Consider the following 288,358-nt stretch of genomic DNA (forward strand, 5'->3'; position numbering starts at 1 on the left):
AGAGAGAGAGAGAGAGCGCGCGAGAGAGAGCGCGCGCGCCCTCTTCTCTGCTCATACACACACTCGATCAGTCAGTTTGAAGCCTATTCAGTACTGCAGCACATTGTTGTAAATGGCAGCCGTGTGAAAAACCATCTTCGCATCAACATCCGTTGCGCTGAACGATGATTCGCCGCTTTTGATGCGCATGCGACGGGCTGCTGTCGAACGCTGTCTGCGGTGCTGAAATAACACGAGTGCATGAGATTTCACATCCAGTCTGCGTGGAGAGGATGAGGGGCTTTCACATGTCCACACAGCTGCTCATGTTAAGCTGTTTTTGTGCCGTGCCGTGGGTCTTGGCTGGTGAGTTTACTTCGTCAATACGGATTTAATGGGAATTGTTGCATGTCAGACAACATTCAATGGGGCTTTACAAGATAGTTGTGAGGTCACGTTTTGCATGCATCGTGCTAGTCCGTGTGTTTCAGTGCGATGCATTTTTAATGATGAGACACGGATGAAGCAGAGAAGAGGAGAGCCTGTGAAATCAAAACTGTATCGAAATGTTTTGGGCACGAGGCAAATGAGCTAATGTGCAATGCCACTGAATCAATATATTATACCTGAAACACACACCTGTTGCACCACAGAAACACATTTGTTTTTTTGTTCACTGTAAAAAGTGGTTACCTGCAATTGTTACCTTGAGGAGCTATTTGGACTTGATTTAACCTTTAAAATTAGTGTTATTTGTTAACCTAATGTATTCATATTTTGATTGGCAATTGATATTGAAATTATATTTGCTATGCCCTAACCCTCACAAAAACCCTTTTGCATTTCATTTGTAGTTGGCTAGTCTCCACAATTTCAGGTTTTACTGGATTTTACAACACTGTAAAAAGTATTAACCTGCAATTGTTACCTTAAAGGTGCAGTATGTAAGATTCAGAAACCCTTGTTATTAATGACACCTGTTGCCGTTAAGTAAACTGCAGCCAGCTACCTGTTGCTCGTGCTCGTGCTCGTGCACACACTCCATAGGGGCACGAGCATCGACCAAAACAATGACGTAACCTACAAAGAGACTGAACGTGATTCACCGACATCATGCTGACAGATGAGGTAGCATAATTAAAATGACACAGTTATGATTGTTTTACTACAAACTTTGAGACTGTATATTATATTTGACACTCCAGTGCTGGAACAGGGCTAAAACAAAGTGTGGATATAGGTCTGACTATGCGAGACTGTAGTTTGAAGTAATCACTTTTCTTTGCATGATACATTGACTGCATTTATACAATAGCCGATGTCGGCGTTAGCTAGCTAGCCAGCTTTATCAATAGCGTTTAGCTAAATTTGGTGGATGATGACAGTAGCTGTTTATAAAATAGACTGTACATTATAAATATGTTGACACAATTCAGTATTGATGTGATTCCACCACAACTGTCATTTTGATATATCGATGCGCTATTGTTTTATAATCATAGAATGTATATATTTTCTGTATAACCAAGTTACGTTACACTAATGAATGGAGCTTTTTGCATTATCTTGAACATTGTCTAGCATTCATTTCATGTGTTATTGTAGTTTACCTTGCTGAATAATTACAGATTAACATTAACCTGACTTTTAGTATAAAGAGAAGATCGTTGAAATGATTTGAAAGTTACGAAGCACTGTAATTGCAATTCGTCAGCGTTAGCAGGCAAGGTCAAGTAAGCTAAAATGACACAGATCAATCCTTATGGCACTATATTTCACATGCTTTGCAGTTATGTAAGCTTACCTGTCCAATAAGAAGAACGCCAATTCAGGGTCAGTTTTGATCCCCAAAACCGATGAAGGTCCCTCCAGGAATCAAATGCCCTCCCGATGTTCACTCTAGTGTTCGGTCGACCACGATCATGTTCTTGCTTAGCCAGACGGGATTCAGTAGATAAATGTTTTTTTATTTTTATTTTGGCTTACTCTGAGTTTGTGTAGGAGTCGGTGTTGTTGTGGAAGCCGGACGTTTGCTGGATTCCATCTCTAAGATAACGTTACCTAGTGTTGCTGACTGTCTGTTGACGCTGTTGAATAGCGGAAGAGAAGCACTGAGGCAAGGCTCTCTGGAGCGCGCATAAACGTCACATCCTTTGGATTTTCCCGGCAAAAGCGGCCCGCTCCCTTCGCATGCAAATCAGTCTACAGGCTTTAAAAGGCAACCTAGGAAGCCCGGGAAGGGCTCATTTTTTAAGTTGTGTTACAAGCCGTTCACACATTGGCAAAAAAAAAAAAAAAAGGCAAATATTACATGAAAAATGATACATATTGCACCTTTAAAGAGCTTTTTCTACCTGATCTTACCCTTAAAAACTTTTTTTGTTGGTGTAACATAATATATTCAGGTTGATTTGTTGATGTTACATAATATTTTTTTACTTAAAACAAGCAAAAGGAATATTCCAGGTTTGATACAAGTTAAGCTCAATCAACAGCATTTCTGGTATATTGTTGATTGCCACAAATAGTAATTTCGACCTTCGTTTCTTAAAAAAAAAAAAAAAAAAAGAGAGAGAGAGAGGAAAAATCTTCGTACAGTAAGGCACTAATAATGGAAGTGAATAGGGCCAGTCCATAAATGCTGAAATAGACATAGGCCTTGTTCAGACTGCCACTAAAAATCCGATTTTTTGCATATCCAGATGAGTTTTTGATAGTCTGGACAGCAAAAAACCACATGAAATCAGATTTTTCCGAATCTGATTCAAACCACATCGGGAGGTGGTTTCAAATGCGATTGAAATCTGATTTTTTCAGATGCGTCTCAGGCCGGACGCTCTAGCTGCTCAAATCGGATTTCAAATGTATCAGTCCTAAAGTAGAAAACATTGGTACATGATTAAACTTGGGGCAATAAAGAAAGCTTAATATGTGGAATGTTCATATAAAATTTTCATTTAAAAGTTTAAGTACTGTGTGCATCAGATTTGTAAGTAAAAGTTTCTTTATTACCTGAAATGTTTAAGTTAAATTTACTCACTCACATGTCATGAAGTTAAGTAGACTTCACTTAATTTTAAACCATTAACTTAGTTAGAAAAACTGTATTAAATAAAAATGAAGTAAATCTTACTAGTCATTTTTTAGTGTACCACTAAAAATCACTTTTTTAAGTTGACATTTTTTTAATGTGTTTGTGTGACTGTACCTGTTGGGAAAATGGTTGGTTTCCATAATGTTGGTGATTTCAGGTTTTACTGTCCTTGTGTGGACATTTAATAGTGCTAATTGAATTCAAAGGATTAGACATGCAAATTAAGTTTTCAAAGAGCAATTACAGCAAGACAGGTACTTCTTTTTTATTTTTAATCTTTAAGTTAGCATGAAATCAAAATTGACCCTTACATTGCTAATGCATGTTTTTGGTCTTATGCTGCACAGTGCATTGGTACAAAAACATTTTGTTCCAAAAACTGTTTGTCTTTGTAATCTTTTTTTCAAAATGTGATGACATTCTTTGCCCATGAAAAAACTTTCTTTTTTGGCTGATATCAAAACCATAAGGCTTCTTTTTGGTATGGTATGTAACCACTTTTCATGAATTCCTGATGAATAAAATCAAGTCCCTTCTTCATGCATTTTTCTTTCATTCACTGTAAAAAAAAAAAAAAAAAATCCTGTTAAATTTACGGTAAACAACTGGCAGCTGTGGTTGCCAGAAATTCACCGTAAAAATACGGTAACCAAGTTTCAGGCTTTACGGGATGTAATTTTGATGCCTGTATATTTTATGGTCCAGTACCATCAAGTAATGATAAACTTGATATATTAACCTTCTGAAACTGTAAAAATCTGCTTTTCACTTTATAATGTATTGTTAATCACCGCAGTAATTACAAAAGGGCACATGATGACATGAAGTTCACCAATAGTGGCTCTTCCTGGAGCAATGATCAATAAACCTGTAGAGATAGTGCTCAGTGTCACTCACACAAACACTAAACACCATCAGGGTAAAAAATAATGTAATAAACATTAGCTAAACTACATCAACTATAACACCGTACACGTACACAGGTCACGCAGGGAATTCTGGGAACGCCCGATTATTGTTTTTTTTGCTGTAATTTTAACAATAATTTACCGTAAAAAGTACATGTACTCTCTTGTTAAACATCACACAAATTTTTACAGTTAATTATACAGAAAATCATACTTTTTACATATTATTATTTATTTTATTTTATTTTTTACAAAGGTTTACCATAAAACTACATGTATTGTCTTTTTAAATATATTTAAAATTTTTACCGTATATTTAAGGTAACCACTCGTTAACCAATTAACTTTTTTTTTTTTTTTACTGTAGCATTTTTACAGTTTTTTACCGTTAAAATTACGAACATTTTTTACAGTGTTGAATATTCTGTTTTATTTAGAAATATGTCCTATTATGAAAGTAAAATGTGTTGCAAATGGCATTTCACATTGAATCTAATCTAGTATACTAAACTGTTTAATGTGTACCACCTCTAATGTGTGTTTTGTTTATTAAGTGTTCACCTGCCTTTATACAATATATGGCATGAAATGAGGGAGTGAGCAAAGGAGAGATATGATTGTAATGTTTTTTCCCCCCCTTTCAAACATATTCCCATTTACTTCCTCTATGTCTCCATAGCAACCAAGCACAAAACTATGGAGCTTTTCCTTTGTGCCAGAGTCTCTCCTCATGAAGCCATTATAGCCATTTCCCCCCTCACATACACATTACATCATTTTGCTCTGACAACAAGATTTGAGTTTAATTTGTTAAAAATTGTGAATAATAAACTACTTTTAATGTGGACAACAAAGACATTTCTCAAAATATTTCTACTACAGCAAACAGTAATGCAGAAAGTTGTTACATTGCTTGACAACAGTAAACAGCCTAGTTAGGCTAATAACCTTTATTAATTAGCAAAAATATTAATTATTAATACATGTAGCTATTTATTGCACAGAGGAACTTTTATGGGTTGTAAACTCAAATCCGGGCACACAAAGCATCCATGTAATAATTAGGCCTACAAGTTGCAAATTTTTAAAAATTTTTTTTTAATTTTTCTCCCAATTTGGAATGCCCAATTCCCAGTGCGCTTTTAAGGCCTCGAGGTCGCGTAGTAATTCTCCTCAATCCGGGTAGCGGAGGACGAATCCCAGTTGCCTCCGCGTCTGAGACCATCAACCTGTGCATCTTATCACGTGGCTTGTTGAGCGCGTTGCCACGGAGACATAGCGCGTGTGGAGGCTTCACGCCATCCACCGCGGCATCCGTGCTCAACTCACCACGCGCCCCACCGAGAACTAACCAAATTATAGTGACCACGAGGAGATTACCCCATGTGACTCTACCCTCCCTAGCAAGGAGACCTGGCTGGAGTCACTCAGCAGGCCCTGGGATTCGAACTAGCGAACTCCAGGGGTGGTAGCCAGCATCTTTTACCACTGAGCTTCCCAAGCCCCTAAATTGCAACTGTTTGATCATGAACTAACATGTAGCATTAGATACAGTAACTGTCAGCAAGACCAAGTGCATATTAACTGCATGCATATTTAATAAACCTAGCAATTGTTCAACTCTAAAATAAACAATTATTTAATTTTCGTAAATTTGGTGTCCCAGCAATCATAAATCAAAGGAAAACTATATCTTATTCTTACCATTACTGTGAGGCAAAATGAAACCAGACAGTCAAATGTCACTTAATTGCCTTCTGTAAATTCCTTCAGAAAACAACGGGTGGCACCCTTGGGCATCCTGGTCTCATAGTGAAAATGAGACTCTATATACATTTTTGCAAAACTTCTCCAGGTACAATTCCCTGCAGTTTCCAGGTGAAATGAACACTAGAGGCGTTACAACAACTGTGTTTTATTCCCTTTAACTCAGATCATGACTTCAGTGGCTAATTATGACTTTATAAACACTTATTTTTCTCTCTATTACTCAGACCCTGCTATGTTATGATATCGAAACACTTTTACTCTAATGCAATTTTTGAGAAATTATACGTTTTAATGCTTGTATTACTTACCAACCTACATATATACACTTATTCCATTATGATTAGTTTGCGCAGAAGCACACCTCATAGCGCGTTGGACCTTGGACTCGGAGATCTGCAGTTCAAAACCAGACGAGAACTCAATCTGACACGTGAGACGATAGAGGCATAGAAGCAACACGAAATAACGTGGTTGCTTCGGAAAATGCGTTTTTCATTTCACTTCTGCATTTTAAAACACTATCGGTTCATGTTAGGAGTTGGTTAAGGGTAAGGATGTCTGTTTTGTTAAACTCACATTTCTTATTTTGGACACTGTTGGTTAAGTTTAAGGTAAAGTTTTGGGTTGGGAAGGTATGTTTTATTATAACCTCCATCTAAAAGTCACCTTAAAAACCTTGTCTAATTACGACCTCATTTCGCCCAGTTTTGGCGCCCCCTACTGGACATTTCACTTGAAAAGTGCAGTCAACCGTGTTATGAACCACGTAATTTCAGTTTTGCAAAAACGTTGCAATGCTTAAGTAAATTTCATGAGACCAGGCTGCCTTGGGTGCTTACAATTTTCAGACAGAAAAAAATAATTGTTTTATTTTATTTATTTATTTATTTATTTTGACCGTATTAATAGTAGGTAGGCCTATATTGCCATTTGCAGTTGTAATAAATCTGGGCTTTTGACAAAGTGTCTGTATATTAAATTGGACCATTCTTTATTGATTTTTGTAAGGAGATTAAATTAAACAACCAAGAATTGATCAAAAGCTCTTATCTGGAACAAGGGCTTTGAGACTCGTGTAATCTAAATTACAGGTATATGAAAATAACCACTGGCATTTTAAAAGTAAAAAAAAAGATTTTAAATAGACTAATGATGATGACTGAATCACTGAATGTGTGCGCCTGCGTGTCATATGGCAGTATGTTAGTCAAAGTGTGTGATTGTTCAAGTTATTTAAGGCTTTTAACTCATTTTAATTCTCCTTTGGGAGTTACTTACAAAGTATTGCGTTGTGAGCAGAGGATAAGCAAGTTATGGAATACAAACAGTATTAAAGCCTATACAAAATTACATGTTGACACATAAGGCAAAATTCATGTGGTGATGATTGTGATATTTGATTATTTATGAATCATAAATCCATTATTTATGATGTTATATTGTTGACAATAATCCTTTGTAAACAATTAGCTGCACATGTCTTTAGATAACTAAATTAACGTTGTAATGATTTCTAAATCACTGTCAAATTATGGTAAAACGATAAAGTGAATGGAATTGTTGTTTCTAGTGTATAGCCTACTGTAAGTGTTGATTTGTGTGTGTATTCGTGCCTGCCTATCCGTGTGTGTGTGTGTGTGGGCGGGTTTGGGTGGTTTACGAGGACTTTTTTAGGTTTCAAACTGGTAATTACAAGGATATTATGCTATAAATGTGGTTTATGAGGACATTTCGAGTGTCCCCATAATTCAAATCGTTTAAAAAACATACTAAATGTGTTTTTTTTGTTGTTTTTTTTTGAAAATTTAAAAATGCAGAAAGTTTTTTGTGTGGGTTAGTTTTAGGGTTAGGGGATAGAATCTACATTTCGTACAGTGTAAAAATCATTGTTTATGGACAGTCCTCATAAGGATAGCCGCACCAACGTGTGTGTGTGTGTGTTTGTGTGTGTGTGTTTGTGTGTGTGTGTGTGTGTGTGTGTTCTGTAAAGGGATGCCTCATTCAGATTGTAATTAAAAAGTAAGTGAATGTTATCGCTCCCAGAATACCCTTCTACAGTCCATAGGAAAGTCAGGAGTTGAGAGTCTAAGAGCATCAATTATTAACTGCTACTGTCGATTGATTGGATTGTTAAAAGTGGGCATGACAGTGGTTGAAGGAGTGGGGTTCAAAAGTAAGAGGGATTTGTGGCATCAGCCGAAAATTAGGGGTGTGCAGCGAAGCCATTATCTGTGTTTGTATCTGTATCTGTTCATATGACATTATCTGTGTCTGTCTCTGCATTCGGATAGAACTGTGTGTGGGCGGGGCTTAAACCAGAAGTACATCAAATCTAAATGAAATGCCATTTTTAAATGTTACTCTTACATTTATGGTTTCTATTAATAAAATATGCCTTGTATATGCCTTTTCATAATAATAGCCTAATAATAATAATAAGCATAATAATAATAATAATAATAATTATTATTATTATTATTATTATTATAATACAACTATTATTTAAAAAAATATATTTTATAATAAAAATATATTAATTTATTCTTTTTTTTTTTTCTTACCAGATGAAGCTGAATTTGTAGGATACATTAACTTTCTCCGGGTACTTCTGATAATAATATCTGCATGAAACAGAATTTTCATTTGTCTGTGCATGTATAACAACATTATTCTGGAGGCAGGAGGTGTCAAGCAAAATGTGAAATGTCAAGCACACATTTTTCAGTGAATAATAAATACACAAATTCAAACATTAAAAGAAATGAAAATAAAAACAATATAGCCTACAAACAGGTGAAAGTCATCTTTGGATGTGGAAATCTATCAGGAGTTTTTTTATGATAAGACACCATTATTTAGTTACATAATAATAATAAATAATAATGTTACATTTATATAGCACCTTACCAGAGGTTGCACAGTTAAAGAAGAAGAAAATAAAGACGGAGCATGTTTCAGTTTCTTTGATTTACAAAAGGAGGAATATTCAGAATAGATGAATACTCTTTTAAACCTTTATGGACTTTTTAACTTTTTTTTTTTATTAGAATAAAGTCTCAACCAGATAATTTCCTTAATCGCTGATGTCGACATAACTGTGGTCAACTTTAAAAGAGGGATAGGTGGGCTCCGGCATGAAATTCAGGTCAGGAATTTAACATCGCGCTTAGGTTTAGGCTATAAATGAATACATGGAAATCACGTGTGAATCGTGTGATACATTAACATAGACAAGTGGAAAGTGTACGTGTATGTCACACTTGATAAGTTCCAGACGCACGTAATTAACGGAGACCGCAAATGGAGTCGAGACCGCACAGTGCAAGTGATTATATTTGTACCATTTGGAATATTATGTGCTGATGAATCATGTGCAGTAAGACTATTTAATATGCATTTGATACATAAATAGGGTTAGCTTTGATTCCATGTTGATTTTTAAAGCTCTGTGATGTACTGCTCTCTCAAGCAAAAATTTACCTAGCCAGAAAAAGAATCAGCTTTCTCTAGAAACTCATCAGTCAATCATTGTTTTGTGGAATGAAAGCTATACGATGTTTGAAATTGCCAAAAAACTGAAGATTTCATACAAAGGTGTACACTACATTCTTCAAAGACAAAGAACAACTGGCTCTAACAAGGACAGAAAGCGATGTGGAAGACCAGATGTACAACTAAACAAGAGGATAAGTCCATCAGAGTCTCTAGTTTGAGAAATAGACGCCTCACATGTCCTCAGCTGACAGCTTCATTGAATTCTATCCGCTCAACACCAGTTTCATGTACAACAGTAAAGAGAAGACTCAGGGGTGCAGGCCTTATGGGAAGAATTGCAAAGAAAAAGACACTTTTGAAACAGAAAAACAAAAGAAAAGGTTAGAGTGGGCAAAGAAACACAGACATTGGACAACAGATAATTGGAAAAGAGTGTTATGGATCTTAACCCCATTGAGCTTTTGTGGGATCAGCTAGACTGTAAGGTGCGTGAGAAGTGCCCGACAAGACAGACACATCTATGGCAAGTGCTACAGGAAGTGTGGGGTGAAATGTCACCTGAGTATCTGGACAAACTGACAGCTAGAATGTCAAGGATCTGCAAAGCTTTCATTGCTGCACGTGGAGGATTTTTTGATGAGAAGTCTTTGAAGTAGTTTAAGAAGTTTTGAAAAAAAATAAAAAATAATTCAAATTGTAATAGTAATTTTTCATGTTATTAATGTCCTGACTATATACTGTGATCATTTGACTGCCACTTTGGTGAATAAAAATTATTTCCATAAATCTGTACATTATTCCAAACTTTTGGCCGCCAGTGTGTCTGTGTATATATATATATATAATTTGTTTTATTATTATTATTATTATTATAAACAGACTATATTTCTCTCTGTGTTTCTCAGAGAGCTTGACTGCTCCAGTGAACGTGTCCATCAGAGATCTAAAGGCCAGTTCTGCTGTAGTGACATGGGACACACTGGACGGGGAGTCCGTCATTGGATTTGCCATAACACAGCAGGTATTCAGAGTGTAATCAAGAATAATTTCAAAAGATTCTTAATATGAGGAAAAGGAGTAGAAAAAAAGAGTAAAGATTCTGAAAAAGTGACACAAACAATTTAATAATAAAGATAATAATAATGGTGAGATCTGACTTTTCTTATTTCCTTTTATTTCATTAATTATTAGCTGAAAGAAAGAGAGAGACAGAGAAAGCAGAGACATCTTGTAAAAGGAACAGTTTTTTAAATTGTCATTTACTCACCCTCGTTTCGTTCCAACCACATTTTCATACAATGAACGTGGATAGAGAAATATACTGTCAAGCTCCAAAAAGAACAATAAAGCACCATAAAGTATCATAAAAGTCATTTATACAACTCGTGTGTTATATTCCAAAGCTTCTGAAGCCATACAATAGCTTTATGTGAGGAACAGGCAGAAATGTAAGATATTATAAAGCTGGCAACCCTACATGTGACAAGTTTGAATATCAAGTCTTTTTATGTATAACAAAAAGATTTGTGAGCTGAAAGGAAAATGATCAGAGTACTATTTCAGAACAGCCCATTTTAGATTGAACTATTCCATTCAATTGTACATCACTTTTTTTTATTCATGACATGATTGCTCATTTAATACATTATACAGTACATATATATTTCTACTGTATGTTCATTTGTATTGGGAAAATAAAAGATTTTGCTGAATACTTATGATTTTATTTTTTATTTATTCTATCCATAACAGAAAAAAGATGTTCACATGCTGCGTTTTATCCAGGAAGTCAACACTACCACGAGGAGCTGTGCATTGTGGGATTTGGAGGCAGATACGGATTATATTGTGCATGTTCAATCTATCGGTATAGATAGACCAAGCCCCCTCAGTGAACCACTGCATTTTAAAACCCTGAAGGAAGCTGAAACACAGGCTTCTAAAAGCAAAGGTAAATACAAATTAACATACTGTATATACATCTGGCACGACTGGAATACATTTGAATTAATATAAATCAACGTATTCAATATTTTTATGTCAATATTTACTTTTATAAAGCTATCTGAAAACAAAATTAATGATGGCTATTTGTAAAAAAACAAAACAAAAATGTGGATTTGATTTGTGTAATGGAACTCATTAATTGAAATGGAGCCAATTCTTCAATTTACAATTTTGCCCAACGCTTGAAGTCATACCACAACACAGTATAGTACGGATTACAAAATTTTGTAATCAGCACTTAGTAGCACAACTGGGCGGCAGTTTCAGCTGTGATTTATTCTGATTAATAAGTAATACTGATATAGTGACTGCACTGATATTTCTTCACAGATGAAGTAACAATGGAAGAAGTGGAACAGAGCACTCAGCTGAGGGCAGGAGAAATCATCATTATTGTGGTGGTACTGGTTATGTGGGCAGGTGAGCACTGAAACAGTCCTGCTTCAATCCACATTCAGAAAATTAATATTAACAACAATTATTAATAATTGCATATGTAGTGCAATAAGCCAGTGGTTCTTAACTGGTTTGGCTTGAGGACACCGATTTTACATACAAAGTGACAATCCAAAAATGTCTTATTGTGCAATTTAGGTCAAACAAAAATGTCCTTAAAATTAAACATTTATTATGCAACCAATTTTTATAAATACTAATTGTCTGAATTTGCAACCCGATTTAAGTAGAAGTTATAAGAATTTGTACGAGTTGGCTAAATCGTATGAAATCGTATGAGTTCGTTGGTATGAATTTGTATGAATTCTAGACTTACAAATACCTGGATATGTAATGTGGAAGTAAGCAAGGTTCCGTGTGTCAGACGTTGTGTACATACTTATTAATGCCCTAAACCAATCCCATATCTAAACCTAACCATAGAGTATAGTCTGTAAGGATGATTTGAAGCATAAAGAGTATGTTTTGTATGACAGAACCCAGCTCGTACGATTTCATACTATGATGAGGAGGAGGGCGTGGCTGGGCCGTGATGGAGCACAGGTGGCGCTGAAAGTGAGATAAGGGGCAGCCGGAGATGCCAGTTCGAGAGAGAGAGAGATGCATGCGGCCGCATTGCATGTGTGTCAGTTTATGTTTGTTTAAGTTCATTGTTTAAGTTCATTTATGCATTAAAATTTTATGTTGATTGTTCAGCCGGTTCCCGCCTTCTCCTTGCCCATCCCTATACTGTTACAGTGGTGCCGAAACCAGGGAGGGAGGAGGGATGCGCTGTCGCGGAGTCCTCACCGCTGCCATCTGCCAGGGGTGCATCTGCGGCCATCTGCCTGGGGACGGAGGGGTCGCTGCCGGCTGCCGAGAGCCGGAGGAACCGCGGCCATTTGCAAAGAAGGGGAGGAGCGGTTCCGTTCACCCGGGGCCAGAGGACTCGCTGCCATCCGCTGGGAGAGGAGCGAGCTGGTGTCCGCCAGAAGGCGGAGGAGCGGTTGAGGACCGGGCAACAGCGCGTCCGGGAGCCGGCGAGCAAGTTCTTCTCTCTCTCTCCTCTCCCTCTGTCTGTGTGTCTCCGCTCGCCCATTCCCTCTCCCCATGCCTTCCCTCGCCTCTCCCCCATGTTCGCAGGAGGCGGGGTGGACCACCGGGTGGGGGGGGGAGTTACTCAGACCGGTGGCACCCTGGCCTGAATCGGGTGGGGGAGGAGTGCAGACTTGCCAACCTGTACGCATTTTGCGGAGCAGGTACGCATTTTGACATCAAAGTACGCTGGTATGATTTGTCACTCTAAACTATGCAAAAAGCTGGTGATGCCTGTGTGTTCAATTGTGTACTTGCAGTACTCAAGTCTTACAGCAAGAGGCAGCTGCGTCTAGTCTACTGAAAAGCAAAAGAAGAAGAAGAGTTTGACCAATCATAGCGCTGGGTTCATTCCCCCAAATATCAAGCGGGGATGATTGACAAATGCGTAATGTCAATCGTTTCAAAAGACTGCAAATCGACAGCAACATGAAATAGGTTTTATCCGTCTCGTTCCCCCTCCTCACTCCGTCTGGCTGGTTCCTTAAGTGAGGACAGTGCTTTTAACTCCTTTGCAAAGGTGAACGGGCTGGGGTGGATGTGGAAAGTTGAAATTGTGAACTGAGTTAACGCATTCCTGCCAACCTTGGGAAAATATTTAACGCTAGTAACGTTAGCCTAACATTATGTAATTTGCAAGCTAGCTTGCTTGTTCACCAGGCATTTAAGTTGGTAGTAACGTTAAGTTATATGGTCGGTGTGTTGCAGATTGTTAAACGTGACTTTTCATAGTTCGTATTCATAATTATTATTGCAGGCAAACCCATCACCGTAATGAGAGGAGCAGATCATGGCAGGATGAAAAAAAAGCGAGTGCACATGCTGCATAAATAACGTTACCTAGAAATTTACCGGGAGGTGTGTGTGTTCGCCTTGCAGTTCAAATAAACATGACATCAGATTAGGAGGAACTGGCAGGGAGAGAGAGAGAAGCAGACCTAAAAAGAAGTGAGTCTATGCCCCCCAGAAGTTCCTCACAAAGTATCAGTAGCCATGGCTGTGCCTCCACCCCTCAAAACTGCTAAATCGTGCACATTGTGCAATTATGATTTTTACGTTAGCCACCAAGGAGCTTCAGGTGATAATGTAGCTAAATCTCTAGTTTCAAAGGCCTACATTCCTAGATAATTTTTTAACTGAATAGGCTAAATATTTTTCATTAGGCCTATATGATGTGTGCCAATATAAGTGGATTCAATTATTTAATTATTAAATAAAATGGAAATCCTGAACAGAAACTTGGGTTTTATTCATAATTGACAGTGTTTTACATCACAACATAAGTTTCTGTAAATACTTGAAAATGAAAACATATGTTACAATATACAAAATAAATTATTTCCATTTTTATTAAATAATTGAATGCAGTTCACTTATGGTTATCAGTTTGTTTAAGCACAGATATCATACAATTAAATATTAATCATGAAAAAAATGGTTTTAAGCAGGTGTACTGAAACTTTTGACTTTCACTGTAAATTATAATATAACCCAGTGCATATATGATTGTACAGTTTTCTTCATAGCCGATTTATATGTTGAATAACTTGATATGGCGGTGAGTGGGGAATGATCGTGTGCAAAGCGAAGTGGTGCAAAAGCATGTGAACTAAGCGTTGCACTATTGTGGTACTCAAAATATTTTCCTAAGGTTGGTGGGTCTGGGAGTGTGACGAGGAGGAGGGTGTGGCCGGGCCATGATGGAGCATGGCCGTCACTGAATCAGCTGATCAGCGGGAGAGCGAGATAAGGGGCAGCTGGAGACGCCAGTTCGAGAGAGATGCTTATGTGTCTGAGTTTGTTTACATTTGTTTTAAGTTGAGTTTCTCATTAAAACTTTATGTTACTGTTCAGCCGGTTCCCGCCTCCTCCTTGCTCAACCTTTACCTATTACACATACAATGTAGCCAACTCGTACATATCTGTTCGATTTCTCTGTGAGTATATTGGTGTTTGGCATTGTACATGCTATCTTTGTTCATTTCCAGGTGTGATAGCTCTCTTTTGCCGTCAGTATGACATCATCAAAGACAACGAGCCAAACAATAACAAGGATAAAGCCAAGAACTTGTCAGAATGCAGTACACCTGAGCACCCAACCGGGGGACTGTTACGGAGTAAGGTATAACCACTACCACTCGAGAGTCCAGTCGACACTAGGCAGGTGAAGTGCTCCAAATCATAACACCAACCAGCCTCCATTAACATTTAGGTTTTGATCTAATAATCCTACAATAGGTAAACATAATTTTCGTCTTGATATTTCGAACATTTATAGAAACCTTTATTCAAATATGCTGTTATACAAATAGCATGCACTGAGCTATGGACCCTTTTCACAGACTGTGATGATACATTTTTGCCTTAATTAGTAGTGTAAATCTACAGTTGAAGTCAGAATTTTACGTACACTTAGGTTGAAGTCATTAAAACTCATTTTTTAACCACTCCACAGATTTAATATTAGCAAACTATAGTTTTGGCAAGTCGTTTAAGACATCTACTTTGTGCATGACACAAGTAATTTTTCCAACAATTGTTTACAGACAGATTGTTTCACTTTTAATAGACTATATCACAATTCCAGTGTCAGAAGTTTACATACACTAAGTTAACTGTGCTTTTAAGCAGCTTGGAAAATTCTAGAAAATGATGCCAAGCCTTTAGACAGTTAGCCAATTAGCTTCTGATAGGAGGTGTACTGAATTGGATGTGTACCTGTGGATGTATTTTAAGGCCTACCTTCAAACTCAGTGCCTCAATGCTTGACATCATGGGAAAATCAAAAGAAATCAGCCAAGAAAAAAAATTGTGGACCTCCACAAGTGTGATTCGTCCTTGGAAGCAATTTCCAAACGCCTGAAGGTACCACATTCATCTGTACAAACAATAGTACGCAAGTATAAACACCATGGGACCATGCAGCCATCATACCGCTCAGGAAGGAGACACATTCTGTCTCCTAGAGATGAACATAGTTTGGTGCGAAAAGTGAAAATCAATCCCAGAACAACAGTAAAGGACCTTGTGAAGATGCTGGAGGAAACAGGTAGACAAGTATCTATATCCACAGTAAAACGAGTCCTATATCGCAAGGAAGAAGCCACTGCTCTAAAACCACCATAAAAAAGCCAGACTACATTTTGCAAGTGCACATGGGGACAAAGATCTTACTTTTTGGAGAAATGTCCTCTGGTCTAATAAAACTAAAATTGAACTGTCTGGCCATAATGACCATCATTATGTTTGGAAAAAAAGGGTGAGGCTTGCAAGCCGAAGAACACCATCACAACTGTGAAGCATGGGGGTGGCAGCATCATGTTGTGGGGGTGCATTGCTGCAGGAGGGACTGGTGCACTTCACAAAATAGATGGCATCATGAGGAAGGAAAATTATGTGGATGTATTGAAGCAAAATCTCAAGATATCAGCCAGGAAGTTAAAGCTCAGTCGCAAATGGGTCTTCCAAATGGACAATGACCCCAAGCATAACTCCAAAGTTGTGGCAAAATGGCTTAAGGACAACAAAGTCAAGGTATTGGAGTGGCCATCACAAAGCTCTGACCTCAGTCCAATAGACAGTTGGTGGGCAGAACTGAAAAAGCAAGTGCAAGCAAGGAGTCCTACAAACCTGACTCAGTTACACCAGTTCTGTCTGGAGGAATGGGCCAAAATTCCAGCAACTTATTGTGAGAACCTTGTGGAAGGCTACCCAAAATGATTGACCCAAGTTAAACATTTTAATGGCAATGCTCCCAAATACTAACAAAGTGTATGTAAACTTTTGAACCACTGGGAATGTGATGAAAGAAATAAAAGCTGAAATAAATCATTCTCTCTACTATTATTCTGACATTTCACATTCTTCAAATAAAGTAGTGATCCTAACTGAACTAAGACAGGGAATGTTTTCTACGATTAAATTTCAGGAATTATGAAAAACTGAGTTTAAATGTATTTGGCTAAGGTGTATGCAAATTTCTGACTTCAACTGTAGCAAACATTTTTATGTTTGCAGTTATTTTATAATTTAGTGTAAATGTATAACATTATACTTTGTAGTATATTAACGTGGAATTAGTTTTAAAAAATGATTTACCACAGCTGTGATGAGGTTTGTAATACAGCAGCTCAGGGAGTGACCAAAAAATGTGTCCTCTTTTTCTTTTTTTAACTGCTGTAACACACCGCTCTCTACTTTTTCTTTTTTGGCATCATTTTGGCATGTGTGTGTAAAAACATAACGTGTTTTAAAGTTGCAGAAATAGAAACGAACAACCTGAGGATAAGAATTCTCTATAATCCGTTTCATTATTCTACACCCAAAAAATGGCTCTGGCTGAATTTGGTTCAATAATGGACAGTGGTTCCACATGTTTGAAATGAGTTTTCTTAACTTAGAATTGCTATGTAATCTCAACACAAAACACTTTGTGTAGAAAGAACATAGTTGAATTGGGTAAACCCAACACAATTAGACATGTCAGTGTAATTCAAATAAATCTCTTCTATTTCTTTATGTACTAACTAGTGAAAGTGAATGGTTAGTATGCTAAATACAGTACATGCTATTTGGAAGCACTACAGATTGTAGTTTAGTAACTATGCTATTGTTAGCACAGCATTTGCTCAATGAAGCAAGCAATCAGTTTCATGTGTGACATCTACCTGTCCTCATCATTAGTTTAATCTCCACTCTTCACCGTAATGGTAAGCCCCAAAACTTCAACATAACAGAAACTCTTTTTAATCTCAAAATAGCACAACATTAAACTCTAACAAGTATTCACCTTAATATTCATCTTGCACAAAAACACATAATAACACTTACAACATTTATTCTCCCTATCCAGTCTCATGCAAAGAATGCTGGCAAATGGAAATGCCCTGCCTAATTACATCAATGCTACATTAACACAAACACAAAGTATTTATATAGTCCCAACACAAAAGGATTAAGTAAACTTCCATTTTATTTTATAAATGGATAGAACACAATGAAATCAAGTTGTGACAAAATGCTCTAGATTTTTATTGCTTTGGTTCATTTGAATTAAGTAAATTGATTGAACAGCAAAAAAAAAAAATTTTTGAGTGCATGTTGTCTTTCGTTATTTCTTATTTCTAAAGTTAAAAAAAAAACATCTGAAAAATTATCTTTCCACTCTCCACCATGTTCGATGAAGAGGTGTATAAATTACTGAGAAAATATACTTAAGAGAAAGCATGTGATTGTTACCTAATTAAAAGTCAAAGTATCTTCCTAAAAACATACTGAAAATAATGAATTTAAATTAAAGTAAAATGAAGTGGCATTCATTTGCTGTATCTGACTGTATCATTAAAGCAACATTGATGGAAAAACTGTATAATGTACACTCAAAAAATGTTTTACTTTTTAGATTTGCGCATTTCAATTTTATAACAATTTTCTATCAAATTAAATTGAACAATCTTTAAATGGTGTACCTATTATGACTTCAAAATAAATGTAAAGTTTTAAAATTAATTAAGAGTATGACCTTTTAAAACTAAGTTAAGAAAAATTCATTGTAAGCTATTTTTAAGTTTTAAACAATACAGGTTCGTAAATGGCAAAGCAAGTTAAGCATATTTAATATTAAGACTGTTCATCAACCATGTTTACAATTGAGTGAAGTTTGCCTATCTTTAGCAATGTTTATAATTAAAATGTATTTCTTTAGGTCAAAGATTCATACTGTGGTGACTGATTAGATGTCTCTTTACAAGATGGAATTACCATAGTATTCAATTAGATTTAATTGAATACTATTATTCAGTTAAATCTAATTGAATACTATGAGTGTCTTAAATGAGTGTCATTGGCTATAAAAGTACTGCTGGGAGCTAAATTGACTGGCCTTTAAGCTCAAAAGATTATAAGCAGTTATGACTGGCAAAAAATTTGCTTTGTACTTTGGGTGTCAAAATAAAATCAAATGTATCATATTTGACTTGGAAATGTATTGAGTACAAATACTAAACTTCAGTAGTACTCAAGTAAAATACTAATTTCCAAAAAATTAAAAATAATAAGTCGACTTTCATCAATTTCAAAAACTTTATTTTTTATTTTTTATTAAATTTTAGTTTTATAATGAAATAAATTAATATGGTGGCACAATTATATTTTCCTCCATAATTTCAAACATTTAAGCATACGCCTTAAGATCAAAAGAATTTTAAGATCATGAGAAACATTTCAGTCAAGTGTTTTAAAAGTTTTGACTGGTAGTGTGTACATATATATATATAATATACACCGATCAGCCGCAACATTAAAACCTCCTGCTTAATATTGTGTAGGTCCCCCTCGTGCTGCCAAAACAGCGCCAACCGGCATCTCAGAATAGCATTCTGACATGATATTCTTCTCACTACAATTGTACAGAGCGGTTATCTGAGTTACTGTAGACTTTGTCAGTTCGAACCAGTCTGGCCATTCTCTGTTGATCTCTCTCATCAACAAGGCATTTCCATCACAGAACTGCTGCTCACTGGATGTTTTTTGTTTTTGCCACCATTCGGAGTAAATTCTAGAGACTGTTGTGTGTGAAAATCCCAGGAGATCAGCAGTTACAGAAATACTCAAACCAGCCCATCTTGCACCAACAATCATCCATGTGATTATCTAATTAGCCAATCATGTGGCAGCAGTGCAATGCTTAAAATCATGCAGATACGGGTCAGAATATGGGTTTTATGTTCACGTCACCCATCAGAATGGGGGAAAAATTTTGATCTCAGTGATTTGGACCGTGGTATGATTGTTGGTGCCAGATAGGCTGGTTTGAGTATTTCTGTAGCTACTGATCTCCTGGGATTTTCACACACAACAGTCTCTAGAATTTACTCCAAATGGTGCAAAAAACATCCAGTGAGGGGCAGTTCTGCAGACGGAAGCACCTTGTTGATGAGAGAGGTCAGCAGAGAATGGCCAGACTGGTTTGAACTGAAAAAGTCTATGTTAACTCAAATAACCGCTCTGTACAATTGTGGTGAGAAGAATAGCATCTCAGAATGCTATTGTGAGATGCTGGTTGGTGCTGTTTTGGTGGCACGAGGGGGACCTGCACAATAAATAGTTCGGACTGCTGAGAGGATTATTGATTGCCCCCCTCCCCACCACCCCCCTTCAAGAACTATACACTTCCAGAGTGAGGAAAAAGGCTGGGAAAATCACTCTGGACCCCACTCACCCTGCCCATTACCTTTTTGAACTGAGCACCAGAACCGTCAGGCACAGGAACAGTTTTTTCCCTCAGGCTATCCATCACATGAACAGTTAAATTGCCCCATTGAGCAATAACTATGTGCAATACACAGTTTAGTCTTTCTTATATTTATCCAACACATCCAACCTCTTCTGCCATTTCATTCCTCTGAAAAAAAAAACAAAAAAACATTTGCACTGTACATAACAGATTTGTATTTTGCACTATACATAACAGATAACAGATTTGTATTAGATTTGCACTACGTATGTGTATGTATGTGTGTATGTGTGTGTCTGAGTGTGTATGTACGTATGTGTATAATTCTTTTTTCTTTTTTCTTATTATCTATGTTTTGCTGTTTTTGTATTGTTTTTGTATTGTTGTGTACTGGAAGCTCCTGTCACCATGACAAATTCCTTGTATGTGTAAGCATACTTGGCAATAAAGCTCATTCTGATTCTGATTCTGATTCTGATTCTGATTAGGCAGGTGGTTTTAATGTTGTTGCTGATCGGTGTATAATTTAACGCATAATCTACCATCACATTTTTCATCAAACCGCATAATGATGACCTTAAGATATTACAGACATTACAGCTGCAATTTTCAATAAAGCTGCTTTGAAATGATATGTGTTTTGAAAAGTGCTAAACAACTAAAAATTACTTGACTTGACTTAATAATAAAAAATACTTCCAAATAGTAATGAAGTTCAAAGTACTTTAACCCACGGCCCTATGTCTGTTATTATAAAAACACTTCCACCCTCTCAATAACATCTGCTTTTCTCTCTCTTTCTCCACAGTTCCTCAAAAACAAAAATAACCGAACACCATCTGTGAACATCATCAGAGTGTGACAGGACTTAATTACACTTCTAAGGACTCAGCTTTTACCACAATGCAAAAGAATGGCCATAAGTGCGCATCCACTTTCAAAATAATCCAGCAATTTTGGAAATTTTCTGAAAGCTGGAATAATTCTGGAGGCCTGTGCACAGTGGCACTTACTGTAAGAGAGGCCAGAAAGGTGAACTTTCATACGGTCCTTCTCTGACTCCAGTGGTTTGGAGATATCTGTGGTTTCCAGACAGGAGAAATCCACAGAACGAAATGCAAAGAAAGGATTAACCCTTCTCTTTTATCTCTAAACAAACAACTGATGTTGGCGTCATTACAGAGATTTGCACAAGGAGATCAGTGAACACAAGAAAAAACGCTTCGATCAGCACCTACTCTAAATCCTCCTCTTTTCAACTTGAAAACTCTTGAGCATAGCTCTCAATTTTTATCTTGTTTATCCTGTTTTCTCTTCACATTTTTCAAATGGCATGTCCTTCCTCTACTCAATGGTGATGAAAGCTTTTAAAAACTCTTTGCTGTAAGCCACTAAATTAAGTGCATTAAATACACTACCAGTCAAAAGTTTGGACACACCTACTTATTCTTGATTATTGCAGTTTTTCACACTTTAGAATAACAGTCAAATCATCAAAGCTTTGAAATAACAGGTAGTGACCAACCCTATCCAATCCAACACATCCATTTCACAAAATGTATCTAATCATTTTATATTAGCCTACGAAACTAATTTCAAGATTTTAAGTATACACTTTTAGATCTAAAAAGTGTAAAGATTGTGAAAAACAGTCAAGTGTGTCCAAATGTTTGACTGGTACTGTAGACAGAAAACTGACTAATAAACAGTCCTGAGTACAGATGTTTCACATCATCAAGATCCTCCAAGGCTAAATCAAGCCTTACATTTGCCAAACTATTAAGCGATAATGGCTTGATTCAAATGGCTTATTACCTCTCAGCGAAAGAAGCATTTATCCTAGCTGGCTTATTTTGGGCTGGTTGATTTAAGTTTGTTAGAGCAGTAGACAGAGAGATCAGAGTATCGTGGAATAATTTCACTGACTGCTCTCATTTTTGGCATATAGAGGAGACTTCTATATTTGATTGTGTTGTTATCGTTCATACCTACAGAGGTACAAACAAAACTAGTATACTAGATTCCAGTGTTTGGGAGTTAACCTTAAAACATATAATTTAAAGCAGGTAGACTATAATAAAGCCGCTCATGTGCGTTTGATTATTGCCTCAGATAACTCGGATGTAAAGTGATGTAGCAATTTGTTGCGTTACACAGCTACTCGTTGGGAAAAACTAACTTGTTACTTTGTCTCAGCCTCAGACGGCATGCCCACGACCATCTACAGTTTGTGCTCTAACCGTCTGATGCACACAGCACACAAAATCTGGAAATGCTTTCTCGAACCATGGAACTTCCGCGAGTAGAAGCAAACAGGAATTTTCATCAGTCTGCCTAGTTACTGAGTCTTGTTCACAAGGTTTCATGTTAATACAATGAGCGCTTTTGAGGACAAAATTATCACCAGATTTGTTGAAGTTTGCCATGTTAGTGACATCAAATCTTTTAAAGATATTCAGAGTTTCGTTTGAGGCACGTAGCAGAAAGCAAAGTGGATATCCACAAGCATAACTGCATATTCTGCTTTGTTTACTTTGTTATGTCTGTAAAATACTCTGTGATGAAGTTTTTTTTGTGCTGTTTTTTGCACTTTCTACACATTTTCTGCTATTGTCCAGTGTGTTTTCTGAGCAATCGCTCGCGGAGACTGCTGTGCCATTATATAAATTATTTCTTTCCCTATGATGGCTTCTCCTGTCTAAATGGGCAGTTCTTTTCCAATTGAAGCTGCTATAGATCCCAGACCTTTACCGAAGTCAAAGGTCTGGCTACGTGAGACTACTAAAAAGCTACAGTATTTTGAAAACAGCTAAGCTGTCATAATACTGAAAAATGTTGTTAGTAGAATCGCAATTTATTTACTAATTAAGCCGGGTTTACACTTTATGATTTTACCATCTGAGACAAATTTCGCAAAGCGTAAAGAATTTAGTCAGCTCTCTTTGATCATTTAGTGTGACATGTTTATCGGTGGCCGATTAAAGGAGCATTCTGTGTTCAATACAATTTAAGCTCAATTGACAGCATTTGGGGCATAATGTTGATTACCAATTTTTCTCTAAAAAAGCACACACAAAAAATCGAAGTTACAGCAAAGTACTTGGAAGTGAATGCCACCAAATTTAGAGGGTTTAAAGGAAGAAATGTGAAGCTTGTAATTATTTTATAAAGCACTTTCATTTATTCATAAATCTCTTGTATTATTTGAGCTGTAAAGTTGATTAAATCAATCACTTTTATGGTAATTTTAGTGTTGATGGCATTGTGTCACCATGGCAATAAAATGTTAAAATTTGATTTAACTTTACACAGAAAAGGTAAGTAAGCAATTTTATCACGCTAAAATCATGTTAACATGCATATTGCATATTGTCTTGTGGCTACACTTTTAAAACAGTGAGTATTTTAACGTTTATGGATTGGCCACATTCACGTCCATCGTAAGTGCCTCACTGTAACCCAGATTTTTGCTTATTCAGGAGGGAAAACATTTATAATATTGAATTTTTGTGGTAATCAACATTATGCCACAATTGTCGATTGAGGTTAACTTGTATTGAACCTGGAATATTCCTTTAAATGCCTTTGCGATTGATCTTAGCCTCCAACGTTCTGGCAGTCAGTTGTGCAGTGACTGCTCCAGTGACCACTAGATAAGGTAAAACACTTAGTCAGCGCTGTCAATCACGACAACTGGGACCAAAGACTTGGCTACGATGTGTATCGCACAGTCTGACAAGCAACAATTGTAAAGGACAGTAAAAATCATACAGTGAATACCTGGCTTTACTCCCCAACACTTAAATGCTATTATTGTAGTTTTGTTTGGTTGTGCATATTTACTCTCACATAATGTATATTCTGTAATTAGACTCATAGTAGTAGGGCTGTATAATTTAAACATTCCAATAGTGTTTGTGTAAGTTCTACAATTTCACAGATTGTCTTAATAGCAATATGTTGTAAATGTCTCTGGTGAGGGGTTTTAATAGTTTTAAAGGTGTAAGAAAGAATTTTGTGGTTTTCTGAAGTCACATCCACACTAATCCATTTGAAAGTTTCCAAATATCATAATTTTCCAAGGTATGCGGTTATGGAGAGTTCTGGTGGGAATGTGAGGTGTAACATAGTGAAATGAATGCGTTTTCGATCGAAAATGTGATTGCGTGAATGTGATCGTGGCCTAAAAGATGGAGCATATACTGTATTCTCTGGCTTGACACTCGAATATACAACTTTTATTCTTATATTTCTTTGCAGGACATCCACTGTGCTTTCTCATGGATGTCCATGTTGTCTCTGGGGGAGACTAACCGCCTCTCTAAACAAGGGCTGAACATGTTTCACATCAGCAATAACACAATGGGGCATGTGACCGGCCTTCATGCATTGCACTTAATTGATGGGACTGTCAATGGCGGTCAATAACTTCAAAATTATGGGAATTAAAGGACTACAATCACTGTAACTATGTTCTCAATATACTGTGTGTATTTTCCACACTCTCATGCAACCATTAATTGTCATTAAATCTGATCCATGGAACTGAAAAAGTCTTTTGTGCTTTGTTACACACTTTAAAGTGAATTGTAAAATGTATGCACTACTAGCATCAGCAAACAGAACTGCAAAATTAATCACGTGCGTGTTTAAAAAAAAGCTGCTTTCAAACAGGTTTTCTGAACACTACCTGTCTGTCATCGTTTGGGCAAAGAAATAGTCCTGGAGAATAGGAATCCATTAGGAGAAGGTTAAACACTTTAACAAGTCATACACTAACAGATTCTTCTTTTCATAGTTTGTTTATTCCTTTTAGCAGTTGAAGAAAATGGGTATTAACAATAAAACAAAAACATGTTGTCAACCTAACCCAAGGGAGTGAAATCCAAGTATTAAAAATGTGATTACAACTAAAGTTTCATTAAAATTAAAGCTGAAGTGTGTAATTTCTGCACCGCTGAATGGAATTGTAAAAATAAACCTTCCTTTAAACTGCTTTATTCGAATATGCCCCCCATCTTCTGTTGATCAAACAAACAGATAGTCCCGCCCTCAACACACGCCATTCGTTGAGCTGATGTTGTTGTGTCAGGCTGGGCAGGCCACTAAAACAAACAGAGGAATCTTTATAGCTCCATAGTGTTTACAGTTTGAGAGAAATTAACCTACAAATGGTTTACTTATTGTTGTCTCTGCATAATAAGCCAGGATATGAGACAGTATTTTAACACTGTCAAACAGTACACACATCAGCTTTAACTGTACAAATTAATTTGGCTAAAACCTCAAGAATGACCAGCTGCTCTCTATGGCTGAGAATACAATCTTGAATTAGGAAATTGGCAAGCGTAGGTAAGCAGATTCATTGGATCTTCTTTGGATATCACAGTTTGGACATGTTAGGAGGAGCTTTTTTTTGTGTTCAAACAGTGAAGCTCGCAGTCGTCTTGAGTGTTGAAACGGTTGTTGTTCCCTCCACAGCCTCCATACCAGAACTGCACACATTCACCACTGTACATGCTGAAATACCATTTTACTGAAAAGTTGGAGCAGGTTCCTGCATCATAGTCAAGCTGGCAAACATCTATGAAGAAAAAAAGAAAATATGGTAGCACAGATATCACACAGACTCACCAACGGTATTTATCCATAGACTCAATGACTGTTTTCCTATAGCCTGATTGGTTACATATGAAAAGACTAAACAAGGCAAACTCACAGCTGCACCGCTTTAGAGATTTTAGGTCTGTCCAGATGGTACATAAACTGGAATAATGCTGTGGCGTAAATTATTTAAATGTCAAGTAATTGTCATATGTTTTTTAGTCCCCAGTGTAAATTGAGCAGGGGTGGAAAGAGTACTGAAAAATAATACTCAAGTAAAAGTACTGTTACTTCTTAAAAAATGTAGTTTGAGTAGAGTAAAAGTACCTGTCCTAAAAACTACTCAAGTAAGAGTAAAAGAATAGCTCATTTAAAAGTACTCATGAGTAGTGAGTATTGAGTTGCGAAAGCTATGCCCCTTTATAATAAAAACTGTACCATAAAAAGCACACATACCGTAATTTACATTCCCTTCTATGTCTGTGTGCCAGAAAGAATAAAAAAAATAAAAACTAGGTATTTTATAGGTGTTTGTGATTGACAACTTTTAAAATACTTCACTTATCTATGATATTGTAAACATTACATGAATCTGATATAAAAAAATAAATTAAAAAAATAAAAGGGTGACATGATTACAGAAAAGAAAAGATGAAAGTTATTTTCAATATCATAATGTATGAAACAGTTACATTAAAATCAGTTTATGTGTAGGGTCTAAATTTTCCTTAATGCCGACTGAGAGAGTTAATGTTGCGCATAAAACATGTTCAAAACAATGCGAGGAATGCAAGGAAAAACACTAAAAAAGCAGGGTCACTTGGCGCGTCATGTCCCGCACAATAGAGGCGGTAGAGCAGTTGTTTGGTACAGGGGCCACATCGGGCTTTAAAGGAATAATTCACACAAAAATGAAAATTCTCTCATCATTTAGTCACCCTTATGCCATCTCAGATTTGTATGACTTTCTTCAGCAGAACACAAATTAAGATTTTTAGAAGAATATCTCAGCTCTTTTGGTCCATACAATGCAAGCGAATGAGTGCCAAAATTTTGAAGCTCCAAAAAGCACATAAGGCAGCATAAAAGTAGCCTAATCCATGTGACTCCAGTGGTTAAATCCATGACTTCAGAAGTGATATGATAGGTTGGGTGAGAAACAGATCAATATTTAAGTCCATTTTTACTATAAATTCTCCTACCTGCTCAGTCAATCTCCACTTTAACTTTCACTTTCTTCTTTTGTTTTTGGTGATTCACATTCTTCATGCATATCGCCATCTACTGAGCAGGGAGAAGAATTTCTAGCAAAAATGGACTTAAATATTGATCGTTTTCTCACACACACCTATAATATCTCTTCTGAAGTCATGGATTTAACCACTGGAGTCATATGGATTACTTTTGTGCTGCCTTTATGTGCTTTTTGGAGCATCAAAATTTTGGCATCCATTCACTTGCATTGTATGGAGCTACAGAGCTGAATTTTTTTTTTCAGATAAACATCAAGACTGTTTTATTGCCCAGCCCTGTTGAAGACATTGCCTTAATCTCTCACAACAACCCAATAATCTCAGTGATAGAAAGCTAATTTATAGGCTACTTTATAGACACACAGAATCTAGTAATCAGAAATATGAAATTTACCGCGATATGTTTCTTCAAATTAGAGGCAGGATTAATGCTGATATCTGGCTTGAGCAAGTTAAACTCACATGACACAGTCATGCAATTGACATTTTTTCACCTTGAAAAGCCCTTTCAGGTGCGGCCGTGATGTTCAGGTGTTGAACTGTGTTTGAGGCATCCTCCACATCCATTACAGATGCCGCCAGATCTACAGTTTTTTACATGTGATTTGATTTGATGGGAGTCACAAGACTCTCCCTACTTTGTACTGAAGTAAAAGTATAAAATTATAAAACTACTTCAAAAAGTAAAATTCCTGGGAAAAACTACTTAATTACAGTAATGTGAGTATTCGTAATTCGTTACTTTACACCCCTGAAATTGAGCTAATTTTGTGGCTGTGTTTGTATTTAGTTTAATTGGGTGATAAAACAACACCGATAATGCAAGCAACTAAATAGTGTTATGAGTGCAATAAATTCCCTCCAGAAGTAAATTCCCCCTCAGAATGGATGTAGAGTCGTGTGTGTTTACTTTGCTATATCATTTGGGGACAAATCTGTTAGGGGGGCTAAGATTTGGGGACTAAATCTGACAAAAACCTCCGTTTTGAGACATCTGGGTATGCCCTCATTTGAGAAAGTGGTTAGATAATTAATGCAAATAATATACAGTTTAATTTAATGGTTAGTCTGTACTAATGATAATTAGCTTTATAAAAAAGCAATAGAAGATTCTGTCTTGTCCCATTTAGATTGCTAACGCGCGTGTGTGTGTGTGTGTGTGTGTGTGTGTGTGTGTGTGTGTGATTCTATTGGTGTGTCTACTGTATGTTTTACCCTCATCTATTGTGGGGTCATCCATTGGAAGATTTTCAGATTCTGTGGGTGAAATGTGAAAAATGTCAATCTGTACAGGTAAATATAAAAATACAATATTTATATATCAAATATTTAATATATATATATATATATATATATATATATATATATATATATATATATATATATATATATATATATATCAAATATGAATGTAAAAGTCATAATAATTTTTTTTTTTTTTTTTTTTTTTCATTTTTAATGTGAGAGAGGATACATGCTCAGTACTGTGCCACTAGCAGATGGAACATTGGCCCTGTGTACATCTGGTATTAACATTCATCTCAGTTGATCCGATCACAAGTTGTCAAGCATATCACCACCTGTGCATGTGATCACTTGTGATCGCATTTTGTTAATGGAAGGGTCTCTGAATTCATATTTACATCACTTACTACATCAGTGTATCACTGCATGATTGTAAATAAAAATTAAAAAAGTATGTTAAGAGTCTATAAACAAGTTGCTCTACTTAAATTTTAATTTAACTACAAATGTGATGTTTTGAGTGGAATGCTTATTGCTATTTTATTGAGTATCTGTATTAAATTAATTTAAGATGTGCATGCTTCAGCTTTTATCAAAGATAATCATCTGTGTGAATTGTATGTTTGGGCTTTTCCAAATTTTTCAACAGGACAGTCATTTCTTTTTTAAGTCAGCAAGTGTATAACCTTTGTTTTATCTCAATGACTCATTGACAGGTGGGCAGGTGGTCCTTCAATGTTGTCTGAGACACTACAGGACACATTAGCTTTTACAATACAAATACAGTTTAGTCATGTGCGTTCCTATTTCTGAATATGGTTTTTGAGTTTTTAATCACAAAACGTTTTGGACCCCATTTATACCTGTAATTAGGATTGTCCACTTGTAATTGGACCACCTAAAAGGGATTTTAATACCAGGTGTATATGGGAAATATCAAAGAGCTATGCAGATAGTAAGGAAATTAAAGCAGTTAAATGAGAGATCTGATTGGTCAGGAAACCGGAATCTGGCTTCACCATGTTTAGTCTTGGGAGGCTCAGAGTTTTCCGCTATGTGTGCTTCTGTACGATGGTCAGTGTTCTCATTTTGATTGGTTTCTGTATATGGTTCTGTGTCTTGCACATCATAAACATCTTCATATTCTTCCAGAGGTCCATCTGTTGGGGGGACGGTGGGCATGACGAATCTAAAACACATAGAATTAATTTAATTAAAAAGTGCAGACTGTGTCCTGTTCAGCTAATTATTGTCCAATATTCCAGCATCTTTTAACATTTCATCTTACAAACAAAACAAAACCATCACTACACTGGGCTTCATAAGCCATGTTTTATAGCATAGTTGAAAGTATTTGAGAAATAGTCACTGAAATGCTATTGTGTTTTGCTTTACAAGAACCACCTTTGAATATACTGTACAGAAGCTGCAAGCTGCAAAAGATGCCAGCTTTTAGTAAGTCAATGTAAAGACAACTCTAGGTGGGATTCAATCCTACAACCTTTGGTTGGATTATGAGCTGTGCCTAAAGATAAATAATTTTTCAGTACACCAAATAGTTGCGAAAAGCAGTTTACAATAAAATTCAAAATGGTGGACAAGCAATTGGGCCATTAAATCTTTTTTTTTTTTTTTTTTTTTCGTAAATATTGTTGAAATCATTAGATTTCATTTGGCAATGGTTGGGAAAATAAAACACAAACAAAAAATAACTCACAACTCTCACAAACTCACAACTTTACTTGACACAGTTCTAGGGGCTGGTTTAAGGCCCGGATATACCGTTTTTCTGCGTTCCGGATCGGATAGCGCCTGGTCGACCGCATTGCCTCTTAAAGTATACTCTTTTGTGAAACTCTTTTAGTAAAGTCAACAGCTGGCGCATGCGCCGATGATGCGCACATATGAGGACTGTGAGCCTGTTGAGAAAATCTGGGACAGTCTGCGCAGACTGTGCTAATGACGACATTTGCGTCAAGCATACTGTGCGCGAAGCGATCAGCAACGCAGACAACCGAAGTATACTTTGGGCTTTAGACTCTAATGGCAGACATAGTAAAACAATTAGGGGTTGTTCACAGCAAAGTCATTTTTATCAATCTGTGCTGTTTGCATTTGTTTTTTTATGTAAACAAGCGCTAGATGGACATCATTGACAGTTGCGCTGCACCTCTGGTTGTTTTTTCCAGTGTTTCCTGCATTTCTTTAAACACTCGAGACACATGCACTATGTTTTATTTGTTGTGCTGCAACTGTTTTTTGTTTTTTGTTTTTTTCTGCGCAAGAATGGTTCGGTCTGAACGGCCCCTAAGGAAACAAATTCAATATGGTCTCAACATTGTTTCAGCTTTTGTGATTTTATGTTAAAAGCTTGTGGCTGCTAAATCACATTTACCTATCGGTGGATTGTGCAAAATCAACAGGCCTTGGAACAAAACCGGCACACTCACGAGGTGGTGACATTGACTGTGGAAAGATTTCTCCTGCAAAACAACAGGATGCTATTAAAGTGAGGTCAAATGATGTAATGATAAAATACAACACAGGACTTAAAAGAATGAGTTGAATACAACTTAAGTGCTATCTACAGCATCTATGGCATTTTGTTAATAACTACAGAAAATAATTCCTAATCATTCCTCAGACAGATACAAACAGTGCTTTACAGGAAGAACTAACAACTGGATTTGCTATGATCTCAGTCTTAAAGGTGTCATGACATGACTTTTTAAATTATTTTAATATTTTCCTTGATGTTCACTTACAATATTAGTAAAGTTTTTGCACAAAAGAGTCATATTTGTAAAGCATGATAATTTTCCACCCTCATTCGGAACATCTGTCAGAAATGCTTGGTTTTGGTGCTGCTTCTCCTTTAAGACTTGACAGTAAACACCCACTGTTATGGTTACTTGCTACAGAAGTGATAAGGTAAAGTAGGCATTGATGTGTTATGGTGGAGGCAGTCTACCTGATTGTGACATCACAATGTGGAGGAAGTAGAAAATTAGTCATTTTGGCAACTTGGTTTCAATAAATGCTCTTTTTGCAGTGAGGAGGAAGTTTTGAGTTCTGAAACTTACAGTATGTTTATATGTCAAAAGATCAAAGAAACTGTTATTCTTCATGTCAAGTCTAATACACATTGTCAACTTTCACACAACTTTTTTTCTGTAAAAGCCACATCATTCATCTTAATTTATTTTATTTTATTTTATTTTATGAATTTTTTGTGTGTGTGATAAATCATGTATATATATGCTGTGTATAATTTATTCTGGGGCTGTTCGATTGCCTCAAAGACTTACACTGTAAGTGAATTACTGTACACACTATTTGTGTTTGTTTTTTCAAACAGAGGGATGAGTCAACATTATTTTCTGTGGTAATTGGAATTACAAAGTGATGTGAATATTTCTTACTGTTGAGCATATGCAGGAAGGCATCAATGAAACGCTTGGCGTACTCTCGATCTCTCTGTACGGCAGAACCCACAAAAACCAGGCGCTGCTCCAGAGGAGAGTTGGTGAGCACCTCCAACTGGGTCCAGTTGAATTTCTGTCCCGCCATGATGATAAACATAATGACATTCTGGCACTTACACAGTTTAGACACATAATCAAGCTGAACTTTGTTCAAGTGCTCAGAGTCTTCACCAAAAACAGTTAAAAGCATCTGTTTCTTGCGCGGTCTTTGTGTGTTAATGATAACATTAGTAACCATCCACTCCAAAGCGAACTCAAGATGGGATGTTCCGCCCACTTGCTGCACCATGTTATCAATATGCCTCTTCATCACATTACGATCCTTAAATTTAGTGAAGCTAAACTCCTCGTTGATGTAAGAGGTGAAGTAAGTGGAACTCTGCTGGTAGACGGCCACCCTGGTTTTGCCGTCCGCTCTGACAGGGTCATTGCTCACATCGATCTCATCCAACAGAGAAAGTACAAGCTCCTTCACTCCTAAATACTGTTGAGTGTTCAGATTATCAGACCCATCAAGTAGGACAGACAGGTCCAAATCCATTTGCAGGGGTTCTGGCTGCAGGATTACACCACAAGTTGGGTCTGGGTTACAACGATCTGGGAGAAGAAAATAAATGCTGTTGGCTTAAAATGAAGGACATTGGTTCAATTTCAATAGTCAGTGGCTTGAAGAGGCAGAATTTTAAGGCAACATACTGTAGGTATGCTTCCAAAATTAAGGTAGGAACATTAATTATGCTGTATTTAAGTATCCCTCGTTTTGGCCAAATTCTAAGGCAGCATCAAACAATAAAGGGTTCCCACCATTTTTGACCAATGAATTTCCATGACTTTTCCAAGACCTTTGCGGGCGTTTGTGATTATATCAATTTTAAAAAATACAGTGCATTCAGAAAGTATTCAGACCCCTTCATTTATTTCACATTTTGTTGTTGCAGCCTTGTGCTAAAATGCTTTAAATTATTGTTCCCTATCTGTCACTCACTCGACGTTGTGTCGATGTAGTGACTAGGGGTCACTCTTGGGAGCCCGAGACACCTCTGGTCTTTGATAAAAGGCCAATGAAAATTGGTGAGTGGTATTTGCATGCCACTCCCCCGGACATACGGGTATAAAAGGAGCTGGTATGCAACCACTCATTCAGATTTTCTCTTTGGAGCCGAATGGTCATGCTCACTGAGCTGAATTCTCACGACTGTTCATTTACCTCTGCTGGATCTGACGGCGCATTTCAGCAGCTTCTCCATCCTCTGCACTGGTGCACTGCAGAGAACGCCCCTGAGCGCTTCGGCAGAAAAAAGAGAGTATATTTTCCTGAAAGAGTATTTCTCTAAAAGAGCGGCACACACGGAACGTCTTTTTAAAGATGCGTCTTTTTAAAGATGCCTTTCCGATTGTGTGTTATTCCTGGTTGCGGTCGTTACCTCTCAACTTCAGATGGTCACAATCACTGTCTTTCATGTCTGGGCGTGACCCACACAGAGGCAGCGTTCGTGGATGGTTCATGTTCTCACTGCGAGAACATGACCATGGCAATGTTGCTGTCGCGGCTCCCCAGCGGCTCCCCGCCTCCGTCCTTCTACCTACGGGTTTGAGGCCAGCATGGCTAGCACTGGGGGTGATTTGGGGACCCCAATGGAACCGCCTCCGCCAGGCCTCTTCCTCACCCGTCCCAGGCTGTTCCGGGGGTGATCACAAGGAGCCAGGTAAGTGCTTCGATGTCCCTAGACTCAGCATGGCCACGACATGGTGTGGCACCTTGAGCTCCGCCCCGCCACGAGGCTCCACATGCCGGTACGTCCGATGACATTGTCCCTTTGTCCCCCTCGCACGGAACTTGGATGCGTGGCTTGTGCTTTCCAATCCATCGCGATGGCTGGTCCAGAACGTCCGACTCGGCTACACAATTCAGTTCGCCAGGCGTCCGCCCAGGTTCAGCAGTATCCACTTCACCTTGGTGAAGGACGTAAACGCTGCTACCTTGCACCAGGAGATCTCCACCCTCCTATGGAAGGGTGCGATAGAACCTGTCCCTCCGGCCGAGATGAAGAAGGGGTTTTACTGCCCCTACTTCATCGTACTGAAAAAAGGCGGTGGGTTGCAGCCAATCTTGGACCTGCAAGTACTGAACCGGGCTTTACACAGACTCCCGTTCAAGATGCTGATGCAAAAACGCATTCTGGCGAGCATCCGGTATCAAGATTGTTTCACGGCGGTATACCTGAAGGACGTGTACTTTCACGTCTTTATTCTACCTCGACACAGACCCTTCCTGTGGTTTGCATTCGAGGGTCAGGCTTATCAGTACAAGGTCCTCCCTTTCGGCCTGTCCTTGTCCCCTCGCGTCTTCACGAAGGTCGCAGAGGCAGCTCTTGCCCCGTTAAGGGAAGTGGGTGTTCGCATTCTCAACTATCTCGATGATTGGCAAATCCTAGCTCACTCTCGGGACATGTTGTGTGCACACAGGGACTTGGTGCTCTCGCACCTCAGCTGATTAGGGCTTCGGGTCAACTGGGAAAAGAGCAAGCTCCTCCCAGTTCAGAGCATCTCTTTTCTCGGTTTGGAGTTGGACTCAGTCTCATTGACAGCACACCTCACGAACGAGCACGCACAGTCGGTGCTGACCTGTTTGAAGGCGTTCAAACAGAAAACAGCAGTTCCAGTGAAACTCTTTCAGAGGCTCCTGAGGCATATGGCATCCTCAGTGGTGGCCACCCCGCTCAGGTTGATGCATATGAGACCGCTTCAGCATTGGCTTCAGACTCGAGTCCCGAGATGGTCATGGCACCACGGGACACTTCACGTGGCCATCACGCCGGTCTGTCACCGTCTCTTCAGCCCTTGGACTGACCTCTTGTTTCTACGGGCAGGTGTTCCCTTAGAGCAGGTCTCCAGGCGCGTCGTGGTCATGACAGACACCTCCAAAATGGGCTGGGGCGCTGTTTACAATGGGTACGCAGCCACCGGCTTATGGACGGGCCCGCGGCTGCATTGGCACATCAACTGCCTCGAGTTGTTGGCAATTCTGCTCGCCCTGCGGAGGTTCCGGCCGTTGATCCAGGGCAAGCACTTGTTAATTTGGACAGACAACACGGCAACGGTAGCATATGTCAACCGCCAAGGTGGTCTGCACTCTCATTGTATGTCACAACTCGCCCGCCGTCTCCTCCTCTGGAGTCAGCAGCACTTCAAGTCGCTGCGAGCCACTCATATCCCGGGCGACCTCAACACTGCAGCGGACGCGCTGTCACAGCAGGTTACCCTCAGGGGAGAGTGGAGACTCCACCCTCAGGTGGTCCAGCTGATTTGGAGTCGATTCGGACAGGCACAGGTAGACCTGTTCGCCTCCCAAGAATCCTCCCACTGCCCGCTCTGGTACACCCTGACCAAGGCACCTCTCGGCATAGACACGCTCAGCATATGACAGACTCTGTGCAAGGTCAGGGAGGACAAGGAGCAAGTCGTCCTGGTAGCACCCTACTGGCCCACCCAGATGTGGTTCTCAGACCTCACGCTCCTCACGACAGCCCCCCCCCCCCCCCGGAGAATTCCCCTGAGAAAGGATCTTCTTTCTCAGGGACAGGGCACCATCTGGCACCCGTGACCAGACCTCTAGAATCTGTGTGGACGGACGGGATGCGGAAGACCTAAGCGGTCTACCATCCGCAGTGGTAGACACGATCACTCAGGCTAGGGCCCCCTCTAAGAGGCGCCTGTATGTGGCGTCTGTTCACTAAGTGGTGTTCTTCCCAACAGGAAGATCCTCAGAGATGCACAGTCAGATCGGTGCTTTCCTTCCTGCAGGAGAGGTTGGAAGGGCGGTTGTCTCCTTCCACCTTGAAGGTGTATGTCGCTGCTATAGCAGCACACCACGACACAGTGGACGGTAAGTCCTTAGGGAGGCATGACCTGATCATTAGGTTCCTGAGAGGCACCAGGAGGCTGAACTCCTCCAGACCGCGCCTCATTCCCTCATGGGACCTCTCTGTAGTTCTTCAGGGTCTACAGAGAGCCCCCTTTGAGCCTTTGCAGTCAGCTGAGCTTAAGGCACTCTCCTTGAAGACTGCCCTCCTGACTGCACTCACTTCCATCAAGAGGGTAGGAGACCTGCAAGGTATGTGCCCCAGGTTCCCACGACCCCTTTTAGGGACCAGGTGGTGAACCTGCGAGCGCTGCCCCAGGAGGAGGCAGACCCAGCGTTGTCGTTGCTGTGTCCAGTGCGCACTTTACGCATCTATTTGGATCACACGCAGAGTTTTAGGATCTCTGAGCAACTCTTTGTCTGCTTTGGTGCACAGCGGAAAGGAAAGGAATCCAGGCACCTCTCATCACCTGCACAATACCTTCCCAACAGTGAAGCATGGTGGTGGTAGCATCATGCTGTGGGTGTGTTTTTCAGCAGCAGGGACTAGGAGATTTGTCAGGATTGAAGAAAAGCTGAACACAGCAAAATACAGAAGAAAATCCTTAATGAAAACCTGGTCCAGAGTGCTCAGGAACTGGGCCAAAGGTTAACCTTCCAACAGTACAACGACCCTAAGCACACAGCCAAGACAATGCAAGAGTGGCATAGGGACAACTCTTTGAATGTCCTTGAGTGGCCCAGCCAGAGCCCGGACTTGAACCCGATTGAACATCACTGGAGAGACCTGAAAATGGCTGTCCACCAACAGTCCCCATCCAACCTGACAGAGCTTGAGAGGATCTGCAGAGAAGAATGGTAGAAAATCCCCAAATCCAGGTGTGCAAAGCTTGTCACATCATACCCAAAAAGACTTGAGACTATAATCGCTGCCAAAGGTGCTTCAACTAAATACTGAGATAAGGGTCTGAATACTTGGGTCAATGTGATATTTCAGTTTTTTCTTTTTAATAAATTTGCAAAGTTATAATTATAATTATAATTTTTTTTATAATAATTATAATTTTCTATAATTTAATTAATTATAATTTTCTTTATTTATCACACATTATACATTTGCACATATACAGTGAAATTCTTCTTTTTCACATATCCCAGCTAGCCTGGGGTCAGAGTGCAGGGTCAGCCATGATACAGCACCCCTGGAGCAGATAGGGTCAAGGGCCTTGCTCAAGGGCCCAACAGTGGCATCTTAGCAGTGCTGGGGCTTGAACCCCCAACCTTCTGATCAGTAACCCAGAGCCTTAACCGCTGAGCTACCACTGACCCTAAAGTTATCAAAAATCTGTTTTTTGCTTTGTCATTATGGGGTATGGAGTGTAGATTGATGTGAAAAATAAATAATTTAAAGCATTTTAGCCTGCAACATAACAAAATATTAAGGGGTCTGAATACTTTTTGAATGCACTGTAGTTTTGATTTATACTGATAAGTTAACAAATCATTTAGGACGATTTGGGAAGCGTTTTGACAAATTAATTGAACAGAAGAACAAATCACTCACAAGATGGGCATACAATGACTTGCAAGAAAGTTTTATTCTACACAAGATCAATATTTAGTGCTTGAAATATTATATATACAAAACCTAGAAAAAATCTCAAAATAATTCATATATCACAGATAATTACTTAAGAAAATTTAAAGTCTTGTTGAATGTGGGCCTAAGTCAGTTTAACAGTGAAAAATAGGGTATCTGCAAGTTTAAAATATTCAAGATATGTTTTCCACTTAAAATATTTCACTAAGTGAGTTCATGGAAGAATTATATTTAATTACACATCATATTTAAAGCTTATGTACCAATATAGTGACTAGACCATATTGCGATTCCTGTCTTTCAGTCTCCAAATTTAAGACCTCTTCAAATGATAATGAATACTTTTTTGTGTCATTTAAGATATTTTAGACTTCTATCAGCATTAAATTGTGCAAAACTGAATTTTAGACATTTTCAGACTTTATTAAGGACCTGCGGGAACCGTAATGGTTATCACTTGTAAATCATTGCCAATTTGGGAGTAAATCCTGTATTCTGTAGACACTTGGAATGATAATTTAGGGGATTCACTCCCACATTTAAACGTGGTTGTTACTCCTGAAACTTTGTAGTGTGTACGTGGCCTATTTACCTAAAATGTGTGCGCTGTGTATACTTTTGCACATTAGAGCATTGTGTCATTCTCTCGCGTCACCTGTATAGAAATCAGTTATCAAGTTTGTTTGTGTGGAGCGTAGAATTGCTACATATAGAGTGTTCCAAATGAGTTGCTTATGAGGTTCCATGTCATTTAGGATGCTGCCTATGAAGGAAGGAGGCAACGAGGCAGCTCACTAGGTTTTTAAAAAAAAACCCATTGTCACTTTTATTCATTCAGAATGCTGGTTGCTAAATGTTTGGATGCTGTCTTGTTTAAAGAATCATATTTACAGTATGTGTCTGCACTGGAGCTTACCAAAACAAATGACACACTGTTTAATGCGTTTGACTCCTCCTCCATCAACAATGATGTAGCTTCCTGTATCGTCAACCTGAGACAAATGGTAAGGTTAGTGGTGAATTAATAATCAGGTTGTATCAGTCAGAAACTAACTAGGCAATAATCTGACGTGGTGTGAGCTGCAAGGTGATTGTCTGTGTTACGCGACTGCTATCGGGTCCTTAAATAACGTGTAACGTGCGAAGAAGGACAGCATTTTTAGTTCGCTGTGTCAAGTTAAACGTAGTTAGAAACTTAGAAAAACACATCTCGAGATCCCTGCAGTTGGAATTGTGCTCTGTCCAGCTGTTTGAATGCAAGAACGATTTCTCATCTTTTGCTTTTGCTAGTGCAAAGCAAGCCTCAGTTTGGATTTTTGTCTGTGAGTTTCGCTTACTGCCCCCTGATGAAAACAGGTGGAACGTCACACTTGAATTTCTCTGATGTTTGGAATATTCCATATATAGGAATAGTTTAGTATAGTTTGTATAGTATAACCCAAATAATCATTATTATTCTTTATAATTCCTTCTTTATGTTCCGCATGTGTAACGGTTGCCACTGGTACATGATAGCTGTGCAGTGTGCAAAACCTCACTCTCCTGGCCTTGAGACGCACTATTGACCAAGGCTAAGGCCATGGCTTTTTAGCCTCCTTTCTAGCGCGTCTGACTCCCATGCCAGGGAATGCATGCCCAGCGGGTTTAAATCCCACTCGGGCTCGGAGTTTGAAACAACATGAGGGTGAGTAAATTATGACAGAATTTTCATTTTTGGGTAAACTAATCCACTGATGTATTTTCATCATCATAGTTCTGAACATCACACTAAATATATTTGCATTTTCATATTCAATGGTTTTCTCATCTACCTGCATTGCTCTGCGAATTTCATCAGCAGGACTTAAAGCGATCACTCCGAGGCCAATGTCTGCCGCCTTGAACTCCAACATGGCCGTGGTGATGCTTGATGTACCCCTCGATGGTCCATTTGTAAAGAACACAGCAATCATCCTCATGAGCCTACCCTCTCGTACCCGTTTGAAGACGTTCCGTGCCACAAATCTCATGGCTTGTCCAATGTCCCTGGTCTTTGTGGTTCTCTCCAGAGGAATCATATTCACGGCTTCCAGCAGGGGCTTCTTCTGATGGTAGTCTGAGAAGCGGATGAGGTACTTGGACTCACTGCTGTAGGAGATCACAGACACCCGAGCTCCCCAAGGACAGTTTGTCTCAGCAATAGAAATGTTCTCCAATAGAGAAAGAACAGCAGAACGCATCCGCTCGAACACCTGAGAAGTTACGCCAGCAGACATGTCCAGGGCTACCACCAGCTCTGTGGGGTAAACTGGACACTGGGCACTGCTACCTAAAAGTATTGAGGAATGAGCAAAATAATTAAAGGAATAGTTCACCCAAAAGAAGATGTGAAGAATCTGCATGCAGCTGTTTTCCATACAATAACTTCATGATTTTTTGTCCTCCTTTTTGGAGCTTGACAGCTATTGTCACTATGAACTATTGTTGTATAATTATTCTATTAAGTTCCACTGAAAAACAGCATATGGATTTTTAATGACATGAGGGTGAGTAAATGATGACAGAATTATCATTTTAGGTGAACTCTGGACAGCAGAGTAGTTTGTAATGAATAAATGTGTTATTTAAAAAATAATAATATAATTATATAACAATGATAAAAAAAATATTTTTGTATGAATGAGGCATAGAAATATAGTTACAGTATGAGGCCTGTATCATACCTGCACAGCAAGCTGTTGAGACATAAAATAAAAGATACCATTCAGATACATTAAAAGATTTTAGGACATGTAAAAGTGAAATAAAACACAGTAGTAAGATAAACTCAGTGATTAAAAATGACTAACTGTTGCATTAATAAAGTGTGTAACTTTTGGTGTTAAAATACTTTCTCCTGTCCCAGCTTAATACACAAAGACAACTAAAACTAAAATATTAATCCATTAAATTTGTTGAAAATTGTAAACACTGTGTCTCTGAGGTGCTGTAAAAATGTTCTCTGTTTGTTATGTCTTCCAGCACAACAAAACAACACTGACTCAACCAATGGTGTGAGTTGGGGGCGGGACTATCTGTTTGTTCAATCAACAACAGACGGGGGACGTATTCGGAAAGTCATTTTGAAAACATTGTTTATTCCTTTAGTAGCGCAAGTGGTGCCAAAATTATTCAAGCTTTAAGAGTTTTTAAACTCACCACAGTTTTTTCGGATGTACTGGATCAGTTCACATTCCTTAATGTCCATAGGCATAAAAAAAAAAAAAAAAAAAAAAAATAGTTAAACTTTAAGAACCAAGGAGCAATTCAATACTGTATGATTAATTCTAAGTAATTAAAGTAATGTGAACCTACAGCTATTGGACTGGTTCCAGGAGGTCCTTTATTGCCCTAAAAAAATGAGGTAAATTTAAAACTCTAAAGATGAATAGTGGTAACTTAGTGGCAAAGAAAATATTGCAATATTAACAGTATGAATAGTGGACAGTGTGGTCTGTTGATTTAAAATGCATGAACAGAATGACTGACCCTGTGTCCATCCATCCCTCTTTCTCCTGGGACACCTGGATTACCTGGACCACCAGTATTCCCCTGATCACATCAGTACACAACACATGAATATACTGCATACATACACTTTCTGTAATATATATATATATATATATATATATATATATATATATATATATATATATATATATATATATATATATATTATAAGTAAACTCATAGAATTAAAATGTATGGTAATAACATGGTAATAAAAAGGGTAATAAATGAGCAAAAAAAGTAAATGAAATGAAACATACTGGTCTTCCTTGATAACCTTTATATCCTTTACTTCCACTTGAACCTTTGGCACCATCATCACCCTAAAGTTATTATTAATATCACTCTTAATAATTATTTAATATTTATTATTATTATTATTATTTTATAAACAATAAGTGATCAAATGCAACAGATATTTAACTATATTTAACACACCTGTAAACCAGGAAAGCCAATGTATCCAGGATTTCCCTAAAAACAAATTTATTTTTCTTTTAACTGAATAGCCATAAAAATACAAGGAGTTAAAATAGAAAACAAGTGAAATAGAAATATTAAAAGCATAAATTTTAAACCAAAAAAATAGGAGTTTCACAGATGCAACTTCTCGTAGAATTAACAAAGAAAAAATTATTTAAAATTTTGAAATCTGATTTTCCAGTGAATAAATTATAGGTACCTTGTATCCTTTGTAACCAACAGGGCCAAATCCATCTCTTCCATCTTGTCCCTGTTTAAAGGCATAAATTGGATTGAAAAGCTACACACAGATGCTCTACAGTGATATAGGGGGTATGTTAACAGTTCTGATTATCTTATTAAAATAATTATCAATAAAAAATGTATTGTAAACTAGCAATTAGAAAATAAAAAAATCAGGACCTTGACAACTTTAATTCAGCTATGGAATAGAAGTAGAATAATTAACATGAGATACAAATGACTAGTAACTCAAATTACATAATTACATCCTGTACTGTAGCATGAAACCTAGTGCAGCTCCGAGGTTATGTACTACTAATGCTATTAAAAATGGCAAAAACAGCATGTAAAGGATTTTTTAATTTTTTTTATCCATCAGTAAGTTCAAAGTGATTTGATAAACTACAGTAAACTGTACAATAAAACTTGTGGTTGTTTTTGATTTTTAATGTGCAAACTGACCGGTGGCCCTTTGATTCCCTCTGGCCCCAGCTCTCCTTTGATTCCGATGTCACCTGGTAGACCCTAAACATGTGTAAGAGTGTGAAAGGAATAGTTATCCAAAAATGAAAATTCTCTCATCATTTACTCACCCTTATGCCATCCCAGATGTGTACATGTATGACTTTCTTTCTTCTGCTGAACACAAACAAAGATTTTTAGAAGAATATCTCAGCTCTGTAGGTCCATACAGTGCAAGTGAATGGTGACCAAAACTTTGAAGCTCCAAAAAAGCACACAAAGGCATCATAAAAGTAATCCATACAACTCCAGTGGTTTAATCAATGTCTTCTGATGCGATCCAATCGATTTTGGGTGAGAACAGACCAAAATATAACCCTTTTTTTCACAATAAATCATGACATAAGTAGTCTCCTTGGCCATCGTGATTTCAAGCTCAACTACACTTCCTAGTGCCATCTAGCGCTCTGTGCATGCGTTAAGCACTAGGAAGTGTAATTAAGCACCAATTGGATCACTTCAAAAGATATGGATTAAACCACTGTAGCCTTATCGATTACTTTTATGCTGCCTTTTGTGCTTTTTGGAGCTTCAAAGTTTTGGCCACCATTCACTTGCATTGTATATTATTGCTGAGCTGAGACATTCTTCTTAAAATCTTTCTGTTCTGCAGAAGAAGAAAAAAGTAATACACATCTGGAATGGCATGAGGGTGAGTAAATGATGAGAGAATTTTTATTTTTGGGTGAACTATCCCTTTAATGCATTTTAATGACTTTGTTAGAGTTTTGGTATTCAAATATTTTCAAATTCAGAGTCAGATTCATTGTTGCTGGTTGCAAGTTGTGTACACTCCCTAATTTCTTTATTAAATCTTATTCTTAATTTGATCTTTTTATATTAAAGGAATTCATGTGTGTTTGTAATATCCATGAGGATTTCAAAAAAGCATGAATGCATCAGTCTTTCACACCCTTGGTCCTCTGGGTCCTGAACTGCCTTTTGACCCTTTAACCCCAGACTGGCCAAATGGACCCTATGAAAACACAAATTACATTAACAAATTACACATACAGTAAATTTCTCGAACTATTATTTGTTTTTGTTTTTTTCTTTGCATTCTATATCCATTTCTAACTTTAAGGTTAATCAATGAAAATGCAACAAGTTTAGACAATATACATTAAAATTAGGATAAGAAGTCATGCAAGAGTGACACACCTGAATTCCAGGTACACCTGGACCACCTTTTTCTCCTTTGGGCCCGTTTCGGCCAGCTGCTCCCTTAACACGCAAAATACATAAAAAAATGTATAGAATGTTATAGCAATACCTAAAGAATCACACACTAATATATGAGAGGAAATCTGTTATTGTGTGTTTATTTTGAAAAAAGAATGAATGTTTCCAGTTCTCACCACTTGTCCAGGGTAACCAGGAGTGCCTGGCTGTCCAGCATCTCCTTTACTATCTGAATCACCACCCTATACATACATGTACACACACACACACATATTGTATACATTAACCACACATCACCATCAGAAGAACAGAATGGAATTCAATAGAATGAACAGAGTCTGTTAGAATGGAATAGAATAGAATAGGTTTAAATAGAATAGATTAGGTTACAGTAGGTTAGAACTGAATAGAGTATATTAGAACAGAATAGGTTAGAAGATAGTCAGAATAGGTTAGAGTCAGTTAGAATAGAGTAGATTAGAATAGGTCAGAACAGAATAGAGTAGATTAGAATAGGTCAGAACAGAATAGAGTAGATTAGAATAGGTCAAAACAGAATAGAGTAGATTACAGTAGGTTAAAATAAAAAGGATTAGAATAGAATAGGTTAAAAAAACAATAGAGTAGGTTAGAAAAGAATAAGTTAAAGTTGAATAAAGTAGTTTAGAGTTTCTTAAATCGAATTGAGTTTACAAGAATAGATTAAAATAGAACAGAGTTAATTAGAACAGAGTACATTCTAATAGAATAGGTTAAAATATAATAGAGTAAATTTGAGTAGGTTAGAGTAGATTAGAGCAGAATAAGAAAGAATAGAGTATGCTGGAATAGAATAGAGTCAGTCAGAACAGAGCAGATTAGAATAGAAAAGGTTAAAATAGAATGGAGTAGGTTAGAATTTTATAGAGTCCGTTAGAACAGTGTAGATTAGAATAGAATATAAAATAAGAGATTATGTTATAGAATAGGTTAGAATAAAGTAGAGTAGGTTAGAGTAGTTACAATAGAATAAAGTTAGAATAGAAAAAAAAGAGAATAAGTTATAGAATATAGTAGTTTTGAATAGAACAGATCAGATTAAAATAGAGTAGGTCAGATTAGTCTAGAATATAACAAAGTTTAAATAAAATAGAGTAGGTTACAATACAATAGAATAAATTAGTACAAAGTAGATTAGAATAGAATAGATTCAATAGGTTAGAGTTTGTTAAATAGAATATAGTTTATTAAAATAGGTTAACAAGAAAAGATGAAGTTAATATAGAATAGAGTTAGTTAGAAAAGAGTAGATTAGAATAGAATATAAAATAAGAGAATAGGTTATAGAATAGAGAAGGTTAGAATAGAATAGGTTAGAGTAGTTTGAATAGAATATAAAGTAAGAGAATAGGTTATAGAAAATAATTGTTCACAATAGAATAGAGTAGGTTAGATTATGTTAAAATAGAATAAAGTTCAAATAGAATAGAGTAGGTTAGAATATAATATAGTAGGCTAGAGCGGGTTAGAATAGAATAGAGTCAGTTAGAAGATTAAAATAGAAGAGAGAAGGTTCGAGTAGATTAGAGTGAAATAGAATAGAATAGAATAGAAACTTTTATGTGGTACATTACCGGGAGTCCTGGTGGGCCTTTTCTTCCAGGAGCACCCTACAAAACAACACTGAGAAATTATTTGAAGGATAAAATTTCTATACACATAAAGCTGTAATTAAAAAATGAAATAAAAATCCTCCCTCTGCACGTTTGCCAGAAAAAACTGCAGAGTGAAACAACACAATCTTATAATGGAATGTGGTGTTGTGTAGCAGTGTGATCATCAAAAAAATGGCACCAGAAATGAGCTGCACTTCATTTCAAAGTGAGAAGCTAAAAGTACAAGTGTATCACTTACAGGATCACCGGCATCTCCAGGTTTTCCCTGGGGTCCAACAGGCCCCTCGTCACCCTGGCAACACAACACAATCATAACCCAATGATGCCGCATTTACATTTTCAACCAGTTCTGATTATTTACCAATATCTGCCACAGATTGGATCCTGGTGCATGCTTGTAAACAGCTTAAAACTTTAGAGATCATGTTTTGATTTTTGTTTTCATCTTAAAAATGAGGTTCCACATTTAATACATATCTTTCATCTGGACTACTTTTGTGGTTCCTCATGGTGTTGTTGTGCCCTTATAGGAGCTTAACAGATATGTTCACTGTGAAATGTCCTTGTATGGAAAAGAGTGTGAATATTCTTCAAATAGTCTCCTTTTGTGTCATATTAATAATGACAGGGGCTTTTTGGGGGGGTGGGGGGGGGGGGGGAACTAATCCTTTAAATAAACAAAGGAAATATCTGAGCATTAGGTCTTGCGGTGTAAATGTTGCCCCTTTCAAGAAATGGTGGAATAACAGATGTGAACTGAACTAAATAAATAACATGAATGCGATATAAATCCTAGCTTACTCAAGTTTGTACCACTCCATTACAAAAAAAATAAAAAAATACAATGTTGCATGAGAGGACTTTTCAGTAATGTGTTCTCATAATCATATACGAAGAATACAGCTCTACAATATCAGTCTTCTCTTCTCACACAGAAACATTCTGACGTTTTAATACAAACAAATCATGGTAACATTTTCCAGAAGGAATGAAGAAGGCCCCTCACCGGGAGTCCAGCATATCCCCTCTCACCCTTTGGACCCGGAATTCTGTTGTCTATTCCTGGTGACCCCTGTCACGTACACAGAGACACACACAGATCAAGAGTCAGAAATGAAGTCAGGTTGTTTGAAAGTTAGAAAACAACTTCTATAAGATGGTGTTTCTTCAACTATGGGCACTTTTATGTCCCTGGGGTTGACTTATTACAACTAACATATTTTAATATTTTTCTTAATATGAAGGTCACATTAAAACTCGTGAAATAAAACAACAAAAATGACAGAATTCTCCTGAGATGCATGTATATCCATTGTTGGACATTGGACTGAAAAATAAACTAGTCAGATGTGAAAAGTGTGTTTTATTAGAGTTTATTTGAGTTCAAGGAAATCAAACACACGGGAAAGACTCACAGGATCTCCTCTCACACCGCCGTGTCCCTTAGGTCCGGTATTCCCCTTCAAACCTTTTAAACCCTGAAACATAAAAACTCAAGCTACTGTAGTGAGAAAGCCACTGAATCATGTCTGGGATGCTTTCATGTTGCCTTTCTGATCATATTAATAGTATTAAGTGAGGTGGAAGGGAACAGCTGCATGTGATAAAATAAAACAGATGGATGTGGAGTGTGATGATATGTGTAGTTACAGCGCCACCCAGGTCTCCTTTAGGTCCTGGAAGCCCATGAAGGCCAGCATCACCCTACACAGTGAGTATAGACTTTCAATCATTTCTAGACATTGTAAAAAACTGTTTATGTGCAGTAAGGTTGAGGAAAAGAAACAAAATTAAGTGAAATAAAGATGTAACCTGTTCTCCATCAACACCATCCAGCCCGTCCTCCCCATCTTCTCCCTGTCAGTCAGAGTTCAAAAGGCCAAACACATTTTATTACATGTTTGGGAGAGAAACAATCCCTAAATAGAACAAATCCACATCTAAAAATAACTTCTGCAGCAAAAAGCAGACCAAAAACTCAAATAAAAAAATAATAAATCAAAGAGCAAAATTATATTCTTCACAATTACCGGTATATTTGTCTTGTTTGCCAGTTTAAATTTCTAAACATCATTAAAACAAGATAAATTTACCTGTGAAGCAAAAACAAAATTTTTAATTTGTTTTACACTATTTTATGCCTAAAGAAAATGCAAAAATTGCCAGTTCCAAAGGAGTACACAAAATGCCTCTGCTTTGCAATTGTCTCATTTAATACAGTTTTTACATTAAAAATGATTTTATTAGCATAACAATTTGAGCCAAAATACATTCTTTGTATTTGGTATGTCCACGTTTTGTTTTAATGACAGTTCTCGAGCTGGCATGGACTCCACAAGTTTGTGCAAAACCTGATGATCCATGTTATTCGGCATGATTTCAGAATTTTTCAAAGAGCATCTTGTGTGCTTCAATGGATGAAAGTAAATCTGACCTTTTGTACTAAGGAGTTAACATGGTCAGTGTCACAAATTTACTTTTTTTTTGCATTTGATTATTGACCCAGAAATAATGTGAAATCATAAACATATATTCAAGATAGTTTCTCTGAAAACAAGTCTTTATATATTTTACAATTTTGCTTCTCAGATAATTGTATGTTGTAAGGATGCTTTGAAATATTTAACTAAAAAGGAATAGGATAAAAAAATAAAAAATAAAAATAAAAATATTTATTGTGTAAAATTGTACTTATGGGGAAAGAAAAAAGCTGAACAAACAAAAAAGATTTAATTATAAATCTTATGCCTTCTTTAAGTGCACTTTTTGTCCAAACAATAACCGTTTAAGTGTGTGCAATAATGGGCCGAACAGCCAGAAAACAGCATAACTCACTTTGTTTCCTGTGTAGCCTCGCTGACCCTATTGAACAAAAAATTAAACACAGCTTTTGAACATAATCTAATATGGTTTAACTGCCCTCATATACAGGAACATCATATATATGTACATTGACTTTATATCAATATATCCCAGCATTTCAGATAAGGCTCCACATCCAATAAACCTTAGCCACACTTACAAATGTATGAATGTCATTGCAATAAATAACAAAATATCAAACCAAGTGGCACTTATTTTGAAGATATATAGCATAAGCACACATTTCAAGCCAAACATTTCACAAAAATAGTTTTTTTTTTAGGGTATAAATGATAAAACTGACTTTAGATCTGACTTTAAACATCCTTTAAAATGTACCTTTATGGACAAGGTTTTTGAAAGTCATTGCAGAAATGGCTAAGAAAAGTAATGTATGTATGTCTGTTTGTCCATCTCAGGTGTTTTTAATATATATATATATATATATATATATATATATATATATATATATATATATATATATATATATATAATTTTCTCCCTTTTTCTAACAATTTGGAATGCCCATTTCCCACTACTTAGTAGGTCCTCGTGGTGGCGCGGTTACTCACCTCAATCCGGGTGGCGGAGGCAAGTCTCAGTTGCCTCCGCTTCTGAGACCGTCAGTCCGTGCATCTTATCACGTGGCTCATTGTGCATGACACAGCGGAGACTCACAGCAGGCTCATGCTACTCTCCGCGATCCACGCACAACTTACCATGCGCCCCATTGAGAGCGAGAACCACTAATTGCGACCACGAGGAGGTTAGCACATGTGACTCTACCCTCCCTAGCAACTGGGCAAATTTGATTGCTTAGGAGACCTGACTGGAGTCATTCAGCACACCCTGGATTCGAACTTGCAACTCCAAGTCAGCGTCAATACTCGCTGACCTACACAGGCCCCCATCTCAGGTGTTTTTAAAAGTTCTGATGCCATGGACCCCCAAATATGATTATATGGGGGTCCATCTTTATACATTAATATATATATATATATATATATATATATATATATATATATATATATATATATACGTATGTATATATATTATCAATAGATAGATAGATAGATAGATAGATAGATAGACACAGGTGAGAACAATAGGGAACAGCTGGAAGTGAACAGGGCAGGGGATTATGGGAAGTGTAGTCCAGGGGGAACAGATGACAGGGCAAAACACAAAGCAAACAACAGTGAATCGTGACAATAATTAGAGTAGAATGCAGAACATTGCACTGATAGAAACAGGAGATGCGTCACAGATAATAATTGTACTTAGCTTTACCTTGATTCCTCGGTTTCCAGGGCAACCATTAAGTCCCTGCGTTCCATTCAACCCTGGAGATCCTCGCTCACCCTGATGTAAACAAAACTATTTATCCATGGAATATACAATGTACATCCTCTCTAAAATATCCTGTCCTCTATATCAGCAGTGACACTGCTATGGATGAGGTCATAGGGCAAAATTGTAAATGTGATATAGAACATTAATATCAGCTATACATCTATAATTTTTTATCTGAGCTTCTTTAAAGATGTTACTCTTTGTCTAGATTCCAGCTCTGCACACTCTCGTTTATCATCTCAATCAACTTCATGAGGTGCATCCTGAGATGCTTTTTAAACAGTACTGAAAGAGTTCCCATGCATGCTGAACACTTCTTTCCTACACAGTTCGCTCTAACTCATCCATTTCAAAACATTTTTGTAAAGAAATTCATAGAAAAGAAGCAAAAAAATTTAGTTTGTAAAGAAATTCATACTGTTAGCACAATTTAATGTATATTTTAAACATTTAAGCATAATCCTTCAAAAGGTCAAAAGATTAAAGAAACCAATTCAGTCAGGTGTATCCAAACTTTTGTAAATAATCTTGTGAAATACTCATTATGTGAACTGCCATTGTCATCATGTGAAATGAGCAGCAGAGTGTTAAACATTACTTTCACTCACCACACTCCCCTCATCTCCAGGAAATCCAGGATAGCCTTTCTGACCTGTGGAGCCCTAAACAATAAATACAAAACAGGGATGCTTACACATTCTCAAAAAAAAAAAAAAAAAAAAAATCAATACCTGAATCAATACTGCCTTATTTAACATTTCTAAGTCATAAAAGTTTGCTCTACTTCATCACTCCTTACACTGGTTGTAAAGAGACTGGCTACATACTGTAGACACTGCAAAGTTTTGGAAATTACTCCCAAATTTAAATGCAGAAATTAATTAGGTTGTAGAATGGGCTTGTCACTCTACAAATAATCAAACTCAGTGTGTACAGAAATTAATTATGCATTCAAAAGAGGAGTGACAACTGTATTCTGCTGTGGTGTGTTCTTGGTCTTTGTGTAAAGCCATAACATTTACTTTCAACATTATCAATATTGCAGGTGTCTGACCTTTTGACCCAGGCGTCCAGGGGGTCCTCGTGGTCCAGGAAGACCAGTGCATGAACAAGAAACGTCACAGCATTCTCGCAGAGCCACTGTTTCCTGATGGAACAGAGAGAGGTGCACAATGTGTTAACACATTTTTACCATCCACTATTCCAACAGAGTTACATTGGCATTCAAATTTTACAGATCTTTGATGGAGAGATTTTTTTGATGACATAAAAGGGCTTGCGTCCAATAACACTCTGAGGTTCTTTTGCAGCAAATTCAACTGTGTCTTGGTAGAAGCCAGCCTAATTACGGTAAGCAAATATCCACATGGACAGATTGGGTGACATACCCTCAAAAGTACAAGGGTGTGGGTACTTGTAAAAGTACAACCCAGTTTCAGACCACATTAAATATGGGTCCAATTGCAATGAGAATAAAAGTGGTTTGGGCTGACCACAATGTGTTTTGTGCTGTGAATTATTGGCTGCCAAGTGTATCAAGAATGTAATGTAAAACCAAGAACTTAAATTTAGAGGCATTTAACATTAAATCATTTTGGATATGGGATACTTCATATGCCATTGCCTGAACCTTGACTTAGGATAGACCTCACCGAAATGACCTGCTGGTTGAACTGCGATGCACCTCACTGATCTCTGCCTGCATCACCTTGGTCTAATGATGTACTATACTCTTATAATGGAATACATAGACTATCAATTAATTGCCAACTAAACCCTTCATCAGCCAACTACCAAGGACAATGCATCTAAGTGAACTTCTGCAGTTAATCCAGGATGAACTTCAAAGACATTAGTCATTAATCTTACAGTTCATACTAAATCTTTGTTTAAACACTGACCCTTAACACTTACTTAGTTTAATCATTTTAAACCATGACTTGCACTATACATAAGTAATATTGGCATTATATTCATGATGTTAGTCAGAGGGGAACTGGCCCCCACAGTGAGCCTGGTTTCCCCCAAGGTTATTTTTCTCCATTTTACGGAGTTTTGTGTTCCTTGCCACAGTCGCTTTCAGCTTGCTCACGGGGGTTATGAATACAATTATGATTTAATTATTTATTTGTATACACAATTTGCATTCATATTTAATCAAACTACCCAATGATGACATTATAGATATTACAGTTTCATTTTCTGTTAATGCATGATCATCTGTAAAGCTGCTTTGAAACGATGTGTGTTGTGAAAGGTGCTACACAAATAAAAATGCCTTGACTTGACTTGATATTGTTGGGTGAATACAGTTCATGTTAAGATTAAAGAAATGTAAATGTTTGATTTTTGTACGATAAACAATTTTGGTACAGTATCGGGTCACGACTTGATGTACAATCTGGGTTTGTAGAGAACCACTGTCATACAAATATTATGATTATAAGGCCACGAAACAAACCGTTAAATTAAAATCCATAATGGTAAAAGAACCAAAATATTTAGAGTGAAAATGAAAAAGGTAAAAATTATATTTTTTCCGATTTTGGGGTGATGAGACAAAACTATCATTCTTACAGGACTGAATCGGTTTAGTTTGTGAATAGTCTTTATTTAAAATACAGTCAATAAGAATTCAGTCAAGACTGCTTTGAGAACATCTGTTGTTGAGCAGTTGGTTGATGCTCCTGACTTGAGCAGATTGTGTAAACATAAGACTGGCAAGTACTGTAAACGTACTTGATTTTGAGTAAACAGCGCTTTTAAGCATTTTTTGATACTTACAATCTGTTTCATAAGAGTGTTGCCTATATTCAGCATGTTGATGGACAGTGGCTGTATATAGTCGACACCTCTGCCAAATTCCAGATGTTGAACGTCCATTATTCCCTCCAAAGACACAATCAACAGTGCGCTGACCCCTAGTTTACACATCAGAAATCCCACATAGCTTTAGTACAGAGTGACTATCAGAGAGATGATCAGTCTCTACACTTGACTTGATTCCTACTTCACTTTGATTTAATTTCACTTCACCTTCACTTCAGTTTCCTTTCACTTTACTCTTCTATTTCATTTAACTTTTTAATTTCACTCTACTCTCACTTCACTGTAGTTTCATTTAACTTTGACCACTTCAGATTCCTTTGACAACTACGACATCACTTCACTTTTATTTCAATCTACTTAGACTTCAGTTTCATTTTGCCTGACTTCAACTTTACTTTAAAACTTTATTTCACTTCTAAATCTCTTCAGTTTCATTTCACTTAACTCCGGATTCAGTTTAATTTCACTCTACTCTGACTTCACTTCAGATTAATTTAATTTTACTTTAACTTCAGTTTCATGTCACTTTACTTTGATTCACTTTGGTTTCATTTCACTTTACTTTGACTTCACTACAGTTTCATTAAACTTCAACCACTTCAGTTTCTTTTCACTGTACTTCGACTTCAGTTTAATTTAGCTTTTCACTGAAATCACTTGACTTCACTTTAGTTTAATTTCATTTCACTTTACTCCGACTTCAATTCAGTTCCATTTCACTTCCACTTCACTTGTATCATTTCACTTTACTTTGTCTTCACTTTAGCTTCATTTCACTCTTCTTCAACTTCACTTCCATTTCACTTCCACTTCACTTCAGTTTCATTTAATTTCACTTTACTTCAAATTCAGTTTAATTTCACTTGATTTCAACTACACTTCAGTTTCATTTCATTTTACTTTGTTTTCACTTCAGTTTCATTTCACTTGACTTTGACTTCAATTTAATTTCACTTGACTTCGACTTTACTTCAGTTTAATTTCCCTGTACTATGACTTCACTTCCATTTCACTTAATTAACTTTAATTCAGTTTTATTTCACTTCAACTTCAATTAAGTTTCATTTCACTTTGACTTCAGTTCAGTTTAATTTAACTTTACTACAACTTCACTTAACCTCAAACTGTTAACAGGCCAAAAGACTCACCACTACATTTGGTGAAAATATTCATGAGGGTTATTTAAACAAAACTAATCGGGTAAAATACACAATCAAGTGAGGAAGCAATCCACATTGACAATGAAACAAGAAATCATAAGACATTACTTAAAAACATGAAAAAAGAACAACAAAAAAAAGAAACCACTGACTTTACATACTGTATCCATTCTGGTCTGTTAATGTTTTTGAACAAATCACATAAAATAAGTTATTTATATACATAAGCAATGGCCCATATTTTTAAGGTTTGATTATGAAATTAGAAGCCACTCACCACTTTGCTTAAGCCTATCTGAACTCAAGATTAGACGCTCAATGCGATCATCCAACCCATCAGTGAAGAGAATAAACACCTACACACAAACAGACAATTAACCATCAGATGATTTAGAGCCATCATTCTGTTTGAATGCCTTCCATTCATATTCTGATTGGGTACCTTATGTATTGTTTGTTAGAATCCTGGTTGTCCTAATGACCAAATTTCATAAACTGTAGGTGTCCATTCAAATGTTGAATATTATGTTTGGGAAAAATGTCAAAGCTTAAAAATATATAGTTATATTACATATATGCATAATACACAGTAAACTATATATATAATACATAGTAAAAATACACCACAGTTTTGCTGGTCATTCCTAATCCCTTTAGTTATGGAGCAAAAGCATTCACACCTTCGCCTTGGCATTTGAAGATGCAAACTTTTCCCGGAAGGAATCTAATAGAAACACATTGAAGGCCAGGGGCACCGCAGGTCGCAATGACATCACTTTCCTGAGCACATCCTCGTTGTACTTATCAAAATCAAAATCATCCTGAACACTCCCATCCTGTCCAGAAACTAGCCTGTAGCCAATCCTAGTTTCAATTTTGTCCACACTGACACAGCATAGATTCCCCATCATGGAGATCCGATGAATAGCTGCAGTAACCAATGGTTCCACCTGAGGTCTCAACAGAGGTTGTGCACTTGTTCGACTGGACACGTCAAACCCAATACCTATGTCAATACTGCAATCTATTCAAACAGGGTATGGACAAAATATTAATATACAATATACAGTACATGCATATTATTAGCGAATACTAATAATACATTTTAATTTCATAGAACAGTGATGACAAACAATTGTGTTTTCAGATTAATTGTATGGATATTATTGTGATAATTACTTCTTAAAAGTACAAATACAAACTTCGTACCAGTATACAACAAACATTTGTATCGGTATATATTCATCTGTTTGATTTCAGAAAGCTGTAAAAGAATGGAAAAAGTCTATTTTGTAGCCTCAATAAAATGGATGGTGATGGATGAGGACTAGGAGGAAGTTTTGAGTTTTGAAACTAACAAAAAGATCAAACGATTCAAAAGATCAAGGAAATTTAGATTTTTTTTAATTTACCATTTAAAGTGTGAAATTTTCTTTCCATCTCACTGTTGACTATACATTTGTCATTGCACAATTAAAGCATAATGTATTAGTGTGATGAGGAGCTGGGCGGGGCCAGGCCGTGACTGCGCACGCCTGGCCCCCAATCGGGCTAATCCGCCGAGGAGAGGGATAAATGCAGCCGGATGCGGCAGTTCCTCTCCTTGGCTGATTAGCCCGATTGGGGGCCGGGCGTGCTTAGTCACGGCCTGGCCCCGCCCTGCTCCTCATCACAATTAATAATTAGAATGAAAAAGGAAAAACTTGTTACTTACCTCTTGGATCTATTGATGAGTCAGAGGTGCAGAGAAGGCTTATCACTTTCTTTATCGTTGTCTTTAGTTTAAGGCTTTCGAAAGTCTCTATGAGGAACCGATCAGGAGATCCAGCGATTTCAAGCAGCTCAGATTTCCTTATTTCACTGCCAACCCCAATAACATATATTTCAATATTCTTGGCTCGGAGATCAGCCAGCGCATTCAAGTCCTTCTCATCATTGGCTTCTCCATCTGTAATCAGCAAAAGATTCTGCGCGACTCCCTCAGCTATTCTGGATCCACGTTCAGGTGTAAAGTAATTTTTAATAGATTTCAAAGCTGCCCAAGTATTTGTGCCCTGTTTTCGTTGTGTAAGGTTCAGAATAACTTTGTCCACTTCTGCTAAACTACTGTATGTGTCCAGGTTAAAGTGGTCGATGAAGATATCGCTGAACTGGGCTACACCAACCCGCCATTTGTCTGGAACAATATCAAGCTCATTCACAATGCCGGATATTGTTTTTCTGACAATTTCCCAACTTGGTTTCTTGATGGACTCTGATCCATCTATTAAAAAAACAAGATCTGCCACCTCTTTCTCACAAACTAGAAAGTAAGAAAAAGAAACATCAGACATTAGGGCTTGAAAAACTACATTCCCTGCTGAAAAAACAGCCTAAACCCACCAAAGGTAATTTGCTGGTCTTATAGTCTAAACTGGTCTGCAAGTCAGACCAGCTGGAAGTGCCAAAAAAATAAATTCTATTCACCTGGTTTGGTTAGATTACAGAGCTCTCTCGTGATCGTTTTTTGAAGTCCATTTAGGTCATTGTAGTTATCCACATACAGTACCCTTCCTTTGCTTCCCGCTATCGTCCTTAGCTCGTCTTCCTGGGCTCCTGCTGTACCAATAGCAAATAAGTTGATTTCTGAAGCTGCCAGAGATTCAGGCCATTTTGCAAGACCAGCAGGATCTTCAACCAGACCATCTGTAATCAAAAACAGCACTTGAGGAATGTTCCTTGCCCGTCGCCCGCCATGCACAACGCTAAAGTAAGAGAGTGCATATTGCAGGGCCTGGGCCGTGTTTCTGGATCCCCCTGAACACTTGAGGTTTGAGATAGCCTTTTGAATGGCAGTCTTACTGTAGTACTGGTTTAGGGTGAACTCAGAATGAGGGCTTTTGGAGTAGACGATGGTGCCAAAACGCACCCGTTTTTGCCCGACCTCAGATTTGCTCACCAAATTTATCATTAAGCTTTTCATTTCTTGGAAAGCATCTTTATTGGGTCTACCAGAGGCATCCACAAGAAAGATTACATCCATCAGCTCAGGTCTCTTGCATTCTGGAAAGATAAATAGTCATAATGCGAGGAGTCATTTAGAATACTGTAATTACTTCGACCATAGGAGATCAGCATAAACACATTTTTACAAACATTTATCCCATTATGTAGACAAATATTTCTTGTTCAAATGTTGGAGATATACAGTCATTGTCTATTAGCTGTAAGGCCAGCTATTAGCCTCATATCTTAGAAGCTGAGGCGTAAATACATTTTCTATCCAATAAAATGCTCTCTAGAAAGAGAATCTTAACTCTAAAAATGTGTAAAATTATCTTAATTGTAAAATGCTATTTGTATTCATTTTATGTAAAAGGTAATAAACTTAAACTAAAATGTAAAAAACAAATTTAAAAAAATACTAGCATGATGCTGTTGCAATATGTATGTGGCTTTAAGGCCAATGCGTTGCTTTGTGTGTAGGAGCTACAAAAGAGTGCATTTTTTTCAATGTTACTGTTCCAAAATACACAAAAAATTGATAAGGAACAAGTGTTGTGGATTTACACTCACTGAGAACTTTTTAGGAACACTTTGGTCCTTATAAAGGGCCCAACGTGGTCTTCCGCTGTTGTAGCCCATCTGCCTCAAGGTTCCACGGTTTGTGCATTCTGAGATGCTATTCTGCTCACTACAATTGTACAGAGTGATTATCTGAGTTACCGTAGCCTTTCTGTCAGCTCGAACCAGTCTGGCCATTTTCCGTTGACCTCTCTCATCAACAAGGTGTTTTTGTCCACAGAACTGCTGCTCACTGAATGTTTTTTCTCTTTTTTTTTTGTTGTTTTTTTGGGACCATTCTGAGTAAACTCCAAAGACTGTTGTGTGTGAAAATCCCAGGAGATCAGCAGTCACAGAAATAGGTATTGCACTACTGCCACACGATTGGCTGATTATATAATCGCATTAATAAGTAAATGTACAGGGGTACCTAATTAAGTGCTCAGTAAGTGTAAATATTTTCTAGTGTAGAAGGGCTACAATGTGATGTCCTATAAACATCTCAGATGACAAAACAAATTTTGTTTACTTACCAGTGTTGCAGATCTTGAGAAGGACCTCACTGCCTAATCTATGCAGGGAATCAAAGTTTTCATCAACAAACATCCTTTCATGGGATCCAGCAATGGCAAGCAGTTGAGATCTGTTCGAATACCCCATACCGATGGAGTAAATGTGGATGGAATTCTCTCTCAGAACTTCAGCAGGCAATTCTACCTCATCCTTACTCTCTCCATTTGTAAGAACTATCAAGAATTTGAAAGCTTTGGAGCGTCCTCCCTTGTTCACACTGAAAGACTGCAATACTTCTGTGAGAGCTTTTCCAGTGTATGTTTTCCCATATATCTGTCTGAGATTTCTAATTTCCTGAAGCAATCTCTTTTTATCATCAAATTCATTTAAGGAAAACTCCTCATTTGAATTGATGCTGTACTGAACAACGGCAACACGCTCCTTGTCTGGACCAATTGCGAAATTATCCACCATAAACTCCAACAATTCCTTAGTCTTGTTAAAGTCCTCAGCATTAGTAGTTTCTGAGCCATCGATCAGGAAGACAACATCCGCCAAAAGACCATCACAAGCTAAAAATAAGCAGAAATTATTTATGTGGTTATAAAGTGAACACTCCTTGTGTGAGAAACAATGGGTTAGCATTTGTTCAAGGCATAGATATCCATGTTAGAAAATGAAAGTCCAATTCTGTGAAGTAATTAACAGCATATCACACTAATGATATGTGGAAGTCTCTTGGGGGAATTCACCAAGATTGAATTGTGCCTGGCCACCTGCCGATAGCATTGTTTATTTGCATGTACTCTCTGTGTTGTTTTGCACCTAATTCAGTAAAGTAATTATAGAATTAGACAAAAAGCACTGACTTTTGTGAATAAGGAACATTCTATAACAAGCCAAATTGACATAGAAAGGAGGCATGATTGCTCTGAAAGGAATGACAAAATAATACATTTAAATGTCTTGCACAATGTTAAACCAGCGCATATACGGTATAGTGGTGCCTGGTAAAATTGGATTATGGGTGGTTTGTGAATAAGATGCAGGTTTTGACACTACAATACAGCATGCAAAAGTGCTGCAAAAGTTTAGTGAACCTATCATTTTAAATGTGCTGTAAGCAATTTTTTCATGGAAAGGTATGCACATTTTTTTACTACTCCCTGAAAGATATTAATGAAATAATTGTCCTGAGATATCTCACCGGTCTCTGTGACAGCTCTATACTCTGTAAACAGAAAACAAAAATGTGTCGCTTTCTGCCTGTCAATCATTTTGCACGTATTGTTGTTGCAGCAAATTATTGAGGAATAATGCCATTTTTATGCCATTTTGCTGATAACAGTTGTCAGTTGAGGTCGCTATTTTACTGCTGTTGTTTTTGACAACCGTTTCTGCTTGTGACAGCAGAAATAAAGCTCATTAGTTATCTTTGAAGTGTGGCGTTTTGGGAAAAGTGGCGTGGCTAATCCAACGGCTCAGCTTCTGGAAATTCTAGAATGGCTAAAGTTGCTTACAGCACCTTTAACTTCAGTTGTCTAACAAAAGTAAAACTACTTTTTCTAGAAGGAACCCTAATTAAGCTTTGGTTTGGAACCTGATTTCGGCCATGAATTCAGTAAAATATTTCTCACCTTCAAAGGAACATATTTCTTGAAGGATTTCTCCCTTGATGTGCTTCAAGGAATCATAGTTTTTGACAAAATAAGTTCTTTTTTTGCTCCCCGATATCAATTCCAGCTCTGGCATAGATGCATATTTCACACCAATAGCATAAATAGTGACATTCTGTTTCCTCAACTCTTCAGCAGGGATATCAACTGAAGTGCTTCCAGCTTCTGACTTGCCATCTGTGATTACAATCAGCAGCTCACGGACTTTCTCCCCACGTGTGTTTGCAGCTACTTTGAACAATGGGATCATTTCGTACAACCCTCGATCGGTCCTTGTGCCACCACCATACATAATCAGGTCCGCCACAGCCTTTTTAACATCATCTTTTGTGCTATAAGTGTTTAACTGGAAAACTACAGTTGCCTGGCTTGCAAACTTCACCACACCAATGCGCACATTGTTCGGCCCAATCTCAAACACTTCAAGGAACTCTGAAATGAACTTCTTCATATCATCAAAGTCACTATAGGATATACTTCCAGATTCATCAAGCAGAAAGTAGATGTCAGCTTCTTCCGTTAGCTTGCATCCTACAAGAGAGAAAACGTTTAAAATGAAGAAAATTGGTTTAGTATTGAGATACGACATTGGTTTTTTGAAATGCACTTTAACAGGATGAGATTTCAAGTGTTTACAGGGCCAGTATTTCAAAACCAGTGCTAAGTAATCCACGATAGATTGCAAATTACATCTCTAAAAATTGTTATCAGATTACACTACTCATTATGTCATCAAAAGAGTATTCACATTGCTAATTACTTTACATTTAACCCTTGTGCTGTGTTTGTTTTGTACTAACACATTCTGTTACAAACGTGACCAGCCCACTAAGATTGTTTATAAATCTCTCATATTTCATATATTATCACAAGATATTTTATTAGATCTTTTATCAACTTCTTTTTTAGTAATTATGACAGGTTTTGTACTTCTTTTTTGAACATATTTAAATATATATATATATATATATATAAACATATTGATAGAAGGATTCATTGAACTAAGCTCATACGAATGCTCATAGCATTCACACATAGCACAAAAGCCATAGTGGGGGCACTCCCTGCAGAAAACATATTTAATAATTACATAATAAATTAATAACCCCTTGCTTGATCTGAATGGGTGTCATTTTACAGCTAAGAATCTGGCCTTTACAATGCATGTAGCTGATTCTACCAATTCTTAAATAGTGCTTTTTATTTGCTGACAAATCATTGGTAAATTTATCACAATAATAATATTCAGAGTTGGAAAAACCATAAAAAATATGAGATAGCCATGTGTTATATATCGTTGGAAAGGTCTCAATTTGTAGAATGCAATGAGCTAATTTGTTTCACTCAGAGGCCAAACTGCAATGAGTATTAGTATTAGAAATTCCCACAGAATTGTTGAACACAACTTAAGGGTTAAGTTACTTTCTAAAAACCCTTTTCACAGAGTTTTTGTTTTTCAGCTCAGTGAATTTAAAATAATGTCTAATTTCCTCCTTGCTCATTGTCGCCTTCAGCTGTCACGGAAACGCAAACATGCATATATAAATAATATTGTTTTAGAAACAGTGGCGTAACTTGGATCTTACGGGCCCCAGTGCAAAGAACCTGTTGGGCCCCCTCATTGGGGTACTTTTTCATTGCCTGTCAGGCCCACAGTCGTTTTTATGTTTCTTTTTGGTCTACCTTCATGGGCCCCCTCTCACTCCGAGCCCTATGGCAGCTGCCCACCCTGCCCTCCCTGTAGTTATGCCCCTGTTTAGAAATGTAAACCCAACTGTAATGTCATTGAAAGTCAGTAGCTATGTTTGTTACACTACTTTTTTTATTTAATTACTAAAATTGTAATTAAATTACAGTAACTACCTTCTTTGTAATCATGTAACATCCAGAACACTGTTCAAAAGATCCTAACTTTAGGGTGAGAAAAACATTTTACAAACCTTGTTGAACTGCACCGAATCCGCTTCTAAGTATAGGGCTGTATGCAATATCATTGCACAGTCTTTTGGTTAAAATCTTTGCAAATGAATTGAGTTTATCAAAGCGTTCCACATTGAACACAAATTTCTTGTGTGGGTAGGATGCAATCTCTTTCAAATCATTCAATTTGGTGTCTTTTATACCAAACGCGTATACAGTGACGCCAGATCGCCGCAATGCTGCTGCCGCACTGGCTGCATCGTCTGTGGACTTTCCATCAGTGATAACAACAGCTATCTGCTGAACATGTTCATCTCTTCTGCTGCCTCTCGCTTTGGTGAAAACCTGCTCTTTGGCAAACCTGAGAGCAGCTCCGGTGTGTGTTGTACCACGTCCATATGACATACTCCTAATGTAGCGCAGGATATCGGTCTTTTCATTGAAGGTGTTCAAGTAAACATCAGCTCGAGGGATGTCGCTGTAGAGAATAACAGCTACCTTTATTTTTCCCTTGCCCATGTCAAGACCTCTGATGGTGTTCTCGAGGAAGTTGCGCACAAGTTGGAAGTTTTTGGATCTGATACTGCTGGACTGATCAACGATGAACACAATATCAGCCACCGCGTCCAACATGCACTCTGTTAAAAAGACATAAGCACCTTTGTAAGTTTTTGTCTTTCATGCCAATAATAGACAATCATGTTTATTGCCTTGTTTTGTCAGATGGTCTCAGAAGATGTCTATACAAAACCAGGGTCTTTAAAGCTGGAGTGTGTAATTTCTGCACTTCTAGCATCACCAATTGCAAAAAAAAAATGAGGAGGGAATTCGCTAAGAATAAGTTGCGCCTGGTAAAAGCACTGGATAATTGTGCGTGTTGTAGGCACTGGTTTAGCACACGATTCGCTAAAGTAGGCAGATCAACAGCGCAAACATGCCCTCTAAATCACTGATTAATGCAATTTGCATGCACAATTCTTAGCGCTTTATATTGGAGGATGCAGCAGACCACTGTGATCTGACACACTCTGCCGGGACTGTGTAGAGCATCACCTCACAACTGTCTCCAAAGTTTGACCTACGAATAGCTTACTTATATAAGTAAGAGTAGTCTCTGCATATTAAGCTGAGATACAATAAATGATTTTTACCTTAAAAAAAAAATCACACTTCAGCTTTAAGGCTGTTTTCACTCTTTGCTTGAGTGCTTCATCTAAACCAGAGATTGATTCCACTCTCCACCCCCTGCCTCTGCAGATCTCTTTTCATGATTCATTATTTGGCACCAAACTGCAGTATGTTTGCATTATCAGTGTGAGTACTAACAGCTCTTTAGCACTAGGTAACGATTCAGGAGAAGGCAAAGTTTTGGAAAGCTACTTTCACACCAACAAAATAAACCAAACTCAGATGTCAAATGAACTCAAGGCTGCACCAAATGATCTAGTGTTGTAGTGTAAATATTTTATGTACATAATAATAGTCAGAATGCTGCTCTTGATTATTTTGTCAAGCCGAATTAATTTACCATTTGACTAAACAAAAAGAACAAATTGCTCTAAGGACTTACTGTATAAATTCTTGAAAAATATCTAGATTATGCACTTACCTGCTGTGACTGTAAGGTCTTCCGTTGCTTCAATGGCAGCCTTGATTTTCTGTTGCACTTGCACCATGTTACCTACTAACTGGTAGCTGTGTGGTTGACTAGAGATGTAATCCATCTCATCTGCTTCAGCTTTTCCCAAGGCAACCGCAAAGACTGTCACTGCATCATTTTTGATTGTACGGGCTGCTTGGACGACACCATCTGCAGATGCTCCTGCTGCGATGACTAACAGGAACTGCTTAAAGCCTTCAGAGATACGGCTTCCCGCATTAGTGTTGAAGAAATGAGTGTGAGCATGTTCAATTGCATTGCCAATTCTACGCTGCCCTGTAGGCCTGAACTGGAGGGTGCGAATGGAAGTCAGAATCTCAGTCTTGGTCTTATTGGTATTGAAGAGGAATTCCTCCTTGACATTTTCGCTGAACTGAGCCAGGCCAACACGAATAGCATTATTTCCCACCTTCAGCTGGTTGACCAATTTTAAGAGAAAATTCTTTATCGTTTGTGCCTCTGATCTAGATGCTGAACTATCAACCAGTATGAAGAGATCAGCAAATTTGGGAACAAAAGCTGAAGAGAAAGGAAACAAGATTTATTTCATCTAATCAAAATGAATTAAATTATTTGACCGTTTCTATGCTACAGTGGATTCGAGTTTGGCATAGGATCAAAGTATGATAATATTAGGGCTGTCAATCAATTACAATTTTTAATCGAATTAATTACATGATGTGCCTGTTAATTAATTGAATCAATATTATTTAACATTATATAAATATTTATGCTGAAAGGCCCTAAAATAAAGGCTATTTAGAATATAATTATAAATATTATAAATATTATAATTCAAATACATTACATCATATGCATATATTACAAGTAGGTATACAGTGGCATGCAAAAGTTTGGGCACCCCTGGTCAAAATTTCTGATGCTGTGAATAGTTAAGTGAGCAGAAGATGAACTGATCTCCAAAAGGCATAAAGTTACAGATGAAACATTCTTTTCAACATTTTAAGCAATATTAGTGTATTATTTTTATTTTGTACAATTTTAGAGTGAAAAAAAGGAAAGGAGCACCATGCAAAAGTTTGGGCACCCCAAGAGATTTGAGCTCTCAGATAACTTTTACCAAGGTCTCAGACCTTAATTAGCTTGTTAGGGCTATGGCTTGTTCACAATCATTGTTTGGAAAGGCCAAGTGATGTAAATTTCAAAGCTTTATACATACTCTGACTCCTCAAATCTTGTCCCAACAATCAGCATCCATGGGCTCCTCTAAGCAGCTGACTAGCACTCTGAAAATTAAAATAATTGATGCCCACAAAGCAGGAGAAGGCTATAAGAAGATAGCAAAGCGTTTTCAGGTAACCGTTTCCTCAGTTTGTAATGTAATTAAGAAATGGCAGTTAACAGGAATGGTGGAGCTCAAGTTGAGGTCTGGATGACCAAGAAAACTTTCAGAGAGAACTCCTCGTAGGATTGCTAGAAAGGCAAATCAAAACCGCTGTTTGATTACAAAAGACCTGCAGACTGATGAAGTTAAAATATAACTTTTTGGCCGCAATTAGCAAAGGTATGTTTGGAGAAAAAAGGGTGAAGAATATCATGAAAAGAACACCTTTCCAACTGTTAAGCACGGGGGTGGATCGATCATGCTTTGGGCTTGTGTTGATGCCAGTGGCACAGGGGAACATTTCACTGGTAGAGGAAAGAATGGATTAAATTAAATACCAGCAAATTCTGGAAGAAAACATCACAACATCTGTAAAAAGCTGAAGATGAAAAGAGGATTGCTTCTACAACAGGATAATGATCCTAAACACACCTCAAAATCCACAATGCACTACCTCAAGAGGCGCAAGCTGAAGGTTTTGCCTTGGCCCTCACAGTCCCCCGACCTAAACATCATCGGAAATCTGTGGATAGACCTCAAAAGAGCAGTGCATGCAAGACGGCCCAGAATCTCACAGAACTAGAAGCCTTTTGCAAGGAAGAATGGGCGAAAATCCCCCAAACAAAAACTGAAAGACTCTTAGCTGGCTACAAAAAGCTTTTACAAGCTGTGATACTTGCCAGGGGGTGTTACTAAGTACTGACCATGCAGGGTGCCCAAACATTTGCTTCAGGCCCTTTTCCTTTTTTGATATTTTGAAACTGTAAAAGATGAATATAAAAAAGTAAAATTGCTTAAAATATTAAAGAAATGTTTCATCTTTAACTTTAAGCCTTTTGGAAATCAGGCCATCTTTTGCTCGCTTAGCTATTCACAGCAACATAAATTTTGATCAGGGGTTCCCAAACTTTTGCATGCCACTGTAACTAAAGGCCAGAGAACTCCAAATGGGGACAGAATCCTCAAAAGAGGGCAGGGTTAGTCCAGAAGGGGCAGGGTTAGTCCAAAAGGGGGTTGCGCCAACTACAAAAGGGGCTGTCACTTCCACTCACAGTTAAGGTAAGGGAAAGGGTTAGGTTAGAGGCTCCAAATAGCTTTGCTGCTGGTTTGGAGCTCCTGCCACATACAAAAAGTGGCTTTAAAAGTCAAAATATTGTTTAATTCCCATATTATTGTACATAACCCTATTATTGGCCTACATCCCTCTGCTCTATTTTTAATTGTTGGTATATGTACTCATGCATCTGTCGGGCACTTTGAGCATCTCACTTTGGTTGTGTCATATCATGTTATGCACTGTGTATTTAGGATGATGTGCCAAGTTAAATGTAGTTTGAAACTTTGAAAAACGCTCTCGAATTCCCAGCTCGGTCCGGCTGACTTTAAGCGCTAAAGCGCATCTGTGGAAGGCTGAGCTTTGAATTGCTCAAATAGTATGAACATTCCTTATTACGAAATTTACATAAAGATCGGTGGCATAATTAATTGTGTTAATTTAAAGGCATTACTTTTCATATAATTAACTGCACTAAATTAATGCTTTAAATCTATAGCCCTAGATAAGATTCGTAGATTCAACATTTGAGTTGTTCATGTACAGTAAAGTTATTTCTGGTTGTTGTGATTTTGCCAAGACAGACATGTTTCTGGATAAGCATCTTTTATGGGTCCTGGAAATGTAAACGTATGCGTAGTTCTAGCAAGAAGATTTTGGGATTCATTCTATCAGGCATCTCATCCAATCACAACACAGCCTCCGCTTTATAAGGCCGCTCAGGTGTTTCTCATATTTGCTTACTTCCGTTGTTTTCACCCCTCTCCACCACATCATCACCAGTTTTGGTCCCGTCCTGGGCGGGGGTAAGCTCCGCTCCCCTGCCGTCATTGCTTCCGGCAGGATCCGACAGTTCAAGCAAGTATCAGTGCTCTGAACCATTGGACAGGGTTTACGCCAAAGATATAAGCATTTCTAAATTTTTATTAATCTCAGTAATCCCGAGTCTTTTCTGATAAAACAACATTTCTGTCAAAAAACTAAAACTTCCTAACATATCCCTAACCCTAACCCCATCCCTAACCATGAACTACCATGAAATGAGAGAAAAGTGATTCTAGGTTGATAATAATGTTGAACAATCCCCTAACCCCAGCCCAAAACCTGACCCTAATGCAAAAAAAAACAAATTATGTCCCAAAAATCTGATTGGTTGATTGGAATGTTGTTCCAGGACCAACAAGGATGTTGATCCAGGAACATGTCCTACTTGGTCATCAATTGTGAAATCACCATCACAGTTTGTATTCAGGGTTGTTATACTGTACTCAACAATCTATGTAGTACAGAAAATACAAATCAGAGTTTAGATAAAAGTGGATACACCAAAATGGAACCAAATCAAATCAATTACCTAGTAATTGGTCATCCATGGTAAAGCATACTTTGTTGCGTAGACTCTCTTTTAAACCTAGTAGATCTTGATAGCTGTCAATACTAAATAAGAACTCCTCATGTGGGATGTTAGCAATGGTGCGCAATTTTTCAACATTGCCCATCCCGATCCTAATGGTAAAGATTTTAACTCCCTGGTTTCGTAGTTTCTGTGCAGGTTCCTCAACATCATCATTTGATTCCCCAGCAGTGAGGATGATGGCAATACGAGGGACAGTCGTCCTGGCCAGACTGAAGTATTTTTCATGTATGAAAGTCAGAGCCTGACCAGTGTTGGGGTCTCCATATCGGTAGATGATATTATCCAACTTCTGGTGCAGGTCTTGCTTATCTGAATAGTCACCCAGCAGGAACTCTTGGTACGGTTTGTCACTGAACTGGGCAAGTCCAACTCTCACCTTGCCCGTTTTAAGGTTAAATCTGTCCACAAATGCATGAAGGAACTCCCTCACTTCTTCAAAGTCTGTGTCTCCAATGCTACTAGATGAGTCGACAAGGAGCACAATGTCCGCCTGAGCAGTTTCATAGCAGCCTAAGACATATGTATTAGTTTTAGTAAGCAATTTGACCATTTACTATATGCAATTATTTAATTCATTAAATAGTCATTTTTGTGACAAATAGTTACATTTTTAATGACAAATAGTCATTTTTTTTGGTGAACTATCCCTTTAAGAAAATTAAGAATGAAGAACTTTGCTCTCTAAGCAGGGTTTCTGAGATTCTACTGTATAATTTCTAGTAAAATTGTGCACCACACAAGCATTGCACTGCTAAATTTCATGACTGACACCTTTTCAATGTATTATGTTACCTTTTGTTGCCAAGATGACCTCTTTGTGTGCTTCCTCTACAATGGTACATATTTCATGGATAATACTCTGAGAGATTCCCTGCAGAGCTGCGAAGTCTTCTACGCTGAAGACATGCTGATCATACGGCTCATTTGCAATCTGTCTCAGTAAGGTCTCATCTGCGTCTTTGATTCCTATGGCGTACATTTTGATTCCCCTTTGCTTCAGCTCCTGAGCATGTGCCTCAACTTCATCTTGAGATTTACCATCTGTGATAACAATGGCAATCTGTGGAACACTGTGCTGGGCTCGACTTCCTGCCTCCTCAACAAAGTGTTGTTTCAGCAAGAACTCCAAACCCTTGCCTGTGTATGTCCCACCAGTTTTATAATGCAGCTTCTGGATGTTGTTGAGAATGTCCTCTTTGTTCTGATATGTTTTGAGGAAAAACTCAGTACGTGGAGTGTTACTGTACTGCACCAGACCGATCTGGACTTTATCAGGAGCAACTTCAAAGTTCTGTACTAGTGAGGAGAGGAATTCACGGATTTTCTGGAAGTTTTCCAGGCCAATGCTGGCAGAGCTGTCCACCAGGAATACAATGTCAGCCATTGCCTCCTGTGTGCAGACTGAAAAATAAGAAAATTAATACTTTTAGTCAACAATATTACCAACTGAATGTAAATGTACTGAATAATATCATCAGTCTGATGTGTGCAAGTAAATGTTGCCCCTACCAAATTTTTGGCCATTGGTGACAAGAAAACATAATGAAAGAACAAGGAAACCAAGTAAACCCCGTTCCTTCTCCATCCTTGGAGTTATTTGTGCTCTGAAAGAAGCAAATAACAAGGTTAAAGAAAGAATTTTCATATATATTAAGTAGTAAATATGGAAGTCAAAGAAGACATCTTGTAAATAATAATAAAAAAGATCTTTCCACTTTTGGATGAAAAAAAAAGTGTGGAATGTTTAAAATTTTGTCAGGCTGTGATATGAGATCTGCTGATTTTGTGTATGTTACTGGGTCTATAAACAGGATCAAAATAAGTATCGTGCAAATTATTTATTTATTTTTGGTCACGTTAATTAAAATGTCTTTATGACTTTGCATTGCAACTTTTCTGAGCCATTTTTGAAATTAAAGAAATATTCCGGGTTTAAAACCAGTTAAGCTCAATAGACAGCATTTGTGTCATATTGTTGATTACCACAAAAAATAATTTCTTTAAAAAACAAAATTTTAAAAAAAGAAAGAAAAAAGATGCACTTACAATGAAGGTGAATGGGGCCAATTTTTGGATGGCTTAAATGCAGAAATGTGAAGCTTATAACTTTATAAAAGCACTTGCATTAATTCTTCTGTTAAAACTTGTGTATTATTTGAGCTGTAAAGTTGATTGAATCAGCGCTTTTACAGTAATTTTAGGGTTTAAGGATTTGTTGACAATATATCATCATCATGGCAACAATGTTGTAAACTTGGCTATAACTGTACACAGAAAGGTTAATAAGTGATTTTATAGTACTAAAATCATATTAAACCACATACTGTTTACATTCTGTGACTATACTTTTGAAATAGTGAGTATTTTAATGTTTACAAATTGGCCCCATTCAGTTCCATTGTAAGTGCCACACTGGAACCCAGATTTTTGTTTTTTGTTTTTTAGAAAAAGCAGGGTAAGTCAAAATTAATTTTTGTGGTAATTAATATTATGCCACAAATGCTGTCGATTGAGCTTAACTTGTAATGTCATTTTTATTGTATAGTGGTTCCCTCATGTTCACACAGATGTTTTAGCAGATTAACCACAGGTGTAGCTCATCATATTAACTATTTAAGTTTGGCTAAGGTTTTTTGGCCGGCTGTAAATAGACGGATAACTGCGTGAACTGCTGGAATATATTTATTTAAAGTCAGTGTACATAAAATGTGATGTCCCTTTATATGAGGGCAGTTAAACCATATTAGATTATGTGCAAAAGCTGTGCTAAATAAAGGAAATATTTGTAATGTTTTGTTTAATAGGGTTAGTAAGGCTACACTGGAAACACAGTGAGTAACAAGATATATTATGCTGTTTACTGGCTTTTCGGCCCATTATTGCACACACTCAAAAAATTACTGTTTGGACAAAAAAGTGCACCTGAAGAAGGCATAAGATTTATAATTCAGTGGCTTATAATTACATTATAACTGTGTGGCTACAGTGTCCAAATACTTTCTGGGCCAATGTATGTATGTATGTAATGTCTTTCAGACAAACATATCAAGGTTGAACTAAAACATCTCCATGTGGAATGTTTACATGACAGTGTTTGGGGTTTCTCCTGTTAAGGGCTGATGTCTGTGGACTTCCTTAAGTGTTGGAATTACTCTTACATCTGCCTGCAGTTAAGAAAAATATTAGCTTGGGATGAATCTGCAGCCCAGCAGATATTGACCAGATTGACATCCAGCAGAGCAGCGAAATTACACAACAGATGGAATGTTTAAAAATATAATTTACTTACTTTCAGGTTCTAACATGACATGTGCACTTTATTGAACACAAATGTAATGTAAAACAATTAAAACTACTGTAAAGCCATAAACTGCTGTCAGGAACTCTTGATTAAATCAGTTATTCCAATGAATTATTTGATTCAAGTTAATAGTTTTGAGAACATAAAAAGAATTATTAGATATCAGTCAATAGTAATATTTTAAGATGTCACAAGCCTTGCCTTGAAGTCATATAGTGAGCTCATATAGTGATTTTCAAATGCTATTTTAACATTCAAGTGCCACATTTATATATATCTGAATATAGATAAACAAATGCTTTATTAGACATCTAATTCAATTTATATAATCTATTATTACTATCAACTATCAAACAAAACAGACATTTCAAAGTCTTTTTTTATATATATACTCAAAATTCACATTCATCCCAAGCCAATAGTAATATATGAAAAAAGCAGGCGCCTTGGGAAGTTCAGCTTCAAATGTATTCTAAATGATCTCAATGTTAGCGAGAATTGTGTGTACCAACTCTAATTTCCTGATGTTTTTAATTTGGTCGGGTCAGAGTTCTCAGTCTACGAGTACAGTAGCTAATGAACATGAGAAGTTGAAGATCTGAACCCACAAAAATGTGTTTTAGAATATTAACGAGACTGAATAAACAATCCAAATAAGTGATGAAAAGAACTGATGCATAAGATATCAACCATAACTTAGATTTTCCCTCTTTAACATGGAATCACGCACTATATTTGCACTTTTCTTTACCAAACAAACATTAAAAGAAATCGTAGGTTATCATTTCTGTAAGCACCCTTAATAAAAATTTCAGTCATCTCTACAATCAAATTATTTTTTTATTGGAATTTAGGAGTGCTCTGAATCATAGTAAAATGCTCTCTTTGTTAAGATTGTCCATGTAGATAGAGGAGATCTATGCTCTCAGTATTAGAAATGAACAGAGTAAGGAGGTAAACTTACACACAGCACAGAAGCGACAAGTCCAGCCTGATGATTCTGAATGAATAACTACAAATCTGAAACTGTTTAATGAGACTTATGAAGCCACTCCTCAATAGCATGATCCTCAAGACGTTCATTTTCAAAACTTCCATTTTAGGAGAAGACTCCTAAGATTTACACATATACATATATATACACATACACATACACATACACATACACATATACATATACATACACACATGCATGATAGGTTTATCATTTGTTTATCTTCTCCATTGAAAGCTCATATGCAATGTTCATGTTTCACTTGTGGATTATTGCAAATGCTTAAAGCTTTGTGTCTCCTGTTGCTTTTTTCAAGCTATTATTTCACCAATTATGTTTTACATTAATGTCAATACATTTAAAATAACGAAATAGGCACCAGTTCACTTAAAAAAATGATTATTGTTATTTGTTATTACTTTTAGTTTTCTGAAGCTTTTTTTTTTTTTTTTAAGTTGTTATTCACTGAAAATGATTACATTATGTTGAGTTACAACACAAGAACGAGAACCAGTGCCGTCAATGATGTTAAACATGGCACATCTAAAGGTGTCATATTTGAATCTGAATGCAAGTGCAAATGGAATTTGTAAGCTACTACAGAGAGGGAAATTATCAGTTAACATATCAGTCTATACCTCTGATAAAGTTTTTGTATGGAGTCAGATGACTTGGAATATAGCACATGAGTCATATATACTACATTTATTATATATTTATTGTGTTTTTTATCCAACAGACAAAAAACAAAACAATCATAAGGTTATGTTAGACATTGAGATCGGACTGAATTTTCATTTTTGGGTGAACTATTCCTTTAAGCTATAAATAATGCAGATAAAACTATCACAAGGTTGTGGGATCTCTGTGTATAAGGACCCGGTTCCAGACAGCACCTATATCTGTGGACCTTTCCTACAATCTGCCTGTGGTCCATCAGCAAGCCCACAAGACAGCATTCTGGCTTCAGATCTCCACTGCTTTTCTAAACAAAATCTAATTTAATGCAGTCTGTATACACAAATCCTGAAAAATGCAACATAGTCACATTCCTAGATTGTAATGTATGCAAGGAAGATTATAAACAATGATAAGTCTGAAGCATGCATTGTTGCATCATCATTTTAGTTGACTCAGGTTCAGATGTTTTGACTTGGATAACAGTGTTTTGGAGTGGTCAGACAGTTCAAAATTATCAAAAATTGTTTGGCAAATGCTTTAAGTTACGCAATGTATTTCAGACGCTTAATAAGCCAACAACATGAAAGGTCATGTTAATGCCTTAAACTGCTTTCCTTTATCAGCTCTGCATGTAAACACCTTTATCAACATTCTTACCTGCTTATCCAATGTGCTCAAGTGTTGTACGTATGCCTGTTTACATTCTGACATCGAAAGCAAAGAATGACCCGATGATTTTGAGTCTCATGTAAACGTCAGCATACTGGTATGCATGTAAACACACTCAATGATATTTCTTGATATTGTTTATTTCATACATAACAATATGACAAATACAAATTCAACATAGAAGTCTTAGAGTCATCTTGTGTAGTTCGATAAAATAAGATTGTGAACTGTGTTTAAAAATAAGTAATTAAATAATAATTGTATTTAGAAACCCAGCGAGCAAGCAGAAGGTGACTGTGTCAAGGAACACAAAACTCCATAAGATGTTGGTTAACGGAGAAAAATAACCTTGGGGGAAAACCAGGCTCACTGTGGGGGCCAGTTCCCCTCTGGTTAACCAGCATGAATATAATGCCAATATTACTTATGTATAGTGCAAGTCATGGTTTAAAATTATTAAACTAAGTAAGTGTTAAGGGTCAGTGTTTAAACAAAGATTTTGTAAGAACTGTAAGATTAATGACTAATGTCTTTGAAGTTGGATTAACTGCAGAAGTTCACATAGATGCATTGTCCTTTGTTATTTGGCTGATGAAGGATTTAGTTGGCAATTAATTGATAGTCTATGTGAGGTGAGGTCTATCCTAAGTCCAAGGTTCAGGCAATGGCATATGATGTATCCCATATCTTATGGATGGAGTTGGCATCAGTTCATCCTCTGAAGTCCATCGTAATAGACGGTAGTGATGTTTGGCTGGCACCGGCTGCATTTAGTCATCATCACTCAGAGACACGTAGCAGTGGAGTGCAACACAAAGCAGGAATGGAGCTGGATCCAGCCGGTTCTGGTGACCTCAGGATAGGAGCTGCGAGGTTGAGCACATAACTGGTAATCAGAAGGTTGCCGGTTCAATCCCCATAGCCACCACCATTGTGTCCTTGAGCAAGGCACTTAACTCCAATTTGCTCTGGGGGATTGTCCCTGTAATAAGTGCACTGTAAGTCACTTTGGATAAAAGTGTCTGCCAAATGCATAAATGTAAATGTAATAGACCTGCTGCTGACTGGTGTGTCATTATAATAATCAAACAACCAAAACGAGAAAACACTCACTGTTCTTGACTGAGTAACTTTAGTAGCTTTAAAAAAGTATTATGGTATTATAATCATACAGTGAAGACCAGTAGTAATTTTATGTTGCATTTCATTCTGAATGTTTCCTTGAATACTTGATACTGCTGTTAAAAACTTTTAAAGCTGTTAAAAAAAAGCACTGAATTTTTATTTTTTGTTCTATTATTTTTAACCAATTTCTATTAACTGCTGTTTTTTATTGTTATTTTTTTTACTGACTGTTTACTTGAATAATTACTTAAGAGCTTGAAACCATTCTTCCATAATTAACATATTAGTTAGTGTTATAATTTGTTGTGGTTTTGAAGCTGGTATTGAGAATCGTCAAATTTCACTACCGACTACTGAAATTTTGGTATTGTGATACTGTATAGCCAATTAGCCTTTATTGTACATGGTAGATCTTGCTGCAGTAACATGATGAAAAAAGTAGATCTCATTCCATAGAAGTGTGAGCACCCCTGCTGTAAATGATGGCGATGGAGGCTTTCCTTTATTTGACTACCATACGTAACATAAAATAATTATCATATGACAATATCCCCCCCCCCAGTGTAGCTTACATTTCAAGTTCAAGGAAATCCACTGTTAAAAAGACAAGTTTTTTTGAAAAGTTAAATAAATGCATGATGTTTCCAAAGTCAATGAGTAATTGTGTTAAATAATCGTGATCTCAATATTGACCAAAATAATTATGATTATGATTTTTTCCATAATCAAGCAGCCCTAGTGTGAAGGTACAGAGAGTCTTCTTCTTAACTGCACCAACTCAGACAGAGATGAGCAGGACTTTACACATGCTAATGCTGTGGGACTCACCTGTTCAGGTAAGACTTCTATTGTCTGTGTTTTCTTAAGTTTTTCAACAACACACTGTATTTATGAATGCACAAGCAGTGTATCCTCATGCGACCCCACGCACACATGCGGGGACGTTGTATTGTGGCTTCGCTATTGACCTTATGCACCTGAGAATCTAGTGCTCCGCTATCTTGAAAAAAATTGATCTGAACTTCCGGTCTATGGTGTTGATGTCAAAGTGTAATTAGCTAGTGAAGTGGATTTACAGGTTATAGAGTTGTCAAAAGCTATCATGAGTATTTTAATGTGTTCAGGGGATGTCATAACAACTGGAAGCAGAGCGGGGAGGTTTTAAAACAAGATTACTTCATTCATAAACGCACAAGATCTTACCTTTAGGCTGTAGACGTACTGATATTCCTCCGCGCTCATGAAACTCCAAGAGACAACACAAAGTCATTAAAAATATCTCTGCACGACACCTCTGACCACCTTCTCGTGTCATTCACCCACTGTGTTATAGTTTTTTGAGTGTTACACACACACATACACACGTAGACATGTGAAAGTATGTTTTATTTTATATTCCGTTTACAACTATTTTAATCATATTTGAGCCTCTTAAAAATTTAGGGTGACAAATTAATTAAAAAAAATACAATTGTAATTTTCTTTAATGTTTAATGTTCTTTAAACTTGCATGTGTAATAATAGGAGCTGTCACTGTTGGAAATTTCATGTCAACTACACATTTTAACACAAATTATTAACAAGTTGAAACCTAAAAATTAAGCAGAATTACACAGATAACAATAAAACACTTTTATCATTAAAAAGTGCAGTGTGTCCGAATGTGATCTGCCAGGTCCAACTTACCACAGCAGGTGTCAGAAAAAAGGAACATTTAGAGTGACAGAAAAAACACCTCACGAGCATTTTCACGTTGTAAAAGATTGGTGTAGACTCACACCATCAACTCTTAATACTTTCTGTTCTCCCACACGTTATACATTTTGATCGACTCTTCTCAGTAGCTTCAATACAAACAGGAATTTAAATGACAAAATGAGGAAGAACTGAACACGGAAAAGGGGCAGGGCTGAATAAGATGAATAAGCAATGCAAAATTTAAATTCATTTAAATTGACTGATCTCAGTTCAGAAGACTCTGGGCTGTCAGTAAAGGATTGAACTTTCAACGTACTGAGTCATGTGACAATAGTCTTTAGTTTTATCCGATATGACATTTTTAAAATTTGAGCGGTTTATCACAAAACGCCATGCTGCTAAACACATTGTACACTTTTGTTTATTTTAGCGCTATTTTTCCTTAAGAATTCAATGTTTACTGTGCATTATAACATTGAGAATCAATGGGTCCATCCAAATGCTGAAAATGTTTGCTTTCAGAGGCTTTATATGGAGTTATATGGATGAAAATACGGTGCATTTTGAACTGTTCTGAGACCAGTGCAGACAGACAGCACACTGGAGGTTACGTCATTCACTAAATAGGGAGCAAGGGAGCAAGGGAGCATCCTATAGCTTTCTTATGCAGTGCATTCACTCCTAAACTCTAACCAAAAGTTCAGTTTCAGGCTGCAGATGATGTTTGGACCACTCAACATGTTTGGCAGACATGGGACAATGATAATCAGTACATAGTTTCAGAATATATAATGTATAGTTTTATTTTAACATGATTGTGATTGGATGATGCTGGCCAATACTTTGAATCAGAACTATTTATGCTAATTTCTGATTGGTAAAATGCTTCAGCACTGGCCATAACTTGTTTGACAGTGCAAAGAGAGAACATTCAGATTTTGTTGCCAAAGTAAAAAACAAAACAAAAACATTGTAACATAAAAGTCAAACCGAGTCAAATAATTCTTATTTGTGCTTTTCACAATACACGTTGTTCCAAAGCAGCTTTACAGAAAATCAGCTGTAATGTCTGTAACGTTCAAAAACATAAATAATCAATACTCCTGGAAACATAATAAACAATTTGATTAAAAGAAAATCTTTTTTTTTTTTTTGCATGTTCATAAGGTGCTACTAGTTACAAATCAAAAAGGGAAATAGAAAATGCACACAAAATTCAGGCTAGGGTCTTAGGAGGGTATACAATGGCGGCCAAAAGTTTGGAATAATGTACAGATTTTGCTGTTTCGGAAGGAAATTGGTACTTTAATTCAACAAAGTGGCATTGAACTGGTCACAAAGTATAGTCAGGACATTGCTGATGTAAAAAACAGCACCATCACTATTTGAAAAAAGTCATTTTTGATTAAATCTAGACAGCAGCCATCACTCCAACACCTTATCCTGGAGTAATCATGCTAATTGCTAATTTGGTACTAGAAAATCACTTGCCATTATATTAAACACAGTTGAAAGTTATTTGGTTCATTAAATGAAGCTTAACATTGTCTTTGTGTTTGTTTTTGAGTTGCCACAGTATGCAATAGACTGGCATGTCTTAAGTCCAATATTAGGTCAAAAATGGCAAAAAAGAAACTGCTTTCTCTAGAAACTCATCAGTCAATCATTGTTTTGAGGAATGAAGATTTCATACAAAGGTGTACACTACAGTCTTCAAAGACAAAGGACAACTGACTCTAACAAGGACAGAAAGAGATGTGGAAGGCCCAGATATACAACTCAACAAGAGGATAAGTACATCAGAGACTCTAGTTTGAGAAATAGACGCCACACATGTCCTCAGCTGACAGCTTCATTGAATTCTACCCACTCAACACCAGTTTCATGTACAACAGTAAAGAGAAGACTCAGGGGTGCAGGCCTTATGGGAAGAATTGCAAAGAAAAAGCCACTTTTGAAACAGAAAAACAAAAAGAAAAGGTTAGAGTGGGCAAAGAAACACAGACATTGGACGACAGATAATTGGAAAAGAGTATTATGGATCTTAACCCCATTGAGCTTTTGTGGGATCAGCTAGACTGTAAGGTGCGTGAGAAGTGCCCGACAAGACAGCCACATCTATGGCAAGTGCTACAGGAAGTGTGGAGTGAAATGTCACCTGAGTATCTGGACAAACTGACAGCTAGAATGCCAAGGATCTGCAAAGTTGTCATTGCTGCACATGGAGGATTTTTTGATGAGAACTCTTTGAAGTAGTTTAAGAAGTTCTGCAAAAAAAAATTCAAATTGTAATAGTAATTTTTCACGTTATTAATGTCCTGACTATACATTGTGATCAGCTGAATGCCACTTTGGTGAATAAAAGTACCAATTTCTTTCCATAAGAGCAAAATCTGTACATTATTCCACACTTTTGGCTGCCAGTGTATATATATATATATATATATATATATATATATACATAATATATATATATACACCGATCAGCCACAACATTAAAATCACCTGCCTAATATTGTGTAGGTCCCCCTCATGCCACCAAAAACAGCGGCAACCCGCATTTCAGGATAAGTATCTTGAGATGATATTCTTCTCACTACAATTGTACAGAGTGGTTATCTGAATTACCGTAGACTTTTTCAGTTCAAACCAGTCTGGCCATTCTCCGTTGACATCTCTCATTAACAAGACATTTCAATCTGCAGAACTGCCGCTCAGTGGATGTTTTTTGTTTTTGGCACCATTCTGAGTAAATTCTAGAGACTGTTGTGCATGAAAATCCCAGGAGATCAGCAGTTACAGAAATACTCAAACCAGCCCATCTGGCACCAGGAAGATCTGTGAACTGTGAGCTATGCTGTGATTGATCAAGAAGGAGTTTGATTACATACAGGCACAATTGCTCTTCCTGAGTCATTGTCAAATTTACCCAAATCTGAATATAAAACCTGAATCAGTGTATTAAAAAAATAATCTGAATTCGTGCCACATACATTTGAATTTCAGGTTTTAAGTAATTCAAGATCACGTTAACATGTTCAAATTCAAGTCCTAAAATTCAAGTTCAAATCCCAATGGCACATAATTCATCCATACCAGTGAGCTGTGTGTATGGTGGTGATTTAGTGTGCGACCCAAATTCCAGTCCAACTCAAGGTCATTTCCTAATCCTAACCCACATCTATTCTCCCTACTGCATGTTTTCCTGTTTCCTCTTTACTAAACTAGCTGTAATAAAGGGGCGGAAAACTGTAATTGGTAGCTGAGGTATATTACTGTAAATATATCAGTTGTACAGTAACTAGCTGTAATTACCACATACATTATTATTTTTTATATATTACTATTATTATACGGTGCTATAAATATTTGTTTTGAGCGGCCTGTTGATACAACAATATTGACTCAACCAGTGGTGTGAGTTGGGGGTTGGACTATGTGTTTATTTGATCAACAGCAATAAATACTCAGAAAACTGTTTGGAAACTATTTTTGCAATTCCGTTTGGTGGCACAGAACTTAAACACTTCACCTTTAAATATTTGCTTGTTTGTTATATAATTTACAGAATAGGGCTTATTTTTAGTTAGACAGTGCATGTTACCGCATTGTGTTTTGATTTTTAATTCAACATTTATGTTTCATTAACTATTTTACCTTTGCACTTGATTTATTTCATGACTTTTTCTTGAGATATGAGATTAAGAGTTAACGTGACCAGTGGTTTGTACAGGAAACAGACTATGAATCAAATCTGCATGCAAATCAGATCTCTTGTGTTTCAGTTTAGAGAATTCCAGAGAGGGTTTTCAATTTCTCAACATGTATTAGGAACATATAGTCACATAAACATTGATAGAGATGGGTCAAGATGACATTATGTTGAATATTAACATTATGACTGAATGGTATAAAATTGTGTGAGAGATGAGATGTTCTTTGAAGATTCTTTGCTTTTCTGTTCAGAAAAAAATCATTATCTGTTTTGTTTTTCATATCTTTATTGGTAGAAATTCAATAACACATGTCAAATTCATTTTTACTGGCAAAAACTAATCTATCACCTATCAGTTGGAAAAAACGTGAACTTTTATGGCAAGCTGATTTAGCGTTTAATGCACCTAGCATTACTCATTGTAATTGTAGTTGTACTAATAATATTTTAATTAGAGAGCTCTACAGTATAAGATGTGCCTAATGTGAAATACCCTAAATATATATATATATATATGATTTTAATAAATTTATAATAATACATAATATAATATATAAACATGAGGGAGTGACAGAAAAAAAAAAAGTTTCTCTTCTTACTGCTGTATATTTTGATTTTTTTTTTTTGCACAGATGTGAAAGCGTAATAGTTGATTTAAAAAAAAAAAAATTTATTTATTTTTTTGCTGTTGGAGCAAACATGTAAGCAAACATTACATTTGCTGTGGTCCCCCATTCACCGCCATTCAAGTTTTGCCAACTATGACGACTTCCGCTTCACGAACGTGGACGTGTGAAATGGGTCCATTGAAATTCTTACTAGTTAAAATTTAATTGTAGAGCTTTGTAATTAAAAACGAATGGGAGTCAATGGAAACATATGACAAGTGAATATTCAGTTTTAGAGTTCTGTAATTGGAATTCTTACTAGTTAAAATGCAATTATGACAAGTAACACTAGGAACATTATAAGATAATTTGGCCTTCCTTAAACTTCCATAGAACTATTAAATCTGAATCCCACAACCGCAGGTTATTACTGCCAAATGGATCCACTTATGCAATCTCTCTCTTTATTTACAGAGATTTCGCTGTCAAAGGTACTGTTTTGCATATGGTAAAAAGTTGTTAAATTTGGTGCATCACATCAACCATTGCATGAGTGCAGTTTATTATGCATAAACAGTGTGTACTGATGACGATAACATTTTCCGCACTGTGAACAGGAGTAAGGTCTCTCTCCAGTGTGAATCCGTGTGTGTTTCTGAAGCGCATGAAGGCGTTTAAAGATGTGTCCACACATGGAGCAAGAGAACCGTCTGCTTTCTGCAGAGTGACATTCTTTTTTGTGCCGTCTAAGAGTGCCCAGACTGTAGAATGTCTTCTCACAGAGCACACAAGGAAGTGGTCTCTCACCTCTGTGTTTCCATATATGACTTTGGAGTGCAGCAGAGCAATCAAACTTCATCCCACACTGATCGCAAATGAAGCGCTTAGGCCTCGGCTGTTTCTTACCCATGTGGATTTGCATGTGCAATTTAAGCCAGTCTGAACGCCGGAACGCTTTTCCACACAGTTCACAGCAGTACGGAGTCTCTCCTGTGTGTATTCGCATGTGAGACACCAGGTTCCCTTTGCGGCAGTACTTCACGCCACAGAGTTTACAGCTGAATTTTTTACCACGAGTCTCACGGCTGTTCGAGGGATGAGAGACAGATGGTTCGGTGTTTATATCAGTATTTAGAAGGGTAATGTCAGACACCTGAATACATTTCTTTTTGTAATTCAGCCTACGGCAAAATCGCCCAACTGATCTCCCCATTTGGTTTAGCACCAAAATTTCTACACCCTGGTACACTTTGGTGGGTCTTGGCCTCTTCTTGGCCTTGGACCCTGGAACCCCAACAAAAGAGTCACATTCAAAATCGGGCTGCTTCTTTTTAATCACACGCTTCATATTGTTAGTCAGGATGCTACGCCATCAGCTAGAGAGAAAAACAGAGACGTCAGCAGCATTCAGATATACTCAATTTGTGTACACAAATGAGGTCATTTATGAGAATTAGCAAAAAATAAGCATATCTTGAAGAACATGCTCTCATAGGTATATTTATAAATAAATATATCTATTGCTTTCATTTGGCCAACCTCAAGATTTATGATCATTTTGTCCTTTTTGTTTTTTATGATGTGGTTCAATAAACATGCCCCTCTGGAGTAATTAAGTCAATTCTACTTAGAATTGGGCATTGTGGTCATTAAATATTTGCTTGGTTTTGATTGGCATGACCTCCAATAGTGCATATTACTAAATTATATTCCATATTATTACGCTTTTCTACTTATTGTGGTTACTATCATACATGCATGTTCTATGATTTCATATGAACTGAGAGGCTACATGGAGTATTATATATATATATATACTTAAAAGTTCAAAGCCACGTTTTTACCCAAGCTATTACAATAAATTAACTTACTCAAAGTTTGGAAAAAAGTTGCAGACTCGATCAGAAACTAAGTGGCCAACTTTCATTTTAAAGCACTTACTTTAATCTTTAAAAAGAGCATTTCCATGTCAGAAAGACTTCTCATGCTTTCTACTTCTTTTAAGAGTGGCAGCATGACTAAAGATTAATTGTGCTGCTCCCTTCTGTCTCGGAGAGGAACAGCAGAATGGTTTTGAGGTCGTTAAAGGAATAGTTCACCCAAAAATGAAAATTCTATCATCATTTACTCAACCTCATACCATCCCAGATTTGTATGACTTTCTTTTTACTGCAAAACACAAATTAAGATTTTTATTATAATATCTCAGCTCTGTAGGTTCATACAATGCAAGTGAATGGTGACCAAACTTTGAAGCTCAGAAAAAGCACATAAAGGCAGCATAAAAGCAATCCATAAGATTCTAGTGGTTTAATCCATGTCTTCTAAAATGATCCAGTCGATTTTGGGTGAGAACTGACCAAAATATAACTAATTTTTCACCAAAAAATCTTGACATTTACAGTCTCCTCGGAGATCATGATTTCAAGCATGGAATAGTATCAGAAATCTGTAGTATTTTTCTTCTGTCATTGGCCGAAAGCAACAACACTACATTTATGAGGTGGCCGGCTTCACTGCTTTGGAACAGAGATGGTCACACGAGCAATAGCAGTAATAAAATATTTTTGTGTAATGCATAGGATTTTGGTGCCCATAAAGAAGCCTGCTGGTGTCTCTAACAGTGATCATGTGGCTTCTGTTAATGTACCACAGGCTCCCTCTCCCTCCACCTTAGCTCCCCAAAATCATGGATAGATGCGTGAGAAGTGTCCGACAAGACAGACACATCTATGGCAAGTGCTACAGAAAGTGTGGGGTGAAATGTCACCTGAGTATCTGGACAAACTGACTAGAATGCCAAGAATCTGCAAAGCTGTCATTGCTGCGTGTGGAGGATTTTTTGATGAGAACTCTTTGAAGTAGTTTTAAATTGTAATAGTGATTTTTCACGTTATTAATGTCCTGACTATACATTGTGATCAGTTGAATGCCACTTTGATGAATAAAAGTACGAATATCTTTCCACAAGAGCAAAATCTGTACATTATTCCAAACTTTTGGCCCCCAGTGTATACAAATATTATATATACAGTATAATGTGTGTGTGTGTGTGTGTGTGTGTGTGTGTGTGTGTGTGTGTGTGTGTAATTAAGCGATGGCTAGCTTGCTGTATGGGGGGAGGGGGGAATGTAGAGATAGACATCTTTAGCAAATTGTTTAATTTAGAATGTATAATGTTACATTATAAAAACTGCTTTAAGTAAATAGATGTAACAGATGAACAAAAGCAATCAAAGGACACAATATACTGAGATGTAAAGGTTTGGTTTGACTCGTTTCCTGTAATGTGCGTCCAAAGACGAGATCCATGCAATCCATTTGTCATTGAATAATGTCGTTTTTAATATCCTTTCTGTTCTTTACAGTCAGTTGTTGATCAAAAACAACAAAAATAGAAACATTTCATTCTAATCAGACACAGCAGGGATGCGGTAAAGACAACGTGCAACTTTACTCTCGTTAATATGCGCTCAACCAAAACACTTTTCTTTTTTTTTTTAAAGAGACAGTACCGTTTTAGCATGTGTTCTACAAATCAATGTAAATACTTGTACTGTAAATAGTAAAAATTACGCATGTCAAAAATAAACATGCAACAAAACATGCATCCGAGTAAGAAGGTCTGCTGTTTAATAAACAGCTATTGCTGAGAGTGAATTTCTATTATATGTAAGCAAATAGGATAATTTTAACTGAAATATATCAAAGACTATTTAGCAGAGACGGGCCACTTCTATTAAAATTAATGGAAGAAACTGGATCGCCTTACGGTTAACAGATGTAGAAAGGAAGTCCCGCCTTACAGGTAAAAGAGCCAGTCACCTTTTAGATTCAGACACTGCCTGTCAATCAACTCGAGAACAAGCATGCGCATTAGCCATACAGGCCAGGACATTTTTTTTTTTTTAAGTTAAAGAAGCTCAATTTATGAGACCAGTGTTGTCAGATTTTACTGCTGATTTGAAATATGTTCTTTGATCGTAATCTTGACCTACCGTTTTATAGATTTCAGACTTTCCCGATTCAAGTAGATATGAGCTGCACTTTCATGACTGAATTTAGCTTCCCGGGAGATTTCCAAAGATGGCTGCCAGTGAGCTAGCTTGCTAAAAAGACTTTGAATATACCCAAATGAATCAGAATCGAATAAGATTGAAATGCGAGCTTGTGAATTAGAAATGGAATCAGGAAATCCATATCAATACCCAGCCCTAATATCTTTGAAAAATATGCTTATTTCAAAATTACACACAAAAGATAAAGCCTCTAGTCATATCAGTCTTAGAGAAAAAAATGCTTTATTCTCCATATATGCTGCTGGATGCACAGGAGTACTGACTTGAGATCATATGAGCAGCTAAATATTACTCGCTTTATCTCAATAATCCCCTGTAATTTGATGCTTTCACTTGCACTCAGAATAAATTAATCATGGATAATTGCGAATAGTGCATATTTACAATGACATCGGTAATTGAGAACTGTTTTTGCCAGCCTGATCTCATGAAAATTATGTGACCGTGGCAACATTGTTGCAAAACGAAATTGTGCTTCATTACATGTTTTGCTGCAGTTTTCCAGTGAAATGTCCAACGAGGGGCGCCAAAAGCAAGTGAAATGGTGTCATAATCAGACAAGGTTTTAAAGGTAAATATTATATAAGGAGTCAAATGTACCTCCCTAACCTAAAACTTTAACCTAACCCTAACCAATAGTGTCCTAAAAGCAATTGAGAGGTGAACAAAACAGACATCCTTACCCTAAACTAACACCTAAACCTAACCGATATTGTCCAAAAAGCAAATGTGGCATGAAAGCACATTTTCTGAAGCAACCATGTCATCTTGTGATACTTCTATGACACTTTCATCTCAGGTGTCAGCTTGCTAGTTAGGCTGGTCTCGAGCCTCGGTCTTCCGAGTCCAAAGTCCAACAGGGACTTCTCAGCATAACGGTTTCTATCTATTTGAGCATTCGTGTACCCACAACAGGCATCCTGTTAATCTCTCTCCCACCCTTTACTATTGCTTACCACAACGTTCTTTCCCTGATCCTTTTATTCCCCAGTTAAAACCGCGAAAAATAGCAGTTTCAGAACTTCCTTAAATGAGCAGACTGCTTTCTCTGTACTGCAGGTTAAAAGGTTACAGCCAACAGCGTTGCGTTAACTGAACATTTACTGAATTTTACAAACGTCAACGGATAATTTAAAATGTTGTCCGTCATTTTGATATAAAAAACAAGAAAACCACTCTAGTGGTGGAGAAATTACACATTTCACCTTGAACTGCACAGAAATCATACAGTATTGAGTAACATTTGGTACCATTTCCTGGTCCATTGCACTCCATCGTGTGTTTTTTTAACAGAGTCCACATAAGACCTTTTGTGCTTCTCCTATTCCTCTTCACTAGGAAACACTATAGGCCTGCACGCAGTACACAAATACACACAAACACACACACACACACACAAAAGTAAATTCTTAAAGGAGGCAATGGCTCCACAAAAACACAGAACAAACATAAAACAGAACAATATTACAAAACATGATATCAAAAAGTGCGTAAAGCAGCAACACAAGAAGAAAAGGTTTTGCCTCCCTTGAAAATAATGCCTTAGTTTGTATATTCCTATCAGGGATCTTTTTGTAAACTGTATCAAGATTTTTTTTTTTTTTTTTTTAAATATATATATTTTGGACAATGTTTAACTACATTTAAATATTGTAAATATTGAATTGATAGTTCACCCAAAAAAGTTCTGTCATCATTTACTCACCCTCATGTTGTTCCAAACCTGTATGACTTTCTTACGTGGAACACAAAAGCAAGTGACAGGCACTTGGTCACCATTCATTTTCATTGTATCTTTTATCCATGCAATTAATCTGAATGGTGACTGGTCTTTCTATCTAACATTTGTGTTCCACATAAGTAGTTAAGTCTTATGGATTTTTAGAACAACATGAGGGTAAGTAAATGATGACAGAAATTTCATGTTTGGGTGAACCATCCCTTTAAATACTTTCCTATCTTGATTACAGGTATCTTTGAGAATAATGTGTGAGTGAATAATGGCATAAATTGATGACCCTTACAGAGGGCGCCCGCAGGAGGATGATTAGTGTATTCAAAAAATTTTTTTACATCCAGTATAATGTGTAATGATGTGCTTTACCGCTTTGCTGAATTGTGGGTTTTCTTGTCAAAATCACTCTCTTGCTCCCTCTCTGACTGGGTATCACTGGTCTTTGTGGTCTATGGGACAACCACTTTAGATTTGATCTGCTCAGTGGGGTACAGGGGCAATTTAACAGTAACAGAGATCATGAAAAGAACGAGACTGAGAGACGACCAAATGCCACAGAGAAGTCGAGCAACTTCTGACAACAAATTGTAAAATCCTGTAAAAGTTCACGGAAGCTTGATATTTAAAGGAATGGTTCATCCAAAAATGAAAATGTGCTCATTATTTACTCAAACTGATATACTTCTTAAAACTGAAAGCTCTTTTCCAACAAAAAAGGATAAGATTTGAAGAATGTACACTTTTCTTTTTTTGTATAAAACAAGTAGGCTTGGGTATTGATGTACTGATTTGATTTTGATTCACAAGCTCTTGACTCATTTTGATTCCAATTCGATTCAATTCTGATTCATTTGGGTATATTTTAGTTATAATGACCATTTTGCTTACATATGAAAGAAATTCTCTCAACAACTAAGAGCTTTAACAAATGTATTTATTTAGAAATAAATTAACAAATGTTCTTTTATCATAAGTTTTTCATCATTTTGGTCACATTTTAGCTTTTTTTAAATGTACAAATTTCATGTATTTATCAATAAATATGATGTCTTGAAATTGCATCTATTATATTGTATATACAGTGGCAAGAAAAAGTATGTGAACCCTTTGGAATTACCTGCATTAATTATTCATAAAATGTGGTCTGATCTTCACCTAAGTCCAAATAATATACAAACACAATCTGCTTTAATAATGACAGACAAATAATGCACTTGTTCTTGTTAATACTGAATATACAGTTTAATCATTCATAGTCTAGGGTTGAAAACGTATGTGAACCTCTGGGCTTCTGACTTCTAAAAAAGTTAATTGGCAGGAGGTGTTCCAGTCAATGTGCTGAAATTGTAGGTGTGGATTTTAGAGGTGCCCTGCTGTATAAAAACAGTACAGTCTGGGTACTGACACAGTCTAAACTTCTCAAGAAGCCTGTGAACCATGCTCTGATAAAAAAAATAAAAAAAATGTCAGAGGACCTTAGAAAAAGAATTGTAGAGATGTGTGAAGCTGAAAAAAAGGCTACAAAACATTTCTAAAAGACCTGGATGTTCACCAATCCACATTATGACAAATTGTCTACAAATGTAGGAAATTCAGCACTGTTGCTAGTTTGCCTAGGTGTGAGCGTCCTGCACAGTTCACCCCAAGAGTACAACGTGCAATTCTGCAGGAAGTGAAAAAGAACCCAAAGGTAACCGCAAAAGATCTGCAGATATCTCTTGAACTTGAAAACACAGAACAAGAATGGTGTTTATGGGAGGACACCACGGAGCAAACCACTGCTCTCCAAACAAAACATTTCTGCATGTCTCAAGTTTGCAAAAGACCACCTTGATGCTCCACAAAGCTTGCGGAATAATGTTCTGTGGACAGATGGAACAAAATGTAACTTTTTGGCACTGCACACCAACACCTAATCCCAACTCTGAAGCATGGTGGAGGACGCATCATAGTTTGGGACTGCATTGCTACATCAGGGCCTGGATAGCTTGCAGTCAATGAGGGAACAATGAATTCATTAGTGTATTAAGGGTTTTACATGAGAATGTCAAGGAAGCAGTCCATCATCGAACAACTGGGTGAATCAACAAGACAATGGTTATATACTAAGGATATTAAAAACAACATTATTCAATGATTGTTCAAATGGATTGCATGGATCTCGTCTTTGGACACACTTTGCACGAAATGAGTCAAGCCAAACTTTTACTCTGAACACGCAGTGAAAGGATCTCAGTGTTAAACTTAGTCGCCAATATACTACTCAATAACTAGCAAGTGAAATCTAAAAATTTACCAACCAGTGGCTAATCACAGACATTTTTAGTCACATAGCAAAGAATTTAGTCACATATGCATTTGGTCATATAAGTGATGTTCTCGGATTGTAGAGGGTTACACATAGAGTAAAAGATTGATCTTGGGATTAGAAGAACCGATATTTCGGATCATTCTAATGAAGATTGCGTAAAATATTTTTACCAAGCCCTAACAACAACATCTCCAAAATAGGCATGAAAAACACCATAAAAGTAGTATGGACATTTAAGGACTACTTTTATGTTTCTTTTACAGTGTTTTCTATCCTTTTGTCACTGTAGGAAAAAGAGCAGCGTAAAAATTCTGTGTTCCAGAGAAACATTTTGGAACGACATGAATGCGAGTAAACATTTTTTTTTTTCTTTTAATGTGGGAGAAGATTGGCAGAAAATGTTTGCATTAGAAACATCTTGTTTTATGCTCATTTAAGTTCCATGTATGAGACAATAAAACAGTAACAATGTTACACATAAAAGACAGACTTCAAACCTGCACTTGAAGAGGTAGAGATCGCTCAAAAGTTGTTTCTACAGTTCCGTCTTCACCCAAAACAGTCACCTCCAAATTCGACGTCACCAGTGCACTGACTGACACTCCCTCTTCCTCTTTTGACGAGGCAACAGTCTCCGAGACGTCCTTCTCTGGGGGCACGTTTTGACATTTCGATTTATGGACTGGGATATGTTTATGCGAGTCCTCCCTAATGTACCCCTTCCCACTGCCCTCAGAGCCAGTAAAGGAAACATTAATAGAACTACAAACATCAAAGTTCAAAGACAGGTAGAAAAAAGGTAATTCTTTATCCCAGCTTAGAACTGGAATCAGGGAAGGATCTCCCGTTCCGGTTCCAACCGGTTTAGCAGGCATTTGGACAGAGGGGTTGACACGACTGAGGTCACAGGTTGAATGACCTTTGACACGAGGTGGCACCAAATCCTTCGATACTCTTAGGACCTGTAATGGTGTCGATCCTTGGACTCCACTCAAGAAGTCCAATGATTCTACAATACAGCCCTGATCTGGGGAGCATGGCCTAAAAACGCACTTTTTTTTCAATGGCGTCTCATAGGTCTCATCCAGACATGAATCATCCCGCGGTCTCTTACTCTTACTACATTCCTGATTAGTAATAAGAACTTTAATGTCACAAGGGCTGCTGTAATTGTACAACTGCTCACAGATCATTTGGGAGTAAATCGACAGAGGCCTCAAGTGCGGAAAAATGGACCACTCATGCCATTTTGAACTTTTAATGTCCTCCTTTTCATCCGTCATTGTTATTTTTGTAGTATACTGTTGTTGTTGTTTTACTGAATTAGGAACGGGAGAGGAAGGAGGAGTGTTCTGTCAGTTTTATCCTGGAAGGAGAGAGAAATTAAAGCAAAGTGCATGAACATACTACTTTTACAGACTCATGAATTTACTTCACGAGGGCCATTTTATTTCATGCGTTGACCTATTTCCTATTGAAACAGGAAGGGGTCATCTAGGTTGTATTCAGAATAGTAAACTACCATACTTCTCTTACTATTTCTGCCATATTTAAAGGAATAGTTCACCCAAAAACGAAAATTCTATCATCATTTACTCACCCTCACTCCATCCCAGATGTGTAGGACTTTCTTTCTTCTGCTGAACACAAACAAAGATTTTTATAAGTATATTTCAGCTCCGTAGATTCATAAAATGCAAGTGAATGGTGGCAAGAACTTTGAAGCTCCAAAAAGCACATAAAGGCATAAAAGTAATCCATATGACTCCACTGGTTTAATCCATGTCTTCAGAAGCGATATGATACATGTGGGTGATAAACAGATCAATATTGAAGTCCTTTTTTACTATAAATCTCCACTTTTCTTCATGCATATCGCCACCTGCTGATCAAGGAGAATACATGGTAAAAAAGGACTTAACTATTGATCTGTTTCTCACCCACACCTATCATATCACTTCAGAAGTTATGGATTTTTGCTGCTTTTTGGACCATCAAAGTTCTGGCCACCATTCACTTGCTCTGTATGGATCTAAAAATCTTTTGTGTTTGTGTTCAGCAGAAGAAAGTGATACACATCTGGGATGGCATGAGGGTGAGTAAATGATGAGAGAATTTTCATTTTTGGGTGAACTATTCCTTTAAGTATGCATACTGGGTAAGTAGTATGGAATGGATTTAGACATACTTAAAACTTAATACTTAAAAATGCAAAATACAGTAGTTGCATAATTTCCAACTACATAAGTGGACACACGGCATTTGATAAATATGCAACATGATGAGCTCATGTAACACGGTGGAGAATACTACAGCTTGACACATTTATCTTTGGACATTGCATACTGTTTAACACACTATTTGTATTACTATTCAATTTATTCAAAATAGTAGACAGTATATTGTATGCTGGGTAATATGTAGTAAGTAGTATTTACTCTTACTATTTCTTTTGTGTATATATGGCAAAAAGAGTGTCAGTAGTATGGTGGTATCTGCACCATATTAATTTTGTTTCTAAACTTGTTGGTTAAAGTGGCCTTTTGAATGTGGACTGCAGCTTTGCAAGTTTACCTGGTGAAAACAGTGTTCAGTGACTGAAAGTGCTGATCTTCAGTGATTAAATTGCTGGTGCCCGATGTTTTTGTATGTTATTTGCTTCCACTCTCCATTATCAACCGCCGCCTGAGATAAAAACTACATTCTGAGTCACACCTGATATTTATAACCTCTCAATCACAACTCGCCTTGTGATTGGCTGGAACCCAGAACGTGATTTCTTTTAAACCTTCTGGACATTTTCTTCGCATTTAGATGCAACACAGTTTAAAATATGTGCTTGGATAAAGAAAACCGACCGTGTAAAACTTAAAAAAAAAAAAAAAAAAAATTAAATAACAAAAATAAAATAAAGCTTTAGTTTATCTGGGGTTGCGTTTAATGACGAAGTCTTGGCTCATGAATATTAATTACGTTACACGAGAGCTAGCCAGTATTTCCTGCTAATTGGCTGGAAGGCAGCAGTTGGTGAATGGGCGCTTGAGAGGCGGACAATTAAAAGGTTCTGTGCAATTTTTATTTGTTAAAATATTTTCTTTAATCCCAGTTGAATGTGCAGATACAAATATAAGTAAGCCATTCGTAGATTGATGTCCACAAAAAAGAGTAAAAAATAAATAGATAAATAAATAAAAATAACGGGGCACTGGCTCAACCAATGGTGTGAGTACGGGGCGGGGCTAACGGTTTTCCAAACAAAGGAAGACGCAGTAATGGCCCGGGGCCGTTCACACCATACGTGTTTTTGCATCCCTCCGAGCTGTTTTCAGTTGTTCTTTTGTGTAAACATGCGCTAGACTGACGTTTTTGAACATTGTGCACATAGACGCAGCGTCAGTTTAAAAAAAAAAAAAACGTCTCGAAATTAAGTTATTAAATATTTCGAGTAATAGTCTCGAATTAATAACTGTTTTCTAAGGGGCACAAAAAAGGAATTGTGATTGGTCAACCTGACAAGTGGTGAGAAAAGTAACACACTCGTATTTACACTGAGAAACTGAATTGAAGCCATGGAAATTTAAATTATGAGAATTATTATTTATACCCATACTAACTGCCATTCTACATATTATCTTGGTAAACTTGTCCACATTATAACTGCACCGCATTGGTTTCACCACTAGAGGGCGGAAAAGTCCAAGTTACACTCAAACAGAAATCAACACAGCACTTTTATTACAGAGCTTTAATTTAAAATAAGACAATGAACACGAAATGAGTAAGACAAACAGAGACAAACGTTACGGTCCTTTGACATCTGATGTCTAATAAAGACCCTAATAAAAAAAAAACTAAATACAGGAGCAGACAAGCTTCACTGTAAACCACAAAAGAACTGCTTGCATTACTTTGGCCAGCAATTAAATCACAGTCAAAAGTAAAACTGCAGTGTTCAATATCAGTGAATGCACAAGTGTTTTAGTTTAGAAAGTTACACATTGTTGTACTTATCATAAAGTTATATTTTTGGAATTTATGCAATATGAGAAACCCTTTACAAAAGTACTGTTATTTCCATAAAAATATACAGTGGAAAAAGTATAGTTATACAATGTTTTATGGATACTACCATTAAGGATATATTACTGTTTTACTCAAGTATCTTATAGTATCACAGTACCATGAAGTATCTTATACCATCACTAAACCATTGTACTACCACTGTACTAAAAAATAATGTTTGTATAATTGCGCTCCTGAAATGAGTGCAAAAATATGTTTTAATAGTAAAAAAATAATCAATAAATATTCAGCCTTTCATTTGTTTTTTTCTATCATGGTATGTCAGGTTCACTCATCCAATTTTCACTAACTCATCCAATCTGTCTTTTTATTCCCTCTTTTTTTCATGCTTTTAAGGGCAGACAACTGACTTATACAAAAACTTTCCCATCTCAGCAAACCTCACCTAACGAAAACACAAACCCACTCCTTAAATCTTTAGTGTAAATTAACCGAAGATGTGCTAATCTCAAGGATTATATTATGACATTCCACTGCACAGAATTGCAAAGCCAGCACTCAAATGCACTCAAAATAAAAATAATAAATGTAATAATATTATACGGTTACTGTCATATACATACATAAATACATTTTGTATTTATAGACATACATGTAAAACAGGAGAAAAAATTAAAGTTTTAAAAACAAGTAACATTTAAGAAGTACAATTTCAACATTAGTTGAAACAACATCTTTACTGTATTGCTTTTGTCTGTGCTCTTGTATAAGTCATCACGTCCGGTTTGCTAAACCTCTTAATTTAATGCTGGATGCAGTTCCAGCAACAGCCACCAGATTCCGCCAATGAGACAAACGGCGATTCCCTTTGTGACGTTTCATCAGCTCGTTCCACTCTCGCCCCTCCCCCTCATAACCGCCTCTCAGAATCCGAACGCGTCCTCGCCGTCCGCAGCCTCAGCTTCGGCTTTGTCCCAGTTGTTAGGCGACAAGCACTCTTCGGCATTGTAGTCCTGAGGGTTTACCCCAATGTCCAGCACCTGGGGGTTAGTGCGAGACTGAGCGAGTCTTTGGGAGAAACAAAGAGAAATTTGTGGGGTTCATGTACATGTCTGAAAGCTGCTGAAACCTCCAAGCGAGCTTCAAAACATAAATTGTAGTTCAGATCGCGCGCTATGAGCTGTCAAGACTAGTGATTAGGGAATACATATGCACAACACAACAAACAACACATTAAATATACATGGTAAACTTTCCCTCATCCAGAGTACTTCATTACATTTTAAAGAACATGATAAAACAGCATTGCAACACTGGTTTTAGTCTTGAATGTCATAAAGAACATGAATATTTGAATAGATAGGACAACATATGCTTAAAGTTGCACTCAGTAATTTTTTCCTCATTTAACAAGTTTTACTTCTAAAAACATGTGTATAAAATCATGAGCTCTCACATAAGATGAAGACACCAGTCATATCAGTATCCTTATAAAAGCTGTTTTATTCTACATGAAGAGGGTCCGCACATGGGGGCTGCCATGTAAGAGTCACATGACCAGCCAAATACTTCTCCCTTAATCTTAGTAACCATCCTGTTATTTGACACTTTCACTCATGGATTAAATGAATCATGGCTAACTGTGAATTGTGAACTTCTACATTTGCTTTGGTAACTAAAACTATTGTTTGAATAGTTTTCACCCCCTCCCTCCCAGGTGTCAATGTAAATTCAAAATAACTGAGTGCACCTTTAAAGGTATACTTCACCCAAAAATGAACATTTTGTCATCATTTATTCACCCTCATATCAATCTTCTGTGAAACACAAAGTAGATGAATAATAACCAATGTTTTGGTCTGTTCTTAACATATAACTCTCATACAGCTTTGAAAAGACTCTTAAAACAGACATGATTCACATGAACTACTTTTATGGTGCTTTTATGTAGTTTTTTGTCTTTTTTGGAGCTTGACAGACGGGTCATTGACAAATAAGGTTGTCCGATATGATAAAAATGTAGTTTATAACACGCGACAAGTTGATCTTTGTGTCCATGTTGGTCTAAGAATTGTTTGAAAACATTTATAGAAGTTTCTATTGCTATTTCTAGCCATTTTACATGCACGTTACCAGGCACGATCATACTTTTTTTTTATCAAGAAAATTCACGTTGGATCATAATTTCTTTTTTTCTAGTAAGACCTTTGATATTAGTGCAAAAATCGTATTCTTGATAATAAATTTTGTATTGTTTTCCTGTAAAAATATCTAAAAATCCTTAAAACAAGATCAATTAGATTTATCTTTTTTTAGAAACAACACTGCATAAGATATTTTGGTTTTTCAGAGAATGTATTTTTAACGTGTATTTTGTCTTACTGTACTGCCAGAGTTTTTATAGTCAAAACAAGTGAAAAAATCTACCAGTGCTGAAGAAGTAATCCAAAGTATTTAGAATACGTTACTGACCTTGAGTAATCTAACGAAATACATTACAAATTACATTTTACAGCTTGTACTCTGTAATCTGTAGTGGAATACATTTCAAAAGTAACCCTCCCAACCCTGTATACACACAGACACACACACACTCACACACACACACTCACACTCACACACTCACACACACACACTCACACTCACACACTCACACACTCACACACTCACACTCACACACTCACACTCACACACTCACACTCACACACTCACACTCACACACTCACACTCACACACTCACACTCACACTCACACACTCACACTCACACTCACACTCACACTCACACTCACACTCACACTCACACTCACACTCACACTCACACTCACACTCACACACACTCACTGGCCACTTTATTAGGTACACTTGTACATCTACTTATTCATGCAATTATTTTATCAGCCAATCGTGTGGCAGCAGTGCAGTGCATAAAATCATGCAGATACAGGTCAGGAGCTTCAGTTAATGTTCACATCAACCATCAAAATGGGGAAAAAATGTGATCTCAGTGATTTCGACAGTGTCATGATTGTTGTTGCCTGATGGGCTGGTTTGAGTATTTCTGTAACTGCTGATCTCCTGGGATTTTCATGCACAACAGTCTCTAGAATTTACTCAGAATGGTGCCAAAAACAATAAAACATCCAGCGAGCGGCAGTTCTGTGGAAGAAAACAGCTTGTTAATGACAGAGGTCAGAGGAGAATGGTCAGACTGGTCCAAGCTGAAAGGAAGGTGACAGTAACCCAAATAAACACACGTTACAACAGTTCTATGCAGAAAAGCATTTCTGAACATACAACACATCGAACATTGAGGTTGATGGGCTACAGCAGCAGAAGACCCCTCCAGATACCACTACTGTCAGCTTAGAACAGGAAAGTGAGGCTGCAGTGGGCACAGGCTCACCAAAACTGGACAAACTGAGTAGACGATTGGAAAAACAGCTGGTCTGACAAATCTGGATTTCTGCTGAGGTACATAAATGGTAGGCCCACTGCAGCCTCAGTTTTCTGTTCTTGGCTGACAGAAGTTGAACCCAACATGGTCTTCTGCTGTTGTAACCCATCCGCCTCAAGGTTCAATGTGTTGTGCATTCTGAGATGCTATTCTGCTCACTACAACTGTACAGAGTGGCCTTTCTGTCAGCTCGAACCAGTCTGGCCATTCTCTGTTGACCTCTCTCATCAACAAGGCATTTTCATCCGCAGAACTGTCGCTCACTGGTTGTTTTTTGTTTTTCGCACCATTCTGAGTAAATTCTAGAGACTGTTGTGTGTGAAAATCCCAGGAGATCAGCAGTTACAGAAATACTCAAACCAGCCCATCTGGCACCAACAATCATGCCACAGTACAAATCACTGAGATCACATTTTTCCCCATTCTGATGGTTGATGTGAACATTAACTGAAACTCCTGACCCATATCTGCCTGATTTTATACACTGCACTACTGCCACATGATTGGCTGATTAGATAATCACATGAATAAGTAGATATACAGGTGTACCTAATAAAGTCATCCATTTCAAAAACTTTTCTTTTTTTTTTTAAATAAAATTTTAGTTTTGTAATGAAATAAATTAATTTGGTGGCACAAATATATTTTTGTCTACAAAACTAATTTCAAACATTTAAGCATACACCTTCAGATCAAAAGATTTTTAAGATCATGAGAAACATTTCAGTCAAGTGACCCCAAACTTTTGAATGGCAGTGTGTGTGTGTGTGTGTGTGTGTGTGTGTGTGTATATATATATATATATATGCACCTTGAATAAATGAGAGTGTACACAACTTAATCATTAATTTTAAAAGGTTCTCAAGCATATGTTTCAAGGTAAACAATATATATATATATATATATATATATATTTTAACAAATATTATGATTTTTTTGAGTCAAGAATATCAAGAAGTTTTCTCAGGATTACTCCGTATGACCTGTACAAAATATGCCTTTTCATAAAAGTCAGAATGTTGCTATTTGATTTTATTATAATGCTATAGGACAAAATAATTATATTTTTTTAAAAGGCAATGGCAACCTACATGTTGGTTACAACCAGTGCTGGGTGTAATCCAATTACAAAGTAATTATTTACTGTAATTTAATGACTTTTTTGTCCAAAAGTAGTGAAATGCATAACAGATTACAGTTTCTGACTTTCAATTAATATAATTAGTTTTAGTACATTAAACAGTTATACTTATTTCTAATATATTATTTATGTAGAATACATAAATTATGACCCCATAACGAGTCATTGAAAGTAAAGTAATTTGTAATGTGATTACTTTTTACAATGAATTAATTAGTAAAGTAATCTGATTATAATTTTAGAGAAATAAAAAGTAGTTTGTAGTGGATTACTGTTTTTAAGTAACTTACCAACACTGCTTACAACACAATACTTTGATTTGGTAGACAAAAGTTTTTGGAAATATTAATAATATTTTAAAACAAAACAGTTTCACTGTTTATTTTTTTAGAAATAATAATAAAAGATTATTCTGCAATACTCATACCAACATTTAGTTTTTCGATAATTTACACTTTTAATTAAACTGTTTGTTTTTTTACTGTAACCAGAAGATTACACCACATTATTTATTTTATTTTTTTACTTTAAGCCCCAGAAAAAATATCAAAATAACTTTGAACTCAGTAATTGAAAACATATTCATCATAGAAGGTGCATTCAAATAAATTATTTTGTGTGAATTGCATTTTTAATACTAATAGATAAAAAAAAACTAATAGATCTGGATAAACAAATAAGTGTCACATCATTGACCGAGTCGTTTTGTAAGGAAAAGAGCTGTGAGAAGATTGTGTTTCACAGAAATAACAGCATGCATGTTTGGAACGACATGATGGTGAGTAAATAATGACAGTATTTTTATTTTTGGCTGCACTATTCCTGTAAATATGGCATCTAGCCTGAATGAGGTCCACAGTAACACATTTTGCTACAAGGCAGTTGTTGGAAACAGACAGCTGAAGACAAGACAAAGAAAAATGTGAAGATGAAACCAACTGATGTTTCTACATGACTTGGCAAAGAACCCTGCCATAAAAACACAAGTCCAGCCAATACTGGATAAAATCCACTAAAACTGTCACAGAAATGGACAGGGTTCTGAACCATAGTGAGGTAAACACAGAACAGATGGGAGAACTGGACTAATATGCTGTCGTAGATGATCGAGATGCTCTGAAAGAGTGAATTATGATGGATGAAGACTACAGAGATCACTACAGCCCAGGTGAACATCATCTTTACCTGAGTTGGATTCAAAACTATCCAGACTGCGGCTGAAGGGGGAGTGAACAACATTAGTGTGAGAAAACAGAGGAAGCAAAGAGAAAACTGACTTCATGTGGACTGCAGTTTGCATGTCTGCTACTTCTGCAGTCGCCACCATAGTGCTTCCTTGTTACGATTTTTAATGTACTCCAAAACCATTAACCATTTTCCTTAGAGTCCTACAGGAGTTTACAGAATGGCCAATAAAGTCAAAGGTTAATGGCGGTCTAATGTTGAGGAAATTAAGTCAGAGTCTGTGGAGTTTTTGCTAATTGACCAGACCAATAGAAGTTGACCTTGTGACTGTAAAGATAAATGGCAAAGTCTGTAGGTTATTTTAGACTCTTTAGACACTAAGGCAAGCATCATTATTATTATTATTGTTCAAACCTAAGGTTAGGAATTTGAATAAACCCCCAAACCAAGTATTAAAATTGAGCGATTTTATCACAATAGAATAATGTAGAACAGACATATTAAAACACTAAAATCATGTTAACATGTATAAAGATGACATCTTCTGAATATCATTTTGAAACTGTGTGTATTTTAATGTTTATAGACTGGCCCCATTCACTTCCATTGTAAGGGCCTTACTGTAACAGCGATTTTTGTTTTTTGTTTTTTAAATAAACAAGGGATGAGTCAAACTTATTTTTTGTGATAATCAACATTATGTCATAACTACGTTGAAAGAAAATTTCCTGGTCTTGTTTTACTCCAAATTAAAAAGAAGCAAATAAGAAATTGTATTTTGCAAATGGAAACTAAAGCCAATTTTAAGGGCAATTAAGATTTTTTACATCGTGACATTATTTTCATGACCGTTACGCACATTTTATCCCCCAGTTCGCATTACCACGATGCAGAAAAAAACATGGTCATTACAATTTTTTAAAATTATATTTAATTGAAATAAAATTTATACATCATAATAGTACTCCCTTGGTACTGCCTTTTATTTTTGCTGCTTTTAATGAAAAATATTTCTACAAAACCATTATTTATGTAATACAATTATAAAGACAAAATAAAAAAAATAAAAAAACGCAGCACACTACCGTGTTTTTTTTTTTTTTTTACCAGTGTTTTTGTTTTTCTATTTTTGTACCTGACATTGTTTACATATTTGTATTGGTAATTAGTCACGTCATTGTCAACAGCTGTTTTGATTGTTAATGATGTATTTGAAATCTGTAGGTATTGCACTCAATGTTTTATGGAAGCCCGATGAAGGTTCTGTGACCGAACATTGCGAATGCATTTATGATGTTGTTTTGCAAGATATGGTGGTGTGCAGGATTTTTATTTTTTTATTTTTTTTGTCTTTATAATAGTTTTTGTCTTATGCAGCTGCCTATACTTTTCAGTTTGCGAGGTTCATTTGATTTATCGTTTATGTAATACAATAAAAAAAATTAACTGTTGTGGAATTAAGAATAATAATTGAAAAAATAGAAAAAAGTAAAACATCCGGATGTGTTATGATAATGAGAATTGCGGGTAAAATGTGCTTAAGTTTCCTGAAAATAATGTCACAATGCAAAAAAAACCAAAAAAAAAACAATTGTCTTTTTTCTCAATGGTCCTATATGTAGGCATAATTTTCTTAATGCAAATTAGAACTGATTTTTATATGATTTTGTTATTGATTTGGGGTTAAACCAGGACATTTTCTTGACAGGTTTCGTGAGAATCACCCATCTAGAGACCAGAAACTCATAAGTGGGTTTTCTATCCATGCATTTTTATGCAATTTTGGAATATTGCAAAGAAAATGCTAAATGGAAACAAAATAAAAACAAATAAAATCTACAAAATGCGCATAAGAACCTATATGCTTATTTGAGGTGGATACAATTTTTTTTTCAGATAACACATATGGAAATATAACTTATATAACCTATGATGGAAACACATTTTCCGAATATATTTATATACGTGCATTAAAAAAAAGTCATGTGACATTGTTTCAACAGGCCATGTCAATACATAATTCGCTAAGAGAAAATCATACATTTTATCACACAGCATATGAAATGTTGCTTTGGTTATTCTGAAAAGCCCATCATCAAAATTATTGTCTACTATTTCCTACCAGAACTGTCTGTGTTTTGTCTGTGCGCTCGAAACCCCAAGTAATTCATTACATTTAATAAAATAACTTCCATTTGAATTTCTATTTTGTGCCAATTTCCCCAGAAGTGACGTTTTTGTTGTCTTAAACACATGGGATGGACATTTTTTCCCAATTCATCCTTAATTAGAAAAGTTCTTGCTTGTTAGAGATCTGTGTCTCTCCTCACACTTATAGGGTACGAGGTTGTTAATGGAGATTAACGAAGTACTGTGCTTGATTAAAAGCCAGTGCTTTTAATTACTACACACAGCAAATAATCAGCAGAGCAGAGACAGATGGAACCCCTGCTGCTGTAAAACAGCTCATCTCATGTCTGCTAATCTCTAGAGAAACTGACTTTGTGTGTGTTTCTTTGAATAATGACCATCATTTCAAATCATTAAAGGTGCAGTATGTAAGATTCAGAAACCCTTGTTATTAATGACACCTGTGGCCGTTAAGTGAACTGCAGCCTGTTGCTCGTGATCGTACTCGTGATCGTGCGCACTCCATAGTGACCAAAACAAAGAGACTGAACGTGATTCACCGACATCATGCTGACAGATGAGGTAGCATAATTAAAATGACACAGTTATGATTGTTTTACTACAAACTTTGAGACTGTATATTATATTTGACACTCCAGTGCTGGAACAGGGCTAAAACAAAGTGTGGATATAGGTCTGACTATGCGAGACTGTAGTTTGAAGTAATCACTTTTCTTTGCATGATACATTGACTGCATTTATACAATAGCCGATGTCGGCGTTAGCTAGCTAGCCAGCTTTATCAATAGCGTTTAGCTAAATTTGGTGGATGATGACAGTAGCTGTTTATAAAATAGACTGTACATTATAAATATGTTGACACAATTCAATATTGATGTGATTCCATCACAACTGTCATTTTGATATATCGATGCGCTATTGTATCATAGAATGTATATATTTTCTGTATAACCAAGTTAAGTTACACTAATGAATGGAGCTTTTTGCATTATCTTGAACATTGTCTAGCATTCATTTCATGTGTTATTGTGGTTTACCTTGCTGAATAATTACAGATTAACATTAACCTGAATTGTAGTATAAAGAGAAGATCATTGAAATTATTTGAAAGTTACGAAGCACTGTAATTGCAATTCGTCAGCGTTAGCAGGCAAGGTCAAGTTAGCTAAAATGACACAGATCAATCCTTATGGCACTATATTTCACATGCTTTGCAGTTATGTAAGCTTACCTGTCCAATAAGAAGAACGCCAGTTCAGAGTCGGTTTTGATCCCCAAAACCGATGAAGGTCCCTCCAGGAATCAAATACCCTGCTGATGTTCACTCTAGTTTTCTCTCGACCACGATCACGTTTCCGCTTAGCCAGACGGGATTCAGTACATTTACATTTATGCATTTGGCAGATGCTTTTATCCAAAGCGACTTACAGTGCCCTTATTACAGGGACAGTCCCCCTGGAGCAACCTGGAGTTAAGTGCCTTGCTTCAGGACACAATGGTGGTGGCTGTGGGGATTGAACCAACAACCTTCTGCTTACCAGTTCAGTGCTTTAGTCCACTACACCACCACCACCACTAAAAGTAAAAGTAAAATTGTTTTTGGCTTATTCGGAGTTTGTGTGGGAGCCGGACGTTTGCTGGATTCCATCTCTAAAGGTGTGTTCACACTTGTAGTTCCGTTCTCTTGGTCCTCTTGGTTCGGACCAAAAAAGAAAATTATACATTTAGTCCTGGTTTGCTTAGCGTTTCTGACGCCTGTACTGAACTGTAATGGGCAACATAGCTCCTATGATGAGAAGAACCACGTATGCTTGAGGTCAGTATTAGGCAAATTACTTCCTGTTTTTGGTCCGTTTAGACGTCTTTGGTCCATGTTGCGTTCATATATCAATCGAACCACACCAGAGTTCGTTTGGAAGCGGACCGAGACCCACTATTCAGGCAGTCTCGGTCCGCTTGTTTGGTGCGCACCAAGGTTCGGATGGCAGCGTTCACTCTTGTTCAACTAACACAGCAATCGCACCAGAGTTCGTTTTTAATCGAACCAAACCTGCCAAGTGTGAACACACCCTAAGATAACGTTACCTAGTGTTGCAGTTTGTTGTCACTGTTGAATAGCGGAAGAGAAGCACTGAGGCAAGGCTCTCAGGAGGACGCATAAAGTCACATCCTTTGGATTTTCCCGGCAAAAGCGACCCGCTCCCTTCGCATGAAAATCAGTCTACAGGCTTTAATAGGCAACCTAGGAAGTCCGGGAATGGCTAATTTCTTTAAGTTGCGTTACAAGCCATTCACACATTGGCAAAAAAAGGCGAATATTACATGAAAAAGTTACATATTGCACCTTTAAACAGCTGTTGTTTGGATTGCAGTCAAACTAACTGTTAATCGGTGTCATTATGATGCAATACTATGCACATAATAGTCACTTTAAACATGACCTAATTTGATTGAGCATTCCGACCAGGCTGATATAGCAACACTGGCTCAACTAGATTGTTTTGTGAACCTGACACTATGTAATTCAGGCTTTGCAAAGAATCTAATGGCATTTAAGTTTAAACAATAAACAAATATATCGACTTTTTTTTAAGAGCAGAACTTTGATTGAGCACCATTGAAACAAATGTCAACAAGTGAAAGTCTATTGAGGAAAAGAGTCTGTGAATTTGACAAATTGTTACATAAAATTCTGCACCTCTGAGCTCACTCAAAATGTCATTTTCCTTTCTATGAAACACAAAATGTGAGCAGAGTGCAAAAATAGTCTGTATTACATAAGACCAGCCAAAGACTTTATTCTCAGAGCTGAATATATGCCCATCACATATACCGCTGTGGCTGCATATTGAAGCGCCAAGAATTGTCGTGCACTATACTTTAAATACAGTAGTATGCTCTAGTATAGTTCACTGCACAGGGTACTATGGTATAAAAGTACAGTTTTGGTGTAGCAGTGTGTGGAGAGAATGCAGTTACATCGAGATGTTTTTCTCAAAAATCATTTTACTAACCTTGAGAAAGCTTCGTCTAGACAATCTTCAAGTTCCTGCAAAAAACAAACCACAGAGATTGTTAAAACTTCCACATGTACGGGCCTGCAGACACTGTGGGGGGAATTCAATATGAGCACTGTTTATTTGCATTGTTTTAGCGCCCAATTCACTGAAGGAATAATGCAAATCAGGTAAAGCAGCAAACATGCCATGAAATCGAATTCGCACAGTGCACTTTCCTAACTTTCGAGTCAGTTCCGAGTGTTACACATTGGGTGTGAACGACTATTAAAATGCTAAAAATGTGCTTGACTGCACAACACGTCTTAATATATGCCTGATTATAATGCTCTTCTCCATCATTTGACGCATAAATGCTTCCATGATAAATTAAAAACGTACAAAAACATCTGTCGTAAATGTAATTCTGTTTACCTCCTTCCGTCCACGGGTGGTAATTTCGCAACATCAGTTGCGGCACACAAATAGCACAGAGTTATGTGAATAAAGTGGAATCTATAACGAACCTAAATTACTTAGAAAGGAGGAGCAAACACGTGTAAAGAAAAGACAATGCTTAGTGCAGAGCACAATTTCAGCTCATTTAGCACCTGGTTTAAGGAATATTTTGGGTTAAATACAATTTAAGCTCAATCGACAGCATTTGTAGCATAATTTTGATTACAACCAAAAATATTTGACTTGTCACTCGGTTATAAAAAAAAAGAAGCAGCAAAATCGCAGTTACAGTAAGGCGCTTACAATGGTACCGAATGGGGCCAGACCATAAACGATAAAATACACACCGTTTCAAAAGTACAGCCACAATACAAAAACCTTACAAAAGTTTACATGATTTTTGTGTGATAAAATCCCTTGCAGGGTTTACAGCATTGCGCTGTCATGACAACGAAGTTGTAATATTAAATATAACTTTACACTGATAAGGTTAGTAAACTTCTGAAACAGAGAGTATTTTTCATTCCAAAATTCCATTCCATTTTAACCTCGTGCGACACCACGTCCACATGCGCAGACATTGTATTTTGGCTTCACTATACACAACGCATAATTTAATTTAAACTGACTGATCTCAGTTCAGGAGATTCTGACGTGCTGTCAGTAAAGGGTAAAACTTTCGACTCCGTGTCATGTGACAAAACAACATGGCGCCGATCCCGGAGGAGTTTTTGTTTGGTTGAAACACCAACAAAACTACATCTGGTAAGAAACCTAATTAAGTTTTTACATTGAAACCTGTTTAAGTCAAAAGATTAGAGTCTCTAGTTTCATCCGATATGCAATTTTTAGAATTTGAGTGATTTATCGCGAAACAGCAAGCTGTTAAACACAATGACCACATTCGTGGCTGTATGCTCAGTTTCAGTTAAAATATCTTATATTCACTGTACATTATCGCATTGAGAATCAATGGATGCATCCAAAAACTGGAAAATGTTGCTTTCAGAGGCTTTATAATGAGTTAGGATGAAAATAAGGTGCATTTCGAACTGTTCTGAGACCAGTGCAGACAGACAGCACAATGGAAGTTAAGTCATTCACTAAATAGGGAGCATCCTATAGCTTTCTATATATGTTCATTCAATCCAAAATTTCTATTTAAAGTTCAGTTTCAGGCTGCAGATGGTGTTTGTACCACTCAACATGTTTGGCAGACATGGGACAATGGTGATCAATACACAGATTCAGAATTTATAATGTATCATTTTATTTTAACATGGTTGGCAGTGATTGGATGATGCTGGCCATTACTTTGAATCAGAATTATATATGCTAATTTCTAATGTAATGTCTGTAACGTCTCAAAAACATTAATAATCAACACTCTTGGAAACATAAACAATTTTATATAAAAAAAAAAAATCTGACTTTCTATAGCTTGGTATTAATTAAATTTCACAACTTAGTCTCACTGTCCACATATTTGGACATACTTTCTTTTTTTTTTTGCATGTTTCTTAGGGGCTACTAGTTACAAATCAAAAAGGGAAATGGAAAATGCACACAGCAGTCATGCAGGGGTCTCAGAAGGTTAAGTGGTTAAGTGCACTGTAACAGCAATTGTTTTTAATTTTCTTTTTTTTTTTTTTACAAAAATTGTTTTTGTGGTAATCAAAATTATGCCACAACTTTTATTGAACCCAGAACATTAATTTTGACGGATTTTAGGTGAATAAGTTGCACGTTTCTGCACTTAATTAATGTGTATAAAAGTGGCGCAACCGTTTATTTAATTTGCCCGTGTGCGTTCTTACCCATACAGTGTTGTTGTTCTCTGTGCTGAGAATCTGTGCAGGGTGTGTGTTGTCTTGTCCTAAGTGATCATTTTTTGTTCCAGCCTCAAGGTTCAAAAGATTCCCAGTGGCCACCTCTACACCAACAAACAAACAATAAAATATCACGCATTTATCAACTTAAATCTTCTCTTCCTTACACAAATATATATTGCATGGCTTTAACTGACTGTTTTTGTAATTTTGGAGCTTGACAGACCCAGATTTACTTTCATTATATGGAAAAAAGATTGCATTTTTGGGTAAACTATTTCTTTAAATGTCTCCATTCATGTGTGTGTGTGTGTGTGTGTGTGTGTGTGTGTGTGTGTGTGTGTGTGTGTGTGTGTGTGTGTGGGCCGAAAGAATCAGGTTTCTAATATCTAATAGGTTGCTGACACACTCATACAGTATGTGGTCTCATATGACACACAGATCACTGGTTTATAAGGGTTCATTCATTCAATGAACTCTGCTGTCCAATATCATTTCTGTAACCTGGGAACCTGAGAATCTCAAAGCCAGCCAGGGTCTTCTTGGCACCCTTACAAAAAGTACTGTGGCAGTACCATGCATCAGTGATGGTGTCAGATGGTAGTATCATAATGGTTCTTTGACATACACTTTACAATTTAAGTGATACTGTAAGGTACTTGGAGAAATACCATGGTATTAATTTGGCATCCTTTCTGGACAGCTTGAAGCATTTGCAGCTGAGTAGGCTGCCATGTTCAACAAAAATGATACTAAAAATAAAGTAACGTTCCTAAAAGTCTGGTTTAGAATTTTTAGACTAGAGAGTCCATTTTGTGTTCTTTCTAATGAATGCGTGAGGGTTTTTGAGAGGACATCAGAGTTGATTTCACAGTGCTTGCTCAGCTAGAACCGGCGGATGAAATAAGAACCTTTGGTGGAGTTGTGTGGTTGAGTTTCAGGCTAAATAAAGCAGATTTAGGGGAACAAACATTATGCACATCCTGCAAAACGATCAGTCACTACTGTATTTTCTGTGCTTTATGCCTTAGATGAGTGTATTTTACACAGTATATTTTTGAGTAGTGTTTAAACATGAAAAGTAAATCAATCCTAATTAAAACTAAATTCATCTAAAACCCTTATAAAAGACACATAGTCACACAGTCCCAGTAAACATAGCAAGCATTTTGAGCGTTCCACTGACATGCTGCTAGAATAAACAATTATTTTTAAATGTTGCTTTAAATCCATCATACCCCAACAAGCTCACATATACACACCCCTACACATGGGCTGCGTTCGAATATGCATACTTACTTTCCTACTATATAGTATGCCAAAAGCAGTATGCCAGTGGTGTAGGGTTACCCAAATCGTCAGTATTCATAAAAGAGTAGGCGAGAAATGACCTACTATTTCCGACAAGATTCTAAAGTGCAGATCGACTGGACACGTTCATTTTACATAATCCATCGGAGCTGAGAAGACGTCACTTTCAAAATTTTGGATTTAAATAAACGGCAGAGAACTGCGAGTCTGACGGCTCTTTTTAAAGGCAATTGCCATATTTATACCATGAAACATGTTGCCATTACTCATAGTCAGGGTAACGGGACAATGCCCACTGTTTCATCTGAAGTATGTCCAGGAATGTATTTATACTAGGATTGTCAATTGATTAAAATTTGGTATGCTGATTAATTTAATCGAATTAATCGCATTTATAAATACTAGCGGAGAAAGGCTCTCAAATAACAATAATTTAATATAAAATGATGAAACAGTTATAAATAGTTCTATTTAAAAAATTACAAATAAAATATACATACAGTATTATAAAAAAAAGAATAATTCAGATAATTTAAATGCATTACATTATTTTGGCAGACGAGTAAAGCATTGGTAAGACAATAGAAAAAGTGGCTTTAGAATGTATTATATTGTTTATTTCCATATTATTGAATATAAGCCTATCATTGGCCTACAGTTCATAGCAATCCATCTTTCAACTGAATTCGTCAATCTGTCCGAGATAGATTTATTATAAGGGCTTTTCAAAGGACGCGTCAATGTACACGTGTCAGACAGTACAGGCGCTTTTGGAGCTTCTCACTTTGGTTGCGTCGCATCATAAACATAATGTTTTTAAGTCGCTGTGTCAAGTTAAACATAGCTGGTGTGTGGTGAGATTACTGCCGCATTATGGCTGCCGTCACACCATCCAGGTGGATGCTGCACACTGGTGGTGGTTGAGGAGAGTCCCCCTATTTACAGTGTAAAACGCATTGAGTGTAGTGCCAGAAAAGTGCTTTATAAATGTAATGTTTATTCATTCATAGTTTGAAACTTAGAAGAACACGTCTTGAGATCCCTGCGTTTGGATTTGCGCTCCATCATGTATTTGAATGCAAGAATGTGTTCTCATCTTGTGCTGTCTGCTGTCAGTGGGTGTGGTTTGTTCTCTGTATAAGCTGCGTGTCGCCAGTACAGCTGGAGTGTTGCTTACTGCCCCCTGAAGAAAACAGGTGGTACTTCATGCTTAAATTGCACTTCATTTTATATTTTATATAATATAATTAATCACACTGAATTAACACGTTAAATCGACAGCCCTAATTTATACTAATTACCTGCATACCTGAAGAATGTATTTATTAACGGCCGAGAAGTGCGTTCTTCATCAAATGCAGTACATTCTCTTGAGTACATGAATTTGGACACAGCCATGGCCACTGGAACCTGAGATTGTTCTTAATAGTGTACTACCATATTAATCTGATGATTTATACAATGTAGCATGTATAATGTGCAAAGGACTGAAATTTTCTAATCGCATGGAATGCATGGATGACCTGCTACATTTGCTAAAATGTGCATTATACAACATTCTATCAGTGCAAAGATTTTTTTTTACTTTGATCATTTTTTACTTTGAAATTAAATCCTAGAGTTTACAAAAAACAAAACAACAACAAAAAACACACATAGCACACCAAAGACAGAAAATCATGTGTGTGTGAGTGGTGTGTGTGTGTGTGTGTGTGTGTGTTTGGGTGGTTTACAAGGACATTTATTTTAGGTTACAAAATGGTAATTACAAAGGGTATTATGCTATAAATATGGTTTATGAGGACATTTCTAGTGTCCCCATAATTCAAATCACTAAATGATGTTTTATTGAAAATGTAAAAATGCAGAATGTTTTTTGTGAGGGTTAGGTTTAGGGGATAAAAATCATTATGTCTATGGAGAGTCCTCATAAGGATAGCCGCACCAACGTGTGTGTGTGTGTGTGTGTGTGTGTGTGTGCGCGCGCTCACCTCCTCCTTTCATGCTGCCCAGACTGGCTGACCTGTCTGACTGCGAGCTGCTCGCCGCCCCTCCATCTGATCCACACTTCACCTGCTTTTCTTTCTCTGAGACAGACAGACAGACATTATATTACATTCTCCTGTATAGAGTGATTCATCCAAGTAAGCTCCTGTCAATCACATTGTGCATTGATTTTAATATTTATAGTATCTAAAGTTGCATATTATCATTTAATCTCCAAATAAATTAATGAATCTTCCTAAAACACTATCAAAGCCTTTTAACTCAAATAACCTTTTTCAAGAGGAATGGTTGAAATACTGTCATATAACTCTTTAGCGTCAATCACTCTATCACTTATCTATTTATCACTCAGTTCCTGATGCACACACAGAACACATGCTTTACTAGAACCATAAAATAAAAAGGCAATATGACTTTGTGTCATTTGTGTATACAATATGTAAACTCAGCAAAAAAAGAAACATCCCTTTTAAAGAGAATTTTGTAAAAATCCAAATAACTTTACAGATCTTTATTGTAAAGGGTTTAAACAATGTTTTCTATGCTTGTTCAATGAACCATAAACAATTAATGAACATGCACCTGTGGAACAGTTGTTAAGACACTAACAGCTTAAATACGGTAGGCAATTAAGGTCACAGTGATAAAAATGTATGACACTAAAGAGACCTTTCTACTGACTCTGAAAAACACCAAAAGAAAGATGACCAGGGTCCCTGCTCATCTGCGTGAACGTGCCTTAGGCATGCTGCATGGAGGCATGAGGATTGCAGATGTGGCCAGGGCAATAATTTGCAATGTCCGTACTGTGAGACGCCTAAGATAGCGCTTCAGGGAGACAGGAAGGACAGCTGATCGTCCTTGCAGTGGCAGACCACGTGTAACAACACCTGCACAGGATTAGTACATCCGAATATCACACCTGCGGGACAGGTACAGGATGGCAACAACAACTGCCCGTGTTACATCAGGAACGCACAATCCCCCCATCAGTGCTCAGACTGTCCGCAATAGGCTGAGAGAGGCTGGACTGAGGGCCTGTGGGCCTGTAGGCCTGTTGTAAGGCAGGTCCTTACAAGACATCACCGGCAACAACGTCACCTATGGGCATAAACCCACCTTCACTGGACCAGACAGGACTGGCAAAAAGTGCTCTTCACCGACAAGTTGCGGTTTTGTCTCACCAGGGGTGATGGTCGGACTCACGTTTATTGTCGAAGGAATGAGCATTACACTGAGATCTGTACACTGGAGCGGGATCGATTTGGAGGTGGAGGGTCCGTCAATGGTCTGGGGCAGTGTGTCACAGCATCATCGGACTGAGCTTGTCACTGCAGGCAATCTCAACGCTGTGCGTTACAGGGAAGACATCCTCCCTCATGTGGTGCCATTCCTGCAGGCTCATCCTGACATGACCTTCCAGCATGACGGTGCCACCAGCCATACTGCTCGTTCTGTGCATGACTTCCTGCAAGACAGGTATGTCAGTGTTCTGCCATGTCCAGCGAAGAGCCCGGATCTCAATCCCATTGAGCATGTCTGGGACCTGTTGGATCAGAGGATGAGGGCTAGGGCCATTCCCCCCAGAAATGTCCGGAACTTGCAAGTGCCTTGGTGGAAGAGTGGGGTAACATCTCACAGCAAGAACTGGCAAATCTGGTGCAGTCCATGAGGAGAAGATGCACTGCAGTACTTAATGCAGCTGGTGGCCACACCAGATACTCACTGTTACTTTTGATTTTGACCCCGGGGCCTGGATAGCTCAGCGAGTATTGACTCTGACTACCACCCCTGGAGTCACGAGTTTGAATCAAGGGCATGCTGAGTGAATCCAGCCAGGTCTTCTAAGCAACCAAATTGGCCCGGTTGCTAGGGAGGGTAGAGCCACATGGGGTAACCTCCCCATGGTCGCAATTAGTGGTTCTCGCTCTCAATGGGGCGCGTGGTAAGTTGTGTGTGGATTGCTGAGAGTAGCATGAGCCTGCACATGCTGTGAGTCTCCGTGGTGTCATGCACAACGAACCACGTGATAAGATGCGTGGATTGATTGTCTCAGAAGCAGAGGCAACTGACACTTGTCCTCCGCCACCCGGATTGAGGTGAGTAACCGCACCACCATGAGGACCTACTAAGTAGTGGGAATTGGGCATTCCAAATTGGGAGAAAAAAAAAAAAAAAAAGCAAAAATCGAGGTTACAGTGAGGCACTAACAATGGAAGTGAATGGGTAAATTTTTTTGAGGGTTTAAAAAGGCAGAAATGTGAGGCATATAATTTTATAAAAGCACTTACATTAATTCTTCTGCTACAAAGTTTTTTACGGTCATTTTAGGATTTACGGCGTTACGTCATCATGGCAACAAAATTGTGAAATTCGATATAACTTTACATAAAAAAGGTTAGTAAGTGATTTTATGACACTAAAATGATGTTAACCCTCATATTGTTCACGTATTGTGGCCATACTTTTAAAACAGTGAGTACTTTAACGTTTACGGACTTCCCCCATTCACTTCCATTGCATGTCGAAATAAATGTTTTGTGGTAATCAACATTAAAATGCTGTCGATTGAGCTTAACTTGTATTGGACCCGGAATATTCCTTTAAGAATTTCCAGTTAGACTTGAAGCGAATGATTCTCTAAGGGTGAAATAGCTAAAAACAGCGAGATTGACCTACATATTGGCCATTTTTATTAAACCATTTTAATATATGAAAATTGCAATGTGTGCCTTTAGTGAACATTTTTGAGTGATGACGCAAACAAATCATTGAGTTTTGAATAAATTCACTGTAACTGACCTTTTGAACTGATTCATGGAAATGACTCAATGAACTTACCAACTTTACCGCTGTTTTTGCGAATGACCTTTAAATCCGAGATGCTATTAAAACATGTTTTAATGTTCTTAAATGTGAGATTGTGAAATTATTTTAACAATACTGAAGGGATAGTTCATCCAAAAAGGAAAATTCTGTCATCAATTATTCACCCTCTTGTGATTGCAAACCTGTATGACTTTCTTTCTTCTATAGAAGGTGATGTTAGCAGAATGACATCCTCAGGTACTATTCACATTCATTGTATGAAGGGGAAAAAAATGCATTGAGAATAACATACTGCCTGACATTCCCTTTAGTTTTCAATAGAGTAAATAGTAAGTCATATCGGTTAGGAACAACCTGAGGGTGAGAATAAAATATTCCTTTAAGGAAACTTAATAGCCACATACAAAGCACATTCAAATCATTGCAATATCCACAATGTTACTTGCATAAACATTGTCCATGCATTGTAAATATTCAAAATATAGCCCAGCACTACACACACAGTCAAAAGAAATACTCAGAGAGAACAATAACACACAGACAAAAGAGGATGGGGAGGAAAACTAGACTTCTGCTGGGATGGGTAAAGCATTGTGGTTGAGGGCAACCAGGCACAGCGTACCTTCTTTAGCTGCCTGCCAAAACTCAAACGCCACGCAAAATGCCTGAGCCACTGTTAACGTCACCGCCTGAGCCTGAGACATAGAGAGAGGCAGGGAAAAAGGAATAGAAGTTTTAATGTGGCAATACTTGTCATAGAGAAAGACAGCACAGTGGAATCAGTCTCTCTTTCTCTCAGAGGAAATGCAGTTTCAACGTATACTGCTAAATGTATAAGAGGAAGGAAAAACAGGGAGTGTCTCTTTCTCTTTACACACATGTATATGAAAACACACAGAGACACTGAACACTCACCACTTTCCTCTTGGTGCAGAGGTACGCATGACACTCCAGCGTCTCATTGCGTTGACTCTGAACAATGTAGGCGAAAACTTTATCATGCATTTTATCAGCCGTACAGTATGATATCCTGCAGACAGAGATGAGATCACTTATCAAATGCAAAGAAAACCAAACATTTGCGTGAAACATTTCAATAGTGCAGACTTTTAAAGGAAAATTCCAGGTTCAATTCAAGTTAAGCTCAATTGACAGCATTTGTGGCAAAATGTTGATGAGCTTAAAAATTAATTCGACTTGTCCCTCCTTTTCTTTTTTAGTTGTTTAAATCGTCATTTTTGCGGTCGTTTTAGGGTTTACGCTGTAGCCACAAGACATAAACATTATACAGTGGCATGCAAAAGTTTGGGCACCCCTGATCAAAATTTCTGTTGCTGTGAATAGCTAAGCGAGCAAAAGATGGCCTGATTTCCAAAAGGCTTAAAGTTAAAGATGACACATTTCTTTAATATTTTAAGCAATTTTACTTTTTTATATTCATCTTTTACAGTTTCAAAATAACAAAAAAGGAAAAGGGCCCCAAGCAAAAGTTTGGGCACCCTGCATGGTCAGTAGCCAGCTTTTTGTAGCCAGCTAAGAGTTCTAATCCATGAATCAAGCCAACCAGCTCTGAGGTGATTCACAACGTTACAAACTTCGATGTGAAGCAAAGATGCATTGAAAATAGGACAAAAAGAAAAAGACTGTGGACTTAATGTCTTTTATGAGGGAATGAACTACAATCCAATGAAGCATTGCGAATTAAGTAATCAAATAAAAAGCGATGATAAAATAAAATACTATTGATTAAGTAATAAATATATTTTAAGCAGATATTTACAAATATACAAGTAGTTTCAGAGTGTAGAGAGACCAGCTCGACTACATCATTCACAGTGCATCAAGGATGTGGGCGGTCGCTGCAGAGCTCTTTTGGCGCAGTTTGTTTGACGCAATTCTCTGATTGGTGCATTTTCTCCCTCGGGATCATGGGTAGTGCAGTTCTACACCAGGAATTACACTATTAAACAAGTTTTTTTGTTGTTGTTGTTTTTTTAATTTTTTTTATGAAGACGAAATAATGCAGACTTATGGCTTCAGCAGAAGCATATACTGTACCATCGATTAACCACCTTGGAGCTCATGGTAGGTCTGTCTTTAAAGGTTTATAAGTTATCATTAATAATCAATTCCCCTATGGAAAAATGAAAGGGATTTTAACTTCTAGAGCCTGACTGTTGTGCTCTATTAGCTTAAAAAAATAAAGGATGAACCCTTTCATGTCATGCCCAAACTTCCTGTTTCATTCAGCCATTAAGTGGGGTTCTTAAATAATTTGGAGAATCTAATAGGAATCACCACTGAGAACAATAGGAATTACAAAACTCAAAAATATAACATCTGAATGAATTACAGTGAAGAGAACTACATTTTTTAGCATCAGGGTAATGAGAATACAGGGAGGAAAATGTGCTTATTTCTTATAAAAATGTCAAAATCTTCATGATCCTAAAAATAGACTTATTGTTTTGATTTTGATTTTGGGGTAATGTGACCTGAACATGATTTGTGAGATTTAACCACATAAGTGGAGTATTCCTGAAGTAAGTGGTGTGGAGTCAGTATTCCTCAGTGAGTGACAGGGTGGGCAACACCCCCCTCATGTTTATTCATTAGACACACCACAGACACTGTCAGAATGCACTGAGTGTGTCTGTGTCTGTGTGTGATTCCAATAATAGCTGCAGCCCCTAGTGAGGGTCAGATTGAGTCTGTCTGCAGGAACAGGAACACTAAAGCAGATCGATAGAACGCACAGATGCACACATACATTCTTTCTCTCACTATATATGAAAACACAGAAGATCTTCAGTTTGTACTGCTATATATTATGGATGGCAGAATTTCAGAAGCCAATAACAACTCTTTTCTTTTTATTGCTATCGAGAGAGAGCAAGTGCATAGATAGTGTCAGACTTGTAAACTTGACAAATGGCCGCAGCTGACTCACCTGTATATAGACACATTCTCTATCAGCTGGTTTGAAACAGCGTCATACAGGATGATCCCTCGAGGAGAAACCTTAAGCGTCACCTTCTGAAGCTTCTTGCCACCTGCTTTTGCCTGACAGAAGGAAAAAAAGAAAGAAGAAAACTACTGTATCAAGCTGTTTTCAACTAGAAGAACATCTCGGTTTATGTGGTTCCCTGAGATGAAGGGAATGAGACACTGAGTCACTAAGCTGACGCTATGGAAGTGTCCTTCGAGACAACCTAGTTGAAACCCTTCTACAATAACGCAGGGCAGAGATGTGCCGCTACCGCCTCTTCCCCGTGGTCCATTTTAGTGAGGAGAGTGGAGCTGCTGTGCGAGTGAGCTGAACAGGGTGCACACCAGGATTTTGTCAGTTCGTTATGAACCTCTGGGAAGAATGGGGCAGATCTGCAGAAAGCGGTCGCTTGACGACGTCCGGACAGCAAGAACCACTCATCAAGGCAAGATTTTTCCTGTTCCTCTAGAGGAAACCACTCGAGACTGAGCTCTTCGACCGCCCTTGAAAGGACGCGAAGCAAACAGAAATACTCAAAACAGCCCGTCTGGCACCAACAATCATGCCACAGTCCAAATCACTGAGATCACATTTTTCTCCATTCTGTTGGTTGATGTGAACATTAACAGAAGCTCCTGATCCGTATCTGCATGATTTTATGCACTGCTGCCACACGACTGGCTGATTAGATAATCGCATGGATGATTGTTGATGCCAGACGGGCTGGTTTAAGTATTTCTGTAACTGCTGATCTCCTGGGATTTTCACACACAACAGTCTCTAGAATTTACTCCAAATGGTGCCAAAAACATCTAGTGAGCGGCAGTTGTGTGGAGGGTAATGCCTTGTTGATGAGAGAGGTCAACAGAGAATGGCCAGATTGGTTTGAACTGACAAAGTCTACGGTAACTCAGATAACCGCTCTGTACAATTGTGGCGAGAAGAATAGCATATGCGGGTTGGCACTGTTTTTGTGGCACGAGGGGGACCTACACAATATTAGACAAGTGGTTTTAATGTTGTGGATGGGTGGATGGGTGGATGGATGGATACACACACACACACACACACACACACAGGTGGCCAAAAGTTTGAAATAATGTACAGATTTTGCTCTTATGGATGCTCTTTTATTCCCCAAAGTACATTAATAACGTGAAAAATTACAATTACAATTTGAAAAAAACTACTTAGACTACTTCAAAGAGTTCTCATCAAAAAAATCCTCCACGTGCAGCAATGACAGCTTTACAGATCCTTGACATTCTAGCTGTCAGTTTGTCCAGATACTCAGGTGACATTTCACTCCACACTTCCTGTAGCACTTGCCATAGATGTGGCTGTCTTGTCGGGCACTTCTCACGCACCTTACAGTCTAGCTGATCCCACAAAAGCTCAATGGGGTTAAGATCCATAACACTCTTTTCCAATTATCTGTTGTCCAATGTCTGTGTTTCTTTGCCCACTCTAACCTTTTCTTTTTGTTTTTCTGTTTCAAAAGTGGCTTTTTCTTTGCAATTCTTCCCATAAGGCCTGCACCCCTGAGTCTTCTCTTTACTGTTGTACATGAAACTGGTGTTGAGCGGGTAGAATTCAATGAAGCTGTCAGCTGAGGACATGTGTGGCGTCTATTTCTCAAACTAGAGACTCTGATGTACTTATCCTCTTGTTTAGTTGTACATCTGGTCTTCCACATCTCTTTCTGTCCTTGTTAGAGTCAGTTGTTCTTTGTCTTTGAAGACTGTAGTGTACACCTTTGTATGAAATCTTCAGTTTTTTGGCAGTTTCAAGCATTGTATAGCCTTCAGTCCTTAAAACAATGACTGACTGAGTTTCTAGAGAAAGCTGTTTCTTTTTTGCCATTTTTGACCTAATATTGACCTGAAGACATGCCAGTCTATTGCATACTGTGACAACTCAAAAACAAACACAAAGACAATGTTAAGCTTCATTTAACGAATCAACATAGCTTTCAGCTGTGTTTGATATAATGGCAAGTGATTTTCTAGTACCAAATTAGCAATTTAGCATGATTACTCAAGGATAAGGTGTTGGAGTGATGGCTGCTGGAAATGGATCCTGTCTAGATTTGATCAAAAATGACTTTTTTCAAATAGTGATGGTGCTGTTTTTTACATCAGTAATGTCCTGACTATACTTTGTGATCAGCTGAATGACACTTTGGTGAATTAAAGTACCAATTTCCTTCTGAAACAGCAAAATCTGTACATTATTCCAAACCTTTCGACGCCAGTATATATACACAGTACAGTGCAAAAGTTTTAGGCACTTGTGAAAAATGTTGCATAGTGAGGATGTCTTCAAAAATAATGGCATAAATAGTTTTCATTTATCAATTAACATCATACAAAGTCCAGTAAACACAAAAAAGTTAAATCAATATTTGGTGTGGCCACCTTTGCCTTTAAAACAGCACCAGATCTCCTAGGTACACCTGGACACAGTTTTTCTTGGTTGTTGGCAGATAGGATGTTTTAAGCTTCTTGGAGAATTTGCCACAGTTCTTCTATCTATTTAGGCTGTCTCGATTCTGTCTCTTTATGTAATCTCAGACTGACTCGATGTTCAGTGGGGGGCTTTGTGGGGGCAATGCCATCTCTTGCAGAGCCCCCTGTTCTTCTATTCTAATCTTTTCTATTTGCAAAAAAAATGTTTGGGAGTCTAAAATGTATTTTTCCTATTGACACACTAAAGCTCAAGATATAAATAACCATCTTAAGACAAATGTTTTTGTGAAACATCTTAAGTGCCTAAAACTTGTGCACAGTACTGTATATATATATATATATATATATATATATATATATATATATATATATATATAAAAAATGCAATATAGCAATAGCAATAAAGGATACTCAGGCTGAAGAGCTGCTTGGAGCAGGTGTGTCGCTGAAGGGAGGACACGTTCACCAACTAAGCGTCAATCGGCGAGGTGTAGAATGTCCGCCGGAACACTGCAGGGGAGTGGAGAGTTTTTTAAGCTTGCGAAGACTCCGTCTGCTGGCTCGTGTATTTCAATGGCAACAAATGTGGAGCGCTTCTAAGACGAGAGATGAATCGCTGTCTTGAAGAAAAAAATTCTGAGGAATGGTGTTTGCGTGCCAGCTTTTATACCGGACAGCTTTGTGCCTAAAAGGGCGGGGCTTAAACACCATAGCATACTTTAGAATTGGCATTATTGTAGAAGGGTTTCAACTAGGTCATGTATAAGGACACTCCCATAGCGTCAGCTTAGTGACACAATGTCAAGTGAACTGAATCATAAGGGAACCAAATAATTCTTCTCTCTAACAGTTGACTTGAGGCTTTTCTTCATTGGAGATTTCTGAAAGTTGAATTGATTTGAATGTGTTACAGTATGGAATATGTTTTATTTCTTGCTGAGGTTTTGCATTGAAAATTCATAATTATCATCTTTATCAACAGTAGATAACAGATATGTTTTTTAAAGTAAAGCTTAATTCAATTGTATTATTTAATTAGTGTATTATTTAGTAGTGCTGCAACAACTAATCGACAATGAAAATAATCAAAAATGAATTTCATTATTAATTAGTCAGATATGTGTGGCGTGCACAGAGAAAAACTAGTGACGTCACAACATTTAATAATCATTGGTTTTTGACATCAAATTTAGGTTTAAAAGTAACCTTACTTGAAATTCAAAAAAAAAAAAAAAAAGTACCAATTTCTTTCCATAAGATCAAAATCTGTACATTATTCCAAACTTTTGGCCACCAGTATATATATATATTAGACACACACACACACAAAATCCTTCATCTGGTGAATATCTAAGCTATAAAAAGCTTAATATAGTAAATAATTTAATATTTTGCATTATAACAGAGCAAGTCTCCATGGTGAATTTTGGGCTTGTTTATAGTTAAAAGTCTCACGTTATGCACCAAATCTTAATTTTTTCATAGTAAGGAAAGACAAAATTCTATAAATCATTTAAAAAAAATAAAATAAATAAAAAAACTCTCGGCCGATTCATCTATTATTGGCATTTTCCAACTCCTTAGTTAACAGTATCTGCAAAATCCACTATCAGTTGACCTCTAGTTTAGAGCTTCAAAACAACATTACATCATGACACACACACAACCACACCCAGAGACACACACACAACCACACCCAGAGACACACACACAACCACACCCAGAGCACACACACACACACACACACACACACACACACACACACACACACACACACACACACACACACACACACACACACTAGCTCCACTTACAAACCATAGAGCAGAATAGAGCTGTGAATTACTTAGAGGTCATATTCAACACTTGAAGCATTTATGTTTTTCCTTCAGTGCATATGCATATATTATGTATAATGCACCAAAACAGTCATAAATATGGCTGCATTTTGCACACTTTAAAGACTAATGCACAGTTCCAATATTTGTATGCATACCTGTGGCGTTTTGATGTCCTAAACAGATCATAACTAAAAAAGAAAATATAAGTGGCACTTGCCCACTTATATTTAAAGTGAACATTACATTTGATGTATTATTCAGAGTAATCTCTCATTGGCTGGTGCAGCAGAAGTTTATACAGTAGAGATGGTGGGGTCGTTTTGTGTACGTGTGTCTTACTGTAGCAACGATTCTCTTAACAGCTGCGGCTGAGAGCTCTTCTCCTTTAGGTTCCTCCACCAGCGTCATGCCCAGATACTTCAGCTGAAAAACCATCCCCTCCAGCAGTGTCTCACGTGTGTCTGTCCAGTTCTCTGGAAGCTCTTCAAACACAAAAACACAGAGGGTTAACACACATGCATGAATGCCAATGCAAAGAAACATGTAACACATGGCTGCCCGCACAGACACACTTGTATGCAAATGGATGAATCTCATGAAAACAGGTCACAATTCACCCCAAAAAGAGAACCACCATTGAGAAAAATAGAAATAAATAAAAAATAAAAAAAACATGCAGATGCATTTTATAAATGTGGTTGACTGTCTTGAAAATAAATGTCACAATGGCCCTGAAAATAGGCTTAACGTTTTTTTTTTCATGCTATATGTCTTTTATTTTGGGGGTGAAATATTTCCTCAAATACACACACACACACCCTGTTTCTTCCAGAACCCTTACAAAACAGCACAGAAACACACAACACACACACGATCATTTTGTGATCAAATAAATCTACTAAGCAACAACATCTACATATATATAAAAAAAATAAAATAAAAAAAACTTAGATAAAAACATCTACATATGAAACACATCACACAATCCTTCATTAAAACACACACTGTCTTCAATCAGGTCTTTTCATCCACAGAATTATAAACCAGCTCTTTGATCGACATCTGCACAGCACAGAATCAATGTCACTGAACACACACACACACACATCACCACACACACTCCCCTCCCCTTATGAGCTCAGACACAGCAGTGACCTCCATGTATGAGTATGTCATTAGCCCCGCATCAGTGCTGGACCGTGACTGAGGTCAAGCTCAGGGTCAAGGACACACATCTTATAGGCAGCTATCCATTCCTCTCCAGTAACTCTCTATTACACTACAACCTCACATGCTTAATGCATCTCTGCACACTAAATTATCATAATCTCATTTATAGTGATCCATAATGGCAGACAGACTGACAAATACACACACTGACATCAGCATATCTCACAGAACTCCAAACAACTGCTTAGCAAGAAAAAAAGCAAGAACAAACAAAAATTTCACCAAACACTTTTACATATTCGGGTCTTTAGAGGCCCGGCATGTATATCTTTCAAAAATGGATCTACAAAATGCCCAGATATTGTTACATTTTCAAAATATTTTCAAGACAATTAGAAAATAATAGAATAAAATATATTTGGATATATTTTTATGTTTTTTTTTATATATATCAAAGAGAAAATACAACAAATATAGAACAGGATTCATTACAATGAAATTTCACAAGACGCAACTGGCTGTCAAAAATATATTGAGCAACACAACACATAAGATGCACATATTGTAAGCTACACATAAGTTAGACATACACTGAACAACATTAAAACCAATGACAGGTGAAATGAATAAAATGTATTATCTCGTTACAATAGCAGCTGTCAAAGGGTGAGATATATTAGGCAGCAAGTGAAAAGTCAGTTCTTGAATTTAATGCGTTGGAAACGGGAAAAATGGGCAAGTGTTAGGATCTGAGTGACTTTGACAAGGGCCAGATTGTGATGGCTAGTCGACTGGGTCAGAGCATCTTCAAAACGGCAGGTCTTGTGGGGTGTTCCTTGTATGCAGTGGTTGGTACCTACCAAATGTGGTCCAAGGAAGGACAACCGGTGAACCGGCGACAGGGTCATGGGCGCCAAAGGCTCACTGATGCGAGTGGGAAGTGAAGGCTAGCCCGTCTGGTCCAATACCACAGAAGAGCTACTGTAGCACAAATTGCTGAAAAACGTAATGCTGGCCATGATAGACATGTGTCAGAACACACAGTGCATCACAGCTTGCTGCATAGCCGCAGACTGCAGAGTGCGCATGCTGACCCCTGTCCACCGCCGAAAGCGCCAACAATGGGCATGTTAGCGTCAGAACTGGACCATGGAGCAGTGGAAGAAGGTGGCCTGGTCTGATGAATCATGTTTTTTATTAGATCATGTGGACGGCCGGCAGCAGGATGCAGTATGGGAACAAGGCAGGCCAGCGGAGGCAGTGTGATGCTCTGGGCAATGTTCTGCTGGGAAACCTTGGGTCCTGGCATTCATGTGGATGTTCATTTGACACGTACCACGTAACTAAAAATTGTTGCAGACCACATACACCCCATCATGGCAACGATATTCCTTAATGGCAGTGGCCTCTTTCAGCAGCATAATGCGCCCTCTGCCACACTGTAAAAATGGTTCAAGAATGGTTTGAGGAACATGACAAAGAGTTCAAGGTGTTGACTTGGCCTCCAAATTCCTCAGATCTCAATTCGATTGAGCATCTATGGGATGTACTGGACCAACAAGTCCGATTCATGGAGTCCCCACCTCGCAACTTACAGGACTTAAAGGATCTGCTGCTAACGTCTTGGTGCCAGATACCACAGGATACCTTCAGAGGTCTTGTGGAGTCCATACCTCGATGGATCAGAGCTGTTTTGGCAGCACGAGGGGGACCTACACGATATTAGGCAGGTGGTTTTAATGTTGTGGCTGATCGGTATAAGTAGATATCCTATATCCTAGTAACTTTATATAGATATGAAATAATCATAAAAAATATAATTTATGGGAGACTTAGGGTCTCTAATGACTCTATACACTTTCGTTACTTAAACCATTATGAAAAAAATAAAATGTGTGTGTGTGTGTGTGTGTGTGTGTGTGTGTTACACTATTTATAAGAAATAGATTGAGGAATACTAAAGAGGTGTGGGCACAACTCCAAAAAACTGGATGAGGGGGTGGAATGAGGTCCCGGGTCACTAAAGACCCAAAGTATGCATTACATGGTTAAAGAAACAAACAAAAAACTGTGAATATAAAAGCAAACAAATCAAAAGAAAGAATGAAATAATAAAAATAAAATAATTAAGAAACAGTAATGAAACAATGAACCAATTAAACAAACAAGAAAGAATAAATCAAACTAATCAACGAACATACTAGAAGAAAGAAAGAAAGAAAGGAGACGTGTCTTCATTCATTCTGCTTGAAAATGCTTTGTTTTTGTATTTTAATTGAATCTGTTTCATAGTTCAGAATCCATCAGTAGTGTGAACTACTTATGAACCTCTAGTCAAGGACATGCATGAAATAAATGCAATAATGCATAAACAGGCACATGGATGAAATGAAAATGGATATCGATTATTCCTGATTTGATGAATCATTCATAGATCATGGAGAGACAGGTGGTTTAAGAAACCCCAATCAGAGATCACATTCGTAATCGTTCTTCCCAACTGCGAAACGTACTGTAAATTGTGTGAAATGTTCAGAAGCTTTCACATCTAAAATGAACCTTTTCATTTGTAAACACTGTACGGTTAACAGGTAACATCATCAAATTGATCATGGATTAAATTGATTATTTTTAATAAGTCATTTTTAAATGCACCTTTTAATTTGCATTTTAAAAAAGCATTTGGCAATTGCTTTTCTTAATTAATTTGCAAATATTTTTTTTTCATTTGACAAACGAGTTTAAAAATGCCACTGGACAGTTGACACGTGGGAGCAACCAATGAACTTTCAACTCCACCGTCCCACGTCCCACTCGAAGGAGATGTAAGACAGTCTGTCATTGGACAGCTATTGATAGAGGTTTACGGTCTATGAAGCCCGCATAAAAGAAACAGAAGCAAGGCGTATCAGGAGTTAATGTTAACTTGTCGCTGCTGCAATTAAATGCCGAGCGCGGCCCTCCCCGAACGTACACAGTGGTACGTGTCCAGGAAGGGAGCCGGTAATCGCGATGCCATCAACAGAACCGATCCGCGTCACTGACAGAAAGCACGCAGCCGCCATGCTCGCGCTCCACCAATGTGAGGTTCCGAGCAGCTGGAGAATAACGCCGGACCTCCGGGCTGCAGCAGCCGCTAGATCCTACCTGAAGCGAACGTTTCTCTGTGCGCCCAGACCATCCCTCATCCACTCCTATCAAGTGGTGACACCACATCCACTTTCAGTGATATCACATTCCACTTAAGACACTTTATGTCCACCTTTTTAATATTTTAAGTTAATTTTTTATTGAAAGAATTGCCCGAGTATGATCGGGAAAAGGCGGACCAGCTGATACACAGAAGACGAGCACACTTTGTTGAAAATTGTAGACCTTAAACTACCGTTGTGTTTTACTTGTTGTCAATCATTTAAAAAGGGTCTCTTTACCTGCTGTGTACTTGACTATTTATAATGTTGCAAATAAAGTCTGTGCTTCATAATCTTGTGTTGTTCACCTCTTCATAAAGATGTTTATTGACAATAAAAGTCGCTCTACCCATATTAAACACACACTGTATATTGGCATTAAAGTGCTTTGTGAAGTATTGCTACTTTTATCACATACCTCTCTTGCGAATGTAGTCTGGGTGTTATGGATTTAACATTAATTAATTTACAGTTTAATTGTATCAGACTTGATTTGTGTTTTACAATTAACTGACACAGATAATGGAAACTAGCATGTCAGTATGAAGAATAAAAAACATTTCTGGTTTTGTATGTGAACATCTCCTTAGAGTGGGACGGGGAGAGGGGGTGTGTATTAAGACGCATGAGTACATAGACCAACAATTAAAAATAGCTCAGATGGAAGTAGAACAATAATAGTGTTATGTCCAATTATTTGGAAATAAAACAAACAATATTTGGACTTTTCAGCCACTTTTTGTATTGTAGAAATGTTTAACTTTTCTACTGCCACAATACTGTATATTTGTATATGATGTAATATATTTGAATTATAATATTACATAATATATTTATAATTTTTAATTATTATATACTACATTCTTTATTTGGGGAACTTTCTCAGTAAATATAGATATGACATTAATTCAATTAATTAATGAGCACATCATGTAATTAATTAGATTAAAATGTTTTATTGATTGACAGCCCTAGTTTAAATACAAAAACTACTATTACTTCAACTTGTTTTAAAAAAAAAAAAAAGCATAGAGTAAAAGGTCAATCTAGGGATTTTAAGAATCAATATTGGGAAGGTTCAAATAAAAACTGTGGTTAATCGGAAAATCTATATTTTTACCAGTCCTAATCCATAACAAAACAGTATTACTCTTTGTTTTCGGAGTTATGTTTGTGAGATAATTAGTGTTAATTACTTTTACCAGATCACAAAGTCTAAACACATTTTCAATTTCAAGTTTTCTGTACAACCGTTTTAAGTGACTAATGCTCCATATTTTGAATGCATTCCTACCACAGCAGTCTATTATTGTGGCATAATATATTTCAGATAAACCACACCCCAAACGACTCAAAAAAAAACAAAGCAAACTGTGGTTGGCCATGTTACATGTCAGTCAGACAGTCCTGTCTAAGTGGGCGGTTCTTGGACGGAACAAACTGCAATCTGTACCAGACTTTATGCCAATAGCAGACTAGTTCCTGACTAATAAGCAGTTCCTTGCAGAATAATTTAATCAAAAACAGGCAACTGATTTGTTTCACATCATATTCATTCATGTGTATGGTCACACAGTGTCTACAGCGGTCCATCCACCTGGTGTGTAAATTAAAATAGTGGTGCTCTGCAACATGCTGGGATGCCCGTCGGAGGACACAAGCGTGTTGTGATTGGTTCAAAGTCAAGCGTGAGGAATCAAAACACATCACACACACCCAGCAGTGCCAGAGAGATGACCACAGCTGTGTGTGTGTGTGTGTGTGTGTGTGTGTGTGTGTATGTGTCTTGGGCTCATTAACACACACCTGATCATAACACACAAACATGTTCCACGGTCGGATCAAAAGATGCCAGATCAATAACAAACTTTAAACAGCAGCATCCAAACAAAAAGAGGTAGCAATGGGGTGAATCTCACGATACCTTTCAAGAACATGTCCAGGCTATAATTTACTCCATAATAAAAAATAAAAAAAATAGATAAATGTAAATCTATTTTAAGACCATTAAGGAAATGAAGAGAGCAGAAACTCTAAAACTATTAATAAGAAAAAGGAGAAGAAGAGAGAGCCAGAAACCGAGAGATGGAGAGAGATGTAAGAGGTTGAGAAGAGAGGAAAGTGAGATTAAAGAAATCAAGTCTCGAGTAAACTTGTAAACAACCTTCAAAGTGAATATTGGAGGATGATCTGAGCTCCCTGAGCACATGTTCGTGTTTACAGTTTAATGCATTTGAAACAATAACTAACTAATATTTTATATACTATCATATCAAATAGTCCCATATACCCATATTGAGCTGTCGAATAAACCACAAATACCGTAGAGGAACAAGAGAAGCATTTTGTATATCAGGCTGGTCAATATTTTGAATATTTACAATATATTTGCAAAGATTTTGCTGCCGATACAGCCACAAATTAAGCAACATTGTGAATGATGCAATGATTTTAATGTGCTATTTATTTGGCCAACACGTTTCCTAAAGACAATATGTTTAGATTACTTGCCTGATACTTTCTTGTCTCGTGAGTTGCAAGTATGAGAGAGTTTGCGATTTAAAGTTCAGTTACTTTCATTTGATTCATTTCAGTGAATCAGTTCAAACTGTCCGTTTCAATAAATCAATTAAAACCTCTGGTTTAGCGATTTGTTTGGGTCATCACTCAAAAATGTTCACGGAAGTCTCCATGTTACAATTTTCGTGTGTTAAAATGTTATAAGTAAAAAAAAAAATATATGTAGATAAATATTGCAGTTTTTTTATAATGTACGTATTGTTATATTAGTGCATATAAATGAAAATTAGCGAAGGGTACATGCGATGGTCACTTCGACGAAGTAATTTTACCGTTTATGATCACGTGATCCTAGATGGCGTGTCCTCGGGATATATTTTAAAGCAAGGTTGTCAATCAGAACATATTACATGTTCAAAAGCTCGGGCAAGTGCTATAACCCTTTTATAACAGATACTTCTCCTCCTCCACAGTTTACATTCGTCCTCATACATAAAATAGTAGACAGCAATAAGCAGAGAGATACTCTAAAAAACTCAGCAAAAAAAGAAATGTCCCTTTTTCAGGATACTGTATTTTAAAGAGAATTTTGTAAAAATCCAAATAACTTTACAGATCTTTATTGTAAAGGGTTTAAACAATGTTTTCTATGCTTGTTCAATGAACCATAAACAATTAATGAACATACACCTGTGGAACGGTTGTTAAGACACTAACAGCTTACAGACGGTCGGCAATTAAGGTCACAGTTATAAAAACTTAGGACATTAAAGAGACCTTTCTACTGACTCACGAAAAACACCAAAAGAAAGATACCCAGGGTCCCCTCTCATCTGCGTGAACATGGTGTAGGCATGCTTCATGGAGGCATGAGGACTGCAGATGTGGCCAGGGCAATAATTTGCAATGTCCTTACTGTGAGACACCCAAGACAGCGCTACAGGGAGACAGGAAGGACAGCTGATCGTCCTCGCAGTGGCAGACCACGTGTAACAACACCTTCACAGGATCGGTACATCCGAATATCCCACCTGCGGGACAGGTACAGGATGTCAACAACAACTGCCCGAGTTACACCACAATCCCTCCATCAGTGCTCAGACTGTCCGCAATAGGCTGAGAGAGGCTGGACTGAGGGCTTGTAGGCCTGTTTTAAGGCAGATCCTTACCAGACATCACTGGCAACAACGTCACCTATGGGTACAAACCCACCTTCGCTGGACCAGACAGGACTGGCAAAAAGTGCTCTTCACTGATGAGTTGCGGTTTTGTCTCACCAGGGGTGATGGTCAGACTCTTGTTTATCATCAAAGGAATGAGTGTTACACCAAGACATCAAAAGTTTACATACCCTTGAATGTTTGGCCTTGTTACACACACACACACACACACACGTGCACACACACACAGATTTAAATGGCAATTAAAGGTTAATTTCCCACACCTGTGGCTTTTTAAATTGCAATTAGTGTCTGTGTATAAATAGTCAATGAGTTTGTTAGCTCTCACGTGGATGCACTGAGCAGGCTAGATACTGAGCCATGGGGAGCCGAAAAGAACTGTCAAAAGACCTGCGTAACAAGGTAATGGAACTTTATAAAGATGGAAAAGGATATAAAAAGATATCCAAAGCCTTGAAAATGCCAGTCAGTACTGTTCAATCACTTATTAAGAAGTGGACATTTTGGGGATCTCTTGATACCAAGCCAAGGTCAGGTAGACCAAGAAAGATTTCAGCCACAACTGCCAGAAGAATTGTTCGGGATACAAAGAAAAACCCACAGGTAACCTCAGGAGAAATACAGGCTGCTCTGGAAAAAGACGGTGTGGTTGTTTCAAGGAGCACAATACGACAATACTTGAACAAAAATGAGCTGCATGGTCGAGTTGCCAGAAAGAAGCCTTTACTGCTCCAAAGCCACAACAAAGCCCGGTTAAAATATGTCCGACTACACCTTGACACACCTCACAGCTTCTGGCACACTGTAATTTGGATTGACGAGACCAAAATAGAGCCTTATGGTCACAACCATAAGCGCTATGTTTGGAGAGGGGTCGACAAGGCCTATACTGAAAAGATTACCATCCCCACTGTGGAGCATGGTGGTGGCTCACTGATGTTTTGGGGGTGTTTGAGCTCTAAAGGCACAGGGAATCTTGTGAAAATTGATGGCAAGATGAATGCAGCATGTTATCAGAAAATACTGGCAAACAATTTGCATTCTTCTGCACGAAAACTGCACATGGGACACTCTTGGACTTTCCAGCACGACAATGACCCTAAGCACAAGGCCAAGTTGACCCTCCAGTGGTTACAGCAGAAAAAGGTGAAGGTTCTGGAGTGGCCATCACAGTCTCCTGACCTTAAGATCCTCGAGCCACTCTGGGGAGATCTCAAACGTGCGGTTCATGCAAGACGACCAAAGACTTTGCATGACCTGGAGGCATTTTGCCAAGACGAATGGGCAGAATTTGGGACACCATATTAACACCATACCATATAAACACCTGCAAGAATTTGGGGCCTCATAGACAACTATTACAAAAGACTGCTTGCTGTCATTGATGCTAAAGGGGGCAATACACAGTATTAAGAACTAAGGGTATGCAGACTTTTGAACAAGGGTCATTTCATTTTTTTTATTTGTTGCCATGTTTTGTTTTACGATTGTGCCATTTTGTTATATCCTACAGTTGAATATGAATCCCATAAGAAATAAAATAAATGTGTTTTGCCTGCTCACTTTTCTTTAAAAATGGAACATATATTACCAGTTCTCCAAGGATATGCAAACTTTTGAGCACAACTGTATACTGTATATTATTATTATTATTATTATTATTATTATTAAAACAGCAACAGTAAGCAATTTTAAATAATACACAAAAGGCAATGTTTGAAAGAAAAAAAACAACTATTACAAAAAGTATATTTATTTGCAACAAAGTAACAGCAATAAATAAGAGATTCCTGTTGTTAGAACAGCTGCGCTGCGTCGCCATGGTAATGTTTCAGGCGAAGATAAAGTGGAAGTGACGCATGTCTTTCATTACTCCTTTCATCAAGCGTGTTCCAAACGGCCATACATGAGACGCGAGTGCCCTGCTCCCTCCAGAGTTCCCACTTCAAGGGCTCAGCCCTTCGGAGGGAGTAGGGCATAGGGATGCTAAAAGTAAAACAAAAGCAGCACCTCAGATTCAAACTAGTTTGTCAGAATATTTTACAAGAGGCACTCCGAATGAGAAAAGCTCAAGGAGATGGAGAGAAATAACACAGGCCATTACGATGCATATCTGTAAAGACATGGCACCAGTTTACATAGTAGAAAAGAAGGGGTTTCGAGATTTGATCAAAATACTCGATCCAAGGTATTTGATGCCGAGCCGCAAGCACTTCAGTGAAGTCGAGTTGCCACAATTGTACAGAGAATGCCATGAGAAAATTGAAGAGGAGCATTGCAATGTTTTATACTTAGCAACAACAACTTATTTGTGGACGAGCCGAACTACGCAGCCATATACAAGCTTAACGATCCACTTCATCGTAGACTAAACATTGTGCAGTAGATGCCTGCAGACTTCCTACTTTCCTGAAGACCACACAGGAGAGATGATAGCACAAAGCTTAAGGGAAGCGCTTTAATCATGGGGATTGCAAGAGGATCTTCAAGTCTGTGTCACCACTGATAATGCCACAAACAACATCAAAGCACTGCAACTAAATGACTGGACAAGGTTACAATGTTTTGGGCACTGTCTACATTTAGCCACTGGTAAGTGTCTTACAAACAAACAAAAAATACATTTCAATGTAGATAATAAAATATAATCATAATCACAATAATAATAGAAAGATATAATATTATAACTATTTATTTTATATCTAGTTATTAATTATATAACTATGTTATTAATGTTACTTTTAAATGTCAATAATATTTCAGATTAATAATACTTTTTAAAATAATTGTATGCCACTTCACTTTTGAAGTGTGACTGTCTGCTATTGCTACAGCATGTATTACACATACCCCTCTCCTTTATATCTAAATAATGTAATGGTGCCTCAAGTTGACCGCGCAGTTGAGGTCTGCAAAAGAGTTGCGAGCGTCTTCTCAAATACTTGGATAAGACAGCATGAACTGGCCATTGCTCAGGCACAGCTAGGCTTGCCTGCTCATAAGCTCATAACTCAAACTCCAACCAGATGTGGCTCTCGGCAGCAAATGACTGAAAGGGTCATAGAGCAGGAGAAAGCTCTAACACAAGTCCCTCAAGCTGACATTTAGCTCCAACATGGCAGGACATGGATGTTCTTGAATCTGTGAACAAAGCATTAAGCATCTTGTGGAGTTCACAGATGCCTTGTCTGGAGAACAGTACGTGAGCGTTTCGTACTCGAAACCTGTGCTTCATCTTTTCAATGAGCAGGTTCTTAAGCCACAGGACACCGAGTCACCAAGGACATCAAGCTGAGAATTCTTGAGTATTTGAATGAAAAATATGCTGACCAATCCACCCAGAAACTGCTTGACATGGCTTCCCTTCTTGCTCCTCGCTTTAAAACAACATACATAAAGGCAGAGAGAGTGGACTACATTAAGGTCAAAGCTGCTGCAGAGATGGAGAGTCTAGCAGCTGAGCAGGTAAGGTCTGCAGAGGTAGTCTCAAGGTAGTCTGCTGAAGGGTCAGGGCTTCCTGCTAAGAAGCAAAAGAAGAGTTTGGATAGCTCTTCAAAATTGCACCACGCCAATGCCAAGTTGTCCCTCAGTCAGACATAGTCAATTGAAATGGTGCTTAACATCTATCTACAGACAGTTGAGGCTGATGGTGAGACCAACCCCCTGGAATGGTGGAGGCAGCATGAGGCTATTTTTCCACGAGTGGCCAGCCTGGCAAAACAATATCTCTGCATCCCTGCCACAAGTGCCCCATCAGAGCGGGCTTTCAGAACAAGTAGGAACATTGTCACATGCCGCAGATCAGCACTGAAACCCGAGACAGTTGGCCAGCTTGTATTCCTTGCTCACAATTTGTAATTGTTTTGATTGAGAGGTGTTTATTTAATATTTCCTTTGAGAAGCACTTATTTATTGTATTATATCAAGTGTTTATGTTTACTTTATATTTTTCTGCAAGAAAAGTATAAACTTTTTATATTTTCAGCTAGAAGCATTTACATTTTCTGCAATAAGTGTTAACATTTTCTATTTTGGCAGAAATATTTATTTATTTATTTTTCTATTTTCTGCAAGAATTATTTATTTTTTCTGCAAGAATTCTTTAAATTTTTTATATCTTCTGCAAATATTGTTTATATATTTATGTTGTTTGATATTAATTTATTCTTGCAGTAAGGTGGCTCTAAAACCTATTTATGTGTTTTTTGTTTACTTTGGCTATGTTCATCAAGTTCTACATAAAAGAGAAAGTAATCAAATGAGATAAAGTACTTTTTAAATGTATTTACATTTACATTTATTAAGTATTTAATTTACTGACTGGATTATGCATAACTGGCACTACCACATGGTTTAATATTTTTAAATTTTATGTTCATTTTAGAAAGAAAAAAAAACAACAAAAAAAACTATATCATGATATACAGTATTTCGTTATTGTGCAATAAAATTACTCATTGTCATATATGATTTTGGTCATATCGCCCACCCCTACTTGGGGCAGTAAGAAACCACCTAGCAACCACCCACAACATCCTAGCAACCACATAGCAATACTGCAAGAACCACTCAGAACACCTCAGCAACCGCATAGCAATGCCCTAGCAACCACTTTTTCATAGGCAAACACCACTCACTAATTTTCTTCAGAAAATGACTAATTCAAGTTGTTGCTGTGCTAGAGAAATGCTCGTATTTTATAAACAAAGCATGTAGTGTTGTTAGCAATTTAGTAATTACTTTTTCAAAAGAGTAGCTTGACTTCAGCTTCAATTAAGCAGTTTGCAGCTTGACAAGATACAGTTTTAAAGTATCCTTCCCAGCACTCTCAACCAGCAAAAGATCAGAGAGGCAGATGTGGTTATATGTAGGATGTAAATACTGGTGTAAATGTGGGTCAGTGTTAGATAACATCTACAGAAGAGCTACACTCCCATCCTGAAACCAGCAGCTCATATTAAAGGCTGTAATGCTGACAGTGGCATTGAGTGCTGCTGAGAGACACATGAAAAATGGAATTCATTTTCATGTGCTATAACAAAATAGCCTAGATTGTTCAAAATAGCCCAATAAAAATCTACTTATTTCATTTAGGTATTTTCAAACTTTTCGATGTCTAGGACCCCCATCTACTTTATGATGATCCACTTGCGAGGAACCCTCGTTCCTAAAATACATACACATACATATATATATATATATATATATATATATAATTTGTTGCAGTGTGAAGCATTTATATGTTTCCATTGATCATGGTATATGTAGCACATATGTAGCATTAGGATGCATGGATTCAGAAGATTCTGAGTCATAATTTGATGGTGGTTTTATGGTGTGTTTTGGTCATTTTTGGAGCAGCCTGTTACCCTTTATGGAAAATGAATTTGTGTTTCAAGTAAGAAAGTAAGCGATCAGGATATTAAAAGATATAAGGGTGAGTAAATGATAACAGAATTTTTAGTTTTGGATTTTGCACAGACATGAAAATTTTGGACCGATACCGATTTTAACAAATAACTATTGGCTGATACAGATACCGATATTTTGTCACTTACCTTATTTTGTCATCAGATCACTGTTTTGCTCAGGAATTGTGTTTTAAAAACAAAAAGCTATAAAAGCTTTTGTTCTAACAAGAAGTAATTTCCATTGAACATGGATTGGATCTGTTGAACACATGACAGGCCAAAATTTTAAAGAGAGCCACAATGAAAGAATAATAGAAGATAAAAAGATACAAAAAAATATATATTTATATATACTGAAAAATAACTAAATATATTAGCATGCTGCTTGGTGTAAAAAAAATATATATATATATATTTTATACTTCTAAATAAATTTTTGCAGTTCAAAATAACAAAACTCACATGTTTGTACTGTAGTTAATGGAACATCACAAATACATTTTATGCAAGCGCATTATGTTGGGCAATTCCACGGAAATGTCTACCGCATCAAAAAGGAACAAAACGCCTTTTTAAATTTTATAGTGGTGTAATGGATAATAGAAAATGCCATCCAGACCGCTAGAGGGCACCACTTGCTTAAACAATGCTGACTGAAGCACTGACTGCAGTCTATTTTTAAACGCAGCCTTTCAAGTTTTTGGTAATCGCAAAATACCGTATTGCGATTTCAATCTTAACTCAATCAATCATGCAGCCTTAACAGATACCATACCAATGTCTCAGAAGTCAAAGTTTGCTGTTTTCAAAGCGTTTAGATGGTTTTACCTCATCATGTATAGGTAAGTGTCATGTAACAATGGAGAAAGAATAAAAATTAAATATTACATGTTCTTAGGAGTGCCAACCCTTCTACATTCTGTGGCTATCATTATTTCTGGGTTGTGCATTTGAATTCAAAGAGTTTTTACAAAGTGTGATGATAATCAATTATAAATGCACAATTGTTTCTTTATATTGGCGTTTTCATGCTTAAACTTATTTGCCGATGGCTTTAATTTGGTCAATAATTGGCTGATAAATATCGGCGGCCAATACATCGGTGCATCCCTAGTTTTGGGTGAACTGTCCGTTTAAGGACACAGAACAATAATGTACAAATATTCAGTGAACACATCAGCACAGTGTAAAACTCAATTTAGAAATACCACCTGAAATGATGACATGTTATTTGCTCTTGCTGCTTTTTGAACGGTTTTGCATCTGACAGAATGAAGCCACTCTTCAGGATGTGAGTGAACCTCCATTCAGCAGGAACTCGCTGATGAAACTAGCAGAAAGTCTGTCAAGTCACACAGTAATCAGAGTCTCTTCTCATATCTATCAGTCACAGAGACCCTGGAGAAACCCTGGAGCTGTTCTGTCCCGTTGCACTGCTTAAGCTCAGCATCTCTCTCCAAAATTCTTAATTTGTCCTGTTTGCCTGATCAGTTGGGATTGAACAGGCAAAATATCTAAATGATGGGTTTTTTGGGTATTTGTTGTTAGTACGGTGGTCTGAGCCTCAAATCGGGCAGCCATGGACTGTTAACAGATTGTCTGATGCAAACAGCCAGTTTGAATCTGATTGCACCATTGTTTTGCTGGGAAAGTTACATTTATAAGATTCCAGGCTGCTACAATGAATAGTCATTTGCAATGGATTAGCAAAAGTTTGCAAAAATTAACAATGCACATTAATGACATTATTAGCAAGTTGTTGACGTGTAAGTTCAGCACTTAAAACAATAAACTGTTTGGGATTGTTTATTTCTGACTAATTTCCCTGGATTTTCAGCACACTCTTGAATGCAAAGAGGGGTCATCTCATTCAAGGACTGATTACATAAACGAGTTTCCCTATGAGCGTGTCAGATGAACACTGACTTGTAATCATGTTCCCTAGAGAGTGTCAATCACAGACACAGAGCTGCTGAATCAACATCCTGACTGTCTGCTTGTGGGTTTGTGGGTTTGCTCTGATTACAGCTCTCACTCCAGACATTGAAAACGGCATGAAATGGCTTAACAAGCACAGTTTTCAAATTTCTCTCCGGAGTTTAAGGCAGGACATATCAAAGGGCTCATTTATTTTTTCTCATTTCATATAGGGATGCACCGATCACAATACTTGGATCGGTATCGACTCTGTACTGACATTTTTAATACCTAGTTTACACTACATGACTCATCTCCTCTGATGTTTTGAGTGGGCGACTGGTCTGCGAGAAGAAGTCTCAGATCTCATGACCAACGGTCCTGTAGTGTGTACACTCCTGCGACAAGCCCAGACATGTCGCAGATGCCACAACAGATTTGAAACCAGCTTGATATCTAGACGTCTTGTCGTCAGGTGTGCGCACTGTCCTGAGGAGCGAGAGACTGACAATGAGCCAAAGCCGATGAAATATAGAGAGAGCACTAGATGAGAGCAATGTATTGGGAAGCAGGAGACAAAACAAATAATTAGAAACATCTCCCTAACCGCTGTCTTTATTATTTTCAGCTGTTTTTCTTTTTTCCCTTTGCAAATAAGTGCAAAAACGTTTGAAATGAGACGAAGCTAAAGACCTTTTTTTGCAGTTTGCGTGCGGATTTAAAGGGAAATAACCATACAATCTGAACATTTTAAAAAGCAAATGCATTAACATGCAAAATAACTTTACGAAATTCTTCAGTGTCATATCAACATGCAGGGACACATACGTCAGAAGCACGCATAAACAGTTGAAGCTCAATTACAGGTACTGCACTAAAATAACTGAATTCTGCTCTAAAAGTCATGTTTGCATTTAAAAAAGAGAAACTGTGCGTAATGATAGACATATGTCCTCGTGAAATCATAGACTCTCCCCTCGAAATCTGAACACAAGTGGTCAAAAGAGACAACCAGGTGTAACGATGATGTGTCTCGCTTGTACACTTGTAACTGGATCTCCCAAAACGCATCTTGATGTCATGTGTTCACAAGGCCTCGGTCAGGGACGAACAGTCATGCAGTTGATACACCCAGTCTGCGATCAGTCCTGTAGTGTGAGCATCAACACCCATATCAAAATCGGAATTGAATCAATTTAAGAGTTTGTAAAGTTTAGTTCCTTATTGGAAAATTGGCTTTCAAACATTTTTTTTAAGCCAATATCACATTACTTGTAGTTTCAACAGAGAAGCATATATCTTCACTTAATCTCGGAGCTCACATGAGGTCTTTCTTGAAAGGTTTATATGTTTCCGTAAGTAATCAAAATCTCTATGTAAAATTGAATGGGATTTTTGCGTCCAGAACCCTACTGTTCTGCTCTACAGAAAGACACTGCTTGGATACCTCTGTATGTACAGATCATGCCATCTGAGGTTGGAGAGAGATCGGAATAGGAAAATAAGAGGCATTGTTCAGTCTTGAGATAAAACAAGGGATGATGGAGGAGCAGAGGAGAAGATGAGAGATCGCACCCTGGCACAGTCTGATAAATGGAGTCATGCACACACACGCACACACACAATTGGGTATTTGTCATTGATCAAAAAGTCAATTATAATGATGTAAAAATAATCAACTGAAAGTTCTCCCTTTGTAAATGCAGTTCACTTGAATAATTGCGTATTTAATATAAAACATCATTCATTTTTTTGATAAATATTGCAATTGAGTTTTAACCATTTGAGCTCTGAGGGTGTTTTTAAAGATTTCCTGTTTCAGTGGCATACCCAAAATTAAAGGCTTAACTCGACAAAAGACTTGTCTCTCTGCCCAAATATGGATGACTTTCTGCACCAATCTGTGATGACGTGCTCTGTGTGATGTCATCACAGCCGCGCTATACAGAACGTTCCGGCTATCTGGACTGTCTATATTTACCCATACATCATGCTTTCATATACTGTTTATATTCTCTGTTACCCACACCGGTCTGTTTACTGCTCATTCATGTCAGTTTGGTCCAAATTCCCCTCAAAATCCAATGTTATATCAAGGTACTCTCATTTCACTGGACTTAGTTGTTGTTTGTGTATGCTCATTGATAGGTGCACATATCTGTGGGTATCTCAACTCACTACATCCCATTCATTCATACAATAGTAAACAATTCCCCATTAATCACACAGAGACATGTCTGGTTACATATACTATAACATTTATTCATTTAACTCAACATTTAAACTGCCATTTAATCAGTTGCAACGTGTTTCTCTCACCTCCTCCTGCTTCCACTGACTCCTCCTAAGAGGGGGCGTGTCCTAGGGAACCTCTTTTCCTAGACTAAAGGGGAGTCCATTTTACCATTTTGCATTGCTTATGTTGTTTGCTTTTGAGTTCTGAGATGTGGTTTAAATGTATGTGTATTTGTTTGGGTATTGCTTTTGATTTCCTTTCATTTTGATAATGTTTGTTTATTAGTTAATTTGTCCCTGTTATTTATGCTTTGTATATTTAAGGGTTTCATTTACCTTCTCTCTCTCCCCCTTGAATGGTTTAGACCCTCATTTGATGTGGGAAAATGTGCCTATTTAAGCCAGTCTGTCTTAGACTATTGGAGAGAGAGTGTTTTAAGTGAAATTTTGCTGATCTGAGCATTTTTCTTTGTTGTAGGGAGTCAACAAAGTAAAACACTGAATCTTAGTGTTTGAATATATAATTTTTTATGTGTATTTTTTATTTATTTTTTGCACCTTTTGTTATATATGATTACCCTTTACCACTGATCACAATAAATGCACCTTTTTGGATTATTCCTGCATAACCTGTGCCTTCCTATCAGTGGCGGAGCTAAATAATTAATTAATAATTGTATTGATTTATCACACATTATACATTTACATATATACAGTGAAATTATAAAAAAAAATTTCACATATCCCAGCTAAGCTGGGGTCAGAGCACAGGGTTGGCTATGATACTGTGCCCCTGGAGCAGATAGGGTCAAGGGCCTTGCTCAAGGGCCCAACAGTGGCATCTTGGCAGTGCTGGGGCTTGAACCCGCAACCTTCTGATTAGTAACACAGAGCCTTAACCGCTGAGCCACCACTGCCCCGGAGGCCCCCATAGAGGGGGCCCCCATGACAGAAGCCTAGCCACCCCATACAGTTCTTGTATCTTGTATTATTTTTCGTGAAGTTATAAGCGAAAACACAGCATATGAGCAACACCTGTTCACATGAAACATAAAAGTCAAAGACATATACTTAGCTATTACTCGCTATATTTTTGTCTGTGGGTCAACCAAATAGGCTGGTTGTATTATATTCTTTGTGAGCTTTCCAACAACATATGATACATGGCTAGTTTAAGAGTTGATGTTTTTACTGATTACAATAATATGTACTGTGCAAAACTTGTCATAAATTATCAAAATGGAACACTTCTGATTTGTCTGCAAATTTCAAAGCACTTGTTCAATTTTGGACATAATACCTACATGCAATGTAAAGTAGAGCTTCTAAGCTTACAAACGATACCCATTTTGTGTTATTCAAGACTGTAGTTATCAATATTTTGACTTTTCTCTCACGGGCACGCCATCTGAGCTTAAAGGGTTAAACTGTGATAATAACAATGTTATTATATTCAAAGTTATGTTAATCATGACAGTTTTGGAGATTTCAGTCTTTGCCCTTTCAAGTAGATGGGTACTTTGATGAGACCCTGTATTATGGAAGTAAAATGGGTTGGGAGTATCTTTCATGTTGACTTTAAAGATACGGTCATGTTGATGAGGATCAAGCCAAGAGGATCTGCAGAGAGGTGTGTGTGTCATTAGGTCCCATAAATAACATCAAGCTTTAAAGAGATTTGAAGGGCTTGGAGCTGCTGTATTTAGCCCGAGGTTACACAGACACACACTGGTTGCAAAAGGACACAATCAACAGGCTCTCAGAGGATTGTGAAAGCCCTGCTGTGTTCATTTTACGAACCGCAGATTAGCAAATACACTCATGACTCCCAAGACACAGTGCTGATGAAGCATTACTCGCACACGGCTGGGCGATATAACTTAAACATCTGCATTTCAATATTTCGTAGCCTTTTGACAATATTTTATATATTTCACAATTTATGTATTTGCTCTGAAATGGCTTAAAAGGGGTTTCATTAAATAAATACGAAAAAGAATAACAGTTAATCATCTCTCTTTTGTTTATAAATTCACCAATATACAAATAAAGTGAAATAAACAACAATATTTACCAACATATATGTTTAATAAAACAATTTCATACATGAAAAAAGCAGCGCAAAGAATAAGTGAACAATTGTTGAATCATTTTGTAATTGATTCATTGAAAAAGACAGCTTTCACTGATTCACGAAAATGAATCAAACTTACCAGCCTTAATGGCATGCTTGCTAGGAAGTTTAAATAAGAAACACAATTAAAACCATTTTTCTTAAACAAAAAAATACTGAGTGCACCTTTATGTTGTCTTGGACTTACACTGACACTTATGGCCATCATTGAAACGCAATCGTTTTCAGTTACTGATTCCACTGAAAAATTCACTATTCACAGCCAGCCGTGATCGATTTAATCCATGAGTGAAAGTGTTACTGAGATTAATCAGGTTGTATTTGGCTAGTCATGTGATCCTAACATGGCAGCCCCCATGAGGGGACCCTCTCCATGTATAATAAAACAGCTTTTATAGGGTTACTGATATGACTAGAGTCTTACTCTTATGTGAGTGCTCATGATCACTTCACAAAACAAGAAGTTAGCAAACGCAAAAACAAAATCAACAATAAAAACGGTGTAAATCAATTTGAAAACAGTTAAACATGCAAGGTCATTCATTATTCAAGCCCGGTGCATGCTGGGAACACCAGCTTCGAAAACTGAGTAAAATTTACTTATTTGATTTACCTGTGAAATGGACTACTTTAGGACTGATGTATGATGATGCACTGTAAAGATGCAATCATAAATAATATTTATTTATAAGCTATTGAGCATACATTTTTACTTGTGTGAATTGAGTACAAACGTAGATGTTACTTAATAATTTCAAGTTCACGCATACACTAATTGTTTAAATGTAGTAAGCACTTACAAAGTTTAGTAAGTTACAAAAAAAATGTCAGTGTATCTCCAGCAAAAACATGGTAAATATAACAGGGTTTATTCAGGTTCGAAGGAATTATATTTAAGACTTTTTAAGGCCAAATAAAATAAAAATGTAAAGACCACTTTCACAATAATTTAGTTTTTTTTTTAAACATTAATTCATTAGCTGGTAAATACAAAACCACTGATGCGCTACTTGCATGACTCTGGATATGTTTTTTATATTTTATTGTGCATTTGTGTTTTCTTTTTTTAAATAAGTTAATACAACATTAAAACTCTAAATGAATTCATTAAGAATGCATGTAGCCTAAAGTAAGTAGCCTATAATGTGACCCTTCTCTTTAGTCACTTGCTTTCCAGCAAGACGTGAAGCAATAGACCAGTGCTTTGGCAATGTCACCGCTTATGTAAAACACGGAAGTAGTGGCAAAAACCATGCATAAAAAGTCAACTTTTATCGGATTACACTGCTGAAAAATGATTCCGAGGGCTCTCGTTGACTGCTGTGGCTTCAAGATCATCAACAGAGCTGACTGGACTGAGGAGATCATTTCAACTCACAAATCTGCAGCAAAAATTTATAGCGAACATGATTACATGTTTGTTATTAACTCATATCATTATAGTAATTGTATCGCTAAGAATGTTTGTATTTATGATGGTTTTGTGTCATACTTTCCTTTAATCCTCTAATCTGTCAAATCTAACGCAACAGTCAGCGGGCTTTCTGCCACCACACTGCACATGCGCTGACATTTTTGTAAACAAGAGGATTGGTCTATAGACCTTATTCACAGTAGCGCCATGTTTGATTTTGAACGGGAATGGAAATTAAGCTGTGAGGGATAGACTTACAGTCTCTTCAATGGCATGCACGGCATAAAGCTGTAAAAAGCTCCAATATCCCATCTGATTTTCCACAACTTATGTTGTCTGGAGTTTGTCCACTGAGTGTCCTTGAAAATATATTTATCCAATGTTTTGTCTGCGGAACAATCCAAAAACACTTTAAACCGCAGCACAGCCGACTGAAGAGACTGTACGTCTATCCCTTGCAGCCTCGTTGTCATTCTCGTCAAAAATTAAATATGGCGCTGCTGTGAATAAGGTCTAGCAAGGAATATTTTTTTTTTTTTTTTCTTGGCAGATACCTTTAATAAATATTTTAACAGGTAGTTAAAGGGCAGTTCATTTAAAAATCTGTCATCACTGCTCACCCTTGAGTCTGTATGAATTTTTCTCTGCCGTGAAACAAAAAAGGAGATTTTTTTTAGTCTCATTCACTGTCACTGCATTTTTTTATCATTCGATGAAAGTGAATGGTGTTTGAAACTCCCTAATGTCTCCTTTTGATATCCACTGAAATAAGAAAGTCATACAGGTTTGCAACAGCATGAAGGTAAGTGATGACAGTTTTCATTTTTGTGTGAAATATCTCAAGTAAAATTCAAAACTCGTCAGTTACTTTAAAAATGGCTGTTTAAAGTTGACAATATGTATTGAAAATGTTAACAGATTCAATTATGAAAGAGAACTGTGCAGCATAATTTGTTATGATGTATACTGAAAACAGATTATATCCTAAATATTCAATATATTTTCTTATTATGTATATTATTAATATTATAATATTTATATAATTATATTATTATTGTTTTGTATATTATTACACAATTTGTTTTTTTTCAATTGACTGATTCAGATGGCAGAGAATATACCTGTATATGCCAGATCTAGAGAGATGGATATGAGAGATATAACAGGTGTAACTCTGCAGCTGGGTAGTTCTGTTAGCTTTACAATTCTTGTCAAAGGTGATGTAAAATAAGGAAGTGCCAAGATTTAAAAGGCGTCAAAAGAGGCTCCAACATTGAGCACTTGCAAATTGCAATGTTGACAGCTTTGTCAATTTTAAGCAGGAGCGACAGTGTTAGCGTATTGCTCGCTTACAGAGATGCATAATAACACCATTTGCATTTCTGACTAACTGGTTTCTGAAGGTTTCTACAGGTGTAACATCGTAAATTCAGTAAAAATGCGCTTCCCTGTGCGCGCTCACACTAAACTAAGCGTCAGCTGCTAAATGCACAAGAGAGATGATTATGACTAGCGCAGATTCTGCTGTTTTTTTGCGTGTCCTCTATTCACACCCCAAAATTTAAGACCTCAGCAAATGAAATTTAAGACTTCTTGTAATTTATTTAAGATATTTAAGACTTTTTTTGGCCTTAAATTTTAAAAAGTAAATTTAAGACATAAGACATTTTAAGGACCCACGGGTACCCTGTATAATGCCCAAGAGTGTCTCGTAACATCAAAACTCCCATGTGACATTTAAATGTCCATCCATGTTTAAGCACTGTATCAAACACTTTCTTAATCTCTTACTGACCCTGATCGGCTTTCAATCTCCAGATGTACATGCTGAAACGAGTGTATGTGTGTGTGCTGTGATTACAGATGTCTGTGAGGTGGTAAATCTGCCTTGTAAAAGTGTTCAGATGGAAGCAATCTCCATTACACACTGGTAGCCTTTCTCAGATCTTCTGCATGACTTTGGACACATTTCCCTGCTGCACATCCCACCGGGAGCACCAAACCCTCCCAGCTGAAAGATGAGAATTGCAGACCCAATATTTTCAATCAGAGTATGCATTACCAGATTTATCCCCGGTGTTCAAGTATTTGAGAGCTGCTAAGTTAAAGGAGCAGACTGTTAACATGGAAACATCCCAGTCAAATTTGGTCAAGGAATGCAATTTTAGTATTTCAGAACCACAGAGTTTTAGACGGCATCCAATAATTCTGTAACTCAATCCATTATTAAAACTCCTCTTTTGCTGCACAGTCAGATTTGCGAACAAATGACTGAAGCAAAATGACTTGTTTCATGTGGTCCTTTTAAGTTCTTGTGCTGTAGTTCGGCTGATCTGATGGTGGCCACAAAGAAAACAATTCTACAGTTCAAATCTGTTGTCTTGAAGAAGACCAGGCAAGACAGCTCAGTGGAAAGACAGTAAACAGGATATGTCAGAGCTTTCATTTGCCTCCACGCTAAGCTTGAATGAGATTACTGAAACCAACAGCCAGTAACTTGAGCCCTCTACACATCTACATTAATCTGAGATTCTCTTCATAGTGCCAACACAAGCTCCTGACAACATTAGCTGTAGCAAAGGGGAAGATTTTCAGGCAATTTAAGTCATTTCTGAGAAAGCTATTCTTTTATTATAATATACATACATGCAGTGGCAGGCCATGCATTTACACTCTAGGCCTGCAGTGTGATTCATGCCATTAAGAAAACACAGTTTCACAATGAATAAGACACACTATGCCTTTGGGCATCATACATTATGTCGCAGCTAACTAGTCATACCAACTGACATTTTAAAAACACGTCCACGCAAGAAAGCCAGAACTTGAAACGACACTTAGGGTGTGTTCACACTTGTAGTTCGGTTCTCTTGGTCCGGACCAAAAAAGAAATTGATACATTTAGTCCTGGTTCGCTTAGCGTTCACACTGGCATTTTTAACACCAAACCTAAAGATACAAAACCAAAGGCATCAGGAAAAAAGTCACAACCTGATTGGACAGCTTTTATGACATATATTTTTTTGACGGAACTTAACGATCATCCAAAACAATGCTGGCTGCTGGGTGAAATGCGCTCGTTATATTTATATATGTATATATGGTGGTATTTTTACCAGTTGAGAACAAACGAAGAGCTAGTAAAGTGTAAAGGAGTCAAAACAGTGCCAGGAATTCCTCCATTGCATACACAAACGAAGATATGCTGCAAGGACGGCTGACGGCGGTTCCGACGCCTGTACCGAACTGTAATGGGCAACACAGCTCCTATGATGAGAAGAACCAGGTATGCTTGAGGTCAGTATTAGGCAAATTACTTCCTGTTTTTGGTCCGTTTAGACGTCTTTGGTCCAGGTTGCGTTCATATATCAATCGAACCGCACCAGAATTCGTTTGGAAGCGGACCGAGACCCACTATTCAGGCGGTCTCGGTCCACTTGTTTAGTGCGCACCAAGGTTTGGATGGCAGCGTTCACTCTTGTTCAAATGAACCGCACTAACAGAGCAATCGCACCAGAGTTCGTTTTAATCGAACCAAACCTGCCAAGTGTGAACACACCCTTAATGCTCAAGCAAGCCTAATTTTAACTGCAGCATGACTGTTTTGTGAAATGAACATCTCCCGAACAGAAATTCAAAAATCATAATTTTTCATATGAATCTACCAAGGAGGTCTATAATACCAGGAAAACTCTAATAATATTTGCGATTTAAATGTTGCTTGCAATAAATTTCGTTTCGTCAGGGTACACGGTTATGCTGCGTTCCATTCAAATTGGATGTGGGATATTCCTACTTGAAATCTCCATAAATGCATTACATTCCCCGCTCCCATTCGCTTAGCAGGGGTTTGACTCTCATTAGAGATGTCTCCTAGCAACTTAACTGATAAACAATACTGCAGCGCTAGCATTTGTGCTTCAGGTGTACGATTATCAAAAGAGATTATAATGTTTTATACACCTGTTTCTGCAGGTATTTGTTAAACAAGCTTTAATATCACGTAATGTGGAAACGAACTCATGTATCGATATTACTTAATAAAGTGAATGTTTATCACTTACTTTGTATATCTCCCTGAGTGTCGACAGGTTTGTGTGACATCATGCCCCTGCATCTCCGTGAAATCGGAGTTGAGAATTTCTGCACGAGCCTACAAGTTGTAATTCTGACTTCAAGATGCATTCCATTGCACTTTTCCTAGTTGGAAGTTGTAAAATCCGACTTTCCGAGTTGAATGGAACGCAGCACTACTTTTCAAAACTTGATGCTCAAGCAGCCTAATTTACAATTAAAAAACTCCTGATGTTGCTATAACAATGCAAAAAGCACTTACCAATTTACTTGAAGTGAAAATCAGTCCTTTTTTCCTGATTAATAAAATAAGCAATCACACAGTCATTTTTAAATCCATAAGGATCTCTTTCTCAACGGCTATACCAGCAGTGATGACAGCCAACTCGTCAGACAGCTTGATCTTACGCTTTTCACTCTTGAATTACGTACGTCACTTATAGCGTGATTGCGTCACCCAAGGCCAGCTAGAAGGCCTCGACCAGGACATATCCTAAAGACCACACCCACAAGAACAAATAAATCAATCTGATTGGCTGATGAATCTGACAATCTGACATTAGTTGCCCATTCATTTGCAATGTTGAGGGATTCTGTGGAAATTCTGAAGGCCTGACGGGTTGGAGCTCAGACTCACGCGCTGCTTCGGCTAACGAGCTCGGCTTCAGGCATGTGATTTGTGAAACAGTTGTCACACTTTGCTTGTAAGCATCAAGGAATAAATTCTGACTGGATAAACTTTTCGTTTTTCTCTATTTGTTTGTAGATTAATTAAGAGTGGAAAGCGATTAAAACTACATAGGGAAAAGGTGATTGAGAATGAAAGGATTAAAAATATTTATTTATTTGGCATGTTAGGCCAGCAGAGAAGGCTGTTCTGACGACATGGAATAAACCTCTGGAGTCATATGGATTACTTTTATGCTGCCTTTATGTGCTTTTTGGACCTTTAAAGTTCTGGCCACCATTCACTTGCATTGCATGGACCTACAGAGTCGAGACATTTTTCTAAAAAAATCTTAATTTGTGTTCAGCAGAAGAAAGTAAGTCATACACATCTGGGATGGTATGAGGGTGAGTAAACGATGAGAGAATTTAAATTTTTGGGTGAACTTTCCCTTTAAAACTTGACAGATCATTAACCTTAAAAACCTCCTCTGTTAGGACAACATTTAACTCGCTTTTAGTGCCGCACAGTGGATATTTCACCGCAATACATGTAAGGAACCATGTAATATAATTTTGCGAAAATGTCGCCACAGTCATGTAATTTACAAGAGAGCAGGCTGTGTTTTTATGAAACAGCGCCAACAATATGATACAAGACAGCAATGTTCAATTCATAACTGAATTTATTCATAATTTTCACTACACACAATTATCTCGCAAGTAAATTAAAGTAGTGTATTATTCTAACTGTAGGCTATTTACGCTTGCAAAACAATGTAGCATTTGGCACATTCATATAGAATGTGCATTCACAGGTGCTTGTGTTTATTGCCATTTTATGTCTTCGAACATGGCTTTCCTAAAGAGAATTTCATAACTGTCTGTTTTATAAAATATACTACATTCTAGAACTTATGATTAGAAATCTTAGATTCAAATTGTGGGTGTCAAAAGTGGGCACACAATCTCAAGATTCAGAACTAAACTACAGTCCACCACCCTGACTATCTGGAAATGCATCATGATTAGATGCATTATGTGTAACAGTGAGGGTGACTTTCAGACATTACATTCTGTGAGACTGCTGCAGTGTGACATTTCCTGTAATGACAGGCCCAAACATGTCAAAATTAACAGTTACTGCCTGCTGCTCTCACAGCTTAAATGTGTAAATTGAATTGAATGTTTTAAAGTAGGTTTGGTAAAATTAAGTTTATAAAGGAATGTGTCAGCCCTTTGTAGGGTGTTTGGATATGAATATTGATCATTAGTAACAGAGTGTGACCCCGTCAACCATGTTCAATGTCACCATGGATACCAAGAGAACAAGTCTCAGGAATTAGTCATTGTTTGTTTATTATGTGTTTCACTTCAAAACAGTCCCTTCGCAGGCAACAGTTCAATGCAAACAGCCATTGTTTTCCTATAGTCACAAGCAGGGGCAGAAATTGATGGGGCTCTGGGCAAAAATGCCCCCATAGTGAGTTATTCTGTTTTATTTGTAAAATATGATATACTCCTACATATTCTATTCCAGGCCTTGGTAAACAAATTGTTGCATAAAACATTAGATATAATTATTTAGAGATCATTTATGTTAATAAATTGATTAAATTGAAGTTTTTGACATAATTTGTTTATAAGAAAACATATGCCCTCATAAAAGGTATAAAATGCCCCGAAAATCAAATCCAAAGAACAAATGCCCCTTAATGAAAAAGTTAATTTCTAACACTGTTCACAAGTATACAAAGTAATGCTGAGTTCACTAAAACAACTGATAGCAAACAATAGAATTGACATTTTGACCTATACTGTTTGCTAGGGATTGGTATTGAGACTTATAAAATGTCACTGGTATTGGTAATATGATGAGTAAAATTGTTGTATCATGGCAACCCTACTAAACGCTGAAAATAATTTTTTTATATTAAGGCCAATAATTGATATGATGGCCAATATGATTTTTCCATTGGCCGATACAACAACTACAGAGCATGGTAGCCGACAGTCGTTATATAATGCAGAAATATAATAAATACTGTATATACACATCAGTGTTGGGTGTAATCTGAATACAAAGTAATTAGTTATTGTAATATAATTCCTTTCATTAAAAAAAATTCTTGCAATCAGATTAGTTACTGACTTTCAAATAAGCTAATTACTTTTAAGTACATTACTTGTACTTAAAAGTAAAATAATATGATTTATGTAGAATACATTTAAAGCATGAGTTAAGTTCATAATATGTCTGTATACATAGCTGAAGGGTGTTCAAGTCATTGTAACGGAGAAATGTGTGGTGCTGAACGTATGGCTTGTGTATGACAATGAACAAGGAGGAAATAAAGACAGTATTTTGAATTTGTTGAATGGAAAAACAAAAACCTTATTTTTCAGAAAATAACTTAAAGCGAAAGTAACTAGTAATGTGATTACTTTTAATTCAGTAAAGTAATAGGATTACAATATTTACAAATGCCGTCCAATGAGTTAAACTTGTACTGAACCTGGAATACTCCTTTAATCTAATTATAGCAAATGAAATGTAAAAATATATGTTGAAATTCAGAAAGGTTCATTGTATAAAATTTTGCTTGAAATACACTAAAAACGTTTGAACCGAAATTGTGCATTATTTATTGACTATTTTTGCAAACAAGGGGGAGAGCAAGGCCAAGCCGGTACAGTTATCGCCGGATGCCGATAATCTAAAAAATGACCAAATATCGATTGGTCACTAACCAACATTGTAAATCTACACAATCATGCTTCCCTAAACATCACAGTGTGGTGACATCAGTCTAACAGCTAAGCATGTTTGTGGAGGGGTTCCCCAGTGAAACCAAACAAAAAGATCACCCGGCACTTAAGCTTGTTTTTGTGCAGCAGATGGACTGAACTCCACTGGAATGACTGCTGTCTGCGGGACTCACACACTCCGAGTGAGATCAAGGACTGCACTGGATCCAGTGGGACACGAGCAGCTGAGACCAGCAGCATTACTCAGAGGCATTCACAGTATGTGTTGTCTCAGTAGTTATACATTAATGCATGCCAACACATAGCTTGAATAACTGAGAGTTTAAGGGTGTGTTTTATTGGGGCTGTAACAACACTGCTATGAAAACTAACCTTGACTTCAACTGGTGTTCATTGACCAAAAAAAAAAGAGAGAGAAAAAGGGATCGCTAAACTGCAATCAAAGCAACAGTTGGTAAATTAAATTAAAAAGGGATAGTTCAACCAAAACTGAACACTGTCATCATTTACTCACCCTCATGTCATCCCAGATGTGTATGACTTTCTTTCTTCAGCAGAACACAAAAGAAGATTTTTAGAAGAATATTTCAGCTCTGTAGGTCCATACAATGCAAGTGAATGGTGACCAGAACTTTTAAACTCCAAAAAGCATATAAATGCAGCATAAAAGTTATCCATACGACTCCAGTGGTTAAATCCATGTCTTCAGAAGCAATATAATAGGTGTGGGTGAGAAACAGTAAAAAAATTATGTCTATATGTTTTTGTTTTTTACTTTTTTTTAGATTTAGAGTAAAAAATGACTTAAATATTGATCTGTTTCTCACCCACACCTATTATATTGCTTCTGAGGATATGGATTTAACCACTGGAGTCATATCTGGATTACTTTTATGTAATTTTTGGAGCTACAAAGGTCTGATCACCATTCACTTGCATTGTATGGACCTACAGAGCTGAGATATTCTTCTAAAAATCTTCTTTTGTGTTCTGCTGAAGAAAGAAAGTCATACACATCTGGGATGGCATGAGGGTGAGTAAATGATAGGAGAATTTTTGGATCAACTATCCTTTAAAAAAAAAAAAAACAACTTAGCAACTCCTTCATGCCAGTTGAATAAAACAATGCAAGATATTATACAGATATCATTTTTTGTTAATATTATTATTATTAACTACATTGTAGCATTTGGTTACATTATATTTTGTGTTCTCTCAGACCTGATTAACTTAATAAATAAAAAACATCCATCCTTCTCGCACTTTTGGCTTCTAGCAGGTGAGGAGGCTTTTCAAACAGAGAGATGCATAAGTGACATGAACCGATGGGCAGGTAAGAAGGCTATAGCACAAGGAGCGATAATGTTACTTTTTAGGACAGTATATTTCGAATAAATGGTCCGAACGGTCACGTAATTTAGCACGTGAGCATGACATCAAAGTGCCCAAGCGAGTGCCCGTTTGTGCGCGTTTATGGCGTGAGCATCCTCCACTGACTCTGCAACATCTGCACAATGGAGGGCACGAAACAAATAAAGTTCAGCAAAAATTCCAATGAAGATTGTGATGTGTGTATTTGGACTAGGCCTATATCAGATGTTTTTAATAAAACAAGAACAGCAACTCTTTGCTGGTGCATTTTTTGCCACTATATTTTGAATTTCAGGGGCATTTTTGCCCAGAGCCCCTTTATTTTCCGACCCTGGATGGAGAGATGGAGACGAGAGATGAAACAGGTGTTTAAGTGTCTCTCTTCCCCATGCAGCTGGTACACAAAGCATTTTTGGTATTTCTTCCTTTCTTGTCAAATGTGCTGCATTATGACTAATGATGGAACCATGTAATATGACTCCAATGTCACGCACTTGCAAAGTTAACAGCTTTGTTAATTATTAACAGGGGCGATAGTTTTATCGCATCGCTCGCTAACAGAGATGCAGTATAACACCATTTTAATGTCGAATTAACAGGTTTAGAAAGGTTTATACATCTGTAACATCTTAAGCTCGGTAACTATGCGACAAAGCGCTTCCTCACTGCGCGTGCTCACACTAAACTCAACAAGCGCTCAATGCTCTGCCGACAGCTGCACGTGAGAGAGAGTGAGAGACAGAGCGGATTTACTCGCGCATCTTCTGGAGTTACAGTTTGATTCAAATACAAGTTTATTGATTTGGTTTGTTCATCTGTATGGTTTAATAATTTGCAGCTGCACTGTAAAGTGAATAAAAGTGTGTGGGAATTTCCCACGCTATGAACATGGAACTTACGGGAATTATTAAAATTGTGCGCAATACCACGCCGAATTTCAGGCCCTGTAATATATATTTAAATGAGTTCCAAAAACAACAATGTCAATGTAAAATTGACCAAAATTAAAGTTGACCAAAGAGATATATTTTAAGTATTTAGAAATACTTTGATATCTAAATACATATTTTAATGTCATTCATATAGTTTTAAAGCCTTAAAAGGAAATCTTATGTCCCTATTGTATTATTTGATTCATATATTTGAAGTTAAATATGTAAAAATGACTTCTTAAGATGTATGAAGCACACATGCGCCTTAAGAAATATGACAATTAATCATCATAATCGCAATTATTTGTTTTTTGTTTTTTGGGGGATTTTTCCCCTTTTTCTCCCAATTTGGAATGCCCAATTCCCAATGCGCTCAAAGTCCTCGTGGTCGTGTAGTGATTTGCCTCAGTCCGTGTGGCGGAGGACGAATCCCAGTTGCCTCCACATCTGAGACAGCCAACCCACACATCTTATCACGTGGCTTGTTGAGCGCGTTGCCATGGAGACATGTGGAGGCTTCACGCCGTCCACCGCGGCATCCATGCTCAACTCACCACACGCCCCACCGAGAACGAACCACATTATAGCGACCACGAGGAGTTTACCCCATGTGACTCTACCCTCCCTAGCAACCGGGCCAATCTGGTTGCTTAGGAGACCTGGCTGGAGTCGCAATTATTTGTTTGACAATTAATCGTCAGCCAGCTTTCATAATCATGACAACCCTAATGATGGCTTTATGTGCATTTCGAGCTCCAAAAATTTGGCACCCATTCACTTGCATTGACCTACAGAGCTGAGATATTCTTCCAAAAATCTTTGTGTGCAGCAGAAGAAATAAATTAATACACATCTGGGATGGCATGAGGGTGAGTAAATGATGAGAGAATTTTTATTTTTTAGTGAACTATCCCTTTAAGCAGTAAGTTATCAATCACCATTCACTTACATTGCATCTTTTTACAATGAAGGTGAATGGTGACTGAGGCTGTCATTCTGTCTAACATCTCCTTATGTGTTCTACTTCAAAACAAAAGTCATATGGTACAACATAAAGGTGAGCAAATGATGACAGAATTTTATTTTCCCTTTAAACTGACTGCGTTACAAGTTCCCTACTCCAGAGACTGCCTTCCTTCAGTGTCACTCTCTTTTTTCCAAATAATGCAAGTCGATGTCATATTACACCAAAAAAGCATTGCCTAGCAACACTGGGTTGCCAAGATCAGCTCTATTCTACTGCCACCCTTTTTAAGCAAGAAGTACATTTCCTATAGATGTGATGAAAGCAAAATTCTACGAAGAACTTCAAAACAACAGAAGAGAAGATAGCATCTGTAATGTTACAACCAGAGCAGAGCGGTGCTATTTCAGCACTTACAATGGAAGTGAATGGGGCCAGCCAATAAACTCTAAAATACACACTGTTTCATAAGTATAGCCACAACATACAAACATTATACCTGTTAACATGATTTTGGTGTGATACAATCATGTTATAACCATATTTGTGTAAAGTTTAACCCCTTAAACTCAAAAAGTTGGTCTCATTTTTCAGAGAACCGCACAAATAAAAAAAAAAAGACTTGAATTATTCATAAATATTATTGTATGCGTTTATAATCTTATGATAAACTGAATATTTTTTGAAAAATAAAAATAATTTTTTTTGTTGTTGTTGTCCTAAAATTGTAAACATGTAATTCTGGTTCTGTTCTCACTTTGAAAAGTCATTAGAAAAACTATTTTTTTCTCTATCACATTCCATCACAATATACAGATCTAAAATGTAGGTGGCGCAATAACCCATTTTAACCCTCACAGATGTGCTCGTCCATAGACATTCAGTCTAATTTTCAGTTCAAGCACCACCCTTGTTGTGTCATTGAATATCTAAGCCTCTGAGTGGACTAGAAGCTCAATCTATGTGTCATTAGAAAACTGAGATCCTCCCCTTTGCAATGATATAAAACGTTTTATCATCAGTAATCGACAACATATATTCCGATGATTTGTTTAGCATGCTTTTCCTTCTGGATGGCATATTTTGTTCTGGACAACTAAGATATAACATTAGATTATTCAGCCAAGCAAGCTCACAGACATGTAAACAATGGCTAATAAGGTAAAAGCAGATGTAAAGTTTTTAGGTATTTTGGGCTTACAGCAGCAGTTATCGGAGCCTAAAAGAGACGTTTGTATTTGATGACTTACAAAAAATAATATTTCACTTTGTGATTCTTTTGAAAACCTTTCGAACTGTGGTATCTGCCTTGAGACGTCACACAAGTCGCATAAACTACAACACATAGAGACTCTATCACCTAGATATCACATAGAGACTGTCTGTTCTCCGAACTACCAAACACAAAACTCTCACTAAATCATTTAGAAAAAATCTGATTACGGTCAAACTTGAACAAAACAAAAAAATTAAAGATAAACATCATATGAAGGTAGGGCTACTAAACATTAGATCTCTTTCTACCAAAGCACTAATTGTAAATGAAATGATTACAGATCATAGTTTGGATGCGCTCTGTTTGACTGAAACCTGGCTTAAACCGGATGAATATATTAGTTTAAATTGAATCTACTCCCCCAGGTTATTGTTATAAACATGAGCCTCGTCTGAGGGGTTGAGGAGGAGGTGTTGCTTTAATTTACAGTGAAGTTTTTGGTGTTACTCAGAGGACAGGATCTAAGTTTAAGTCTTTTGAACTAATAATGCTTAAATGTGACACCATCAGATATAAATAAAAAAACTCTGTCATCTTTTACCCTTGCTACAGTATACAGATCACCCGGGCCTTATTCTGATTTCCTTGGTGAATTTGCAAATTTTTTTATCAGATCTTGTGGTTACTGAAGATAGAGCTTTAATTGTTGGTGACTTCAACATTCACATAGATAATGAAAATGACACATTTCGATTAGCATTTATCGATATTCTCAAAGTAAGACAAAATGTGACAGGACCAACTCATCACCATAATCATACGCTAGATTTAATTCTGTCATATGGAGTTGATGTTGATACTATAGAAATTCTGCCGCAGAGCGATGACATTTCAGATCATTACCTCGTATCTTGTATGCTGCAATCAGCTAATGTTACTCAATCTACACCACGCTATCATTCAGGTAGAACTATTCTTTCGACCACTAAAGATAGCTTCACTAATAATCTTCCAGATCTATCTCATACACTCAGTAAACCACAAAGCCAAGAAGAACTTGATGAAATAACAGAAAATATAAATACAGTCATCTCTAGCACTATTGATAGTGTCGCCCCCCTTCGATTAAAGATAATTAAAGAAAAAAAAGCCCTGCACAATGGTACAATGATCACACTCATGCTCTCAAGAGAGAAACTCGGAAAATGGAGCGCAAGTGGAAGAATACAAAATTAGAGGTATTTCGCGGTGCATGGAAGGATAGTGTCTGTAGCTACAGACAGGCACTAAAAGCTGCCAAGTCAGCATATTTTAGCAAACTCATAGAAAATAACCACAACAATCCAAGGTGTTTATTCAGTACTGTGGTTAAATTGGTTAGGAATAAATCCTCAAAAGAACCAGATATTCTGTCGCAGCACAAGAGTAATAACTTAATGAATTTCTTTACTGATAAATTGAAATAATCAGAAATAAAATTGGAATTATGCAATCATCTGTCACAGCACCTCAGAAAACAGTGTCTCATAATTTTCCTCACAAGCAACGTAAATCCTTCGCTGTCATAGGTCATGAAGAGCTAACAAAACTTATCGAAACATCAAAAGCCACAACATATATGTTAGATCCAATACCAACCAAGCACTTAAAAGAGGTATTTCCTGTAATCTCAGAACCTCTTCTTAATATTATTAACTCCTCAAGATCCTTAAGACATGTCCCAAGAAACTTTAAAATGGCAGTTATCAAACCGCTTATTAAGAAGCCACAACTTGTTCCTGGAGAACTGGCTAATTATAGACTGATTTCAAATCTCCCATTTATGTCGAAAATACTAAAAAATGTAGTATCCTCCCAAATATGTTCATTTCTACAGAGAAATAGTATATATGAACAATTTCAGTCAGGATTTAGGCCCCATCACAGTACAGAGACTGCACTTATCAGAGTTACAAATGACTTGCTCTTATCATCTGATCACGGCTGCATTTCACTTCTAGTGCTTTTAGATCTTATTGCTGCATTTCACATGATAGATCGTGCCATTCTCTTGAATAGGCTGGAGAATTATGTTGGCATTTGTGGAGTTGCATTAGCATGGTTTAGGTCCTATTTAGCAGACCGCTACCACTTTTCTATGTAAATGAGGAATTGTCAAACCAAACAAAAGTAAAGTATGGAGTGCCACAGGGATCAGTTTTAGGGCCTCTGCTTTTCTCCTTGTATATGCTTCCCCTGGAAGATATTATCAGGAATCATGGAATAAATTTCCACTGTTATGCCGACGATACCCAACTTTATATTTCTTCGAAACCTGATGAAATTTCTCAATTCTCCAAATTAGCAGGGTGTATCAATGAAATAAAAGATTGGATGGCCAGAAATTTCCTTCTACTCAATTCCAACAAAACAGAGGTACTAATTATTGGACCAAAAACCTCTAAAAACAAGCTGCTAAAATATAATTTGACTCTCGATGAATATACCATTACATCGTCTTCAACAGCGAAGAAATTAGGTGTTATATCTGATACCAATCTGTCCTTTGAAAATCAAATTACCAATGTTTGTAGAACAGCATTTTTCCACCTAAGAAATATTGCTAAATTATGACACATGCTCTCTGTTGCTGATGCCGAAAAACGAATTTGTGCGTTCATGACCTCAAGACTAGATTATTGTAATGCATTACTGGGAGGAAGTCCAGCAAGATTAATAAATAAACTTCAGTTGGTTCAGAATGCAGCAGCCAGAGTGCTGACCAATAAATATGACATTAGCCCCATTTTATCGTCGTTACATTCTGTTAACTACGTACAAAGCTTTGAATAGTCTAGCTCCGCAGTTCTTAAGTGACCTTCTACAACGCTATATTCCATCAAGTTCATTATGATCGCAACATTCTGGCCTGTTAATAGTTCCTAGAATATCAAAATCCACAAAAGGAGGTAGATGCCTTTCATATTTGGCTCCTAAACTATGGAATAGTCTCCCTAACACTGTTCGAGATGCAGACACACTCACTCAGTTTAAGTCTAGACTAAAGACTCATCTATTTAGCCAGGCATATACCTAATTTATCCTTCAACTCACAATTAGGCTGCTTTAGTTAGGTCTGCCAGAACCAGAAACATTGATCATGATCTATAACTCTGCAATAAATTGAATGGCATCTATGCTAATATTATTTTATTTGTTTCCCTGTCTCAACCTCGCGACTCCTATCCTGAGGTCACCAGAACCGGCTGGATCCAGCTCCATTCATACTTCGTGTTGACTCCACTGCTACGTGTCGCTGAGTGATGATGACTAATAGCCAGCAAAACATCAATTCAGTCTATTACGATGGACTTCAGAGGATGAACTGATCCGAACTCCAACCATAAGACATGGGATACTTCATATGCCATTGCCTGAACCTTGGACTTAGGATAGACCTCACTGAAATTACCAGCCAGGTTGAACTGTGATACACCTATCTGATCTCTGCCTACATCACCTCGGTCTAATGATGGACTATACTCTTATAATGGAATACATAGACTACCATTTAATTGCCAACAAAAGCTTTAATCATCCAACTAACAATGACAACTGCATCTATGTGAACTTCTGCAGTTAATCCAGGATGGACTTCAAAGACATTAGTCATTAATCTTACAGTTCATACAAAATCTTAGTATAAACACTGACCCTTAACACTTACTTAGTTTAATCATTTTAAACCATGATTTGCACTATACAGAAGTAATATTGGCATTATATTCATGATGTTAGCCAGAGGGGATCTGGCCCCCACAGTGAGCCTGGTTTCTCCCAAGGTTATTTTTCTCCATTAACCAACATCTTATGGAGTTTTGTGTTCCTTGCCACAGTGGCCTTCAGCTTGCTCACTGGGGTTATAAATACAATTATTCTTTAATTACTTATTTTTAAACACAATTCACAATCGTATTTTATCAAACTACACAATGATGACTCTAAGACTTTATAGATATTACAGTTTAATTTTCTGTTAAAGCATGATTTTCTGTAAAGCTGCTTTGAAATGATGTGTGTTGTGAAAGGTGCTACACAAATAAAAATGATTTGACTTGGTATTAGGGCAACACAATTTACTGTAAAGTCACATTCCTGAGAGTGAGAGCTTTCATTTGATATATGACTTGTCCATTTATGTGCAACGTGAAGGAATTTTATTTTTATATAAACATTTCTACCCCATTACCTCTGGGGGGCGCTAATTTTCAACGCGAATGTTTTGAGGCCTTTTGTTATTTTAAGTAACATAAATTTAGAAGTGAAAAGTTCAGATTCTAAGCTTCCAATGATACCTCATATGCCTGACTTTTTTATACAGAGACTTTAAAATTTTAAGCGTAAATTCCCGCCGGCGTGTCCGCTGAGTGTAAGAGGTCGAAGACAGCGATTACTGGGTTTACGGCGCAACGTGACAGTGAAGTTGTTATACTGGTTATAATTTTACACAGATAAAGCTTGTAAGAGACTATATCATACTAAAGTCATGTCAACAGGTAAAATGTTTGTGTCTTGTGGCTATACTTACGAAACAGTGTATATTTTAGTGTTTATGAGCTGGCCCCTTTCACTTCCATTGTAGGTCCCTTACTGTAAACGTGGTTTTTGCTTTTTACACAGACACAGGTTTGTAAGTGATTTTTTTGCTTTATAAAAGAGGGATGAGTAGAAATGATTTTAGGGGGTAATTATGTCACAAATTATGTCGATTGAGCTGAGCTTGTATTGAATCCTGGAACATTATGGCTTTATGTCAAACCTATATGCAATCTATAGACGCACAGTCATGGAAAGGCCATTTCCTGAACATTTCAGTTTAACTTGCACTAAAGATGGTGTCGATTGACAGTTAGCAGACTTTAGTTAGAAGAATAGCAACGAGTGATTTGTTACGAAATTTCATGTGAATACTTGTCAATTCATGTTGTAACATACAAGCCATGTGTTGCAAACAACTTTGACGCTGAACTTCATGACAGATCAACAGACATAAACAAAAACTTTGATGCTAGGAGGTACATTCTGGTAATATAATAGCAGTACAATAACAGCAGTAAAACTCACTTTTGTGTTTCCCAGAGCTCCAGGACTGTTTTGCTAGACTGGGACTGCGAATGATCGCGCGCCCGGCTGATTTAAGCGCGTCCATAATGCAAAAATAATAATATATGACGATAATGTACAATCCTGAGAGCGCGATTTTGCGGCTGTCCTCTGTCCGATCGAGCCCGATCCTCTCCCCGCTGGAAAACTTTTCTGGCAGCCAGTGGTTTTCTTCCTTTTCAGTTGATGATCCAGGGTAGATGTACGAACACGCTCGCCACGGAGGGCGGGGTTGATTATGATAATTAACTGGATAATTTTCTGTCATGACCATGACGCGCCCGCGAGTGGGCGGGGCGTCGTGTGCAGGCGTATATAAACAGAACGCTGCGCGACGTGTGTGACTGAAATAATTACTACAGTTTTATTATTCGGTAGAAAAGCTCGTGTAGAAAAACAATGCATTACCATGACATAAATGGCAAACAACAAGTATTATACACAAACCACATTTAAAAATGTCTGAATGTCTTTACACTAGAAACAAAATATTAAACCAAAGTGGCATTTATGTCCACAAAAAGACAGCACAAGCATTCTTTTCAAGCAAAACATTAAAAAAAAAAAAAAAAAAAAAAAAGTTTGTTGGGTTTTAAATGATAAAACAATTGATATACATTTCAAAACGAAGACTAAAATATTTGGACACTTGGTTGTCTGGGTTTTCAAATAGGGGTCTGCAGATCTCTGGGGGCCCATGAACACTTTGTGTAGCGAAAGCCTAAATGAATTGAGTTAACCTAACTTAAATTTGATCTGTTCAAATTACTCTATTGAACCTTGCAGCTTGTTGCTAGCTATAGCAACACATTATCATATTAGATATTATATCTTTTTGTACTATATAACAAGTATGATGCTGTTGAGAGCTTACAGATCCCCAATCAGTCAGTCTTTATACTGATGATCTGATGATGGCATGTGCTTCATGTGAAAGGCAACACATGCTGATTTTTCAGTATGTACCCAATCTCGACCTAACCATTAGCTCCACTTTTCTCCACAATGCTATCCTCCAAAAAATTACACATGATAGAATATCCTCTAAATCCCAAAATAACAGATCATTAAACACAAACAAGTCTCCTACTTGTTTCATTCTGTGCAGAAATGCATTAAAATAACACTTAATTTTAAAATTCCTAAAGTATGCTGGGAACTGGAAATCCCCTGCCCGGTTTCAGCAATACATTGATGCAACAAATATTATTCACGTAGCCCCAACACATTTGGATAAGTAAAAATAGATAGATTGTACACAATGAAATTGTGTTGCATTAGCTCATTTGAAATAAGTTAATTGAGCAAGCAGTAAAAACAACGTTGAGCGAACACCATCCATTAGAAGTCTGAATCCATTTGAACATTTCACAGCAATGTGATCATATCACTGTTTGATGACTGTGTTGAATATCACTTAGACATAATACAATATAATGATGTTCTCATCTCAAACATAAATGTATTAAGTTGATTTTAAGTGCACTGGTTTAGTATTTTTTTTTTTCAGTAAAGGTAAAATACTATATTCCATATATTTCTAAATGTGCAACATTCATTTTTTATTATTTATTTATTGGTTTATTTGTATAGGAACAGTGCAAAAACATAATTTAAGCACAAAAACTTAAAAAAGATGGTATATTCAGATTATAGCACATGCTAATTTGCATCTCAGGTCCCTAGATAGCCTTTTTCATTAAAAACTATATAAACCAAGCAATATAATCTAATCATATAAAAAATATTAATAAATGGCTAAATAAATATTAAGGTTGCTCCCAACCCTGGTGACATATAGTATAAGAAATTAGAGTACAGCTCTGGTTTCTATTAAACCAGCGCTTTAACGAATATTATGAAAGATTTTATGTCAGTTACTGATTTTATTTCAGATGTTAGCATGTTCCAGAGTTGGGAACCCTTCATAGAAAAGCCATGAGTTGTTTTGCGATAGTCATCCCTACAGTTAACATTCGCTGTGCTCCTTGTTGTTCTACTATCATCCTGTCTATTTAGCAATTTACATAATACCTGTGGGGCTTTATTGTGGATACATTTATACACAAATTTTATGTTGGACAAATTTATATTAAAAAAAATATATATATATTATTATTATTATTGCAATGATGCACATGATTTGGTTTATTGTCCATAATTTTTAAAGGCTGATTGTAAAGTGACATTGTACGATGTCCAAACTGTAATGCAATATGAAATATTTGCATGCATAAGGAGCTGAGCCGCCTGCTTTGAAATGCACTGTCTAGTATATCTGTCTAAGTGACAGCTTTTCACTACATGAGGAAAGAGAAGGAAAAATGGAAATAAAGAAAGTGTGAGGTGAAAGAACAGGCATTCAAGAGTGTTCCTCCAAGGAAGAGCTCATTTTGTTTGTCATCTGGCCTCTTTTCAGTTTAGCGTGGCAACTTATAACCTGAATGTACAGAAGGACAAACAGGAGCACTTCTGTGACCCAACAAAGCCTGTTTTCTGGGTTCACACACAGCAAATACAATTGACCATCGTTTTCTCTAGCAGTGGTTTTGTATGTGGGTTTGAAATACCTAATTCAAAACTGTTGTAAATTAGGATAACTTTTGTGAATTTTATCCACCAGATTAAAATTTCAATATCATCATATTTTTGTAATAGCTCTTGGGTGAACAAGTGAACACAATAAAATCACACTGGCATACATTCACTTCAGGTGATTAGTGCAGAAAAATCCCAACCTTCAGCATTCCTGAGCAAGTATGTGGCGAGTGTGACACATAGATGTTGTTTGTGAAGGGAAGAGGCCTGTTTCACAACATCTGTGAAGGTGCACCCACACACAAACATATCAAAAACAGGAGAGAATCATTCAGCATTGAGCCTGAGAACAATCAGACATGAATGCCAAAAGGATCAAGACTGAATCCCCGACCTTTGTCTCTAAATCCTAAAGACTCACAGTGAAACCGGTCGCTGTACACAGATCGGTAACAAGATCAGAATTGGATGGATGGATGGACGGATGAACGGATGATAAACACATGGACGGATGGATGAACGCATAGACAGATGGATAATGAACAAATGGATGGATGATGAACAAACAGATGGATGGATAAACAAATGGATGGAAGAACACATGTATGGACGGATGGATGATGAACAAATAGACGGATGGATAATGAACAAATAGATGGATGGATAAATGCATGGATGGATGGATGATGAACAAATAGATGGATGATGGATAAATGCATGGAGAGATGATAAATGGATGAACAAATGGATGGCTGGATGGATGATGAACAAATGGATGGATGGATAAATGCATGGATGATGAACAAATGGATGGATGGAGAGATGGATAAATGGATGGATGATAACTGGATGAATGATGAACAAATGGATGGCTGGATGGATGCAATGATGGATGGATGATGAACAAATGGATGGATGGATAAATGCATGGATGATGAACAAATAGATGGATGGATAAACACATGGATGATGAACAAATGGATGGATAAATGCATGGATAATGAACAAATAGATGGATGGATGGCTAAACGGATGGATGGATAATGAACAAATGGAGGATGGATGATGATGAACAAATGGATTGGTGGATGGATGGAGGATTAAATGAATGGAAGGATGCAAGTCAAGTGGCTTTTATTGTCATTTCAACCATATACAGCTAGTACAGTACACAGTGAAACAAAACAACATTCCTCCAGGACCATGGTGCTAAATAAAACAACATAAAACAAAGAACTACATGAGACTAGTTCTGCGTTTGTTTTATGTAGCACCATGGTCCTAGAGGAACGTTGTTTCGTTTCACTGTGTACTGTACAAAGATGGATGGATTAAAAAATAAGGTAAGGATGGATTATGAGCAAATGAATGATGGATGAATAGATGGATGGACGAACAAATGGATGGATGGATGCTAGATAGAGAGATAGATTGAAAAAGTATTGTGTTATGGATGTGTGGATAGATAGAATATACAGAGTATACACATGACAAAATTCATTAAATTACAGACTGGTTCAATTAAGTTAAATTGTATATGAGATGAAATATATTTAATTTAGCATTAGATGTCCAATATTCATGTGTTCCCAGTGGATGAGGTTCTTGAGGGAGGCTCAGTGTTAAACATTACATCCATAAAGTCTGTGGGAATAATTCACTATCCCAGTTCATCCTGCTCTACTGGAACTTGATGCATGAGGAACGTGAGTGTCATACTAAACACAGCTCCTTTACATTATTAATGCATCCATATGTGATTAGAGCAACAATCTGAATGTGAGGAACTCAGAAATTGATCTGATATAAAAGCAGAATTTGGTTGTTTTTACTAGTGAATGACACTTGTGCACGGTCCCCTTCTCTTCAAATCTTTTCAGCACTAATTGTATATCAGACAGTATAGTTATATAGCTTTTTTCATTTTTGTGCATACTGTTACTTTAAGTATATAAGGACAGTAATGCTTAGAAATAATGAGTAATGCTGGTTATGTTAAAATAATTAATTAAAAGACCCCAATAATCTCAAAGCTTGTTCTTGTGCCAGTCTAATCTAAAGAATGAAATGTAGGTGTTATGTGCATGTCAATTTAGCAATATATGCATTGAAGAAAGACTTGCAGTCATCACAATGTTCATGGAAAACAGACTTTAGAGTCACCTCATGCAAGGTTAATTGTGTGCAGCATGGTTATAAAAAGAGATGTTTAATATGAATGCTCTGGTCATTTATTTATGCACGTAATAAGCTCTTATGCTTAAAAGATCACACAAGACGCTTTTAGATCGCTTTGAGAATCTGGAGGCACGAAATGGAGAAACCGCTTGCTGCAAACATGTACAGTGCAGTAGTGCCTTGAAAGTGTATTTCAATATTTAACCAATTTACTCATTTGTCTGCGGATGTTTTTAGGAGATGGGGTCCCACTTGTTAAAAGTTTATTTCCAGGCCTTGTAAATGCTTGCTAGCATTTACTCACAACAATCAATGGACAAAACACAAGGAAATCTCAAATGCCTGAAAAAAAAAAAAAAAAAAAAAAAAACTTTTATTACTTGAAACCTCACAGAGACTGAGTACAGCCGAGGTTTGGCTGAAAAACAGATAGAAAGAGAGCAGTGACAGTGGGCAAAGAAAACAAAATCTTTCTCTTTTTCACTTAAACCACATTGACATCGTAAACTTTCCCACTTTTCCTCCATCACATCATAGTTAAAAAACACAGACACCTAAAACAACAACCATCTCTGAGCACTACAATACCACATAGGACTGACTCTGGCTACCCCACCCCTCCCTCCCACCCGTCATAAATCAAATGGAATACGTAACACAGTAAACTTCTCCTCTTCTGAATCGACCCGCACCAGAACTCTACCGCTAAACCGACAAGCTGGGAAATGCTTGATCCAGCCGTGGAGCTCAAGTTTGTAAGGGAACCGACTTAAATGCTGAAGTGATTCCTTTAGTTGGCAAAATCTGTATTGACACAAACCTGAAGCTTGTAAGGAAGGTTATGCTGATAAAAGTGGGTTGGCATGTGGCATTCTCCCTTCAGCCTAGTAATACTCAGTGTTTACTAGACACTGATGAAGTCTAGCTCTGTATTAATTCACATTGTGAGAGTGATGTTGATCCGTTGAAAACACTCCCAAGTCTTGGACTACTAGCCTTACAGCTTTAAGAGTGTTAAGTTGCAATACTTTCTGAACGCAATAGCGACATCAAGTGGCACAACAAAGTATGTATGCAAGCAAGACCAAAAAAAAAATTGTATAATAAAAGGCTCCTCCAGCTTCGATAATTGGACCAGCCAGTAACCTGATGGTTCCAAAACACTTTTTTTCGTTCAACAAAATTACATCCCCACTATGTAGTTGGCACTGGACTACACTAGCTTTTCATCTGATACTGAAAGATGGTCAATACAATATGAAAACAAGGAGGGTATTCTGTGTTTATATACTTAACATATTCCCTTACGAGCTTTTTGAAGTCAGCAGTGCATTGCTGTATAAATAAATAAATGTAAACAAATGACCGAATTTAAAAGCCCGGTTTGTAAGAGGACATAAACTGGAGTGGAGCTGTCTCGCAAATGGCTGGTGATCTGTTTGCAAAAGGTTGCCCAAATGGGAAGTTGGTTGTAGCATGGCATGACGGGGGGAAGAGATCTTTCAATTCCACCAATGAGGTCCCATATGAAGGCACTGATTATGTTATTCGTGAATAATGCTGTTGGACTTGTTAAGAGCCATCTGCAAGTTTGTGGTGCATCTGCAAGAACTGAACACATTGCAATCCACATTGAAGATGAAGCTTCGGTCTGTCACACAAGTCACAAAAAACAGGAGGTGTCCGATTCTGAGACGCTAAACAAAAATGTGATAATTTGGTCGTATTTTGACGTTTGTTTCTGGGACATTTGGAACAGACATGAGTTTTGTTTTTTCGAGACATGTTCAACATTGCATTACATTCTTGTCATCTTAGATGGTGACATTCTTGAGTAAAAATCGTCTTGACCTCTGATATGGGGTAGAGCACCTGGGACAACAGATCTCACTCTTGCCCTGCTTTCAATGCCCCCCCTTCCCCCCGAAAAAGTAAATCAAGGCCGAAATCCAAAACAGAGAAACCAAAATGTGAGTCAACTGGTCTCCGAATTGACTGAGGGAAGATACTCACTGACTTCTGTGAGATTTCTCGACATTTACAAGAGAAAAGAAACAGGAGTTTCCTACTCGACATGTGATGTCCCTTAGAAGTCTTCTTTTTTTGTCTCTTGTTTTTTTACTACAACAAATACTGTCACACAATACAACATCCTTCTGACCAGGCAAGAAGCTGTGGTATTAGAAGACGTAAAACCCAGAAAAAAAAAAGTAATCTGAGCCACAGACATGCCAAAAGATGAACTGAATCTGGGCCTATGGAGGAAAAATAAACAATCAGGGAGGACCGTAAGTGTGTGTGTTTTTGTGTGTGTGTGTGTGTGTGTGTATATGAGTGGAGGTCTGTTGTGGTGGGAAACAAGCATTCATTTTTTTAGGGGCTGGTAAACAGATGCGTTTGGATCCAGGCCTGATGGACTGGTGTCCATGAACTTGGAGGAGTAATGGGGCGTGACTGGGGTCATGCTGCCCGTATCTGCTGAATACACCACGCTGGGCATGACAGCCATCACTTCTGCGATCTTCTGTTTCAGGTCTTTTATCTCTTGGTCTTTCTGCAGGATCTGACCTGAAAAGAACAACATGAGGTTAAATCATGACAGAAATTTCATTTTTGGGTGAACTACCTTTTTAAAACAGCAGTGCACCTAAGATTTTAAGCTACTTATTATGCAAGTCATGCTCAACAACAAAAGCTACACTTTAATGTGGGTAAGGTCGGGATGTTAGACCTTGTGCGATCTCCAGCTGTCTCTTAGCATCTCCCAGGGCAGAGAAGAGGTCCAGCTTGATTCTGGTCTCAGCACTGAGGCTGTTCTCCAGGTGTTGGGTTTTATCCTGCATCGCTGACAGGGCTGACATCAGAACCTCTGTGTCCTTCTCATTCTCCTTATACTTATGCAACTCCTACATGACAGGCGGCGGAATCAGAAAAATTGTTTTTATCTACAGTACTTTTTCTCCATTTACAGAAGAAACAGGAGATTTTGAAGGAGATCCTGAGTGAATGTTCACAAGAACATCTCCTGACCTGGACTTTGAGCTCCAGCTCTCTGATTTGATCCTCCTTCACCTTGATGTCCAGTGTAAGCTTCTTACACTCCGTCTCAAGCTCAGAAATCCGCCTCCTCAGAGACTCTGTGCATTCACCTCTGACAGACACACACAAACACACACATTATTAAATGTTGCTGCATATGAACTAATGTTGAACAAGTTGTCCTGCAGTTGTATGAAACTGAAATCATGCAATGCCAACATAACTGAACAGGAAAAAAGAATTATAAACAATGGACAGAGTTCTGAAAAACAGTCAGAAATAATCTGGAAAAACAGTCAGATAAAGAATGGAATAGAATGAAATACATGTGCATGTATACAAGGTAAAGAATGGTTGAGGTGGGAATGCACAATATGAAAAAGAAGAGAATAGAATACAATTAAATAAAATGGAATAAAATAAGTTAATGGAATGGAATGCATGTAATGGAACAGAATAGAAGTAGATGAAATGGAATGCATGTTATGGAATAGAAGAGAATGGAATAAAATAGAATGGAATACAATGCATGTTATGGAATGGATGTTGTTGATGGAATTGAACGCATGTTGTGGAACAAAATGCATGTTACTGAATAGAATCAAACAGAATAAGTTGATGGAATTAATGCATGTTAAAGAATAGAATGGAATGGAATGCATAATATAGAATGGAATACAAGTTGATGAAATGAAATGCATGTTATAGAATACAGAATAGAATGGAATGTGTGTTATGGAATAGAATAGAATAAATTGATAGAATGAAATGAAATGCAAGTTTTAGAACAGAAGTTGATGGAATGCAATGCATGTTATAGAATGGAATAGAATGGAATTCATGTTATGGAATAGAATAAGTTGATGGAATTAAATGCAAGTTTTAGAATAGAATAGAAGTTGATGGAATGGAATGGAATGCATGTTATGGAATAGAATAGAATAAGTTGATGGAATGAAATGCAAGTTATAGAATAGAAGTTAATGGTATGGAATGCATGTTATGGAACAGAATAGAAAAGAAGTTGATGGAATGGAATGCATGTTGTAGAATGCAATTGAATGCATGTTGTGGAATAAAATAGAAAACAGTTGTTGATAGAATGGAATGCATGTTTTAGAATTGAATAGAATAAAATAGAATAAGTTGATGGGATGAAATTAAACTTATGAAACAGAATAGAAGTTGATGGAATGGAATGCATGTTGTGAAATAAATTACAATGGGAGAGACATGAATTACATGGTATAGAATGGAACTGAATGGAATGCAAGATACACAATGGAATACCATGTAAAGGCTTGAGTCATGACAGAAATCGGGCATGTGACAGACAGGTTTGGCTCAACTATGCTCCGATTTGCCTTCGTAGGCAGAATGGAATATGGCTGCTTATATGCGTCATGCGCACCTGGTTGCGGCTGCGAGAGCGACTGCACGGGCCGCTGTGGCCTCCTCTAGTTTCTTGCGTTTCTTTTCCTCTGCTAACAGTTTCTCTGCTGCAGCACGAGCCTCCTGTTCAGCCTTCAGTCGCTTCTCCAGCTGCCCCACTGTCTGCTTATCTTTCTGCTTCGTCTGTACAGCGTTATGAAGTCTGAACACACACAGACACATACAGTATCCATTAATACAGATACACTCCTCTGCACTGTCTTATGGAGCAGACAGTAGAAGGGATGTCTCACTTGTTTTGCAGTAGTTCGTTCTCCTGTCGCAACTGTCCCAGCTCGGAGCGTATGCTGCGTTCAGAGCTGCCCAGTGAGCCCAGCTGACTACGCAGATCTTGTTCTGTTTGTCTGCTCGCCTGCAGGTCTGCCTTCAGCTTCTTAATGTCCTGCTCCAGCCTGAAACACACACAAACACTATCAACATGTAGTAACACACTGGCGTAATGAGTGATGTATGTAGTCATAAAAGACCCTCCACTTGAAATCCCATCACAAGCAGGTCACAGGAGACACATGTCATGTAAACGGTGATCTGTCTTACCTTCCCGCTTGTGAATGGATCACCTGAGTCAGATATTCATACCGGTTTTAAACAGGCTCAACTGGACAAAAGTGAATCAGAAAACACAGTGAACTGCCAACTTAGTCACCATTTTTGGCCAAAAACGGCATCTAGCTAGGCAGCTCACTAGGTTTTGAGACAGAACCATGATGTGTGTGAGTCTAACCTGACGAGTGCCTCGGGTTTGCTCAGCTGATTGTTGGGAATGCAGTTCTCCACGGGGTCTTTGTGCGATGCAGAGTTCTTTCCTCCTCCACACTTCTGTTTCCTGTCTCCTTTACTCGAGGAAGAGGAGGACGATAAAGGCCCGGAAGAGGACGGTACGTTGCCATTGGCCGTTCCGTGCCCCTGGGGCGAGGAGCTCCCTCCCCCTCCGCTGGCATTTTTGTAAATTTTGTTGGAGTTGGAAGAGGAAGAAGAGGAGGAGGATGAAGAGTGTTCGTCTTTCAGCAGGTTCTCAGTGCTGCCCAGCAGATCTGAGCTACTCAGTCTCTTACTGTTCACATGGTTCTCCATGTACTCCACCTCCAGAGCTTTACTGTCCACTGAGGGTAAGATGTTGCTGCTGCTGGTACTGCTATGCTGGTTCTGGTTGTGTTGTTTTTTGGACTCGTTTTTGCCTCGTTCTTTCTCTTTGTATTCCAACTCTGGTAATGTGTTGGATGAAGGTTTTTTACTGCCTGCCGAGCCGTTTTGCACCACAGCTGGAGAGTCGACATCTTGGATGCCTTTAGATGCTGCTGCTTATGCATGAGAGAGAGAGAGAGAGATTCTGTCATTTACTCCACCTCATGTCCTTCTAAACCTCCATTAAAACCTCCCTCCATCCTTACCTTCCTCGGCTTCTCTCTCTTGTCTCTGCATGAGCTGTTGTTCTGGAGGTAATGCCTGCTGCAGCAGCTGCATGTAAAACTCATTTTCTTTCTGCACTTCTTTCTGTTTCCGCAGACGCATCTTATAACTTACATAACTCTTAAAACCAAAGCCCAGCGTCACCACTGGGTACCCGATACTGCAAACAAACAAACACAAAAAAATAAATAAAAATAGGATGTAATTGGATTAGCACTGATGTACACATTTACAAGTGATCACAGGAGATTTATGTCTTTTTTTCTAAAGTCACGAAAAATCCCACGACAGTGTCATTTCCACCACATCTCAAATTCTGTACTGAGTTTAATAGAATTCTCTGGTGCAACATTTTTTGACTCCTTTGTCTTGCTATGGCTAATTTCATGGCTAACATTTGATTCATCCTAAACAAGACACATAATTAAATAATATGTTCACACTAATTTGGCAATATTACAGCTTGATTGGAAATGACAACCAATAAAAATATTCTGCTCACAAGTGATATTTCTTTGTTTTCTTCAAACATCACTTGACTCATATTTCATCTCAAGCATGCTCTTCTTTATTTGGCACACACTTGTTAAAAAATATTGAAATGGTTTGTTTATTTCACTCTTTGTTTAGATTATCACAGTATTAAACACGTAATTATCTGTATTTTTGAACTGGATTTTTATGGTTTAATATTGAAAGTCTGAGTCCAACATTAACAAAGATTAATAAATGCTGTAAAAAATATATTGTTCATTGTCAGTTCATGATACCTACTGCATTAACTAATGTTAACGAATGGAATAAACCTAAAACCCACACTGATTCAGGCATGGTCTCTTTGGGTAAATCTCTCAAAATCTTTTTTTTTTTCCTTTCCTTTCTCTCTCTCTCTCTCTCTCTCTCTCTCTCAGTGTGATTTCTGTCCTTTATAATTGTTGCTTGTCAGATTGTACGATATTTCAAAAATGAAAAAAACTGAAAAGTAAGCTGTTCGGATACATTATGGAAATAAGAATTTGTGGAGAATATGTCCTTAGTTGTCATGAAAATAATGTCTAGTATGAAAACTAATAAAACACTAAATGTTTGTCATTATTTCCAAGTCATTATATTATAACAGGTATGCTTGGGTGGACCAGCTGTTAATCTGGGTGGATCAGTGCCAGCCTGGCCCCTTATGTGGGTGTGCCCCTGCACTTCAAGCCCCGCCTGTATTTCACTGGGGAGATGCCCAACCAGCTACTTTAAACATGCTCAATAGATGTTGTTGTTATGTATTTTACTATCTATACCAGAATGCGATTTGACAGTGTGAAGGAGGATTGTGAAAAATAACGTACCAGTGCGCTGCAAACGGACGACACAAGTCCACATGAAAGTGTTTCAAATCTTTAAATCTGATAGCTGCCTCGATATAAACAAAAAGTATCCAGAGCGACACAGTGGGAAGGCAGACCCCTCTTTCTGTAGAAATGAGAGAGGAGAATGGAATGTTAGCATGTGCTCGCACTATTTCAGACAATAAAAGCAGTACAACGAGTGAGTGTAACAATGATACATGACAGCTGTTTACTTAGAATAGCACAAATAAATCAGTAATACTTTGCAATAACAACAAAATATATATTTTTTCTTTCTTTTGATTTTGGTGTGAAATGTGACTTGGTCATATTTTTGTACTGTTCACAGCTCTGAATAAGAGAGTGAATGAGTCATCTGAGGCAAATCCTTTTGTTTACATCAAGATCCAGAGCTGCTTTGTCATACCAGCAGAAATAACCACGCTTGCAGCTGCATGATCACAGTCTGCATGCGTTATTAAGAGAGAATATACCTTGCCATGACAATAAAAGCTCACAACAGCATGAGAGTAATCCTCTCATAAAGTCTGTCAATGTAGAAAAAGTGCTGTAGAAGTCCAAGCTGAAGTGTGTAATTTATGCATCACCAAGCGGAATTGTTCACTGGATCACTGTTTTCAAATATATTGCAGAAAACTCCCCGACTTTCACTGGTTTAACAAACAGATAGTCCAGTCCCAAACTCACATTACTGGCTGAGCCAATGTTGCTATGTCAGACTGGATGAGTCACTCAAACAAACTGAACACAGAAAGAAAGTGTAAAATGAACAGGTGTGCGGCTCTTACCTGTGTGCCAGACGTACTGTACCCACACGTATGTACTGGCTGCGAAGAACAACCACTGCACTGGGATGAACAGCAGACATATAATATCTGATGTGAATGCCACACACACAAAGAACACTGAGAAAGCCTGAAATACAGAGAGAGGTGCATCAGTGCTCATCATCACATAGATGATATGAACCTTAGTGTACATTTTAAAAGGGTTAATTGAGAATACTATTATGCTGTCTAGGTAGGCAGGTTTGGGAATTAAGCTATGGAGTGACATTAGACAGCTCACAGAACACCTTTAAATGCTGCCTCTGTAGGATGCTCACAAGGTTTTGGAACAGAGCAAATGTGTCTGCTATTGTTTCATGAATTTTAGTCAATAAGAGGGCAAACACTGCTGTGCAAGGCAGCATTGCTGATTCTCATGCTCACCAGGCCCTGGTATCTGAAGGAGTCGTAAACACTGCGAATGAAAAGCCAGAAAGGCCAGAGGTACTCGAAGCGGAACTCCAGCACAAAGTCTGCCAGCAGCACCAGCGCCCAGACCACTAGAAACTTCAGGTACAGGAACGTACTGAGAAACAGAAAGAGAGATTATCATCATTTATCCATTTCATTTCAATATTTCTACCCTGCAACTCTGTGAATAAGACCAAACAAGTGGCCCTGAGCATCTGAAGAGTTAGCTAAAACTACAGTCAAATCTTTCTGTTTTCTTTCCCCCAATACATAGCATGATGTTTACACATAAATATACACTCACTGATTACTTTATTGGGAACACTATGGCTCTTATAAAGTGCATGACATGGCCTTCTGCTGTTGTAGCCCATCCGCCTCAAGGTTCGACGTGTTGTGTACTCTGAGATGCTATTTTGCTCAATACAATTGTACAGAGTGGTTACCTGAGTTGCCACAGTCTTTCTATCAGCTTGAAACAGTCTGGCCATTCTCTGTTGACCTCTCTCATCATCAAGGCATTTCCGTCTGCAGAACCGCAGCTCACTGGAGGTTTTTTTTGCTTTTGGTACCATTCTGAGTAAACTCTAGAGACTGTTGGGTGTGAAAATCCCAGGAGATCAGCGGTTACAGAAATACTCAAACCAGCCCATCTGGCACCAACAATCATGCCACGGTCCAAATCACTGAGATCACATTTTGTTCCAATTCTGATGGTTGATGTGAACATTGACTGAAGCTATTGACCCATATATGCTTGATTTTATGCACTGCATTGGTGCCACATGATTGGCTGATTAGATAATCACATGAATAAGTAGGTGTACAGGTGTTCCTAATAAAGGGTTTAGTGAGTGTATACTGTCAAAAGAAAGAAAAATATCAACAATCATGAGTGTAAAGTATGTTTAAAGAAACACTTTCTCAACAATTGTTGCATGTTACAGCTCTCCTGTTTAAAATGATTTGCATCCATCTAACCACTTCTGCATATTTCTTCAGAACAGGTGACATGCTGCTCATACAGGTGTTGAAGATGCTATTAATAGCATTTTGATGACAGCAATGATTATTGTGTGTAAATTGGACAACAAACACAAGATAACAGGTGTTACAGAAGTAACTTTACAGATTATATCATCAATGGACAGTTGAATCAAAAACAAAGATCTAATATTGCAGCTCAATATTACACATGCAAACGGGAGAAAGAGATTTCAATAATGAAAAAGAATGATGATGTATGCCCATTAAAAAAAAAAACCAATGCCGCAAAAAACTGAACTGCTGCTTTGATGCTCCCTGCCTTTCATTTCTTGATAAACATGATCATTCATAATATATTAGTTCTATTGTTCTGCCAATGTAACATCCATTAGAATAATAGAAGAAACAATATGTTCTTAAACTGAAAGTGAAACAACCTTGCATTTTGCTGCATGTACAAATGTATGGTTCTATGTCCCTCTTTTGAAAGATTGTGTATACAGCATTATGTTATATACACCTTTTGATTAATTTCTAACACTTTCCTTGTCTTATGTGATTGCTAGATAAGCATTTTTTAAATAAATCATACAATCGCACAAACTAAAGTACGACAGCATTTTAGTGCCACGTTGGGGAAAACAAATATCTACGATTACGAGAATAAAGTCATAGAATTATGACATTAAAGTTGTAATATTTTGAGAATAAAGTCAGAATTACGAGAATAAAGTCGTAGCATTATGATAATCAAGTATTATATTGGGTGAATAAAGCAGAAATATTTTGAGAAAAGAAAAATCACAATATTACGAGAAAGAGTGCATCATCACAACGATAGAAAACCGAGCCAGCAGCTTCATCAATGCAAGAAATGGATGTGTAGGATTTAGTTAAATCATATACTTTAGGATAGGATTTAGCAATAAAAAAATCCTTGGTCTTTTGTTGCATCAGCATGGAGTTATTATTAGTATCCGGACACTGCAGTGTTATGTAGGAAAATTAATTTATTCAGGAGAAAGAACCAGACAGAGTATGACTTTTTCTCAAAATCATCGTTGTTTTTTAACATGGCTCTGAAATGCAGTTGTACTAAAGAGCCATTTCCAGTCATTGAAATATTTTAGAGTGGAGCATAACTAGTAAAAATTATATTAACAATATATGACATTCTATAAGATTTTATTCATATCTCTTACTTTCCAAGGTTCATAACTTTAAAATTCACTGATATTTCCAGGTTTTTCATGACCATGGAAATTCCTGTCTTAACATAAAAAAAGCTCTGACATATTTCCCAAATGCAGACTTGATATCACATGCAAAATTTTGTCAACGTTTGAAATCACTAAAGAGCCAATGTTGCCGAACAGCAAGCATAATAACAGACGTTGACAGTAGAACTGCTTGAGAATGGGCGAATTCTGGCAACCGGTCTTTAATGCCAGGAACAGTGCCAGGCTTTTACCCAGTGAGCAAAGCTCAGTGTTACAACGTAATCTCTCTGCGGCAGTAGCATTACCCTTACGACTGGATCTATAACAGATGCAATTAGAGCAATATATCATAATGTGTATCATGATATAGGCCTAGGTTGTTTGTGATGATTTTGTGGCAGTATAAAATTAAGCAATATTGAGCATTTTTCCACCATTGGGCCAAACAGTTCTGAGCACAGAATGGTTATAGTAAAACCATTACCACATTAATGGTTCTAGTAGCATTTCCACTTGAGTATGGTTCAGTACGGTGCGATTACAAAGGGTACCCAGTCCGGATTTTTCAGCATGGTTTGCTAACCATACTCACAACAGAGATCTGTGCTTGTGGAACACTTTTACACTGAAAGAAAAAAAGTTGCATACTCTAATATTTAGTTGGACAGTGTTTAGCTTTGATTACAGCGCGCATTCATTGTGGCATTGTTTAGACAACCTTATGCAACGTCACAACATTTACTTCCATCCAGAGATGCATTAATATTTGGCCGAGATCTTGTATTGATGACAGAAGAGTCGAACCACTCCGTAAAGTCACATCCCAAAGACTTTCAATGGGGTAAAGGTCAGGAATCTGTGGTGGCCAATTCATGTGTGAAAATGATTCCTCATGCTCCCTGAACCACTCTTTCACAATTTGAGCCAGATGAATCATGGTATTGTCATCCTGGAATATGCCCGTGCCATCAAGTCATTCAGTACATTCAGGTACTCAGCTTACTTCATTTTATTGCCGCATAATGTTTCTGAGCCTAGACCTGACCAACTGAAGCATCCCCAGATCATGACATTACCTCCAGTGTTACAGTGGGCACTATGCATGGCGGATGCCTCGCTTCATGAGCTTCCCTTCTTACCCTGACGCACCCATCGCTTTGGAATAGGGTAAATCTGGACTCATCAGACCACATGACCTTTTTCCATTGCTCAACAGTCCAATCTTTATGCTCCCTAACAAACTGAAGTCGTTTTTTCCGATTAGCCTCACTAACAAGTGGCTTTCTAGCGGCCACACAGCGGTTTAGTCCCAATCCTGTAAGTTCTCGTTGCATTGTGCCTGTGGAAATGCTCTTACTTTCACTATTAAACACAGCCGTAAGTTCTACTGTCGACTTTTTTATGATGTGACTTCAAGCGTTTTAGTGATCTCCGATCACAATCATTCAAGTTTTTTTTCTGACAACATTTCTTCCACGAAGCTGACGGTTCACCACTATCCTTCCAGGTTTTAATAATGCGTTGGACAGTTCTTAACCCAATTCCAGTGATTGCAGCAATGTCTTTAGTTGTTTTCTTTGCTTGATGCAGGCCAATCATTTTTCCACGACCACGGGATACGTCTTCCGACATGGTTGCTTAAGAAATGAGAAGCTACACACTGCATCATTTAGGGTTAAAAGAATTGTTGCCAGCTGAAACATTAAAATCACTGCAATAATGATCCAATCATAGGCTCTTAAGTATCTGCTTATTTAAATCCAAACGGTAACTTTTTTTTTGGCCAAGCAGTGTAGTACGTGGCGACAAACGATTGGTCACTTAGTCAGTCTAATCCGATTTCACAGCGCCACAGTGGAAAACTAAACCGTAACTGTGCCAGCAAGCCCAGACAGGTACAGAACGGCATGTTCAGCAACCAGAACAGTTTGGCCCAATGGTAGAAAAGCAGCTATTGTAAATGTTGAGATTATTTTTATGCACTTTTTATTTTACAGTCAAGTTTTCTGAAGTGTTATTAGCCTAGTTTTGTGACACAAGTATAACACTATGTTCACAAAAAAAATTTTGGCCTGTGTTTCAAATCCGTTTAGTTTTTGTAGTCTGAACCAGACAAAAACACTTAAAATAAGATTTTTACAAGCCCAATCCAAACAACATTCACAGGTGGTTTGAAATCTGATTAGCTAATATCAGATTTTTGTTAATGTGTCTCAGTCTGGACGGTCGGATCGGATTTCGTGTAATGTTTTCATCATTCGTTGTGCACGACGGGTTGTTGCTTAAGGAATTGCACTAAAACATCATTCCAAACTGCATAAATGATGTCTTCGCAGGGCACTTAGAAGGGAAAACAATAATAATAGCAAGCCACCACAATGCAATGTAAATGCTGAATGTCTCTTTCTTAACTATAGTACCTGCAGTGACAGCAGGGACAAACACTGCATTCCCGTTTTTACGCCGTTATCTGTGATGCATGTTTTATATTTGGACACTGCCCTCATGAAAAACATAATCAATAGAAGAGCATCCATTGCTAAACTCTCATGCATGGTGAACCAATGCAAGTTTGCATCGTTACTATGACAAGTAATCTGGACATGCTAGCAAAACAACTGCAGTCATAACAGTCAGCCTCGCTTACATTATTTGCTCTACGGCGCGAACAAAAGCCTAAAGGGGGTCGCACACCAGACGCGTCTGACGGATGACATGGCGTGTTCTAAAATTCAAAACAGCTGGTTTCAATGGAGGTATCCACACTGCCGCCACCACTCGGTGTCTGACGGCGGTGCCCAGCTACGACTCTGGAGGCTGCTCAAATTTCTGCCACAACATGGAGCGCAATTTGCATATTTTCTATTAAATTCAACTCAAATAATTATCAAAGGACATAGATTATTTACTTTAGCGTTCTTCATTCTTGAAGAACAGAAAAACCTTGGTAACTTTTGTTTGTACTGTCTGCAACCTGAACCGCATCGACATGCCCCATGTTTGATACCTGTGCCGTGTCCTAGCCGCAACGCGGCGCTTCTCGTCCAGTGTGCGACCGCCTAAAGAGCGTTCTTTAGAGAGATGTTTTAATAAATCTCTAATTTAAAGTCGACATCAAATGGGATTCACAACCCATTTCACTTCTGTAATCTGACAAATTTCCAACTGAAACAGAATAATCAACGAGAAAATGTGTAGGGTTGACTTTTTCCATCTGGAATGAATTGGATTGTGAAAAAAAGGGTTTTACATACCAGAATGGAGCCATTTCAAAACAAGTAAATAGGGATACATGTTTAGTATCATCAAAAGTGTGAAAAATATTAGGGCTCTGTATCTTGACGGACTTCCCGATTTGATTCGATTCTGACTGACATGATTCTGATTGACTGATCGATTCAATTTCAATACAATTTGATTTCGAATTGGACTCATTTGGTATATTTAAGTTATAGTGTCCATTTTGCTTGCATATGAAATAAATTCTCTCTCAGCTAATTAAACATATAAAGAACCTTCTAACTTGATACAAAAATATGACCAAAATATGCAGTTCAATTGCTACTTATTTAAAATACCAAAAGTAAACTTTATAGTAAAAGTAAATCTTGAATAAAAAATAAAAAATCAATCTTGAAATTTTAAGAATTCATATCGGGATTGTTTAGATGAAGTTTAAGATTTTTACCTAGTCCTCAAAAATATCAAGATAGCTGTATAAATTTTTTAAGCTATATCGTCCACCCCTAAAAGCACCGGTAAGTGAAACCAATCCACTTACATTAAACTCAACCACCAATTCCCACTACACTTATCAAATGTTGTTTTACTACACCGAAAGTAGAGCTGAAATTCTTATGGCAAAACCCATAACGTCCACAGACAGTAGTGACTGGTTTAATAAAATCTAAAATAATAATCTGCAAATTTGTTGCCACTTTATCTTGCAGATATTCAGTACCTGAGCACTAATACATTCACTTACATTATTACCAGCAAACTTTCATCAGCCTTGATACACACATGAGCAATCCATGACAGGGCTTCATCCAGAGGGTTGAGCTAAATCAGCTAAAAACTGTGACCTGGATCTTACTGATGTCACCTGTAAACCCACAATAGACCTGCTGAACAGACCCAAACAATGGCAGAGAAAGACCATAGGTCAACACCATGATTAAACACCCCATACGTTAAACTTAATGTTCCTTTATGAGGGCTTATTCTAAAAGCAAATATAAGAAACATGCAATAGAGCTGTTCAGCTTGTAGTCCAAAAACACAGAAGAGAATTCGCCCATGGGTTCCCTTGGGACTTTCCTATGGGTTTTTGAACTTCTGAAAAAAGTAAGGTCTGTGGTAAACATTACTTGACGACACATGAACGTTTTGTTATAAATAACACACAGTCATACCACAAACAGGAATTTTTAAGCCGTATTGAATGACATACCTTTTTATAAAAACGCATGTCAGCTTCCAAATTCATGTTTGAGTTATGACTGTGTGCAATTTATGTTGTAGAACAAACCACGTGTCAGTAATTTTTACCACAGACCTTATTTTACACACAAGTAAAAAAAAAAAAAAAACATTATAAAAACCCATAAGAAAATCCCAAGGGAACCCGTGGCGATTTAGACTTCCCGGTTCGCCTACAAATTGACGTCGCGGCCGAACAGCTCTATTCTATTGTTTCCTGCAGCAAGATTTTTTTGGTCTTCTTTATTTGGGAGTATATCTTGGGACAAAGCATGGAAAATACAGAATTAATGCCATTTAAATAAGATTGATCCAGCTAATCATTTCATATACCTGCGAATTTTGTGAAATGAAGAAACAATTCTTCGTTTGTTTTATCATTGTACTTTATCATTCAAGATTGTTTTGGAAGGATTTAGAAACCTATATTAAGAGGAAACTAGGATGTGTGATGAATTAGTGTATTTGATGTGTTGTTTTATTTTGAAGATGTAAAGAACAGTACAGCTCTGGAAAAAATTAAGAGACCACTGCAAAATTATCAATCTCTCTGGATTTACTATTTATTGGTATGTGTTTGAGAAAAATTTACATTTTTGTTTTATTCTATAAAGTACTGACAACATTTCTCCCAAATTCCAAATAAAAATATTGTCATTTAGAGCATTTATTTGCAGAAAATGACAACTGGTCAAAATAACAAAAAAAGATGCAGTGTTATCAGACCTCGAATAATGCAAAGAAAACAAGTTCATATTCATTTTTAAACAACACAATACAAATGTTTTAACTTAGGAAAGGTTTATAAAATAATATTTGGTGGAATGACCCAGCTTTCATGTGTCTTGGCTTACTCTCTACCAGTCTTTCACATTGCTGTTGTTGGGTGACTTTATGCCACTCCTGGTGCAAAAATTCAAGCAGCTCAGCTTTGTTTGATGGCTTGTGGCCATCCATCTTCCTCTTGATCACATTCCAGCGGTTTGCAATGGGGTTCAGGTATGGAGATTGGGCTGGCCATGACAGGGTCTTGATCCGGTGGTCCTCCATCCACACCATGACTGACCTGGCTTTGTGGCAAGGAGCATTGTCCTGCTGGAAAAACCAATCCTCAGAGTTGGGGAACAGTGTCAGAGCAGAAGGAAGCAAGTTTTCTTCCAGGATAACCTTGTACGTGGCTTGATTCATGTGTCCTTCACAAAGACGAATCTGTCCGATTCCACCCTTGCTGAATCACCCCCAGATCGTCACCGATCCTCCACCTGGTCGTCTAATGGTTAGAGGAGACCTGGAGAGGCCTTCAAGCCACAGTGTCTCGCACCCACTGTGAAATTTTGTGGAGTATCGGTGATGATCTCAGGGTGCTTCAGCAAGGCGGAAATCGGGCAGATTCGTTCAGAGACCTGAACCCCATTGAAAACCTCTGGAATGTGATCCACAAGCCATCAAACAAAGCTGAGCTGCTTGAATTTTTGCACCAGGAGTATTTTATTGGGGAAATACCACACACACAAGAAAAAATGGGTACGAGTAGAAACCCCACAATGTTTGATTGACAGCTACATTTATCTGATTTAGATACACTGCCAAACCTGACAACACAACAAAAGGCACAAACACGGAGATTACCAACTGGCTCTGACTACATAATGACTACAATCAGTCAGTTAGCCAACCATAATATTAAATTGGACAATACCATAATGGTAATACCACTGTGTTATTGAAGTACCCAGTATACAACATGGTATATGTATTTATTAATCAAACAGTGCTATGGTATTAGGATCTTATACCATCACTGTGCCTTGGTGCCACAACTGTATTTTTGAGATGGTAAATTAGGTAAAGGTTATTTAAATGACCAATAATTAATCCTGTGGAAAATCATAGAGATTTCTATCTAATATCTAGAAGAAAAACAGGCTGAATTACATAGTACTTCTGAGTAAATACTGGGCAAACTTTAGTTATTTGAGGCATCTACACAGTCCTTCCGGTGTATTTAAAAAAAAAGAAAAAGAAAGAAATACTATTTTGACTAAACCTCTCACTGTCTGTCACAATTTTACATAAGATTTGCTAACTAAATTACTCTATTTTTCATTCTTGAAAATCTGGTCGTGTGAGGCGAAGACAAATCACAACCAAATGTTCCTTTCAGATCTGTTACTGACAGACTAACGGTCCTGTCACGTCAATCATTTAATACTTTACAGTTACTGGCTCTAACGGTCGTGTCTCGAGCCCACACCGCAATGTTTCGCGGGTTTTATTCTTTTAAAACGAATCGCTGTACGATGCTCACGATGAGGCCTACAGTAGCTCATTCATTTCTGCGGAGACGGCTGTCTACCTCAAGTCAGCTCTGTTGACGGTAGCTTAGCTCGGCTATATGATTTACGACCTCTAATGAGATCTGATTATCTTAGACAATAAAGAAAGTGAAATCGGGTTTTTTTTATTTAGTTTTGGGAATTTTAACGGGGGGGGGGGTCTGGGTCGTACCTGCCGTAGATCCCCTCGGTGATTCGGTTCCGTTTTAAGGGCCGTCGGAGCTTGCTGCAGTCCGCATTGCGCCGCTTCATTCTCGCCCCCTTAAATCGGGCTTTTTAATAACTACAGCAGTATAGTCCAGGGTTCTGTCTTTATTCGGACGGGAAACATTGGCAGTTCCGCAGAGGAATATTCCGCTGCGGTTATTTTTTTCTGCTGGAAACAAAGAAATAAATAAAAAGACAGAGTGGAAGACACGCCCCTCCTTCTCTCGGCGCAGACGCACAGTGACACGTACTGGTTGACAGTGTTGCCAGATCCCGGAAGAGAACCAAACAACTTAGAACTATATGGCAAATAAAATCACATATCCCTCAGCAATTGTTTAGATATATACACTGATGGCCAAAAGTTTGGAATAATGTACATATTTTGCTCTTATGGAAAGAAATTGGTACTTTTATTCATCAAAGTGGCATTCAGCTGATCACAATGTATAGTCAGGACATTAATAACGTGAAAAATTACTATTACAATTTGAAAAAAATTCAGAACTTCTTAAAGTACTTCAAAGATTTCTCATCAAAAAATCCTCGACGTGCAGCAATGACAGCTTTGCAGATCCTTGGCATTCTAGCTGTCAGTTTGTCCAGATACTCAGGTGACATTTCACCCCACACTTCCTGTAGCACTCGCCATAGATGTGGCTGTCTTGTCGGGCACTTCTCCGCACCTTACAGTCTAGCTGATCCCACAAAAGTTCTATGGGGTTAAGATCCATAACACTCTTTTCCAATTATCTGTTGTCCAATGTCTGTGTTTCTTTTATAGTTGATTTTTTATATTAAATGTACTAGATTATAGAAAAGAACTAACACAGAAAGCCTGGACTGTGTGTGACCTAGGAAAGGGCATTTGAGGACACTGAAAGTACTGATGTTGCAAGAAAGCTCTGTGCACTCAGCTGTAAGCACAGAACAATGGTACTGTGTCAATAAGGCCTGCACCCCTGAATCTTCTCTTTACTGTTGTACATGAAACTGGTGTTGAGTGGGTAGAATTCAATGAAGCTGTCAGCTGAGGACATGTGAGACGTCTATTTCTCAAACTAGAGACTCTGATGTACTTATCCTCTTGTTTAGTTGTACATCTGGTCTTCCACATCTCTTTCTATCCTTGTTAGAGCCAGTTGTGCTATATATATATATATAGGCTTAAAGAACAGCTGATACATTTTATGTAGGGTGGCCAGACGTCCAGTTTTTCCTGGGACAGTCCCATTTTTAAGCACTTTTTCTAGTGTCCCGACTTAATCTGAAAAAATTGTGTTTTGTCTCGTATTTCCCCTCTCCTAAAATTTCTCTGTCGCCTATGCGGCTTTCTCAGTCACGTGAGTATTCTAATCAAAGGTAGCCAAGGACACGACTTGTAAAACCAATAAAATCACACCATGTTATTTGAAGTACATGACTGGATTAAACTATCCAATCACAATCCCCTATCAATAGACGTCCAGTTAGTGAAGGTCGTGGAGCTCACTTTTCCATCACCCATGGAGGCCGCACTGACATCACGCAGCATGTTCATACAAAAAAGCATGTGGATGCTGCTAAAAGTAACACCAAGTGTTAGCTTTTTTTTTTTTTTTTTTTGTAAAGCAAAATTCAGAATATGACAAGATGCATGCAAGTGAAGGATCATTCTGTTGTGCAAGGCCCTAGCTTTGCACATTCATGACCTGAGAAAAGTCTTGCAAGCCAGGCTGGAGGAATCATACCCTCTGACATTAAAAAACAGTTGGAATGCACGATGATTTATTTTGTGTAGTCAGAAATTTTTACTCACCATCAGTGGATTACCTCCAAAATTGTAGCCGCTCATTGGAGAACACAGAAGAACTTGAGTTGTCCCTACTGAGAGACACCAGAGTGGAAAGATATTCAGAGCAGCCTTGAACACTTCTACTCCAGAATCCCTGCTCTCAGATTGACGAAACCATGCTCTTTGATGAGTGGGCTTGTGTGGAAAACATTGTCACTCGTCACATCACTGAGTGGAACTTGAACAAGATGGCCATGTCTGAGAGATGGACAGACGTTTTTCATGAGCTGGAGAGCAAGACCATCAACTTGGGAGTCTTAGCCAAGGTTGTGGAGTTTGTTTTATCCCTGCCTGGGACATCTGCATCTGTGGACTGTGTTCTCATTAATGAATGCAGCATGGACACCGGATAAATCTCCACTCAGCGTAACAGTTATGAAGGCAATGCTTTTCGTACGTCTTAATTTTGGACTGGACTGCTCTGCATTTTACGATAAACTCTTGAAAGACAAGTGCACACTGAGAAAAATTGCTGCCAGCGAAAAGTACAAGGTGACAACAGTTACAGATGCGGATGCACCCTCTACTTCGCATTGATCTGCGCCTAGTTAAGGATACGTCAATTTCATTTTTGCTTGGAGGGGGCTGTCTCGTTTTCCACAAGCAGAAATCTGGTCACCCTAATTTTATGTCAATAATAAAGTAAAAAAATGTTTCATTAAAAATGCATGGAATGTATCCAGGCTAAGTCCACACTAAATGGTTTAAGTTTGAAACATCCGTTTTTAGTTTCCTAACATAATCGTTTACCAAAGTATGCAGTTATGGAGAGTGTTTGCTAGAGGAAAACAATGCTGCAGAGTGGCTAAGAGGCATATACGTAGCAAAATCAGTGTGTGTGTGTTTTTATTTTTTAATGGACTGTGGTAGTCCACTGCCAGCCAGATTGTCTCGCAAGAGTCTCATTTGCTGTTACTAAGGTTAGGGGTTAGGTTTAGGGTTAGATTTAGGGGTAGGGTTAAGTTTAGGTTTAGGGGTAGGTGTAGGTGCAGGGTTTCTGTGGGACTCTAAATAAACACAATAACCACAGTGTGTTAATGTGACTCTCGCGAGACTTTCAAGAAGGGTATAGCTGCAGGCATGGCTCCAAAAAAGTTCTGTGAGCTCCAAATTGCCAGTAAAGACATAGGGAGCCACTAACCTAACCCTTTCCCTAACCTTAACCCTTTTGGAGTTGGCACAACCCCTTTTTGGAGTAACCCCATCCCCTTTTTGATATTCCGCCCCCCATTTGGTGGTCTCAGCTATACCTTAAGACTTTCAGCAACTGGAGGGTCACCATCTTGACACACCAAGAAAATGGAGTAGTGTTGATGTGGCCCCAGTGAAACATGTATTGGAACTGGAATATAGATTATGTGATTTAAGTTATAACGGCAAGGAAACCATTTTTCATTTACTAATTAAGCTTTCCTTGTATATGTGCAAAGATTTTTTAAATTGACAGGACATTTCTACAGTAAACAAACCAGCAAAAAAGCTATCATAGTATATAATATTATCAATATAATATTATCATTATTTATTACTTTGATGGATAAGTGAAGTGCTATATTTTTCATCTTCATTTATTTATTTATATGATACTCTTAAACACATTTATTTTGTATTTTAGCCGCGGACTTGGCAACATAGATGGTTGCACGAGGCAGGGGTGACTGACAGATGAGTGAACCAATTGGAATCGGCTCGGTCGGCTGTCATTTTGATTGACAAGACAAATAGCCAATACGCAGAAGTTTTCCTAGCCCGACGTCTTTGTGGAAAAATCTGGTAGTGCTCACTGGCCAATAGGATGAATTTGGGCGGGACTACTTTCGAGATGCCTATTTTAGTACAAACTGACGTAGTATTTTCGCGAATCGCGATGTCACGACCTAGCATTAACAGAATGTTTCAAACGCTACAATGAAATAAATGCTTTTTGTCCCCCAGACAAATCATATGTTTAATTTAGCTTGAATTAAATGATCGATATTTTATTTTATTTTATTAATTTATTTTTGGAAAAATGCCCAACTCTCCTAATGATAAAAATAAATAAATAATAATAATAATAATTCATCCAAATTTTTAATAATCAGATCAGTTCTTTAAGCTATTTTAAGTTTAGTCTTTAAGTTGTACATAACTGTTCCTACATTGACATGTTATTAGACACAAATTACATGATGATTAGTTGCACGTGCCATTTTTTTGGGAAACACCTCCATGCCTCTTACACGTGATCTTACAATATTCTGAGGGCTCTCAGTTCTGGTTTTTATTGATTACAGACATTGAGAGTTTCTCACAGATATAATGCCTCCTCAGTACTCCCCCAGTCTCCGCTTGAGTCTTCCACTTGTGGCCTTTCTGCTGGAAACAATCTTTATCCTACTGTTTGTATTTTTTGTGAAAATAGAGCACCATGAACAGGTTCACACAAAGTTTGACAAAAAGACTTTCATCCGCTCATATGCAGGTAAGTGTGTTTTACAGTAAGGATGCTGTGTTATGCACCCTTCAGGGTTCAAACTTGCATTCATTGTTTAACCTGTATACTGATCACTTTTGCAAGCCTGCCATTTTCAGTACATATTTTTGATGCATTATACTGTGGCAACAAATATTAGATGACAGTAACATATTCAGCACTAAAATTAATTTCTGGACTTTTGTAGTAATTATTTATGCAGTTACTTAAAAATGTGAAAACCATCTGCAATGAATGTGGAATTTAGGACTTGAAATGTTCAATATGATGTTGCACTTTGCATTATTTGTCAATTTGTGGCATTTTGCCGTTGGGGTGTGGAGCCACAGCATCTCTGGTTTGGGGTGATAAGAGGAGTTTCTCTATCACCAACTTGAATAAAATGACTGACCGTCATCAAAGTGTAAAAAGTGTCCTTTTTCATATTTGGGAATGCAATTCTTTCTACAGAATTCCAAGATGTCCATGTGATGATATTTATGGGATTTGGATTCTTGGCCACGTTCCTTGTACGATATGGTTTTAGTGGATCAGGTTTTAACATGTTGGTGGCAGCAATGTCCATCCAGTGGGCTATCTTAATGAATGGCTTTCTGCTGCCACAACGCCACCACAGCAGAGAGATCTATGTCAATTTGAAGAGGTAAATGCATTACTGTTCTTAGCAGGTATGTTGTCATTGACAGCTGAATAACCTATTAAATAGATTTCTGCAAGGTACCGGCAACCTGCTTACTGGCCCATGTTAAAATTAATTGCACACATCTTCAACAAGCCACCAACTTGAGGTATAAATTGTGTTGTTAGCACAAACATTGCAGGACAAGTTATATGAAAAAGTAGAGTTAGTGGTTTGTTCAAATCTCTGGATATTTAGAGCAAGCACCACTACAAATCCATTAGCTGAGTTTATTTGTATTTATTATAGTGGGAGTTGCTCATAGATCAACATATACATTCAAACTGAGAGACTATAATGAATTAGTTCACAATAACCATGGTCAGTACATCTTTTACTGTGTTTTCTTACTTTTTTTAAGATGCTTACTGCGACAGGTTTGACCGTGTCACACTATCTCAAACATTATCTGTGCACTTTATTCAGCTTGATTGAGGCAGAGCTCTGTGCAGCTTCCGCCCTTGTTGCGATGGGAGCGGTCCATGGAAAGACAAATCCGGTCCAGCTTCAGCTAATGGCCATGGTGGAGGTCACGGGGTTTGTGGTCAGTCAGTGGATCCTGAGAACTCTGCTCCATGTAAGAGAAGTGTTACTTTCCCAGATATAAAAATTAATCACTGGGATTTCAGGGGAATATCATAGAATAGTTTATCTGCTATACTTGGCAGATTCAGACAGTGTTGTAGTTGAGACCAGTTCATCTCGGTCTGAGACCAGAGTAGGTTGAGTACAAGTCAAGACCTAGACCTGAGAGGGTCGAGACTGAGACCAGTAGAGACTGAGTCTAAGACGAGTTTTTTTTATGAATGTATTAAATAGTTTAAAGAACTATAGGCGCATATATAAAATAAACCTCATTTATTTTAACATTTAACATTTATGCTTAACAAAATACAGTATAACTGAACAATAACTAAAACGGGCCTAAAAACCAAACAATAATGTATTAAATATGACAGTGTTTATGCAGAAAGCAATATAAACATTTACATTCAATTTGTTAACAATTTCCTCAATTGCACTACTATATTTCATTCATTGCAAGCCAAGTAAGCATTTCTGCTTTGGCCTGCAAGATTTCATTTCGTGGTACGCACAGAAACCGTTTTTTTCTTCCGGAAAACATTCAATTCTGATGACATTGAGAGAAATATTTTTACATTTTCTTCAGTATGTGTAGCACTCATGTAACTAATGGCTAAAGCATTTCTAAAAGACTAGAGGCCATTCAGACCAACAAAGACAATCAAAAAGAGTATAACACAGGTGTCTCAAGACATGTTTTTAACAGTTGATGTTCTTTTTAACTTGACAAAAAATCTTTTAAAAATTTGTGGCGCTCCTGCACGAGATGCCAAAAAGACAGCGATACGTAATGCTACGGTCAAAGACATGTTTAGCATGTTTACATAGAAAAACAACTGAAAAACAGCATGGGTGGACGCAACAACGTTCTGGACAAATGTCAAGATCTCTGATATTGTCAGTCAAAAATATTTGTCAGGTAAGTTCAAGCTTTCACTGTATATTGAAAATATGGTCTTGGACTCGGACTCAAGTACTACAACACTGGATTCAGATAGTAAATAGTAGAAAAATGTATATTTAAAATGTTTACCATCAAGTAGCATAGGACATACTGTATATAGATTATTAGCATTATATTTCAAAGCACAGAAACTTAATTAACCTATTCTAATGTGGTATTATTGGAACATTTCCTTTAGTTAAAAAATGTACACTTAAAAATATTTTTAAGATTTCAGCCTTTAAATTTCATAACAAATTTCCATCGTATTGAGTATTCTTTAAAAAAAATAGATATATATATATTTTTTTTTATACATTTCATGGAAATTTATGAAATTGTAATTAAAATCAATTTCTTAAAAATGGGCTTTATGAGTGCATATAAGTGTTAAATGCACACATTTTAAAGTGTTACTACAGTCATGGGAAACCTGGAAACATTCAAATTAAAATTGTGTTTTCCAGGTCTGTAAATGTAATGGATTTAATAAAATCCTATCAGTCATCAACATTATGTGTATATATATATATATACACTCTGGCGGCCAAAAGTTTGGAATAATGTACAGATTTTGCTCTTATGGAAAGAAATTGGTACTTTTATTCACCAAAGTGGTATTGAACTGATCACAATGTATAGTCAGGACATTAATAACATGAAAAATCACTATTACAATTTGAGAAAAAATTCAGAACTTCTTAAACTACTTCAAAGAGTTCTCATCAAAAAATGCTCCACGTGCAGCAATGACAGCTTTGCAGATCGTTGGCATTCTAGCTGTCAGTTTGTCCTGATACTCGGGTGACATTTCACCCCACACTTCCTGTAGCACTTGCCATAGATGAGACTGTCTTGTCAGGCACTTCTCACACACCTTACAGTCTAGCTGATCTCACAAAAGCTCAGTGGGGTTAAGATCCATAACACTCTTTTCCAATTATCTGTCGTCCAATGTCTGTGTTTCTTTGCCCACTCTAACCTTTTCTTTTTGTTTTTCTGTTTCAAAAGTGTCTTTTTCTTTGCAATTCTTCCCATAAGGCCTGCACCCCTGAGTCTTCTCTTTACTGTTGTACATGAAACTGGTGTTGAGCGGGTAGAATTCAATGAAGCTGTCAGCTGAGGACATGTTAGGCATCTATTTCTCAAACTAGAGACTCAGTTGTACATCTGGCCTTCCACATCTCTTTCTGTCCTTGTTAGAGCCAGTTGTCCTTTGTCTTTGAAGACTGTAGTGTACACCTTTGTATGAAATCTTCAGTTTTTTTTGGCAATTTCAAGCATTGTATAGCCTTCATTCCTCAAAACAATGATTGACTGACGAGTCTCTAGAGAAAGCTGTGTCTTTTTTTGCCATTTTTGACCTAATATTGACCTTAAGACATATATTCAGGACATTACTGATGTAAAAAGCAGCACCATCACTATTTGAAAAAAGTCATTTTTGATCAAATCTAGACAGGCCCCATTTCCAGCAGCCATCACTCCAACACCTTATTCTTGAGTAATCATGCTAAATTGCTAATTTGGTACTAGAAAATCTCTTTCCATTATATCAAACACAGTTGAAAGCTATTTGGTTAATTAAATGAAGCTTAACATTGTCTTTGTGTTTGCTTTTGAGTATGCAATAGACTGGCATGTAATGAATTCGATTACAAATTTTAATCGATTGACAGCCCTAATTAGATTATATTTCTCTCAAGTAAGACCTTTGATATTAGAGCAAAGATGTATTGCAAAAATCTTACTCTTAAAAAATAATTTTTGTATTGTTTTCCTGTAAAAAAAAAAAAAACAATCTAATAAATCCTTACAATAAATTTACTTGAGAAGCTACACTGCATAAGATACAGTATGTATGCCTTTTCAGAAAATTATTTTTTTATATATATAAATTAATTTGTCTTTATTGTACTGGCAGATTTTTTTTTACGTTATTCACTTGTTTTAGTCAAAATTAAGTTACAAAATCTGCCAGTTCTGAAGATGTAATCCAAAGTATTTAGATTATGTTTCTGAATTTGAGTAATCTAACGGAATACATTAAAAATTACATTTTACAGCATGTAATCTGTAGTGGAATACATTTTAAAAGAAACCCTCCCAACCCTGCACACAAACCATAGTAATGTCTGATTTGTGAGCAAATTATTTTCTTTAGTTTGTTCTTTTTAACAAATCAGTCATTCACAAGTGCCCAGGTTGTTTAGAAGAGTTGGATTAGGCTTAGTATAAAGCAATATCACATTAAAATTATTTACAAATAAAAGTATCACAGAAATGAAAATTTCAGTTTAGGATTTGTAAGCCTGGATTAAAGTCTGAATACTTTTGCAAGGTTTTGCTCCTATTGAGATTGCATATGTTTATTGCGTGTGTATCAGGCAGATCCACTGTACAGCTTCATGCTCCTGCACATCTTCGGGGCTCTTTTTGGTGTGATGGTGTCATGGGTACTGCACAGAGAGGGGATCAAACCACAGCATGAAAAAGAGAAAACTGACCATAGGAGTGGCTTATTCGCCATGTTGGGTGAGTTCATCCTCCAGTAATCAATCAAATTGACTACTCTAATTAGAAATGTGGAAGGCAAATTAAATATGTAGTTCTTTTAAAATAAAATGTGTAAAATGAAACGTGCTGTAAGTGAATTGTGCTTTTCTGACTCAATTTTGTTAAAGCTGATGTGTGTAATTCTTTTTATCAGAATCAGAATCAGAATGAGCTTTATTGCCAAGTATGCTTACACATACAAGGAATTTGTCTTGGTGACAGAAGCTTCCAGTACACAACAATACAAAAACAGCAACAAGACTTTTAAATAATTAAAATTGAATAAAAAATAGATAAATATTGAAAAGAAAATAGTATATATAGAATACACAATAGACAATATATATATATACACACACACACACACACACACACACATATATATAATATATATATATACACACACACATGCATATACACATACAGGTGCATCTCAATAAATTAGAATGTCGTGGAAAAGTTCATTTATTTCAGTAATTCAACTCAAATTGTGAAACTCGTGTATTAAATAAATTCAATGCACACAGACTGAAGTAGTTTAAGTCTTTGGTTCTTTTAATTGTGATGATTTTGGCTCACATTTAACAAAAACCCACCAATTCATTATCTCAAAAAATTAGAATACATCATAAGACCAATAAAAAAAAAACATTTTTAGTGAATTGTTGGCCTTCTGGAAAGTATGTTCATTTACTGTATATGTACTCAATACTTGGTAGGGGCTCCTATTGCTTTAATTACTGCCTCAATTCGGCGTGGCATGGAGGTGATCAGTTTGTGGCACTGCTGAGGTGGTATGGAAGCCCAGGTTTCTTTGACAGTGGCCTTCAGCTCATCTGCATTTTTTGGTCTCTTGTTTCTCATTTTCCTCTTGACAATACCCCATAGATTCTCTATGGGGTTCAGGTCTGGTGAGTTTGCTGGCCAGTCAAGCACACCAACACCATGGTCATTTAACCAACTTTTGGTGCTTTTGGCAGTGTGGGCAGGTGCCAAATCCTGCTGGAAAATGAAATCAGCATCTTTAAAAAACTGGTCAGCAGAAGGAAGCATGAAGTGCTCCAAAATGTCTTGGTAAACGGGTGCAGTGACTTTGGTTTTCAAAAAACACAATGGACCAACACCAGCAGATGACATTGCACCCCAAATCATCACAGACTGTGGAAACTTAACACTGGACTTCAAGCAACTTGGGCTATGAGCTTCTCCACCCTTCCTCCAGACTCTAGGACCTTGGTTTCCAAATGAAATACAAAACTTGCTCTCATCTGAAAAGAGGACTTTGGACCAGTGGGCAACAGTCCAGTTCTTCTTCTCCTTAGCCCAGGTAAGATGCCTCTGACGTTGTCTGTGGTTCAGGAGTGGCTTAACAAGAGGAATACGACAACTGTAGCCAAATTCCTTGACACGTCTGTGGGTGGTGGCTCTTGATGCCTTGACCCCAGCCTCAGTCCATTCCTTGTGAAGTTCACCCAAATTCTTGAATCGATTTTGCTTGACAATCCTCATAAGGCTGCGGTTCTCTCGGTTGGTTGTGCATCTTTTTCTTCCACACTTTTTCCTTCCACTCAACTTTCTGTTAACATGCTTGGATACAGCACTCTGTGAACAGCCAGCTTCTTTGGCAATGAATGTTTGTGGCTTACCCTCCTTGTGAAGGGTGTCAATGATTGTCTTCTGGACAACTGTCAGATCAGCAGTCTTCCCCATGATTGTGTAGCCTAGTGAACCAAACTGAGAGACCATTTTGAAGGCTCAGGAAACCTTTGCAGGTGTTTTGAGTTGATTAGCTGATTGGCATGTCACCATATTCTAATTTTTTGAGATAGTGAATTGGTGGGTTTTTGTTAAATGTGAGCCAAAATCATCACAATTAAAAGAACCAAAGACTTAAACTACTTCAGTCTGTGTGCATTGAATTTATTTAATACACGAGTTTCACAATTTGAGTTGAATTACTGAAATAAATGAACTTTTCCACAACATTCTAATTTATTGAGATGCACCTGTATATGAATATACATACATACATACACACACACACACATGTAGTACAAATCTAAATACAAATCTAATTACAAATCGGTTATGTACAGTGCAAGGGAATGTAATAGCAGAAGAGGTAGGATGTGTTGGATAATATAAAAAGACTAAGCTGTGTATTGCAAATTAATTATTGCTTAAAGGGACAGTTTTAACTGTTCATGAGATGGATAGCCTGGGGGAAAAAACTGTTCCTGTGCCTGACGGTTCTGGTGCTCAGAGCTCTGAAGTGTCGGCCAGAAGGCAACAGTTCAAAAAGGTAATGGGCAGGGTGAGTGGGGTCCAGAGTGATTTTCCCAGCCCTTTTCCTCACTCTGGAAGTGTATAGTTCTTGAAGGGGGGGTAGGGGGCAACCAATAATCCTCTAAGCAGTCCAAACTGTCCTTTGTAGTCTTCTGATGTCTGATTTCGTAGCTGAACCAAACCAGACAGTTATAGAAGTGCAGAGGACAGACTCAATGACCGCTGAGTAGAACTGTATCAGCAGCGCCTGTGGCAGTTTGAACTTCCTCAACTGGTGAAGGAAGTACAACCTCTGCTGGGCCTTTTTTGCAATGGAGTCAATGTGGGTCTCCCACTTCAGGTCCTGTGAGATGGTAGTGCTCAGGAACCTGAATGACTCCACTGATGCCACAGTGCCGTTTAGAATGGTGAGGGGGGACAGTGTTGGGGGGTTCCTCCTAAAGTCCACAATCATCTCCACCGTTTTGAGCAGGTTCAGCTCAAGGTTGTTTTGACTGCACCAGACAGCCAGTTGTTTAATCTCCCTTCTGTATGCAGACTCATCGTCATCTCAGATGAGGCCGATGACAGTGGTGTCGTCTGCAAACTTCAGGAGCTTGACAGAGGGGCCCTTGGCGATGCAGTCATTGGTGTAGAGGGAGAGGAGTAGTGGGGAGAGCACACATCCCTGGGAGGCACCAGTGCTGACTGTACAGGTGCTGGAAGTGAATTTCCCCTGTCTCACAAGCTGCTGCCTGTCTGTCAGAAAGCTGGTAATCCACTGACAGATAGACATGGGAACAGAAAGTTGGTGTAATTAAGTCCGGAGAATAGCTAGGATGATGGTGTTGAAAGCCAAACTGTAGTCCACAAAAAGGATCCTTGCATATGTCCCTGGTCTGTCCAGATGTTGCAGGATATGATGCAATACCATGTTGACTGCATCATCCACAGACCTGTTTGCTCGATAAGCAAATTGAAGGGATTAACAGTTATACACAAGATCAAGCTGTGTAGCTTAAATATGTCAAGGTATTTTTATCTGTTGTCACAGAGAGGGTAGAAGATATCTAATTTCTCTGCCAGTTAAAAGGGATCATTTGTAGTATTTTAAAAAAAAATCACTTACAGCACCTAGTTAAACTCGTAGTCAAAATATAGTACTCAAGTGGCTTACTACATTTGATTATATTGGGATTAGAGTTTGAAAATTATTCACATCCCCTTTAAATTTATTGAACGTTTAGAACATTACTTGAAATCCCAGGAGTACTTAATAATTTAAACCAGCAAAAAAGTTAGGGAGCCCCTGATCTTGACTTTTGTACTACTGGGCCACACTGGTAGACCATACCATGGTTTTTTTACATTAACATACTGGCAACACTGTTGCCAGCTAGTTACTGTAAACACCTGATTATAAGCTATACTGCAATTGTTGTGAAAAGTAATTTACTGATTACTGTAATTGGTAGCTGAGGTATATTACTGTAAAAAATATAAATTGTAAATATCTAATTTATTATTTTTTAAATATTTTATTATTATTATATACAATTTATTATTAATAGTAAAGAAAACACATTATTTTTTTTTATTGGAGCATGACAAGAATAGGGGAACTGGATCATGACATACAGTAATTCTATATAGTAAAACATTAAAGGGATAGTTCACCCAAAAATGAAAATTCTTTCATCATTTACTCACCCTCATGCCATCCCAGATGTGTATGACTTTCTTTCTTCTGCTGAACACAAAGATTTTTAGAAGAATATCTCAGCTCTGTAGGTCCATATAATGCAAGTGAATGGTGACCAGAAGTTTAAATCACCAAAAAGCACATAAAGGCAGCATAAAAGTAATCCATACGGCTCCAGTGGTTAAATCTACGTCTTCAGAAGCAATATGAGTGTAGATGAGAAACAGATCAATATTTAAGTCCTTTTTTACTATCAATCTCCACCTTTGACCAGCCCAAACCAGTAGGTTGGCAGAAGAAGAATAATGTGGAAGTGAAAGCAGAGATTTATAGTAAAAAAGGACTTAAATATTTATCTGTTTCTCACCCACACCTATCATATCACTTCTGAAGACATGGATTTAACCACTGGAGTCGTATGAATTACTTTTATGCTGCCTTTATGTGCTTTTTGGACAGATTTAGATTAATGATCATAAAATATATAACAAATGAAATCTGTCTTTGTGAAAACCTGTGATCCTGAAATAATAGCATTAAAGAGTACAAAGTATTAGCTTTATCTTTTTAGAAGTTATGGTGTTGTTAATCATTTTAGGGACTGTTATTAATTTCCCGTGTTTTAGACAGGTGATTGTTGATCAGCTCAATTCACACAGCTCAAGTGGGGAAATCCCCAACACTATGCCTGGATTTTATAATACATTCTTTCTTGATTATTCTTTTTGAAAACATTATTAGTGCACTGTTAATGTCTTTCAGTATTATTATTTTTTCTCACATTTTCATAGAGTAAAAAAGTTTCAATTAAAATCATAAATGTTTTGTCAATCTTATTTTTCTTGCTGTCTTCATTATCATTTATGAAATTATACATTTTCGTCATTACTTTCGTTAACAACATTAACACAGAATACGACAGGAAAAGACATTGTGGGTTTCGCACCAATATACATATACAGTAATTTGCTGTATTTAGTTACAGTTTGTTACTGTATTAGATAAATGAAATTTACTGTTATTAATAAGTGACGTCACAGAAATTACCCATGATGCAATGCATATTGCAGTTAAATATTGTATGATTATATTATAGTAATTTACTGGTCCTTTTACAGTTATTTACCCTATAAACTACAGTAAGGGTTAACAGTGCATGTACCTCTTTGTGAGTTTAAGTGTAATTATTTCTGTATTTTTATTTAAGTTGTGAACAAGGAACTCTCTGTCTCTTTTTCTCAGGAATGCTTTTCCTGTGGATGTTCTGGCCTAGTTTTAACTCGACACTGGTGCATCACAGGGAAAGAGGGCTTAAGCTTACTGTCATATATGGGACGTATCTGTCTTTGGCCGTCAGCGTTGTCATTGCGATGTCCATCTCTATGCTGTTCAGTTCCAAAGGAAAAATTAACATGGCAAGTGGCTGTAGAAACAAGTTTCCCACAAAGCACTCCCTTTCAGAGTCAACATTTAAAAAGAAGGATAAATTATGGATAGATAAATAAATAAGCAACTCTGTGCCTCAATAGACAGACTGTTGTAAACATTATAGTAAAAGTCGTCTAAGAAGCAAGTGCATGGTTGTTGCTACCAACCAGTAAAGTCAACATCAAATCCAAATTGACACTTCTTAGTTTCCTAATACACATTCCTGGTTTTTATTCTGCATGATTCAGCAGTGCACGTTATCCTAAATGACAAAAATGATTTTCTTTGTAATCGTTAAAAAAAACTTGCTCCACTTCTGAAATGACTTTCCTTTTTTGCTAACATCACAAATCCTTTATTGTACTTCCTCCAACCAGATGCATGTTCAGAGCTCCGCCCTGTCTGGTGGTGTTGCCATTGGAGTTGCCATGACAGCAGTCCATGCTCCATGGGTTGCCATGACGATTGGCTTCTGCGCCGCTTTATTATCAACCCTGGGATTTCGATACATGAAGGTAAATTCTCCTTTGAGACAAAGGTCAGATATCCTTCCTCCCACTGAAGAACACATGATGCTCTTTGGAGAGTTCTCAAATCAAGCTAGATAACATAGCAAACTTGTACAGTCCATAGAAGAGACTAGAGGTCGACCGATAACTCAGGATATGGAAAAGGCAGATAACGATTAATCAACCTGTAGTTTTAAAATTCAGTTTATAGAATGTTACAAAGTTTTCTTAGTCTTTCCTTACTCTGAAGGGCACAGACATAAAGGTTAAAAGGTATAAAATTCCATATGCAGTTTATTGTTTAACCCAAATCCCAATAATAACCAGAAAAGAATTCAAATTTGGTGCATAACATGTGACTTCTATCTATAAACAAGCCTGAAACACACCAGGGGCTCTTATTTTGTAATGATGGTGACTGGGCTTCATTACAATGCTCTATTTTTAAATATTTACCAAATTTATAGTCATTTTAGCCTATATATTCACCAGATGAAGGGTTTTGTATGTAAATTTGAACCAGATGAGGTTTAATGAGGAATATGGTTTATTAATATTCACAAGATATGACGTTAGAGACACGATGCATGTGCTGATGGAGCACGTTTCCATATAGTTGCAATTTCTTTGCATGCCCTCGCTGCAATTGAAAACACTCGCCAGGTTCATTCATTCATATTTCTTAAGGAACTTTTATTTTGACAGTATAATACATATCACTTAGTTAGCTTGCTGACAATAATGGAATTTTGGTCAAATACAAGCTATTTTCAGTGTGTTGAAAAACATGCATAGAATGGTTGCTGATATACATAAATGAATATGACCAAAACTGCAAGCGCTAACAATTAGCTGTATTTAGAAAAATAAGCAAAACCTGTCATTCACTACTACAAAAACTGTACTCTTCTCTGCCATGTTGAAAGTTTAGGACCCCTCCCATCTCGGCAACTTTGGAATCATCTAGAATTCCGAGTTTCCCACTTGAACTTCCGACTTAGATGGGTCATTCATGTGCTCGGAACTCGTAATTATGATATTTCTGAGTCCACTTGAAGGGCACATGGGCTTGAGAACGCATACACTGTATGTGCATTATCTGGACCAGCCTGAAAAAGAGTTTTTTTAGCTAAAGAAGCACAATGTATTATATTATTGTTGTCAGATTTTACTGCTGAATTGAAATAAAATCTTTGATTGTAATCTTTTTGGAGATTTCAGCCTTTCCCCATTCAAGTAGATAGGAGCTGTACTTTTTATGCTGCTTGTCTCCATAGATAATAGCTGCCCGGGAATGTTACAAAGATGGCTGCTGAGTAGACCGACTTGCCTTGAAAGGGAGTGTGGTCCATAGTGGCTAATTTTCGAAAAATTCTAAATAAAAGCATTTTCACTAGTGATCCTTTCATTTATATCCATTCATATTCATAACCATTGAATGTTTAAATCTGTAGCATGATTTCACATACTGTCTTCCTCATGATCTGTGTTTCTGTTATGTCATTCAGGGTCACATGCTGTTTGCTTTTGAGTGTCATGACACCTGCGGCGTCATAAATGTGCACGCCATACCAGGAATTCTAGGATGGCTCGCTCATCTACTTCTACAGATGACCAGTACTGAAAGCACAATGTAAACTATTTCTCACTTTCATTCTATCACATAGTGTGAAAAGTGTGTATCCATAAAACAGCTTTAAGAAAACTATTGCATAAATGTAATTCTCCTGATAAGCTAAAGCATTGATCACATCCACTTTAGTTATGTTTATGATATATTAATGTTGACTGTGTTGTATTCCGGTTCTCAGAGCTATGCAGTTTGCAGTACATCACATCTTTGTCCTCCTCATAACCGTGTGCATGAGTATGGTAATGGGCACGGCCACAGGTACAACATCTCTGATGCATTTACACACACAAAAAATGGTTCCCTTACGACTCAGTACACTTGAAATTGCGTGCTAACGCATACACAACCTAGTTGAAACCTCTCTACAATAACGCCAATATTCTAATATTGGCTATGGTGTTTGAGCCCCGCCCTTTTAGGCACTAAGCTGTCCAGTATAAAAGCAGGTGCACAAACACCATTCCTCAGAATTTTCTTCCTTCAAGACAGCAATTCATCTCTTGTCTAGAAGCCCTCTACTGCTTCGCCGTCGACTACACGAGTCAGCAGGCGGAATCTTCACGGCAACGGGAAGACTCTCCGCTCCCCTGCAGTGTTCCGGTGAACATCACTCCACCTCACCGCTTGACGCTTCGCTGGTGAACGGGTCACTTCAGCATCTCGATTTCCCGCTGCGCTTCGGCATGTGTTGTGTATCATTATAAAGCAATTGTATATTGTGTGTGTGTGTGTGTGTGTGTGTGTGTGTGTATATATATATATATATATATATATATATATATATATCGCTTACGTGTTCAAGTCTTTTTTTTAAATTTTTTTTTTATCCCTTTTTCCCCCCAATTTGGAATGCCCAATTCCCACTACTTAGTAGGTCCTCGTGGTGGTGCGGTTACTCACCTCAATCCGGGTGGTGGAGGACAAGTCTCAGTTGCCTCTGCTTCTGAGACAGTCAAGCCGCGCATCTTATCACGTGGCTCGCTGTGCATGACACCGCGCAGGAGGCTCATGCTATTCTCCGCGATCCACGCACAACTTACCACGCGCCCCATTGAGAGCGAGAACCACTAATCGCGATCACGAGGAGGTTACCCCATGTGATTCTACCCTTCCTAGCAACTGGGCCAATTTGGTTGCTTAGGAGACCTGGCTGTGTTTCAGTCTTTTTAAAGATGTCGTTCCGTAAGTGTTTCTTGTGCGAGAGGCAGATCCCGCCGTCAGATCAGCATAAGAGCTGCATTGTCTGTCTGGGCTGCGCCCATGGAGACAGACTGCCCTCACTGCGAGGGCATGAGTCTCAAGACGCTGCGCTCACGAATCGCCCTCGTTCTGAGGGATGACTCAGCCTCACGCGCCCTCCCACCCGCCTCTTCTGTGATACCTGAGGGGTCAAACGAGGAGGCACGTGGGGCCGCGAGGTCAAGCAGGATGAATTTGAGATGGACCTCATGCCAGCACACGCCCCGCGAGCACTTCAATCTCCATGCAACGTGTCTATGCCAAAACATTATGTGCGTGACTGCCTCATCTCGTTCGGCGGTTCTGATGCTGGGGATGATGACGATGTAACGTCTCTCGCTGCATCAGGTGAGTGGTCAGTGGATGATGCTGCCACCCTTCCCCCAGCGAGGGCGAGGAGCGTGTACATGACATTGACAAGGAGATGTGTCTTGTCCTTTCAAGGGTGGTCGAAGAGCTCGATATCGAATGGTCTCCACCAGAGGAACCTACACAATCTGGCCTTGATGAATGGTTCCTGCAGTCTGGACACCGTCAAGCGACCGCGTCTCGTAGATCTGCCCCGTTCTTCCCTGAAGTTCATAACGAACTGTCAGAATCCTGGCATGCGCCCTATTCAGCTCGCCCATGCAGCGATTTCATTTTCTCCAATGTGGATCACGGGGAAGAAATCTGTTATGCTCAAATATCCCACCCCCGAAGAGGCAGTAGCGGCACATTTCTGCCCGGCGAGTAGCAGGGCATGGAACTCACGCCCCGTTCAACTTTCTAAGCCGTGTCGACTAACGTCTGCACTGGCTGGAAGAACATACTCAGCTGTGGGCCAAACTGGTTCAGCACTCCACGCAATGACGGTGCTCCAAGTTTTCCAAGCTAGGGTCGTGTTCATAGGTCGTGTGGAAGGACAACTCACCATATGCGATAGCACGCAATGTCTCGTTAGCACTCTTCATCTCAGGGAACCAAGGTTACGTATGTAACTGAGATATTATTTTGATATACTTTCATCTATGATGTGATTTATACTAAGTCGGTTCAGATTCTTCTTTAAGGGATAGTTCACCCAAAAGTGAAAATTCTCTCATCATTTACTTACCCTCATGCCATCCCAGATGTGTATGACTTTCTTCTGCTGAACACAAATGAAGATTTTTAGAAGAATATATCAGCTCTGTAATTTTAATTTTTGGGTGAACTATCCCTTTAAAAGATTTCAATGTTTTGAAGCATGCTAATCGGTTAGTTAAGCATCATGGTTGTTAATGCACACATGATAACATTTTTAACTAATGTGAACATTTGCAGGACTTTTCCTTAAATGGAGCTTCTGGAGATCTCAGCAGGACAGGAAGTGCTTTGATGACCAGGCATTCTGGGAGGTGAATGTTTTTTCTTGGGACATTAGTCAGGGTAGACGGCTTATTTAATTTGACATGAATGAATTTGTGAGGGATAGACATACAGTCCATTCAGCAGCTTGTTCTGTCTGAGGGTCTTAGGTACCATCCAACTTTCACAATCCATGTATTTTTTATTTTTTTGTCCACTAGAAATATTTTGTCAGCTTAATGATTAACACTAAATCACACCCATTGAATGGCATGTATGTCAATCACAGCCTTGTTTTCATTGGTGTCAAATTAAATATAGCATCTATCCCAAATAAGGGCCAGTCCTCAATCTTGCAGCAATTTTAAGTTACCTCACGTCTTATTTTAAGATAGTGTTTATGATTTGAAGTGTATTAATCCATTTGTTTTACAGTTTCCAAATTTGGTGGTACAAAAGTGAAGCACAGCAACAGAGGACTCAGGACATAAAATCACAAATGCAATAAATACAAAGTGTGCTCGTGTGAGTGAGAGGTTAGAGGTTGCCTAAATAAACATTTTACTATTTAAAATGTCTTTGAATGGAAAACAATATATTTTCTAAGAGATAAGTCATACTAAACAAGGCCAAGGAAATTTCCAAGCCTCAGGAAATTGATGCAGATTGAATTACTTCAGTAGAAGCAGCAAACACAGAGAAGAGTTTGTTTCAGTCAATGGCAAACTTATAAAAGACACAATAACCTAATGCAATATATAAAACTAACCTCATAGCAGAGCAGATTGACTACTCCACAAACTTGTGTTATTAAATTTTGTTTGATGTGAATATCGCAAATAAAGATTTTCAGAAGAAAGAATTGAACTTCTGGAAATAAAACACCAGCTCTGTACATATTTACAACAATTTTATTTGTTTTAAGCCCACAGCTGGATAAAGTTTAGCTACATTTTGTCGAAAAGAGAGACATGGATTACATTAAAATGTTACATTCTTTAAGCGTGTAGAAATCACAAAACCTCTAATTTATTAGCGCTGACAGACAAGTCTACTTCTCTGACTGATGTTGCTTTATTCTCCCATAACCAATGAAATAAAAAGAAATTGTGCTTTTTTGAACATGGACATTTTTTTTTTATACATATCCCAATTCCCACAAGCCCAAACTAACACAGAGAGTGAACTTAAAACTCCGAAACACAAAATATATTACCAGAATTCCCACAATCATGGACAACCTGGAAATTATCACGAAATTTTAAAGGTGACAAATGTAATTTCTGCAGCATCAAACACAACGGCAAAAATAATAATGACATTTCAAACATTTCCCCTGTCTGACATAGGCTGGTAAAACAGGTAGTCCCGTGTCAAACTCATGCCATTGGATGAGCCAATGTAGTTGTGTCCGACCCTGTTGGGCCGTTCATACAAGCAGATTACAATTTTGTTTGGTTATTCTAATTGTACAGAAACACTTCACCTTTAAAATTGTGATTTTCCAGGCCTGGGAAAGTCATGGAAAATAATAAAAAAGTGTGACGTACAACAAAACTTTGTGTCACTGTGTGGTGATGTCAGCTCATCAAAGATCGATAAATTTGGCAAATTTGATAGGAGTGTATTCTCAAATCTGCACGTTGATACATGAATGAAAGTCTAAACTTAAAGATAAAGATACAAATTTGGTGGCTTACTAAAAAACTCCCATGCAAATGATGCATTAAAAATAGCAACACAGTAAAATTGAAGGACAGGAAACAAAACAAAGGAACATTTAGCATATTTAAGAAAGGGTGTCAACTGAGAACTATAAAAAGAGTCTGATAGAGAAAGAGATTGAGAGAGAGTGCAAATAAGCAGCATTATGTCAGAGAACAGAGGAGTTGGGTGTGGACTGTGGGATGTGATTGGATGAAATGGATCTTCATTGCCAGAGGTCCTCAGTGCGGCCAAACTTAAACACCAGACCACTGCATGAGAGACGAGATGAATCAGAAATAAATACTATAATATATATTGCAGAAAAATACAATTAAATATGAGGGGCAGTTATTTAGTGATGGATCATTTATTGGATATTTATTATAATAAAGGAATAGTTCACCCAAAAATGAAATTCTCTCATCATTTACTCACACTCATGCCATCCCAGATGTGTATGACTTTCTTTCTTCTGCTGAACACAAATCAAGATTTTTAGAAGAATATCTCAGCTCTGTAGGTCCACACAATGCGAGTAAATGGTGGCCAGATCTTTGAAGCTCCAAAAGCACATAAAAGGCAGCATAAAAGTAATCCAGTGGGTGAGAGACAGATCAATATCTAGATCCTTTTTTACTATAAATTCTCCTCCCTGCCTAGTAGGTGGCGATTTTCCACCAAAAACAAAAGATGAAGAAGTGTAAGTGGAGATTGACTGTAAAAAAGGACTTCAATATTGATCGGTTTCTCATCCACACCTTTCATGTCGCATCTGAAAATATGGATTCAACTACTGGAGTTTTATGGATTACATTTATGCTGCCTTTATGTGATTTTTGGATCTTCAAAGATCTGGTCACCATTCACTTGCATTGAAAGGACCTACAGAGCTTAAATATTCTTCTAAAAATCTGTGTGTTCAGAAGAAGAAAAAGTCATACACATCAGGGATGGCATGAGGGTGAGTAAATGATGAGAGTTTTTTCACTTTTGAGTGAACTTTTGAGAATGATTTTGCTGGTGAAATAAAATGAAGCAACATTGTGTATACTGCAATGACTTTAATGTGTTAATTGTGTATATGAGTTCGTTAAGACAGATGTTTTAATAGCATCCCTGATTTAAATTTCAGTACCAAAAAATAGCATTAGAATTGGTGAGTTTGAAATATTTTCATGAATCATATCAAGCTGCCCATTTAAGTGATTCGGTTCATAACACTGATTTAACAAGTTGTTTGCGTCATCACTCAAAAATGATCAGGTACCATGTGGAATTTTACTTGCTTTAAAATATTAAAGTAAAAAGCATATGTAGGTAAATATTGCTGCATATAAATTATGATTAAAAATTCTTCAGTGTTCATTTTTGGAAAAACAATGTGAAAATCATGCTTTGATTATTTGAATATTTTAATTTTTTCATTCATGCATGGCAACAATTGCCACGGTTTAAATGATGGTTTCTCTGATTGAAAAAATAAAAACAAATTTTAAAGCTATTTCAGAGCAAATACATATATATCCAATATCATGGAATATTAAAAGGCTGAACAATATCAAGCTATAGAAAAATAAATAATGGTAATGCAAAGACATGTGAAATCTGTTATGATGTCAGATTCCTTATATATTAATTTTAGTGATATATTTTCAACCTTACCCAAAAAAGATGAATGCATTTTGAAAGAAAACAGCAATACCAGGATACACTGAAAGCTCCTTTTTGTCTGTGACACATTCATAACAAATCAAGAGGAAAAAAAAAACATTATTAGTAGTATAGCATAGGAGTCAGTGTTTCCCTATCTTCAGTTTCCATAGAGAAGACAAGGCAATCTTACCAGATACAACAAACCCTCCAAACAAAATCCACATAGAGGCGATTAGAGACCCGAACGCCAACATGAACCCAATAAAGAGCCAAACTCTGGCACCTACACAAAAAAATATACACAAGACAGCTTTAACACTTAACAGTCGTATTGCATCACAAGAACTACAAAGAACATACAACTACACCAGGGGTGTGCATCTTGGTCATTTTGACTGCCCGAGTACTCGACAGATAAGGGCACGAAACCTTAAAGGAATATTCCGGGTTCAACACAAGTTAAGCTCAATCAGCAGCATTTGTGGCATAATTTCATCATCAATAATCCCTCCTTCGAAAAAAGCAAAAATGGAGGTTACAGAGGCACTTACAAAAAGAGTCGATTTTTGGAGGGTTTAAAGGCAGACATGTGAAGCTTATAATTTTATAAAAGCACTTACAATAATCTCCTGTTAAAACTCATGTATTATTTGAGCTGTAAAGTTGTTTAATTTGTCATTTTACAGTCGTTTTAGGGTTTGACGACATTGCATCATCATGGCAATGAAGTTGTAAAATTGGCTATAACTTACACTAAAATCATGTCAACACACATATTGTTTACATCTTGTGGCTAAACTTTTTAAACAGTGAATATTTTAATGTTTATGGATTAGCCCCATTCACTTTCATGATAAGTGCCTCACTGTAACCCTGATTGTTTTGTTTTTTTTAAGGAAAAGGAGGGGCAAGTCAAAATGAATTTTTATGGTAATCAATATTATGCTACAAATGCTGTCGATTCAGCTTAACTTGTATTGAACCCGGAATATTCCTTTAACTGATATAATTTACAGTTGAAGTCGGAAGTTTACATACACCTTAGCCAAATACATTTAAACTCAGTTTTTCATAATTCCTGACATTTAATCGTAGAAAACATTCCCTGTCTTAGGTCAGTTAGGATCACTACTTTATTTGAAGAATGTGAAATGTCAGAATAATAGTAGAGAGAATGATTTATTTCAGCTTTTATTTCTTTCATCACATTCCCAGTGGGTCAGAAGTTTACATACACTGTGTTAGTATTTGGTAGCATTGCCTTTAATTATTTAACTTGGGTCAGACGTTTTGGGTAGCCTTCCACAAGCTTCTCACAATAAGTTGCTGGAATTTTGGCCCATTCCTCCAGACAGAACTGGTGTAACTGAGTCAGGTTTGTAGGCCTCCTTGCTCGCACATGCTTTTTCAGTTCTGCAAATCAGATTGAGGTCAGGGCTTTGTGATGGCCACTCCAATACCTTGACTTTGTTGTCCTTAAGCTATTTGCCACAATTTAGGAGGTATGTTTGGGGTCATTGTCCATTTAAAGACCCATTTGCGACTGAGCTTTAACTTCCTGGCTGATGTCTTGAGATGTTGCTTCAATATATATACATAATTTTCCTTCCTCATGATGCCATCTATTTTGTGAAGTGCACCAGTCCCTCCTGCAGCAAAGCACCCCCACAACATGATGCTGCCACCCCCATGCTTTACGTTTGGGATGGTGTTCTTCGGCTTGCAAGCCTCACCCTTGTTCCTCCAAACATAATGATGGTCATTATGGCCAAAAAGTTCAATTTTTGTTTCATCAGACCAGAGGAAATTTCTCCAAAAAGTAAAATCTTTGTCCCCATGTGCACTTGCAAACTGTAGTCTGGCTTTATGGCAGTTTTGGAGCATTGGCTTCTTCCTTGCTGAGCAGCCTTTCAGGTTTATATATATATTTATATATATATATATATATATATATATATATATATATATATATATATATATATATATATATATATATATATATATATTTATGCATTTGGCAGACGCTTTTATCCAAAGTGACTTACAGTGCCCTTATTACAGGGACAATCCCCCTGGAACAACCTGGAGTTAAGTGCCTTGCTCAAGGACACAATGGTGGTGGCTGGCCAACAACCTTTGGCTTACCAGTTCAGTGCTTTAGTCCACTACACCACCACCACTTCATGAGGTGGCGTATAGGACCAGGTTATGTCGTAATAGGACTCGTTTTACTGTGGATATAAATACCTGTCTACCTGTTTCCTCCAGCATCTTCACAAGGTCCTTTGCTGTTGTTCTGGGATTGATTTGCATTTTTTGCACCAAACTACGTTCATCTCTAGGAGACAGAATGCATCTCCTTCCTGAGCGGTATGATGGCTGCGTGGTCCCATGGTGTATATACTTGTGTACTATTGTTTGTACAGATGAACGTGGTTCCTTCAGGCATTTAGAAATTGCTCCCAAGGATGAACCAGACTTGTGGAGGTCCACAATTCTTTTCTGAGTTCTTGGCTGATTTTGTTTGATTTTCCCATGATGTCAAGCAAACAGGCACTGAGTTTGAAGGTAGGCCTTAAAATACATCCACAGGTACACCTCAAATTCAGTGCACCTCCTATCAGAAGCTAATTGGCTAATTGTCTAAAGGATTGACATCATTTTCTGGAATTTTCCAAGCTGCTTAGAGGCACAGTTAACTTAGTGTATGTAAACTTCTGACCCACTGGAATTGTGATATAGTCAATTAAAAGTGAAACAATCTGTCTGTAAACAATTTTTGGAAAAATTACTTGCATCATGCACAAAGTAGATGTCCTAAACAACTTGCCAAAACTATAGTTTGCTAATATTAAATCTGTGGAGTGGTTAAAAAATGAGTTTTAATGACTTCAACCTAAGTGTATGTAAACTTCTGACTTCAACTGTAAATATATTTAATGCCATTAAATTTCTCTGGGCCGATTCGAGTTATCACTATTACAATTACACTTTCATGTTTAATGGAGGTGGGTGGAAAAGTTAAAAATTGTATAATATACTGTTAATTTGACTTTTCATTGACATAATTACACTGGGTGTTACTCATGTTGTTGAAGCAAATGTACCGCTGTTCAGACCCAAAAGTACAATGTATAAAGAGGAGGGGGATTAAAATCAAACTCAGGTTTGGACCAAGCAATCAAACAAAGTGTGAAAAAGCCTATGCTATTAAAAAACATTTTGGTCAGTTTACATATGCAATTGCATCTAGCTGTTTCTTCAGCATCTCTGGTCTCATCATGAGCGCCACATTTTAAAAATCTTGTGTTAAAAACATTTTTTGGACGCCCTGCTGTTCCAACTCTAAACAATAGAGCGCAACTGTGCCCACACACTTTTTCAGCCGTCTGGTTTCTGGAAATATTTTCCACAGACTTCTTATAAAATACTTCATAAAAGAGTTGTAAGCCATGAACCAAACCAACCAGCTCAACTCAAAACAACACAAACTTTATTTTGAGGCAAAAAAGTATTTGAAAATTGGACATAAAGACAAAAGGTACAAGACTGTGTACTTACCGTCTTTCATGAGGGCACAAACTACAATCCCATAGAGCATTGTGAATGATGTCATTGAATAAAAAACGATAAAAATATTTAAAACCATTGATTTTAGGTTGTTGATTATAAGTATAGAAACAATATATTTAGCGTTTATTACAAAATACTCTGATATGTATACATATAGAAGTAGTTCAAGGGTGAATGGAGACCGATTTGATTATATCATTTACAGTGCGTCATGGGAGCACACAGGAGCCAAGGCACGTTTCGCGGGTTTCATTGGCCGTAATTGTCTGAATGAAGGATCTTTCTCTGCTGTTCCATGGGCAATGTAGTTGTTCACCATAAGTTCCGCTAACAAATACGATTTTTAAACAATAAGGTTGAAATAACGCAAACAGATGGCTTCAAAGGAAGCATATATCATCGATGAACAACCTCGTAGCTCGCAGTAGGTCTATCTTTAAAGGTTTATAAGTTATCATTGAAAATTAATTCATATATGGGATAAATGAATGGGATTTCTACTTCCGGAACCAGACTGTTGACCTCTTAAGGTACCGCCCACTATAACATGTGCCAATCACAAATTCAAAAATGAAACTGTTTTAAAGTTTTAAAAATGTCAAGCAATTATTGCGTTTTCGTGATTGAACATCCTGAAACTGTAAAGGCGTTGAAGAGAAGTCAACACCACCTCTTACGTAAAAGATGTGTAAAATATACACAACATATTGTAAACACATACCTGTCTGGCCTAAGCAACCCTCGCTGTAGCTGTCTCCCCTCACCTGCCCATTCGACACTGCATTGATCCTGCAAACAAATCCACAGTCATTTAAACTCAGCTGGCAGTTTAATAATGCAGTCATGGTGACAGTTAGCACAAACATTGTTACACAACAGGAGGCAAGATCTGGGACAGAGCTAAAAGATAACAACTCAAATGTATGTCACACTCATTGAGCTTGTCTAAGATGGCACAATAGGTATAAGGACTTTGTTCTTTTAATTTACATTTAAACATTTGTTAGACGCCTATTCGAAGTGACTTACACTGCATTTAGGATACAAAATGTATCCGTTCAAATCTTCCCTGGGAATGAAACACGTGACCTTGGAATTTTTAGTGCCATGCTTCACTGTTTGTGCAACAGAAAGGCCATTTAAGGAAGCTCTAGCTATGGAGAGAATCAATAAAGGTGCATCTTACATGAGGAAGGCTATAGTTGCTATAACTCCGCAGGTATGGTATGCGTGATGGAACTGTTCCTCTTTAGGGTACATAATCGCTGCATCGATGATGATCCACCAGCCTGTGAAAAACTGCACAAGTGCACACAACAATGACAATCAATTAGGGAATTGTTTTGATTGATCTGATTGATTTCTTAGATATACAAGATTTATTTCACGGCATCATGAGGACATACCAGAACTCCAGCTGCGATGGAGGCGATGGTGTTTCTCTTCTCACCCCAGTCCACATTACACTCACAATCACCACATCTGATCCCATCCAGAAACCCCGACATCCTTCTGATCTCACCTTATCATTCAAATACAGACAATTACAGGCTTCATGTCACATGTTCTGCACAATTTCCTTACAAAGCAACTTGTTTAATCATGGTTAGTCCCATATCTGTAAAGGAATTAATGAGTCATTTAGCCAAAAATAGCTATTTCAATTAGGGGCACCTTTGACTAATTTAATGATCGGTCTGGGTATTGATACAGATTTCCCGATTCGATTCACAAGCTCTTGATTCGATTCGATTGTGATTTTGATTCGATATTGATTCATATGGGTAGATTTCTGTTACAATGTCCATTTTGCTTACACATAAAATAAATCCTCTCTCAGCTAATGCTCTTAGTAATATAAAGGAACCTTTCTAGACACAATTCGAATATATAAATTTTACAAATTATATTTTATCATTGGTTTTTCCATCAAATTTGTCACATTGTAGCTTTTAATTATTTTCAAATTCAGTCTATTCCATCAATTAATCTCTTGAAATTGCATTTATTATGGTGCATATATATTTTTGTTACATTTTTTATAGTTTACTTGCATAATTTGTACTATTTACAAGTATTTTCATTGATATGTAGAACACGCACTTAATCGGTACTGTCTCTTTAAGACTAGTGGCATCAGCCAGTTAGCGCATACATTTACTGTTAAATTAATGAAAATAATAATGAATGGACTGTTCCAAAATTTAAATTCTTAAATAATAACAGATTTGATAATGACACCTAAAAAAAAAAAAAGAAGCTTCTTTTAGATCATGATGTAAAGATCTTAAAATTAATTACATTAATTCTCATTTACAAACTGCCACGTTTCATTTCCATGATTAACAAATAAAAAAGTATTTTGGAGAAGTTGTTTTCTTAAATGCTTGGCTTGATGGTAATAACAGAAGCATAGGGGACAACTCTAGTTATATAAAAAATATAAAAATAAAAATAAAAAAAATGCTAACATATACACATGATACCAAAAGAATTGAAAATATATATTTTTAGAAAGCTCTTAGGAAAAAGTGCAAAGTAGATCTGTATTGTTTTAACACTTTATATTATATTACATTATTATAGAGGGGGAAGTTAAAATATATTTTAAACAGGCACAAAACAAAGACATTCTGGCAAATTTTACGTCAACACTTAATAATGAGGAAAAAGCAGGCTAACTTGACACAATAAAAATGTTATTATACTCTACCCTTTAAAATTGGCATGATTGATTTTAAAGCATTTTAATCTGCGCAAATGACCCTTTTCCTTTTATCTATAGTGACTTATGCATTTATTACTGGGACAATCTCGTGGAGTAACATATGGTTAATTGTCTTGATCAAGAAGATTATGGTAATTGTTTATGGATCAATCATTGGTTACTAACCCAGATCTTTAATCTCAAAACTACACCACCCCAACATATCTGCCAAGCAAAATCCCACTACGCTACAATGTAAGGGAATTTTTAACTACAAATATGGGTGTTAATTTGCTAATTTTAACAGCGAACATAATAAAAATCTGTATTTTTTAAAGAGGAATAAAGCAGATTGCACTCTGACTGCGTAAATGCGACGCAACGTCGCTCTGACTGCGTAAATGCGACGCAACGTCGCTCTGACTGCGTAAATGCGACGCAACGTCGCTCTGACTGCGTAAATGCGACGCAACGTCGCTCTGACTGCGCACACGCAGCGCAAACACGATCGCCCTGAAACCAACACACATAACATACAAAGGGATTTTCATCTGCCATGTTTACGACGAACATCTGAAAACAAACACCTGCGATATTTAACATAACAGTCTCAAAACTACATTTACGCTCCATATCGGGCGAAAGTGTCGAGTGTTAAAGCTGTAAACATGATTTAATCGCTCATGCCCGGCTGGTTTCGTTTCTAACCCATTTCTGCTTTATCACTCCTCTATTAAACAAAACGGATAACTGAACGCACATGATAGAGAATATCTCATGGCTGAACATTTGGAGTCTTGCGCTATAGTCCCCTGGTTTCTTACCGGCCTTTTTCTTGAGTTGTTCTTGTGGATCGCAGTATGTGGAGAGACACTCTGCTGTCTTCCGTCTCAAACAGTTGCTCTGAGTCGCGCATGCGCAGTGAACTCTAGATCAGTCACCTGAGACATCAAATAAGGCCCTTATTTTAACATTTTTAACAAACCATTTCCAACCCAGTGTGTTAAACAAAATTGTTTAAAGCTCGTGATTTAAAAGAACAAAAAATTTGGACACATATTATTTCTAACCAAATGAAAGATTGTAATGAAGGAAATTACAATCATCAGTAGATTCAAGCAAAAATACTTGTGATAAATGTATTCAGTAATAACAAAAATTATGTATATAGAAATGTATAATTTATATTATAATATAAATGTAGCCTATTATTTTATCTGCTTTTAGATTAGTTATAGCAAAAAAATGAATAATACAAAAATACATTTAGAACTGTATATTGTCTTGCCATGTCTTATAATTGTAAAAAGTTCGTTAAGCCTTTTAATTATAATAAATATGTGTATGCTTAATCATTATGAAAATAATTTAACAATGCAAACAATATTTTTTCGATATATTAATAAATACATGCATTAAATGTATTATTCCATATAAATGTATTATTATTATAAATATATTATTTCAATAATTATTTATTATTTTATCCAACTTCCTTAAACTTGTAAAGACTAGAGCTCTTAAAGCTATTTAAATGAACATAAATGCTTTATATTATTTTGTGTGTGTGTGTGTGTGGTCACATCACTATTACTCATATTTTGGGATACCTCAAATCGTGCAGCTTATTGAGAAGAGGTGTGCTTTATCTGTTAAGTAACCCAACAGGTTTCACCATGCACCAAAAAAAAAAAAAAAAAAAAAACTTACATTGAAGGAGAGACCCTTGATTATTAGAAATATGGACCATAATAATTGAGACTAGCAACCACACAGCACCATACTTAAAACCACTCTGGATACCAAACAACTTCATAACACTCCAGCAAACATACACTATACCCTAGCATAATGGCATTGGTCTAGGCTGTCACTAATTTAACCCCATGGTTGTCCTAAAGGCCTGTCATATGCTGCTTTAAAAACATAATCTATGTGCTGAGAATCATATGAATAATTTCATTCACAAGTCCAAGACCTGTGAATTTTGTAATCCCCTTTGAAGGAATCTCAGAAATTCCAAACACAACATGTTCCACAGTTATAGTTAATGTGTATGAAACATGCAGAATCATCACCCATTCTCAGTTTAAGGCAAACTTTCAAGCAAACAATGTTCATTTTATTATTAATATGTCTGAATTTATTTATATTTCAAAACGGTCCAAGAAATACAGCACAGAATATGTATATGAAAGTCTACAAACAGCAAATTAAAAATGTGATTCCATATTCAACAATATGTCAAATTACACAACAGAACAAATGTAATTAAAAAAAGAGAGTAAAAATGTTTTAATGAAAAGGAAAGTTTAAAGGCTGCATTATGTGTCAGGTTTCCTCATTTGTGTTTTCCTTAAAGGACTCCAAGCAGCTTGAGAGCCACGGAGATGGAGAGCAGAATGACTCCAAACAGTCCGATGTATCCATACGCACCCTGCATCCTCTTTTTAGGATCTGAAAGAGAGAAACGCAACACTGTTGATTAGGCCTCAAGCTTACACATATGCTTGGAAAGAACAACATGAACATCGATCTTGCTCAACTGAGGGGCTGTACGATAGTCTCAATTTAAAGGGATAGTTCACCCAAAAATGAAAATTCTCTCATTTACTCACCCTCATACCATCCAAGATGTGTATGACTTACTTTCTTATTCAGAACCAAAACAAAGATTTAGAAGAATATTTTAAACATGTAGGTCCATACGATGCAAGTGAATGGTGACCAAAACTCTGAAGCTCCAAAAAGCACTTAAAGGCAGCATACAAGTAATCCATGACTCCAGTGGTTAAATCCATGTCTTCAGAAGTGATATGATAGGTGTGGGTGAGAAACAAATCAATATTTAAGTCCTTTTTTACTATAAATCTCCACTTTCACTTCCACATTCTTCTTTTGTTTATGGTGATTCATATTCTTCGAGCATTTTGCCACCTACTGGGCAGGGAGGAGAATTTATAGTAAAAAAATGACTTAAATATTGATCTGTTTCTTACCCACACCTATCATATTGTTTCTGAAGATACAGATTTAACTACTGGAGTTGTATGTAATACTTTTATGCTGCCTTTATGTGCTTTTTCAACATTAAAATTTCTTGCCACCATTCACTTGCATTGTATGGACCTTCAGAGCTGAGAAATTCTTCTACAAATCTTTGTTTGTGTTTAGCAGAAGAAAGAAATTCATACACATCTGGGATGGAGTGAGTAAATGATGAGAGAATTTTCATTTTTTGGGTGAACTATTTATTTAACACATATAATGTTTTAATAACAGCATGCCTCTTTTGTTCACAAACAACAATTCTCATTCAGTGCCACTCAGAGTCCGATTAGGACTCGAAGCACTGACTCGTTCAGTCTTTAATTCGGTAAAATGCTCCTTCACAACCTGCCTTTGAAGGCAAGAAAAAGCCACAAAAGCACTCACATGCAAAGGACTTAGAGTCAGTGCGTGAAAGTAAATGAGAACGATTAATTCACTCAAAGGATTCATTCGAAAACAGTCATTCAGACAGAAACACCACTAGTTAACACACTTCAAACCACCCAACTGGCCATAATTCTAGAAACTCTCTCTAAAAAAATTCAGGTGTCAGTCTTTGATAGATTGGAGAGCGTGTAGTTCTGTCAGCACCATGCGGGATGCCATTAAACATCATAAAAGCGTGCATGCAAATGTGTGACTCATGTTTCAGTATGCAAATAAGTGACCATTTGAAGAACACTTTACATATTTTCAGCCCCTTGTTTAAAGGGTAGGCAAGATTTCATAAACAGGTTACTTTGATTCATTTGAGCATTGATATGTCCATTTAAAACTTACCACCAGTGGAGTAACCCCAGGCATAAGAGAGTCTACTTGTCACCCAGATAACCCCTAACACAGAGGCAGCAATCTGACATGGGAGATAAAATTGATATGATAAACAAAGGTGATATGAGTGAGAGGGTGTGTGTGAGAGAGTGAAAGAAAGCACATGTAAATGGAAAAAGGGAAGATATCTGGTGCATGTTAGCACAGCTATAATGCTACTTTGGGACATTTGTTTTTGTGACAAATCCTGTGATATTCAGCCGGTGCTTTTATCCCAAGCAACTTACAGTACACTTATTACAGGGACAATTCTCCTTGATCAAGGGCACAATGAAGATTTGTTAGAACCATTAACTTTTCAGTTACCACAGCCCAGATCTTGAATAGTTAACCTAAAAATTAAAATGTGATACATGCTTCCAACACATTTCAAAATAAAAACAAGTTCTGGATATCACTAAATGTGCTGGAACAGGGTGCAAATTAAAGTAATGTATTTTGCACAGGTATACTCACAGGATACTCTAATGCAGCAATGGTCTGGAAGACCAGCCATTGTGGATACACCTCCAGTGTGTTCTGATGGGCTCTCTGGATACAGTTGAACACTGGCTCCTTATCACTGTACATGGTGGGATACTATACAAAAAAATCAGTGCAGAAAAAGAATTAAACCATAAAGAATCTGTCATAAAATAAGCTTTGGTTAAAAGATTTTGGTTTTCATTGTCAAAATAAAATAGAACGTTATGGACTACCATTTTGCCTAATATCTAATTTTGTGTCCTACGGAAGAAAAGAAAACATTATGCACAACACGAGGGTGAGTAAATGCGTGCAAATGTGCAAGTATGCATTTCCGTGTGCAATATATACACTATACTGTACAATGCACAATAATGCGCAATATACACAAGAGAAAAAACGGTGATCTACTATTCATTGCATAAGAAACTTTACTGTACCATTACGTTATACTTCTTCCTTGCACCACCAACTTTCATCGCGAGATACGACAATATGCCAAAACTGTACAGATATGTAAAGATCGCATAGCCAAAGTTGGCCGGGAGCACGTCCTCAATCGCCATTTTTCAAATGTAATTGACAGGATCAGCTCTTTATCCCAGTAGGTGACCTTCTTCGTTTATTTGGAGGGGGAAAAAAATGCACAATCATGCAGCCTGTGCACCGTGCCTTTATTGGTGTTAAAGGGGAGTTCGCCTGAAGAACAATATGTAAACTCGCGATAAAACACGATCTCTCGAGAGCCAGTTTGTGTTGTGTCAAGCGTCAAGCTTCAAAATGATTAAATAAACACTGGTGGCTAAAGGCACCATTATACATTTGGGTTTTAGGAAGTGAACACTTAATCTACACTGAAATAGATCGCCAATTTGTAAAACAATCTATTAAATGTCTTGAAGAAGTATTGGAGAAGGCGCGCATGCGCAGTCTCTGTGGAATATATCAAAGTACACGAAATGTATTTGGTTACAGTTCCGGACGAGCCACTTGCACACTTCACAGTTATAATAATTAACTTCATATTATATTATTATTATTATTATTATTATTATTAAATAGCAAAATTAAGTAAACAGAATTAATAAGCATTGCCACTTCCTAATGTTCAATCATTTAAATCTTATCATATAAATCGTTGATCCCTGTTTTTATAAAATATTTATAAAAATACTGAAACGTGTTTTAGATTTAGTTCTGCCAAATTTGCTTTTCGACCGTTGAAGAACTTTCTAGATGCTTTGATGACGTCAGCGAGTTTCGGTGGACGTGACGTTAGAAAACCGTCTCTGCGGACGAGCCACTTGCCACTTCACACTGAACCACTCGCGTGATATTGACGTTTGCTTCAGGTCGCAACTGACTAGCCGAACAAGCCTTTTTATTTCTAGAAATAATCGCTACACATAAAAACTTTTTGAGCAAATAAACACCCCTTTCGACGGGATTGTTGACGGACGTTTGTTTGAAAGCATTTTTGACGGTAAGTCTCTTGTTTATGACCAATATTGTTATTAAAATGCAATTTAGACGAAGCGTTTTATTGTTAACTTGTATTCTCAGTCGCTGCTGCATTCGTCTTAAAGTAACACTTCATAGTTTTATTTAAACGACACATTTTTTAAGATTAGATATTTGACTTTATGGATTGTGAAATGTTGTATCTTTTACTGTGATATTAGGATAACAATGGGTAGTTTTTAGGACAGTCACTTTAGTACAGAATGTTCCAGAATTGTTGTGTAATTTGATTGACAGGAGGGGGCGGAGTCTGTTACACAACAGCAGTTGACCTATTTTCGGTTCCAGCACATTCTCCCCTCAAAAGCATTCATTACAGCCCACTTTATTATTGTTGTCGGTGTGTATAAGAAGTATTTGGTTTAAATTATTATTTGAGACTCAACGGGCATTGATTAATAACGGAATGCCTTTTAAAAAAATTATTACTTAATTTTTATTTTCTGAGGATGAATTGGTCAGAATCCTTTCACTCTTATGGTTAATTTTTTATTTATTTATTTATTTTTTAAACATCGCATGTATTTTTTATCGCATGGGATAAGTATTTATGCAAAATTAGGCATTAATTGATAAATAGCTGATTTTTTTTTTTTTGACTGAATTTATTGTCAGAGATAGATGACGACAGACAGATAGATAGATGACGAAAGACAGACATTACGTAAGACAGATAGATGACAAAAGACAGATATATAGATAGGTGACGACAGACAGGTGACGACAGACAGATAGATAGATGACGACAGGCAGATGACGACAGACAGATAGATAGATGACGACAGACAGACAGATAGACAGATAGATAAATGACGACAGACAGACAGATGACGACCGATAGATAGATGACAACAGATAGATAGATAAATGACAACAGACATAGCCAGATAGATGACAACAGACAGACAGATAGATAAATGACAACAGACAGACAGACAGATGATGACAGACAGATAGATATATGATGAATGATAGATAAATGACAACAGACAGATGATGACAGACATATAGACATTTGCTGCATTAATTAATCTTTGTATGATGATGTGTGTTTGTATAGGTTTAATCATGAAGACAGAGGCCAGCCCTAGGCGTCTTGGTGAGGGCGTGAAGGTCATCTTTGACCAGGAAGCTCCATCCAGTCGTGGCTCCGCTCGCTCCCGCAGCAGCAGCAGCAGCACCAGTGACAGCTCATATTCAAGCAGCAGAGTAAGCCGCTCGTCCCGTGGGTCATCACGACACCGACGCAGATCCCGCTCCTCCTCGTCCTCTGACAGTAGCTCTTCCTCTCGCTCTCGTTCCCGCTCTCACCCACGCTGCCACAGGGCCTCAGGCCACTCGCGCTGTCACCACAGACACCATTCTCCTCCACGCCATTACCGTGCTCGCTCCCGCTCTTTTAGCCCATCCCCTGAGCGTTCCTCCCGCTACAGACGCTACCATCGTCGCTCTCGCAGTCGCTCTCCATCTCCCTACAGGTACTCCAGACGCTACAGGCGTTCTCCATCCCGATCCCGCTCTCGCACCCGCTCTCCCATGTACTGGAGGGGCAGCAGGTTTGTGGGGAGGTACCGATGCCGCTTTTCTACATCACCCAGAAACTCCAGACCTCACAGAAGTCGGTCCCGAAGCCGTGAACGTGGTGCAATCCGCCTCAGTCAAGAGGGTAAGGTGAACTTTAATTAAAGCTATTTTGTAAGTAGCTTTAATAAAAGTAATTTAAGAAAATCACCTGAAAATTAAAATTTGTCATTATTTACCCTTTATATCATTCCAAACCATATTTTGATCATTTTTTTTCATGAAACACCAAAGGAGAATTTTAAAGAATCTCTATCCACTTCTTTTCCCTACAAAGATAGTTCATAGGGACTACAACTGAAGGGACCAGAAAACTCTATTAAAGTAGTCTGTACAACTTGTGATATCGAATATGCGGTCTGGAAAATCAAATTTGTGAGCTCTTGTGGTCCAGGTCATATTTAACCCCATATCATTCAATCAATTTATATTTATTTTCTTATTTTTTCATTTTTTCATTTTCTTTATGAATATAAATGTCAAAGTAAATTAAGCCTAAATTGAGGACCTTTAAGATTTTTTGCATTGTTATTTTCAGAACATTTTTGCACATTTAGCCCTCCAGTTCTCATTACCATAACGTGTCTGGATGTTTTATTTGTACTATTCCCCCCCCTTTTTTTTTTTTTTTTGTAATGATGATTTTCATTACTGAAACCAACTTTTTTTTTTACTGCATTACTATGTTTCTAAATTAAAATCTGTGAATTTGAAAATGAAAGGCAGAACCAGGTAAGTTTGCTATGATACCAACATTTTGGCTTTGGTACGAGCCCTGTCACCTTGATATCGATACTAAATTGATACTTCAACAAATGAATAGCCTCAGATTACTGAAGAAATCACACAGAAAAGAACTTGTTTAACAGAACTGCATAAAGTCTTGTAGTTGCAAATTCTACATTTTTCTGGATTCCATGCAGCTGTTTATTTATCTGTGTGTGAAGTATGACAGAGAGCAGAGCTGCACCTCTCATTCATTCTGAAGCATGCAGCACATGTAGACAGCATGTTATTTAATTAAATGACGTCCTTCTGCTGTTTAATGATTACACTTGTCCATATCAAGATTTAAATTGAGATTTCATCTCAAATGTCGCATTCTGTAAAATGTTCCTAATAGCACCACACTGTAGTATGGTACAGAAATAAGCAACAAGATGATATTGCACAGTTTAAATGTTTTGGTATCACGCTATATCGAAAGTACCTGTATATCGCGCAACCCTAGAACCAAAGGAGTGCTACTATGATAGGTAAATATCTCTGTTAAAATTATTAATTTTTTTATGTTGAGGTAATGAGAATATCATAATGACCTTTTTTTTTAATGCATTGCGGTAATGAGAATTTGAGGGTAAAATGTGCGTAACTGTCAGATGTCACAATGTAAAAAAAATATCTTGATTGCCCTAAAAATAAGTTTAATTTTCTATATGCAAAATATTATTTCATATTTGTTTCTTTTTGAGTAAAATAAGACCAGGACATTTTCTTGACTGTTTGGTGAGAATCAACTATTTTTGGCCTTTTTGGAGTTTGACAACGAGGACAAAAGTAGTGATCGACTGGTATGGGTTTTTTAACGGCCGATGCCGATAGTCCGATACAATGCCGATATATCACACAATTTAATATAGTAAATAACAGAAACAGAAAATTGCTATTAAAAAAAAAATGAATAAACTATTTTGCACTATATTTACTCAATTTCACACAAAACTTTAACTTGGTAAAAAATAATTAAAAAAAATATTGTATTTTAAATGGTAGATGGCAGTTTCTTCTGATTTCTGTGTAGTCATCAAATTTTAATAATTATTTTGCCCATGAAGAAATTAATATATTAGTTCATACAATTGTACAGTTTATAGTGAATATGACATTTACTTTCAGCACACACGAAGCGCTTTTACTTTGAAGTTGCACATATGCACTTGTGCAGATCCAGTGCGAGCAGCAATCTCCTGACAGTTTAAATGGCCTGGATCGCCTGCTTGGATTGTCACAGAAACTTCAAATCCTGATCCTGAAGTTTTTGATTCTGGCTGATAGAATATGCTCTTCAGAAGAAGATATTATATGAGTGCTCGATGGGAAGAAAATGCTGGATTTTCGTGATGTCCATGAATTACATCTGTTTAAACGAGATGTCTACATATTTGCAGACGGTATATAATAGAAGTTACGTTTTTATTGATATCTGCCTTCTATCATTAGACGAGGCAATTAAAAGTGACAGGGAACTGTTGAGGAGAAGCTGCTAGAATACGTGCTTTAGAGGTAAATAAATGAATGCTCCACAGGACGCTGGATCTGCTCAAGTTGTGAGGTTGGTTTATTATATCAGTTTAAACGAGATATGTGCATATACCATCTGCAAATATGATATAATTTTGATATTTGCCTTTTTATCATTAGACAAGACAGTTAAAAGTTACAGGGAACTGTTGAGGAGAGAAAGGGAGAATGAAACAGGCGAGCACTTTAACATTATGAACTCAAACCCCGGCTCATTTATGTGGACCATTTAAATGAGACTGTGTCTATTATTGTAGTAACAACAAAACAAACCATGACTGGTCGTTTACATGTCTCGGTCACTTCACATGCATGCAGCTGATTTTAAGCGCCCTCAATAAACATTGTCCAAATGGAAAAATTTATCGGCCAATACCGATAATTAAAAAATTCTGAATATCGGCCGATTTATCGCCTCGGTGATATATCGGTCGACCACTAGACAAAAGCTGTGTAAAGATTCTTCAGAAATTCTCCTTTCGTGTCTATGGGTAAAAATAACAGCTTTAAGATTTGAAATTATGTTTTGGTGAGTAAATAATGACAACATTTTTAATTTTAGCTGCATCTTGAAATCTTCTCCACAGAAAAGAAGTATCTATTGAACATTGCCAAAGCTAATGCCACCAGGATTCTGGGAGTGCAGAACATAGAGTTGCCAGCTAGCTTGAAGGAGCTGGATGAGGAAGAGAAGAGGAGGTCTTCATCTGTTAAAGAAGAAAGGGTGAGGACTGACCCAGTACCACAGAAGACACCAGCACAGGTGAATTTCACACAAAACACAACTAAAGACGTTTTATGAAAATACTCTCGCCCATCATTATTCAACTTTTTCAGAATAATTGGCATATTTATTAAACGTAGCTTGAATGGAGTAATCTCCTGCTTATGTGAAATTCTCATCTATTCTTTTAAGTGGGAATTTGTTTGGATTTATCTTTTGTTTTGGTACGTTTACTTATAAAAATGTGATTGCGCGATGTACTTCCCCAACCTGGGTCACCATGTAATCTGTCTCCTCAGACATGAATGATTTTGCCTGATGGATTTAATGGAATGATGAACAGCTCATGTCCGGATTAGGTAACAGTACACTCTAAAGAGTATGTACTACTGTGTGTGTGTGTGTGTGTGTGTGTGTGTGTGTGTGTGTGTGTGTGTGTGTGTGTGAGTGAGAGTGTGAGAGAGTGCACATGGCTATTAATCCTCTCACCGTGTTTAGGAGCGACATTTAGCTTCATTTGTTTTGTATTTTTTGTATCGTTTCTGTTCCTGTAGAGCTGAACTCCTCCACCCTTTGGACAAAGAGGGAGAGGGGGGGAGGTCACATGACTTGAATGACACCAACTATAAGTCTTAAATGCACAACTGCAAAGGTTAAGTAAATGCGTATGATATCACCTGTAGCCTTGTGTCGAAAAACAGATCAAACGCACCAACTGCATATAAGGGCAATTCTTCAATTTAGGGCAGTGGTTCTCAAACAGGGGGCCTCAACAAACTTCCAAGGGGGCCTGTAGATGATTTAAAATTATTTAAATTAATTATAATTAACAAATAAATATAAATATAGAACTTGAGAAATGCAACCAAAAAAAAAAAAAAACAGTACAAAATGAAGGTGTACAACATGTAAACCTACACAATTTTTCTTACATAAATTCAGTGACCTTTGACAACAGTTTTTGTTGAACAGATCTTAAAACCTCTGGAATCAGAAAATTAATAGTAATTCATTTTATCCATTGACATTTCCTAGTTTCTATTAATTACATTTGAAAACAAGAAGCTTTGTCATTACAGCAGAATGCCAGAGGAAATGCTGTATTGTTGAGAACCATTGATTTCGGAAACATTTCTGTTCCCTAGGGTGACTTGAAGAATTTTATTTAATTGTCCCTTTGATTACTTTTTCCTAATTGAAGTATCTCAAAATATCACTAGTTTGACTTAACTTCCCCCTCTGTAGTAAACTAATGTGAATGTATTAAAATCAAAGAAATCCTACTTTGCATTAAAAAATCCAGCATAAATGTTTTCATACAGACAAAACTTTAAATAATATTTAGTAAAAAGTGCCCTTAATTGAAGAATTTCACCTCACATATAGCTGGCCTTTTCAGAAACTTCTACACAGCAGGACATACTGTACAGCTACTCAAATTACAGGGAATTAAGTATGTTTGATGGTTGAACTGAGTTGCGTTGTCATTTACCAGAATCCAGTGTGTTGAAGACCAGAGAGAAACTCGCTCTACTCATGACGGATGGGGGTTTGGACAAATATACTGTATACTGTCTCATCATTCTCTTTAGCCAAGTGTTTTTTTTGTGTGTGTGTGTTTATAGACTTTCATTTTTACTTTTAAAAGCATACTTTTTGGATTACAGCAAATGTAAATAAATGATTAGTTTTGATGTAGTGCCAGACTCATTAGAAGGGCAGCACTGTCCTTACAAAGTTCCTTAAATTGGCCTCCTTTTGCATGACTGGGGCCCAAGCTGAGGGCACCTTTAATTAGAATTGAAAATCATGATATTCTGTTGTGAGCTTTAAAGCCAAAGGACAGTGTCGTTAAAATCATTTTCCCTTTTTCTCTGTCTCTAGGTAAATGTTGTTACCAATGATGATGAGGCTGGAACTTCTGTGACATCACCAAAGAGGAAGCCAATTTCCTTTAGCGTCACTGTAAGTTCATGAAACCTAAGTCAAATAAGGAAGGAAGTAAACACCGTTTACACCATGTGCATTCACGGTGCATTCTATGTGTGCTTAAGTATATTATACCTTTTTGTATTCACAGAATGCTGTTGCCAGACCTTCAAACAGCCCAACATTCCATGAGAGTAAGGTAACCTCAAGAGCCGACAGCGTAGCGGACAGAAAACCATATGGACACTGGGTCTCCATCAGCAAATCCTCTCCAAAAAATAACAAACACTGAGATTCACTGTAACTGGTGTAAAATGACTGTAAATAATGTAAATAGTTTGTGCTTACATTGGTGGGTGGGGGGGATAGGGAGCAACTGATTTCATCGTAAATGTTTTCTTTCAGATATAAAGTGGGTTATGTTGGAAGAAGGCAAGAGGATGTCAAACAGGTGGGACATAATCTGTACATTTTGTTGTTCTTGTGCTGTCTAGTGTGATATTTCTAAATAAAGAGCATTGAAAACATTCACGTGTAACACTTGATTGCTTGTCCTTCAGAAATTTCCCAATTTGGCAGCAATACAGTCCTCAAGCAAATATGAAGTCACATCAACTTCTTGGGGACACTTGTACTTCCTGTTTATCTGCAATCGAAAAAATAATTTTAAAGATTTTTGCATTTCAATTTCATAAAATTCCATCAAATTGAATGGAGTAATCTTTTAACAAAATAAATGTAAAATACTTAATACTTTGATTTAATTTTGTCAACTAAATTACAGAATTTGGTGCAATTTTGTTATAAAATTAAATATTTAAAATAGGCTAAAATATTTTTTGTGTATTAGACTAATGCCATGCATACACAGAATTTCTAGAATTGCTCACTAGCATTTGCCACAAAGTAATGCCTAGAGAATGATCTTTCTTTTCAAACAATAAATTCCAACCTCTTGTATTTGTGCCTACCATTGGTCATGAAATTACATTCTTCATAGGTCCTATTTCACCCCTAAAGTCATATTTTGATATAAACAAAATGAAGCTGAAAATGTAATAACTAAAACTTCAACATGGGATTCATCCATGGTTTGGTCTCTCAATTATTTAATGAAAATGCATTAACATTAACTTAAGTTAGAATGTAAATCACTAATGATTATTTTAATTGCTTTGAAATGTAATGCATCAAATGTAAATGCACATAAATGGTACTGTGTGCAAATTATTGGCTAGGCTAGTGCAACGATTAAAGTGCAACTGTCATTTTAATTCCATTCACTTAGGTAAAATGTATGCTGATATTTTCAAATGTTACCCAATTAACTGTTTTTCTTCTAATCTTTTCAACAATGTGATGTGGGAGCTACAAGAAAATAAAATTAAACCATAGGGTCTTCTGTAGTCTGAACTCGGGTGGCGCTGTTGCACTGTGTATATTTATTGTTGATCATGAGGATGGCATACATAAAAACATCACAAGCTTTTGTTCCAAGGGGCATATTTTGCGGAGGTTATAACAAATAACATTTCATAAATGCTTAATGAAAAAAAGGAGAACACCAACTCCAAAGAAAATGATCAGCAGACAAAGTTGTATCCCTGTAAGTGTTGTTCTATTTAGCCTCATAGAGAAATTTGCTCACTGACAATGACAATTAACAAGAAGTTTCTTCTACATTGACCCTGAATAGGGTTAAATTGCTGTATACATTGTTATTAGCATACAGGGTGCACAGAAGCCACGTATAAAATGCAGTTTATATAAAAAATGACTTCAATGCACAGCTTAAAACTTTGCAGTTTACAAATCTTGGCTTGTCTCAGTGTTAGGACAACTAACAGATATTAGGTTAGTCATAATTACACAATTATTTAAACATTAATAATATATCATAAATTGTATTTGATTTACCCCTTTTATTTGTTTTTACTCTTCAAATTGACACATCAAATCAGTCAATCAAAGTGTCAGCTGTTGGCATAAAAGTTCTACCGCTTGGTGTGATGTGCTGACATGTTGTTTTAAGACCAAAAAATATTCCTTCTCATCATGCTTAATGAGTTGGAATGTTCTCCAGTGGGTCCCCTCAGGTGTTTTTAATGAATGATTTTACTCTGATAAACAGTGGTGCAATCAGACCTCTGTACATGATCCAGTAGTTGCATTCAGCTTGCTGTGTTAGAAGGTTGGTTTGGCATACAAAGTCTTTGTTTCTCATCCCACTGTCTACATGTGTGTGTTTTTAGCCCACATTCTGAGATCTTGAGCCAAAACCACTGTTGTTGTGCTGCAATTTTCAACATGTTAAGTCTTGACTCCACCTGGCATCACCTCTGAAGAACAAATTATGACTTTTGTGGAATTAGCTTGAAAGAGTGTGGGAGGTTTGAAGACACCAGACACATTTTATCAAGTGCCTAAATACTGAAGATACATGAACAACAATGTGTTACACTAGATTCAGCCAGATTAGTAATTATTAATTTCTGAAGAAAATTTCAGTGGTATTTGCCCATTCAAAACTCGCCACCATGATGCTAAGACGATATGGGTGGCTACAAGGTGGTTATTTACTGGCCTTAATGAAAAGAGCCCACCCTCAAGTCGGGTCAGGCTCGGGTCCTTCCTTCAATGCATGTCAATGATATTTTTTTGCCTGCTATATTATCTGCAAATCAACAAATCATAAGTGTGATTGCTTAGTAAGGACCCATGGTTATTTATTTTTAAGTCTAAAACATCACATTCTGACACTTTACATTCAAATGCTGCTATTTATTGGTCAAAAATGCATTACGTAACTGGATCCAGGATAACGCCCTTTCAGTTGGTTTGGGAAATGAGATTTTCAAAATGTTTCCATTTGAGAGAATTAGTGCTACACTAAAAAGTAATGTGGATACCGACATATTTGGCCTCCTTTTTGTCCAATTTATCATTTATTTACATCTAAAACAAATAATTTTAATCTAAAGGAATAGTTCACCCAAAAATGAAAATTCTCTCATCATTTACTCACCCCCAGATCATCCCAGATGTGTATGACTTTCTTTATTCTGCTGAACACAAATATTTTTAGAAGAATATCTCAGCTCTGTAGGTCCATACAGTGCAAGTGAATGGTGACCAAAACTTTGAAGCTCCAAAAAGCGTATAAAGGCAGCATAAAAGTAATCCATATATCTCCAGTGGTTTAATCCATGTCTTCAGAAGTGAAATAATTTGTGTGAGAATAGACCAAAATAGAACTCCTTTTTCACTGTACATCTTGCCATTGCAGTCTCTAGGCACGATCATGATTTCAAGATTGATTACACTTCCAAGTGCTTGATGCATACGCAGAGTGCTAGATGGGACTAGGAAGAGTAATTGATCTTGAAATCATGATCGCCAAGGAGCCTGCAGATGTCAAGATTTTTTTGTTCTGTTCTCACCCAAAACCAATTAGATCGTTTCAGATGACATGGATTAAACCACTGGAGTCATATTGATTCCTTTTATGCTGCCTTTATGTACTTTTGGAGCTTCAAAGATTTGGAGACCATTCACTTGCATTGTATGGACCAACAGAGATATTCTTCTAAAAATCTTCATTTGTGTTCAGCAGAAGAAATAAAGTCATACACATCTGATTCAGATTTGCGAATCAATTAGCGAAATTAATTGTTCTGTCCACTTTTTGCACCGATTTGACCGATTCTAGCACAAGATTTATTTATGCACTGTCAGCTGTGTGCGGTCACAAACTGACAAACCTTACAGCTGTTCCTGATCACAGATCAGATGACTCGGCCTCAGGGTTGACCATGTTTATTATGGATGAAGTAACAATTTGAATCTGGATCACTTGATAACAGACACACTAATATTAAAAGGTGCATAATCACACAGATCAATGCACATGCCTGTCTCTTCCATTCATACATTTTCAGCTGTTCCAGATTCCATCCTGATGTGCCCCTGATGTTTGCCAAAGGGAGACACCATGGGCCCAGAGTCTGGAAGGCCCTGGCACAGCCACAGAGAAATCCTAATGAAGAGGAGAAATACACAGCAAAAAAATAAAATTAAAAAAAAAGTATGTAAAGATGCAGATAAAGACATCCATTGTTTTCCACACACAAGATGCTTTTTCATTGCAGCTTGAGAAAAATAGTACATGTAACCCCTCGCAGGCAAACTCTATTTAATGTTTAATTTGGTGTCTGTAATGCCATGGATGCCAGACAATTATATGCGCTCATCACATGACATTAATCTCAGTTAAAGTGGCGCCTACACCCAGAATCTCTTCAAAACATCCATCACTTTAACAGAACTTACCAATTTAAACTTATTCAAGATCCATCAATCTCCAGCAAACAGACAGATCGGAAAAATTAGGAAATAATAATATCCGTCTTCATTTCACTCAAAAGACTCATTTGATTGATTGACCCCCAAAGTGAGTAGATCTAAGAATGAACCGCTCAAACAATTCTTTTACAATTTTGATACAATTATCTTAGGAATACAAATTGTTCTTTGCATTTTGCATATAAAAAATTTAATTTCATCTAGTAAAAAACATAATTTTTAATGTCTGTACCTACTAGTAAAATTCACACTGATCTGTCATTCACTCCTGTTTAAAACTCAATTACAGATATTTATATATAATTTCTTACTAGTTAAAAGTCTAGTAAAAATTATATTTTGTGAAATGGCCATTCCTTTCACAATCACAGATGAGGTGAAGGATCCAATCGCAGAGATGGAGGCAAAAGACATTAACAGAATAAAAAAAAAAAACCTCACAAAGGTAGGGGGCTTGCGAGTACTGAAGCTGACTACCATCCCTGGAGTCACGAGTTCGAATCCAGGGTGTGCTGAGTGACCCCTAAAGCAACCAAATTGGCCTGGTTACTAGGAAGGGTAGAGTCACATGGGGTAACCTCCTCATGGTCACAATTAAGTGGTTTTCGCTCTCAATGGGGCACGTGAATCAGGGAGTTTAACATGAGCCTCCACATGTTGTGAGACTCCACGGTGTGATGCACAGCGAGCCACGTGATAAGATGCACAGAATGACAGTCTCAGAAGCAGAGGCAACTAAAATGGCAAACTCCGCCCTTGTGCTCTTCCTCTGAGTGCAGACTTTGATGACGTAAGAGAGTGCAGACCGATGGGGCACTAGTCAGCAAGTCCATGAGGGCATGATTGGTAAAAGTGTGCATTTGGGACCGACTTCAATCAGATGAGGCATTTTTTTACATTATGTTTTTATTTACATGTTTTATAAATTACTATTTAAAAAAAGTCATGGCATTGATAGATAGGGTAAAGGAACACACTTTAAACTAACTATTGAATATTTGTTTTTATTAAATAATTTCAAGCAACACACCGACAATAGGAACCTCTGAAAAACAAAGTGCACATATGACTACAGCAACAAAACCCCATTGTTTTATATCTTTAGAGAACAAATAAACATTATTCAGACACATGGATGGTTACAGCTTAGAACACAGTAAAATGTATAGAAAGAACCTACCACCATATATTCACAAAAATAGTTATAAAATACACACAGCCACACTTCTGCAGGTATAAACAGCACTGTTAGACCGAATGTTGCTATATCAATAAATATAAGCAATCTTACATGCTACAGCCATGTGCATTAAATTATTCTTTCCTGTCTTGATATTTTAGAGACTCACAATAATTCTAAAATCCTCTTTGAAACAACAACAGCAATAAACTGAACAGGAGTAATTCCATATCTCTGGAAAATTAAATAAAACAAAGTTTTGAACAAGTTGTAAACATAAGACTTAAAAGTGATTCTATATACCCATTATAAGCAAGTGATCCGCCGTTGACAATCAGGAAAAAGCGATTATTAAAATAATTTTTTAATCCGCATTTGAACATCGCCTTGTCCGCCACGTTTTTTTCATCCAGCTCAGAAACTGGAGTCCAGGCCTTCTGATTGGTCTGTCGCAAGGACTGTTGGGAATTAATTGTTGATATCAGGAATGGACACTTTTGTAATTACTGATATAAAAAAATAATTGTTTTTAGTAGTAAGTACATTGCCGATATGTGTCACTGGAATTTTAACTAGTAAGAAATTAACTATAGATATCTGTAATTGCATTCTGAACAGGAGTGAATGACAGATCAATGTGAAATCTCACTAGTAAAAATTCAGTTATAGATATAAAAAAATAAAAAAATGTACTAGTTGAAATTACATTTTGAAATCAAGAATGGGCATTTCCGCAAACAATGACATAATTTTTTTTACACAAGAATAAACGTTTTAATTACTGACATGAAATTTTTTTTCAATTTACTGGCTAATGTCATTGCTGATATCAAGAATTAGCATTTCAACTAGTGAAAATTGAAAAGCATATATCTATAATTCATGTTAAAAAAGCTCATGATCTATTCAGTGCAGTGTGCAAAAGTATTAGGTCACCTGAGTATGCCATGCATACAGAAAATGTTCACACTGTTGTATACATACTACAGTATATACTGAAAAAATAGTAAGAGTAGTACGGTAGTATGTTTTTCCAAACTTGTAATTCTGAGAAACTAGTAAAAAATCCCCCAGCATATTTTCATTCATGATTGTGGCTGTGGTGGATTTGTGGAAAAATCACTGAATGACATTCTTCCTGAGATAGCATCAGCTCTCAATGGAAGCCTTATTTAGTGCTTTTGACTGGCTCTATATAATGAAATGACACACGACATTCCTGAAAGAACTAATTTCTGTAAATCTAGATTTTCTCAGTAATGCTTTACTATAACTTTCCTTTAAGGTACTGTAAGGGATTTTTTATGGGATGGCTCACAGAAATTGTCCCTGTTACCTGACAGATATCACTTAATTTTTCAGCCGTCTTGGGTTTTTCCCCAATCGGTTTTTCCATAGAAAGTTCATTAAGTAATAAATAAAAGCATACTTGGCCATGATATTAAAATTACAAGCTTTGATTTCAAGCAAAACAAGTATTAAAAAATCAGACAAAAGGTTTGCTGCGGGGTGGCAAGGTAGCTCAATTGGTAGCATTGTCACCTCACAGCACGAAGGTCCCCAGTTCAAGTCCCAGCTCACCTAGGGCCTTTCAGTGTGGAGATTGCATGTTCGTGTGGGTTTTCTCCAGAGCCTCCAGTTTCCTCCACAGTCCAAAAACATGAAGGTGAGTTCACTCATCAAGTGAATTGGAAACTAAATTGCCCATAGGTGTGAGTGTGAATGTGTATATCTGTGTGTGTTTGGCCTGTGATGGATTGGCCACCTGTCCAGGGTGTTTCCCTGCCTTCAGCCCAAGACAGCTGGGATGGGCTCCAGCACTACCTATAGAAGATGAATGGATGGGTTGGCTGTGATTCTCTGATTGGTGGATCTTTCTCTTCAGGATTCATAGATAGTGTAGTTCTGCACAACAAATTCCATTATTAAACATGATAATGTGCTGCTGCTCTTCTGCTCCATTTCTAAAAATACAGCCCTTAAATGCACAACAGTAACTTTGTAGCCAGGGGTTTTGGAAAGCGGAGGCATGTCTAATTGAGTGACTAAATCTGGTGGAAGTTCCAAGATGAAATATAGCTGCAAGCAGCAACAAACAGGGCTAAGCCCCAAAAGGGCAAAAATTGGCCTACACTAAGCATAAACCCCAAAAAAACCAACAACAGAGTGAATGTGACGTACATTGCAAATCCACAATGACTTTTGAGTTGTCCCAAGCAGGGCTCGAATCAGCCCACAATCCACTGGACCACTCTGCCACACGGTTGACAGCAGCCAAAGTGACTAACCAAGCAGAGATTCAGCACAGCCAAGCACAGCGCTCACCATGATCAACTTCGTATTGATGTCACTTTCCAACAAAAAATGAACATAAAAGTTCTGTTCAGAAGTTTTTGTGCGGCTTCATCTGAAGTCATTTTTGTAGGAGGAGAAGCTAAAAAACAATTAAGGTCACAATTCAACATCATGGCCATTGTAATAGGCAAAGTTTTCATTTAAGGGGAACATTTCAATCACCATAGAAGCGTTATCAGGAAAGCGAACGACCAAAGAGTTCAAAAGTTATTTGCAACAATAAAGTGACTTTTTGAACTAGTTATGGCACTATGGAGTTTGGCTTAGACACCTCAAAACTGATCTGGAGGCTATTCATAAGAACTATCAGTGTGCCAAATATTATAATTGTCCTATGAACGCTTCAAAGTGCTGCCTTAAACTCCCATTGGGGAGAAAAAGGAAGAATAACAGTAAGACTACCAGCAAGAAGCAGAAATGATGAGCCCTGCAACTATTCAGTAAGCACAACACAAAGACCTACAGGACAACACAAATTAAACTGTAACACTGGTCTAGGTGGGATCGACCCCACAACCTTTGGAACTAAAGCCCAGAACTCTACAGACTGTGCCACACAGTTGACACAGCTCGACCATAGCAAAGAAACATCCCGAGTTTAGAGTTAGCACACAAGTATTGGTTATCTTTTGAACTATAGGTGGCACACTCTCCAAACTGCTCAGGTATCCTCAGGATACAAATTGCATACCAATTTTGTTTTAAATCCGACAAAGCGTTCAAAATATATATACGTTTGTAATATAATTCAATATGGCGGAGAGGTAGTATGGCCAATATGGGAAAAATAAGTATTGTTGAAATCCTCATTACTAAAAAAAAAATCTATAGACACCAAGGTCATGATTTTAGGACACCCGGTTCAAAAGTTACGGGCAAAAATAGCCCGTAATAACATTTCTTGTCCCTCTGCATGTACCCTCAGATCATGGTCCTGATGAAGCATACCAAGTTTCATTTCGATAGGACAAAGTGTTTCCGAGATACAGCCTCAAATCCTTTTTCACGGCCACCTTGTTAACTATGTGTTTGCATAACGTTTCAACAAAATCGAAAATCACAATTAGGTTTAATTCAATCTGTGACTATTTTGAGGTATTTTTTTTTGTGCAAATCAGGCAAAGTTTGAAGCAGCAGTAGTGAAAATAAATAAATAAATGTCATAATCCAAGATGGTGGCCACTGTAATGATGGAGCTTTAATGTAAGGGATCCATTTTAATCATCAGGAGAGTAATGAGACACAAACATTTTGTTTCTAGGCCAAATGGTTCAAAATATTCAGACAAAAGAAACCCTATCAGTGTGCCAAATTTAATAATTTTCCTATAAACGGTTCATAGGGCTGCCATTGGGAAGGAATAATAATAATAATAATCCTAACGGATACAAAAGGGGCTACGTCCCTTTCTGGGCTTGGCCCCTTGCTAGAATCTTTAGGGATATTAACTCATATTATTACATTATATAATACTTATCAGCACTTTAGTTAATATTCTTTCAAATTATGAGAAAAGTCGAAACATTTTTAAAGAAACCTCTAGACACCTTTCCACAGCCCCCTGCCATACCTTCACCAGAGATGAAAAAACCCTGTAAAAGGATCCGATCTCTTGGAATCACATTCAATGCTCCTTTTCTTGCCCCACGAGCAGCTCAGATATCAAAGGGTTTATTTGTGTGGCCCCCTCCGTCTAATCACCCACAGCCAAAACTGCCACTGAGAACAAAAGAAGGAAACCATAAACACGGCATGGCTCTAATTCTCAACACACGACTTAGAAAGCAGCTGCCTAAAGCCAATTACCCCCCGTCCACAGGGATAATTCATAACATATTCATTTAGTTGCAGATTCCATAGATCTTTGATACAAATTTAGTCCTATACAGTCTTTCAAGGATGAATGTAACTGTTTATCACTTGTGGAATGTTCTGGAAATGGGCATACAAAGCCTCACAATTTACTTCATATTTGTGCAGCTTTTGATGTTTCATATGACAGGAATTACAAATTAAGCTTCCATGCATCCATCCACCCATCCATCCATCAATCTGGGGCAGCACATATCAAAGGGCTTGTAATTTTTAGTAGACAAAAGCCTTAGTTTATGTCCTAGAAATTATGATTTGCTACTTGCTAGATGGTGGCAGGTGGTATTAGGGGGAAGGGACATTCTCATTTTAAACAGCATTTTATTTAACAAAAATGCCACTGCGAACATCATTATTTAGGTATATTTTCCAGGAAGAGAAACGTAATTTGAAATGTGCATATCTGAATTATGATTTTGTCATTGTTTAGCAGAACACTAGCATACAGATAATTTAAAAGCTAACAGACATGCACTAAAAGCCACAAAAGTCCAATTATGATTTCATAGGCCTTTAAGAATTTGAAATGCTCCACACAGATTCACTCTCCATCACTCTAGAAAGCGGCGTGTACTCACAGTAATGCATGAATTAAAGTGATATGGGAAAACTCCTAGTTTACTTTAAAGTCAGTATAGGTCACGTCCCGGTGCTTGATGACAACAAGACCTGAGGACAGATGACTGAGATAGCCAAAAGGAATAATTGAATTGTTTGAAAAGTTGTATTCAATTCTTTCCTGACGTCATGGGGGTATTCATGCAACATTAGTTCACCACCAAATGATAAACAATCACATCGGATTCCCACTTATTTACTCTCTCTTTCCCACATATGATAAGAATAATTGACTCATACAGTCAAGCTGGTCATTATCACAAAACAAGCCCCCAACAAGGTGATCAGGGCTTTCCAATTAAATAAAACAACAAGAGCTGTTGATTTAAAGTGTAAATTCAGTGCGATTAATTATAAGCAATTAGACCCGGCTCCAGCTCTTTATGTAAGGTGAGTCAAGGGACCCTCCGGGTGGGCTGAACAGTTGGAGATGTGGGTGTCGAGGTGGGCCAGGTCCACCCAGGCCCCCCCGCCACAATAACGTAATGCATTTTAATGATCTGAATAATTATATTCATAACATACGTTTATGTTTAAAATTATTTAAATATAACAATAATTATCTAATAATTATATATTGAATTAGTTGAGGGCCTTTTTCAGCAAATATTTATGTATTCTAAAAACATTAATATTAAATATTGAGTTTTATTAGACAAGAAGAGAGAGCATGGCGTGATACTAGAAATATGAAACTACCACAGCTTTTCAGTAAATTAGTTTCCTGGAATAATCAACTGAACAGTATTTTATGGTACAGAGACAATTGATCGAAAATAGTTGACTGCAGAATGCTACGATTGGCCAATTAAATTAAAGTAGTCCAGAAAGCTGTGTAATAAAGAAAATTAACGCCTTGGAACATCTGTCAACCAATCAGAATTAAGAATTCAACAATTCCATGGTATAACTCAATAATGTTACATGAAGTCAACACCATTAAGTCAACTGCATTTCATAGTTAAATGTCTTTATTCAAATAAACGTCCACTGTTGCGGAAACAGATTTAATTTACACACAAAAAAGCAAAAACTCTGACAGGTAGACCCCCACTCTACCACTGCAGGTAAAATAATTTTGCCAATACCTAAGTATGATAGAAAAGTAAAAAACAAACAAACATTATTTTTCATTTACAAGACCACCGAAGAAGAAACATCCTTAGAAGAGAGTTTATGTCTTCACATGAGGGTAAAACATTAGCATATGACGTCTGTATGGTTGCTTGGTAGATGGAGAGGTGCCATTTGTAGTCTCCATGGTTACACGGCTGTTCCTCTCTCCAGGTTCTGTTTGATCTCGGCTGTGTATTTGCCGTAGAAACGTTCGGCCTTCTTGTTGAACTTGGCGTTCCTCTCGTTAATATAATCGATGTCTGCGTCGTCATTGTAGGCCCTGCGGCGGCTGTATTTCGAACGCTTTTCAATCCTGAAGACACAACAACACATTTATGGAGATTTAATACACACAGGGTCTAACTAAATATACTCAATATAGAGTATATCTCAATATTTTTGTATTTGCTCTTACATGGCCTACAAGGGTGATTTTTTTCAATCAAAGGACTATTATTTCAATCAGAAAACAACTGTTGTCACATAAGATTCAAAATGTTTATTTCAAGAAGTAAACTATAGTTTAAAATAATCAAGACACGTGAAAAGAAATGAAAAGAATATTTAACCATTTCAACTAGAGGTTGACCGATAGTTGATTTCGCCGACACGAAAACAAAAAGTGGTGGAAAAGGCCGATAACCGATTAATCGGCCAATAGTTTTTCAAATCGATTTATAGAATGTAAAAAAGAAATAAAATTGTCTTTCCTTACTATGACAAACATAGGGGCTTCAAAAGTCCATTGGCCCGAGACTTGGCTTGTTAACAATGCTCTATTTTTGAGTATTTACCAAATTAAGCTGTTTATAGCCTATATATTCACAAGATGAAGGATTTTGTGTGTAAATACTGTATATATTTTACCAGATGAGGTTTAATGAGGAATACGGTTTTTGTTTATTTAAATAATTATTAACAAAATATAAAGTTGGAGACACTTTGTCTGTGCTGACGGGGCACGTTTCCATATAGTCCTTAATTTATCTAATCTGAAGTGAGTGTAAAAATATTGATGAATATTGTTAATGATGAAAGATTTATAACAGCAACTTCCCACAAGGTGTCAGGGATTTTTTATTTCACCTCTAGAGGCACTATCACAAACTATCGGCAACTTTTGGCCTAGATTTGTGCTGATAACCGATAATTCCAGAAAGCAACTATCGGCACTGATTAATCGGTAAAACCAAAATATCTACTTGTCTACTTCTAATTTAAACTTATGTGAACTAATATCAATACATAGTAAGCAACAGTGTTCTTTACCAACACTTATTTTCACTTAAACATCTTAATAAATGAAAAACGGTAAGTGGGGACTTCTTCAGTCACAAATCATTGAATTGAGTTGAGTTTTAAATCAATTAATAGAAATGCACAGTTTGAACTTACCAACTCTAACACTGTCATTAAATCAGATACACTGTCAAAACATCTTAACACTCTTATGCTCACAAGTAAAGGAATGATTGCAAAACTGTCTAATGAGACACTCTTTAGGAAACTAAATGGCCAAATAAAAACTATGTTAAAAACATTCTGATATTCACAATGTGGCTAACTTTTATACTGTCAGAAAATCATTGCGAATACATCGTGAATATTCAATCTATTGCCCTACCTACATTTTAGCCATTCATTTCTAAACGTTTCACACTGTTACAGACAATGTCAGTTTTCAAACTCCATCAAAGAGGCTCTTGCATCCTCTCACATCCCCACCCCCCCCACCCCACACACAGACGGTTCTTGAAACATCTTCAAAGCGTGTTTATGCGTCATGATCTGGCGGCCGTAGCCCTGTCTAACGTCTCTCAGAAGCTAAAAGCAGGATAAAGAATGCTGTCTCACACATAAACAAACCCTCTTCAACACACACCCATACTCTGAAGACACGCAACTACACAAACACATCTGGACTGAGGACAAATACACACAAACGTGCCTCCCAAAGCAGACTAAAATTGGTTTCAACATAATTTGCCACATTGAAAAAAGAGACAATCTGTTGAAAGCATTTTCTGCTAGCACTGATGGAGAAAGGTGGAAATGTGTGATAGAAATGGTGTGTAAACGTGGCAAATCCATTAGGAAGAGATCTGTTGACCAGGTGTCTCTACAGCTTATGAGATCCCTCTAGTGAACTTAAAAGCTAAGAAGTTCTCCAAGTCATATTTTATACAGTATGCTGGTTGATTCGGTTATTCTGTTTAACGCTACAAACACACAGAGATCCTTACTGTTTCTCCACATCCTCCACCATGCGGTCGATGCTCTCTTTAGAGGGGACGTGAGTCCCGTGAATCAGACTGTTGGAGGTGGGGTGGAAATCTTCACCACTAAGTGGAGACAAGAGAGACAAAAATCATTAAAGACAAACTGACAATCGAAATTTAACCAAAATTTAAAGGGATACTTCTAAAGGAACACTAAATTCTGTCACCGTTCACTCACCTTCATGTTGTTCCAAACCAGTATGACCTTCTTTCTCCTGAGGAACACAAAATGAGATGTTGGGCAGAATAACAGCCTCAGTTACCATTCACTTTCATTGCATTGTTTTTCCATACAATGAAAATGAATGGTGACTGAGACTGAACATTCTGCCTAACATCTCATTTTGTGTTCCTCAGGAAAAAGTCATACTGGTTTCGATTTTCATTTTTGGGCTTCACAAGAAACATCATAAACATGGCAAGAAATAGTATGCGAACACTTTGGATTATTCTGCATTTAGGTATAAATTTGTCTTAAAATCTGGTTTGATCTTCATCTAAGTTACAATAATGAACAAATGCAATCTGTTTTAACTAATGGCACACATATTATTGTGTTGTTCTTGTACATACTGAATGCATCATTTCCAGGTTGGAAAAAGTATGTGAGCCCCTAGGCTAATGACGTCAACTAAAGCTAAAGTCAGGAATTCGCAAACCTGGCATCCAATTAATGAAATGAGATCGGAGGTGTGGGTTAGAGCTACTCTGACTTATAAAAAGCACTCAAACATTTGGAGTGTGCTATTCACAAGAAGCATCTGCTGAGGTGGACCACGCAAAAGAGAGATCTCAGAAGACCTTCAATCCAGAATTGTTGCTTTGCATAAAGCTGGAAAGGGTTACAAATGATCTCGAAGAGCTTAGATATTCATCTGTCCACAGTTAGACAAACTGTCTATAAATGGAGACAATTTAGTACTGTTGCTTCTCTCCCTAGAAGTGGTCGTCCAGCCAAGATGACTCAAAGGGCACACCACAGAATGCTCAATGAGGTAAAAAAAGAACCCTAGAGTGACAGCTAAAGACTTGAAGGAATCACTGGAACTGGTTAACATCTCTGTTTATGAGTCTACTATATGAAAAACATTAAACAGGCAAGGTGTCCATGGCAGGACACCATGAAGGAAGCCTCTGCTTTCCAACAAAAACATTGCTGCATGCCTGAAGTTTGCCAAGGACCACCTTGAAACTCCAAAACGCTACTGGGAAAATGTTTTGGTGGACTGATGAAACTAAGGTTGAAATGTTTGGGAAGATCACGCAGAACTATGTATGCCATAAAAAGGGCACCGCGTACCAACATGAAAACATCATCCCAACGGTGAAGTACGGTGGAGGGAGCATCATGATTTGAAGACAATTTAAATAATTAGCTATTAGATTGTTATTGCACTAAAGCCAAAAGAAATTATTAAAATATTATCTCTAGGGATGCAACAATGTTTCGGCCAATTATTGACCAAATTAAAACCATCGGCTATAACCATTAATATAAACCGCCAATTTCAACCATCCATTTTTCATAAGGCCATTTCCTTCCTAACGTTCGCATAAAGTTGAAAACGCTGTTCTGAAAAACCAATGGTTCATTTAGAATTAATTACATATATTTATTGTGATGATTAAGTTTATATCATTTTGTTCTGTGTGAAATATAAAGAAATACCAATCAAAATACTGTAAATGAAATCTTAAAAAGTAGGGCATGTTGAATATAAAAATTCATAATATGAATTTGTAATGTTCTATCATAATATGTAAAATATTAGTTCTAATGTTTAGAACCGCAAAAACAAAAATGCAAAAACGTTTTAGAAGTGCAAAATAACATTTTCCCCTCGCATAAATCAACTTGTTACATATATACAGTTGTGCTCAAAAGTTTGCATACCCTGGCAGAAATTGTGACATTTTGGCATTGATTTTGAAAATATGACTGATATTGCAAAAAAAATCATGCCTTTTATTTAAGGATAGTGATCATATGAAGCCATTTATCATCACATAGTTGTTTGGCTCCTTTTTAAATCATAATGATAACAGAAATCACCCAAATGGCCCTGATCAAAAGTTTACATACCCTTGAATGTTTGGCCTTGTTACAGACACACAAGCTGACACACACAGGTTTAAATGGCAATTAAAGGTTAATTTCCCACACCTGTGGCTTGTTAAATTGCAATTTAAGTTTCTGTTACCATTATGATTTAAAAAGGAGCCAAACAACTATGTGATAATAAATGGCTTCATATGATCACTATCCTTAAATAAAAGACAGTTTTTTTGCATGATAAGTCGTATTTTCAAAATCACTGCCAAAATTTCACAATTTCTGCCAGGGTATGCAAACTTTTGAGCACAACTGTATATATTTTTTATAATTTTATCTTGTATTTATCTTTCATTGCAGCTCTCTTAAAATGTTGTCATGTGTTCAACAGATCCAATTCATACTCAATGGAAATTATTTCCTGTTAGAGTGATCCGATGACAAAATAAGTTAAGTAAACAAAATATCAGTATCAGTCTCTAGTTTATTGTTAAAATCGGTATCATATAAGCCAAAACATTTTATATCAGTGCCTCCCTAATCATCTGGAAAATATTTAGCCTACTTTGTAGTATGGTGACAGCATATATTTTTTCAACCCAATTACTGAGTAATGTTAAATGTATAAACCACGGCAATAATATAAAATTGGTAAATATAGCTTAGTTTTGTATTTTTTTTACATTTATTTCTATGGACCCCCCAGCACCCCCTTGCAGGCCCCAGACCACAGTTTGAAAACCCCTGGATTAAATCATTTAAAATTTAATAATAAAAAAGTTGACCAATTCAAATAGCCTGTGTATAGTTAAGTGAATATAACTGAGGTCTCACCACTCCTCTCTCTGTTTCTCGTAGTTTTCCATATCAGGCTTGATCTGCCTTGTCAGTCTCTGGTACTGTCTCAGCTGGGCCTCAGCGTACCCTACACACACACACACACACACACACACACACACACACACACACACACACACACACACGCACGTACGTTGGTGTGGCTATCCTTATGAGGACTCCCCACAGACAATGATTTTTATACTGTATGAACTATAGATTCTATCCCCTAACTCTACACCTAACCATCACAAAAAAACATTCTGCATTTTTACATTTTCAAAAAAACATAATTTAGTATGTTTTGTAAGTGATTTGAATTATGGGGACACTAGAAATGTCCTCATAAATCACATTTATAGCATAATACCCTTGTAATTACCAGTTTGTAACCTAAAAAATGTCCTTGTCAACCACCCAAACCCACCCACACACACACAGATGAATAAAAACATCAAGCCTTGGGGGTCTGGGAAGGGAAAAGGGCTTTTAGAGGAAAAAGCAGATAGCAAATGAAAATAATTACCAGAGCCAATTATAAACAAACATGAAACAAGCACTGCATGTTTTTTATTTACACATCTTTAATGTCACAAATGGCAGCCATATTTCCTCCAATCATCACCTCTCACTCTCAGCCAATAGAAAGCAGCCAATCAATCAGGCTGCTCTTTAACGTCTTTAATAGGGATGGGCATTTTGGTCATTTTGTCTCCTCAAGTACTTGAGAGGCAATGAAATGTACATATGTATATATAATAACATGTCTGACAAACGTCTTTGGCTGCTGAATTGCATCTTGTTGTTCCAGTGTATCATCTATTCATTTTTATAGGCTGGTATAAAATAATCTGTTACAAAATGTACAAAAGATTGCATAATCAAAATACATAGCATCATATTTTGTCATTATGTGAAGATTCGCTGCCCAACTCAATGAAAGAATGTGCACAACGTGCGTCTGTCTGTTCTTCCTACAGGTTACCGTAGTAATCTTGGTAACCAGTTTTTTTAGTGACAGTCTGAACCGTCTATTTTCAAATTGCTTTCAGTTTTGAAGACACTGCATTCTGTTCCATTTAGCTGTGCTCTGTCTAGCTGTTTGAAACACTTGCCTGCTGTATATGTGTTTCTTCAGCACGTTGAGTCCACTGCCATGTGTGTGTCCAAGTGTTCACTTCTGTGGGAGAGTCGCAATTCTCTGTATTGTTGTTCCTGTGATAATTCATGATGCGTTCCATTCAACTCGGAGAGTCTAAATTTCCACCTTTCAACTGAGGAAAGTGCAACGGAATGACACTTTATGTCAGACTTCTAACTTGGAAACTGGTGCGGAAAACTTCAACTCACATTTCGACAAGATGCAGGTGTGTGTAACGTCACGCAGGGCAGGGAGGTTTACAGTCAGTGACAAACATTCACTTTTGTTGAATAATATCTTAAGCGAAAAGTCACATCATGCGTGATCACCATCGATCATCGCTTTCATGATCGATCATTGCTGACACGTCCAAGTACCCAAGTACTCGCGCCCATCTCTAATCTATAATGTAATAAAATGAGTATTTTATACTAGAGAATAGGGAGTAAATGTGTTAGTGCCTATTTTGAATAATTCAATAGGTATTTTAAGGTATTTCATCTCCTTTTCCCCCCTCTTATGATGTGGTTGATGTACTTGAACTTGATGGACTCAAACAAAAAGATGCATGCTAAGTCTGGCATCAGTGCAAAAACAGCTTCACATTATGTAACACTTAAGCTGAAAACTAACACACAAAGCAGTACAACCTTATCAAATGGATAGTGGATAATTCTGATTGGATGGACTATGTTCAAAGTGGTTGCAAAATATCTGATATATTCTCACTTTGGCTGTGAAAGGAAATCAAAACAGTTGCACTTGCGACGTTGCTCAATAACTGTAAACAAGTAAACTGTGCTTTGTGTTACATCCTATAATAATAATAATTTCTTCCTTTTCTTCAAGTGTTAGGGACATGTCTCAGTCTGTGTTTTGTCATTACTCATAAATGTAAACAACATGTAGCATCTACCACAGTATAAATGGTATCAGCAAAATCTCTAGCGGCTGACACATTTCTACTGTTGCACTGTATATACCGTCATAACATGCATTGCGTCATGAGTGTATTTCATACCGGAGAATCCTGGATCAGGATTTTTTTTCTTTTTCTTCCTCTCCCATCTCTCTGCATCTTCAGCGCTGACCTCCAGGAGCTTCACACGGTCATAGTCCTCCCCACGCTCTGCACATTCCTGGCACACACAAACATCAGCTTTACACACTCCTCATAGACTACACACTCAATATGGGTTTTTAAATGACCGATGCCAGTACTGTTATCTAGAGAGCAGGAAGGCCAATATACACTCACTGAGCACTTTATTATGTACACCTACTTATCTAATCAGCCAATCATGTGGCACCAGTGCAATGCATAAAATCAGGCAGATACGGGTCAGGACCTTAAATTAATGTTCACATCAACCACCAGAATGGGGGAAAAATGTGATCTCAGTCATTTCGACCGTGGCATGTTTGTTGGTGCCAGACGGGCTGGTTTGAGTATTTCTGTAACTGCTGATCTCCTGGGATTTTCACGCACAACAGTCTCTAGACTTTACTAAGAATGGTGCCAAAACCAAAAACATCCAGTGAGCGGCAGTTCTGCAGATGGAAACGCCTTGTTGAAGAGAGAGGTCAACAGAGAATGGCCAGACTGTTTCAAGCTGATAGTAAGGCTGTGGTAACTCAGGTAACCACTCTGTACAATTGTAGTGAACAGAATAGCATCTCAGAATACACAACACTTTGAACCTTGAGGTGGATACGCTACAACAGCAGAAGATCATGTTGTGCTCTTTATTAGGACCATGTGCTCCTAATAAAGTGCTCAGTGAGTATACATTGTTCAATAATAACCAAAAAATAAATAATTGAAAACAGAAAATGATTAAAAACCATTAACAACACTTTTGGTAAAGTTTGAAGTTTGTTCGTCATTATTTTTGCAATTCTGTTTGGTGATGTAGTAATGACAGACTGCAACTTTAAACTCAGTTGCTGTACCTTCTTCCTCTGGTCCACCATGAGCTCATACTCCAGACGAGCTTTCTTGGCCTCCCAGTTAGACGGCAGCTTCAGTCTTTTGTCTTCTTCCACCACCTCCTGATGATTCAGCTTACGAGCCTCATTCTACAAACACAACACAATCACATTTCATATAGATGATATTACGGAATATTATTTTGTGCTGTGACAATAGTTTTCGCCAAGAGCAATGCCAATACAGAGTTTGCTACTAATCTACACTAACTACACTAAAGGCCCCTTTACGTGACTTATAACAGAGCTTTTAATGTACCAGTAAACACTACATGGTTGCTACATTGTTAAAAAGCAGGAAAACTTTACAATAAAATAAACAGTGAAAACATGTATTCGAGAGCATAATTTTTTCCCCTGGTGATGGTTTTAATATTTCACAGCAAGAAATAAAGGAATTTTGGAATGTGGGTTCACAAAACTTGGATGTTTTTAGTCAATTTAAATTAGTTTAAGTACTGAGACTCCAGTTTCATTTAATTCATTTTAAAAATTAAAACGACATAATATACAAATGTTGACAATAACAAGTTACAGAGAGTGCAGCATAAAAGTAATCCATACGAATCCAGTGGTTAAATCCACATATTCAGTAGTGATATGACAGGTGTGGGTAAGAAACAGTGGAGTCTTATGGATTACTTTTATGCCCCCTTTATGTGCAGTTTTGGACCCAGTTAACTTGAGATTCAAAAAATCTTTGTGTTCAGCAGAAGAAAGAAAGTCACACACATCTGGGATGGCATGAGGGTGAGTAAATGATGAGAGAATTTCCATTGTTGGGTGCACTATCCCTTTAAAACATTAGAGGGATTGGTGATGTCAGCCAAAAAAGAAAATCTCTTCAGAAGCAGATATAGTTTTTACTTTCTATAATGTGATCACTGATGAGGCATGCACAACAAGACCATGAAAGTTTATAAAGAAAGTAATTATGAAATGAGGTACATTGTTGGGTTTTACCCTTTTGAAATGAAGTTCTCTGAACTTTCTCAGTCTCTCCTCTCTCTTCTGTCCTGCTGGACTCTCTGTGCTCTCCTCTTCACTGCTGGGAGCAACAATCTGCACAGTGATCAAATCAAAGTGTCACATTACCATATCATCAATATTAATGTAGTACATATGTCACTTTATCACCGCTGAAATCTTACATTCAGCCCTCCAGATCGAGAGTCATCCTGAACATTAGGTTTTAATAAGATGTGAATTATTCCGTTGAATGACACTAAACTCTTTTGATTTTTAGATTTGTTTACATTCACATTTCAAAAGCTGCTGATTAGCACTATTAGCAACGACAATATTAATATCGCTTTAAAACAGACACGCTTAATTTTAGCAATTAAATTGACAGTTTTAGATATTAATTATTTTTATTCAAGCAGAAGAATGAATAAAGACCCCGGTTAGGTTCATATTTAAAGTACTTTGTCTTTCGTGATTTGTTTACCTCCGTGCCAGATGCCATGCTGTCTCTCTTTAACAGGAAGTGCGTCACAGCACACAGTCCGGATGCATTCAAATAAACTAATAGTTCCGCTTTCAAACGTCTTTGGTTCCTGGCCATGTTAGTAAAATACTATACTGTATAATCAGAACAGATTAGGACACTAAAAATGCAAAAAGAAAGAAACTAGAACGATGAACACTGATATCACACGTTAGTGTGCTTATGTGTGCTTTTGGGTTGTATACTTTAAGAAATGTATTAGATTTATTATTATTATTATTATTATTATTATATTTGTAGATTTACCTTACTCCTTTTCTGGATCAAAATGCCAAAAACGTTTGTGTCAATAATGTAAAGTTACATTCACTGTTAATTTTATTGATGATGAAGAATAGCTACTAATAGTACATAATGTGGTGTGGTGACATGTTATTTGCTAAGGCCATTATTAAAAATCACAAACTCTCAAGATTCAACCCAAAACATTTAGAACACATCAGGGTTGACACAAAACATGTTTTAAAAGATAAATATAATGAGTTATAAACGTTTTTTATTTATTTTTTATTTTTATTTTTTTCAGTTATAATGTGTGGCATATTTCAAGGCATACCAAAATTTACTCCAGAATTACTGTGATAAGGTTGAAATAGTGTAGCACTTTATGATTTGACTTAGGGTTAGTAAGGATAAATAACTTTGCAAGGCAGTAACCACATATTTTGAATTGGGGGTTCGACTAATGAAAACCCCATACTTGCTGACCACCACTAATGCAAGTTAATTTTCTTTAGTTTTCAAGCCCACAAACCCCCAAAATACTGGCTATGTTTAAAATGGAATACTAGCTTACAACTTACCAAATACAAATGCAGTATACATTTTAAACTGTATATTTAGTTTTAAAAAAAAAAAGTAAATAAAACAGGCATTTTTCCACAATAAACATTTCAAACTTAAGTATGTTTTATTGTTGCAACATGACCCCATCACGTAGCATGTGTGTGGCATCCAGTTTAAAACAGATACAGTTATTTTGCAGTTTTAATTCAACTTTGTGGAAAAATATCTTTAACTTTTGCCAGTCTAATCAAAAACAGAATCAAAATATAGCTGTTAAACTCATCACACTGGACATGGAAAGTCATGGTATATGGTATAAACAGTAAAAGTATGCTATTTTGAACAAAGCCACAGTCTTTTACCAAGAACAAAATACTCTATATTGATCTGTTCATACAACAAACCACGTTTGAGATGTAAAGTGGTAGTGAAACAAATAAACTGCACATTTTGATTGGTTTATGACTACCAGAGTGAATTAAGTTGCAGTAGTTCAATCACAATGGCTCTTCTGCAATGTGCCATTAAAAGGAACTCATTCCTCTAGTCTGATTATGTATAATTAAGTTCTCTTAAAGAGGATGTAATTAACTTGAGTTTACAGTTTTAGATTAAAGCAATCTCCAGATCAGAAGCCACGATAATGAACTGATATGCTTGTCCTGCAAACCAGATGGAAAAAAACAAACCACCCGCAAACACTCAAGATTTAACATCGCTGAACTGAGAAGAAGAGGTAGCTTTTTATGCTATTTCATGTTTGCCACTTCAGGAAATTAATTTAAAGCTTAATTCTGTATAAAGTATCCCCAAAAAGTATTTGGACACTTAGGCCACACTTAAAACTGTATGAATGTCTTTGCATTTGATAACAAAATGCCAAACCAAGTGGCATCTGCAAACAAATACTGCTAAAGCCTTTCTCAGAACTACATTTAATTTACATTACAATAACGGCAGCTGTGGTTGCCAGAAATTTACCGTAAATAATTCGGTGACCATGTTTCAGGCTTTATGGGATGTAATTTTGATTCCTGTATATTTCATGATTCTCTACCGTTTATGTTATTAAATGATATAAACTTGATATTCTAACCTTCTGGAACTATAAAAGTCTGCTTTTGCCTTTAAAATGTATTGTTAATCACCGTAGTAACTACAAAAGGCCACATGATGACTTAAAGTTCATCAAGAGTGACTCTTCCAGGAGCAATAATTAATACACATGTAGAGACACAAACACAAAACACCATCAGGGTTACACACAGTACTAGGTATAGTAACGGATTACATGTAATCTAGATTATGTAATAAGATTACTAAAACAAATCCCTTGTAATTAGATTAAGTTACATTTTAAAATACCATAAATTGGATTACAGTCACTTTTTATGGATTACCTGATTACATATTGATTTATTGATCCATCTAATTCTGCATTGTAAACCAGCCTACAGCTGAAGTACATTCGGTCAGTCTTTAAGTGTTTTAGAATTGGGGTGGAATTGCACACACAGACCTGATACTAGCCACCTGAAGATTGAGCTGTAATAAATGCCGAACTGATTGCATTAGCGTGGTAAATTTGGTTTTAGTTTTGCAAATAGCTTTTGTACTCGGCTTCAAAAATTTACATTAATGTGCTTTTGCGAAATTTTTTTAACATTTTTTATTACGTTGATATGAAATGTCTAACCTGTTAACACAAAATTGTCAGAGTAAGAACATTACCAAAAGTAATCCAAAATCAATCAAATTAGATTACTTTAAAATGTAATCCAAACATTTGTAATCAGATTACAATCAAAAAGTAATCTACCCAGCACTGGTAACACATCACTAAAATAATGTAATAAACATTAGCTAAACTTAATAAATTACAACACAGAACACCCCAATGTACAGTGCTGGCCAAAAATATTGGCACCCTTGGTAAATATGAGCAAAGAAAGATCAAAAGGATAAACAATGCAGATTCTTTTTCACAGCCTTCTTTGCTCATATTTACCAAGGGTGCCAATATTTTTGGCCACCACTGTATATAACTGATATTAAAAATAAGAAGAAACATAACTATTCCCATAAAATATAATGCAATGTGATGGGCCACTCAAGGAATTCTGGGAACGCCAGATTATTGTTTTTTACTGTAATTATAACAAAAGTCCACCATAAAAAAATACAAAAAAATAAATAAAAATAAAAACATGTATTCTGTTGTTAAAAATAATAAATATATATATATATATATATATATATATATATATATATATATATATATATATATATATATATATATATATATTTATTTTTTGTGTTAATTATACAGAAAAACCATACTTTTTACATGAAACTTTTTTTTACATGTATACACTACCTCTCAAAAGTTTTGAAACACTTATTCTTTATTATAATTTTTTTCTTCTTCACATTTTAGAATAATAGTAAAGTCATCAAAACTATGGAAAACATAAATGGAACTATGGGAATTATGTTGTGACTAAACAAAATCCAAAATAAATCAAAACTGTGTTATATTTTAGCATCTTCTAAGTGGTCACACTTTGCCTAGAATTTGCAGACATGTACTCTTGACATTTTCTCAACCAACTTCGAGGTATCAGCCTGGGATGATATTTAAACAGTATTGAAGGAGTTCCCATCTATGTTGAGCACTTATTGGCTGCTTTTCTTTATTATTTGGTCCAAGTCATAAATTTCAAAAACGTTTTTATTTTTAATTAAATTTATATAATGAAATAAATTAATATGGTGGAACAATTATATTTATGTCTACAAAACTAATTTCAAACATTTAAGCATACGCCTTCAGATCAAAAGATTTTTAAGATCATGAGAAACATTTCAGTCAAGTGTTTCAAAACTTTTGACCGGTAGTGTATATTTTACTGTAAAATTATATGTATTGTCTTGTTAAATATATTATCATTTTTTTACCATATATTTTACAGTAACTACCCATTAACCAATTAACGTTTTTTACTGAAGAATTAAAAAAAAAAAAATTACCGATAAAATTACAGACATTTTTACAGTGTAACTTCACTTTTCTGAGCCATTTTTGCTGCGACATTTAACTGGACACATTTAGTGGATGTATGAAATCAGTTCCCCTCAAATAGCAGAGAAACCACAGGAGTTTAGCACATTAACTATAGACATGTTCTGCTATCATTTAACAAATGTCAAAATGCTTTTTGTCTTCATTTTGAACAGTGTATCCATCGCTTTATAATTCACAACCTAACAAACTTCTTTTTGTGAAAGAAGAAGTGTGCTTGAAAAGTGTGCTTGTGTTATCATTCTTTAAAGCAAATGCCACTTGGTTTGATATTTTGTTATTTAATACAGTGGCATGTGACTTAAGTGTCCAAATACTTCCTGGTGCATTTTTGTTTTGTACTGGTAGGAAGTCATTCAGCTGATCTACATCATCAAATGTATCATCATCATGTACAAACTACATAAACTTTTGTGTTCTTTGATTTATGGCTGCATTGTCCTTTTTGATTCATTACTAGTCTGAAACACACTGTTCAGACTAACACTCCCTATGTGTTCAGCTGCCAGACATCTGGGCAGTAACTGGTAGAAAACATGTCCAATAAAATCATTCCATTTCCCTAATTACTATTTCTTTCATTTCACACTGCCAATGAGCAAGACCTTGAATGGGCCAAACCAAACAAAGCATTCGATGCACCAGCCTCTGTCAGCTCAGTACCCAACTAGGGAGGGTCCAAACAAACACATTATTGTTAGCTGTTCTTCTTATCAAGCACCAAACACATGTTTAATGAACCATTTGTGCATGTTTAAAAGGTATAGTTCACCCAGAAATGAAAATTCTTTCGTCATATAGGCTGCTCAGTTTCTTTGTACAGAGAAAAATTGTAATGAAAGTGAACCTGATACTGAACATTCTGCCTAACATCTCAGTTTGCGTTCCACAGAGGAGAGAAACTCAGGTTTGGAACAACGTGAGGGTGAGTAAATGATGACAGAATTTTTATTTTTGTTTAAACTATCCCTTTAAGAAATTAAATAGTGACTGTAAAAAAATTAATAAAAATAAAATAAAAAAGAAAGAAAATATAATAGAAAAAACAAAGGTAGAAGACTGTGTACTTAAAAATATGTGGGAATTAACTAATCCTATCAAGCATTGTCAATGAATTAAACAAATAACAAACAACTGTAAAATATATGAATATACTGTATATAAACCAACAACTTGCTGTCTGACTTTTGTTTTTTTCTTGTAATTTGTTATGCTGATTTTGGGGGAAAATCTTTAGAATTTTGTGGGATGGATTTAAACATGGTACAGTAAAAAAACAAAATATCTAAACAGTCTAAAAACCAGATAAATTTACTTGAGAAGCAAAATGACATAGAAAAAAACTTCATTCAAAAGCAAATAGCTTTTTTTCTTCTTTTAAACATAACATTTTTGTTAATTTCTCTGAAAACAAGACTTTTTACCCAAAACAATACTTTTTAAGACTTTTTACATAACAATTAAATGCCATCCCAGATATGTATGACTTTCTTTTTGCAGAACACACATAAAGATTTTTAGAAGAATATCTCAGCTTTGTAGGTCCATACAATGCAAGTGAATGGTGACCAAAACTTTGAAGCTCCAAAAAAGCACATAAAGCAGCATAAAAGTAACCCATAAGACTCCAGTGTCTTTAGAAGCAATCCAATCGGTTTTGGGTGAGAACAGACCAAAATATAACTCCTTTTTCACTGTACATCTTGCCATTGCAGTCTCTAGGCATGATCATGATTTCAAGATCGATTACACTTCCTAGTGCTTGACGCATGGACAGAGCACTAGATGGCGCTGTAGGAAGTGTAATCGAGCTTGAAATTATGATCGCCAAGGAGACTGCTGAAGTCAAGATTTAGAGTGAAAAAGAAGGTACATTTTGGTCTATTTTCACCCAAAACCAATTGGGTCGCTTCAGAAGACATTGATTAAACCACTGGAGACTTACAACACGGGCGTCGATCCCATGGGGGCGAGCACCCAAAGGAATGACCGAGCATCCATGGAAAAGCAAGAAATATTCCCCATTAATTTTCTCTAGGCATTTCAAAAAATGTTTTTATAAATATTTCTTAGCCTTGACCCAAACCAGAAAGCTCTATTATTATTTAACAACATTAAAACATTTGATTTTAAGCAAATCATTTTCAAAAATCAGAAAAAGTGATTAGTATTTGGGAACTTCTCTGATTGGTGGATCTCAGTTAGGGATTGGTGTGATGGCTAGACGACTGGGTCAGAGCATCTCCAAAACAGCAGGTCTTGTGGGGTGTCCCCGGTATGCAGTGGTTACTACCTACCAAAAGTGGTCCAAGTAAGGACAACCAATGTACCGGCCATAGGGTTATGGGCGCCCAAGGCTCACTGATGCGCATGGGGAGCGAAGGCTAGCCCATCTGGTCCGATCCCACAGAAAAGCTACTGTAGCACAAACTGCTGAAAAACTTAATGCTAGCCATGATAGAAAGGTGTCAGAACACACAGTGCATCACAGCTTGCTGCATATGGGGCTGCATAGCCGCGGACCGGTCAGAGTGCCCATGCAAGTGAGCGTCAGAACTGAACCATGGAGCAATGGAAGAAGATGGCCTGGTCTGATGAATCATGTTTTTTATTAGATCATGTTGACGGCCGGGTGCATCATTTACCTGGGGAAGAGATGGCAGCAGGATGCACCAGACCACACTAGCCACCCCCTGAACGACAATTCTAAATCAATCAAAAATGTACTGTGTGTTATAAGACAGCCTTTGTTTAGGAGTCACTTCCAAGAGGAGAACAAGGCACTCCCAGCAGCAATGAGGTATGTGTCAAATATAGACATATACATATAGATATGTATGGATATATATATCACACACACTCATGCACATATGTAAATACACTGTATATACTGTATACTGTGTTGTTGCAAATATTACAACCAAAAATTTAATTATTCTCGACTCTTCTTTAAAGAAGAAAAGTTTGAAATGGCTACATGGGAATAAACGGCAGTTCAGGGCACAGGTGAAGAGCCTCGTTTCCTACAGTTGGAAGAAGAGGTCAAGGAAACGGCCATCCGCAATCTTTTTGAAGAACCAGAACTTTCCAGAGAGACCTTCACATTTCATTTTCTTTTAAGGGAAGACATGAAGATTTGTTTCCTGGAATTACACGATAAGATGGGCCTAAGAGTCCACTGTTCTTTTGATGAGTTTTAAGTTGTCAATTTGTTGTATAAAGTTTGAGTGCTTCTGTTAAAATGTTGCTGTTGTTGACAAGTTGTTTAAATGATTAATTTAGTTGTATTTTATCAATATTAACATTTCTTATTAGTTTTCTAATTGTTCTATGTACATTTTTTGCCAGGCTTTGAAATTGAATGTTCATTTTTTATTTGATATGATTAAATATATATGACATTAAATGCCCATGCTTTGTTCCTTTAAGTACTATTTGTTACATCATGAACATGAAGGAAATCATATTATCTCATATAAAATAGTCAAATGGGTAACACTTTAAAATAAAGCTCCATTTGTTTGAAGAACATGAATAACAATGAGCAATACATTTTTAGCATTTGTTAATCTTGTTTAATATTAATTTTTACATTTACTAATATATTTTTTAAAATTAAAAGTTGTATATGTTAACATTAGTTTATGCACTATGAACTAACAAAGAACAATTGTGTGTTTATCCATTAACATTACCAAGATTAATAAACAATGGTTAAAAATATTGTTCATTGTTCGTTCGTGATGACTATTGTATTAACTAATGTTAACAAATGCGGCAGTGGTGACTCAGCGGTTAAGGCTCTGGGCTTCTACTGACCAGAAGGTCGGGAGTTCAAGCCCCAGCACTGCCAAGGTGCCACTGTTGGGCCCTTGAGCAAGGCCCTTGACCCTATCTGCTCCTGGGGCGCCGTATCATGGCTGACCCTGCGCTCGGGATATGCGAAAAAAAGAATTTCACTGTATATATGCAAAATGTATAATGTGTGACAAAATAAAGGCTTCTTCTTCACAAATGGAACCTTATTGAAAAGTGTTACCATTAAATGTTTAAGATAGTCATCAAATGGAAATCTATGTGAAAACAGCACGTTTTAAATCTAATAAAGCAAACAAATGTAAGAAATTATGCTTAAAAAACTGTAGGTGGCGCAGGCATCGGTCTGGAAACTGCTGTGGCTCCATTAGCTCCGCCCCCTAACCTCTGGCCTGAGACTGCTGGTCTGAAATTTCAGATAGAAATATCTCGCCCCCAGCTCGCAACTTACAGGACTTAAGGCCCAGACGCAGGCGATGTGAGGCGACACCACAGTTGTCTTTTGTCGCTGCTAGTTCTTTGATGCCGGGCCTTTATGGATCACTTTTATGCTGCCTTTATGTGCTTTTTGGGGCTTCAAAGTTTGGGCCACCAGTCACTTGCATTGTATGGAACTACAGAGCTGAAATATGTTTCCAAAAATCTTTGTTTGTGTTCTGCAGAGGAAAGAAAGTCATTAACGGGGATGGTAAATGATGAGAGCATTTTCATTTTTGGGTGAACTATTCCTTTAATATCTCATTTATTGAGCTTCTCAAGTAATTTTTTATTGTTTTGAGGATATGAAGATATTTTTCCAGAAAATAATACAAAATATTTATTTATTCATTTATTTGTTTTATTATTTTTGCTGTGTGGAGATGCAAGTACCATACTTTGTACTCTAAATACTCGGTAACACTTTATAATAAGGTTCCATTTGTTAACATTTGTTAATGCATTAGGTATTGTAAACAATTAACAGTATATTTTTTCTACAACTTCGAAGCTCGAAAAAACATATTCTGTAAATGCAGCATAAAAGTAATCCATATAACTCCAGTGGTTTAATACATGTCTTCAGAAGCGATATGATAGCTGTGGGTGATAAACAGATCAATATTTAAGTCCTTTTTAACTATAACACTGCGTCTTAGTTAATGTTAGTTAATAAGAATACAATTGTTCATTGTAAATTAATGTTAGTTCATAGTGCATTAACTAATTATAACTAATACAACTTTTGATTTTAAAAATGTATTGATATATGTTGAAATTAACATTAATCAATAATAATAAATGCTTTAAAAGTATTGTTCATTGTTAGTTCATGTTAACTAATGTTGTTAACTAATGTTAACAAATGGAACCTTATTGTAAAGTGTTACCAAATACTCTACATCTATTGAGGAACAATATATTTTAAGTTCATTTCAAAATATTTAGAGAGTTTAGGGAGGCTCAGTTTTAGTGAGGGCCCATGCACAATCAGAATCATATGCACATCTCATGTCAAAACTGTGGTAACTCAAGGCCACACTGAGCATCGATAATAATATGCAACTTATCCGATCGGACTCAATCCTTCAGCCTGATTTTATGCCACATAAGTAAGCTGTCATTGGTCGTTTCCCAAGGGCACTCATAAGAGGAGCAGGCTAATGGTTCTTCTATAAAAGTACCCTTGTAAAATGTGTACGGTACAGAGAGTGTTGCCAAGCCTGTTACACGGAATATTTCCACCATCAAGTTTAATTTGCAAAGACCTTCATTTACAGAGAGATGATTGTTCGCTGACAACAAGAGTTCCAATTAAAAGCCAATAAGTCTTTACACAAGCACAGAGCGAAAAACACCCAGAGCATTGTTAGAAACAATGACTTTCTGTTTGTCTCCCAAAGAAACACTGACAGAACTAACTTTACTGATGGACTGAAAGGGATAGTTCACCCAAAAATGAAAATTCTCTCATCATTTACTCACCCTCATGCCATCCCAGATGTGTATGACTTTCTTTATTCTGCTGAACACAAACAAAGGTTTTTAGAAGAATATCTCAGCTCTGTAGATCCATACAATGCAAGTGAATGGTGACTAGAACTTTGAAGGTCGAAAAAACATATACTGTAAAGGCAACATAAAAGTAATCCATATAACTCCAGTGGTTTAATCCATGTCTTCAGAAGCGATATGATAGCTGTGGGTGATAAACAGATCAATATTTAAGTCCTTTTTAACTATAACACTGTGTCAGAATATCCACACTTCCCTACTATTCAGTATGCCAGTGGAGCAAGATTTTGAAGTGTGGATCGGCTGGACACTTAACAATCCCATAATCCTTCTGGAGCTGAGGCAACGTCATGTTTAAAACACTGGACTTAAAGGAACCCCGGTGAGGCGAACGGCTCTTCAAAACTGTAAGTGTTACTGTATATATACCAAGATAATTGTTCCTTGTGGTTAAATGGTGCTTGTTTAACAAAGCCAGAGCAGATCATTTTTGCGGTTGTTGTTCTTACATCATATATTCAGGTCATGAGACAAAGCCAGCGTCCCCGGATGAAGTATGTCCAAAACCTATTCATACTACTCGCATGCATACCTAAAACAACATACAATGCAGTACATACTGTGACAGTACATGATTTCGGACACAGCTTAAATCTCCACTTTCACTTCCACATTGGTCTTCTTTTGTTTTTTGGCAATACGCATTCTTCGTGCATATCACCACCTACTGGGCAGGGAGCAGAATTTATAGTAAAAAAAGGACTTAAATATTGATATTTTTCTCAAACACGCCTATTATTTTGCTTCTAAATATATGTATTTAACCACTGGAGTTGTATGGATTACTTTTATGCTGCCTTTATGTGCTTTTTGGACCTTCAAAGTTCTGGTCACCATTACCCCTTTTTTGTTTTCTGCAGAAGAAAGTCATACTCATCTGGGATGGCATGAGGGTGAGTAAACGATGAGAGTATTTTCATTTTTGGGTGAACTATCCCTTTAAAGTATTTTAGCATGTTTTCCTAATAAAGACATCTAAACGTCATAAGTTTACTTGAGAAACAAACTTGAAGACTTGTTTTCAGAGAAGTATATATTTTGTGTACCAAAGAGAAGTGGTTGTCAATAGGGGGCGCCATGTAACATTAATTTTAGCACTGCACTGAAATCATGCAAGAATGTTGAGGTAGTTTTAGATACATGGTATGCAGGATTGTGTGTGTTTTACTGCTGTGTTTTCATCTGAAGGACAGTTGAAGGCATCTCTGCAGGCTTTGATTTCAGCCTGTTCCTTTCAGCTCAGTTCATCAGCTGGTAGTATTTACATTCTAAGATTTAACAAAAGAGGCATGAGCTCTGTGTTAGATTTCAACACAATACAGAGAAGAAAAGAAAGAACATTTAATAGTCAACTTCTCAACTAACTTCAGATTAGGGCTTGCAACACTTTGCAAGAGCCACAGGGTCCCAAAAGCACATTTATGGGTTATTTTTCAATTATAATAATTTTTCTGTCACCTAGATTTTTTAAGGTTAAAAATGCTTTAAAGAAATCATTCTAGTTTAAATGATAGATATTAATAGGCTTAAACTTAAAAATATTGTCTCTCTACACTTTAAAAATGTAGTGAGTTAACCCAGAATTGTTACCTTAAACAGCTATTGCTACCGGATCTTACCCTAAATATGAGTTTTGTTGGTGGATCCTAATCTATTCTCTAATAGATGTTACCACATGAAGCACATTTGTTTAGTGTATCTTATTTGTTGAAAGGTTACATTTGCTATAATTTCTGTATAGCGTGTTTTTGTGTCGGGTGGGGGGTGTGTGTGTGTGTGTGGGTGTGTGTGTGTGTGGGGGGGGGGGGGTAATTTATATAACTGATTCCATATTTTATGTTGTGTTTATATGTCTTGTGATGGAATCAATAAAAAAAATGTAATAACAAAAAAATACTCACTGAGCTACCCAGGCCCCCATGGAATATTTGATATCTTAAATACTGTTGCCATGGCAACACATTAATTGTTATTATTCCTTTCTTCCTATATTTGGGTGTTTTTGAGGCACCTTGCATGCTTAAAATTTCATGAAATTTTGCACACACATCAGAGTCATCGGCCATTAGGGCTGGGGAAAAGTTGCGGGGGGGGGGGTAAATAAGCGTGTAAGATGGCCTCTGTAGCACCACCATTTTCAACTACAATCACCAAAATTGGTAGATATATAGTTCTCATCAAGCAGTTCTTCATCAATCATAATTATAGTTATTAGCTCCACCCAACAGGAGGTCGGCCATTTTGGATTTTTTTGAGTATTGCAGTCTCTGAACTTTTAAATACTCCTCCTAGGGGATTCATGAGACTGTCACCACATTTAGACAACATTATGCCAAGACACTGAAGATGCTACATTGTGAACAGAATTTTTATATATATCCAACGGTGTTGCCATGGTGAGGCATTAAAGTAATGCCGAAAAATGGGAAACAAGAAGTGTCTCTGTATGCAATGTATGATTTAGATCAAAATTGAGATGTATGTTTAGTCTTGGGGGCTAATCACATGGATATTAATATTTTGTGTCATGGTCAAAGCGCCACCACCTGGCAGCAGGAAGAGTGGCTCTTACAATAAATTTAAAATAGTCCTTTTATATTTACCCAAATTGATTCAAAATTGTTTAGAATAATGTCAAATGCCAAATGCATGTGTCCACCTTGCATTGTTTATCAAAAGCCACCAGGTGGAAATGGACCCATAGTGCTTGGGCCCGTAATTGCTGCTTGCAGATATTTAAGAATTGATGTGCTTCTGTGATAATTAAATTTTGCCTTATAGAGGCTGCTAGTACTAGGCTTGTTTTGTACATACAAATAGCGAGCAAATAAGAGGTCCTTTCCCATCGCTGTTGTGTGTGTTTTCGGTGTGTGCGTCAGTGTAATGACTTCAGATGGACACATCGCAAAGGTTCCGCCATAGTACCACCAGTGTTTTTTCTGGTTTATGCTGTATTAACTGTAAATGCGTTTATCGGAATTAAGAAATATTAACACGTTAAACTTCTTTAATCAATTGCATGTGTTAACATGTTAATATTGACAGATCTAAATATAATATAATATAATACAATAGAATAGAATAAAATATTTTAATTTGTTTGTAAAAGTCTGTTTAATTTTACACATAGTTCTTCCCCAGTAGTTGCTTGTTTACATTGAATCTATTCCAGCAAATAAATTTTTATACACTAGTAGTTAAAAACATTTATACAGTAATAGTTATCTTCTCTTTGAAATAAAGAAACCATTTATGTTTATGTTGCATTTATGTTACAGCAGTTCTTTGGATGTTTTCATGTATGACAGTTATACAACGGTGCGGCCCATTTTAATAATCTTGCCTAGGGCACCATAACACACTGGCCCTGTATGTTACATCTTTTATGGATACAGTTTATAATTTCAAAAGATATGATACATACTCTGCTGGAAAACAAGGTAATACCAGCTGGTTTTTGGAACATTGTTGCTGGTTTTTTTGCAGGTCCAAGGTGGTCTAAAAGCCCTTACCAGCTTGAAAAAGATGATCTATTGTATACAAGGAGTTTTCAAGCTTTTTCAAGACAAGGACCCGCAAAATGGATGATCCTGTTGCGGGGGACCCCTTTCCTAAAAACAGTATAAAATAGCTTTATATTTTCATGTATAAAAACCCACTGAAATTGTGTGAGAAAAATAAAATTTTAAAATGTAAAAAGTCAAATTAAATAATCTGCTTTTATTGTCACTGTCCTGTCACTCTGTCAGTCTGGGTTTTTGTCTGACAGAACCATGGTCCCATGTCTGTCTTGTGTTTCGTTGTCATTCTTTGTGTGAGCGCACGGTTTCGGTTGTATTCCCTGCCATGCGCTCTTCGGTCTGTCTTGTTTCATGTCTGGAGTATGGTGTCTGGGTCCTGACTTCCTGTCTGGTTCAGTTTCAGTCTGTGTTGGGATCCGGACACTCATGCTCCACATCTGTCTGTTACTGATGTGGGTGCATTGCACTTGTGTCATCTTGGCAGCATGCACTCACATCAATAGTTTGTCTGTCTCTCGCGAGCACGGGTGTGCCTCGCGTCGCACTCGCGTTGCGCACCCGGGTCGCGAGCTGTCTTCGTGTTGTGCTGAGGTTTGGTCACTTCGGTCTGAGGTGTCGGATGTGTGTGTGGCCGAACTCTCGCACAGGTGACCTGTTTTATTTTTGTCGCCTGTTGCGTGCATTGCGTGGCGTTTGCATCGCGATGTACGCTCAGGCTTCGTTTAGTGTGAGAATGCGTGGCATCACTATGTTTGGCGTTGCTACGCATTCTCTCGTCTTGTTTGATGGTTGGCATGGGCGTACTATATTGCCTTATTGTCTTGGTGATTTGCGCTCATGTTTTGTTGTCTTGTGAGAGCACGTGGCTTTGTTTTGTTTCTGTATCGCCGCGTGTCTCTCTGTCTTACGTCACACCCGGCCTCCTTGTTTGCCCATTATTAGTTTATTAGTCACACCTGCCCTGTCTTGTTAACCCATTTGATCTCTCTCCCTATTTTAGTTTCATCTCAACTTTAGGTCTCAGTCCTTGGGGGACATCGGAGGGAGGAGCTACGAGTGTGTCTGAAGAATTACCGGTATTATTTTATTTATTTATTTTTGCAAATGACCTTGCCTGTCAATTCAACCTCATATGGTGCCATGGCAAACATTAATTCTGAAAAACACGTCTCTTTGATACTTTGCATGGTATAAATACATTTCAACATCCTTCATTTACTTAAGTAAACAAAGTTTTGGTAAATGGTGCTTGCAAGCAGTGGTCGGTTTGTAAAAAAAAAAAAAAAAAAAAAAATTCAAGGGGAATTGGTTTAGTCAAAGATTTAATACTTATGAGTCATTGACAAATAATGTTGTACAAGGTGTTATAATGAGAAATCTTTTAAAAATCTAGTTTAAAACACCTTTTGTCATTTGGAAGGACAAATCAACCAATCACAAACTCCGACATACCTGCCAGTGTTTTCAGAAAACCAGCGTCTTTTTTTCACAGTGGAGAGGGAGCTCGGGCACTCAAGCTTGCCAGATTGCAGGACTAAAGTGTCACCCTGGCAGCATATCCAAACTGTACAAATGTCCAGATCTGATTGGGGGATTTCACCTATAGAAATCTGACAACCTCACACGTTGAAATCTAATTCTGACTGTCTAATCGCCCTTAAAGTCTGTTATTTATCAAACATATTAAATATTTTACTTGCATGATTAGTTCTAAGTAATACATGACACAACTGATCTAAAGGGGATGGTAAGGGGGGATGGTGGTTTTACAAGGGGGATGCTTTTTGGTATTTCTTGCAACAAGAGGGATGGCATCCCCCGCATCCCCCCTCAACTCGAGCCCTGCTTACAAGTATAAGTAGTTTGTTTTTTGTTTTTTTTGTTTTTAGTTCTGATTGGCCTATGCTCATGTATCTTGCTTGCTTCATAGCTAAACACTTTTGCTCTGTGGCATATTGTATTTTTTATGGGTTTGATGAGCTGTGCTCTTGTTGCTGCAGTAGTAACCTCGACTTAAAACTAATTATTTTGTTTCACAGGTGACCTGAAGCAGAACCCTTTGCTGCAAACTGTCAGTAAGAAAGAGGTGGATCCGGCCTTCATTAAACCATTAAGAAAATGCAAGAGACAGAGATGGCAACTGTGCCTTGAGAGCCCAGCAGGACCTTGAACGGAAGGCAGCACAGTCAGATTTATACGTTGAAAAAAAAAATGAAATTGTAATTGCAATTAGTAATTTTATTCAATTGTAATTTAACATCTTAGAACATATGTCAACCAATCAGAATCAAGCATTAAATGGCACCGTGATTTAACAATGCTTATACCAGACCCCCCCGCCCCCCAACAGTGGTATAATAATGGGGATGTCTCTGAAAAAATGAATAGGTTTTTTTTTTTTTTTTTTTGCGCTGCTGAATGCTTGATTCTGATTGGATGACAGATATTCCAAGGTTTTAATTTCTGCTATATATGTTAAAAGTACCCTCAGTAATTTAATTTATATTTATTTATTTGCCCATTTAAAAAGTTTTACTCATACATTTTTATACAGAAAGACATTTTTAAAAAATGTTTAAAATGATGTACACTTACATGAGATGATAACTCTAGTAATATCTTAAAAGGATAGTTCACCCATAAAATGAAATTCTCTCATTTACTCACCCTCATGCCATCCCAGATGTATATGACTTTTTCTTCTGCTGAACACAAATCAAGATTATTTAGAATATTTCAGCTCTGTAGGTCCATAAAATGCAAGCCAGTAGGGTCCAAAACTTTGAAGCTCAAAAAGCACACAAAGGCAACATAAAAGTAATCCATACAACTCCAGTGGTTAAATCTATATCTTCAGAAGTAAAATGATAGGTGTGGGTGAGAAACAAATCAGTATTTAAGTCCTTTTTTTTTTACTATAAATTCTTCTCCCTGCACAGTAGGGGGCATATGCATGAAGAATATGAATCACCAAAAACACAATGTGAAAGTTAAAGTGGAGATTGACTTAGCAGTGAGGAGAATTTATAATACAAATGTACTAAAATATTGATCTGTTTCTCACCCACACCTATCAAATCGCTTCTGAAGACCACTGAAGTGTTATGGATTACTTTTATGCTGACCTATGTGATTTTTGGAGCTTCAAAATTTTGGCACCCATTCACTTGCATTAAATGGACCAAAAGAGCTGAGAAATTCTTCTAAAAATCTTTGTGTTCTGCTGAAGAATGAAAGTCATAAACATCTGGGATGGCATTAGGGTGAGGAAATGATGAGAGCATGTTCATTTTTGGGTGAACTATCCCTTTAAGTGACAATTTTTTCAGTTGTGCAGAAATACCTCAAACTCATTTGCATGGCCTATTTATCATGAATGCCTTAAAGTGGTGCTCCTGTTATTTTTCTGCAGTTCTAGCAGTATTTAATATTGAGTAAATTGCCTTTTCTATATCTTTATGTGCTCTTCTTTAGGTATGATGCTGAGGAGTCTGTTCAGGCCCAGGAATGAGTGGTTTTTGTCCAGATTTATTTCAGAGATTTATCCTGTCTTTTTGTCTGGATGTATAATTATAATTTTATTTATTTATCACACATATACAGTGAAATTCTTTTTTTCACATATCCCAGCTAAGCTGGGGTCAGAGTGCAGGGTCAGCCATGATACGGCACCCCTGGAGCAGATAGGGTCAAGGGCCCAACCATGGCATGTTGGCAGTGCTGGGGCTTGAACCCCCAACCTTCTGATCAGTAACCCAGAGCCTTAACTGCTGAGCCACACAAAACACGGTTTACACACTCTGATGAAGTAATTTTCATCAGTTCAAATATTATGTTATGTAATTTCTTTGACATTAAAATATTAGGGCAATAGACAAACTCAGCTGACTTTAGGCATTCTTGGTTTGGTCAGGCACAGGTTTACAAAGACAATGCAACTTAGAGTTGGAGTGGTTCAAAAGTGAAGAGTAGCACATTAACGACCCACAGCAATCATATTTATTTAATTAAAAGGGGCCAACTTTTAGCACACTCTGGCCCCACAAAAGCCCCATATATGAGGAAATAAGGGGCCATTGTGGGTCCAGCAAGATCACCCATACAGGCCCCATTAGGGTGCTATTTGTAGCCCACCTTGGCCCCATTGTTAGCACCCATTTGGGACCCAAGTGGGCCCATATAATGAACATCCACATGGGCCCGACTTAGTCCCCACAGTGTCCCCATCTTTTGCCCATGTAGGACCCAAGTGACAGCCCATCAAAAACTCACATGGGGCCCACATGGAAATGTTGGCTGGGGTACACTAATGGCAATATTCCATTGCACGTTACGGTTGGACTCGACTCTGCTCGCTTTTCTGAGCTTGCTTTTCCACTGCAGTTTAGTGCCGCCTCAACGTGGGTGGGATTATAGGCTGATCGTCATAGTTGCGCCGCCTCTACTGCCATGACATCATCTTATACGCGACACAAACATTACTGACCATAAACAATAACACGACCACTAGCTGTTAGCTGCTAGCTCATTGTGCTGCATGAAGCAGTTGTTGCAAGGTGATTTTACACAAGTGTAACAGTTAAATTGACCTGGTTGTTTTAGAAGCAAGCTTTCCAGTAGATGCTCAACTAAATAAAGTGAAGCTTTCAAGCAGAATATAGAGTTAATGTACCATCAACAGGGCACTTTCCCTCCCATTGCTCGCCAGTCTATTGCCATGGATAGCGTCCGTTTGGTCGAACCACTTCCACTCTCTTCTGTTTGAACCACTCCGGCTGTTGTGGTCCTTGATGGTTCTGTAGTCACTTTTAAGTTTTTTTAACTTTTCCCTACATTGTTGGTAGGTCTGGTGGTAGCCGTGTGCGGCCAACAGGTGAGGCACTTCCTGAAATACTTTTTTGTTTCGCGTCTTTCGTTTGTCGCTAACGAGAGGAATGTCTGCACCTCGTTTATTGACCACGGCGTGGTTTTGCGCACAGCCATTTCTTTTTACAATTCGAAAGTCGCGTGAACAAATGATATTGCTATCACTGTTGCTAACTTTAAAACTAGCAGGTTGATGTCCCGTGTCGTAAATCCAGTGGCGCTGGTAGTGACGATTCTCTCTGACCAATCAGTGTTCTGCAGGGTTTTGACGTCACATTTAGTATCGGCTCGGCTCGCTTGGAACCTCGACAGAGGTGGTACTAAAAAAAGTACCAGGTACTATCCACAGTAGAAAACCCCAAAAAAGCGAGCAGAGTCGAGTTGAGCTGTACCGTGCAGTGGAAAAGACCCATAACTTGTTACTCCAGTGCCGAAAAGCAGCACATCCTCCGTTGCTAGTTCCAACGTAATGTTTTCGAACGAGCAACGAAGGCTTGAGCTGTATCAGAGCTAGATACACTTGATCAATAAAACGTCTTTATACCATGGGTCTGTTGAATGCTTGATTCTGATTGGTTGATGGACGTTCTAAGGTGTGCAATTTTTTTTCCAAGTAAACACACGACTATAAAGTAGTTTCAGGTCTTGACCGCATAACGGTTCCATATCACTTTGCCAAATTATTTCAGTTAATTCAAAGAGTCCTACAGGCTACTACAACAAAATAACCAATAAAAACAAAGACACTGGATAAGTACATTGGATAAGAATGACAAACTATGTCTATAATATCCTAAATTTATTTCAGTTTAGATTGAAAAGCGTCCTTGGGCTCCCTCACTTTCTCTCTCTCTCTTTCGCTCTCATCTCACCCACCCACACACACACACACACACACCGTACATGCTACCACAGCAAAATAACCATATAAACAAAGACATTGGTTAAAGTAAATCAGTTAAGAACTTCAAACAATGTCTATAATATCCTACATTTATTTCAATTCCGTTTGAAAAGCGCTTACCCTGCACTTACATACACGCACACACACACACACAGACACATTGAGACTCGTTTTGCGACCAACAAATAGAGCCACACCCCCCGGGACTTGATCAATACAACAGTTTCTATTATCCGAAATAACTTTTAATATGTGAAATATTTATATTTTTAATGTATTTCGCTCTAATCAGCCTCACATAGCTATAATGGAAAGCACCACGCTACCCCTTCTCTTTCACTCGAGCACACACACACACACACACACACACACACACACACTACCTTGTTACTCTAATGCCTAACAGCAGCGCATCCACCGTTGGTAGTTTTAACGTGACGTTTTCGAACTAGCAATGAAGGTTTGAGCTGTATCAGGGCTTGATACACTTGATCAATACAACAGTTTCTATATTATCTGAAATATCCGTGGGAAACACCCTCGCACTCCCCTTCCCCCTCTGTTAAGCTCTCACACACACGTGGACACGCATACTGTACCTGTACATATACGCATTACGCACACACTTACTCGAGAGTGGGATATAGAGCCGTCATGTCAGTCACTGGCATCTCAGTAGGGTTGAAAATAGTTATATGGCGACACTCGCTGCTGCTAAGAAGTGCTTAAACTTACATCTTGGGGATTTTGAAGCAATGTTATTTCTAACAAGAGCTGCAACAAATAAAGTTAATCATGCAGGTGATCTCTCTCAGTTTCTGAGCTTCTCTCTTTCAATCCCTCAAAAAACAAAACAAAAAAAACTCACAAACTGTCATACACACGCACAAACACACTAACTTGTTACTCCAGTAAGTGCTCCAGTAAAGCAGCGCAAGCCTCGCTATCCTAGGTTGCTAGTTCTGAAGTGACGTTTTTGAACTAGCAACGAATGCTTGAGCTGTATCAGAGCAAGATGCTGAATCTGTGGCGGAGGAAATTAGTTCACCTCACAAAAGCATTTTAGGGACAAAAACCAGAAAATGTCTTGAGATAAAACCCTGAACGACGTATTAAGGTGGGGTAACCATGGTATAAGTGGAATAATTGACTCCAGCCCATTGAATTATTGAAAGATCATGCACACATGAGGTGCAACGGTCACTCCGCTGCACATCGTGACTGCATTACCACCTCAGGTTTGCATTATTTTTCAATAATTTAACGGTCTGTCCTCAATTATTCCTTATTCCTTTCTTGCTACATTTGGGTGTTTTTGAGGCACTTGGCATGCATAAAATTTCATGAAATTTTGCACACACATCAGAGTCGTTGGCCTTTAGGGCTGGGCAAAAGTTCACACATGGGAGTGTGTGTGTGTGTGTGTGTGTGTGTGTGTGTGTGTGTGTGTGTGTGTGTGTGTGTGTGGTGGGGGGGGGGGCTCTGTAGCACCCCCTTTAAAATGGGCATGTAAGACGGCCTCTGTAGCACCCCCATTTTCACCTACAGTCACCAAAATTGGTACATATATAGTTGTCATCAAGCCGGACAACTTTCATAATTACAGTCATTAGCTCCGCCCAGCAGGATGACGGCCATTTTGGATTTTTTGAATATTGCAGTCTTTGAACTTTAAAAAACTCATCCTAGGGGATTCATGAGACTGTCACCACATTTAGACTACATTATGCCAAGACATTGAAGATGCTAAATTGTGAACAGATTATTGATATATCGAATGGTGTTGCCATGGCGAGGCATTAAATTAATGGCAAGGAATGGGAAACAGGAAGTGTTTCATATCTTCTGTGTGCAATGTGTAATTTAGATCAAAATTGAGATGTATGTTTAGTCTTGGGGGCTAATCACATGGATGTGACTATTTGGGTCATGGTCATAGCGCCACCACCTGGCAGCAGGAAGTGTGGCTCTTACAACAGACTTTAAAATAGTCCTCTTATATTTAACCAAATTGCTTCAAAATTGTTAAGAATAATGTAAAATGGAAATTTGAATTCAAATAGAATAGTGTCCACCTTGCATTGTTTTCCGAAAGCCACTGGGTGGAAATGGACCCATGGTGCTTGGGCCCCTCATCGCTGCTTGAAGCTATATTTAAGAATTGATGTGCTTCTGTGATAATTAAATTTTGCCTTACAGAGGCTGCTAGTACTAGGCTTGTTTTGTACATACAAATAGCATTAAGAGGTCCTTTCCCATCACTGTTGTGTGTGTTTTTGGTGTGTGTGTCAGTGTAATGACTTTGGATGGACATATCGAAGAGGTTCCGCCCTAGTACCACCAGTGTTTTTGCTGGTTTATGCCGTATTAATGGTAAATGCGTTATCATTATTAAGAAAAATTCACACGTCAAACTTTTTTAATCAATCGCATGTGTTAACATGTTAATATTGACAGCTCCAAATATAATATAATATAATATAATATAATACAATAGAATAGAATAAAATATTTTAATTTGTTTGTAAAAGTCTGTTTAATTTTACACATAGTTCTTCCCCAGTAGTTGCTTGTTTACATTGAATCTATTCCAGCAAATAAATTTTTATACACTAGTAGTTAAAAACATTTATACAGTACTAGTTATCTTCTCTTTGAAACAAAGAAACCATTTATGTTTATGTTGCATTTATGTTACAGCAGTTCTTTGGATGTTTTCATGTATGACAGTTATACAACGGTGCGGCCCATTTTAATAATCTTGCCTAGGGCACCATAACACACTGGCCCTGTATGTTACATCTTTTATGGATACAGTTTATAATTTCAAAAGATATGATACATACTCTGCTGGAAAACAAGGTAATACCAGCTGGTTTTTGGAACATTGTTGCTGGTTTTTTTGCAGGTCCAAGGTGGTCTAAAAGCCCTTACCAGCTTGAAAAAGATGATCTATTGCATACAAGGAGTTTTCAAGCTTTTTCAAGACAAGTACCCGCAAAATGGATGATCCTGTTGCGAGAGACCCCCTTCCTAAAATACAGTTTATAAATAGCTATATATTTTCATGTATAAAAACCCATTGAAATTGTGTGAGACAAATACGCATAAAGTCAACATTTTGTTTGTAAAATTAAATAATTTGCTTTTATTGTCATGGTCCTGTCATTCTGTCAGTCTGGGTTTTTGTCTGACAGAACCATGGCATCATCATCCCATGTCTGTCTTGTGTTTCGTTGTCTGTCTTTGTGTGAGCGCACAGTTTCGGTTGTATTCCCTACCATGCACACTTCAGTCTGTCTTGTTTCATGTCTGGAGTATGGTGTCTGGGTCCTGACTTCTTGTCTGGTTCATTTTCGGTCTGTGTCGGGATCCGGACACTCATGCTCCACATTTGCCTGTTATTGACGTGTGTGCATCGCGCTTGTGTCATCTTGGCAGCATGCACTCACGTCAATAGTCTGTCTCTCGCGAACACGGGTGCACCTCACGTCGCACTCGCGTTGCGCGCCCGGGTCATGAGCTGTCTTCATGTTGTGCTGAGGTTCGGTCACTTCAGTCTAATGTGTCAGGTGTGGCGTTTGCCTCGCGATGTACGCTCAGGCTTGTTTAGTGTGAGAATGCATGGCATTGCATTGTTTGGTGTTGCTACGTATTCTCTAATCTTGTTTGTCAGTTGGCATGGGTGTATATTGCCTTATTGTCTTGGCGATGTGCGCTCATGTCATTTGGGTGTTTTGTTGTCTTGTGAGAGCACGTGGCTGTCTCTGTCTTTATTACAACCCTCAGTGAACACGCTAAAGGCGACATGCCATAGAAAATCCCTAGAAAGATACAACACAAATACAAACTATTCTTGTAAGTATGTATGCTACAAATAAGAGTATACAGTATTGTGCAAATGTTTTAGGCACTTGTGAAAAATTTTGCATAGTGAGGATGTCTTCAAAAATAATGCCATAAATAGTTTTCATGTATCACTTAATGTCATACAAATTCCAGTAAACATAAACAAGCTAAATCAATATTCGGTGTGACCACCTTTGCCTTTAAAACGGCACCAATTCTCCTAGGTACACCTGGACACAGTTTTTCTTGGTTGTTGGCAGATAGGATGTTCCAAGCTTCTTGGAGAATTCACCACAGTTCTTCTATCTATTTATGCTGTCTCAATTGCTTCTGTCTCTTCATGTAATCTCAGACTGACACGATGTTCAGTGGGGGGCTTTGTGGGGGCCATGACATCTGTTGCAGGGCTCCCTGTTCTTCTATTCTAATCTTTTCTATTTGCAAGTGTAATGTATGGGAGTCTAACATTTATATTTCCTATTGACACACTAAACCTGAAGATATAAATAACCATCTTAAGACAAATGCTTTTGTGAAACATATTATGTGCCTAAGACTTTTGCACAGAACTGTATATAATACTAAATGCAAATTTGTTTTAATTTCTTAATGTTAAAAACTATAGCTGTCAGTCTGTCTGTAGAATAAATTAATCATGAGTAATCTGATGATTTCAGAATGAAACAGTAATAATGTCAAATCAGACTAGCTGACCAGCGAAACCAGTTGCATACAATTTTGCCAGGCTGGGAAATTAGCTAAACCACTCTGTTCCCCCCAAATCAAGCAGTGAGGTTTGGAACAGCTTATTTATTGTCCAACAAACTGACACAATCTTGACCTCTTAACGACCTTAAAATCTCAGCTGACAGTGTGCATAATATTCATGACATTTGCCCTGCTCTGATGAGGTCAGATTTATGGGAAAGAGGGTTTAATTCACAGAATTTGTAATGTAGTTTCACCTGCTCTCTGCCAGAAAGGAGCTCAGCATGTCAGTGAATCATTTGACTGTTTATTCTAACACCAACTTTTCCTTTCTTTCTCTTCTCTCCCTTTGTCTGCGTGTGATCACAGAATATCCCACCACCCCGTGCTGGAAATGGATATTTCATCTCTGCTAGAGCTCACACTCTTTCATCTGTGTGGAAACAGCTTGAATCAGCCCGACTGCAAGGACGAACTGGCAGGAAAATTCAAGCTTACGAAAGTCTTGCCATTTGTGAATCAGAGCTCTCTGGAGTTGGATCAGAGCATTAAACCACAGTAAGTAAGCAGCCGTAACTGATAGAGACGGGAGTTTTTAAAAGGCTACGTGCAAGCTGAGGGGTTTCTGGGATACATTAAGAGCCGTTTTGGTTCGCTGAAGGACTCTGCTCCGCCCACCCTGTTTAACTGGCCCAGATGTGTGTGGCGAGGGGGATTTGTATGCCCTCCTGTGCCGCGCTCTGCCTTGCCAAGCCATGGCTTATGATCTCACTTCCCCTGCTTGGTCATAGTGGTTTAGGATTGGCTGGACTGGTTGCTGTGGACAATTTGTGGCCCAATAGGAAGCCAGCGACTTTGAAGGCCTTTCTTTTTAATGGAGCGATGGTTTAAACACTGTCTGATCATTGAGCCAGACGCCTGCGTGCGGTTAGAGCCCTCTCCATCTTCTATCCTTCTTTCTTTCTTTTTCTTCTTTAACTGAGGGGTTGTTGGAGTACAGTCCCAAACTCACACAAACACTTGTGCCACGGAAAGCATTTTGAATAGGTTGGTAGAAGTGTTTCGGTGGTCCAATGTGGTCTACCAGCCCTTAACACTAACAGCTGACAAAGATGGTCTACTGGCTTTACCAGGTCTTCGCGTGCTGGTCAACCACCTAAACCAGCATTGAGTTTTTTTTTATTAAATTGGCATGTGGTAAAAGTAAACTTGGAAACTCAATTCTGGCCTGATTTTTGAAGAAAAACAAATTAAATTAAATATCAGTCTCTAGCGAAACATCTACTATATATGTCTAAAAAAAAATTCGGATTGATCGCAGTCTTCATTTGAACGATCCCGATATAAATCTTTAAAATAACAGTTGATCATTTACTGTGCCAGGGATGCTCATTACGCTGATAGTGATAGACTAGTTGAACGCAAGGCAACCACTGATTTTATGAACAAGCTAAAAGAATAAAAGAGAGAAACTACAACCCAATTCCAAAAAAGTTGGGACAGTATGAAAAATGCTAATAAAAACAACAATTTGTAAATTATAATCAGCCTTTGCTATATTGAAAGCACCACAACTACACATATAATGTTTTACCTGGTTAATTTGATAGTTTTTTGAAAATGTACAGTAATTTCAAATCAGATAATTGCAACAAAGAAAACTCTCAAAAATTTGAGATGGGGCAACTTAAGATTAATAACAACTTGATGAGTTGATATGAAACAGAAGATGTTAAGCAGGTGAGGCAATTGTGTCATAGTACTGTATACTGTATAAGGAATCTCCAAAAACAGCCTAGTCCTTCAAGAGCAAGTATCAAGACTTGTCAGTTTGCCAACAGATGCTTCAGCAAATAATCCAGCACTTTGAGAACAATGTTCCGCAAAGACAAATTGGAAGGATTTTGGGCATTTTTCATCTACAGTGCACAAAATAGTTAAAAAATTCAAGGAATCTGGTCAAATCTCAGTGCGTAAAGGGCAAGACGAAAACCACTTATGAATGTGCGTGGTCTCTGACACTTCAGACATCACTGTCTTAAAAAACGTCATCCATCTGTAATGGATATCATGAACATGGGTTTGGGATAACTTTAGTTAACCTTTATTAGTCAACACCACTTGGAACTGTGTTTTTTGGTCCGAAGAGTCCAAATTTGTCGTGTTATCCAGGCCAAAGAGGAGAAGGACCGTCTAAGATTTTATTAGTGTCAGGTCCAAAAGCCAGTGTCTGTATGGGCCAGGGGTGTGTCAGTGCCCATGGCATGGGTAACTCACACATCTGTAAGAATACCATGAATGCAGAGAGATATGCAAAAATTTTGGAGCAACATATACTGCCATCTAGCACCGTCTCTTCCAGGGACGTCCCTGCATTTTCCAGCAGGACAACTTCAAACCACATACTGTCCAGATTACAAGTGCATGGCTGTGAAAGCAGAAAGTGTGGGTGCTTGTTAGGCCTGCCTGCAGTCCTGACCTGTCTCCAACTGAGAATGTGTGGCACATTATTAAGCACACCATATGGCAATGAAGACCCTGTATAACTGTGCAGCTAAAGATAATGGATGAATGGGGGAAAAGTCCACTTTCTAAACTTAACAAACTTTTGTCTTCAGTGCCCAAATGCTTAATAAGTGTTATTAGAAAAAATTTTGATGTTTACAGTGGTAAACACTTGACTATCCCAAGTTTTTTGGAGCGTGTTGCAATCATCTGATTTGAAATTACTGTACATTTAAAAAAAACAAAAAACAATGAAATTCACAAGGTAAAACATCATATAATGCTTATAGTTGTAGAGCTTTCTATATAGCAAAGGGTGATTATAATTTACAAATCACTCCTTTTTGTTTTTATTAGCATTTTTCATACTGTCCCAACTTTTTCGGGATTGAGGTTGTACACAAACAACGAGAATCTTAAACATCACTTTTTATTTCCTAATTTCGGTTCCCACGCACTGTTTGACTGACTGACAAGCGGCTTCTGTGTGTGTGCTTTTTGTGCATATGCTCTCTGAGAGCACCGATAATGCGGATATGTGTGGATATGTTAAAATACAATTCAAAAATATGAAAATACCTATCTTGGTGAGGTACTAACCCCTTAAACTCTGGTGCATTTTTGGGCTGCGCATGCAATTTTTCCCATTCAAATTTAAAAGCTCACTATTCACACATACTGTTGACTAATTGCAGAAAATGTGTCTAATTTTTTTTAGAAACCCCCCAAATAAAATAAAAAAAGACTCCAGTTATTCATATTGTATATGTTTACAATCTTACGATGAACAAAGTTTTTCAAAATCTTTTTCTTTTCTTTTTTTCTGCCTTTGTGAGCATGTAATTCTGGTTCCGTTCACTCTATCTCCCTGCAAAATGTCTTATTTCATTTCACTAGATGTCAGCAAGTACTAGGAAAAATATTTTATTCTCTATCAACTTCCATCAAAATATGCAGATCTGAATTTAGGTGGCACTCTTTAACATTTTAGCACTCACAGTTGTGCTTGTCCATAGACATTCAGTCTAATTTTCAGTTCATGCACCACTGACATTGTTGCATTGAATATCTCGGCCTCTGAGTGGACTAGAAGCTCAATAAAGGTGTCATTAGAAATCTGAGATCCTTCCCTTTGCGATAATTTTTATCATCAGTAGTTGATAACATATTTTTCCAGGATTTGTTTAGCATGCTTTTCCTGCTGGACTGCATTTTTTGTTCTGGACATCTAAGATATAACATTGGATTATTATAAAATTATGGCTAATTTTGTAGAAAACTGCCTAAGGTAAGAGCAGACATATAGTTTGTGGCTACTTGGGGCTTACAGCAGCAGTGATTGGCACATAAAAGAGACGTTTTAATTTAATGTCATACAGAAATCATATTTCAATTTGTGATTCTTTTAAAAATTTTGGAACTGTGGTATTAGGGCAAACTATACAGTTGCATTCCTAAGAATGAGAGCTTTCATTTGATATATGACTTGTCTTTTTACGTGAAATATTTTAATATTCGTATAAATATTTCTATCACTTTACCTCTAGGTGGCGCTTATTTGCGACATGGTTTCAGGCCTTATTTGGTTGTTTTATATAACATAAATGCAAAAGTGATGGTGTTCTGTGAAAAGTTCAGATTCTAGCTTTCAAATGATACCTGATATGCCTAAATTGTGTAGCAGGGGACGTTTTTATTTATTTATTTATTTTTAATTTGATCCCCTTTTCTCCCCAATTTGGAATGCCCAATTCCCATTGCTTAGTAGGTCCTCGTGGTGGCGCGGTTACTCACCTCAATCCGGGTGGCGGAGGACAAGTCTCAGTTGCCTCCGCTTCTGAGACCATCAATATGTGCATGACACCGCGGAGACTCACAGCATGTGGAGGCTCATGCTACTCTCTGCGATCCACGCACAACTTACCACGTGCCTCATTGAGAGCGAGAACCACTAATCACGACCACGAGGAGGTTACCTCATGTGACTCTACCCTCTCTAGCAACCGGGCCAATTTGGTTGCTTAGGAGACCTGGCTGGAGTCACTCAGCATGCCCTGGATTCGAACTCACGACTCCAGGGGTGGTAGTCTTATCAGGGGACTTTATTGTTTTAAGCATACTTACTTTGCAATATTGCACCCCCCTCTGGACAATGAAAAAAAAAAGCAACAAAAAAAGCAACAAAAAAAGTTAATTTAAGTAACACAATAAATAAAATTAACACAAGTGTAAATACAGCCTAAAATATCTGCTCCTCTCTAGTATGTCATTAATAGTAATCAAACAATAATACCAAGAAAATGAGAAAACCACTCACTGCTCTTAGCTGGATAATTTTAGCAGCTTTAAAAAGTACTAACGCATTATAATCATAGAGTGAAGACCAATAATTTAAGTAGGTTTAATATGTTTACTTGAATACTTGATTCTGCTGTTAAAAAACATAAAGCACTGTTTTCTTAGACCACGTCCACACTAATACATTTTCATTTGTTTTTTTTGTTGTTACTTTATTACTGACTGTTTACTTGTCTGATTTATAACTTGAGAACTTAAAACATTTACTCAAATTAGTATTTTGTTGCGGTATTGAAATTGGTATTGAGAATCATCAAACTGTTTACATATGTAAGCAAACTGGACAGTAGAACTGAAATACACCCAAATGAATCCGAAATGAATCAAATCGAATCAAAATCGGAATCTAATTGAGAGCTTGTGAATCAGAATCTAATAAAATCAGAAAATCTGTATCGATACCCAGCCCTGATCTCATGAAAATTATGTAACTGTGGCAACATTTTTGCTAAATTAAATTACGTGGTATCATACACGTATTGCTTCAGTTTCGAGGTGAAATGTCCATTGCGGGGCGCTAAAAGTACGTTTATTTTTCTCCCTAAAAGATTAGGTTTTTAATGTTAATGCTCTATGGATTTTTAAATGAATACAACCTACCTTACTGACCTAAACCTTTAACCGAAACCTAACTAAGAGTGTAATAAAAGCAAATGACATCTCTACCCTAAACCTTACTGAAAGTGTCATAAATCCAAATGTGAGATGAAAAACACAACAGCTGAAGCAACAATGTAATTTCATGTGCTTTGCTGGTATTGAACCACAGACTTCCACATCTTAAATCTAACACTCTATTAGTTGTGCTACTGTGCAAGTTAGTCATACCTAAATAAGCTTGTATATGTACTTAGTTATGTACTGCAATTAAAATGTATTGTGTTTCAAATCATGTGTTTTAGTAAAAGTGTTTAGATGTCATAAAATAGTATTGTGTGGGGAACAGAGCGAAAAGTGTTTTTGAAGTGTTAATCTGCCATTTTACTCATGATTTGTGTGAAAGTGAATAAAATTAATTGTTGTTGCAGTACCTCTAGTGTTTATTTCACCAGAAAGCTGCTGCGATACGTAAATGAGGCACATAAAACTTATTTTGCAAAAATTTAGTTACAGCAAAGTTTTTTACTATGAGACCATGTTGCATGATATAAATTTTTTTTTTTTTTTTTTTTTTAGATTGATATGTTTCTTGCACAACTTTTTAAGAAGTCAGAACACACTGGAACTTTTTAAGTGCTTAATGGAATAGTTACGGCATTTATCAATAGGGGCTAAGTTGACTAACGTATGCCAAAGTAGGCAAAGCACTGACTATACCATTTCCATGGCCTATGCGCACACACACACATGGTCACAGCACCTTTTTGGTTCTGAGTGTGTGTGTGTCTGTATTTGCATGTATTATTTTGTGTGTGTACTGGTTGATGATTGACAGGAGAGGAAGTCGTGGTGGGAGGGTTGGCAGTCAAATTTAGAAATGTGTGAGTGGCACCAGAAAAGTTTTGTCTGGCTCACACACACCTGCTAACCAAAGCAGCTCTCATCTGCAGCCAACATTAACACTGAGTGTGTGTGTGCATGCCCTGTGCTGTGTTTGTGTGTGTGTGTTCTGTTCAGTATTATGGGATTTTGACAGTGCCCTTTGATTTAGAGGCAATGAAATGAATATTCAATCTCACATCAGATTGATTCCATCTCCGCAAGCCACTATTGATCAGAGCTTCAGAAGTGATCATTTCCACTCATCAGTATCTCATTGTCGCAGTGGCTGTTCTGGCTTACTTAGTGCCCTAGGCGAGATCCGACGTGGCACACCCGTTAATATCAACAACAATGTGAGAAACAGATCAATATTTAAGTCCCTTTTTACTCTAAATCTCCACTTTCACATCTGAAAGTCACATTTGATGCCTGTTTAGTTTCACTTTCACGTCTGAAAGTGTAAGTGGAGATTTAGAGTAAAAAGGGACTTAAATATTGATCTTTTTCTCACCCACATCTATCATGTCGCTTCTGAAGACATAGATTTAACCACTGGAGTCTTATGGATTACTTTTATGCTGCCTTGATGTGCTTTTTAGAGCATCACATTTCTGGCCAACATTCACTTGCATTTTATGGACCTAGAGAGCTGAAATATTCTTCTAAAAATATTAATTTGTATTCTGCAAAAGAAAGAAAGCCATGTTTCTTGAATGGTGAAGGTGAGTAAATGATGAGAGAATTTTCATTTTTGGGTGAACTATCCATTTAAATAAAAATAACTAGACAATGAATTTATATATAAAACATATATATATGTGTGTGTGTGTGTGTGAATGTGTGTGTATACTGTATATACACATATACATGTATAATATAATATATCTATATCTATATATCATATATATACATGTACTTTAATTCACCAAAGTGGCATTCAACTGATCACAAAGTATAATCAGGACATTACTGATGTAAAAAACAGCACCATCACTATTTGAAAAAAGTCTTTTTTGATCAAATCAAGACAGGCCCCATTTCCAGCAGCCATCACTCCAACACCTTATTCTTGAGTAATCATGCTAAATTGCTAATTTGGTACTAGAAAATCACTTGCCATTATATCAAACACAGTTGAAAGCTATTTGATTCATTAAATGAAGCTTAACATTGTCTTTGTGTTTGTTTTTGAGTTGCCACAGTATGCAATAGACTGGCATGTCTTAAGGTCAATATTAGGTCAAAAATGGCAAAAAAGAAACTATTTTCTCTTGAAACTCATCAGTCAATCATTGTTTTGAGGAATAAAGGTTACACAATGCTTCAAACTGCAGATTTCATACAAAGGTGTACACTACAGTCTTCAAAAACAAAGGACAACTGGCTCTAACAAGGACAGAAAGAGATGTGGAAGGCCAGATGTACAACTAAACAAGAGGATAAGTACATCAGAGTCTCTAGTTTGAGAAATAGACGCCTCACATGTCCTCAGCTGACAGCTTCATTGAATTCTACCCGCTCAACACCAGTTTCATGTACAACAGTAAAGAGAAGATTCAGGGGTGCAGGCCTTATGGGAAGAATTGCAAAGAAAAAGCCACTTTTGAAACAGAAAAACAAAAAGAAAAGGTTAGAGTGGGCAAAGAAACACAAACATTGGACAACAGATAATTGGAAAAGAGTGTTATGGATCTTAACCCCACTGAGCTTTTGTGGGATCAGCTAGACTGTAAGGTGCGTGAGGAGTGCCCGACAAGACAGTCACATCTATGGCAAGTGCTACAGGAAGTGTGGGTTGAAATGTCACCTGAGTATCTGGACAAACTGACAGCTAGAATGACAAGGATCTGCAAAGCTGTCATTGCTGCATGTGGAGGATTTTTTGATGAGAACTCTTTGAAGTAGTTTAAGAAGTTCTGAACATGTTTTTCAAATTGTAATAGTAATTTTTCACGCTATTAATGTCAACGTGAAGTTTACATACCCTTGAATGTTTGGCCTTGTTACAGACACACAAGGTGACACACACAGGTTTAAAGGGCAATTAAAGGTTAATTTCCCACACCTGTGGCTTTTTAAATTGCAATTAGTGTCTGTGTATAAATAGTCAGTGAGTTTGTTAGCTCTCACATGGATGCTCTGAGCAGGCTAGATACTGAGCCATGGGGAGCAGAAAAGAACTGTCAAAAGACCTGCGTAACAAGGTAATGGAACTTTATAAAGATGGAAAAGGATATAAAAAGATATCCAAAGCCTTGAAAATGCCAGTCAGTACTGTTCAATCACTTATTAAGAAGTGGACATTTTGGGGATCTCTTGATACCAAGCAAAGGTCAGGTAGACCAAGAAAGATTTCAGCCACAACTGCCAGAAGAATTGTTCATGATACAAAGAAAAACCCACAGGTAACCTCAGGAGAAATGCAGGCTGCTCTGGAAAAAGACAGTGTGGTTGTTTCAAGGAGCACAATACGACAATGCTTGAACAAAAATGAGCCGCATGGTTGAGTTGCCAGAAAGAAGCCTTTACTGTGCCAATGCCACAAATGACAACACCTTGACACGCCTCACAGCTTCTGGCACACAGTAATTTGGAGTGACAAGACCAAAATAGAGCTTTATGGTAACAACCATAAGCGCTATGTTTGGAGAGGGGTCAACAAGGCCTATAGTGAAAAGATTACCATCCCCACTGTGAAGCATGGTGGTGGCTCACTGATGTTTTGGGGGTGTGTGAGCTCTGAAGGCACGGGGAATCTTGTGAAAATTGATGGCAAAATGAATGCAGCATGTTATCCGAAAATACTGGCAGACAATTTGCATTCTTCTGCACGAAAGCTGCGCATGGGACGCTCTTGGACTTTCCAGCATGACAATGACCCTAAGCACAAGGACAAGTTGACCCTCCAGTGGTTACAGCAGAAAAAGGTGAAGGTTCTGGAGCGGCCATCACAGTCTCCTGACCTTAATATCATTGAGCCACTCTGGGGAGATTTCAAACTCAAAAGACTTTGCATGACCTGGAGGCATTTTGCCAAGACGAATGGGCAGTTATACCACCTGCAAGAATTTGGTGCTCATAGACAACTATTACAAAAGACAGCACGCTGTCATTGATGCTAAAGGGGGCAATACACAGTATTAAGAACTAAGGGTATGAAGTCTTTTGAACAGGTGTAATTTCATTTTTTTCTTTGTTGCCATGTTTTGTTTTATGATTGTGCCATTTTGTTATAACCTACAGTTGAATATGTGTTTTGCCTGCTCACTCATGTTTTCTTTAAAAATGGTACATATATTACCAATTCTCTTGAGCACAACTTTTGAGCACAACTGTATATATATATATATATATATATATATATATATATATATATATATATATATATATATATAGGGTTGGGGAGTAACGGAATACATGTAACGGGATTACGTATTTAAAATACAAAATATTAGTAACTGTATTCCACTACAGTTACAATTTAAATAGTTGGTAATCAGAATACAGTTACAGTCAAAAAGTATTTTGATTACTGAAGAGATTGCAAACAACATTAAAACCAAATGCCTAATATTGTGTAGGTCCCCCTCGTGCCGCCAAAACAGCGCCGACCCGCATCTCAGAATAGCATTCTGAGATGATATTCTTCTCACCACAATTGTACAGAGTGGTTATCTGAGTTACCGCAGACTTTGTCAGTTCGAACCAGTCTGGCCATTCTCTGCTGACCTCTCTCATCAACAAGGCATTACCCTCCACAGAACTGCCCTTCACTGGATGTTTTTTATTTTTGGCACCATTTGGAGTAAATTCTAGAGACTGTTGTGTGTGAAAATCCCAGGAGATCAGCAGTTACAGAAATACTCAAACCAGCCCATCTGGCACCAACAATCATGTCATGGTCGAAATCACTGAGATCAATTTTTTTCCCCATTCTGATGGTTGATGTGAACATTGACTGAAGCTCCTAACCCGTATCTGCATGATTGTATTGCACTGCTGCCACGCGATTGGCTGATTTGATAATCGCATGGATGATTGTTGGTGCCTGTGATTTTCAAATGTGGTGAAATAAATATAGCAGAAAAGATTAAGTACTTCTTCATTCAATAAGTTACAGCCTGAACTTGAAAATATTAAGTAAATTCTAAATTTGTACTCAATTGAAGCATGTTAAAATGAATGCTCTGAGTAAATATTATTTATGATTTTTGTTATCTTTACAATGTGTCATCATGTATCAGTCCTGAAGTAGGAAACCTTATCATATTTATTTGCTTATTTGATTAAATTTCACTGGTAAATAAAATAGGCCAATTTTACTTAACCTTTCAAAGTTGGTGTTCCCAGCATGCACCGGTCTTGAATAAATTAGCTTGCATGGTTTCAGTGTTTGCAAATTGGTTTACACTGTTTTTATTGTTGATTTTGTTGTTATGTTTGGTAACTTCTTTTTTTGTGAAGTTTGAAGTTCATTTTCTACTCAGAATGTAGTTGTTTTTTTTTGTTTTTTTTTGTGTGCACAATGTGTTGAGTGTCTTGGTACATGATGTAACGTGTTTATAAAGAAAGTTCAAAATGTGAAATGTTCATATTGAATGTTCATTTGAATTTTACTAAGATGTACCATGTTCATCAGTTTTGTAAGTAAAATAATTAAGTAGATTTTTACTTAAGTTTACCAGTTTAAGTTAAGTTAACCAGTACCAAGTTGTTTAAGAGATATAACCATTTAAAATATTTGTTACAATTGCGTTCAATTGCATTTAATTCTGACCCGGGCATCAATTTTGGCTTTACACATGATATTATGTTGATTTTTTTTGTACATCTATTAATTAGATTTTTTTCTTATTAACAATTCACTTACTTAAAGCCTGTTTCCCATAGTCTCTCACACACTTTTTTAATCTCTCACTGGGATGACTTCTTGTTTACAAACATGCACACACACATACAATACAGTTACACACAGACACACACATATTCCTGTACAAAACAGACATGACAGATGTAACAAACATAAAAAAATTAAATAAAAAAAAAAATCAAAGGTACTACTGTCTAAAGGGGGTGTGACGAGAGCAAAAGTTCATGCACACCTCAGTCTAAATTGGGCTTGAAAGAGGAAATTGTCCACATTTTACTCTGCAGCCATCTGATGCAGAACCAGCTTACAGCAAACTCACACACCAACATTCAACAGTTCATGCATATTGAGCAGTTAATAGGAAATTAATTCAAATTACTAGTAATTCTCACATGAGATGTTAATATAAATTGTATATTATTTTATATTCTGATACAATTTCACAGAAATGTTAATAAAAAAGATGTCTTCACATGTATCACACTGGTTTTGCTGTAGTTAATGTATATTTTGAAATGTCAAAGAATTTCTACATTTTATTATTTAAAAAAATAAAATAAAAAGGCGTTAATTAATAACTTTTATATTTGTAAGTTAACATGCCAAAAATATCAATATTTTAACACGTATGAACAGTTAAGAACTTTTTAATGACTTAGAATATAGTTTTAGATGAAAACCATCAGGTTATTAATGATTTATAAGCTTTAATTCCACAGAGTCAAAACTGACCTGCGAAGCAAAAGGTGGTGCTATATCGCGAAAAAAGTTTACGTTTCACTTCTGCATTTATGTACTTACAATAACAAAATAAGGCCGGAAAACATTCAAGTTGAAAATTAGCGCCCCCCAGAGGTAATGGGGGTAGAAATATTTTTATAAAAATAAAAGTCCTTCACATAGCACATAAATGGACAAGTCATATATCAAATGAAAGCTCTCACTCTCAGGATTGACTATACTGTTAATTTTGTTGCCCTAATACCACATTTTGAAAGATTTTCAAAAGAATAACAAAGTGAAATATGATTTCTGTAAGTTATCAAATAAAAACGTCTCTTTTATAACTCTTTTATAGCCCCAAATACCTAAAAACGTTATATCTACTTTTACCTTAGGGAGTTCTAAAAAAATGAGCCATTGTTTACTTATCTGTGAGTTTGCTTGGTTGAATAATCTAATGTTATATTTTAGATGTCCAGAACAAAATATACCATCCTGAAGGAAAAGCATGCTAAACAAATCATCAGAAAATATGTTTTCGACTATTGATCACAATTTATCGCAAAGGGGAGAATCTCAGCTTTCTAATGACATAGATTGAGCTTCTAGTCCACTCAGAGGTTTAGATATTCAATGACATAACAAGGGTGGTGGTGCTTGAACTGAAGATTAGACTGAATGTCTATGGACGAGCACATCTGTGAGGGATAAAATGCGTTATAGCGCCACCTACATTTCAGATCTGTATATTGTGATGGAATGTGATAGAGAAAAAAATATTTTTGTTTTATAGTGCTTTCTGCCACCTAGTGGAATAAAATGAGACTTTTGAAAGTGAAGTTGAGTGAACAGAACCAGAATTACATGTTTACAAAGTTAGGACAAAAAATTAAATAAAAATAAATAAATAAATAAATAAATCACAAGATTATAAACACATACAATATTATTTATGAATAATTGGAGTCTTTTTTATTTGGGTGATTCTCTGAAAAATTAGACCAATTTTTTGCAATTTGTCCAAAGTATTTGTGAATGGTGAGCTTTTAAATTTGAGTGTGAAAAAATTGTGGGCGGCAGCCCAAAAATGCTCCAGAGTTTAAGGGTAAACTAGTAAATTTTACTAGTCATTTTTTAGGCCATAGTAATAAATATTAGTCAAAATAATATTAATATTAGTTAAATATTATAAAAGCCCTAAATGTAATAATTTGTTTTTGTCCTGAATGCCCTAGAAGGGTGTTTATTATATTTTAGGTAAGCTAAGTTTGTGTTTGCATCTATTAGTATAATATTTATGGACTAATTTTTGGTAGCTAATGGTATTTAGTATAATGGCCAGTGGCACAATGTATTTACAGTTCTTTATGTTTTAATGGCCAAAAGTCTTCATTTAAAAAGATAATTCTCACCTATATTCTTGATTTTATTTACTGGGATAAATATATGGGTTTGTATACTCTTTAACTAATGATGAACTGTTCACATTTACCAAGTACACTGATGCAGTCATGTAGCACTAGACAGTCACTTACAAATAAATGGCCTGTAGGAGCTGAAAACATTACAACTCGATCTGTAATAACTATTACAGTTAGAGCCTTCATCACATTTAGGACCAAATATAATTACGTTCACAGTTTTTATTACATTTCTTGAAACGTTACAGGCCATTATTACACTTAGAACCACAAATTAATACATTTAGGGCCTTTAATTACATTTAGGACCATTAGTTATCACTTGTAGGACCTCTATTTCATTTAGGAACAAAAGTTATTACATTTCACTACAAAACTCTACAAAACACTGAACTTTGATCAAATTAGGAAGTTATCTGTCAGTCATAAATTCAAGAAAATTAATGTTAAACAGAAGCTTGGATCACTGTCAACAGAAAATTAGTGAAAAGAAAAAGTTTCATTCATAATGGAACAGCTTTTAGGAAACTCTTCTCAAAATCCTAATGACAAGACAAAATGACTGTGCTAAAATTCTTTCCAAATCCACTAACGCAATGATCCGATCCAGAAATGACTGCTCAGTGTTTTCCTGTTCTTTTCAACCTGTTCCAGATAAATCTAGACTAGGGACAAACTCGTGACTTTTTATTTTGTCTCTTTCCATGAAATAATGTAGACAATTGGAATATGGAATATACACACAAAAATCCCCAAAACAGATGAATGTTTTGTACTTCATAAAACTTGACAACTAACCCGACATTTAAAATCTCTCCTAAAACTCCTCTTTAGAATAAGTTTAGAAAGTTCCCATTTTAAAAGTTCCCTTTACTCCTTTTCACTTATTGACAAGATCACTTTTTTAGTGCTAATAGAACAAAATGAAGAGCATTGGGAACGTTTATCTCTGTATTTTATCATAGGATGCCTATTTTAGTGATATACAGTATGTCAGGTAGTAGGGACATTTTCTGTGTGCTATTCCATGTTGGTTGCAACACCTTTAAACATCAAAGATGATCCACTCATAAACCTGATCCCTATCAGATCCCATTGAGATCCATACTGAGGCCTTCCCCTCCGGGCCTTCTGTCATGTCTCATCAGGTTATTTTAATGCTGTGACTGTGTGCAGGTCTGAGTGACCGTGGCCACTTTCGGTTTGTGTAGTTGTATTTTCCTGCCCAGATACGATGAGCACAGCTCACTCCAGACCAGATGGGTAAAATAACCACTGCTGTGGCCACTGAGTTTGAAACTCAGTGAGGTGGTGTAAGTAAGAGAAACCCTCTTCACACACCACATGCAAACACACAGGAAAAGAAAGTGACTTTCATACATTTAGGAAAAGCTGTCCTGTTCATTAAAGACTAAACAAAAATACTGTACTTTACATTTGATGAATGCACTATTGTTATCTATAAAATACAAATGGAATTATTTCATGCAGTGTGGGATTCAAATCTAATGATCTAACAATTAGACAACTAACATTAACTGTCTTAAAGGAATATTCTGAGTTTAGTACAAGCATTTGTGGCATAATGTTCATTTCCACAAAAATGAACTTCAACTTGCCTCTCCTTTTCTTAAAAAAAAAAAAAGCAAAAATCTGGGTTAAAGTTGTCATGGTTCTGTTGGGTTCGCTGTGTTTTTTCTGTGTGTCTGCGTGGTGATTGTTTCCTTGTGTTTTCTCTGCCTCATGAGCGGTGTGATTGATGTTTCCATGGGAACGCTCATTCGCGCCGATCACGAGTCATTAGTGTTACCTGCAGCTTGTTAACCCTGTCTATAAATACCCTCTTGTTTCAAGTGTTCAGTGCCAGATTATTCGTGGTGTTTGTCGCTGCAGTCTCAACCTTCTAATCGGTCTAGTCTTGTGTTTTTCCTTTGTTTTTGTTTTCTGCCGCTTTGTGGATTTTATTTATTGGAACTCTTACCTGGATTATCTACCTGCCGGTTTATCTTCACTTCTCACCCAGGTGTCCCCATGCTGATCATCACTTACATCATACCACCACCGCTGCCATCATCTCCAGCCACCTGCATCTGCTGCCATACGTTTTCATTACTGCAATTTGCTTCATTATTTTCAATAAACTATATTTTGTGTTTTCTGCATCCCTATTAACCATAACAGAACAATCAGGCAAGAATGGACCCAGCTGAAGACACTTCACCTCGTGCCGCCCTCAGCCAACAGGGGGCATTCCTCAGAGCAGGATCAACTCAACACCACCAGTCACGCCATTGAACAGATGGCGGGAAGGATAGCTGAAATAACATCTATGCTTCAGAACTTGCAAGCCTCTCCCAGCGCCGATCTCACCACCACGAGTCCCGCAGTTGTCTCGTCCATCAGACACTCCGAGCCCCAATTGAACCCGCCAGCTGTCTACTCTGGTGAGCCCAAGATTTGCAGATCATTCCTGTCACATTGCTTCTTGGTTTTCACTCTCCAGCCATCTTCATTTCCCACGGAGAATTCCAAGGTAGCTTACGTCATCACCCTCCTCTCCGGTCAGGCTTGGGGGTGGAGAACGGCGGTGTGGGATCATCAACACCCACACAGTTCGTCCTTCCGCACTTTCTCCGATGAACTCTGCAAGGTGTTTGATAGTTCTGCCATGGGAACAAAGGCAGCAAGGGTGCTGTCTGAACTCCGTCAAGGTGAAGGATCTGTCTCAGACTATTTGGTTGAGTTTCACACCCTTGCTGCCTCATGCAGATGAAATGAGCAGGCACTGTGGGATCGGTTCCTGAATGGGCTCTCCAACCAGATCAAGGATGAGATCTATGCTCTGGACCTTCCTAAGAGCCTCGATGACCTAGTTAATTTGGCCCTCAGAGTGGATAACCACCTTTCCATTCAATGCAGGTAGTGTAGAGCTGTTCCACCTAGGGAGGTTCCGGTTGCTTCAGCTGTGTCTCCACCATCGACCGGCCCATCTGAACCTATGTTGGAGGATGAGCCCATGCAGGCTGGGAGAGCTCAGCTGTCCTCCAAGGAACCTTACTGTTTCCTTGTCAGTGGTTTATGCTTGTACTGTGGAGGACTGCGGCACACAGCCACATCATGTCTGTTAAAAGACCAAGCTCACCAGTAGGACAAGGGTTACTGGTGAGCATCACTCCTTTGCTAAAATCCCCCAGTAAAAAGACACTTCTACCAGCTAGATTACATCAGTCCAACTCTGTGTTTTCCGTCACTGCTCTGGTGGACTCTGGAGCTGAGGGTAACTTTCTGGACTCTGAATGAATCTCCAAATGGTCTATACCCCATCACCGCTCAAGGAACCCATCCCAGCCAGAACTCTCTGTGGAACACCTTTCACCATGTTTACTCATGTCACGACACCTCTCACACTTATCATTTCAGGCAACCATGTTGAAGAGATAACTTTATGTCATATGGTCACCCTCAGCTCCAGTGGTCTTTGGACACCCATGGTTGGTAACCCATAACCCTCATGTCAACTGGGCAGATAGATCTGTTTCATTGTGGAGTTCTTTCTGTTTGTCTCATTGTCTTGTTTCTGCTCTCTCCCCAGTCTTGTCTTGTTCTACATCCAGGAGGAACCGGTTGACATCACTGGGGTACCAAAGGTTTACCACGACACGGGCTGCTTCTCTGCCTCCGCACCGCCTGTACAACTGTGCGATTGATCTGTTGCCTGGCACTTCTCCACCTCGAGGTCATCTCTATTCGCTCTCGGCTCCGGAGAGGGCGGCCATGGATAAGTACATCAGCGATTCCCTGGCAGCAGGTATTATTTGTTCCTCTTCTTCTCTGGCTGGGGTGGGGTTCTTCTTTGTTGGTAAGAAGGATGGCTCCTTGAGACCCTTCATAGATTATCGGGGCTGAACGACATCACGGTGAAGAATTGTTACCCTTTGCCGTTGATGTTGTTGGCTTTCGAACTATTGCAGGGGGCCACCGTCTTCACAAAGTTGGATCTATGCAATGCTTACCACCTGGTGCGGATTAAGGAGGGGGACAAATAGAAGATGGCTTTTAACACCCCTACTGGGCATTTTGAGTACTTGGTAATGCCATTTGGCCTTTCCAATGCCCCAGCTGTCTTCCAAGCAGTTGTCAATGATGTGCTCTGGGACATGGTCAACCAGTTTGTCTTTGTATACCTCGACGACATTTAGATTTTTTCTCGTAGTCTTAGAGACCATGTCCAGCATGTCAGGCGGTGCTTCATCGACTGCTAGAGAATCACCTTTTCATCAAGGTGGAGAAGTGTGAGTTACACACACAGTCGGTTCCGTTCCTGGGTTTCATCCTCTCGCTTGACGGTATCCGAATGGACCCCAATAAGGTGAAAGCTGTTGTTGATTGGCCAACCCCAGATACTTGCAAAGCGGTCCAGCAATATCTAGGGGTTTGCCAATTTCTATCACCAGTTCATTCGGAACTTCAACCAAATCGCCGCACCTCTGAGAAGTCTAACCTCCACCAAAATGTGTTTCTGTTGGTCCCCGCAGGCTCAGTCTGTGTTGTCCAAACTCAAAAGCTTCTTTGTTTCAGCTCCCATTCGGATTAGTCCCAATCTGTCTCACCAGTTTGTGGTGGAGGTTGATGCATCGGAGGTCGGGGTTGGAGCTATTTTATCTCAGAAGCCTCTGTCGGACTAGAGGTTTCATCCCTGTGCTTTTTTCCCTCATCATTTATCTCTAGCAGAACAGAATTATGACATCGACAATAGAGAGATACTGGCTGTCTGGCTGACTTTAGGTGAGTGGCGTCACTGGTTGGAGGGATTGGGGGTTCCATTTGTGGTCTGGAACAATCACAAGAACCTAGAACACATCCGTTACGCCAAACATCTCAAATCTCGACAGCCTCGTTGGGCACTCTTTTTTGGTAGATTCGATTATTCCATCTCGTATTGGCCTGGCTTTAAGAATGGCAAGCCCAAAATGTTGTCTTGCTGTTTTGAAATCGAGAGCACCTCTACCTCTCCTGATACCGTTCTTCCACCCAGTATAGTGGTAGCAGCGTTGTCTTGGGAGGTGGAGTCCAAAGTACGCTCAGTTTGCGCAATGTTCCTTCACCTGCGGGGTGCCCAATTAACCTGTTATTCGTTCCTGAGTTGGTCTGGACCAATGTCCTCCAGTGGGGCCATTCATATAACCTTGCTTATCATCCAGGAGTTGCTCACACTCAGCAGCGGTTTTGGTGGCCTACACTTACGCGGGACATCCGTCAGTTTGTTTTGGCATGTCTGGTGTGCACTTGTGGTAAGTCCTCCGGTCGGCCCCCTTTGAGACCCTTATCCCACATTGCCTTGGATTTTGTCACCGGTTTACCCCCCGTCCAATGGCAATATGGTAATTCTGACCATGGTGGACTGGTTCTGGAAGGCTGTTTATTTTATTCCCCTCCCCAAATTTACTTCAGCGAGGGAGACAGCGGCTGCTGTCATAGATCACGTCTTTCGCATTTATGGCCTCCCAACAGACGTGGTTTCTGACAACGGACCCCAGTTTGTCTCTACATTTTGGACAGAATTATGTCGACAGCTGTTTCCAACTGTGAGTCTATCCTCTGGGTACCATCCCCAGGCCAACAGGCAGGCTGAGCGAGCAAACCAGGATTTGGAAAGGGTTCTGCGCTGCGTGGCCTCCCGAGAACCATTGACTTGGAGTTCCAGACTTGTCTGGGATGAGTATGCACATAACATCTTGCCGGTGTCATCTATGGGAATGTCAATCTTCCAGTGCTGTTTAGGCTACCAGCCCCCTCTGTTCCCCTCCTGAAACCAACGCTATTGTTCCATCCGCACATGCTTTCCTCCAGAGATGCTGTCGCACCTGGAGGATCACTAGAGAAGCCCTTTTGTGGACTGGAGATCGGAACAAAGTGTTGGCAGACCGTCACTGCTCTAAGCCCCCAGTTTAGGTGTGTAGTCAAAAGGTCTGGTTGTCATCTCAAGACCTACCTTTCAGGCTACTCTCACGTAAACTGGCATCTAAATTCATTGGACCATTTACTATCTGTAAGATGCTTAGTCCAGTGGCGGTTCGACTCAAATTACCCCCTCGGTTTAAAAGAATCCACCCGATCTTTCACGTTTCCGAGATTAAACCCGTTGTTCGCTCCCCTTTACTACTAACCTTTTCTGTGTAAATTTATAGCCAATTTTACAAATTTGTTGCTTTGACGATGTGACGCCATAAACCCTAAAGCCCTAAAATCACAGTAAATAACTTGACAGCTAAAATAAAACAGGTTTTTAAAGAATACTTAATGTAAGTGCTTTTATACAAATATAAGCTTCACATTTCTGCTTTTGGTCTGTGAAAGACAAGTCCCCCCCCACCAATCATGCATCTGTCCTTGTTTATATATATTTTTTTATCAACGCTGAAGATAATTTAGTATAAGATACCTTGCAATTACGTGAATGTGAGTCTGTCATAATCAGACAAAAAACTGAAGTCCCCCCTCCATTGTAAGGAGTTGGTATCGCCACACTAGTGTCACACAATCCACCTCCAGTCTACACATCGGTGTCACATGGTACCTGTTACTTTTTCCAGTGCTGGCCAGGATGGGCCAATCACAGTTGTTTATTATTACTGGATGAGGATTTTTTAAAATGCTTTTGTAAATAATGCTGAGGGGGATTTACATTCACATAAAAATTTTTCCAATAAGATATAAAACATTCTGAGAATTAAAAGCAGATGCATGGAGGATTCGGTTTTCAGAGCATCAAGCACCCCTACAGAAATAAAACTTTGTGTTTCACAAGTCACAGTCAGCGGCTGACAACATGTGCAATTTCAGTCTGTAGGTCTGTTACCCACACAAAACTTTCGTATGAATTTAGAAAACAAGAAATATATCACAAGAGTCATATGAGGAGTCAGTGAAGATGTTAAAGGTGTCCATAAAAATGATCAGTCAAACCAAATCTACGCTTAAAAAACCCCCACCAAAGATCTTTGAGATATGTAAATCCAAGTGATTTATTATAAGGACAGAAATTATCATAAAGCGCTTGAGCAATACTACTCTTGCTATGGTTACTAACAGAACTTATATTTGAGAGTGTCTTTTTGGAGCTTGATAAAAATATACAGTACATGTGGACTAGCTTCTAATCTAAATTTGTGGTTAAATGTTCCTAATGTAATATGGAGAATTAGATGTGGTTAGTATATGTACTTTTGTTGTGACAACTTTTGGCAGACATTCGATCTGGGATAGCGAAGTCATTTGCTGTAATTCACACCATGATAAAATGTTTTCAAAACCTTCTTGACTCTAAATTTGGTTGCATAGCTGTAGGTCTGTGTGTGGGGATGTTATATATTTGCGGTGGATTGGTGCAGTATAATCAGGCCCATTTCTTGCCATCTTGGCTCTGGCTTCATGCTTTCACAGTTGAATGGCACTGCTTTACAGCGCCATGACATCCAGCCCCTGCCAGTCACTGCGGTTACAATAAAAACTAATAATTTCAGTCTTTATATCTTATTACAGTCAGTCACTTTAATGTCAGCTCTCTGTAGAGATGCCAACATTACCCATGAATGACTCTAGGAACGGAAAAGAGAGGCACAGAAAATGAAAAAATTAAAGTGTTAGAGGAAGGGAAAGAGAAACTAGAAAACTAGTTCTCAATTATTTGCAGGTGATTCTGAATGTTAAATTTAATGGTGTTATATTTTGCAGGATTTTAACATGTGAGTTTAGAGGATAAAGAGATAAAAATTCTGTCATCATTTATTCACCCTCATGTCATTCCATACCCATAGGAACATAGGATAAATGTTCTATGAACGTGAATGGGGACTGGTGCTGTCAAGCTTTTAAATGACCAAAAAGCACACTAAAACTAAGGTACAATGGGGCTAAAGGCAAACCTTAAGGAAAATGTGCTTTTTTTCTGGTCACAGTTTCTCAAGATTGAAAAAATATATATATTTTTTTTATTGAATATTGATGAAGCAACATCATTTGTGTGAAAAGAAATAATAACAGAAGGTTGTTTTGATCGTTTTTATTTATTTTTTTTTTAAAGGTGGTGAGTAAAAGGCCCCTAGGGGAATTATAGTGATATCATGTGAATATAAGAACAATGGTTATAGGGCAAAACTTTTCAACTTAGGCAAATAATTTTGAGACAGGAAGTTTTTTTTTTTTTTTTTTAAATAACAAATGAAGACATAAAAGAAAACGCTTATTAAAAATAGCCACTTCAGAAAAGGGTTAACCATTTTTTGTTAATTTCAGAACATCTCAAGTATTCTATAAACAAATTAATCTCCATTGTGATTGGATAAGTCAATGTGAGCCCACTTTTCATAACAAATCTATTAGCCCAACTTAAGATAAACAGTGTGTTTTATGGGGGCTTTTAACCTAGCAACAGGGGGCTTTTTACCTCAAATATTTTTTTAATACAAAAACAAAATAATTATTTTGTTTAGTATTTTAAATAAATGTGATCATTTCAGGTATTCTCATTAGATTAAAAATCTGTAACATTTTAAAAATTATTCAATGTTTGATCAAATTACGTAAAAATCAAACTTTAGACACTGCACGTAATGATCTCATGGATCAGGAATATTTAGCAGTGTAGAGTGACAAACAGGCGTTCAGGAAAGTATTTGTTGCTGTTTAGTGGTTTAGGAGAAAATAAAATAAAAAAAGTGCCTTTTACCCCAGGGGAACTTTAGCCCCCTATCATAAAATTTGTCAGTATAACTTGTGAATATATTTTATGTTTTCTAAAGTCATATTATAAGCCTTTTGTGTGAAGAACAGACTGACATTTAAGTCAGTATTCACTGAAAATCATGTGCTCTGCTCTAGCTTTCAAAAACAAATATGGCACATTTATGGTACGTTTCATGTCAGATTTGATGAAGTTTGATTTCTCCTAGGCCAAGTCCACACTAATAGGTTTTTGGTTGAAAACTCAGTTTTCTGTTTCCTAATGTCATCGTTGTCCAACATACTAGTGCGATACTAGAGAGCATTTTCAAAAGTCTCCATATTCAGTGGAGGAAAACGGATTTCCAGTGTGAATGAGAGATGTAGCAAAATCTGTGAGTTTTCAATCCACGTAGTGTGGAGGTGGCCCAAGACAGCAATAGCATTAAACGAAGAGCAAGTTGAGATCTTACTTGAATTTCCAGCTTCTCAGATGTTTCTCCTGAGAAAAATACCCCAGAATACTCACATGTCTCCTCTACAGTTTCTGAACTGATCTCAAAGATACCAAAGTCTGCAATCAAAAGTCAGTGTTTTCAAAAATAACTAATTCACATTCTTCCAAGACCAAATCATCTGAGTTATGCCATCTACATTTATAGCTCTATTTCCGTACTGTATGTCAACAATAGTCTCATTTGTGTTCAAATTTGATATGCTATTTATCTGTTTTGAACGCCACTGAGTCTCGTGAGCTCTGAAAGAGCGACCTCTAGACAATAACAATAACACGGCTCGTGAAGTAAGCAGATGTACCTGACACAGCACAGAAAGACTGAGTACTTTGGATTTGTGTGACTGTGGTCAGCTGCATTACTGTAGAAGCTGGAAGTGGCTTTGTGGCTTTCCTTCTGTTTACTGCCATCAGTGCTTTTGTGATTGTTTGTACTTAGGGAAGGGTGGAGTGTATGGTAAATGCCTCCTGTTGGGTAGCCACACGGCAAGGAGCGCTGGCCACAGAAGCCCTGGAGATGTGCAAGTATAGATGAGGTGTATTTTATTCGGTTTTAGTGAGAGAGAGACAAAGAGAATGCATTTACGAATAAGTTTGTGTTATACTCTTCACTCATAATATTAGTCAAGTTTTTTGTGTCATAATTTAGTTTTACATGACCATTTGCTACCCTCTCTCTCTTCATTCATATTAAAGAAATAGTTCACCCAAAATATTAACCCGCCTGCTGTTATTTTTTCTGTGGAACACACCCATTTTTTTCTATAAAGTATCTTTATGCCCCTCCAAGCACCAAAAATGATAACAAAACACAATGAAAGCACCATAAAAGAATCATATCAGTAGCCCATTTGACTCTTGTGCTATATTTCAGGTTATATGGCACACAGCCACCCTGACATTATCCAAATTTTTCCCTCGATGATGGCAAGCAGTCCAGGCCTTGAAGCAGCAAAGCAGCCCCAAATTATGATGTTCCATCCACCGTACTTCACCGTTGGGATGATGTTTTCATGTTGGTATGCTTCCCTTTTTATGCCTTACATAATGCTGCGTGTTCTTCCCAAAAAATTAAACCTTAGTTTCATCAGTCCACAAAACATTTTCCCACTTGTGTTGTGGAGAGTCAAGGTGGTCTTTGGCAAACTTCAGGTGTGCAGCAATGTTTGAAAGCAGCTGCTTCCTTCATGGTGTCCTGCCATGGATACCATGCCTGTTTAATGTTTTCCGTATAGTAGACTCATGAACAGAGATGTTAACCAGTTCCAGTGATTCCTTCAAGTCTTTAGCTGTCACTCTTTT

General features: G+C 37.3%; 10 protein-coding genes across 13 annotated transcripts; 3 read left to right on the top strand and 7 right to left on the bottom strand.

Moving 5' to 3' along the window:
• Positions 1 to 204: 204 nt before the first annotated feature.
• LOC127411990 (fibronectin type III domain-containing protein 5-like) lies at positions 205 to 24,655 on the top strand. 2 transcript variants are annotated; one of them, XM_051647997.1, is made up of 6 exons: positions 205 to 345; positions 10,152 to 10,267; positions 10,999 to 11,197; positions 11,584 to 11,673; positions 14,772 to 14,947; positions 20,826 to 24,655. In XM_051647997.1, exons 1-5 carry the CDS (start codon positions 273 to 275, stop codon positions 14,909 to 14,911), a joined length of 618 nt encoding a protein of 205 aa, XP_051503957.1. In that variant the 5' UTR covers positions 205 to 272; the 3' UTR covers positions 14,912 to 14,947; positions 20,826 to 24,655. The 2 variants fall into 2 exon arrangements, with proteins under 2 accessions (XP_051503957.1, XP_051503956.1); XM_051647996.1 differs by having other exon boundaries at positions 14,772 to 14,905.
• Positions 24,656 to 24,800: 145 nt separating this feature from the next.
• LOC127411684 (collagen alpha-6(VI) chain) lies at positions 24,801 to 70,280 on the bottom strand. The gene is made up of 41 exons (XM_051647394.1): positions 70,256 to 70,280; positions 67,500 to 67,594; positions 66,783 to 67,391; positions 65,928 to 66,500; positions 62,124 to 62,693; positions 60,535 to 61,152; positions 58,556 to 59,125; positions 56,939 to 57,490; positions 55,329 to 55,904; positions 54,577 to 55,164; positions 53,543 to 53,886; positions 53,140 to 53,218; positions 51,658 to 51,794; positions 49,928 to 50,020; positions 49,482 to 49,535; positions 48,811 to 48,882; positions 47,494 to 47,520; positions 46,471 to 46,515; positions 46,309 to 46,362; positions 46,074 to 46,136; positions 45,665 to 45,730; positions 44,897 to 44,950; positions 44,617 to 44,652; positions 43,180 to 43,245; positions 42,983 to 43,045; positions 42,735 to 42,797; positions 41,762 to 41,824; positions 41,277 to 41,327; positions 41,033 to 41,068; positions 40,855 to 40,917; positions 40,574 to 40,636; positions 40,400 to 40,435; positions 40,244 to 40,280; positions 39,769 to 39,780; positions 38,878 to 39,374; positions 37,983 to 38,058; positions 31,542 to 32,201; positions 30,515 to 30,602; positions 29,139 to 29,308; positions 28,090 to 28,131; positions 24,801 to 25,601 (listed from the first exon to the last, which is right to left on the bottom strand). The coding sequence occupies exons 2-41, from the start codon at positions 67,573 to 67,575 to the stop codon at positions 25,417 to 25,419; spliced, it is 8,127 nt and encodes a 2,708-aa protein (XP_051503354.1). The 5' UTR covers positions 67,576 to 67,594; positions 70,256 to 70,280; the 3' UTR covers positions 24,801 to 25,416.
• An 8,254-nt stretch (positions 70,281 to 78,534) lies between these two features.
• On the bottom strand, positions 78,535 to 80,787 carry LOC127411982 (oocyte zinc finger protein XlCOF19-like). 2 transcript variants are annotated; one of them, XM_051647987.1, is made up of 2 exons: positions 80,723 to 80,787; positions 78,535 to 80,157 (listed from the first exon to the last, which is right to left on the bottom strand). In XM_051647987.1, the coding sequence occupies exon 2, from the start codon at positions 80,127 to 80,129 to the stop codon at positions 79,320 to 79,322; it is 810 nt and encodes a 269-aa protein (XP_051503947.1). In that variant the 5' UTR covers positions 80,130 to 80,157; positions 80,723 to 80,787; the 3' UTR covers positions 78,535 to 79,319. The 2 variants fall into 2 exon arrangements, with proteins under 2 accessions (XP_051503947.1, XP_051503946.1); XM_051647986.1 differs by having other exon boundaries at positions 80,653 to 80,787.
• A 9,837-nt stretch (positions 80,788 to 90,624) lies between these two features.
• Positions 90,625 to 156,141, bottom strand: LOC127411964 (low density lipoprotein receptor adapter protein 1-B-like). Its single transcript, XM_051647937.1, has 9 exons — positions 155,859 to 156,141; positions 117,930 to 118,072; positions 113,243 to 113,355; positions 111,208 to 111,322; positions 110,915 to 110,987; positions 107,448 to 107,543; positions 104,134 to 104,249; positions 101,876 to 101,910; positions 90,625 to 91,997 (listed from the first exon to the last, which is right to left on the bottom strand). Exons 1-9 carry the CDS (start codon positions 155,941 to 155,943, stop codon positions 91,853 to 91,855), a joined length of 921 nt encoding a protein of 306 aa, XP_051503897.1. The 5' UTR covers positions 155,944 to 156,141; the 3' UTR covers positions 90,625 to 91,852.
• A 3,413-nt stretch (positions 156,142 to 159,554) lies between these two features.
• LOC127411933 (macoilin-2-like) lies at positions 159,555 to 178,567 on the bottom strand. Of its 2 annotated transcripts, none has more exons than XM_051647856.1 (11): positions 178,311 to 178,567; positions 169,087 to 169,228; positions 168,664 to 168,790; positions 167,855 to 167,978; positions 166,496 to 166,674; positions 165,829 to 166,402; positions 165,338 to 165,496; positions 165,064 to 165,246; positions 163,644 to 163,764; positions 163,345 to 163,519; positions 159,555 to 163,181 (listed from the first exon to the last, which is right to left on the bottom strand). In XM_051647856.1, the coding sequence occupies exons 1-11, from the start codon at positions 178,388 to 178,390 to the stop codon at positions 162,979 to 162,981; spliced, it is 2,067 nt and encodes a 688-aa protein (XP_051503816.1). In that variant the 5' UTR covers positions 178,391 to 178,567; the 3' UTR covers positions 159,555 to 162,978. The 2 variants fall into 2 exon arrangements, with proteins under 2 accessions (XP_051503816.1, XP_051503815.1); XM_051647855.1 differs by having other exon boundaries at positions 165,829 to 166,405.
• Positions 178,568 to 182,438: 3,871 nt separating this feature from the next.
• Positions 182,439 to 199,500, top strand: rhd (Rh blood group, D antigen). Its single transcript, XM_051647924.1, has 10 exons — positions 182,439 to 182,643; positions 183,106 to 183,298; positions 183,761 to 183,911; positions 187,250 to 187,397; positions 192,628 to 192,800; positions 193,191 to 193,328; positions 194,831 to 194,955; positions 195,134 to 195,213; positions 197,500 to 197,573; positions 197,959 to 199,500. The coding sequence occupies exons 1-10, from the start codon at positions 182,481 to 182,483 to the stop codon at positions 197,983 to 197,985; spliced, it is 1,272 nt and encodes a 423-aa protein (XP_051503884.1). The 5' UTR covers positions 182,439 to 182,480; the 3' UTR covers positions 197,986 to 199,500.
• On the bottom strand, positions 198,417 to 208,084 carry tmem50a (transmembrane protein 50A). The gene is made up of 7 exons (XM_051648005.1): positions 207,988 to 208,084; positions 205,863 to 205,978; positions 205,643 to 205,755; positions 205,178 to 205,245; positions 201,074 to 201,166; positions 200,893 to 200,959; positions 198,417 to 199,499 (listed from the first exon to the last, which is right to left on the bottom strand). The coding sequence occupies exons 2-7, from the start codon at positions 205,962 to 205,964 to the stop codon at positions 199,454 to 199,456; spliced, it is 489 nt and encodes a 162-aa protein (XP_051503965.1). The 5' UTR covers positions 205,965 to 205,978; positions 207,988 to 208,084; the 3' UTR covers positions 198,417 to 199,453.
• Positions 208,085 to 209,263: 1,179 nt separating this feature from the next.
• LOC127412000 (microsomal glutathione S-transferase 3-like) lies at positions 209,264 to 212,214 on the bottom strand. The gene is made up of 4 exons (XM_051648007.1): positions 211,951 to 212,214; positions 211,502 to 211,624; positions 210,995 to 211,067; positions 209,264 to 209,620 (listed from the first exon to the last, which is right to left on the bottom strand). Exons 1-4 carry the CDS (start codon positions 212,074 to 212,076, stop codon positions 209,520 to 209,522), a joined length of 423 nt encoding a protein of 140 aa, XP_051503967.1. The 5' UTR covers positions 212,077 to 212,214; the 3' UTR covers positions 209,264 to 209,519.
• Positions 212,215 to 212,795: 581 nt separating this feature from the next.
• On the top strand, positions 212,796 to 220,093 carry rsrp1 (arginine/serine-rich protein 1). The gene is made up of 5 exons (XM_051647974.1): positions 212,796 to 212,993; positions 214,092 to 214,697; positions 217,501 to 217,676; positions 219,522 to 219,602; positions 219,718 to 220,093. The coding sequence occupies exons 2-5, from the start codon at positions 214,100 to 214,102 to the stop codon at positions 219,856 to 219,858; spliced, it is 996 nt and encodes a 331-aa protein (XP_051503934.1). The 5' UTR covers positions 212,796 to 212,993; positions 214,092 to 214,099; the 3' UTR covers positions 219,859 to 220,093.
• Positions 220,094 to 230,906: 10,813 nt separating this feature from the next.
• Positions 230,907 to 240,862, bottom strand: syf2 (SYF2 pre-mRNA-splicing factor). Its single transcript, XM_051647991.1, has 7 exons — positions 240,819 to 240,862; positions 240,332 to 240,430; positions 239,333 to 239,458; positions 238,401 to 238,518; positions 236,236 to 236,326; positions 233,313 to 233,411; positions 230,907 to 231,382 (listed from the first exon to the last, which is right to left on the bottom strand). Exons 1-7 carry the CDS (start codon positions 240,834 to 240,836, stop codon positions 231,217 to 231,219), a joined length of 717 nt encoding a protein of 238 aa, XP_051503951.1. The 5' UTR covers positions 240,837 to 240,862; the 3' UTR covers positions 230,907 to 231,216.
• Positions 240,863 to 288,358: the final 47,496 nt, after the last annotated feature.

Source organism: Myxocyprinus asiaticus, chromosome 21 (genome assembly GCF_019703515.2).
Source record: "Myxocyprinus asiaticus isolate MX2 ecotype Aquarium Trade chromosome 21, UBuf_Myxa_2, whole genome shotgun sequence".
Taxonomy (NCBI): domain Eukaryota; kingdom Metazoa; phylum Chordata; class Actinopteri; order Cypriniformes; family Catostomidae; genus Myxocyprinus; species Myxocyprinus asiaticus.

Bases quoted from the DNA above. Each gene is read 5' to 3' on its own strand.
- LOC127411990 (XM_051647996.1), top strand. From the start codon at position 273: ATGAGGGGCTTTCACATGTCCACACAGCTGCTCATGTTAAGCTGTTTT. The intron at 10,268-10,998 runs GTATTCAGAGTG...TATCCATAACAG, and splicing joins GATTTGCCATAACACAGCAG to AAAAAAGATGTTCACATGCT. The intron at 11,198-11,583 runs GTAAATACAAAT...ATTTCTTCACAG, and splicing joins ACAGGCTTCTAAAAGCAAAG to ATGAAGTAACAATGGAAGAA.
- LOC127411684 (XM_051647394.1), bottom strand. From the start codon at position 67,575: ATGGAGAAGGAACGGGGTTTACTTGGTTTCCTTGTTCTTTCATTATGT. The intron at 40,918-41,032 runs GTGTGTTAAATA...TAATAACTTTAG, and splicing joins TTGGCTTTCCTGGTTTACAG to GGTGATGATGGTGCCAAAGG. The intron at 40,436-40,573 runs GTCAGTCATTCT...TCATTTTTTTAG, and splicing joins GAGGGATGGATGGACACAGG to GGCAATAAAGGACCTCCTGG.
- LOC127411982 (XM_051647987.1), bottom strand. From the start codon at position 80,129: ATGAAGCGTGTGATTAAAAAGAAGCAGCCCGATTTTGAATGTGACTCT.
- LOC127411964 (XM_051647937.1), bottom strand. From the start codon at position 155,943: ATGGACGCGCTTAAATCAGCCGGGCGCGCGATCATTCGCAGTCCCAGT. The intron at 111,323-113,242 runs GTGAGTCAGCTG...CTCTGTCTGCAG, and splicing joins GAGAATGTGTCTATATACAG to GATATCATACTGTACGGCTG. The intron at 91,998-101,875 runs GTTAGTAAAATG...TTTCTCCCAAAG, and splicing joins CTAGACGAAGCTTTCTCAAG to ACTCGCTCAGTCTCGCACTA.
- LOC127411933 (XM_051647855.1), bottom strand. From the start codon at position 178,390: ATGAAGCGGCGCAATGCGGACTGCAGCAAGCTCCGACGGCCCTTAAAA. The intron at 163,765-165,063 runs GTGCGCATGACG...TGTGTCTGTCAG, and splicing joins GCTCTCGCAGCCGCAACCAG to AGGTGAATGCACAGAGTCTC. The intron at 163,520-163,643 runs GTCAGGAGATGT...CCTGTCATGTAG, and splicing joins AGCTGGAGCTCAAAGTCCAG to GAGTTGCATAAGTATAAGGA.
- rhd (XM_051647924.1), top strand. From the start codon at position 182,481: ATGCCTCCTCAGTACTCCCCCAGTCTCCGCTTGAGTCTTCCACTTGTG. The intron at 183,912-187,249 runs GTAAGAGAAGTG...CGTGTGTATCAG, and splicing joins TCCTGAGAACTCTGCTCCAT to GCAGATCCACTGTACAGCTT. The intron at 195,214-197,499 runs GTACAACATCTC...GAACATTTGCAG, and splicing joins GGTAATGGGCACGGCCACAG to GACTTTTCCTTAAATGGAGC.
- tmem50a (XM_051648005.1), bottom strand. From the start codon at position 205,964: ATGTCGGGGTTTCTGGATGGGATCAGATGTGGTGATTGTGAGTGTAAT. The intron at 200,960-201,073 runs GTAAGATTGCCT...AATGTGTCACAG, and splicing joins TGGAGGGTTTGTTGTATCTG to ACAAAAAGGAGCTTTCAGTG. The intron at 199,500-200,892 runs GTAAGGTTGAAA...TCTCTCATGCAG, and splicing joins AATGCATTCATCTTTTTTGG to TGGTCTGGTGTTTAAGTTTG.
- LOC127412000 (XM_051648007.1), bottom strand. From the start codon at position 212,076: ATGGCGATTGAGGACGTGCTCCCGGCCAACTTTGGCTATGCGATCTTT. The intron at 211,625-211,950 runs GTACAGTAAAGT...TTTTTTGTATAG, and splicing joins GGAAGAAGTATAACGTAATG to TATCCCACCATGTACAGTGA. The intron at 211,068-211,501 runs GTGAGTATACCT...CTCCCATGTCAG, and splicing joins TTGCTGCATTAGAGTATCCT to ATTGCTGCCTCTGTGTTAGG.
- rsrp1 (XM_051647974.1), top strand. From the start codon at position 214,100: ATGAAGACAGAGGCCAGCCCTAGGCGTCTTGGTGAGGGCGTGAAGGTC. The intron at 214,698-217,500 runs GTAAGGTGAACT...TCTTCTCCACAG, and splicing joins AATCCGCCTCAGTCAAGAGG to AAAAGAAGTATCTATTGAAC. The intron at 217,677-219,521 runs GTGAATTTCACA...CTCTGTCTCTAG, and splicing joins CACAGAAGACACCAGCACAG to GTAAATGTTGTTACCAATGA.
- syf2 (XM_051647991.1), bottom strand. The intron at 238,519-239,332 runs GTACAGCAACTG...TGTGTGTGCCAG, and splicing joins TGGTGGACCAGAGGAAGAAG to GAATGTGCAGAGCGTGGGGA. The intron at 233,412-236,235 runs GTGAGACCTCAG...GTCTCCACTTAG, and splicing joins GAGAAACAGAGAGAGGAGTG to TGGTGAAGATTTCCACCCCA.